Source organism: Chiloscyllium plagiosum, unplaced genomic scaffold (genome assembly GCF_037043375.1).
Source record: "Chiloscyllium plagiosum isolate Xiang-an unplaced genomic scaffold, Cpla_swu_hap1 HiC_scaffold_47, whole genome shotgun sequence".
NCBI classification, from domain to species: Eukaryota; Metazoa; Chordata; class Chondrichthyes; order Orectolobiformes; family Hemiscylliidae; genus Chiloscyllium; species Chiloscyllium plagiosum.
In genome coordinates this window covers 23,732,829-24,021,186 of record NW_028270185.1, presented here as the reverse complement: position 1 = coordinate 24,021,186, position 288,358 = coordinate 23,732,829, and the positions used below count along the sequence as shown (strand labels likewise).

Genomic DNA, 288,358 nt, shown 5'->3' with positions numbered 1-288,358 from the left:
AGTATCGTGGCAAATGGTACACAAGGGTTCAGAATATAATGAAGCAGTTCGACAACAATCCATAGCTTTGAATACAAAACCCACCATTTTGCATAGCAGAACCATGGGGCATTTGATAATTTGTAGACACTTCGGAATATAAAATACCAGAAAATATTTTTTAAACAGCTCAACATGGTTACTATTCCAATAATAACAATTGCAGTTTTTTGTGTGCAATACCTTATTTTCTGCTTCTGGCAGCAAATCGCCACAAATCTATCAAAGGTGAAACTGATAGTGAGCCACACAGAACCATCTGTGCTGGCATACAACAAGACAGCATGGATATTACAAATGGGAATGTTCCAAAGAAAGGAAAACTGACTCCAATATGTAATTGGAATTTGCCTTAAGATTAGATCAAACATGGCCACCAGTAGATCAGCTGCTGCCATGGCCACTAGGTAGGAAGTGACACATCTGGAAAGACAACAGTTGCCCCGTGAAAGGATCACCACCGTTAGGATGTTAACTGCCACATAATGAGGCAAAAGATTATTAGCACTTGAACAGTAAAACAAAACATAGAAGATTGATGAGGAGCTGGGGAAACATTCGGCCATCTAGTATATAGGTAGTCAAATGATGTATTTTACCTACAATTTCTGTCTGAAACAAATACATTCAGTCCCAATCTCACATCGTCTATCTGTAACAGATATAATCAGTCACACATATTTGTGAGTGTAACGGTCAAATTTGTGACCCTCAAGATTATTATATTTTTGATAGAACCATTAACTTGGTTTTCCTTGTCTTCTCAGGTTGGGATTACAAGCTATGTCTTAAAGCTCTACACAACAGAATCCCTCTTTCTCCTCCATGTTGTAGGCATCAATTAGATCAGTTTGATGCACAGATGATTTGGAATGTAGAGTGATGCTAATAGTGCCTGTTCAGATGTGGGACTGGCTGTGATTACCATGAAAGTACCTCCTTTTCAATCTCTTTCGACGCCCAAGATGCAGTTAAACCACCAACAGTCTTCTCTCTGTAATGTGAGATCAGTTCTCCTGATTGTGTTGTCCTTTGTAAATCTTGTTATTATCCCTGAAACAGTGTCCTTTCAGCATCACTTTGCTCACCAGCAGAAAAAAAGTTTGTTATGATATGCTCTGTTTCTACCAGTCATGTGTTTGATCTTTTGCAAAATGATCTCCAACATTTTGCCACCTGATTATAACGGCAGTCATCACTGAATTAGATGTTGTTCAGAGCCTTTTCTCAAGTGTGGTCCATATGCTTTTGAGTTAGTTTTCTATTTTCTATATTTAAAACCCAAAAATCCCATCTAGTTCTTTAAAATTCATCAAGTTCCCCTGTCCAAATAGGTTTCCTTTTCTATACAAAATTTAGGATGTTATCTTTATACGAGTGCAAAGCCTTCCATGTTGAGACAGCTTTTAACTGAAGCATACATTGTAGGTAAACAATGCAAAATAAACATAATTAACAGAACAAAAATATTTTGTAATACATTGCTTCATTTCAAGTCATTCACTGTATGTGCTTGACTCTATTTACAGCAAGCTATTGTGGAAAACCTGGTTGAGAGTTTGATTCTGTACACATAATGTGCAATATTTGCACATTTCACAAAATATCAAGGTTCTCAAATCGGTGCAAATTTTGATATTGATCTCTGCACACTTTGTTAGGTTGAATGGCTTTTCCAATAAATGTCAGTTACATTTATTTCAGACACATGAAAAATGCTTCAAGTTTTTCATTGACAACTTGAAAAATGTAATGCATGGATACCATGTTTCGGTCTTCATCAAACTGTCATCTCTCGCTTTACTGACAGTGAAGATTCCAGTCAGGTTCATTGCACGTGAATGAAAATTACCTACTGTAATTACTGGTCAAATTGACTCAGCAATACAATGTAAATAGGTGTATAAGGACCGACATTTCATGCAGTCAGTGCAAATCCTGAAGCACTGTCAGAGATTGTTCATAACAGCACAATGCAAGGTTTTCTTTTTCCTTAAACTCTAAAGAAAACCTGATATTCCCAGACATGATCCAAAAATTGTGTGTAAATACTGAAATACATCAAGCATCAATTGTAAGTAATCAGACAATGGAAGCATTTTGAATAAACTTTGGAAGATTGGCATCCTCCAAAGATTTTGATTAAATATTCAAATGCACCTGAGATGTTTCCAAAAGAAAATGTCTTAAACGTTATGTATCAGGAAAAATAAGTTGCCTAGCATATTTCCAAATTGCATGGATTCAATATAAATGTGCTGACTTCCCAGGAGAAATGTCAGCATTGTAGTTTCTATTAGTAAATCTGTTAGTGCTACTAGTAATATAGCAATTCTGTTGTTTCTATTGCTCTGATAGATGAGTGGCATTTATTTCTGACATCTAATTGTACTTACAAAGGCAATAGTAAGTCGTCTTCTCGAGCCACTGCGATGCCAATACATTAATATTGCTGTTCTAAAGGGACACTTAAGATTTTAAGTTCTGAAGCTCTTTCAGGTTGATTTCAGAACGCAGGACAAGTTGATGCATTGATTATAAAAGAATTGCATTCTGCCATTTGATACCATGAAATATACTTTTAATTTAACTGTTCAAACACACCTCTGCTGCCGATTAAAATCCATCGTAGATTTGTAGCTCAGAAACAGGCATACTGGAGGATAATGTGATAATGAAAGAAGATTTACTGAATTATGATCGACACTTGGGCATCTTGGTACCTATTAGGCAGCCATCAATTTTTATCGACATGATCAGACTCCAAGACATACTCGGAAATACCAAATATACCGAGGATTATACGTTACACTAATGCAATCCCACGTACTGATATTCCGAACACTCTCAGCATACGCTAAAATAATATTGACGAAGTTTCCAAACATTAACTCCTAAGGACATTCGGTGAATGTTGAATGTTACCATGAAGTTATGTAAGGATATTCACCTATAAATACAAAGCCTCTAAGAAATATCTGCACGGACTTAAAACTGACACAGATAATTGCATTTGTATTATTCAAACGATTTAGTGAATTTGCACAATAATTCATGGGGCATTTGTAAACAGCAACTTGTGTTTGCACTCTACTATGCTCTCAATCTCTGGTAAACTCGACGCATTCCAAGCATTCTGTGAAGTTTGAAACAGTTCGATAAATACGCATTCTGCACAGATTCTATCAATATGCATTCTGCACAGATTCCCAGAAAACGTGGGCGGCACGGTAGCTAGCACTGTTGCCTCACAGCGCCAAAGACCCGGCTTCAATCCCCGCCTCAGGTAACTGTGTGGAGTTTGCACATTCTCCCCGTGTCTGCGTGGGTTTCCTCGGGTGCTCCCGGTTTCCTCCCACAGTCCAAACATGTGCAGGTTAGGTGAATTGGCCATGCTAAATTGCCCGTAGTGTTAGGTGAAGGGGTAAATGTAGGGGAATGGGTCTAGGTGGGTTGCTCTTCGGCGGGTCGGTGTGGACTTGCTGGGCCGAAGGGCCTGTTTCCACACTGTAAGTAATCTAATTTGTAAAAAAACACGCAAAACATTCTTTTTGGAAATACTAACTGACTACAGAGGTTCTGCATCAAGTTTGAAGTACACTATTTATACTGAGTTCCAGATAGCAGTCTTAAAAATCCGGTCACAGGACCAGTGTCTTCGTCATTGCTGGTAGATTCTGTAGTTGTCTGATTTTGCGGACAATTTAATTAGTGCGTGATTAAGACCAAGCATTTGGGGCACAGTGGCACAGGGCCTATTTCCACATTGTAAGTAATCTAATCTGTTCATTTCAACGGTCCCTTGTGAATATTTGAATAATAGAAGTGAAATTGTTATCAACCTTGGCGCACTAATACTCACGAGAAAACTAATTGTGCCGAGCATTAGTTTTAATCATCAAATACAATATGCAATTTGCAGCACACGAAGGTTTCCTGTACATACACACTACATGTGTTGAATCTTAATAAACTGTACACTCCATTGATATGAAAATCCAAACTGAGGTAAGCTGATAAAGCAATCACAAGTGTGATACATTTTGAATATTTTTTAAAATATAAATGATTATGAAAATTTCTGCATAGATTTAAAAGAAAACTAACAAAAAAAAACCATGTAGTACCAGGTTTCACGTGTATGTTATAACGTCCACAGAATGGCAAGCAGAATAGCAACAATATATCGTTAATATGAATTTTTGAATATTGAGGCTTACTTGGAATTGAAATAGTGGCGAGTAGGGGGTAGTATATCTTTTGGATATCATAAAGAACGTCTCCTATTTGGAAGATCAGACTCCAGTTCATTCTTTCACAACCAGGAGATTCTCCACTTTAGTCATCGGTCGGGACTCCCGAGAGTGTGTGCAACTACCAGGAAGCGACGGAGGTTTTATCCTGCTGAGGAAGCCCCAGCCCATGGAGACTGGAATTGATTACAGTCACTGAACAAACATGTTCACTTGACAATGTTTTACAGCAAACGTATATTCAACAAGTTGTAGGATCGTGAGCATGGATATTGCCCAAAACTGTTCAGAGAAACGGAAAATCGGAGACCTGCAAGTACATCTTGTGATACTAGGTAAAAACAATGAGTGCAGATGCTGGAAACCAGATTCTGGATTAGTGGTGCTGGAAAAGCACAGCAGTTCAGGCAGCATCTGAGGAACAGTAAAATCGACGTTTCAGGAATACAGGCTGAAGGGTGGAGAAATAAATGAGAGGAGGGTGGGGGTGGGGAGAAAGTAGCATAGAGTACAATAAGTGAATGTTTGTTGCAACAGTAAAAGGGTATTGAGAGGCCTTTTTGTTCATACGTAAACAGATGTTGCTTATAGCGTTTCAAAAATAAATCTGTTGAATGAAGCACTGAGCAACAACATGCTATTTCACTTCCTAAAAATTTTCAGTTTGATCTGAATAGTTTCTAATACCTGATCATTTCAGGACCGACTATCTCAGACTTTGTGCCAAAAATTGCACTTTGCACTTAGTTGCTACAGTGCATAAGACATGTCCTCAATTATTTCAAACAACATTTATCTCTTGATCTTTGTGACACAGAGGAAGTTGGTAGTGATCAGCCAAGGTATAGCTAAAAAGCTCAAAGCTCAATGACCAATATTGGATGTGATTTTGAAATTGTTGAACTTCTGCTAAATAATCCTGAGTGCACGAAAGAGTGCTGGCAACCAAAGTAGTTAACTGGTCTAGCTAACCTTGTAGTGCAGTTGGACATACAGGAAGCTCCATGTATGAATAAAAGTACCTTTGTTCTTCATAAATGGATGAAAAAAATACAAACTATGCCTACTTTCACTCAACAAAATGCAGTGCATTCATTCTCTTGCTCATTTCCCAGGACAATCCCTTGACAAATGGTGGTCTAACTGTCGGCTTTTAAGCCTCAAATAAACATTAACCCTCATTCATCATCTGATATATTCACCACAGCAACCATTCACATTCCATTATCATTCTCTCACGTGATATAAATATTATTCTCTATTGTCTCTTATGAAGGAAAATCATGCAGGACTGGGAACATTAATACTGTTTCTCTCTGCACTGATGGTATCAGACCTGATGAGTCTCTCCAATGTGGTGCTCCTTTAACAAGGTTATTCTGTCCAGTGTTGTTTTTCAAGATGGGTCACAAAGGCAGAGATGCCAAAATGTAATTGGCTAGTTTAATAATGGCCAACAGATGCTGCCTAAGTCAACAATCAGAAAAGATTTTAGCTTTGTACTTTTAGTGAAACACTTGTATAATGAGATGGGGAATTGGTTTAGCTCAGTTGGCTGGATCAATGGCTTACAGAACAGTGTAGTACTAATAGCATGGGCTCAATTCTCATCACCGGTTTGAGGTTACCATGAACTACTTTCCTTCTCAACCTCTTCTGTCACCTGAGGTCTAGTAGCCAGTAAGAGAGCAGCCCCTATGGTCTGGTAAGAATAAGGCGACACAACAATGTTATGGACTAGACCAGACCAGTCAAAACATTTTTCAGCAGGCAGCTTAGACCTAAAGTTTGCTATTTGTTTTGGTAAGTGTACACTGAAAATTACCCAGAGTAAGTTAGCTCAATTGACTACTAGGCTTTAAAACAGACAAACATTTATTCTCAAAATTGCAGAATGCAACACAAAGAACAGAATAAATAACACCTACAGAACTCAGTCTATCCAATTTAGACTTAACTATGCACAACAGTCCCAATAAACAAACCCCTTAAACACAATAAAAATGAAACAAAGGCTTACAGGTCGAAGTTAGAGGGGCAGAAGGAGAGAGAGTTCAGCAGCCTGTTTCCACCCAGTGCACTGTTGAACTGACTGGAACTTAACTTCAGTTTCCAGGACGGGCCACTCCCCTTTCATGATACAGGTCTCTTCTAAAAACATAAAATCTTTAGCCTAAAGTCTCATCTGTTTATGTATGAACAAAAAGGCCTCTCAATACCCTTTTATTGTTGTACCAAACCAGTCGATTTGGAGCCCAGTCTGTTTACGACCCCTCTGAGAAAAACCAAGGACACAATATCCTTGAGAAAAGGAACAGCTTTTAGAAAAAAGGAACAGCATTGTCACACAGCAACAATGAGATGGGAGCAGCCATTTCTCCCAGTTCAGGGATTTCCTACTTTGGTTTTGGGTTCAGCTGGGGACACAAAGAGACAGCTCCATACAGAAGGTCTCTTTCTCTGACATCCCTCTCCGGGAAGAACCTGTGTTTGAATTTACCTCTTTGCCAAGGGGTGTGTTTATGGGATGTTGCAGGAAATCAGAACAGTTCTTCATTAAGTTACATTTTTTTGTCGGTTGGCTTTTCAAGTAGTTATGTTATCGTCAATTCGGTTTTCTTTGTTCGTATGTAAATAAATTCTGTTTTGTTTAAAACCGAGTGGTTTGACCAGCTGTGTCGCACCTGGAAATTCACCTTCAATCGTCTTCAATCAGCTATAAACATTAGGGTCTGGTCTACCTTCCTAAAGTGAAACGTTTCAACAAAATATCGAGTTTTTTTATTTCTGAAATAAGCTTTTTAATTGATTCAGGATGGGGGATGAACTCGATAGGGAGTTTTTAATGTTCAACTATAAATAGTCTCATTCAGATATCATGAGCTGTCTTCTTGAGACAATGCAGCTAATTTGGTATAGGCAAAGCTGTAAGGCAGGGATTTGCAGGAGTTTGCACAAAGTCAGCAAGAAACGGTATTATATTTCTCCTTCAAGATGGTGATTGCCTTGGAATGGATCTTATAGGCAGCATTTTCCCATGCCCATTGCACTTTCTTTCCAAGTGAAACTTGAGTGTGCTCTTAAAGTGCTGAGAAGGAACTTTGGAGATTTTCTTCCACTCATCTTGTGTATGAAACATACTGTTACTATTGTTCATCAGTACTGGAGGTGGTGATCATTTACAGTTGCAGCACTAATCACTTGGTTTGAAGGACTTGACCAGGGAGATGGCCAGTTGTGGTGTGTAACACATCAGGGTAATTATCAGAATATTGTCAGTGTCCCTTAAATTTGCAGTCCTGAGTACACAGCTGGTCAAACCACTCAGTTTTAAACAAAACAGAATTTATTTACACACGAACAAAATCAGCACATTCTTGATACTCAGATGGAGCGAATCTAATGAGCCGAAGGCAAACGTTTGCAATGTTGGGAACCTCAGAAGAATTCCAAGACGGATCCTTTCTCCAGACATATGGAATTCAAATTCTAAAGCCTTAAGCTTTAAACTGATAACATGGGACATGACCATTATTACAAATGTGAGATGTCTTGGATCCTCCTCAGTCAATGATCTGTGTATTTGTCAGGGATTATCCATGCCTTTTGTGGCAGGACAGAAAAATTTTGATCTGAGCGTCCAGTTGTCAGGATGTTTAGTTCTGTCAAATACATACTCCTTCTTCTTGTTGTCACACTATTTGGCCTTAATTTGTGGCTGCACCAGCTGGACACTTCATTTTAGGAATACTTAATCGTATTTCAGCAGCTACATGCGTTCCTCCTTTCATAATCGAACTAAGGTTGGTTCAGCTTGGGGGCAATAGTACATGGGCATGTGTCAGGTCATGAATTCACATTTTCCCGACAAATGTAGGGTGTTGCATCTTGGAGGATCAAACTTTGGTGTGAGTTATCCTGTAAATGGCAGAACACTTAGGAACATTACCATACACTTGGATTTGGACACGCAGGTTCCCTAAAAGGAGCAACACAGGTTGCCAAGGTTAAGAAGGCAGACAACATGGGGTACAGGAGTCGTCAAACCATGTTGCAGTCATCTAACACCATGTTAGGTCGCATTTGGAGAACTGTGTTTAGTTTTCATCGCCACATTATCAAAAGGACATGGAAGCTTTGGAGAGAGTGCAAAGAAGATTCAACAAAGTTGTTGCCTGGTCTCGAGGAGATTGGCTGTGAGGAACGGTTAAAAACGACTAAGATTGTCTTCACTGGAAAGACCGCAGCTGAGAGGAGACCTGATAGAGGTCTACACAATTATGAGAGGCATAGTTAGAGTGGATAGTCAGAGACTTTTTTCCAGTATTAAAGTTTCAATTACAAGGGGGCACAGGTTCAAGGTGGGATGGGCCAACTTTGAAGGAGATGTGCGAGGGAAAAGTTTCACACTGAGAGCAGTAGGAGCCCGGTAAACACTGCCAGACGAGCTAGTGGAAGTGCGCACAATGGTTACTTTTAAGAGGCATCTGGAAGGTTACATGAATATTGAGGGATTAGAGGGATATTGAATGAGGGTAGAAGTTTTGTTCTTTAGTGCGCTTCGGGCACAATGATTGGCGCAGGCTTGGAGAGCTGAAGGGCCTGTTCCTGTGCTATTCTTCTCTTTTGTTATTTTGTTTTGGTCTGTACTATCCCAGACCCGACTGCTAATTGTACAAGCACTTTCCTTGTTTTTTGTACCAAAATGCAATACCTCACATTTATTCAGATTGAACTGTACCTGCCATTATTCAGCCCATTGACCCATTTAATCAACATCCCTTTGGGATCTTAGAAAACTTCTTCATTGTCTACTATGCCACCAATGTTGGTGATGTCCACAAACTCACTAATCATGCCGTCTATATTCTCATCCAAATCACTTAAATAAATCACAAACAAAAGGGGACCCAGAACCCGTCCCTTTGGATCACAGCTGGTGACAGGTCTCCAGTCCAAAAAGTGACCCTCCACCATCACTCTTTATCACATGCTGTTAAATTAATTATGTATTCAAAAGGCAAGCTTAGCCTGAATCCTATGTGAGCTAAATGTACTAATTAGCCTTCAACGCAGAACCCTGATTGAACACTTTAATAAAGTCCAAGTGACGTCTACTACTCTGCCCTCATTGATCTATCTAGTTATTTCCTTAAAAAACTTAACCAAGTTTGCGAGTCATACGTTTCCTCACATAAAACCATGCTGACTATCTCTAATCAATTTTTGCCTCTCTCAATGTCCAGAAATCCGATCTTTTAAAATCATCTCCAACAATTTGCCCCCAACTGAAGTCAGACTCACAGGTCAAGAGTTCTCTGGATTCTCCTTCCAACCTTTCTTTAACAAAGATACAATGTTAGTCACCCACCTCACCTGTAGTTACACATGATATAAATATTTCTTGATTTAGTATCTCTCCCAACTCCCAGGGAGAGTTAAACACAAAGACAATGTCCTTGATCTGTAAAGGGCCCTATGCCTGTCTAGTTAGCCTCTTGCGCTTAATGTATTTGTAGAATCTCTTTGGATTATCCTTAAATATATTTAGCAATGTAATCTCACAAATGGGGGCAGGAATACACCACACAGCCCCAGAAAATCTCCCCCTCCATATAAGACCCCTGCTCCTAGAAGAACAGACTGCCACAAATGAACCCCAAACCCAATATGTATGTAACTCTGGCCAAAGCAGCCATTTCCTTTAGGACTGCTGGGCAAATAAGATTTCAACCTGGCAATCAGAGGTCTGGAGAAAGGGGCTAACACCCAGAGTACCATCCTGGGCAATAAAAGGAGCGAGAACAGGCTGTGGCTTATCCATGGAAATTGACAGGGACAACGCCATTGTGGAAATATCTTTAATGCTATTTCATATAGGCGGCACGGTGGCACAGTGGTTAGCACTGCTGCCTCACAGCGCCTGAGACCCGGGTTCAATTCCCGCCTCAGGCGACTGACTGTGTGGAGTTTGCACGTTCTCCCCGTGTCTGCGTGGGTTTCCTCCGGGTGCTCCGGTTTCCTCCCACAGTCCAAAAGATGTGCAGGGTCAGGTGAATTGGCCATGCTAAATTGCCCGTAGTGTTAGGTAAGGGGTAAATGTAGGGGTATGGGGTGCGTTTCGCTTCGGCGGGTCGGTGTGGACTTGTTGGGCCGAAGGGCCTGTATCCACACTGTAATGTAATCTAATCTAATCTAATATGCACAAGAGTGAACATATAGCTGTGCATCATGACCCTGGCCAATTACTGAAGCACTGAGATACATATCACACTGGTAGATCTCTGTGATTTGATTCCAAGAAAAGGCTGGAGTCTATTTCCTTATGAGGTAAAAACAATGACTGCAGATGCTGGAAACCAGATTCTGGATCAATGGTGCTGGAAGAGCACAGCAGTTCAGGCAGCATCCGACGAGCAGCAAAATCGACTTTTTGGGCAAAAGCCCTTCATCAGGAATAAAGGCAGAGAGCCTGAAGCATGGAGAGATAAGCTAGAGGAGGGTGGGGGTGGGGAGCTTTCTCCCCACCCTCCTCTAGCTTATCTCTCCATGCTTCAGGCTCTCTGCCTTTATTCCTGATGAAGGGCTTTTGCCCGAAACGTCGATTTTGCTGCTCGTCGGATGCTGCCTGAATTGCTGTGCTCTTCCAGCACCACTGATCCAGAATCTATTTCCTTATGCTAGTGTGAATTACTGCTACCAAATTCTTAGTGAATTCTATGAATAACTCCAGTACCGGTTGCCTGTCAGTCCAATATTTGAAGCAATATTTCTGTTGTCTTTCAGTCTTGATGCTATCCATCCATCTCTCCATTCTTTATCCATCCATCTCCCCTGCAATATTCCAGTTTCTAGACGTGCCTACATACCCCTCCGAGTCAGAAGTGTTTTCCTGGCTGCTGCATTGCAAGCTAAGTCTCTCATTCAACTGAGAAGCCCTTAATACAGGCTGATAAGCATTATTCGCATTCCTCATTCTCATCTTCTATGAACCCACATGCTTTCTGGACATCCGAGTTTCCGCCTGTAATTCCAACTCAATGCCTTCTGGTTTCAAATTGGCTCCTGTCCTTATGTGCCAGATAGCCTATTCCCGAGACCAACATTAGCAAAAACCCACCAAAATGACCCTCCCACCAACATCCGCCCCCCTCCCCCCCAACTCCTCCTCCCCCAACACATCCGTCTCCACTGTCCCCAATCCGGAACCGAATTTGCTCTCCTGAATTCTGCCTTGACTTCCAGTTTACATCTGGATCTGCATTTTAAAAGCAATCCCTGTCTGTGTGCTTCGTTTTCACAATGCTCCAATCAAAACAATTATTAAACTTACAATTAATCGAACGTTCAATAACAGTGTCCTGTTGACTAAACAAAATAACTGTCCGCATTGATGTGAGGATTTAGCAGAGACTGCAATACAGTACAACAACCACTTTCTTGCCTCGGGGGAAAATTTATTGTTTAGAAATACAAGGGAACACGAAATCTTCAAGAAGTAGCACAAGCCCTTTGCTATGTATAAATGCAGCATGTATTATATTATCTTGCACGCATACGTTTACGCAGAAAAAAATCAGGAAGTCAGAATTTGCTCTCAACTTTCAGCTAAAATGCCATTTTGTGCTGACTTGCAACTAGTGACGCAGAACTGATACCAATACATCACAAGATTGAAATCCTCTCTTCTCACATTCTCTCACAGCGTGCAATCATACTTTGTTGTCTGGTTGCAATATTCCTGCGCTTGTCACATTGTGAACAACAAACATCAATCGTCCACCATTCTCTTTGCAGTTAATCGTGTGACTGCGTGCAGAACATGCACTCTTTTAGGTTGTTTGAAAATGATATTCCTCACCAGACATTTCTCTGCATTAATTTCAGTCGGTGGAGTTCCTTCTCTTCTGGTCCTCTGCTCAAGTTCCTATTAACATTTATTTGCATTGGCATCAGTCATTGTCATTCACAAAGTTTGGAAAATGGTGATGTTACCGATGTCGGAATGATCAGTGTAAGTTGTGGCCAGCAGTGGTGCCGCAACTGCTATTTGTGTCACAACACTTTTCCCCATCTACAACTCAGAAGAACTGTTGTGTAACCCCTTGTGGGGATACATAAGGTGTATATACAAATGCTGTGAGAGTGTGTGAGAAATGAGGATTGCAACCTTGCGATGTATTGGTATCACTGGAGAGCTACCGTTTGCCTCACCACAAGACTGGGACAAAAGAGGAGAGCGCAAGATGATTGGGTAGAGCTAACGGCAATTGCAGCATTCCTGAAGGAGACCCTGCAGCGCAATTTTGTCAGTACAAGTGCATTATCTTGGCGCCACTGTACACTCTAAGTGTAACTGAACGCCAGAAGCCGATTCATATTTTCACAAAGGAATCCCGTGCAATTCGCAATTGAATACTAAATGAATATTTTGCATCAATATTTACTGTGGAAAAGGATATGGAAGATATAGACAGTAGGGAAATAGATGGTGACATCTTGCAAAATGTCCAGATTACAAAGGAGGAAGTGCTGGATGTCTTGAAACGGTTAAAGGTGGATAAATCCCCAGGACCTGATCAGGTGTACCTGAGAACTCTGTAGGAAGCTGGAGAAGTGATTGCTGGGCCTCTTGCTGAGATATTTGTATCGTCGATAGTCACAGGTGAGGTGCCGGAAGACTGGAGGTTGGCAAACATGGTGCCACTGTTTAAGAAGGGCGGTAAAGACAAGCCAGGGAACTATAGACCGGTGAGCCTGACCTCAGTGGTGGGCAAGTTGTTGGAGGGAATTCTGAGGGACAGGATGTACATGTGTTTGGAAAGGCAAGGACAGATTTGGGATAGTCAACATGGCTTTGTGTGTGGGAAATCATTACTCACAAACTTGATTGAGTACTTTGAAGACGTAACAAAGAAGATTGATGAGGGCAGAGCAGTAGATGTGATCTATATGGACTTCAGTAAGGCATTCGACAAGGTTCCCCATGGGAAACTGATGAGCAAGGTTAGATCTCATGGAATACAGGGAGAACTAGCCATTTGGATACAGAACTGGCTCAAAGGTAGAAGACAGAGGGTGGTGGTGGAGGGTTGTTTTTCAAACTGGAGGCCTGTGACCAGTGGAGTGCTACAAGGATCGGTGCTGGGCCCTCTACTTTTTGTCATTTACATAAGTGATTTGGATGTGAGCATAAGAGGTATAGTTAGTACATTTGCAGATGACACCAAAATTGGAGGTGTAGTGGACAGCGAAGAGGGTTACCTCAAATTACAACAGGATCTTGACCAGATGGGCCAATGGGCTGAGAAGTGGCAGATGGAGTTTAATTCAGATAAATGTGAGGTGCTGCATTTTGGGAAAGCAAATCTTAGGAGGACTTATACACTTAATGGTAAGTTCCTAGGGAGTGTTGCTGAACCTGCACCTTGGAGTGCAGGTTCATAGCTCCTTGAAAGTGGAGTTGCAGGTAGATAGGATAGCAAAGAAGGAGGTTGGTATGCTTTCCTTTATTGGTCAGAGTATTGAGTACAGGAGTTGAGAGGTCATGTTCCAGCTGTATAGGACATTGGTTAGGCCACTGTTGGAATATTGTGTGCAATTCTGGTCTCCTTTCTATTGGAAAGATGTTTTGAAACTTGAAAGGGTTCAGAAAAGATTTACAAGGATGTTGCCGGGGTTGGAGGATCTGAGCTACAGGGAGAGGCTGTTTTCCTTGGAGCGTCGGAGGCTGAGGGGTGACCTTATAGAGGTTTAAAAAATTATGAGAGGCATGGATAGGATAAATAGACAAAGTATTTTCCCTGGAATCATGGAGTCAAGAACTAGAGGGCATAGGTTTAGGGTGAGAGGGGAAAGATATAAAAGAGACCTAAAGGGCAACGTTTTCACACAGAGGGCGGTATGTGTATGGAATGAGCTGCTAGATGATGTGGTGGAGGCTGGTACAATTGCAACATTTAAGAGGCATTTGGATGGGTATATGAATAGGAAGGGTTTGGAGGGATATGGGCCGGTCACTGGCAGGTGGGACTAGATAGGGTTGGGATATCTGGTCGGCATGGACGGGTTGGACCGAATGGTCTGTTTCCATGCTGTACATCTCTATGACTCTATGAGTGTTAAGTGCGGAAATGTAGGTGATCAGTTTAGTTGACCTGCCTTTTATCCCTTTTAACTGCTAAGTCATTCTCTGCGTCTCATGCATTAACCCACTTTCCAGCATTAGTCAATGCTGGCAAAGTGTGCATATGCTGTGAGTCGTGCTGCGGAAGAAACACCCAGTCACTTGTAAAATGTAAATAAAACATCAAGGTGACAACATTTTGACTGAGCCCAGAAAATATTCACGCTGGCCTACTCATCGGAAACGTCACACAGAGGCTAATGGCTGTTTCATTATTACAGAACTCCCCCAGATTAATTTTTATTATAAATTCAGACTCCTACATTAGAAGTCATAAATCTCCATGTTTGTGTTTTAGTTGAAGAGATAGTGATACAGTCAGCAGAAAACACATTCCACAGATCATAGATGGTAAAGGTTTATATGGCACTATTCACTTCCAAAGTGTCAACACAGTGGTTCACAACCAGTGGAACATATTCGAAGCATGGCGTTGTTGTATTTTAACCCACAAAACATGATTGCAATGTTGATTTGAAGAATGTAGATTGACCAGGACTTCATAAATAATGCTTCGAATTTGCTTCAGAACCGTGTTTTGGAATATGTAACCTCTATGAGAAAGAAAATTCAAGATTTCTATATTGTTGCATTTGAGAGATGCCTTGTTCTTAGATAAGAAATTCTTATGACGGGCCAGGAATGGACTGGGAACCTGGAACATCCCAATTTAAAAACCAAACATATAAACAACTCACCCATGTGCATCAAACCTCAGCAGATCAGACAAAAGAAAACCCATGTACTTGCAGGCAAGAAAATCCATTATTTTGTAAATTTAATATATTTGAACAGTACAGCAAAAGGATACATTAATGCATTTGTTATCTGTATTCTGAGTTTATTCTGGGTCACTGCATATATACAAGTATTTGTGCAACAACTCAGGAGCTGAAGCATCAATCCGAGCTCTCGTACAAAAGGCGGTAGATATACGTACCGATATCCCAAATGTAACATACGACGCTACATGTAATATAACATAAATATTGCCCGTAAGAGGATGAAATTCCCAGAGATAGCACACAATAAAATAATGGATTTTCTTCTGTTCTGCAACTCTGGATCTCTGGGGCTTCCTCCACTGCTGTCACTCCGGATTCTTCTGCGTGCTCTGCTGGCCAATAAAATACACCTAACAATCAAGGCATTAAGCAGCAGTATTGTGGCAAATGGCACAGAAGAGTTCAGAATATAATGAAGCAGTTCTACAACAATCCACAGCTTTGAGTACAGAACCCACCATCTTGCATAGCAGAACCATGGGGCATTGGTAATGTGTAGACGCTTTGGAACAAAAAATACCAGAAAATATTTTTGAAGCAGCTGGACATGGTTACTATTCCAATGATAATAATTGCAGGTTTTTTTCGTGTGCAATACTTGATTTTCTGCTTCTGACAACAAATTGCCACAAATCTATCAAAGGTGAAACTGATAGTGAGCCACACAGAACAATCTGTGCTGGCATAAAGCAAGACAGCATGGATATTACAAATGTGGACATGCCAAAGAACGGTAAACTGTCTCCAATATGTAATTGGAATCTGCCTCAAAATTAGATCAAATATGGCCACCAGGAGATCAACTGCTGCCATGGCCACTCGGTAGGAAGTGACACATCTGGAAAGACCACAGTTGCTCCATGAAATGATCACCACCATCAGGATGTTAACTGTCATATAAATAGGCAAAAGATTATTAGCACTTGAACAATAAAACAAAACACCGAAGATTGATGAAGAGCTAGTGAAATCATGCATTTTGACCACTTTTAACAGATATAGTCAGTCCTAATCTCACTGCTTTACTTGTGACCTTCAAGATAATTGTCTTTTAGAAAGAACCATTAAACTGGTTCTCCTTGTCTTCTCAGGTTGTGATTACAAGCTATGAGTAAAAGATCTGCACCACAGATACCCCTCTCTCTCCTACATGTTGTCAGCAGCGGTTAGATCAGTTGGGTGCATGGATGATGCTAACAGTGATGCTAACAGTGCTTGTTCAGTTCTGAGACTGGCTGTGTTTACCATGAAGCTCCCTCTTTCTCAATGTCTTCCAATGCCCAAGATGCAGTGAAACCACCACCAGCTTCTCTCTGTAATGTGAGAGCAGTTCCCTTGTTTGTGTTGTCCATTGTCAACCTTGTTATTATCCCTGAAACAGCATCCTTTCAGTATCACCTTGGTCACCAGTAGAAAAAAAAAACTTTTTCTGCTCTGTTGCTACTTGTCATGTGTTTGATCACTTGCAAAGAACTTACAGATATCTCTCCAAAGGTGTGCCATCTGATTATAATGACAGTCATCACTGAATTAGGTATTTTTCAGAAGCAATTCCCCCTAGTCTGGTTAATAAGCTTTCAATTTTGTTTTCTATTTCTCTATATTTAAAGCCCAGAATCCTATCCAGTCCTTTAGAAATTCATAAACTTCTCCCGTACCAAGGTGTTTCCTTTTTGATCCAAATTTAGGATGTTAACTTTATACTCATGCAAAGCCTTCCCATTTGAGACAACTTTTAACTGAAGCCTACATTGTGGCTAAACAATGCAAAAATAAATGTAATTAACAGAAGAAAAATATTTTAAAATACATCACTTCTGTTCAATCTTTTCATTGTATCTGCTTGTCCCTATTTACAGCAAGCTATCGAGGAAAACTTGGCTGAGAAGTTTGATTCTGTACACAGAATGTGCAGTATTTGCACATTTCACAAAATATCCAGACTCAAATCGGTGTAAATGCTGATACTAGTCTCTGCACACTTTGTTAGGTTGAATGGTTTCTCCAATTAATGTCAGTTACATTTATTTCAGACACATGAAAAATGCTGCAAGGTGTTCATTAACAACTTGAAATTTGGAATGCATGAATATCATGTTTTGATCTTCACCTCGACTTTAATCTGTCACATTATTTACAGCTAAAGTTCTAGTGAGGTTCATTGCACATGCATGAAAATGACCTTCTGTCATTACTGGTCAAATTCACTGAGCAATATAATGTAAATGGATGTAAACATTTAGAAACATCCTGTAAAGACCAACAGTTTATGTGTCAGGTGCAAATACTGAAGCACTCTTAGAGATTGTTCATAATAGCACAATGCAAAATGTTTCCATAAACTCTAAATAAATCCTGATATTTCTGGAGATAGTGGGTTGATCCAAATATTCTGTGGTAATACTGAAGCATTAATCCTAAGTAACAAGACAATGGAAGCACTGTGTACACAGCAAACTTTGGAAGACTCAATGACATGCATTTAAAGATTGACATCCTCCAAAGATTTTGAGTAATTATTCAAATGCACTGGTGATTTTTGCAAAAGAAAATGTCCTAAACATTATGTGTACAGTGTAATACGATGCCCAGAATATTTGTAAATTTTCCAAACTGCATGAGTTCAATATAAATCTGCAGACTTCCAGGGAGAAATGTAAGTGTTGTTGCTACTCTAGTAAATATATTAGTAATATTAGCAATATAGTAATTCAGTTCTTTCTATTGCTCCACTAGATTAGTTTGCATATATTTCCAACATCTAATTGCACTTACAAAGGCAACTGTAAGTCATCTTCTCGAACCACTACAATGTAGATAAATTCATATTGTTGTTCTAAAAATACACGTTCTCCACAGATTCTCTGAAAGTCCTGGAAAACGTGTGTGCAATACCTTTTTTTTTGTAAATACTAACAGACGATAGAGATTCTGCATCAAGGTTGAAGCACACTATTTATTTTGAGTTTCAGATAGTAGTCTTAATAATCCAGTCACAGGATCAGTGTCTTCGTCATTGCTGGTAGATTCTATAGTTGTGTGAGCTTGCAGATAATTTAGTTAGTGTGTGATTAATACCAAGCATTTCAACAGTCACTTATGAATATTTGAATAATGAAAGTGAAATGTTATAAATCTTAGTGCACTAATAATCACTGGAAAACTAATTGTGTCAAACACTGGCTTTAGTCTTCAAATAAACTATTCAACTTTCAGCATACACATGTTCCCTGTACATACTCACTACATGTGTTGAATCTCAATAAACAGTGCATTCTATTGATATGGAAATCCAAACCGAGGTTAGCTGATAAAGTAATCAGAAGTGTGATATGTTTTAAAAATATTAAAAGACAAAATTGAATATGAAGATTTCTGCATAGATTTAAAAGAAAACTAATTTTAAAAACTGCATGTACTACCAGGTATACCATGTATTTCATAACATCCACAGAATGGCAAGCAGAATACCATCAATATATTGTTCATATAATGGATATTTGAATACTGAGGCTTACTTGGAATTGAAATAGTGGCGAGTAGGGGGTAGTACATCTTTTGGATATCATAAAGAACATCTTCTATTTGGAAGATCAGAGTCCAGTTCATTCTTTCACAATCAGGAGATTCTCCACTTTAGTCATCGGTCGGGACTCCAGAGAGTGTGTGCAACTACCAGGAAGCGACAGAGGTTTTATCCTGCTGAGGAAGCCCCAGCCCATGGAGACTGGAATTGATTACAGTCACTGAACAAACATGTTCACTTTACAATGTTTTACACCAAACGTGCATTCAACAATTTGAAGGATCACAAGCATTCGATATTGTCCAAAACTGTTCAGAGAAACGGAAAATTGAAGACCTGAATGTACATCCTGTAATACTTGACTAACTCCCGCATAATACTGAAGCACTATCAGTGCTACCCCAACGTGTGCAGATAAGACCATAAGACATAGGAGCGGAAGTAAGGCCATTTGGCCCATCGAGTCCACTCCGCCATTCAATCATGGCTGATGGGCATTTCAACTCCACTTACCCGCACTCTCCCCGTAGCCGTTAATTCCTTGTGACATCAAGAATTTATCAATTTCTGCCTTGAAGACATTTAGCGTGCCAGCCTCCACTGCACTCTGCGGCAATGAATTCCACAGGCCCACTACTCTCTGGCTGAAGAAATGTCTCTGCATTTCTGTTCTAAATTTACCCCCTCTAATTCTAAGGCTGTATCCACGAGTCCTGGTCTCCTCGCCTAACGGAAACAATTTCCTAGCGTCCACCCTCTCCAAGCCATGTATTATCTTGTAAGTTTCTATCAGATCTCCCCTTATTCTTCTAAACTCCAATGAATACAATCCCAGGATCCTAAGCCGTTCCTCATATGTTAAACCTACCATTGCAGGGATCATCCGTGTGAATCGCCGCTGGACACGCTTCAGTGCCAGTATATCCTTCCTGAGGTGTGGGGACCAAAACTGGACACAGTACTCCAAATGGGGCCTAACCAGAGCTTTTTAAAGTCTCAGTAGCACAACGGTGCTTTTATATTCCAACCCTCTTGAGATAACTGACAACATTGCATTCGCTTTCTTAATCACGGACTCAACCTGCATGTTTACCTATAGAGAATCCTCAACTAGCACTCCCAGATCCCTCTGTACTTTGGCTTTTACGAATTTTCTCACCGTTTAGAAAGTAGTCCATGCTTGTATTCTTTTTTCCAAAGTGCAAGACCTTGCATTTGCTCACATTGAATTCCATCAGCCATTTCCTGGACCACTCTTCCAAACTGCCTAGATCCTTCTGCAGCCTCCCCACTTCCTCAGTACTACCTGCCTGTCCATCTAACTTTGTATCATCGGCAAACTTCACTAGAATGCCCCCAGTCCCTTCATCCAGATCAGTAATATACAATGTGAACAGCTGCAGCCCCAACACTGAACCCTGCGGGACACCGCTTGTCACCGGCTGCCATTCCGAAAAAGAACCTCTTATCCCAACTCTTTGCCTTCTGTCAGACAGCCAATCCTCAATCCATACCAATAGCTCACCTTGAACACCATGGGCCCTCACCTTGCTCAGCAGCCACCCGTGTGGCACCTTATCAAAGGCTTTTTGGAAGTCTAGGTAGACCACATCCACTGGGTTTCCCTGGTCTAACCTACTTGTCACCTCTTCAAAGAACTCCAACAGGTTTGTCAGGCACGACCTCCCCTTACTAAATCCATGTTGACTTGTTCTAATCCGACCCTGCTCTTCCAAGAATTTAGAAACCTCATCCTTAATGATGGATTCTAAATTTTACCAACAACCGAGGTTAGGCTAATTGGCCTATAATTTTCCATCTTTTGCCTTGATTCTTTCTTGAACAAGGGGGTTACAACAGCGATCTTCCAATCATCCGGGACTTTCCCTGACTCCAGTGACTTTTGAAAGATCTCAACCAACGCCTCCGCTATTTCCTCAGCCACCTCCCTCAGAACTCTAGGGTGTAGCCCATCGGGGCCAGGAGATTTATCAATTTTAAGACCTTTTAGCTGTCTAGCACTTTCTCTTTTGTAAAGGCAACCATACTCAACTCAGCCCCCTGACTCCCTTTAATTGTTGGGATATTACTCATGTCTTCCACTGTGAAGACTGATGCAAAGTACTTATTAAACTATTAATGAAACTACAGCACTGATATTCGCCTCCACTAGATCCAACTGAACACTGACGATTTTTATGCACTGAATATGCACACTACCATCATCCCATTTTAATCATTAACACGAACTGATGAATTACAGAAACTTTATACATCCCAATATTGACTGCAATATTTGACTGATTAATGCAGCACAGTGCTTTGTGATATCATATCATTTAGTGTGACTTAACTCATAGCATTTTAACAAATAAATCTGTTGAATGCAGTACTGAGCAAAAACAAATGCTATTTTCCCCTCTCTAAAAATGTTCAGAGTGCTCTGAATAGTTTCAAATACATGGAAACCTGACAATTTCAGGACCGACTGTCTCAGACCTTGTACCAAAAATTGCCCTTAGCACTTTAATTGTTATTATGTATCAGATATTAATTCAATTATTTCAAACAGCATTTCTCTCTGGATCTTTGTGACACACAGGAAGTTGGCTGTGATCAGCTGAAAAGCTCAAAACTCAGTGACCAATATTGGGTGAGATTTCAGAATGATGAACATCTGCTAAATAATCCTGAGTGCATGAAAGAGTGCTGGCAACCAAAGTATTTAACTGGTCTAGCTGATCTTGCAGTGCAGTTGGATGTACTGGAAATTACGTGTATGAATATAAGTACTTGTATTCTTCATAGACGGATGGAAAAGATACAAACTATGCCTACTTGTACTCAACAAAATGCAGTACATTCATTCTCTTGTTCACTTCCCTGGACAATCCCTTGACAAATGGTGGTCTAACTGCCTGCTTTTAAGCCTTAACTAAATCTCACATTAACCCTCATTCATCATCTGATATAGTCGCTATGGCAATGCAGCAAGCATTCACATTCCATTATTATTCTCTCATGTGGCATAAAAATATCTTCTGTTGTCTCTTTTGAAAGAAAGTCAGTCAAGACTGGGTCCGTTAACTCTGTTTCTCTCTCCACTGATACTGTCAGATCTGCTGAGTTTCTCCAATGTGTGTGATTACGCTGTTCCTTTAACAAGTTTATTCTGTCCTTGGTTGTTTACCGAGAGTGGTCACAAAGGCAGAGGCGCCAAAATGTCTGAACTGGCTACTTTAATAATGGTAACAGATGCTTTCTAAGTCAACAATCAGAAAAGGTTTTCTTTCCTAAAAAAACACTTGTACAATGAGATGGGGAATTAGTTTAGCTCGTTTGGCTGGATCCATGTTTTGTAGAACAGTGTGATGCCCACAGCATGGGTTCAGTTCCCATCACCTGTTTAAGGTTACCATAAAGGACTTTCCTTCTCAACCTCTTCCCTCGTCTGAGGTCTGGTGGCCCTCAGGTTGAATCACCACCAGTCGCTTCTTTCTAATGAGATAGCAGTCCATGTGACACAACAACAACAATGAAATGGGATTGGCCAGCTCTCCATGTTCAGGGAATTTTCTAGTTTGGTTTTGGGTTCAGCTGGGGACCCAAAGAAACAGCTCCATGATGATCCTCTCCTTCTCTGACATCTCTCTCCGGAAAGGACCTGTGTTTGAATTTACCTCTTTGTCAAGGGGTATGTTTATGGGATGTTGCAGGTAGTCAGAACAGTTCTTTGTTAAGTTGCGTTTTTGTGTTGTTTGGGTTTTCAAATAGTTATGTTATTCTCAATTCAGTTTTCTTTTGTTCATGCGTAACTAAATTCTGTTTTGTTTAAAACGAAATGGTTTGACCAGCTGTGTCGCACCTGGAATATTCACCTTAAATCTTCTTCAAGCAGCTAGAAACATTAGGGTGTGGGCTACCTTCTTAAAGTGAAACATTTCAACAAAATATTGAGTTTTTATTTCTGAAAAAAACTTTTTTATTGATTCAGCAAGGGGGATTAACTCAAGAGGGGACTTTTAATGCTCAACCCTAATTCATCTTATTCAGAGATTGTGAGCTGTTTTCTTGAGATAATGCAGCTAATTTGGTATTGACACTCCCACAAAGACGTAAGCCAGGAATCTGCAGGAGTTTGCACAGCGATGGCAAGAAATGGCATTATATTTCTGTGCCAATATGGTCATTTCCTTGGATGGGATCTTGTCAGCAGCATTTTCCAATGTCTTTCCACATGATACTCTGATGTGTGTTTAAAGTGCTGAGAAAGAACCTTGTAGAATTTCTACTACTCATCTTCTGTATGAAATATACTGTTACTATTGTTCATCAGTGCTGAAGATGGTGATCATTTACAGTTGTGGCACCAATCAAGCCAACTATTTTGCTTTGAATGGCATTAAATTCTTGAAAGTGGGGGAAGCTGCACTCATCCCAGCCAGAACTGGAATTCCATCACAATTCTGAGTAGTGTCTTGGAGAATGTGCACAAGTTTGTGGACTTGCGGAAGTCAATAAGCAAATAGATCCAGTTCTGACCTTGTGATAGGCAAAAAAAAACCTTTGACGAGCAGCTGAAGATGTCCTGCTCCTGGGCATTATTCTGAGATGTTTCTATGGTGATATCTAGGAGCTAGAAGAACCATAAGCATCTTGGTTTATGTGGTCTTTGACGGCAACAAATGGAGAGATTTTCTCCAATTCTAATTGATTCCAGATATAATGAGCTTCCTATTTGTGTCAAGTGTGGCCTCAACGTCAAAGGCAGTGACTCTCAACTCAAGGCTGTAGTTCAGATTATTTTGTTATCAGATAATTTTTTATTCAGTGGCCCTGGTGGAAACCACACTGAACATCAATAAGCGTCTAATAATTGTTCCAGATTGGTTCCACAGGTTAGCACAACATCGAGGGCTGAGGGGCCTGTACTGTGCTGTAATGTTCTATGATAATACTGTTCATAAGCTCTTCCATCATTTCACCAATGATTATGGCTAGATTGATAGGGCAGTCTCTGGCTGGGTTTGATTGGTATTTTTTTTATTTATGCAGAGCAGATCTCAACAGCAGATTAAACACAACCATATAAATTGCAGAACTGATGCTGGGTTCGAAGGACTTGGCCAGGGACATTGCCAGTTGTGGTGTGTAACACATCAGGATTATTATCAGAATATTGTCAGTGTCCCTCAAATTTGCAGTATTCACTACCTTCAGCACTTTCTTGATACTCAGGTGGAGTGAATCTAATGAGCTGAAGATGCGTATTTGTAATGTTGGGAACCTCAGAAGAATTCCAAAATGGTTCATTCCTCCAAACATTTGGATGAAACATGTTTCAAATTCTAAAACCTTAAGTTTTGCACTGATAATATGGTACATGACCATTATTGCAAATGTGAGATGTCTTGAACCCTCCTCAGTTAATGATTTGTGTATTTGTCAGGGATTATTCATGCCTATTGTAGTAGGACAGAAAAACTTTAATCTGAGTCTTCAGTTGTCGAGATGTTTAGTTCTGTCTAATACTTACTTCTTATTCTTTTGTCACGTTGTTCAGCCTTACTTTGTGGCTGCACCAGCTGGACACTTCCTTTTATGAATGCTTAATGGCATTTCAGCTGCTGCATACCTTCCTCCTTTCACAGTCAAGCTAAGGTTAATCTGGCTTGAGGGCGATGGTACAGTGAGTATGTGCCAGGTCATGAATTCACATTCTCTGGACAAATGCAAGGTGTTGCATCATTGACGATCAAACTTTGGTGTGAATTATCCTGTAAATGGCAGAACACTTAGGAACATTACCATACACATGGATCTGGGCATGCAGGTCCACAGTTCCCTACAAGGGGCAACGTGATTCAGAAGGCAGATGGCATGCTTGTCTTCATTGTTTGGGGCATGGAGTACAGGAGTTGGCAAACCATGTTGCAGCCATCTAAAACCATGTTCGGCTACATTTAGATTTTGGGAGAAAATGAGGACTGCAGATGCTGGAGATCAGAATCGAAACATGTGACACTGGAAAAGCAAGCAGTTCAAGCAGCATTGATTCTCCTGCTCCTCGGATTCTGCCAGACCTGCTGTGCTTCGCCATTGCCACATTTTTCGACCCATATTTGGAGTACTGTGTGCAGTTTTCATCACCACATGATGAGAAGAACATGGAAGCTTTTGAGACAATGCAGAGAAGGTTCACCAAGATGTTGTCTATTCTTGAGGGCATTGGCTATAGGGAAAGGTTAAAAAGACTTGGATTGTTTTCACTGGAAAGACAGCAGCTGCGAGGAGACCTGATGGAGGTCTACAAAATTGAGAGGCATAGATAGCGTGGATAGTCAGAGACATTTTCCCAAGATTGAAGTTTCAATTACAAGGGGGTACACGTTCAAGGTGAGAGGGTGCAACTTTGAAGGAGATGTGCGAGGGAAGCATTTCACACAGGGAGTGATAGGAGCCTGGCACACACTGCCACATGAACTGGTGGAAGCAGGCACAATGGTGACTTTTAAGAGACATGAATAGTTAGAGATTAGAGGGATACTGACAGAATGAGGGCAAAAGTTTTGTTCTTTAATGTTGTTCAGGTACAATGATTGGCACAGGCTGGGAAAGCCGAAGAGTCTGTTCCTGTGCTGTACTTCTCTTTTGTTACATTGTTTTGGTCGGTACTATCCCAGGCCCAACCGTTAATTGTACAAGCCCTTTCCTTGTTTGTTGTACCAAAATGCAATACCTCACATTTATTCAGATTGAACTTCATCTGCCATTATTCAGCCCATCGACCCATTTGATCAACATCCCTTTGAAATCTTAGAAAAGCTTCCTCATTTTCTACTATGCCACCAATTTTGGGGATGTCCACAAACTCACTAACCATGCCTTCTATATTCTCATCCAAATTATTTATATAAACCACAAACAAAAGGGGACCCAGAACCAATCTCTGTGGGTCACAGCTGACAACAGGTCTCCAGTCTGAAAAATGACCCTCCACCATCATTCTCTAGCACCTGCTGTTAAACCAATTATGTATCCAATTGGCAAGCTGACCCTGAATCCCTTGTGACCCAACTGTACTAATAGTCTACCATGCAAAACCTTGTTGAAGGCTTTACTAACGTTTAAGTCTACTGTTCTGCCACCATCAATCTTTTTGGTTATTTCCTCAAAACTCTCAATCAAGGTTGTGAGTCATAATTTTCCTCACATAATACAATGCTGACTATCCCTAATCGATTTTTGCCTCTTTAAATGTCCATAAATCCGATCTTTTAAAATCACTTCCAACAATTTACCCCCAACTGAAGTCAGACTCACAGGTCGAGAGTTCTCTGGATTCTCCTTACAATCTTTCTGAAACAAAGTTACCACATTAACCAACCTCCAGTCATTGGGCACCTCACCTGTAGTTATAGATGATGTAAATATTTCTGCAAGGGGTCTTGCAATTTCTTCCCTCACCTCCCATACTTTAGATCAGGTCCCGAAGATTTATCCATGTTTATATTTATCCCAAGCTACCTCTTCTGTAATGTTACTGTTTTTAAACCATCAAAATGAATTTCTCTGCATTTTCTCAATTCCCATTTCTTTCTCCACAGTGGAATCTGATGCAAAATATTAATTTAGTATCTCTCCCATCTTCTGTGGTTCAACACAAAGATAATCTCACTGATCTTTAAAGGAGTCTACCCTTCCTCTAGTTACCCTCTCGTCCTTAGCATATTTGTAAAATCTCTTTGGATTATCCTTAACCTTATCTGCTAATGCAGTCTCATAACTCTTCTTTGCCTTCCTGATTTCTTTCTTAAGAATGTCACTGCACTCTTCATATTGATTGACAGATTCAATTGAACCAAGTTGTCTGTATCTAAAATAAGATTCTGGTTTATTCTTGATTAGAACTTCAATATCTTTATTCAACCATTGTTCCTTAGTCTTACCAGCTTTAACCTTCGCTCCAATTGGAATATAACATCTCTCAACTCTGAACTCTTGCCATCACACTCTTGATAGCCTTCCACTCATCAGTCATCCCTTTATTTGTGAACAGTCTTCTCCAGTCAACTTTTAAAAGTTTTTGTCTCATCCCATTAAAATTAGCCTTACTCCAATTAAAACTTTAACTTTTATGGAAAGCTTATCCTTTTCCATAACTATTTTGAAACTAACAGAATTATGATTGACAAACCCAAACTGTTCCCCACTTTTACTTCAATCACCTGCACTGCCTTATTGCCCAACTGAAGGTCTTGTTTTGCTCCTTCTATCATCGAAGCATCCGCATATTCATAAAGAAAATTTTCTTGAACACATGTAACAAATTCTTCATCATCCAAACCTTTGACATTATGGCATCCCCAGTCAATGTTTGGAAAATTAAAATCTCCCGTTGATAAAGTATTGGGAAATCAATGGTTAATGGCCTCCATTTTCAACTTCCATCTTGAAATAATAATTTGCCTTACAAGTTTAAAATTGAAGTCACAGTGACCATGAGAACAAATTAAGGAATGTAAGACCTTGTAGTTCTGCTTTCCCAGGCAATGCAAATTAATAGAATACTGATAAATGTTTAGCTTTATCTACTTTGGTGCAAGAGAATGGCACCAGGTGAAGAAATATTTTAAATCAATAGCTTTGTCTTCAATATATGAGAACAGGACTAAAATGTAGTAATTATCTAATTTTAATTATGAGAACTTAATTGGAGGTAGAAATGTTATATTGTAGGAAATGAAATATACAAAATTGTTCGGCACAAAAGGGCTATAAAATAAGCTGCCTTTTTGCTAAAAATCAGAGATGTCTCTTTCATCAATCCAGGGATATTTTGATTGATACACTGGATTATAGACTATTGATCTCTTGCCAGCTTCATTGAAATAAAGTAAGTGTTCATATTGAAATTTTTTGCGTGGTCCAAGACTTTCTTTTTGAGTCAACACCATTATTACAACCATATTATGCTAACATATATCTGAGACCTCCCTACATATTTATTTCTCAATGTCCTTCTTACTTTTGGAGGGCCTATAGGAAAGTACAGCACAGAACAGGCCCTTTGGCCCATGATGTTGTGCCAAGGGTTAATGCAAAGGTAAATGTAACTTAACCTACACAGCCCTCAACTCACTGCTATAATACAATCTGATCAAGGTGTTCTTTCCTTCCTTATTTATAATTTCTACATATATATTTTCACTGGATGATTTTTCAGAAATATCTTTTCTAGTTACAGCATTCATGTATTACTTAATTAATAATGCCACATCCCCTCCTTTCTTGCTTCCGTTCTTATCCTTCTGTTGCAGTTGAAACCCAAAATGTTGAGATACCAATCTTGTCCAACTTTCAGCCAGGTTTCTGTTGTAGCCATGATGTCCAGGTCCCATGATATTAAGCATGCCATGAGTTCATCAGCCTCACCTGTAAGAGCCCTTGCATTGAAATAAATACAATTTAGTTCTTTAGTTACTTGCCTTTGTTTTCTAACTGATGTGCTTGTTTCATCTTCCCTATCAATCTTTCTATTTACAATGTTTAGAATTCCACCACTCGCCTTCTCGATCAATATAAAGTCTCCCTTAATGGAACGAGCAAATCTCCCTGCTAGGATATTAGACCCTTTCCAGTTCAGGTTAGAGCATCCTTTTTGAAAAGATCTTATCTAACCCAAAAGACTTTCCAGTTGTCCAAAAACCTGAATCCTGAACAATAAACCACCTCTTCAGGCATTGATTTATCTTCTTTATCTTCATATTCTTTCCCTTGTTTGAGTTTAGCATTGGGAATAAACCAGAGATTACTATGCTTAAGGCTTCATTTTTAATCTTCGTCCTAACCTCTTAAATTCACTCAACGCTGCTTTAACCATCTCCCTAAAAATATCATTCCTACCAGTGTGTCCAATAATTTTCAGCCTCTCAATCTCACCTTTAACAATATGCTTGAAACGTTTACAGACATCCTTAATCCTAACACCAGGAAAGGAACAAACCATCCCAAATTTACATTCATTGCCACAGAATCTCCTATCTATCCCCCTGACAGGAGAGTCCCCGAAAACAATAATTACATTTTGTCAAATGCTGCCTAACATAAGAATCATTCCAATAAATGACTGCCCCTTCCATATCCCTTGAAGTTACTATCCTCTTCAACAGTTCCAAAAACTAAATATCTATTTGTTAGAGGAATAGCCACTGGAGAATTTTGAACTATCTTCTTACCTTTCCTGACAGTCACCCATCTATCTGACTGATCCTGCTGTGTAATAATCTTTCTAAACCTACTAGCCTTCTCACTCTGTATCTCATGTATGTCCTTAATAACATTATGCCTAAAAGAAAAGTAACTTTTAATAATACTTGATGTGTGACATAAACTAGCTTTCATTGCCTACAGAAAATAATCATATGGCGCAGAAACTAACCTTTGGCCCAACTCATCTATACCACCCAGGTTTCCCAAACTGAACTCGTCCCACTTGGCTGTGTTTGACCCATAACCATCTAAATTTCCTCTCAACATACTTGTCTCTTAAATACTGTAATTGTACTCACCTTGTGAAGAACAAGAATAAATCAGGATCCTTCAGGAAGGTACTAAATTAGGGCCAGGGCAAATTAGGCAGGAGCTAGGGAGTGTTAATGGGGAGGAGTTGTTACCAGGCAAGTCCACATTTCACATGTGGGAACTAACTAAAGACTTGATGAGATTTCAAGATCGGCATATTTTAGAAAGGAAGAAGGATAAGGATGGCAAGGTAAGGAACCCATGGATAATGAGGGACAGTAGGAATTTAATCAAAAGGGGAAAAGGAACATTTTCAAGTTTTTGGAAGCTAAAATCAGACTGGGCCTGTGAGGAATATAAGGAAATAAGAAAAGTACTCAAGCAGGGAATTAGGAGAGCAAAAAGGGGCCATGAAATTACCTTGGCAAGTTGAGTTAAAGGGAATCTAAAGACATTCTTTTCATTCATTGAAAACAAGTGGATAACTAGTGAGAAAGTAGGATCACTAACGGATAAAGGAGGAAAATTGTACTTGAAGCTAGATGATGTGGGTGAGTTCCAAAATGATACTTTGCAAAGGTATTCATTAGGGGCAAACGATATTGAGGGTAGTGGGATTTGTGTGGAGCACGCTAACATTCCTGGGAATGTGATATGAAGAAGTGGAGTTGGATCTCTTGAATAGCATTAAGTTGGATAAGTCCACAGGCCCCGACGGTATCTATCCCAGATTATTAAGAAAGGGCAAGAGAGGAGATTTCTCAGGTCTTGACCAAGATTTTTGTATCCTCACTAGCTGCTGAAGAGGTCCTGGAGGACTGGCGAGTAGCTAATGTTGTTCCACTGTTCAAGAATGGAAATAGGGATAATCCAGGAAATTATAGATGGGTGAGTCTCACATCAGTGGTTGGGAAGCTATTGGAGAGAATTCTTAGGGATAGGATTTACACACATTTGGAAAAACATGGGCTATTTAGAGACAGTCAACATGGCTTTGTCTAGGTTAGGTCATGTCTTACTAACTTGATTGAGGAGGTGACAGAGGTGATCAATGAGGGTAGAACAGTGGATGTTGTCCACATGGATTTTAGTAAGGCTTTCGACAAGTTCCCACATGGTAGGCTCATCCAGATGATTAACTTGCACATGATGACTTGGCAGTTTAGATTCAGAATTGGCTTGCCTATAAAAGACAGGGGGCAATTGTGGAATGGTGCTTTTCTGGTTGAAGGTCAGTGACTAGTAGTGTTCGGATGGGATCCGTTCTGGAACTTTGACTTAAATGCAGGTGGATGGGTTAGTAAGTTTGCAGATGATACAAAGATCACTGGTGTTGTGGATAGTGTGGAAGGTTGTCAAAGGATACAGCGGGATACAGATCTGTTGCAGATATAGGCAGAGAAATGTCACATGGAGTTTAATCCAGGTAAGTGTGAGGTGCTGCACTTTGGAGAGCAAATGGTAAATATACAGTTAATGGCAAGACTCTAAATAGCATTGAAATACAAAAGGATTTTGGGGTACAAGTCTGTAGCTCCCTGAAAGTAGATTGGGTGGTAAAGAAAGTGTATGGCATGCTTGCCTTGATTGGTCAGGGAATTGAGTGCAAGTGACAGGATGTAATGTTGTAGCTTTAAGACTTTGATTAGGCCACACTTAGATTAAGTGACAATGCTGTCACTTTAACAAGGTTATTTTGTCCTTCTGTTTTTTTAAGAGAGGTTGTAGAAAAGTAGAGGGGCCAGGATCTAGGAAGAGCCTAGTTTAATAATGGCAGGGGAGTGGCAAGTTTTCCCAGTTCAGGTCTTTTTTTATCTGGTTTGGCTGTGGCAGTCACAAGATGCTGGAGTCCAGGAAGATTGCAATCTTCTGTCACTGACTTTCTCTCTGAAATCTTTTTGGATGTTTTGCCCTCCTGCCTGTAAGGAATTGTGTTTCAATTTACCATTCTGCCAAGGGGTGTGCATATTGGATGTTACTGGATTGGAACAGTTCCCTAAGTTGCTGTATCAGGTCAGTTAAGTTTTCCAGTAGTTCAGTTATTCCAAATTCCATTTTCTTCTGTTCATGTTTCAACTGTAGTGTTTTGCTTAAAGCTGAATGATTTGATCAGCTGCATCATACTGGAATATCCACTTCACATCTGCCTTTAAAATAAGAAAAAGGGTCTAGGTTACCTTTTTAAAATATTTTAGGGGTCTGGCCTGGTCCATGAGCTATGGAGCAATTGCAAAAAAAAATTGTGCCTTTGTTTAAAAGACACCTAAGCAGAAGCCCAGGAACTATACATTTGGGAGTCTGGTGGATAGGTTGTTGGAAGTGATTCTGAAAGGTAGGATTTATGTGCATTTGGAAAGGCAAGGACTGATCCCCTTCAAATTTTTTGAAGGGGAGGCAATGGCCTAGTGGCATTTTCAGTTGCCTGTTCAAATCCTACCATAGCAGAGGGTCGAATTTGAATTCAATAATCGCTGGAAGGAAGAGTGAAATGATGATTATGAATCCAGAAATGATTGGGGAAGAACCCATCTGGTTCACTAATATCCTTTAGGAAAGGAAATCTGCTATACTTACCTGGTCTGGCCTACATATGTACCTTAATTGGGTATGAGCAATAAATGCTGGCCAGTGACGCTCAAATCCTATGAATGCATTTTTAAGGGCCTGGCCCCAGTATCCTAATGGATAAAGTATTAGCCTTCTAAGCCAGGGATTGTGACTTCAAGCCCCATCTAGGGTGAAAACAGTTTGAGGTGGCAGAGTGGTTAGCACTGCTGCCTCCCAGTGCCAGGGACCTGAGTCCAATTCTAGCCTTGTGTGGAGTTGTACATTCTCCCCATGTCTGTGTGGGTTTCCTCTGGGTGCTCCAGTTTCCTCTCACCGTCCAAAAATGTGCAGGTTGGGTAAAAGAAATGAAGCCATGGAATGACTTGAAAATACAAAACAATTTTAAAATTAAGCATATTAAGAGCAGATGTAATAGTGAACAAGACAAGGTGCACATTAGGATCTAAGTACTAGAATGTTTGATGATCTAAATTGCCCAGTGTCCAGGGATGTGCAAGCTAGCTGGGTTAGCTTTAGAAAATGCAGGGTTACAAGGATAGGGTAATGGATGGGATTCTTTTCAGATAGTTGGCCACGCTGTAAGGATTCTATGAAAAGGTAACCAAGGACATTGATGAGGATAGACTGTTAGATATTGTTTGCTTGGACTTTAATGAACCAGACTTTGACAAGGCTCCACATGGTAGACTAAGTAGTATTGTTAGATCACATAGGATTCAGAGTGAGCTTACCAATTGGATACAAAATTGGCTTAATGGCAGGAGACAGGGGATGAAGGTGAAGCATTAATTTTTCAGACTGCAGCCTGTGACCAGTGGCATTCCATAGGGAACAATGCTGGATCTGCTTTTGTTTGTAATTTATTTGAATTGTTTAGATGAGAATATGGAAGGCATGGTCAGTAAGTTTGCAGAGTACACCAAGATTGGCGGTATAGTGCATAGTGAAGACGGTTATCTAAGATTACAAAGGGTCTTGATCAATTGGGCCAATGGGGTGGCAGATGGAGTTTAATTTGGATGAATTTGAGATAATGCATTTTCGCAAAATGAGCAAGGGCAGAACTTGTATAGTTAATGGTGGGACCCTGGGTATGGTCGTCGAAAAGAGAGACCTAGGGGTTCAGGTATGTACATCTGTGAAAGTTGTGTCATGGATATACAAGGTGGTTAAAAAGGTATTCAGCATGCTTGATTTCACTGGTTAGACCATTGAGTATAGGAGTTGGGACAGCCTTTTGAGGTTGTACAGGATGATGATGAGGCCTCTTCTGGAATACTGTGTCCAATTCTAGTCGCCCTGTTATAGGAAGGATACTATTAAGCTCAAGAGGGTTCAGAAGAGCTTTATCAGGATGTTTCTAGGAATGGAGGGTTTGAGTTATAAGGAGCAGCTGGATAGGCTGGTGACCTTTTTCACTGGAGTGTAAGAAGGTGAGGAGTGGCCTTACAGAGATTTATAAAATCATGCGGGGATAAGTAAGGTGAATGCCAGGTGTCTTTTCCCTCAGGTAGGGGAGTTCAAGACGAGGGGGCATCCTTTTCAGGTGAGAGAAGAAAGATTTTAAAAAGACTTGAGGATTTTTGTTTCGTAAGAAGAGTGGTTGTTGTGAGGAATGAACCTCCAACGGAAGTGGTGGATGTGGGCACAGTAACAATATTTAAACATTTGGATAGTCCATACATAGGGAATGTTTGGAAGAATATAGACCCAGCACAAGCAGATGGGACTCTTTAGTTTGAGATTATGATCGGCATAGACTGGTTGGACCAAAGGGTCTATACAAAGATTAGCCTTGTATAGATAGCAATGATATTATAGGATACTGCACTAATCTTAAGTTTTTTTTCTGCAAAACAGCTAGTCATCTGACTGCTTACATATTTAATGAACTTTTTATAATGTATGATTAATGTAATAGCATGGACCTAGTTAGGAGAAAGGATTTTATTCAAAGAGAACATGGTAGTAAAATGGTTGGTTTTGGGTAACGATTAGTGTGCTGAGGTATAACTACCACATTGGAAGCTGCTGCCAAACATAAATTTCAGAGGTCAACATACCAGCAGGAAAAATTTGAGCAATATTGGATTTTAGGAGCAGTTTAAAGGAGAGTCAGATAGGGGGTAAGGGGGTAGGAAGCAAGTGGAATTGTTGAGTTATCCATGAACTCATTGAATGGCAGACAGCTGCCAAAGGCTGAATCCTGTTCCTAATTAACATGTTCATACATATTGTTCAAAAATTGAGGCAGACAGGTTCAGGGAATGGAATGGCAGAGATTAGGATCTCAGCAGATGGAGTGATAAAAACTGGAATTATGCAAGACACTAGAAGTTGCTCAGAGCAGAAATCTTGGATGATTGTGAAGTTGGAGGAGGTTACAAAAAATGAAAGAAGTGAAGCCATAGAATGATTTGAAAATACAAAAGAATTTTAAAATTGTTCATATCCAGAGCAGATTTTGCAATAAATGAGACAAGGTACACATTAGGATCTAGATACTAGAATTTTTGATGAGCTGAAGTTTACAGAGAGGCCACACTCAGAGAAAAGACAGCAGAGCATTGGAAATAATTGGACCTAGAACTTAACAAAGTGAAGGTAAAGTCCTATTGGACCCTAGGGCTGCTCTCTCAAACAGAAATGACTAATGGTGGTTCAATGTGATGGTGACCATGCCTCAGGCATGGTTGAGAGAGGTTGAGAAGGGAAGATATTTGTGGTAACCTCAGCCAGAATTGAACCCATGCTGTTGGCATTACTGTGCATTGCAAACCAGCCAACTGACCCCCAGAAAAGGCATGGATGAGAGTTATAGAAACAGATGAATTGGAAAGGTGGGCAACTTCTGGGAAGTAGCCTAGGTGTGCGATTAGTCACTCAGTTCAAAGTCAGATAAAATACCTTGATCTTGTTAAAAATCACACAACACCAGGTTATAGTCCAACAGGTTTAATTGGAAGCACACTAGCTTTCGGAGCGACGCTCCTTCATCAGGATCTATTACCTGATGAAGGAGTGTCGCTCTGAAAGCTAGTGTGCTTCCAATTAAACCTGTTGGACTAAAACCTGGTGTTATGTGATTTTTAACTTTGTACATCCCAGTCCAACACCGGCATCTCCAAATCTTGATCTTGTTAAGCATTATAATTTTCCCAATTACGTAGCTAGGGGAAAGAAATTGCTGGCAGGAACAGAAGTCAGTGGACTCAGTCTCTTCACATTTGATTTGCAAGCAATTTTCCTCATCAAATACTAAATATCCGACCCATAGTCTGAGAAATGAGAAACAATGAAGACATCAAGAGAGTTGGTCTGATCAACAGGGTTCCAGGAAGCAGACATGAATGTGAATTTGAGGTTACAATCCGATCAGTCATGACCTTAAAAAATGGCAGAGCAAGCTTGAGGGGCTGAATGGTCTATCACTGTTCTTATTTCTTATGATCATATGAAGTGGTGCTGGAGGTTTGTGACCACCTATGTGGAATGGGACTTCAGATGGTTGGATAGCATATCAATGAAAAATTGGAGGGCATTGTGTTTACCCATGTGATGGAATAGATTGTGCACGAAAAATTGGAGGGTCCATTGTTTTTTTGTCTGTGTTTGAACCAAGGCTGTAATGAGGTCAGCAGCTAAGTGGACCTGGCAGAACCCAAACTGGGCATCACTAAGCAGGTTATTGCTGAACATATGCTGATTGATACACTGTTGATATACCTTCCATCACTTAGCTGATGATTGAGAGTAGATTGATGGGGTGGTATTGGCTGGGTTGGATTTGTCCTGCTTTTTACAGGATTGAGTGCCTTTTGGTAACAATGGAGCTCCTTTATTCTTGATTCCGTTATTATTCCAGCTTGCTTCTGAAAATCTTCCACTCTAATTCAGTGCAGGACTGAGAATTCTAAGGCTGGGTCATACAAATTCACGTGCAGTATGTGACTCTAGTTTTAGCATTCTGGGTCCCCAATTTTATTGCACCCCCACCCCGAGCAACAGTAGCCCTCCTCCATCTCTGATTTCTGTAGTTAACCCTGATATCCGCTTATTAGCGCAAGCATGGATGAAGTAGGGTTGCAGATAATGTTTGAAGTTTTAGTTTTTAAAACCCGATAACTAAATGTCTGTGCATTGATACTGTATTCTTTACCTCCAGGAAGAGTCAGAGAGCTGAGAAAGTAAAAAAAAACACTCTTCAACCAGCCCAAAGCATCCACCTCACTAATCCCATTTTTCAGCACTTAAAACTGAGAGCAAGTTCTGGTAAAACTTAAATCCTAAATCCACATCCACTTCGGAGTTAAGGGTGCTTGGTGAGTCATTTTCAGGTGGGACAGTTAGCAAGATGAAGCAATTATTATTGGCAAATTAATAATGACCATTACATACACAGCTATGAAAACAATGCCCTTGAATTAAACTTGCTCTTTACATGGTCCTTTGCTGTTGATCATATAGATTTACATTTACATTAAGTGATCGTGGGCCGAGTTGTGGCCAGAGTGAGGAACAGAGTGATCGCGGGCCGAGTCCCAGAAGCGGGTTGTGACCAGGGTCCAGGCCGGGGAGCAGAGCCTTCACGGGCTAGGTCCTGGAGCAAATTGCAGCAGGAACAGAGCGGAAGCAGAGCAAGCCCAGGCCAGATGGGGACGAGTCCTGAACAGAGATCAGTGCATTCTGGGTCCCCAATTTTATTGCACCTGAAGCCCGATGCTCATGGACTGAGTGGAAAAGGATTACAACTGGAGTACTTTAAAGATACTTTTTTTTATTGTCAGCCTGAGCTTTTTAAACTCTGTATTCAATGCTTGTCTATTTTTCTACTATTCAATTCTGTAACAAAACTTACAGTATCTGTACCTCGGTACCCTGCACTTAAGCTGGCGCCAAAAGGCAACATTACAAACCTTTCGCTGCACTCATTCAAGTGCACGTGACAGTAAAGGAAATTCAAATTCAAATGTCATTTTTCTGCCCATTTCTTCAACATATCATGCTGCATCCTCTGACAATCCTCCTCACAATCTACAACTCCATCAATCTTTGTATTATTCGCAAACGTACTAATTAGAGCAGCCCCATTTTCCTCCAAATCATTTGTGTAGTTTACAAACAGCACTGATCCCTGTGGAACACCAGTAGTCAAAGTCCACCATTCTGAAAAGCATCCTTCCCCTGCTACTTCTGTCTCCTATGACCAAGCCAGTTCTGTATCCATCTTATTAGTTCACCCCGATACCACGTGACTTCACCTTTTGTACCAGTTTGCCACGAGGGATCTTACCAAGGGCTTTACTGAAGTAGACAACATCAACCGTTTCCCCCTCATCCTCAAAGAACAGTCAAGATCAGCTCCACCATGAGACACAACTCGCTCCGCACAAACTTGGAATCACGTCATCTGGTCCTGGTATCTTGTCAACTTGGAGAAACAACAGTTTGTTGAAAAATTCTCTTCGTCTACTCGCGACATTTTGTCATCTGGTTTGACACCAAGACGTGGGCTCCATTTGTGTTGTGACAATGCTATAAAACTTCACCCAGGGGAAGCTGCGTGCTGCATTGTCACATCAGTCTGAGATGCTGTTAAGATATTATTTCTACACATCATTATTTGACCGTCTGGCTCCTAAAAGATTTTGTGTCTGCCAATAACGGTTGGTCTACACAGCCACGAGTAACGATAACGAAAGTTCCCTATCCAGACAGGATAGAGCAATGCGCAAGCGCAGAGTTGGGGGCGCGTGAGCGACTGTTGGCGGATGCACAGCGCATGGGCAGAGCGGTGCACGCGATGGGAGGGATTCTGTTTCTCGTTTTCAAATGTGCGGCGGTTGGAAAGGCCCGAGGCCACTGTAGTTGGAGGTGAGGAGATGCTACCTCAACATCTTGTGTATTATGCAAAGCTTTGTAGGCTCAATGTTTTGAAAAGAAAATAGGAGCAGGAGGGGGCGGCCCTTCAACCCTTCCAGCCTGCTCCTCCATTCATTATGGTCAGGGCTTATCAACCATCCTACTTTGTCCCCATACCCGTTGAGCCCCAAGTCCAACCTTTTCATTAAAATCTTACAACGATTTGGCCTCAATTCCTTTCTGTGATTGTGGACTTCACCATTATCAGGAACATTCTTCCTCCATCACTACTTTCCAGTCCTGTTCGAATTTTGTAAGTTTTTCAGAGGTTTCCTAATATTAATTTTAGAGTGATTGGAAGGAGCTTGCAGTCCTTTCTTCAGAGTGGAGGTAACACATCCATCATGGTGGCTTAGTGGTTAGCAATGCTGCCTCTCAGTGCCCGTTAATAGGGGTTGATTCCAGCCTCGGGTGAGTGTCTGTGTGGAGTTTGCACATTCTCCGTGTCTGTGTGGGTTTCCTCCGTGTGTGTTGTGGAGAAAATATAGAGAATCACCAGGAGACGCAGAGAGTTCCTCAAGAAGTACTACTTTTATCTGCAAACAACAAGCAGATTCTCGAATGCCCATGAACCTCAGGGTCCATGGATTTTTATATCTTTTTAAATTATGTTTCTGTTAGCTTATCAGCATGTCCAATTATATTAATCAAAGTACCTCACTCTAGCTACACAATAAACCAATAATGTTAGTTCCCATTATCTCTTTGGTCGTACCGTCTACTTAATGTTATTCTAATGTCATGATTAGATACTTATTGCTAACTCTGCTACAGTGATTTTCCATTTCAGACTAACCTGCCATGATAGATATGTGGGATATAGGTGAATTAATGTTATTTCTGCAATTATAAGTTCTGATACAGAGTAAATGAATTCACATTAGTTTGGGATTGTTTCGGCCGAGAGCTGAATTAGCAAGAATGAGGAAATATATAATCCGTTAAAAATGATATGTCAGCATGAGACGTGATTACAAAATAATGGTAGAAATACAGGCACTAGATAAAATGCTGTGAAGAGAGGCCTGTATAAACAGTAGGTTTCCCACTTGTACACAGACACAGGAACAAACCCCAATTAAAAGGGCTTAGTGATAAGATGCTGTGAGGGGCAGCGCAGATGGAGGGAGTAGATAATGTTAAGCAAAGGATGGGATGACGTCAAACAACCTTATGGGGGCCAGAGATAGGCATTTGTCACGGACAAGACCGGATAAACAGAAGTTGTGGGATCAGTCTTAAGGAAATGAGTGAAGTAAGCGGAGGAGGGGGCAAACAATGAAATAAGAAAAAAAATATGGGGATTCAAATTGTATAAATTTCGAGAGTTTGTTGGATTTGATGTGTATTTGTCATTGCCTTACCTGGCATTAGACATTGCACCCACTTGCAAGTGTACAAATAAACGACATTACTGTTTCAGATTTTTGTCTCGGACTGAAATTATTGAAGTGAGTGAGCTTTGATTCTCACAGATATTTAGCTATTCCATCTATTACAATAGTCTTCTGTCTCAACTAACTATTAATTAGACATTTTAATGTCATGTCCTAAAAATTTATTGTCCCAATCCTGTCATAATAACACTTAACAGAGAAACTTGCTTTATTACTTGTGCTATTTCGTCTCACCATAGTGATCTTTCAGCCTTAACCTTACTCTGCTAATTGGTGTAAGAGCATTCCACTATTCTTATCCCATCCTGCCTTCCACAGACCACAGATTGTCAGTGGTCATCATGCTCTCATGTTCTTTATTTTCCATAGTCCCCCCTTTGAAACCTACAGGTCTCACCGAGAGAAAGAAGACAATAAGCTCAGCCCCTCTTGTGCCCAATACAAACAATGTAGGTACCAGCACGGACTAAATAATTTTTGGAGTCTGAGACTTAAAGGGTTTTTTGTCCATTTTGGGATCCCTTGGGCCAAACACCTGTTCTCCAATAACCAGAACAGGAAAAAGGACCCAAGATCCCTCACAATCTAGGACCCACACGTTCTTCAGAAGTATCATCGATGTCCCCATGTGGGCATATTCCTTGCACCATGGCAGTTATCAGATCATAATAGTAGAGCAGCGGGGTTCCGTCAGAGGCATAAGCACTTCCTGGGGGAGCTGAAATTACAAGTTGCCGTGTAATGACGCAAACTAAAGAGGACTTAATAAAAGGCAAAAGCACAAAAAAGATGAAGGCAACAACAAGCCAAACCACCCCTACAATAAGACCAATCTTGACAAACTATGCTCCTCAAGACTCTAATATATTATTCAGCCAATCAAAAGCCTGATGACCAAATCCCGCATTGTCTTTTAACTCCCATCTTAGATTCTTTAGTTTTTCCATTGTTTTCATAAAAGATCTCCCAGGTCTAGTGTTGTTAGGTATGAAGGTACAGCAGTGTTCCCCAAACATCTCACAAACACTACCTTTATCTGCCAGTATCCAATCTGTTTTACCATGTCATTTTGGTAGTAGCATCCAATTGTTCTCCCAAGACCACAAGGGCATTGTCAGTATAATTGATAAATCTCTGCTGGTTATAATAAATGTAATTAAATCTATTCAGCATTCTTGCTAACCCCTATCACTGGGATGAGAGCCTCCCAGCCCACGGCAATCTCATTGTGGGCATTAAACTCATTAGGAATACCTCTTGGCTGTCCTATGCTATCAATCTGTACCGTCGGATCAGGGACATACCGTGGCTTAGTTCGACGCAAAGCTGACTGTGATGTAGCATCAAGCTGTGTATGTGGCAACATAACTACCTTGTATAGGAGCATTGCACGGGCACAGCTGCCACTCCAGTCAGCACGCACTGTCGAGTGCAACCCTCCTTTCTTACCACACAGCCACCACGTATCTGCCAGTGGGACGCGTTGAGAATTTAAAACAGCCACAAATGTGGTGTCCACCTCGAATTCAATTGTATTCCCGTAAAGACCCTTAAAATAGCCTACTGGTGTGGAGCCAATTCACTTAAAGCATTCAAAACTCAACCCTTCCTGTCTCATGAAAACAGCCACAGGGAACATGTAATTAGTTTTACTGGGGGACCACGGGTTACAGTAGCCACACCACCATTGGAGTTGCTGCCTGCACACATAATCTTGCTGATAGAATGTAGAGGCCTGAAGTAGGAGGCACCAAAACAAGCAATGGGATTGCTTGTAAGTTGATGAATCATCCAGGTTAAGAGATTGGCTAGAGAGCTGCAAATACCATTGAGTACAGGTGGTCAAGTTATAAGGCATAGGTGAAAATGTGTTGCTGGAAAAGCGCAGCAGGTCAGGCAGCATCCAAGGAGCAGGAGAATCGACGTTTCGGGCATGAGCCCTTCTTCAGGAATCAGTAGAGGGAGGAAGAGAGCTTCTTCAAGGAAGGTATCCTTGCAAGAGGATTCGCAGTAGGTTAAAATCTTCTAGGAGAAAGTGAGGACTGCAGAGGCTGGAGATCAGAGCTGAAAATGTGTTGCTGGAAAAGCGCAGCAGGTCAGGCAGCATCCAAGGAGCAGGAGGATCGACGTTTCGGGCATGAGCCCTTCCTCAGGAATCAGGGACAATATAGTATGAGGGGGTTGCCTTTGTACACAAGAAACAGTCCTGTCTAGCCATCATTACGGCCATATAGTTTGCCCATTGATACCAGTGATTGTCACGGGCACGTACCCATGTTAGGGCAGCAAGGTCTGCATTTCTAATATCTTTGCCTCCCAGCCTGAATGACACTGGCATTACCAGTCCAGGTCTGCCAAGTTAATGGTCTCCAAGTCTAAGTATGCAGGCCTGGCACCAGAGAGTGGGGGTATCAGATGCATCCCCCATGTCTTCCCCATCCCACTGAGAACTATGCTCCACATCTCCATCACAATCATTTCTGGAATGAACAGTATCCCCAAGAACTTCACCTGTACCTTATTCAGAACCCTGTTGAGGGGTACTGGCCTCCTGTGTGACCTGCCTGTGACCAAGTTCCTCAGCCTTGCTCCACTTACCTCAGTGTTAGAGTTGGTTTGTGCTGGTGGGAGAGCTTTAGTACAATGATTAAGGTGATACCATATGTGTCGTCCTTCCACTTGGATGGCGGTAGGTGATGACTTAGTCACTACGAAAGGTCCCTCTCTCCTTGGCTCATTCCAGCGTCTTCGAAAAACCCGCACGTACACCCAATCCCCGGATTTAATAGGTCTTTCTCGTTGACAGGTGTCGGTTCCCTTTGTGTTTCCTGCAGGTGGATAGTCTCATGTGTCATAGTTAGCTGCTGCATATATTGCTTAAGTTCTAAGCTTAACCGCTCCAAGCTAGGCCCTTCATATGGGCCTCTCCACCTTGGCACTGGCATAGGTCTACCTGTGAGCATCTCCTGCAGTGTTAGATTGGTCATGCGATTAGTCTGGATGCGATAACCCATTAGTGCCAGCAGCAGCACATCAACCCAATTAAGGTTGGTGCTTGTGCAGATCTTGTTTAATTTGGCTTTCAATGTCCCATTAATCCTTTCCACCATACCCTGTGACTGGGGATGATACACGCACTCAAACCTCTGTTTGATTCTCAAAGACTGCAGCACTAACTTTACTTTCTGAATGAAGGCAAACCCATTGTCTGAACTAATTTCCGATGGTATACTAAACCTTAGGATAACTTCTGAATAAAAACAAATTACTTCGGATGCTGGAATCTGAAACCAAAAGAGAAATGCTGGAACATCTCAGCAGGTCTGGCAGCATCTGTAAAGAGAGAAAAGGCATTCCCGAAGAAGGGCTAATGCCCGAAACATCGATTCTCCTGTTCCCTAGATGCTGCCTGACCTGCTGCGCTTTTCCAGCAACACATTTCCATCTCTGATCTCCAGCATCTGCAGACCTCACTTCGTCCTAAGTCTTTAGATTGATATCCCTTATTTACCAGTAAGGTTACATGTGGTGCAGCACCTGGTGCTCTCTACTACTTTTCCAGGAACACATTTCTCTCTATTTGCAGGATCACTCCCTGCTCCCCTAATACTATTGTTTCACTTCCCAAATGTTGTGGAGAAATGACTTCCTGCTGTCACTGCCTCTCTAGCACCTCTAGCACCTCATCCTGCAGCTCAGACTTAGGTGGTCTTGCTTTAGTCAACATTGTCAACACTTCTGCTTCCCAAATGACTTAAATATCACTTGCTATATCCCCTATCCAATAAACATTAACATCTTTAACTTCTTGCATCACTAATTGTGTATTGACACAACAAGTTAACCTAACAAGTTAATTGGCATCTCTTTGGACACTAATATTGGCAGACCTATCTCCCTACCTTCCATTTCTAATCTTACTGTAGCTGTAAATCAAGTTAACTCTGATTTACCTGAGAATCCTACAGTTTTAACAAATTTACGTGACATGGGAAGGTGAGAGGCATACCGCGGCTGTACGCAAGTGTATGTAGCTCCAGTATCTATCATCATCGGTGTCTGCTGCCCTTCTATATTAACATGTATTACTGGTTCTTGATCAGCCTCCCATGCTACTACAGGGTAGTGCCCATTCCCACCCAGGTTCTCGGGGTATCTGTAACACATCTCATACGGGTTAACAGGTCCTGCTGGGAAGCGGCCACGAGGGATTCCCGTCGTCCAGGCCAGCTGTAAGGCAGAGAGGGCCTGGTCCAGAAGGGGCAATTCCTCCTAAAGTGGCCTGGCTGATGGCATTCCCAGCACATCATTTCTGGCCCCCCTTGAGCCTGATTATTTCTCATGTACCTTAGTTCCCCATTCCTACATCCCTGTCCTTGGGGATTCCAATTCTGTTTAGGCTGTTATTTAAATCTGCCCTGCCCCGGACACATCACCTGCAGGAAAGCTACTCTAAAAACCTCCATTGCTGGTAGGACTCCCCTTGAGCCGACTCTTGGCTCCTGCCAGTGTTGATTACTGTGTCGGTTCTTACTGGCAACACCTTTTTAACCTTCTCTTTTTCTTTCTTTTTAAGCTCTTTGAGCTGCATTTTCGCCAGCTTCCTTTGCATCTCCTCCTGCTTTTCAGACAGTTCCTCTTTATCTTTTCAAAACCTTTCAACTGCATGAGTTACATGATCTCGAAATTCCTGGTGGATCAATGATAATGTCAGACCCACCATCACCTCTAGTCTTGACCTGACTTGGGAGGGCATTGCCTCAATGATGGAATTTCGGAACATTGTAGTCAGCAACTGATTAGTCTCTATGTCTTCCTATGTTTCCAGCCTCCACTTCTTTAACTGTTTCTCTAAGTAAGCAGACTGGTTTTCACCTTCTCCCAGTGGGTCCCCTCTCAGAGCCTGGGGGTCCATTTTGGGTGGATAACAGTCTCTTAAGGCCTGCCATACATTCTGTCTCACTCGATCAAACCCAGCCCCATCAGTCATTGGATTGTCTGTTGCATTTTTCAAATGGGGTCAGACCATTATTTCCTTTAACTTCGGGAGTCCTATCAACTTCACCAGCAGTGCCCTCAAGTCTCCTATAGCAGCAATCACCCTGTGGTTTCGTCTTCAAAAGCCCTGATCCACCTTCCCGCTACCTCATGTAAATTGGGCAGCGCATTCTTCAGCCCTTCCAGATCCTGAATTCCCCAGGGAATGTATTGTGGGTTTCTCCCCTCTTTTAAAAGGAGTGGTAGCATCCTTCCCTGTTGGCCCTTTTTTTCCTTTACCGACACTATTTCTCAATAATTCCCTCGGGCTCTGTGTATGATGCTATTTCTAATTCCTGCCATTCTTTAGGTACTGGGGCCTTTTTCTTCCCTTGTCTCTCATCATCCCTTTCTGCTTGCTCTGCATCACTTTCACTTTTTTTCTCTTCAGCCCTTCTTTCATATCGGAATGTGTATTCCTCAATTGCGTTTTGTTCCCTTAGCCCAAGCAGCACACTAATCTCATGTTTCATAGCTTTTCCTGCTCTCGTTGTATAGCTTCTATGTTCTCCTGCCTGTCCCTTTTTTCTTTCTCCTCTTTCCCTCAGTTCATTTCTTTTCTTCCACACTTCCATCCCATTCTAACTGTCCCTTTATTTCTACTGTTCCCTTTATTACTGGACACTGCTTCAATGCCTCTTCATTCGAGTAAGGAGGAGGTGTATTTAACTCCTCCACATCTGGGAAAAGAAGGGGGGCTGATTCCTGTTTTTCTGTTTCCCGTCACTACTCAGCTTGTTCTTTTGCAGCTTTCCTAGTCACCACAGGTACCTGATAAGCTACCTTCAGTTCCTCACCCTCTTTCCTGAAAAATTTCAGTATTTCCATCTCCTGATCCCTCTTTTGGTTTCTATTCTTAGATTTATCTTTCAGCTTATACTTCTTAATTAGTCCTTCCATCTCATTGCATATATCTATCAAAGGTACCTTCTTTTGGCCGTTTAGTCAATAAATCCTTAGTTCTTTTTTCCCATTTCTCAGAAATTTTTACAATTACTTGCCACTGGAAATTTCTTACTCAGTATCTCAACTGCAGTCCCTTTATCCATCCTAACATATATTTCAATCCAGCTAATGTATTATCTTTGCTGTCATAAATCACTTCCTCATACCATTCAAGTCCGGTAGGGCTTTGTCAATAGTATAAGCAATCCCTAACTTTATAACTTGCAATTGCCCCTTATCAATCTATCAATTCCTAAACGTGCTCAATTGCAGCTAGTTAATACAAACAACCTATTCTCATTCATTCAGCCTAAACCAATCTAACACTGCAACTTCAAAATGCACCAATCACTAACAGTTTCTTGAAAAAATTCTCTCTCAAAAAAAACTATCTTAAAATTCTTACAGTGCAAAATAAAATCAAAATACCCCTGGATCTCGAGTTCCAGGGAAACAAAACACAAACATTTAACCACCAACAAACAATTATGCATACAAATCAGATCACAATGATTAAACTATAATCTCTCTCTCACGCATGCACGCACGCGCGCGCTAACAGCCAAGAACTCAGAGTCATAGAGATGTACAGCATGGAAACAGACCCTTCGGTCCAACCCGTCCATGCCGACCATATATCCCAACCCAATCTAGTCCCACCTGCCAGCACCCGGCCCATATCCCTCCAAACCCTTTCTATTCATATACCCATCCAAATGCCTCTTAAATGTTGCAATTGTACCAGCCTCCACCACATCCTCTGGCAGCTCATTCCATAGACATACCACCCTCTGTGTGAAAATGTTGCCCCTTAGGTCTCTTTTATATCTTTCCCATCTCACCCTAAACCTATGCCCTCTAGTTCTGGACTCCCCGACCCCACGGAAAAGACTTTGCCTATTTACCCAATCCATGCCCTTCGTAATGTTGTAAACTTCTATAAGGTCATGCCTCAGTCTTCGACACTCCAGGGAAAACAGCTCCAGCTTGTTCAGTCTCTCCCTATAGCTCAAATCCTCCAATCCTGGCAACATCCTTGTAAGTTTTGTCTAAACACTTTCAAGTCTCACAATATCCTTCCCATAGCAAGGAGAACAGAATTGCACACAATTTTCCAACAGTGGCTTAGCCAATGTCATGTACAGCGGCAACATGACTTCCCAACTCCTGCACCCAATACTCTGACCAATAAAGGAAAGCATACCAAACGCCGCCTTCACTATCCTATCTACCTGTGACTCCACTTTCAAGGAGCTATGAACCTGCACTCCAAGGTCTCGTATTTCCCCTTATTTATTCTGCCCTATCTATCTACCTATAGGGTCTTATAAAACTATTTCCCCTTATTATTTTGCCCTAGCTATCTATAGGGTCTTACATACACAATCGTGGACTTTTTTACTCAGACAATTGCTACGTTCTATTCATACTCACCCCTTACCCCACTGTGCAGTTTTCTGGACCAATTCTCCATGTCTCCTTCAGCAGCAATTTACCCCTTGCCTTTGGATCTTGGATCGGCGAGACCCTCCACTTCTAAATCCCCAAGGATCACTCCAAGCCAACAGAATATAAGCTGAATTCACAGCAAAAATGCTAACCTTTTTTTTTTGGTTGGGTACCCTTATTCTGCCAGTCTCAGGAGTGCCCCCGGTGGACCAAGAAGTGCCCTATTACTGCTGCCCACTGTCCAGGTGAGCCTCTGCATGACCCTACTTGCAGCGCCAAATTTGTTTTGGAGAAAATATAGAGAATCACCAGGAGACGCAGAGTTCCTCAAGAAGTAGGTCTTTTATTTGCAAACAAAAACCATGACACTGAGAAAGCAGATTCTCGAATGCCCACGAACCTCAGGGTCCGTTGATTTTCTTAATATTTTTTTTTAAATCATGTTTTTGTTAGCTTATCAGCATGTCCAACTATATTAATCCAAGTACCTCCAGCTACACAATAAACCAGTAACGCTAGTTCCCATTATCTCTTTAGTTGTACATTTTACTTAATGTTATTCTAATGTCATGATTAGATACTTATTGCTAACTCTGCTACAGTGATCTTCCATTTCAGACTAACCTAGACATTCAGCTATTCCATCTATTACAATAGTCTCCTGTCTCAAGCTGACTAACTATTAATTAGATATTTTAATGTCATGTCCCAAATATTTATTATCCCAATCCTGTCATAATAACACTTAACAGAGAAACTTGCTTTATTACTTGTGTTATTTCATCTCGCCATAGTGACCTTTCCACCTTAATCGTACTCTGCTAATTGGTGCAAGAGCATTCCACTGTTAGAGTCATAGAGATGTACAGCATGGAAATAGACCCTTCGGTTCAACCCGTCCATGCCGACCAGATATCCCAACCCAATCTAGTCCCACCTGCCGGCACCCGGCCCATATCCCTCCAAACCCTCCCTATTCATATAACCATCCAAATGCCTCTTAAATGTTGCAATTGTACCAGCCTCCACCACATCCTCTGGCAGCTCATTCCATTCACGTATCACCCTCTACGTGAAAAGGTTGCCCCTTTGGTCTCTTTTATATCTTTCTTCTCTCACCCTAAACCTATGCCCTCTAGTTCTGGACTGCCCGACTCAAGGCAAAAGACTTTGTCTATTTATCATATCCATGCCCCTCATAATTTTGTAAACCTCTATAATGTCACGCCTCAGCCTCGAACGCCCCCAGGGAAAGCAGCCCCAGCCAGTTCAGCCTCTCCCTGTAGCTCAGATCCTCCAACCCTGGCAACATCCTTGTAAATCTTTTCTGGACTCTTTCAAGTTTCACAACATCTTTCCGATAGGAAGGAGACCAGAATTGCACGCAATATTCCAACAATGGCCTAACCAATGTCCTGTACAGCCGCAATGTGACCTCCCAACTCCTGTATTTAATACTCTGACCAATAAAGGAAAGCATATCAAACGCCTTCTTCACTGTCCTATCTACCTGCGACTGCACTTTCAAGGAGCTATGGACCTGCACTCCAAGGTCTCTTTGTTCAGCAATACTCCCTAGGACTCCCATAAAGTGTATAAGTCCTGCTAAGATTTGCTTTCCTAAAATGCAGCACCTCACATTTATCTGAATTAAACTCCATCTGCCACTTCTCAGCCCATTGGCCCATCTGGTCAAGGTCCTGTTGTAATCTGAGGTAACCCTCTTCGCTGTCCACCATACCTCCAATTTTGGTCTCATCTGCAAACTTACTAACTGTACCTCTTATGTTCGCATCCAAATCATTTATGTAAATGACAAAAAAGTAGAGGGCCCAGCACGATCCTTGTGGCACTCCACTGGTTACAGGCCTCCAGTCTGAAAACCAACTCTCCACCACCACCCTCTGTCTTCTACCTTTGAGCCAGTTCTGTATCCAAATGGCTTGTTCTCCCTGTATTCGGTGAGATCTAACCTTGCTAATCAGTCTCCCATGGGGAACCTTGTCGAATGCCTTACTGAAGTCCATATAGATCACATCTACTGCTCTGCCCTCTTCAATCTTCTTTGTTACTTCTTCAAAAAACTCAATCAAGTTTGTGAGTAATGATTTTCCACGCACAAACCCATGTTGACTATCCTGAATCAGTCCTTGCCTTTCCAAATATATGTACATCCTGTCCCTCAGGATTCCCTCCAACAACTTGCCCACCACTGAGGTCAGGCTCACCGGTCTATAGTTCCCTGGCTTGTCTTTACTGCCCTTCTTAAACAGTGGCACCACGTTTGCCCACCTCCAGACCTCTGGCACCTCACCAGTGACTATTGATGATACAAGTATCTCAGCAAGAGGCCCAGCAATCACTTCTCTAGCTTCCCACAGAATTCTCGGGTACACCTGATCAGGTCCTGGGGATTTATCTATTTTTAACCGTTTCAAGACATCCAGCACTTCCTCCACTGTAATCTGGACATTTTGCAAGATGTCACCATCTATTTCCTTACAGTCTATATCTTCCATATCCTTTTCCACAGTAAATACTGATGCAAAATATTCATTTAGTATCTCCCCCCATTTTCTGTGGCTCTACACAAAGGCCACCTTGCTGATCTTTGAGGGGCCCTATTCTCTCCTTAGTTACCCTTTTGTCCTTAATGTATTTGTAAAAACCCTTTGTATTCTCCTTAATCCTATTTGCCAAAGCTATCTCATAGTTTGTGAGAAGATTTGTAGCTCGGGTGCTCATTGTTGTAGTTCTCCCTCACTGACACCTCAGTCTCCTGCCGTGCCTTGTTTCCCAAGAGTAGGTCAAGTTTTGCACCTTCTCTAGTGGGTACATCCACATACTGAATCAGAAAATTATCTTGTACACACTTAAGAAATTCCTCTCCATCTAAACCTTTAACATTATGGCAGTCCCAGTTGATGTTTGGAAAGTTAAAATCCCCTACCATAACTACCCTATTATTCTTACAGATAGCTGAGATCTCCTTACAAGTTTGTTTCTCAATTTCCCTCTGACTATTGGGGGGTCTATAATACAATCCCAGTATTATATCCCTTTCTTATTTCTCAGTTCTATCCAATAACTTCCCTGGATGTATTTCCTGGAATATCCTCTCTCAGCACAGCTGTAATGCTATCCCTTATCAAAAATGCACTCCCCCTCCCCTCTCACCTCCCTTTCTATCCTTCCTATAGCATTTGTATCTTGGAACATTAAGCTGCCAGTCCTGCCCATCCCTGAGCTATGTTTCCGTAATTGCTATGATATCCCAGTCCCATGTTCCTAAACCATGCCTTGAGTTCACCTGCCTTCCCTGTTAAACCCCTTGCGTTGAAATAAATGCAGTTTAATTTATTAGTACTACCTTGTCCTGCCTGCCCTGACTGTTTGCCTCACTTCTTTTCTCAGCTGTACCCATCTCAGGTCGATCTCTTTCCTCACTATCTCGCTGCGTCCCACCCCCCACCTTACTAGTTTAAATCCTCCCAAGCAGTTCTAGCAAATTTCTCTGCCAGTATATTAGTCCCCTTCCAATTTAGGTGCAATCCATCCTTCTTGTACAGGTCACTTCTACCCCTATTCTTAACCCATCCTGCCTTCCACAGACCACAGATTGCCGGTTGTTTTCATGCTTTAACCCTTCCCATGCTTTCATGTTCTTTATTTTCCATAGGTGCTCCAATTTCTTCCCACAGTCCAAAGATGTGCGGACCAGGTGAATTGGCCAAACATTAAACTGTCCATAGTGTTAGCTGCATTAGTTGGGGTAAATGTGGGGGAATGGGTCTGGGCGGGTTACTCTTTGGAGGGTCGGTGTGGACTTGTTGGGTTGAAAGGCCTGTTTCCGCACATAGGGAATCTAATCTAATCTAAATCAAGCTCTTGTTGCCTTTCAGACGCAGTGTCTCATTGATAAGGCAGAACAGTGGCACAGAAGGTCTGACTCTGATGATGGTTAGCATCAGACTAGACCAGAATCATTCTGAGTTGGAATTATTTCAGCCTGCTGAAATTCCGAGTCAACGTCTGATTAGACTGGAATCATTGTGGCTGTAAGAGATGCTCCTTTTTTGAGATATTGGAGCTGATTTCCACAATGTCTAGGATTTGTCATTCCTGTTTTATGAGCTGTTGCATTATTTTGGAACTTTGAGGAAAAAAAATCAAAACAATGGTGCTGTAAAAAGGAGGAAGAGAAACAAGGACAGAGACCACATGGTTAGTGATTCAAAAACTTACACTGCTGTGAACCCAGCAGTGAATTTGCACAGCTGCTGTCTTTACTGTTTAAGTATAGGACACTGGAGTTTGTCCTAAGGATTCACTCAGACTCTGCTGTCTACACCTGACATGATTCTTTTTTTCCCCTTGATCAAAACCCGAATTTCTCTACTCATTCAGCATAATCTTCACCTTCCAGCCTTGACCTTCACCCCAATATGAACATACTGTCTCTGGACTCTTGTTATCTCAATTGTGAAGACTTCCCGATTGTGACAATGCTGTCGCTTTAGAAAGGTTATTTTGTCCTGCGTTTCTTTTTTGAAGAGAGGTTGTAAAGGTAGACCTGCCAAGGAGTCAAGTCAAAAAAATGTTCAACAATGGAAGGAGAATGGCCAGTTCTCCCAGTTCAGGATGTTCTAGGTTTTTTAGCTGTAGCAGTCACAAGATATTGAAGTCCAGATGAATTGCAACTTCAGTAAATGATTCCTAACTGACTTTCCCTGAAATCTGTCTGGAGGTTGTTCCCTCCAGCCTGTAAGAATCTGAATTTGAATTTACCTTTTTGACAGTGGTATGTTTCTGGGATTCTACTATATTAGAACAGTTAATGAGTTAAGTTATTCTAAATTCTGCTTTTGTTTGCTTGTTTTTTAACTGTAGAATTTGAATAAATTGTGTTTTACTTAAAGCCAAGTGGTTTGACCAGCTGCATCACACTTGGAACACTCACTGTACATCTACTTTGAAAATAAAAAGGCTACATTCTTAAATAATTTTGAGTGGGTCTGGCCTAGTCCATAACACCATTTTCCAGCTGTCCCTTTGCCTGCAAACATCCATCCCAAATCAACATTCAAAAGTTCTTGCCTAATACCATAAAAATTGTCCTTCCTCCAATGTAGAACTTTAATTTTTTGTTCCGGTGTATCCTTTTCCATCACTGTTTTAAATAGAATTATGGTCTCTAGCCCCAAATGCTCCCTCACTAATACCTCAGTCACCTGCCCTTCCTTATTTCCCAAGAGTAGGTCAAGGTTTGCACCTTATCTGGTAGATATATCTTCAAACTGAATCAGAAAGGTTTCTTGTACACAGTTAACAAATTCCTTTCTGTCCAAGCCTTTTACACTATGGCAGTCCCAGTCTATGTTTGGAAAGTTAAAATCCCCTATAATAACCACCCTATTATTATTACAGTTAAATGGCATCTCCCTACAAATTTGTTTCTCAATTTCCCTCTGACTACTGGGGGGATTGAGAATACAGTCCTCTATTAGGATTGTACGAGAGACAATTTCTCAGTTCCACCTAAATATCTTCCCAGGATGTATTCACGGGAATATTCTCCCTAAGAGAATAAACACCACTGCCCACCCCTCTTTTGCTCCTCTTTAGAACATAGAACATTACAGCATACTACAGGCCCTTCAGCCTTCGATGTTGCGCTGACCTGTCATACCAATCTGAAGCCCATCTAACCTACATTATTCCATGTACGTCCATATACTTGTCCAATGACGACTTAAATGTTCTTAAAGTTGGCGAATCCTACTACCGTTGCAGTCAAAGCATTCCATACCCTTAATACTCTCTGAGTAAAGAAACTACCTCTGACATCTGTCCTATATCTATCACCCCTCAATTTAAAGCTATGCCCCCCTCGTGCTCGCCATCACCATTCTTGGAAAAAGGCTCTCCCTGTCCACCCTATCTAACCCTCTGATTATCTTATATGTCTCTATTAAGTCACCTCTCAACCTTCTCTCTAACGAAAACAGCCTCAAGTCCCTCAGCCTTTCCTCGTAAGACCTTCCCTCCATACCAGGCAACATCCTAGTAAATCTCCTGTGCACTCTTTCCAAAGTTTCCACATCCTTCTTATAATGCAGTGACCAGAACTGTACACAATGCTCAAAGCACGGCCGCACTAGAGTTTTGTGCAGCTGTAGCATAACCTCATGGTTCCGGAACTCGATCCCTCAACCCTGTCAACCTGGTCGGCAACTTTCAAGGGTCTGTGTACCTGGACACCGAGATCTCTCCGCTCATTTACTGTACCAAGAATCTTACCATTAGCCCAGTACTTTGCATTCCGGTTACTCCGACGAAAGTGAATCACCTCACACTTGTCCGCATTAAACTCCATTTGCCACCTTTCAGCCCAGCTCTGCAGCTTATCTATGTCTCTCTGTAGCCTACAACATCCTTCATCACTATCCACAACTCCATCGACCTTAGTGTCATCTGCAAATTTACTAACCCACCCTTCTACGCCCTCATCCAGGTCATTTATAAAAATGAAGAACAGCAGTGGACCCAACACTGACCCTTGCGGTACACCACTGGTAACTGGACTCCAGGATGAACATTTCCCATCAACCACCACCCTCTGTCTTCTTTCAGCAAGCCAATTACTGATCCAAACTGCTATGTCTCCCACAAGCCCATTCCACCGCATTTTGTACAATAGCCTACTGTGGGGAACCTTATTATGCCTTGCTGAAATCCATATACACCACATCAACAAGTTTACTCTCATCTACCTGTTTTGTCACCTTCTCAAAGAACTCAATAAGGTTTGTGAGGCATGACCTACCCTTCACAAAACCATGCTGACCGTTCTAGATAAATCCTATCTCTTATAACCTTTTCCAACACTTTACCAACAACTGAAGTAAGGCTCACTGGGTCTATAATTACCAGGATTGTCTCTACTCCCCTTCTTGAACAGGGGAACCACATTTGCTATCCTCCAGTCTTCTGGCACTAGTCCTGTAGACAACGATGATTTAAAGATCCATGCCAAAGGCTCGCAATCTCCTCCCTGGCTTTCCAGAGGATTCTAGGATAAATTCCAATCTGGCCGAGGGGACTTATCTATTTTCACACTCTGCAGGATTTCCAATACCTCTTCCTTGTGAACCTCAGTCACACCTCGTCTAGTAGCCTGTATGTCAGTAATCTCCTCGACAACATTGTCGTTTACTAGAGTGAATACTGTTGAAAAATATTCATTTAGTGCTTCCCCTATCTCCTGTGACTCCACACAACTTCCCACTACTATACTTGATTGGCCCTAATCTTACTCTCGTCATTCTTTTATTCCTTAAATACCTATAGAAAGCCTTAGGGTTTACCCTGATCCTATCCGCCAACAACTTCTCATGTCTCCTCCTGGCTCTTCTGAGCTCTCTCTTTAGGTCTTTCCTGGCTACCTTGTAACCCTCAAGCGCCCTAACTGAGCTTTCACATCTCGTCTTAATATAAGCCTCCTTCTTCCTCTTGACCAGAGATTCCACTTCCTTCGTAAACCATGGCTCCCGCGCTCTACAGCTTCCTCCCTTCTTGACAGGTGCATGCTTATCTAGGACACACAGTAACTTTTCCTTGAATAAGCTCCACATTTCTAATGTGCCTATCCCCTGCAGTTTCCTTCCCCATCCTATGCTTCCTAAATCTTGCCTAATTGCATCGTAATTGCCTTTCCCCCAGCTGTAACTCTTGCCCAGTGGTATACACCTATCTCTTTCTATCGCTAAAGTAAACATAAAAGAATTGTGATCACTATCACCAAAGTGCTCACCTGCTTCCAAGTCTAACACCTACCCAGTATCAAATCTAATGTAGCTTCGCCCCTTATTGGCCTGTCTACATACTGTGTCAGGAAGCCCTCCTGCATACACTGGACAAAAACTGACCCATCTGTAGTACTCGTAGCATAGTGTTCCCATTAAATATTTGGAAAGTTGAAGTCCCCCATGACAACTACCCTGTCTCTTTCACTCCTATGGAGAATCATCTTTGATATCCTTTCCTCTACATATCTGGAACTATTTGGAGGCCTATAGAAAACTCCCAACTCCCCTCTCCTTTCCTGTTTCTAACTTCAGCTCATACTACCTCAGTTGACAGGTCCCCAAACATTCTTTCCACAACTGTAATACTGTCCTTGACCAACAATGCCACACCTCCCCCTATTTTACCATCTTCTCTGTTCTTACTGAAACATCTAAATCCTGGAACCTGCAACATCCATTCCTGTCCCTGCTCTAACCATGTCTCCGAAATGGGCACAACATCGAAGTCCTAGGTACTAACACATGCTGCAGGTTCACCCACCTTATTCTGGATACTCCTGGTATTGAAGTAGACACACTTCAAACCAACTTTTTGCTTGCCGGTGCCATCTTGCGTCCCTGAAACTTGATTTTGGACCTCCCTACTCTCAACCTTTTCTATACTCGAACTACAATTTTGATTCCCATCCCACTGCTGGATTAGTTTAAACCCACCCCAATAGCCTTAGCAAATTTCCCCCCCAGGATATTGGTACCCCTCTGGTTCAGATGAAGACCATCCCACTTGTAGAGGTCCCACCTACCCCAGAAAGAGCCCCAGTTATCCAAGAGTCCAAAACCCTCCCTCCTGCACCATCCCTATAGCCACGTGTTCAACTCCTCTCTCTCCCTATTCCTCAACCTCACTAGCACGTGGCACGGGCAGCAAACCAGATGCAACAACTCTGTTCGTCCTAGCTCTAAGTTTCCATCCTAGCTCCCTGAATTTCTGCCTTAAATACCCATCTCTTTTCCTACATATGTCATTGGTGCCTATGTGGACCACAACTTGGGGCTGCTCCCCTTCCCCCTTAAGGATCCCAAAAACACGATCAGAGACATCATGAACCCTGGCACCTGGGAGGCAACTCACCAACCGTGAGTCTCTCTCGTCCCCACAGAACCTCCTATCTGTTCCCCTAACTATGGAGTCCCCAATGACTACTGCTGTGCTCTTCTTCCCCTTTCCCTTCTGAGCAGCAGGGACAGACTCTGTGCCAGAGCCCTGTACCCCACTGCTTTCCCCTGGTAAGTCGTCTTTCTATCCTTCCTATTGCATTTGTACTCTGGGAGCATTAAGCTGCCAGCCCCGCCCATCCCTGAGCCATGTGTCTGTAATTGCTATAATATCACAGTCCTGTGTTCCCAACCATGCCCTGAGCTCACCTGCTTTACCAGTTTGGCCTCTTGCATTGAAGAGTTTGAACAGTTCATCACCTTCACCAAAACATTCCACCCTGACCTTAAATTCACTGGGCCATCTCTGACACCTCTCTCTCTCCTTCCTGGATCTCTCGATTTCCATCAATGGTGACCCACTCAACACTGACATTTTCTACAAACCCACTGACTCCCACAGCTACCTGGATGACACCTCCTCCCACCCTGCCTCCTTATTCCCAATTCCTAACTCCTCCACCTCTGCTACATCTGCTCCCTGGAAGACAAGTTCCATCGCAGAACACACCACATGGCCTCCACCTATAAAGAGTGAAATTTTCCCTCCCACGTGGGAGATGCCCTCCCGCGCATCTCATCCATGTCCCACACCTCTGCCCTTGAACCCCACCGCAACAAGGACAGAACCCCCCCCTCCCCCGGTCCTCACCTTCCACCCCATCAACCTCCGTATACATCGCAACATCTTCCACCATTTCCGCCACCTACAAATAGACCCCACCACCAGAGATATATTTTCCTCCCCACCTCTATCTGCTTTCTGTAAAGACCATTCCCTCTGCAACTACCTCGTCAGGTCCGCACCCACCATCCCACACTGCCCTCCCGCCACCTTCCCCTGCCACCACAGGAATTGCAAAACTTGCGCCCACACCTTCCTTCTCACCTGTGGTAGCTGTTTGAAATCATGTTCTAATGCAGCTTTGTTTGTGGATGTTCGGATGGTTGCTTCTGTAGTTCAATATTTGGTCCGTATGTGTTGATTTCCTGTAGATGCTGGTTTGAAGTTCCCAATTGGCTGTTCGTTCTACTGCAACATCTAGGAATGCCAGTTTGTTGTTTTTCTCCTCAGTGAATTTTATGTCAGTAAGGGTATTATTGATGGTCTTGAAGGTTTCCTCTAATTTGTTTCATTTAGTGATGACCAAGGTATCATCCACATAGTGGACCCAAAGTTTGGATTGGATGGTTGGCCGAGATGTTTGTTTGAGTCTCTGCATTACTGTCTCTGCTAAGAACCCTGATATTGAAGATCCCCATGGGTGTTCCGTTGGTTTGTCTGTAGATTTTGTTATTGAAAGTGAAGTGGGTGGTAAGGCATGGGTCCACTAGTTTGATGATACTATCCTTGCTGATGAAGTTGGTGGTGTTTGGTGTATGTGTCTTTGGCCTTTGGATTGACATGGACAAGACACATTGACTTGGATCCCATATACCACCCCCTGAGAAAAAGAACAGGAAATTACATCACCATAGGAAATGATGTCACCACAGAAAATGACATCACTAACCAAAGGAAACTCAAACATATAATAGAAAGTGGGCTACACCACCAGTGCTTCATTCGGAGGCTCACTTAATATATTACCTGGTATGGTAACGAAGCACCTGAAAACGAACCTTCCAGCTCAATGAGCAAACCTACATCCATACCTCAACCTGAGCTATAAATCTTCTCAAAACTTGTTATTATCTCAGAGTACACTGGGATTTGGATCAGATGGGCCAAGGAGTGGCGGATGGAGTTTAATTAAAATGTGTGAGGTGCGGCATTTTGGAAGGATTTACACACTTGGTTGGATCTTGGGGAGTGTTGCTGAACAAAGAGACCTTGGAGTGTAGGTTCATAGTTCCTTGAAACTGGAGATGTAGGTAATGAAGATGATGTTTGGTATGCTTTCTTTTATTGGTCAGTGCATTGAGTATAGGAGTTGGGGGGGGTCATGTTGAAGCTGTACAGGACATTGATTAGGTCACTTTTGGAATAATGTGTGCAATTCTGGTCTCTCTGCTATAGGAAGGATGTTGTGAAACTTGAAAGGGTTCGGAATGGATGTAGAAGGATGTTGCCAGGGCTGGAGGATTTGAGCTATAGGAAGAGGCTATATAGGTTGGGGCTATTTTCCCTGGAGTGTTGGAGGCTGAGAGGTGACCTTATAGAGGTTAACAAAATCATGAGAGGCATGGATTGGATAAATGAACTGAAAGTCTTTTCCCAAGGGTGGGGGAGTCCAAAACTAAAGGACATAGTTTTAAGGTGAGAGGGGAAAGATTTGAAAGGGACGCAAAGGGTCAAATGTCTCACACAGAGAGTTGGATGTGTATGGAATGAGTTGCCAGAGGATGTGGTGGAGGCTGTTACAATTACAACAGCCTCCACCACATACCCACCACTAAGTGGGTATATATGAACAGGAAGGTTTAGAAGGCAATGGGACAAATGGGACTAGATTAATGTAGGATATCTGATCAGCATGAATGAATTGGATCGAAGGGTCTGTTTCTGTGCTGTACATCTCTATGCCTCTCTAAGTCCACATTGACTCTCCAAAGGGCATCCCACCCAGACTCTCACTATCTCTGTGGCTCTGCATTTCCCATGGCTAATCCATCTAATCTACACATCCCAGGACACTATGGGCAGTTTAGCATGGCCAAACCACCTGTGGGAGGAAGCCGAATATGAATATGAGAACTCCACACAGAAAGTTGCCCGAGACTAGAATAAAACCTGGGTCCCCAATGTTGTGAGGCAGCAGTGCTAACCACTTACCACAGAGCCACTGTACCAGCCCAGTCCACACTTTGAGTGTGAATCTGACAAGCGCAGCATGTGTCTGAGTGTGAATCACACTGTGTCTCAAGTTGAGTAGCTTCAAATCTTTTGAGCGTGAAGCTGACTTGACCAGAATCATTGTCTGTCAGTCTGGCTAGAGTGGAATCCATAAGTGTAAATCCTACGGTAGTGTTAGCATTCTGAATGTGAATGTGACTACACAGTTAGCTTTCTCAATCTGAATCTCACTAGAGCGGGTTCATTCTGAGACCGAATCTGATTAGACAGGGTTAATTCTGAGTGTCAATCTGACGACCATGGAATGATTCTCACTGTGAATTTTGCTAGAGTGGAATCACTTTTTTTGTGATTTTGACTAGACAAGACTTATTCTGAGTGTGAATCTGATTGTAATAAAAACAGAATAATTCTCAGTGTGAGTCTGACTGGCAGTTCGCATTCTTAATGTGAAGTTTAGAGGATCAGATCAGAAAGGGTAAATCTGATTAGATAGAACTCATTCTGAGTATGAATCTGATTAGGCCAGAAGCATTCTCATTTTAAGTCTGATTGAAACAGATTAATTATGAGTGTGAATCTTACCTGACCAGAATCATTCTGAGTGTGACTCCGACTAGACTGGAATTATTGTGAGCATGAATCTGATTAGACTATAACCAGTGAGGGAGAATATGAATTTAGATTTAGATTAGATTACAGTGTGGAAACAGGCCCTTCGGCCCAACAAGTCCACACCGACCCGCCGAAGCGCAACCCACCATACCCCTAACCTAACACTACAGGCAATTTAGCATGGCCAATTCACCTGACCTGCACATCTTTGGACTGTGGGAGGAAACCGGAGCACCCGGAGGAAACCCACGCAGACACGGGAGAATGTGCAAACTCCACACAGTCGCCTGAGGCGGGAACTGAACCCGGGTCTCCGGCGCTGTGAGGCAGCAGTGCTAACCACTGTGCCACCGTGCCGCCCCATGGCAATTGTGAGTGTGAATCTGAAAGGTCAGAAATCATGCTGAATGTGAATCTGACTGGAGCAGAATCACCACACGTGCCAACCTGTCGAGCACAGACAGATGGTGCATGTGAATCTGGCGAGACTGAAATCATTCTGAGATGTGAATTTGAAGTGGGGCAAATTCTTCTGAGTGTAAATCTGATTGGAAGGATGTTTTGAAATTTGTAAGGGTTCAGAAAAGATTTACAAGGATGTTGCCTGTTTGGAGGATTTGATCTATAGGGAGAGGCTGAATAGACTGTGGCTGTTTTCTCTGGAGCGTTGGAGGCTGAGGGGTGACCTTATTTAAAAGGGACCGAAGGGGCAATATTTCCATGCAGAGGGTGGTGCGTGTATGGTACGAGTTGCCAGAGGAAGTGGTGGAGGCTGGTACAATTAAAATATTTAAAAGGGATTGGATGGGTATAAGAAAAGGAAGGGTTTAGAGAAATATGGGCCAAGTGCTGGTAAATGGGACCAGATTAGGTTGGTACTGTATATCCTAATTTTAACTTAAGGGTCTGTTTCTACAGGGAGACACAGTAACTGGGACACAGAAAGCACGAGGCAGGGGAAGGGTACAGCAACTGGGAGGTGGGAAGGGGGCACACACCAACCAGGAAGTGGCTAGGCACACCGTAACCAGGAGGGACACAGTAACTGGCAGGTACACAGTAACCAAGACGTGGTATGGGACCCAGTAACTGGCAGGGTCGCAGTAACCATATTGTGGGGAGGAATCCAGAAACTGGCAGGGTCACAGTAACCAGAATGTGGGGATGGACCCAGTAACTGGCAGGGTCACAGTAACCAGGAGGTGGGGAGGGACCCAGTAACTGGCAGGGTCACAGTAACCATAATGTAGGGAGGAACCCAGAAACTGGGAGGTCACAGTAACCAGGAGGTGGGGATGGACCCAGTAACTGGCAGGGTCACAGTAACCATAATGTAGGGAGGGACCCAGTAACTGGGAGGGTCACAGTAACCAGGAGGTGGGGATGGACCCAGTAACTGGCAGGGTCACAGTAACCAGGAGGTGGGGATGGACCCAGTAACTGGCAAGGTCACAGTAACCAGGAGGTAAGGAGGGACCCAATAACTGGCAAGGTCACAGTAACCAAGAGGCGGGGAGTGACCCAAGTAACTGGCAGGGTCACAGTAACCAGGAGGTGCGGAGGGACACAATAACCAAGAGGGACATAAATTGTTAAACTATTTGAATGGCTCATCCCACTGAGTGCTGTATTTTATTGACAAATACTGCTTGTTTTAAAAATGTGCCAACATTTTATTGAGCATTATTAGAAGTTTGATTGTTGCTTGTCTTACAAAGTTATACCATTTACTGACATCTACTACTAATATTAGGAAACTGCCACCATTTTGGACAAGATGTTAAAGGCTTTGATTACCTTGTGGAAAGTTGCTCAGTTCATCAAGTTATGAACATTACTGACATACTACTGATTTTAAAAATATTCCAGCATTTTAGAGAGGAGTGTTAAATTTTTGATTTTTTTGTGCAGGGAAATGTGAGTGGGTTGGGCTTGTACCCTATTGGATTTTAAAAGAAAGAGAGAAAACTTCATTGGGTGGATGCAGAAAGGCTATTTCTTTTTCTGCAAGAGTCCAGAACTATAAAATATAATCTCAGAGTAAGGGTCACTCTATTAGGGTACAAATTAGGAGGATTTCTTTCTCTGAGAATTCTTATATCAAAGAATGCTGTCGAGACCAAGTTGTTAAGTAGATTGAATTTGGAGACTGATATTTTTAATTAATAAGGGAACTGAAGCTTATGGGAAAAAGTAGGAAAGGTAAGAAATTGGAGTTAAAAATGATCAGATCAGCCACAATCTCAATGGTCAAACAGATTCAAAGGGCTGAATGATCTACATTTTATGGTCATAGGTTTTAAACTAGATTGGCAGGGGGATGGGATCCAGAGTTATGGATCAGATGATGGAGTAGGTAGTGAGCAGCCAGATACAGTGTGCAGACAGTCTGAGAGGAGGAATAAGCACTTGATGGGACAAAGGTGTGGTCAGTGTGATGGGTTGAAGTGTATCTAATTTAATGCAAGAAGTATCAGGAATTAGGGTGATGAACTTCGAGCATGGATCAGTACATGGGACTATGATGTTGTGGCCATTACGGAGACTTGGATATCAAAGGGGCAGGAATAATTGTTTGACGTTCCAGGGTTTAGATGTTTCAAAAGGAATAGGGAGGGAGGTAAAAGAGATGGGGGAATGGCATTCTAAATCAGGGATAGTATCACCACTGCAGAAAGGGAGGTTGTTGAGGAGGGTTTGTCTGCGGTGTTAGTATGGGTGGACTTCAGAAACCGAAAAGGAGCAGTCACTAAATTGGGAGTTTTCTGCAGACCCCCCCCAACAGCAACAGAGATCTGGAGGAGCAGATTGGGAGGCAGACTTTGGAAAGGTGCAGAAGTAACAGAGATGTTGGCATGGGTGACTTTAAATTTCCTAATATTGATTGGAACCTCCTTAATTCAAATAGTTGGATGGAGCATTTTTTGTCAGGTGTGTCCAGGAAGGGTTCCTGATTCAGTATGGAGATAGGCCAACTAAAGGAGGTGCCATATTGTATTTGATGTTTAGCAACAAACCAGGCCAGATGTCAAATCTCTTGGTGGGAGAGCACTTTGGTGACAGTGATCACAACACCCTGACTTTTACTATAATCATGGAGAGGGATATGAGCAGATAGTATGGGAAAGTATTTAATTGGGGGAGGGGAATTACAATGCTATTAGGCAGAAATTGGGAACAGATGTTCTCAGGAAAATGCACGACAAGTGTGGAGGTTGTTTAGGAAGCACTTGCTGATAGTGCTGGACAGGTTTGTCCCACTGAGGCAAAGAAGAGATGGTAGATTGAAAGAACCTTGGGTGACAAGGAATGTGGAACACCTAGTCAAGAGGAAGAAGAGAGTTTACTTAAGGTTGAGGAGGCTAGGATCAAGAGAGCTCTAGAGGGTTACAAGGTAGCCAGGAAGGAACTGAAGAATGGACTTAGGAGAGCTAGAAGGGGACATGAAAAAAAATTGGGAGTAGGATTAAGGAAAACCCTAAGGCATTCTACACTTAGGTGAGAAATAAGAGGATTGCCAGAATGAGGGTAGGGCCAGTCAGGGATAGTGGAGGGAACTTGCGCCTGAGAGGGATCTTAATCTTTCTGAGGACAGCGTGAAACAAACTGATACGCTTGAACAGGTTGATGTTAAGAAGGAGGATGTACTGAAAATTTTGAAAATCATAAGGCCAGTTGGACTATACCAAGGTTACTACAGGAAGCGAGGGAAGAGATTGTTGCACCTTTGGCGATGATCTTTGTGTCCTCATTGTTCACTGGAGTTGTGCCAGATGATTGGAGAGTGGCAAATGTTTTTCTCTTGTTCAAGAAAGGAAATAGGGATAATCCTGGGAATTACAGTCAGTCTCACGTCTATGGTGGGTCAAGTATTAGAGAGGATTCTTAGAGACACAATTTATAATTACTTGGAAAACCATTGTTTGGTTAGAGATAGTCCGCATGGCTTTGTGAGAGGCAAGGAAGAGCTTCTAGCACCACTAATCCAGAATCTGGTTTCCAGCATCTGCAGTCATTGTTTTTACCTTTGTGAGAGGCAAGTCATGCCTCACAAGCCTTATTGAATTCCTTGAGGATGTGACAAAACCCATTGAAGGTAGAGTGGATGAGGTGTACTTGTATTTTAGCAAGGCATTTGATAAGGTTCCCCACGGTAGGCTCATTCAGAAAGTGAGAAGGCATGGAATACAGGGAATTCTGGCTATCTGGATACAGAATTGGCTGACCCATAGAAGACAGAGGGTGGTGGTAGATGGAAAGTATTCAGCCTGAAGCTTGTGACCAGTGGTGTTCTGCAGGGATTGTTTCTGGGACCTTTGCACTTTGTGATTTTTATAAATGACCTGGGTGAGGGAGTGGAAGGGTGGGTTTGTAAATTTTCTGATGACACAAGGTTTCGTGGAGTGATGGATGTGGAGGACTGTTGCTGGTTGCAATGGGATATTGGCAAGATTCAGAGTTGGGTTGATAAGTGGCAGATGGAGTTCAACATGGAAAAGTGTTAAGTGATTCACTTTGGAAGGTCAAATTTGAATGCAGAATACAGGGTTAAAGGCAGGATTCTTGGCAGTGTGGATTTGCAGAGGGATCTTGGGGTCCATGTCCATAGATCCCTCAAAGTTGCCACTCAAGTTGATAGGGTTGTCAAGGAGGCGTATAGAGTCTTGGCTTTCATTACGGGGCAATTGAGTTTAAGAATCGTCAGGTTATGCTGCAGCTCTATGGAGCCCTGGTTAGAGCATACTTGGAATATTGTGTTCAGTTCTGGTCGCCTCATTATAGGAAGGATATGGAAGCTTTAGAGAGGGTGCAAAGGAAATTTACCAGGATGCTGCATGGACTGGAGGACATATCTTATGAAGAAAGGTTGAGGGAGCTAGGACTTTTCTCATTGGGGCGAAGAAGAATGAGTGGTGACTTGATAAAGGTGTACAAGGTGATGAGAGGCATAGATAGAGGGGACAGCCAAGACTTTTTCCCACGGTGGAAATGTCTGTCATGAGGAGGCATAATTTTAAGGTGATTGGAGGAACATCTGAGGAGATGTCAGAGTTAGGTTCTTTACACAGAAAAGAGTGGGTGCATGGAATGCACTGGCAGTGGTGGTAGCAGACAGATACATATGGAGCAGCTGAGCAACTCTTAGATAGGCAGGTGGAAGTTAGTACAATGAAGGGTACATGGTTAGTCTGATCTTAGAGTAGGATAAAAAGCCCAAGGGCCTATATTGTACTGTACTGTTCTATGTCCTATGTTTTTGGTCTAAAAATCATTAAAGAAAATGTTTTACTTTTCATGCAGGTTGTAGTGCTGCTTGACTTGGTCAAATGCGTAATTGCTTGTGTTACTGTAAGAGAAGACTCTTTAAGATAAATTGCTAAAGAACCAGAGGGGTGTTTAGGAGAATGTTAACCGTGCAAATTTAGATCGAGAATGTGTGACTTGAAAAGGCGAGGGGAGGGAGGCAACAGGTGGCAACTTTTAAAAATAAACTGGATAAATGCCTGAAAATTTGATATTTAAAGAGCTGCAAAAGGGGAAATGTGCTGGGGAAAAAGCGACTTCTTTTTTTCCCCCCAGTGAAGAATTGAATTAGCTTTATTGTCACGTACTCAAATGAGTACGGTACTGTGAAATGTTTTTTCAGAGCTCGGCGCTCTACATTCAATCGAGGGCCTCCTCGTGGCCAGTAATTTGAATTACACTTTGTGTCTGTTCAATTCCAGCGATATTTACACATTGGAATGCAATAAAACAAGATTTATTTCATTAAAAAAAAGCAACTCAGATACAGAACAGCATGTGCAACATGAAGGGGCTGGAATTAATTACAGTTTGTATCAAAGTATATACATTGATATTTTAACAAAATCTTTGCAAAACTTATGTAAGAAAGCAACTTCCCTTAAAACGTCACAAATGAACGAGAAGGATTTCGAGCAGTTAACAATCAGCTGGGCTATGCTGTGGACAGGTGGGGAACACTGTGTGTGGATTCAATTTGCAGCCAGTTTCTCTAAACTTTAAAAATCCACCGCTTATGCTGCTTTACACCAAGGATTTACTCTGGAGAAAATAGAGCTTCATGAAGACCAGGCTTGTCAAGAAAAGGGAAACTTCTTTGGAAGTACAAAGTGAAACATGAAAACAATGCTGAAGTGTGTCGTGTCACCGGCTGAACATTGCCAGGCCTTAAGGTTCTACTGATGTGAAAAGCAGGAATTTCTATTAGATAAATTCCTATAAATAATATTAGAAATTGGGAATTGACAAAATTCCCAAAACTGTCGAAAACGAATTACTCCTCAAAAGGCACTTCGACCTCAGTCTTCATCCAACTGCAAGCCCACAAGTCCCTCAATCTGAAATAATTGTTTAAAATGAAGCTTGCTAACCCTGAAATGAGGAACAGTGGGTTTTCCGTTTAAGTTATCCCAGGTCAGCTGGAAGTCACATGTAATGCAGGATTAAACTGGAGCTCGGTGCAGCACAGTACCCACGTCCTTTTTAGCAACAGGGGAGTTAGGCTCCAATTCAATCTGTATCTCAAACCTGAAGTGGACCAACCTTTGTGGACTATATATCCTTGTCACATCTCCAAAGAATGTCTGTCCTGTTTTTAAAAAGTGGAATGTGCCACTACAAGTGTAGGTGAAGTGAATAGAATTGATGTATTTAAGGTGAAATTTGCTAAGCACATGAGGGAGACAGGAATAATATGTTCATACTTTAAGATGATTTGAGTTGCATCTAAAGCAGGCGGGTTGTCTTTACAGGGAATAGCTAAAACAAATTATGGATCACAAACTCAATGTAAAGTAGATGAACTATTATGGGTATGCTGAACCCAAATTTCAATTTCACTACATAGAAACATCAAATGTTGATTATTTTATAGAGAAGTTCTATTTTGTACTTGCTGAGAGTGCCTGAGAAGCTGTGTTAATTAGGGTTTATATTTTTGCATCAATCATGCATCAAAATGAAGAGCATTTGTGTCCAATGCAACAACTCTCAGAACAACACAATTAGAAGCAGTTTGACAGAAAATAAATGACCATCTCTTGTGAAACGAAGCTCTTGTCACTGAAATGTTGAGGAAATTTTCCTTCCTTCAGCTTTCTCTACACATCAGGAAATTGGAATTCATCAGGTGCCAACCCTCCAGGATTCCCTTGGTATCTCCAGATTTGAAGATTAACCTCCAACACATAGCAGAGAAGCATGAGAGAAGGCTCAACATAGCAAGAAAAATAAAATCATTCAATACTTCATATCATATTGATAAAAATGTTGGAACATTGTGAAAGCTCATTTAATTGCGGTCAAGAATATTCCAATGAAATATGAAGAGTCTGATTGCTTTTCAGTGGCCTGAGAATGATCATCCAAAATGTTTGACAATAGTGGTAATGTGATGCCCGGTCTGATGGAAGGATAAAGTGACAGGATAAAGACTGCAGGAATACACCCAGCCAGAGTTGGCAACCGAACATCAGCCTGAATGATTGAAATCATTCATTTTAATGAACCAAGACTCTCAGGCTAAAATGTTTGTGTTCTGAAATGCTCCCCAGTAAGGCTGCTCAAGTAGAATATTTTGCTTCAAGTAAATTATGGTAAAGTCAACAGAAGATTCTGCAATGTTATAAACTCTAATGAATTGCCGTACCAAAGTTGTGCTCTTGTTAGTCTGATAAATTAAAATAATACAAACTCCTACTCCAGATTAGGATTTTCTTTCATCAATTGTGCAAGCATTTCAATCAACCTGTTTAGATATGTTGTGATACACCTTACACATATGCATTCTTGAAGGGTTTGCATTATATGGCTCACAGGCAGGTTTCACTGAACTATTTGGATTTTTACCTCCATTTCTGCCAGCCTCCATGCCTATTACCATTTCTGACTGTGCATACCTTATGAGATTCATTAATTACCAGTTGAATACTTTGAACACAGTCTTGAACATGCTGATTAACATGTAAATAGGGAGCAGTCATTGTACAGTCCAGATTCATAACCTGGGAATTACCAGAGCAATGCTTCCAATATTGATGGTGATGTGAATGTTGTTGCTGATATTCTTTGCGTTTGAGGTCAAATAGGATTCTCATTAGAGCGAACCATTTACAATGGCAATTAACCTTGGATTTAGACACAATCATTAACAACATTATTTTAGGTTGATTTACAGTGAAGATTTTTCCAATGTATCAATGAGTGGAAGATAATATTTGCACACTCAGTTAGTTCAGCTGAGATCATAAATAATCCTGGAGATTAATTGCTCAACTCACTCGGGCCTGAAGGTCGAGCCTAAATTGAGTGCAAAGCATTATGAATGATGAATGATTCTCGATTGTTGATCATTGTGGATCTCGTTTGCATATTACATTAAGAAGGTGATAGCAAGTAATTCTATCTTAAACTTTAGCAAATGAATTGCTCCCTTCATTGATATATGTTTGTCTTGGTGCAGGCAATTCAATGACACCCTGCACCAAGTGTATGGAAACCAAGGCTTTATAAAGAATTAAGTGGCAAACAGTAAATTAATGCACAAAAGTTTAGCTTTTGTTGGGTACTCCTCTTGGGACACTTTCATAAGTATCTCAAGTCTTTCAGTGCAGCATTAACTTGACATCTAATTTCGTGGCTGAAAACAAGGTGCTCTAGTCCCATATCGCAGTTGCCCACAATGAGTAGCTGCTGCTTTACCATTTACAGCTCATTAGAAGTTGCCAGAGGCTGTGCATAGGATTGAAGTGCACTTAGAAATGAATGTTCCATAAAATGCTGTAAACAATTCTGTTCAAATGTGCTTTGCTTGTTAAGACAAATAGCCCAAGGTCCTTTGCCTATGACAGCTTTAATAGGTTGGAGTGGATGGCTCAGTCAGTTCTTCACACTGAAACGAGCTGTCATTGGTTGACCAAAACTTACTCGTTGCATCTGCTTCACTGTAATCCCTGAGGTGGATCTTGAAAATCAGAACTCGACAGGCATTCCCAGGTGATTGCATCTTAATTTTGTAATAGTGCCATGAAGACAAATCTTCCAACCCTTCTGCTACATTACAAAGTCAATTTGCCATCCAGACAATGTTATTCATCACTCATGTATAGAGTGGACACACCTTCTTGAACCAAGATAGTGTGTAAGATTGCAAAGGTGCAGAAAGCTAACTAATATTGAAGAAATTTCCACTGATAAAAGTCAAAGTAGAAAGCCGCAACCCAGCACACATTTATTAGCCTAATATGTAGGCAAAAGAGGTCCAAAATAGTTTTTTACATAGGTTTATTTTTCCTGCAATTTAGTTCTGGTAGCAAAAGAGCTAGTGCATCAATTTTAGCTCTGACACTCTTGCTGAATGACAGGATTCAGAATCAGTGCCTGCTCAAAACTTTGCTGGTCCCAGAAAATGATGCAAAATGCTGACCCAATCATATGATCATCACATTGTTATCACTAAGCAACACCTAATGACTCTTTGTGATGATTGAGAAAGTACCTCCCATAAACAAGGGTGGTCCTGTTCCAATTATACAATGGGGGCAGCTGTATTTAGATTTGCAACATAATTAAAACGAGGTGGAATCATGTCAGTGATAAGCTTAATTAGCTCATTGGCGCATTTAACTTGCTCTATCTGTGGGAAATTGGGGAGCAATCATACATTTTTGATTAGAGATGGTAACAAACTAGCTAGGAAGAGATGGGGAGTTGAAATTAATTTTGCATTAGCATGCTTAAATCGTGGATAAATTTCAACACAATGGAGGCCATAATTTAATGGTATTATCACTGGATTGTTAATCCAGAGACTTAGGTAATGTGCAGTACCTGGGGACTGGAGTTCAGAACCCGCCACGGCAGATGGTGGAATGTGGATTCAGTAAAAAAATCTGACCATAAATGTAGATTGTCGGAAACAACCCATCTGGGTCATTAATGACATTTAGGAAAGGATACTGCCATTCTTTTGGCCTACATGTGACTCTAGGCCCACTGCAATGTGGTTGACCTCTGGACAGTTAGGGCAATAAAGCTGGCCGAGCCAGCAATGCCCTCATCTCCTGAATGAATTTTAAAACGTTGTTTCTAATCATATCCCTGCCATATTCTTTTTAACTTATAACTATTTTAAAAAATAAATTCTGGAAGTGAACTTTTTACTGTAAGTTTTCACATGTAATCCACAAATATTTCAGATTCCCTGTGCTATTGCCGTAGATACTGTGCAGTTAAACACTTCTTTTAGAAATCATGCAACTTTATGGCAACCGTATCCCCTGAATTGGTAACCCTTTGGCCTTTCACCTGCATTACTTTGTTTTCCATTGGGAAGCTGGGTTCAAGAGTGCACTTCTTAGCATATGCATCTCAGATCAGTGATTGCCATGATCAAACGTGATTAAAGCATCAGCATGTACACTATTTGATATCAGCATCCAAGTACTTTTGGACTGAGGCCATTGTGATATGATATTTAGACACTGTATCCCTCCCAACTGTGCTAGATAAAGGGATGAAAAGTGCCCGATAGAAGATAAGTAAGAGAAACTTTGAAATTCATGGCATGCAAGAAATTGGCATGAGGGATGGGTTTGTGGTTAAATTGGTTGGCTGTTTGCACTTTTCCAACTGCTGACTTGCCTTGACTGCAGGACTGTTTTGATGTTATATGGTCAAAGTGACATTGTACATTCTTTTAACAATAGCATGACTTGCAGTCAGTGTCTTTGCTTGGAGATCACTTGAGTGATTATTTGAGGCAAGGTTCCTGGAAACATGAAGTGCCAAGTATCACAGATGGCTCTGTCATTTACATTCTCTCCCACACATTTCTTCCAGCAGGAGGTCCTCTGTCGCTAAACACAGCGGCGAATTGCTACTTAAGGGTACCATTGCCATTGATCGGGCACTCTCATGAGGTGGACATAAAACATAGCGATCAACTGCATTTGACTGGTGGACATCTGCCGATGTTACCACAGGTGCCTTGGAGAACTGTGAGCATGAAGCCTTCAGACTCTCCTCAAGATCACTGCCTCCAACTGCTCCCTGTTCACAGCAGCTGTCTGACCTCCCACGAGCATCCTCCATGTTGACGTAGAGAATCTCCTCTGGGTCTGAAGAGGGTGGCAGGTCTTCCACAATCTTCTCTAGTTGACAGCAGATGATCTCGAAAGTTGGCCGCTCTCTTGGGTTCAATTGCCAGCAGTAGTACATCAGCTCATACCTGACAAAAGGATGTAAAAGAAATTGAGTGTCTTTGTGCATTAAACTCTCTTACAAATTTACAATCCAATCAGATATTTTAACAGCAGAGTCAAAGGGTATTTGGTTCATTGTCCCAAAAGAACTCCCGCTAAATGGCATATTTACATACTTCTGAAGTTTCTTCTTCTCAGTTGCTTTTTCCCATTCTGAAAGTTTTAATAAATTCCACTCTTAACACCTATTTTTAAAAATACATTCTAAGTGGTAACCATTACAATGAGAAATTGTTTTGACCTATCCAGGCAATATTAGCAAAATCAAACTTCTTAATCTGTTCCAAAGCACTAGACATGTACCTTCATTGTCTTGGAGAAAGTGAGGACTGAAGATGCTGGAGATCAGAGCTTAAAAATGTGTTGCTGGAAAAGCGCAGCAGGTCAGGCAGCATCAAAGGAACAGGAGAATCGACGTTTTGGGCATAAGCCCTTCTTCAGGAATGAGGAGGGTGTGCACACCCTGAAGAAGGGCTTATGCGCGAAACGTCGATTCTCCTGTTCCTTTGATGCTGCCTGACCTGCTGCGCTTTTCCAGCAACACATTTTTAAGCACCTTCATTGTCTTCCCTATCTGGTGTATTATACTTTGCATTCTTGGCAATATCACTTTCCCCTGTAGTCTGGTTGAGAGGGAGAGTTATTGATGGGTGGACTGTGACAAATAATGCTCACTGAATGAGATGGGAACAAATGGGATGGCATCCAGTTCATGTCTTCAGTTTTTAGTAACTAACCATGATTTTGGATGTAAATTCATGGCATGACATTCTTCCTTTTCAGATAATAAACCCATTTTCTCATGAGAAAGCTTCTTGTGTCTCCAATGCTTCTTTTGCCAATCACCTTAAATCTGTACCCTCTCAGAATCATAAAGCATTGAAGAAGTCTGTCCACGTACCATATCTAAGCTGACCAACAAATACCAACCTATACTAATCCCATTTATCTGCACTTGCGAAATAGCCTATTATGCTCTAGCATTTCAAGTGCTCATCCAGAGGTTTAAATGAGAGAGTACCTCCTCTACCACATTCTCAGGCAGTATATTCCATATTTCTATGGCCTCTGGGTGATAAAGGTGTTCTCAGATCTCTTCTAAACCAATTACTCCTCACATTAAACTTATGTCCTCTCAGCTCACACACATCGACCATGGTGAAAAGACTCTCATGTCTACCCTATCAATGCATCTCAAAATTATGCCCTCTTGTTATTCACCCAGGAGGGTCTGATTGAAGTATATGAAGGCAGGAGGTGGAGAGGGGATTTAAGTAAAATGTTTTCACCCAGACTAAAATGGATTGTCCGGGAGGGTAGCAGTGCAGGTAATCTTTAAGTACTTGGTAAAGCACTTGAAATGTCATAATATTCCAGGCTGCGAACCATGTGCTGGAAAGTGGACATAGTGTAGATTTAATGTAGTTTTGGCAGTACAGAAATATGGGCAGAAGGACCTCTTCTGTGCTGCATGATTCTATAAAACATTTCAGTTTGTTGGAAAAAGTTAATTCAGTAAACAAACTGATAAAACCTTTAGGAAACATTCATCTCTATTGGATACTCTAGAAACATGAATCAAAATGAAATTGAAAATACTACTTAATAAGTAAATTTAGGCAGATACCCATTGCAAAAGGCTTCAGAAAGTCTCAGTTTAGGGAAAATACTGTCTTATCAACATTTATTCATAAAGAGATTCCTTACAGTGCATCCAGACAGTCTGGGGGCTGCTTGAGTCTGTTGCCTTGTCGGAGATAGTCATAGATCTCACTGTTTTCCACACCTGGATACGGAGTTTGCCCACGAGTTGCAATCTCCCACATGGTGACACCATAGGACCACTGGAAGAAGGGAAGAGAACAATTTATACTATGATAGCAAACAAGTTAGAACTTTACTCACATCCCTACATAAGATTCTCAACTTTTCACGGTAATTCAATGGCCCTTCAAAAACTGAGACAACTCTCAGAAAGATGATAGTGTAGTGGGTATTAAGTGTTTGTGTTGGGAACATTGTAAAACAGATGTACACGTGAGTAACATGAGGTCAGAGTAGGAGGATGCTTGTCTGGAATACACTCATGGGCCAGTGCATGGATTTCATTGACTCTCTTTTGAATCTCTTCTGTTTCAAAATGCTTTCATTATATAAGACCGAAGGACTTAGAAACTGGAGTAGGCCATTTGTCCCTTTTAACCTGCTCTGCTATGGCTGATCTGTGGTAGCCTCAACTCCATTTTGTGGTGTACCCCATAACCTTTGACTCCCTTGGCTATTAAAAATATAGCTAGCTGAGCCCCTAAGTCCCAGTCTCCACTACCTCCTTCAAAACTGTCAGAGGGATATATTCTCCTCATTGCTAATGTAAAAGGGAGATTGCTCATTCTACAATTACTGTATATACTTGTGGAAATGTTGATCTCATGTAAAAGTTGAACTTGCTATATTGCTTTATAAACCTCTTACAAAGGAAACTGCATTTTCCCATTCACCTACTTAAACAAAATCGCATTCATTCATTTATACCGGTAACTCTATTCATCGCTCTTTGTTTATTATATTATCCACCCATCCGTCTGTCTGTCCATCCACTTAGCCCACTTAGTTTACTACAGCATGTTTTGATTCATTCTTTCACTCAGACTGGTACTGAGTCTGTCTGTACTTGTGGCACATTCAAAAGTTAATATTGTTAAAAAGTTAATCATTTTAATTGTGCCATGATAAAAGTGAGATATATTAGCTACATATATCTTTAATTCTTTGACAAATTCGTTAATGTTGTAGAAGTTCCTAACATACGAGAGTAAATGGGAGAGGAATGGAAGAACTTGTCAGGAAAGCCGCTTACACATTCAGAATTTAATAAATATTTCATTTTAAGTTTGCTATTATACCAGGCTATGTTGAACAGTGTGATTTTTCAGGATTTCAATGTTAAATTTTTGTGCCGATATGTATAAATAAAATTTATCAGCAATCCCTTCTTGTTTCTTTTGCTTTTATCTGGTATTACCTTTACCGTAATTTATTGTGTTTTTCTTCTTTACCATGATTAGTTGTGTGATCAAATCGACTTCTGTTAATAGTACGGTATTTCAAACTGAAGCATGAATACCTGTGTATTAGTCAATCCTATAAATTGAACCTTTAAAAGTAGTCCAAAAAATTTGACTTTTACATGAGTATATACAGTATGTCCACTAATTTTAATTTCCCTATCTAAAGGAAACACCCTACCTAGTTCATGCAAGATCTTATTTTTTTTTTAGAGAATCACCTTCTTTAAACTGCTAATGCAATTATACTTTTTTCAAATAAGAAGGCTGTTTGTGTGATTGGAGGCCAATGTGCAGTGATGTACTACAGGGATCAGTGCTGGGCCTGTTATTGTTTGCACTAGATATAAACTATGTAGTTAAGAATGTGGGTGGATATGATAAATACATTTGTGGGTGACACAAAGATTGGCTGGGTGGTTCGCAGTGAGGAAGTAGCTGTCAGATTGCAGGAGGATATAAATAAATTAGTAAGATAGGATTTAACCTTGATAAGTATGAGGGTCGCACTTTAGAAAAAGTAAAAAGATAAAGGAGCACTCAATAAATGGTACGAGACTAGGAAGCTTGAAGGATTCTTGAAGTGCATGTCTTCAGATACATGAGGGTGGCAGGGCGGGTTAATACAATAATTAAGGAGGCATACAGGACACTTGTCTTTGTCAGTTGAGGCATAGATTTTAAGAGCAAGAAGGTCGTGTTGGAGTTATACAGGACTTCGATTAGGCCTTAGCTGGAGTGCTGCGCACACTTCTGGTTTCTGCACCATAGTAAGAATTTGACCGCACTGAATGGAGTGCAGAGGATATGCACCAGGTTTTTTAGGATTGAGCACTTTGCTTGGGAAGAGAGGCTAGATAAGCTTGGGCTGTTTTCTTTGGAACAGAGAAGGCTGAGAGGGGATCTGACAGGTGTATAAGATTATGAAGGACCTGGGCAAAATGAATAGAAAGCAGCTGCTTCCTTCGTTGAAGGGTTATGGAGTCATAGAGATCTACATTACATCTAAATTGAGTCTGCTCGACAATTTGATCATGGCCGATGTGTTTGTCAATTCCATTCTCCTGCCTTCTCCCCACAACATGTGATCCCTTTGCTATTCAAGAACCTATCCCTCTCTTTCTTAAATGCACTCAATGACTTGGCCTCCACAGCCTTCTGCAGTGAGTTCCACAGATTCACCATCCTCTGGCTGAAGAAATTCCTCCTTATCTCAGTTCTAAAGAGTTGTCCCTGCACTCTGAGGTTGTGCCTTGGGTCCTAGTCTCTCCAATTAGCGGATGCCTGTTCTCCATGTCCACTCCAACCAGGCCTTTCAGTCTTCAGTGAGATTCCCCTCATCCTTCAAAACTCCAAGTACAGACCCACAGTCCTCAACCACACTTCATTTTAAAAGCCCTTCATCCCCGAGATCATACTTTTAAATCTCCTCTGGACCCCCTCTAATGCTAGCATATTCTTCCTTAGATACAGGATCCAAACCTTCTCTCAATATTCCAAATGTGATCTGACCAAAGCCTTATAACATCCTCAGCAGTACATTTCTGCCCTTGTATTGTAGCCCACTTGAAATGGATGCTGTTATGGACCGGGGTAGACTCCTCAAAACATTTCAAGAATGTAGCTCAGACCCTCACTCTGCTAGTTATTTTAAGCAGGTGTTATTTTAAGTGGATATTCCAGGAGAGATGCCTCTTTTCAAACCATTTAGTTTTAAACAAAACAGAATTTATTTGCAATGTTACCAAATTAAACACCAACAAAAGAGAACAGAATTCAAAATAACCTGTCCGAAAACCCAAAGGGTCATCAATTTAATGCTGTTCCAGATACTTTCCCCATAAACACCCTGTGGCACAAAAGGTAAAATCAAACCCAGTGTCTTACAGGAGAGAAGCCAGAGAGATAATACCAGCCTGGACCTGCTTCTTTGGTTCAGCAATGTTTTCAACACTGCTCTTAAAAACCAAACCAAACTAGATAGAAGCTGAGCTGGGAGAACGGGCCACTCCACTTACATTGTACAAGATTTTTTAAAACTTGAAAGCCTTTTGTCTCAGGCAGCATCTGTTGGATATAATCAAACTTGTCCTAAAACCCTTCAACCCCAGACTTTTCGGAATCTGTGTCCTTTACGACCTCTCTGGGAAAAAAAAAGCCAAGGACAACATAACCATGTTAGGGGAGCAGCATCATCACAACGCTAACATTATATTTGCCTTCCTAATTCCAACTGAATCTGCATGTTAACATTAAGAGAATCCTGAATTAACACCCCCTATGTGCTTCACATTTTCAAAGCTTTTCCCCCTTTAGAAATTAGTCTATTCTTCCTCCCAAAGTGCACAATCCTTCACTTTCCCACATTGTATCTGCCACTTCCCTGCCCACTCGCCTAACTAGTTCAAGTCTTTTTGCAGCTTCCCTGCTTTCTCAACATATCTGTCCTATCTTTTTTGTAATCTGCAAATGTAAACACAATGTCCTCAGTTATTTTGTCCAGATTGTTAAATATATAACATGAATAGTTGTGGTCCCAATGCTGACCCCTGTGGAAATCTATAAGTCACTGGCTGCTATCCTGAAAAAGAGCCCTCCTGTAAATCCATTATCCCCTTCACTGTTAGCAGCCCAACTGCATACTTACTGATCAATCCTCCTACACTGAGGTCTAAATCACAAAAGCAAGGGCCTCAGCCTATAGGAGGCCCAAAATAGACCAACATACAGTTGGAAAAACCAACAGGGCATCATTTTAAGGTTTAAGGCAGGTATTTGAGGAATTTGAGGATTTTTCTTTTCACCCAAAAGGTAGTGGGGTCTGGAATGCACTGCCTGGCCAGATAAGGTCTCACTGGATAAATACAGAAAAACTTCCCTACTTTTGTGTTCTGTTCCTACTCCAATACCTCTAACATTCCATTTGCCTTCCTCATCACTTACCATACCTGCACTCTAATTTTTGTGATTCATGCACCCAGATTCCTCTGTACCACAAAAGTTTGCAATCCCTCTCTACTTGAGTAGCATTCTGTTTCTCTCATTGCTGCTTCCTGCCAAAATGGACAAGTTCACACTTTTCTACATTATGCTCTATCTGCCAGATTTCTGCCCACTCACTCTATCTATCTATATTCATTTGCAGACTACCTATCACCTCTTAGTATGTAGACAAATAAGTTACAAAGTGTTATAGGCAAATTTATTTACCACATATTTGGTCCCTTTATTGACAGATTTTAAACAGTTGAAGCTCCTACACTGGTGTCTGTGGCACTTAAATTGTATCATCTGTAAGCTAATACAGACAGACATACACACCCAAAGGTCAATGTATTATTTACTTTTGCTTTTATTAATCACTTTAAATCACGCAACTATGTCTTTATTTCTTTCCTAATAATGCATTAAAACTGTTTGTGGTGGAATCCCTTTGTGCTAGGTTTGTCTATGATGATGAAATGGACATCAAAGATGTAATTGGTTCTCTTATGGGCCTGAAGAGAGAAGGGCAGATGGGAATATATTGGTCAAACTACAGTATCTTCCTAAAAGTCTGTAAACTGCATTGGAGTGGTGAAGGAACTGCACTACAAATTTTTTCCATGACCATAAATATGCCTTACTACTGCAGCACTAGAGATTAAAAATAATACCCCAAAGAGCCACTTGTGTTCTTCAAGCAGTACCTAGAAAAGAGAGGCCAGACAAATAGCGGTGATGGCTTTTAAAAGATAGTGATGTAATTAAAGGCAATTGAAGAGCCCAAATTCAGGTATTAACTAATATAACACACAATCATAGTATGGGAAAAATACAAAGCAAGACTTCAAAACTAAGTCTGAGTGCAGCAATTAAGTGGTTTAATTATCTGAACTGAGGATGCACCAGGATCAACCAGCTGAGAAAGGCCAATGTTTGCCAGATTTCTAACAATCAGTGGCATTGCAGATATGTACTATCACTTGATATAAAGGTGTAGGTCATTAACTGAAATGGTATCAAAGTTATGTATGTAATTGATAACTGGGCAATAACTTTAAAACCAAATAAAGGGGTTTTACACAGCTTGCCAATTAAAAAGCAAAGACCCATCCATCACACTCTATAATTCAATGCTTTCTCCGCACTGATGTATAACTCCCTACGCAATGTGCTGCTACTTATCCTGTGCACTAACTTATGATGTGGTACTTTGTAAAATGCCTTTTGGAAATCCAAACAAACTATGTCTACCAATTCCCACTGTCCGCTGTGCATGTCACTTGAAGAAAAAGCTTTAAAATGTTAAACATGATTTCACATTGCCAAGTTAGCTCTGTTTTATCACATTTTGATTTTTTAAGTATCCGCCATAACTGTCTTAATAATGGACTCTCGCAACTTTGCTATGAAAGAGGGAAATAATTGCGACATCTTTAAAAATGTCCATATTACAGAGGAGGTGGTACTGGAATTCTTAAAATGCATGAAGGTGGACAAGTACCCGGGACCTGACCAGATATACCCTAGAACTCTGGGAAGCAAGGGAAGTGATTGCAAGACTCCTTGCTGAGATCTTTTGTAAGATTGATAGCCACAAGTGAGGTGCTGGAAGACTGTAGGTTGGCTAATGTGGTGCCACTATTTAAGAAAGGTGGTAAGGAATAACCAGGGGTTATAGATTGGTGAGCCTGACATTGCTGGTGGGCAAGTTGTTGAAGGAAGTCCTGAGGGACAGGATTTACATGTACTTGGAAGGTCAAGAACTGATTAGAGATAGTCAACATGGCTTTATGCATGGGCAATTATGTCTCACTAACTTGATTGAGTTTTCTGAAGAAGTATCAAAGAGGATTGATGAGGGCAGAGTGGTGGTCATGATCTATATGACTTTAGAAAGTCCCTTATGGTAGGCTGATTAGCAAGGCTGGATCACATGGTATACAGGGAGAACTATCCATTTGGATACAGAACTAGTTGGAAGGTAAAAGACAGAGGATGGTGATGGAGGATTCCTTTTCGGACTGAAGCCTATGACCAGTGGTGTGCCACAAGGATTGGTGCTGGGTCCAGTGCTTTTCTTCATTTATAAAAATGACTTCGATGTGAACACAGGAGGTTTGGTTAGTAAGTTTGCAGATGACACCGAAATTGGAGGTGTAGTAGTAGACAGCAAAGATTACCTCAAAGTACAACAGGATCTTGATCAGATGGGTCACTGGGCTAAGGAGTGGCAGGTGAAGTTTAATTTAGATAAATGCGAGGTGCTGCATTTTGGAAAGGCAAATTATACACCTAATGGTAACGTCTTGGGGGAGTGTTGCTGAATAAGGAGACCTTCGAGTGCAAGTTCAGAATTCCTTGAAAGTGGAATCGGAGGTAGATAGGATAGTGAAGGCAGTGTTTGGTATGCTTTCCTTTATTGGTCAGTTGCTGAGGTATGGGAGTTAGGAGGTCATGAGATGGCTGTACAGGACATTGGTGAGGCCACTTTTGGAATGCTGTGTCCAATCTGGTCTCCCTGCTATGGGGAGGATGTTGTCAAACTTGAGAGGGTTCAGAAAAGATTTACAAGGATGTTGCCAGGATTGGAGGGTTTGAGCTATAGGGAGAGGCTGAACAGACTGGGGCTGTTTTCCCTGCAGTGTCCTTATCAAAGGTGAACTTATAGAGGCTTATAAAATCATGAAGGACATGGAGAAGGTGAATAGACAAGTTATTTTCTTTGGGGTGGGAGAGTCCAAAACTAGAGGGCACAGGTTGAATTTGAGAAGGGAAAAGTTTAAAAGGGACCTAAGGGGTAACTTTTACACACAGGTGGTGGTGGTGGCTGTATGGAATGACCTGCCAGAGAAAGTGGTGGAGGCAGTACAATTACAACATTTAAAAGGTATCTGGATGGTTATATGACTAGGAGGGGTTTGGAGTGATATGGGAAAAATGTATGCAAATGATTTTAGTTTAATTTGGGATTTCTGGTCGGTATGGACAAGGTGGACCAAAGGGTCTGCTTCCGTGTTATACATCTCTATGACTCTACGACTCTAAGTAGAATACATCCTGCCTCTCTCCTTGTATATGGATTCTATATTTCCCATTTTCTAAATTGATGGATATCTCTACCAGCTCAATCATTGGAAGCAGTCACCATGGCCATGAAGTACACCATTTGCAAGACGCAACACATTCCCAAAACTCCTTTAACCAGAAAGGTGAAACGTCTATACTTCATTTCAAATTACATTGTCCTCAGACCTTTGGAAGGATTTCAGAACTCAGATCACTTACCACATCACTTTTGGTTGTGTAAACTCTATCTGCTAGACTTTCAATTGCAATCCACTTTACTGGCATTTTTGAGATCCGGCCTTGTCGATAGTAATCTCCATTGTAGATTTTTTTGGACAAGCCAAAGTCAGCCACGCAGACATTCATGTTTTCATTTAACCTGCAATAAGAAAGACATTGCTTTAAAATAATAGCAACACATCAAACCTCCTGCCTCTGATCTCCCTTCGTCCAGAAATGTAAACTCTTTTTGTCACCATTTTCCTAACTTCTGCCAAGTCTTGTTTAAACATCATTCTGGCCAATTCCATTGCAGGGGCACATTGTCACTCCCAAAAATGTTGCGCAACCAGGTCGGCTTCATCATGATTCACTGTTTGCCACCATCAGGGGAGTCATGAATCATAGCTTGAATTTGGGAATCTTTTGAAAAGCAAATTCAAAACATCTTGCCCTTTCCTCCATTTCCTTTCCATTCCCCCTATGTTCGTGCTTTGCTAAATAATTTCTCTCACCCCCATGGCCCCTTATAGTCTCATGCCAACTCATTTCCCCACACAAACAGCCATTGACCCTCATACCCTCTTTGCTAACTAATGGTCTAACTCTTCAGACAATACGCACTATATTGAAAGTCAGTGATTCCTACAGTAATAATGGTATGTGCGGAACCATTCAGAAAAGAAAGTCATCACATCATCTTCTGAGAAATCTGCTCTTCCTACAACCCAATAAAAACGTTAATCAAATATAGCACTAAAGTAGCAATAGCAGAAGCTTCAAACACATCATACCTCTTCAGTTCTCAAATGACAGTTAAGACATTGACAAAAGTGATTACAAAGAAAATTCTAAATAACCTCAATCAAGCAAAGTCTACAGTTTCAAACAGATGAGAATCCCTGTAGTGAAAATCCTTTCGCATCAAAGCTGTCGATTCAGCATGGCACAGTGGCATGGAGGATACTGGGTGCCTTTGATTGGCTAAGCGCTGCCATGAGAGACTGGGGTGGGGTCAGTAAGAGCACATTAAGTGGTGTTGAGTTGGCGTGGATGGCATGCAGAGTCATGGGGAAGGGAGGAGATGATGTCGGAATGAGGGGTGAAGGCCTAAGAGACTTCATTTCAACTGGAATAAAGTCCTAGAGAACTGAGGTTCGTCTTTAAACAAACCTGTCTTGGCATCAGCATGTTGCTGGTGACTCCAGAGCTAGCAGGTTCATACCCACGACACTGCACCCGTTGTGAAATTTCAGATTCAAGCTACCCATCTTGGAAACCAAAAATTGACCCTAATGCCACCTTAGTTTAAATGCTCCTTAAACCCTTGTTTTTGAGCAGGACATCTGTCGTAATTCTCTCTTCTCCTTATACAGCACATGTCAATATTGTCTGTAAAACCCCTCTACAGTTATTCAAACTCAAAACAAAAAGAAAATTAAATTTGTTTTTGTTTTACTAGCGCGGCACAGTGGCTCAGTGGTTAGCACTGTTGCCAGGGATTGGGTTCAATTCCACCCTCGGGCAACTGTCAGTGTGGAGTTCGCACATTCACCCCATGCCTGCATGCATTTCCTCCGGGTGCTCCGGTTTTCTCCCACAGTACAAAGATGTGCAGGTTAGGTGGATTGGCTAAATTGCCTAAAGTGTCCAGGGATGTGCAGGCTAGGTGGATTGGCCATGGGAAATGTAGGGTTCCAAAGATAGGAAGGGGTTAGAGGGGGGTGTTATTTGGAGGGTTAGTGTGGACTCAATGGGCCAAATGGCCTGTTTCCACACCAGGGGTTCTATAATTCTAGCTTTGTTACAATATTGTAAAACGTACTTTGCCATTTATACAATTACTTTTTCTTTACTTCAAGTTTTATTCACATTTGCTTACATTAACTGAAGTTATAAAAACTCATATAAGCAACCATGACTTTGAAGTATTTCAAAAACACTTAAAAACCTCCATTACATTCCAAAGCTGCTGGACGTTAATAAGTGTTCCTGCCAATGCTGACATCAAAGACTATATGGCCTCTGCTTCTGAGCCACATCTGAAACTCATGGCTCACTTTGTGGCTGACTGTGTTCTGCAGTTTGGACGAGATAGAGTAATAGACCCTTCAGTCCAACTCATCCATGCCAGCCAGATATCCTAAATCAATCCAAGACACCCCGAAAGCTCAAATGAAAAAAAGATAAATCACAAGCTGCATTGTATGTCTAATCGCTGACTGCAAGTCTTTGGCTATAACTCTATGCATCAGGAGTGAGATTAAGATTTTCAAGGATGTCAGGGAAGTGAGACAATGATTTCAGGACATCGGGGGGGGGGGAGGGGGGAAGATTAGGAGCTTCCAGGACATCAGAGAAGTGAGACCAAGAATGTTTTGGACTGTCAGGGAAATTAGAACAGGAATGTTTGGAATATCATGGGGAATGGAAATAGGATTTTTCAGAACATTTTGGGAGTGAGACCAGGACGTTATGGGAATATTATTGAAACGAGTAGAAGGCAGTTGCATTCCCAAATCTGCTCCTTAATGATTGATTCCAACAAGAGATGTAAAAGATGTTTCCCAAAATTGGAGTGGAGTAGCACTGCAGCGTGCGGGCTCCTGCCCAGAGCTCATCTACTCTGTCCACTTTTACATTTTTTTTGTCCTTTCCCTGTTTTGTTTCCTTAATTAATCTAGTGACCCTCTGTGGGTGACTGTTGGCTTCGAGGTGTCAAACAATGTAAGATTTCTTCCCAGTGGCTGTGGGGGAGGAAGTCCACTTGGGTGCAGCACAGTGGAAATTGAGCCCAGCGTGGGGAAGACCAAGAGAGTGAGCCAGCATGGGGGACAGTGAGAGAGTATGGAGGTGATTGAGCTAGCACGGGGGACGGTGAGAGGGTGTGGTGGAGAGCGAGTCAGCACGGGGGAGGTTGAATCCTTGTAGGGAATGCGAGCTCAGCGTGGCTCAGCACTTAAGAAGGGACTGTCATATTGAATTGTCAACTTTGTTTCCTTATTTTTCTACATTGTACCTAAAATTTTGTAGTTAGGTACCTTTGTACTTAAGATGGAGCCTGGAATGTCAACTTATTGCATTCCTGTATCCCTATTCTTGAGTACACGTGACAATAAAATCTAACTCTAATTCTAACCTAAACTAATCGGCTTTTTGCCTCCCTCTGTTTTGATTTGGGGTGTTACACTGGCTGTTTTCCATTCCATGGTACTTCTCCAGAACCCAAAAATTATACTAATGCCTCCACTATCTCTGTAGCTACTTTTAGGATCCTAGGGTGCAAACCATCAAGACCAGGGACTTACCAGTCTTTAGCCTCATTACTTTTCTAATACTGATAGTGATGGTACTTAATTTCTCCCATGTCTTTGTTAGTATTAATGGGATGTTTGAAGTGTCTTCCACTAAAAGGACTGATACAAAATATCTCATAGAATAGAATAGAATCCTTACAGTGTGGAAGCACATCATTCAGCCCATCAAGCCTACACTGACCATCCAAAGAACCTCCCACCCCCTCTCCAACCTATACTTGTAACCTTGCATCACCCACAGCTAATCGAGCTGACCTACACATTCCTGGTTACTATAGGCTATTTAACATGGCCAATCCATCTAACGTGCATATCTTTGGACTGTGGGAGGAAACCGGAGTACCCGAAGGAAACCCACGCAGACATGGGCAGAATGTGCAAACTCCACACACAGTCGTCCAAGGGTGGAATCAAACCCAGGTCACTAGCGCTGTGAGGCAGTAGTGCTAACCACTGAGCCACTGCGCTACCTTCTGTTTTAACTCCTCAGCCATTTCCTTGTTCCCCATAGCTATCTCTGTATATTTAATTTCTAAAGGGCTTCACTTTGACCTCTCTCTTCCTTTTCATACACTTAAAGAAGCTCTTATTGTCAGTTTTTACATTCCTTGCTAGTTTGGCTCCAATTTATTTTCTCTCTCTTTATTACCCTCTTAATTCTCCTTTTTCTGGATTCCAAATTTATCCCAGTTTTCAGGGCAATTGCTGATCTTTTTGTCATTTTTCTTCCAACTTTATATGCTCCTGAACTTCCTTGGTTAGCCATAGTTAATTTATCCCTCTCTTAAAGTCTTTCCTTCTTACTGAGATATATATTTTAATGAGTCATGAAGTACCTCCTTAAATATCTGCTACTGCTTGCTTATTGTCTTTCCTGCTAATCTCTCTGCCCAATCCACCTCGGATAATTCCATCCTCATTTTATTGTGATTCTCTTTACTTAAGTTAAACACAGTTACTTCTGACCCAAGTTTCTCCCACTCAAATTGAATACTAAATTGTAATATGTTATGATCGCTACTTCCTCAGGGATCTTCTACTCAGAGATCATTTATTAAGCTTGCTTTATTACCTTTTACCAGACCCAGGATTGACTGTTCCCTGCTTGGCTTCATGGTATATTACTCTAGGAAACTAACCTTACAAATTGCACTCTACAAATTCATCGACATAGCTATCCTTTGCAACTTGATTGACTCAATCAACATGCAGATTAAAGCCACCCATAATTATTGCAATATTCCTTTTACATACTCCTATTAATTGTTATTTTACACCCTTTCCCACAGTGTGGCTACTGTTTGGAGAGTATACCCTACTTCTAACAGTGTCTTCTTTCCTTTGCTATGACTTACTCCTGCCCAAATGGAGTCTGCATCATCTGAATCTGTATTATCTCTCTCAACTGTCCACATTTCATCTCTCATTAACAAAGCTTCTCCCCTCCTGTCTTTCTAAAAGGTTTAATATCCCGAAATGTTAAGTTTCCAGATTTGATCTCCTGTTAACCATGTTTCCATAATGGCTATGAAATCATATCTATTTACATCAATTTTCACTGTTCCTTCTTATTCCAAAAGTTTTGTGCATTAAGATACAAAGTTTCTAAGGCTTGCCATTTTATTATTTTTAATTATCTTAATTTCTCTTTGCACTGTGGTCCCATTTGCCCCTCGCCATGATTTCATGAGTGTGACTATGTGGCTTGACTTGTCTGTTGGGCATCTCTCCCATAGAACATAGAAGAATACAGCGCAGTACAGGCCCTTTGGCCCTTGATGTTGCGCCGATCCAAGCCCACCTAACCTACACTAGCCCACTATCCTGTCCAATGCCCACTTAAATCCCCATAAAGAGGGAGAGTCCACCACTGCTACTGGCAGGGCATTCCATGAACTCACGACTCGCTGAGTAAAGAACCTACCCCTAACATCTGTCCTATACCTATACCTACCACCCCTTAATTTAAAGCTATGCCCCCTCATAATAGCTGACTCCATACGTGGAAAAAGGTTCTCACGGTCAACCCTATCTAAACCCCTAATCATCTTGTACACCTCTATCAAGTCACCCCTAAACCTTCTTTTCTCCAATGAAAACAACCCCAATTGCCTCAGCCTTTCCTCATACGATCGTCCTACCATACCAGGCAACATCCTGGTAAACCTCCTCTGCACCCGTTCCAGTGCCTCCACATGCTTCCTATACTATGGCGACCAAAACTGCACACAATACTCCAGGTGCGGCCGCACCAGAGTCTTATACAACTGCAACATGATCTCAGGACTCCAGAACTCAATTCCTCTACCAATAAAAGCCAGTACGCCATATGCCTTCTTCACCGCACTATTTACCTGGGTGGCAACTTTCAAAGATCTGTGTACATGGACACCAAGATCCCTCTGCTCATCCACACTACCAAGTATCCAACCATTAGCCCAGTACCCCATCTTTTTGTTATAATTATGACACAAGCTGTAAGGAGACCTTTGCAGGGTCAAAGTGGACTGTTTGTGCCCTTGTCAATTCTAGTGCCTCAGCCAATGCTAAGTGTTTTATCGATTTCTTGCCAATTGAATTTCCCTTTACATTTTGATGTAACAGAGAGGCTTGTTCAGCCATTTCAGAGGGCATTTAAGAGTGAACCACATTGTGGGTCTGGATGTACACATAGGACAGACCAGATAATGTCAGAATATTACTTTCTTTAAACATCATCGATGTTGGCAGCATAAGACTTCAGTCAGCCACATTTTGGAGTATTGTGTGCAGCTCTTTTCTCCACACAATAAGGAAGGGTGAAGAAGTTTCAGAGAGGGTACAAAAGAGGTTTACTGAATGTTACGTGGATTGGAGCGAATTAGATATAAGGAGAAATTGGACAAACTTGGATTGCTTTTGCTAGTACGCCGAAGGCTGATAGGAGTATATAAAATTATGAGCAATATTGATAGGGTGGATAGTTGGAATCTTTTTCCCAGGGTGCAAATGTCAAATACTCAGGGGCATAGGTTTAAGGTGAGTGGGGGGAAAAGTTTAAAGGAGATGTGTAAAAAAAAAAAAAATTTCTTCACATAGAGGGTGATAGGTACCTGGAATGTGTTCTCAAAGGAGGTGATAGAAGCAGATACATTAGCAAAGTTTAAGAACATTTAGACACGCACATGAACAGACCGGGAATAGAGGGATATGGACCCTGTGCAGGCAGATGGGAACAGTTTGGAATGAAATCTTGGTTGGTCAAAAGGCCAGTTCCTGTCCCGTACTGTTCTATGTTTTCCATGTTGCTGGGTTTAAAAAAGGTATATTAGCTATTTTTCCTATCCAGTGACTCTTACAGGTTAAACATGAACACTGGGTGAAAGGCAAGTTTGGAGATGGCACTTTTGGAATCAAACAGTTTGTACCTAAGAAGCTCTGATGTACAAGTCAAGTGAGATACATGATACCAGAAAAGGTGACAAATCCCAATAGACTCACATGCAGTTGCGGGCAGCCAGGTCCCGGTGGATGAAGTTCTTGTTGCTGAGATACTCCATTCCCCGAGCAATGTCAGTCATGAATTTTACCAGTGTCTGCATCGGGAGGTACTAGAAGAGAGAATCAACATTGCACAGAAATATGAGATGGTGAAAGAGCCAAAGTCATGTATAGAGGACAGTATCCTGATATACCAAAGCATTTGTCATCCAATGAAGCATTGCCACTTTTCTTATGTAAGACACCTAACACAGAATAGGAAATGCTTCCCTATCATTGCTGAGTTAAAAATCACACAACACCAGATTATAGTCCAACAGGTTTAATTGGAAGCACACTAGCTTTCAGATGTGTGATGTAACTGAAATTATACATTGAAAAATTGATTGTCTGTTAAGCCTTTCATCTGTTGAAAGAAGTGAAACTATCACTGTATTCTAACAGATGAAAGGCTTAACAGACAATCAATTTTTCAATGTATAATTTCAGTTACATCACACTGTAAATTTTTGCTATAAATTCTGTGTGTTAGGATTGAGCCCTCCACTACCACCTGATGAAGGAGCATTGCTACGAAAGCTAGTGTGCTTCCAATTAAACCTGTTGGACTATAACCTGGTGTTGTGTGATTTTTAACTTTGTACACCCCAGTCCAACACCGGCAACTTCAAATCATATCATTGCTGAGTTAGCCAGAATACTCAGGGAGGATTGGGTAACTTGGACCGTGGGGTCCCAAGATTAGGAGAGGGAAAATCTGATGTTTCAAATCTTTCCTCAACATAGTGGATCTCACTCTGATTAGAAAGTTGAGGTGGGAGGGCTGGAACATTATGACCCATCGTTTGCGTATCATCCAGGCACACTAATGCTGACTGGGTATTACAGCAAAGAATCAAAAGGGCAGTAGTCTATTGCACTGTACTGAGTGTCACAAGCAAGGGGAGAGTGTGTGTGAAAGAATGTATGTGTGTGATAGCGCATGAGAGTGAGAGAGTGTAAGTGTGAGCATATGTGGGGTAAAGCAAAAGGGAGTGTGTGCAGAATGTGCAAGAGTGGACAGGTTAATGGAAGCGGTGGAGGAGAGTACAGCACAAAATGGGAGGGGAAGGTTACAGAAAGAATGACTGCAACAACTGAGAGGGTAAGCAGGCATCCCGTTCCTCATTTAGTGTACAGTATCATAGAAAATAGGAGCAACTGTGGGCCATTCAATCCTTCTGGCCTTCTTTGATCACCTGACTCAGCACTCAGTTCCCACCATCTCCCATCCCCTTTGATGCCTTAAGCCATAAATTAACTCCTATTTGAGAAAATTCAATGATTTTCCCTCAATCACCCAGTAAAGCAGAGAATTCCACAGGCTCACCACTCTCTGGGGGAAGGAATTTCTCCACAGAACTGTCCTGACAGTTCTCTTCTAATGACTGAGATGTCCAAATTTCCAATTCTACTGCGACCACTAGGACTCAAAACAGCAGACAAACCAACAGCCACTATCAGACAACAACTCACCAGAACGAAGGGCCCGATACCCAGCATGAGCAAAACCAATGTAGTGTACAAAATCCCATGCAAGGACTGCACAAAACACTACATAGGACAAACAGGAAGACAGCTAACGATCCGCATCCATGAACACCAACTAGCCATGAAACGACACAACCAGCTATCCTTAGTAGCCACACACGCAGATGACAAGCAACATGAATTCAACTGGGACAACACTACTATTATAGGACAAGCCAAACAGAGAACAGCCAGGGAATTCCTAGAGGCATGGCACTCATCCACAGATTCAATCAATAAGCACATCGACCTGGACCCAATATACCGACCACTGCAACGGACAGCTGGAACTGACAACCGGAAGCGGCAGATTCAAACCACTATAAATGCCGGAGGAAACATCACAGAAGCGCTTCACAGGAGGCTCCCAAGCACTGAGGATGTCACCTAGACAGGGGATGAAACGTCTGCAACACAAATTCCCAGCATGGCAAACAGAACAACAACAATGAGCACCTGAGCTACAAATCTTCTCACAAACTTTGAATTCTATTGGAACCCTTCTCCTTTAACCTGCCACTCCCATTCAAAGGGAGAAAATTTCAGTCTCTAACCAGCTGGATTTTATCACCCAAATCTTTGGAAATACCAGGGATGTGAGCAGTGACTCAAGGTCTAACTTTAGATGGCCCTATTAGTTCTCACTTTGCTGCTCAGTGGAAATCTGAACTGTTAAATATCAACAAGCTCAGAGCATATGGACATTAATCATGTGAGGAAACAAGTTAAATACAGGGATAGAGGATGGACACATCATTGTTTATCCTCTCGATATATATTATGTTCCTTAAACTGCTGTACAGATTTGTTAATTGACTCTTTTCAAAAGTTTTGGCACTAAGTCATGCCCACAATACAATAACGTTCTTGCCGCTAAAGACGGCAAACCTTATAACCCTGCATTTCCCCTGGGTAATCCACCTAGCCTGCGCATCTTTGGACCATGGGAGGAAACCGGAGCATCTGGAGGAAACCTACAGAGACATCGGTAGAATGTGCAAACTCCACATAGACAGTTGCCTGAGAGTGGAATCGCACCTGTAGCCATGATGTGGAGTTGCTGTTGTTGGACTGGGGTGGACAAGGTCAGAAGTCACATGACACCAGGTTACAGTCCAGTAGGTTTATTTGAAATCACAAACTTTCAGAACGCTGCTCCTAAGATCCATGTAGACAACATCCACTGCTCTACCTTCATTGATCACTTTTGCCACCTCCTTGAAAAATTCAGTCAAGTTAATAAGTTAATAACCTGCCCTGCACAAAGCCATGCCGACTGTTCCAACTTGGCTCTGCTTTTCCAAGCGCACATAAATTTTATCCTAAAAATCTCGCCAATAGTTTCCCAACCACCAGTGTGAAAACCACCCATCTATAGTTTCCTAGATTATCCCTATTTCCCCTTCTTGAACAGAGGAATAATGTTAGCTATGCGCCAGTCCTCCAGGAACTCACCAGTAGCTACTGAGCATACAAAGATCTAGGTCAAGGCCTCAGCAATCTGCTCTCTTGCCTCTCTCAATAACCTGGGGTTGTTACTATTGGGCCCTGGGGCCTAAGGCACTGGAAACAGCAAAACCAACATTGATTATTTGGTTGACAAACTGGTGGATAGCATTGCCTGACAGAGTTAAAACGTTAGAGATAATTGAAGCACTGGCACAACTCTCGGACTTAAAGGAAGTACAATAATGGTCAAGCACTTCAAGTAGTGAAATGTCAGGATCGGTTACCATTGAAGTGGCTGGAGCATGAGGAGACAGTGAAGGAACCAGAGATGGCAGAAAAAGATAAGGAAAGAGAGTTAGGATTAAGAAAGCAAGAAATGGAAATATAAAGCCCAAAATGGAAATGAGAAAATTATAATGCAAATTGCAAAGGGAAAGATGAGAGAGAACATGAATAGTTACTAAAAGTAGCACAATTGAAAGATTAGACATCAAGATGCTGAGTTTGGTGGGGATAATCTGAGCCATGTAACTCAATGTTCAAAGAAATATTTAAATTTGCACAGTCCCAACCAAAATTTGAGGACAGCGATATGGAAACATGTCATTTGAGGAAATGGCTCGACAACTTAACTGGGCAAAAGGTGAATGGGCAGTGTAGATTGACAGGTAAAGTTCAGGAAATTTGAGGCAGAGGAAATTTTCCAGCATTAGTGACTGTAAGGGCTGCCCACATTTGAAAGACATAAAATGGCTGATAAGGCATAGACAATTAAATAGCCTGCTCCAGCATTAAGTGAAACATCATGGTACCTTTGAACAGGGCTATTCCAGGGTGAATGGGAGCCCCTACACAAACAGACATCAACAACAGTTCAATAAGAAGATGTCTAAGGATCGACATGAGTTTATTACACTACGACATGTGATTGATTCCAACCTCACTAATGAAAGAATCTTGTCTCATAAATTAAGTGAACAGCACCAATTACTATAAGGGGTGTAAACTTCAGTCCATGACATAGTCAGTCTCAATTATTGTGTAGCTGTGAAAACAGCTAAAATTATTTTGTAGTAATCAGTTGTTGCATTGAATCTATTCACAATATTAAGAAATAGGTTCTAGTTAAAGATTTTTCAGGTAATCACAGAGATAAATTTCAACGTAATTATAGATACACATTTATAATCAGAGTATAATAGAAGAGTTAGGGGAAAACATACAAACATAGATGTGAAATTTAACTAGACTTGAGAAACACTTTCGTTATCTCTAAAAACATGCTTGGCACACCTTGTATGCAATGACTTGTTCGCAACTTTTTAGTTAAAGAGTGCTTAAAACAGGAGTAGCTGTCAAACTTTACATACAACTAACTTTATAACAAGAATTAACACCGAATCTTATAGCAGTTAGTTAGAACCAACAGTCTTTTTTATTTTTTATACTTATAACTGGGACAATGGAAAATATGAGAGGAGTAACAGAATTTGAAAGAGATAGCAAAGCAATACAAGGGTCAACAGAATTCAAGCAGTCCTTAGAGAAAAGCAAGTCTGTGACAAGTACGAAGGAGTGATCTTGGAATGTAAATTAATAGAATACATAGAAACAGTCCAAGACTGGTGATTACAATGTCTGCTAAACACCATGAGATCATGGGAACCTGGGCCTGCCCATAGGAATGCCCAATATTGATTACTTGTATCATAGGATTGCATGTATAGAATAAGGGGAAGGACACAGTCAACACATTGCATGTGATTATTGTAACATAAATGCTGTATTTCACTGTAAAAACTAGAACGTCATTGATTTCGCTTCTGATCTGAGCTGAAGATTAAGAGAATGACTAGGTTCTCATGTCAAGACCAAATTTGGGGAAGAAATTTGGCCCTCTCCCTACATTACCAGATTATTGCTTGAATAGGAGTGAAGTCTGCCATGTGCCTGAATCCTGCCTCCCTCCTGAGTCTTTGTCCCTGTTCAGGGGTTATGCTCCTACAGTGCCGAAACTATGTTGGCTGCATCAGAGTTAGTGCTTGATGCATATATCTCAATTGAAGGAAGCAGCCAGGACAAACTTACATTGAATTCAAAAGGGTTAAGCGAAGTAATTTTGACGGGTGGATGAAAGTAATGAAGGTGAAATCATTTATGAAAAGTTCTTCGAGGAATTTAAAAATTCACTAATTTCTGTAATAAAGAACCCGTGATGTGGACCAGTAGCAATAATAGCAATAATCCATAAAACTAAATTTTATTCCATTACCCTCATAAATTCAAAAAAGGTACGAAGTGGAAGAAAGGCAAGTAGCCAAGACTAAGACTAGATAGCTGAGAATGCCCCTGAGGTTTCCTCCACAAATCAGAAAGCAAAGTACTGTGGGGTAGGTGAAAATCAGAAGCCAAGGTGTTCCAATTGTAACAAGAGACACATTCATTCGGAATGCTGGAAGTTGAAAGGGAAACTCATAAATTTATTGAGAGAGGCTTTAAGAGATGTATTTTGCCTTTTTTTTAGTAAAGAAAGGTTGAGACAGAGGTACTGAGCAGTCCACTCAAAGCCATTTAAAGTAAACAGCTTGTGAGGCCTTGGGTTTTTAAAAAAAGTTGGAACAAAGAAGCAGCCTGAATGGGTGAGATCAAGCTCCCACAGAACCAGGAGTTTTAGTTTGAGATTTTTGCAGGAGCTGAGATCTTGAGGCTGGATGTGAAAGCTCTCATTCCTCTTTCTGTTACAGCTAAAATCTAGGATTCTCTTTCTATTGCTAGAATCGCATGTCAGACAATCTATTTTACTGAATTTGCATTTACCAAAGGAGTGCTTATGGGATGTTACTGTATTAGAACAGTTAATTAGTTGTAATTAATATATATATTATTAAGTATTTTGATAGTTACAGTTAAGCCAATTCTTTTCTTTATTTTTATTATTTCTGTATTTTAATTATAGCGTATGAATAAAAGATGTCTTGCTTCAACAGTTTGACCAATTGTATTGCATCCAGAACATAACACCTTACAGTTACATTTAAAATAAGAAAAATTTAGAGTCAAGACTATCTTCTTCATATATTTTTAGGGAGTCTGGTCTGGTCCGGTCCATAACAGGATAAGAGTATCACTGCCTGGGCCAACATTTATTGTCTGTCCCTAATTATGAGTGGTGAGCTGCTTTCTTGACACCATGGTTCATGCCATCACATGATTCACTTCATAACGCCCCTTTGCCAGACCCTTGTCATTGAATATCCAACATATCAAACATCAATGAACTCAACCTTAACTGTATCTCTGTTTGAATTTTGAAGATTTGTTCACCCCTATCAATTGAGCAGGAGGGACTGAGTGCTCTCTCATCAAACCCACCAGCACCAATGATCATTTACCAAGATTGGATGCCTTACAGATCCCTAAGATTGTGGCATGAACTTACCACAGGGCTCTCTCCCAGTCGAGAGTACAGGAGGAAGCTGTGGAGATCCCCATGTTTCATGAATGGAAGGATGACCACTGGTGATGGAAAGCCTTCATTCTCATGATTCTGTAGGCAGACCCCTGTATTTGGAGAAAGAAGAAAAACCATATGATAAATTAAATGACAGCAGACTGGAAATATTAAAGCCAGATGCTCCTTCATTGTCACTGGGTGAAAATCCTGGAACTCAAACCCTATTAGTATTGTGCGGCTACCTGCACCAAATGGACTGTGATGGTTCAAGAAAGCAGCTCACCATCACCTTCTCAAAGCAACTAGGATGGGCAATTAATGGTGGTCTAGACACTGATGCCCACATCGGGTGAGTGAATGAATTAATCACTTTTTTTTAAAAAAGGCAGTGTTTGCTAACACCAAAAAATGTGTGCTGGAGAAATTCAGCAGTATTGTGGAGAAAGAAGCAAAGTTAACATATCAAGTGTAAGATGTCTCTTCTTTCAAAACATATCCCTCATTGTCATAAAATGTATGCCATCAGAGTTCAGTGCTTTTCTACTTTGAAGCTTAATTTTTTTTTTTAATAAATAGTTACTTTTAATTGTAGAGTCCGATGTGTACAGGTTGGATACAGACCCTTCAGTCCAACTCGCCCATGCTAACCGGATATCCCAAATTAATCTAGTCCCATTTGCCAGCATTTGGCCCATTTCCATCTAAACCCTTCCTATTCATGTACCCATGAAGATGCCTTTTAAATGCTGTAATTATATCAGCCTCCACCAGATCCTCTGGCAACCCATTCCATACACAGATCACCATCTGCGTGAAAAAGTTGCCCCAGTCCCTTTTAATTCTTTCCCTGTCACCTGAAACCTATGCCTTCTAGTTCTGGCCTCTCCCACCCCAGGGAAAATACCTTCTCTATTTACCCTTTCCATGCCCTTCATGATTTTGTAAACCTCTATAAGGTCACCCCTCAGCCTCCAACGCTCTAGGGAAAATAGCCGCTGTGTATTCAGCCTCTCCCCAGAGCTCAAACCCTCTAATTCTGGTAACATCTTTGTAAACCTTTTCTGAACCTTCCCAAATTTAACATCTTTGCCAGAACAGGGAGACTATAATTCCAAAAGTGCTGTAACCAATGTCCTGTTTGGCCGCAGCATAACGTCCCAACTTCGACACTCAACGTACTAACTGATAAAGGCAAGTGTACCAAACACTTTCTTCACTACCCTATATACCTGTGACTCCACCTTCAAGGAACTATGAACCTGCACCGCAAGGTCTCTTTGTTTGGCAACACTCCCCAGGATCCTACCATTAAGTGTATAAGTCTTGCCCTGATTTACCTTTCCAAAATGTAGCACCTCACAGTTATCTAAATTAAACTCTATCTGCCACTCCTTGGCTCATCAACCTATCTGATCAAAGACCCATTGTAGTCGAGGTAACCTTCATCAGTGTCCACTACACCTCCAATCTTGATGTCATCTGTAAAATGACTAACCACTTGCCCTATATTCACATTCAAATCATTCATATAGGTGACAAAAAGCAGTGGACTCAACCGAACCTTGTGGTACACTGCTGGTCACAGGCCTCCAGCCCAAAAAACAATCCTCCACCATCACGCTCTGTCTCTACCTTCAAGTCAATTTTGAATCCAAATGGCTAGCTGTCCGTATTCAAATGTGATCTAACCTTGCTAACCAATCTACCGTGTGGAACTTTGCTGCAGTTCATAAAAGACAATGGCCATCGCTGTGCCTTCATCAGTCTTCTTTGTCACTTCATTGAAAAACTAAATCAAATTAGTGAGTCACGAGTTTTTTAAAAAAAAATTTGTGGGATGTAGGCATTGCTGGCTGGCCAGCATTTATTGCCCAGTCCTAGTTACACTTGGGAAGATGGTGGTGAGCTGCCATCTTAAACCACTGCAGTCCACCACAATGCCATTAGGGAGGAAATTCCAAGGTTTTGACCCAGCAACAGTGAAGGAACTACGGTACACTTCCAAGTCAGAATGTTGAGTGGCTTGGAGGGGAACTTGAAGGTGGTGGTGTTCCCATATATCTACTGACCTTGACCTTCTAGATTGAATTGGTCATGGGTTTGGAAGGTACTGTGTGGTAATCTTTGGTGAATTTCTGCAATGCATCTTATAGATAGTACACACTGCTGCTACTGAGCATTGTTGGTGGAGGGAGTGGATGCTTTGGATGTAGTGCCAATCAAGCAGGCTGCTTTGTCCCAGATGGTGTCAAGCTTCTTGAGTGTTGTTGGAGCTGCCCCATCCAAGCAAGTGGAGAATATTACATCACACTCCTGACTTGTGCCTTGTAAATGGTGGGCAGGTTTTGAGTAGTCAGGAGGTGAGTTACTTGCCAGAACATTCATAGAACATAGAACATAGAAGAATACAGCGCAGTACAGGCCCTTTGGCCCTCGATGTTGCGCCGATCCAAGCCCATCTAACCTATACTAACCCACTATCCTCCATATACCTATCCAATGCCCGCTTAAATGCCCATAAAGAGGGAGAGTCCACCACTGCTACTGGCAGGGCATTCCATGAACTCACGACTCGCTGAGTGAAGAACCGACCCCTAACTTCAGTCCTATATCTACCCCCCCTTAATTTAAAGCTATGCCCCCTTGTAATACCCGACTCCATACGCGGGAAAAGGTTCACGCTGTCAACCCTATCTAACCCCCTAATCATCTTGTACACCTCAATCAAGTCACCCCTAAACCTTCTTTTCTCTAATGAAAACAGCCCCAAGTGCCTCAGTCTTTCCTCATACGATCTTCCTTCCATACCAGGCAACATCCTGGTAAACCTCCTCTGCACCTGTTCCAGTGCCTCCACATCCTTCCTATAGTATGGCGACCAAAACTGCACACAATATTCCAGATGCAGCCGCACCAGAGTCTTATACAACTGCATCATGACCTCAGGACTCCGGAACTCAATTCCTCTACCAATAAAAGCCAGTACGCCATATGCCTTCCTCACCGCACTATTCCTAGTGACTGACCTGCTCTTGCAGCTACTGTGTTTATGTGGTGAGTCCAATTGAGTTTTTTCTGTTCAATGATAATCCCTAGATGTTGATAGTGTGGGATTCAGTGATGGTAATACCATTGAATGTGCATGCATAAAGCCAAGTTTACTTTCCCTAATCATAGAATCCCTCCAGTGTGGAAACAGGCTATTTGGAACAACCAGTCTACATCAACCCTCCGAAGAGTATCCCACCCAGACCTATTCCCCTACCCTGCGATCCCCCTGACTAATGCACCTAGTCTACATATCCTTCAACACTATGGGCAACTTAGCATGGCCAATTCACCTAACCTGCACATCTTTGGACTGTGGGAGGAAACCGCAGCACCCGGAGGACTCCCACGTAGATACGGGGAGAATGTTCAAACTCCACACTGATAGTTGCTCGAGGCTGGAATCAAACCCAGGACCCTGATACTGTAAGGCAGCAGTGCTAACCACTGAGCCACAGTGTGTGCTTTTCCAAATACTTATAGATCCTGTCCCTCAGAATCCTCTCCAACAGCTTACCCACCACAGACATCAGGTTTATAGGTCTATAGTTCCCTGGCGTTTCCTTACCAACTTTCTTAAATAATAACATTTTCCACATGCCAGTCTTTCAGCACCTCACCTGTGGCTATTGATACAAATATCTCAGTCAGAGGCTGGCAATCATTTTCCTAGCTTCCCATACAGTTCTGGATTACACCTAATCAGCTCCCATAGGTTTATCCACCTTTATGCATTTTAAGATGTCAAACATCACCTCCCCTGAAAAATAGACACTTTTCAAGATATCAGTATTTATTTCTTCAAGTTGTCTAGTTTCCATATCCTTTTCCACAGTAAATAATTACGCAAAATACTCGTTTAGTATCTCACCCATTTCCTGCAGTTACATACATAGACCACCTTATTGATCTTTAAGGAGCCCTATTCTCTCCTGAGTTACTCTTTTGTCCTTAATGTATTTGCAGATTCTCCTTAACCCGAATTGTCAAAGTTATCTCATGTCCCCTTGTTACCCTCCTGACTTCCTTCTCAAGTATACTCTGACTGCTTTTATATTCCTCGAGGGATTCACTCAATTCCAGCTGCCAGTACTTGCCATATGCCTCCTCCTTTCTCTTGACCGAAGCCTCAATTTCTTTAGTCATCCAATATTCCCTACTCCTACCAGTCTTGCCCTTCGCACTAATTGAAGTATACTGGGCTCTCATTATGTCTTTTTTGAAGACCTCCCACTTTCCAGTTGTCCCTTTACCTGTGAATAGCCTCTCCCATTCATCGTCTCCTGGGAAAATCACAAGAGATATACATTTAGAAATTTCACTATTCAGAGAGTCACAGAGATGTACAACATGGAAACAGGCCCTCCATCCAACTTGTCCATGCCGACCAGATATTCCAAATTAATCTAGTTCCATCTGCCAACATTTGGCCTATATCCTTCTAAACCCTCCCTATTCATATATCCATCCAGATGCCTTTTAAATGTTGTAAATGTACCAGCCTCCACCACATCCTCTGGCAGCTCATTCCATACACGACCAACTTTTGCGAGAAAAAGTTACCCCTGAGGTCCCTTTTATAACTTTCCCCTGTCATCCTTGATGGCACATCCCATTTTCCTGAAGCTCAACACAACCTCAATTCAAATTCAGTTCATCTGGTCATTAAAGGAACGATCCTCTTCACAAACAATTCCACCCAGCACCAAACGATAGTGTTTGCCAGCTCTGTGGATTTGACTAGCTATTTGTGGGCTTGTTAAATTCTTTTGTCTATTTACTAGGGATACAGGATTCCACAGTTCTATACCAGTAAAAAATTAACTCTGTGGCTACTTTAGTAAATTACAGAGCATGGTATGATGACATTTTTTAAACGATGACATGGTCTTTGTTCATTCGTTTTCCTCAAATTTGATGTTTTCCCTAACTTCTTTAGGTAACTATGCATGGTGTGTCCTCTGCAAAACCCACACATTCCTACATCTGAATTGCTTTACAACTTGATGCACTGTGAGCCAAATGCACTGAAGAAGTTGCTTGACTGCTAGGCTGAACACTGCCAATTTGTTTTAACGACCCATTGCCCATTTCAAGTCTAATACTGAGCAACTCCTTCCTGGATACCCTACCTGAAACCATGTGACCTGTGTCAAAACTCCCTTTCTGGACAGTATTCTGGCTGTACTAGTCAATTCAGTGAGCTTAGGGAAGTATCACTCTCACCGTATCTGAGGTTCTACTGCAGAAACAAGACCACATGATCTAGTCTGACAGCCCTAAGGGATTGCTGCGTTGTCAGTACGTGCTTTCTCACAGATAACATAGTTATAGAGATGTACAGCACGGAAACAGGCCCTTCGATTCAACTCGTCCATGCCGACCAGATACCCCAACCCCAATCTAGTCCCACCTGCCAGCATCTAGCCCATATCCCTCCAAACCCTTTCTATTCATATACCCATCCAGGTGCCTTTTAAATATTGCAATTGTTCCAGCCTCCATGACTTCCTTGGCAGTCCCTTCCGCACATGCACCACCCTCTGCGTGAGAAAGTTGGCCCTTGGGTCTCTTTCATATCTTTCCCTTCTCACCCAAAATCTATTCCCTCTAGTTCTGGAGTCTCCCATACCAGAGAAAAGACCTTGTCTATTTATCCTATCCATGCCCCTCATGATTTTATAAACCTGTACAAGGTCACCCCTCATAACATGTTAAATTGAAATCTCTACATCCTCACAGGTGATGTATAATATCCTGTTGCACTATGTTGAGATGTATAAAACACAGCCAAGTTAGTCTAGCATCACCAAACAGTCACCTGTTATCACCAGGTCAGAGATCTCATAACACCTGGTTAGAGTCCAACAGGTTTATTTGAAATCACAAGCTTTCTAAGCATTGCTCCAGATGAACAGCATGGTGCAAGCTTGTCGAGGCAAAATTAAATACAATTTTGAGTCCTTTGGTGTAATATTTTCATCATAATACACAGCCTCATTTACAGAATGCAATCCTGTCAAAATGCATCAGGATTCACATTATGTATGGGACTACTCCCTGGCAATCATAAATTAAATATTTACATAGAAAGTAGGTTTAGGAGTAGGCCATTCAGCCCTTCGAGCCTGCACAGCATTCAATACGCTCATGGCTGACCCTGCAATCTCAGTATCCCACTTGCGCCTCCCCCTTACCCCTTGATACCTTTAGCCACAAGTTTCACATCCAGCTCCCTCTTGAATATACCTAATGAACTGGCCCCAACTGCTTCCTGTGGGAGGGAAGTCCACAGGTTTACATCTCTCTGAGTGAAGACAGTCTTCCTCATCTCAGTCTTGAATGGCTTACCCCTTATTCTTAGACTGTGACCCCTAGTTTTGGACTTGCCCAACATCAGAAATATTCTTCCCACATCTAGCATGTCCAGTCCCTTCAGAATTTTATGTTTGTATGAGATTCCCCCTCGTTCTTCTAAATTCCACTGAGTGCAAGCCCAGTCAATTCAGTCTTTCCTCATATGTCAGTCCTGCCATCCTGGGAATCAGTCTGATGAACCTTCACTGGACTCATTCAATAGCAAGAATGTCCTTCTTTCGACTAGGAGGCCAAAACTGCATACAATACTCAAGGTGTGGCCTCACCAAGGCCCTGTAGAACTGCAGCAAGACATCCTTACTCCGATACTTCATCCTCTAACTATGAAGGAGAGCATGTCATTAGCTTTCCTCATTGCATGCTGCACCTGCATGCTAACCTTCAGCGACTCTTCCACCATGATACCCAGGTCTCGTTGCACCTCACCTTTTCCGAAACTGCCACCATTCAGATAATAATCTGTCTTCCTGATTTTGTGAGCAAAGTGGATTACCTCACATTTATCCAAATTATGTTGCATTTGCCAACTATTTGCCCACTCAGCCAGTCTGTCCAAGTCACCCTGCAGCCTCTTAGCAACTTCCTCACAGCAAAAAGATGGGGTACTGGGCTAATGGTCGGATACTTGGTAGTGTGGATGAGCAGAGGGATCTTGGTGTCCATGTACACAGATCTTTCAAAGTTGCCACCCAGGTAAATAGTGCGGTGAAGAAGGCATATGGCGTACTGGCTTTTATTGGTAGAGGAATTGAGTTCCGGAGTACTGAGGTCATGTTGCAGTTTTATAAGACTCTGGTGCGGCCGCATCTGGAGTATTGTGTGCAGTTTTGGTCGCCATACTATAGGAAGGATGTGGAGGCACTGGAACGGGTGCAGAGGAGGTTTACGAGGATGTTGCCTGGTATGGTAGAAAGATCGTATGAGGAAAGGCTGAGGCACTTGGGGTTGTTTTCATTGGAGAAAAGAAGGTTTAGGGGTGACTTGATAGAGGTGTACAAGATGATTAGGGGTTTAGATAGGGTCGACAGTGAGAATCTTTTTCCACGTATGGAGTCAGCTATTACAAGGGGGCATAGCTTTAAATTAAGGGGGGGTAGGTATAGGACAGATGTTAGGGGTAGGTTCTTTACTCAGCGAGTCGTGATTTCATGGAATGCCTGCCAGTAGCAGTGGTGGACTCTCCCTCATTATGGGCATTTAAGCGGGCATTGGATAGGCATATGGAGGATAGTGGGCTAGTGTAGGTTAGGTGGGCTTGGATCGGCGCAACATCGAGGGCTGAAGGGCCTGTATTGCGCTGTATTCTTCTATGTTCTATACACTGCCATCCAGTTTAGTGTCATCTGCACATTTGGAGATAAACATTCAATTCCTTCATCCAAATCATTAATGTATATTGTAAACAGCTGGGGTCCCAGCACTGAACCATACAGCACCCCACTGAAATTCTAGAAAGAATGTATTTATTCCAACTCTCCACTTCCTGTCTGCCATCCAGTTTTCTATCCATGTCAATACATTATCTCTGATAACATGAGCTTTAATTTTCTGTACTAATTTCTTGTGTGGAATCTTGTCAAAAGGCTTTTAAAAGTCCAGATACACAACATCTACTGATTCACCCTTGTCCACGCTACTGGTCATATCTTCAAAGAATTACAGCAGATTTACCAAGCATGATTTCTCTTTAGTGAATCCATGCTGACTAGGGCTGATTCTGTCACCACTTTCCAAGTGCTCAGTTATTACATCCCTAATGATTGACTCCAGCATTTTCCCCAACATCTATGTCAGGCTAACCAGCTGATAATTCCTCATTTTCTCTCCCTCCTTTTTTAAAGATTGGAGTTACTGTCTAGTCCATTGGAACTCTTCCAGAGTCTACAGAATGCTGGAACATGATCACCAATGCATCCATTATTTTAAGGGCCACTTCCTTAATTATATTGGGATACAGAGCATCACGCCTGGGAACTCATTGTGTTTTAATCCCATTAATTTCCCCAATACCATTTCCTGACTAATAAGGATTTCCTTCAGTTCCCCTTTAATGCTTGACCCTCTGTCCCCGAGCATCTCCTGAGGGTTATTTGTGTCCTCCTTAGTGAAGACAGATCCAAAGTATTTGTTCTGCCATCTCTTTGCTTCCCATTATGAATTCACCTGATTCTAACTGCAAGGAACAAACTACATTTGTTTTCACCGGTCTTTCTCTCTTCACATATCTATAGAAGCTTTGTACTCAATTTTTACATTTTCTGTGAGCTCACTTTTATATTCTATTTTCCCTTTCCAAATTAAACCCTTTATCCTCCTGTGCTAAATTTAAAATTTATCCTAATCCTCAGGTTTGTTGCTTTTCCTGGCAAATTTATACGCCTCCTCTTTGGCTTTAACACTGTCCCTGATTTCCCTCATTAGCCATGGTTGAGCCACCTTCCCTGCTTTACTCTTACACCAGATAGGGGTGTACAGTTGTTGAAGTTCATCCATGTATTCTTTAAATGGCTGTCATTCCCTATCCACTGTTAACCCCTTAAGTATCCTTTGTCAGCTTATCCCAGCCAATGCATACCTTATACTGTCAAAGTTAGCTTTCTTTACATTCAGGATCCTAGTGTCAGAATTAATTGTGTCACTTTCCATTTTAGTGAAGAATTCTACCATATTATGGTCACTCTTCCCCAAAGTATCTCGCACCACAATGTTGCTAATTAATCCTCTCTCATTACAGAAAGCCAAGTCAAGGATGGCTTGCTCTTTAACTGGTTCCTTGACATATTGGTTGAGGAAACTGTCCCTTATACACTCCAGGAAATCTTCTCCATTGCATTGGTACCAGTTTGGTTAGTCCAATCAATATGTTGATTGAAGTCACCCATAATAACTACTGTATTCTTACTGCATGCATCTCTAACTTCCTGTTTGATACAGTCCCCAACATCACAACTGCTGTTTTGTAGTTTGTACACAACTTCCACTAATGCCTTTTCGTTTTCATGTTCCGCAGCTCTACCCACACCGATTCTACATCATCCAGGCCAGTGTTGTCTTAATCTCCTCCTTACCCCACCTCCCTTTCCTTTCCATCTCTCTTTCCTGAAAATTGAATAACACGAACATTGAGTTCCTATCCTTGGTCACCCTGGAGCCAGATCTAAATTACATCATATCCATTAATAACTCGGTGCAGATAATTCATTCACCGATATTTTGTTGAAAAACATTATTTTTAAAGCAAAAAATTTCTAGGTCTCCCTACCAAGTAATCGCATAACGTTGGGATGGTCAAATTCCTTCATGCAGACCGCTTCTCGAAGAAAGTCCTCCATTTCAGTTCGTGTACAAATCGCAACTGCAGGGAGGAAATCATAAATTTACACAATTGTTATCATGCAAAAGGAGACCATTCAGCCCATCATATCTGTACTGGCTTTCTGAGCATTTTAACTCTGTGCTAATCTCCTGTGTTTTTCTTATAATACTGCACACTATTTCCACTTAAATAATTATTCAATGCTCTCTTGAAAACATCAGTTGAAGCTGCCTCTACCACACTTCCAGGCAGTGCATTTCAGACCCTAATAATTTCACTGTGTGAAAAAGCTTTGTCTTGTCGGGGATTTGCTTATTTTGCAAAGCCGTTTCATCCATTTATGAGTGGGAGCAGTTACTCCTTATTGACTTTGTCAAGACCCCTCATGATTTTGAAAAGCCTCTCCTCTCTGAGGAAACAATCTCACTTCTTCAATTTTTCCTCATAGCTGAAGTGTCTTATTCCTGGAACCATTCTTATAAATCTCTTCTGCACTCTGTCCAATACACCCTTCCTAAAGTGTTACATTAAGAACCGTGCACAATACTCCAGCTGAGGTCTAACTAGTGCCTTAGATAAGTTTCATAACCTCTCTGCTCTCTGTTTTTAAACCTAGAATACTGTTTGCTTTATTCAGAGTTCTCTCAACATATCCTTTCACCTTCAATGACATATGTACATATAGAGTTGTAGAGATGTACAGCATGGAAACAGACCCTTCGGTCCAACTTGTCCATGCCGACTAGACATCCCAACCCAATCTAGTCCCACCTGCCAGCACCCGGCCCATATCCCTCCAAACCCTTCCTTTTCATATATCCATCCAAATGCCTCTTAAATGTTGCAATTGTACCAGTCTCCACCACTTCCTCTGGCACCTCATTCCATACACATACCACTCTCTGTGTGAAAATTTGCCCTGTAGGTCTCTTTTATATCTTTCCCCTCTCACCCTAAACCTATACCCTCTAGTTCTGGACTCCCTGACCCCAGGGAAAAGACTTTGCCTATTTACCCTATCCATGCCCCTCATAATTTTGTAAACCTCCATAAGGTCACCCTTCAGCCTCCGATGCTCCAGGGAAAACAGCCCCAACCTGTTTAGCCTCTCCCTATAGCTCAAATCCTCCACCCCTGGCAACATTCTTGTAAATCATTTCTGAACCCTTTCAAGTTTCACAACATCTTTCCAATAGGAAGGAGACCAGACTTACACGCAGTGTTCCAATAGTGGCCTAACGAATGTCCTGTACAGCCGCAACATGACCTCCCAACTCAAGTACTCAATACTCTGACCAATAAAGGAAAGCATTCTCCACTATCCTATCTACCTGCGACTCCACTTTCAAGGAGCGATGAACCTGCACTCCAAGGTCTCTTTGTTCAGCAACACTCCCTAGGACCCTACCATTAAGTGTATAAATCCTACGAAGATTTGCTTTCCCAAAATGCAGCACCTCGCATTTATCTGAATTAAACTCCATCTGCCACTTCTCAGCCCATTAGCCCATCTGGTCAAGATCCTGTTGTAATCAGAGGTAACTCTCTTCGATGTCCACTATACCTTCAATTTTGCTGTCATCTGCAAACTTACTATCTCTTATGCTCGCATCCAAATCATTCATGTAAATGACAAAAAGTAGAGGACCCACTCCAATCCTTGTGGCACTCCACTGTTCACAGGCCTCCAGTCTGAAAAACAACCTTCCACTACCATCCTCTGTCTTCTACCTTTGAGCCAGTTCTGTATCCAAATGGCTAGTTCTCCCTGTATTCCGTGAGATCTAACCATGCTAATCAATCTCCCATGGGGAACCTTGTCGAACACCTTACTGAAGTCCATATAGATCACATCTACGTCTCTGCCCTCATCAATCCTCTTTGAGTTTTTTGAGGAAGTAACAATCAAGTTTGTGAGACATGATTCCCCACGTACAAAACTATGTTGACTATCCCTAATCAGTCCTTGCCTTTCCAAATACATGTACATCCTATCCCTTAGGATTCCCTCCAACAACTTGCCCACCACCGACGTCTTGCTCACTGGTCTGTAGTTCCCTGACTTGTCCTTACTACACGTCTTAAACAGTGGCACCACGTTAGCCAATCTCCAGCCTTCCGGCACCTCATCCATGACTACGTTGATATAAATAGCTCAGCAAGAGGCCCAACAATCATTTCTCTAGCTTCCCACAGAGTTCTAGGGTACACCTGATCAGGTCCTGGGGATTTATCCACTTTTATGCATTTCAAGACATCCAGCACATCCTCCTCTGTAATATGGACATTTGGAAGATGTCACCATCTATTTCCCTGCGGTCTATATCTTCCATATCCTTCTCCACAGTAAATACTGATGCAAAATACTCATTTAGTATCACCCCCATTTTCTGCAGCTCCACACAAAGGCTGCCTTGCTGATCTTTGAGGGGCCCTATTCTCTCCCTAGTTACCCTTTTGTCCTTAATGTATTTGTAAAAACTCTTTGGATTCTCCTTAATTTTATTTGCCAAAGCTATCTCATGTCCCCTTTTTGCCCACTTGATTTCCCTTTTAAGTATACTCCTACTTCCTTTATACTCTTCTAAGGATTCACTCGATCTATCCTGACTATACCTTACAAATGCTTCCTTCTTTTTCTTAATCAAACCCTCAATTTCTTTAGTCATCCAGCATTCCCTCTACCTACCAGCCTTTCCTTTCACTCTGACAGGAATATACTTTCTCTGGATTCTTGTTATCTCATTTCTGAAGGCTTCCCATTTTCCACCCATCTCTTTACCTGCGAACATCTGCCCCCAATCAGCTTTCAAAAATTCTTGCCTAATACAATCAAAATTGGCCTTTCTCCAATTTCAAACTTCAACTTTTAGATCTTGTCTATCTTTTTACATCACTATTTTAAATCTAATAGAATTATGGTCGCTGCCCCCAAAGTGCTCCCCCACTGACACCTCAGTCACCTGCCCTGCCTTATTTCCCAAGAGTATGTCAAGTTTTGTACCTTCTCTAGTAGGTACATCCACATACTGAATCAGAAAATTGTCTTGTACACACTTAACAAATTCCTCTCCATCTGAACCTTAACACTATGGCAGTCCCAGTCTATGTTTGGAAAGTTAAAATTCTCTACCATAACCACCCTATTATTCTTACAGATAGCTGAGATCTCCTTAAAAGTTTGTTTCTCAATTTCCCTCTGACTATTAGGGGGTGTATAATACAATCCCAGTAAGGTTATCATCCCTTTCTTATTTCTCAGTTCGATTCAAATAACTTCCCTCAATGTATTTCCAGGAATATACTCCCTCAGCATAGCTGTAATGCCATCCCTTATCAAAAATGCCACTCCCCCTCTTCTCTTGTCTTCCTTTCTATCCTTCCTGTACCATTTGTATCCTGGAACATTAAGCTGCCAATCCTGCCCAAGGTCTCTCTCTCTCTCTCCTCCAGTACACCTTTTAGAACAGTATCCTTTACTGTATACTGTCTCTCCATGTTTGTGTACCAAACAGGGGGCACAGTAGCTCATTGTTTAGCACAGCTGCATCTCAGTGCCAGAGACCTGGGTTCAATTATATCCTCGGATGGCTGTGTGCGGTTTGCACATTCTCCCCGTGTCTGTATGGGTTTCCTCCTGGTTCTCCGGTTTCCACCAACAGTCCAAAAATGTGTAGTTAGGTGGATTAGCCTTGCTGAATTAACCAATGTGTTCAGGATGTGTAAGTTGAGTGCATTAGCCATGGGAAATACAGGGTTACAGTGATAGGGTGGTGGGATGGGTCCAGGTGGGAATGAATTTCGGAGGGTTGATGTGAATTTGTTGGGCCAAATGGCCTGCTTCCAAACTATGGGGATTCTTTAGTTGGCTACTTGCTAGTTTGTTGCTTCCACCCAACTAGACTTTCTGAAGCATGATTCAGAGATAGAGTGTGCTGCTAAACTGGTCTGAAATTTAAGACCCATCCAGAATGCATTGAGAAGCTGTTGCTGACCAAATAGGTCTGGGAAGGGCAGCTGAAGACAGTAGTCGTGGTGGTATCACCCATAATACAACCTGCCAGAGTTAGCAAACGCATTGACCATTTAATTATTAGCTTTGTTTTCTAAGTTCAGTTTCCACAATTTATTTATGGAGGACCTGTTATTAATGAATTAATAAGTCACGTGTTTGCACAACATTTCTAGGTTTGCTTGGTATTGCAGGAAACCTGTGTGCATTCGATTGCTACAGTGTGGAAACAGGCCCTTCGGCCCAACAAGTCCACACCGACCCGCCAAAGCGTAACCCACCCATACCCCTACGTTTACCCCTTACCTAACACTACGGGCAATTTAGCATGGCCAATTCACCTGACCTGCACATCTTTGGACTGTGGGAGAAAACCGGAGCACCCGGAGGAAACCCACGCAGACACGGGGAGAACGTGCAAACTCCACACAGTCAGTCGCCTGAGGCGGGAATTGAACCCGGGTCTCTGGCGCTGTGAGGCAGCAGTGCTAACCACTGTGCCACCGTGCCGCCCACACATATGTATATCTAACAACCAGTTCTAGTCTTAAATCATTATTGCACAGTCACAGTTTCCATGTAAATTTTCCTGACAATGAAGAAATCATTGCCTTAATGAGAAGGCTGTGGTTATATTTTGTATAATGTTTTTCTTCATTTCTCTATTCTGTAACTAAGGATTGTATGATTGTATTAACTAAGGTTCTCTGCACCCAAGATGGCGCTGTATGACATTGTTACACAGTAACTAATCTTGTCACTGAAGAAGTTGTAATTAGGTGCTTTGTACTGAAGATGGCGCTGTAAGTGGCAACTTATCAACAGTACTCAGTTGAGTACATGTGACAATAAAGCTAATTCAATTCAATTTGATTCAATTCAATTCAATTTTATGAATGCCAGTGATTAGAGACTGTGAAACGAATGTAAAGACTGTGGTGTGACCACATACTTAGGGTTAATTCCTAGGAACAGGTGTTTATCAGTCAGCAATGCTTATGTTATTACGAATTGTACAGGATTACTGCCTTCAGCACAAAGAGCCTCACTGTCTCATATGGATGACTTTGTGCCAAATGGTTTTGAAAAGAGTCATAAATCTGTATAAAAGCAACAATTGTTTTGATGAATTACGATCTCTGAAAAAAAAGATGTGATGTGTCCGTTCCTTTTTTCTGGGTTGCAAGATTGTCCCTTGTTGAGACTTTCAGTCTTTATTCCTTTCACTTTTCTTTTTGGAAATGTGAGCTGAAGTTGAGAATTAAACTTTGAGCAGTTGCTTGCTTTGAAACTGAGGGAACAGCAAACAAACTGATATTTGTTTATGGGAACAGGCCCAGAAAGATAATCATGTTAATTCTTGTCCTAAGAATACTACTGATATTTCGGCATCGTGATATTCTCTTCTCTGAACTGGCAACCGGTTGGAGGTTGAGCTGGTCAGTCAAGGGCAACAGGTGAACCAGTACTGACTGGGCTTTTGAAGACATGAATGTGTTTTTGACAAAAGCTTCTGGATGGTGCTGCTGTATTTTGTTCTCTCTTCAATTTTCATGGTAGTTATCAACTTCTTAGTTGTTCTGATAAACAAATACTCCTCTAAGAAGTGTTTGAATAATCCTCATAGGTTACTAGACCTTTTGCATGAATCAGTGAATTTGGAATTCCAGCAGAACCTACAGAAATCCTGTTAATGGAGTTGTTCACAATGAATTTCTGAAGCTCTGGTACCAATTGTAAAACCATTGCATTGCCACATCAGACTTATTTTCTTTAATTTTGTCGCTTAAATGTCTGTCAGTGTGTAAGTGAGGGTTCTGGTTAAAGGAGGTTGGGCTTATAATAAGTAGATTGCCTTGTTATTTATCCATGTTCTGCTAAAGTTAAACTACTAATTTCTTTTGAAATTGCAATGATGGTGTCAGACATTTATAGGCGGCACGGTGGCACAGTGGTTAGCACTGCTGCCTCACAGCACCAGAGACCCAGGTTCAATTCCCACCTCAGGCGACTAACTGTGTGGAGTTTGCACATTTTCCCCGTGTCTGTATGGGTTTCCTCTGGGTGCTCCAGTTTCCTCCCACAGTCCAAAAATGTGCAGATAATGTGAATTGGCCATGCTAAATTGCCCGTAGTGTTAGGTGCAGAGGTAAATGTAGGAGACTGGGTCTGGGCGGGTTGCGTTTTGGTGGGTCTGTGTGGACTTGTTGGCCGAAGGGCCTGTTTCCACACTGAAATTAATCTAATCTGTCATACTTATCATCTGGTGAACAATTGAGTGGGAAGGTCATTGAAAGTTTTAATTTTATTATGTTGCAAATCCAAGGATAGGGAGACTGATTTCACCATAGACCATAAGAGATAGAAACAAGAGTAAGCTGTTCAGGCCCACGAGCCTGCTCTGTCATTCCTGGTTAGACAGGCGGCTGGCTGGAAGAACAAAACAAACCAGGCAAGCATCAGCTGGTGAAGAAGTTGACGTTTCGAGTGGAACCATTCTTCAACCACTGGGGGTGGGTGTGGGGACAGAGTGGTGGAGTGAGGATAGGTGAAGACAGGTAGATGGTACCTATCCCGCATTGGGAGGAATGAATCCAATTAGTGGCAGGGAGCAGTGGAAGGGAGGGGGAGGGACTAGGAAGGGGAAGGAGGTTATTTGAAATTGTAGAACTCAATGTTGAGTCCTCAGGCTGTAGGTTGCCCAGGTGGAAGATGAGGTGTTGTTCCTCCAATTTGTGCTATGGTTCATTTTGGCAATGGAGAAGGCCAAGGATGGTCATGTCGGAAAGGGAGTGGTTGGGGGAATTGAAATGGGCGGTGACTGGGAGGTCCAGTCTGCCTCTGCAGGCCCGCTATGATGCTTGGTGAACTGATCCCTAAGTTTACATTCTGTCTCCTTGATGTAGAGAAGATCACATCAGGAGCATTCTGATATCAAGGATATTCTAAAAGGGGAGAATGAGCAGCCAGAGGTTATGGTCCAGATTGGTACTAGCGACACAGGCAGGAAGAGAGATGGGGTCCTGTAAAGGGAATTTTGGGAGCTAGGTAGAAAGTTGAAAAGCAGGACTTCTGGGGTTGCAATCTTGTTGCACTCTCCTGCGCCATGTGAGACCAGAAATAGGAAGATAATATAGCTGAATATGCGGCTAAAGAGCTGGTGTTGGAGGGAGGGTTTCAGATACTGGATCATTTGGATCTCTTCCAGGGCAAGAGGGACTTGTACAAGAAGGATGGGTTGCACCTAAACTGGAGGTACAACAATATATACTTGCAGAGAGGTTTGCTTGCGCCAATTGGGAGAGGTTAAGCTCGTGTGGCAGGGTGTGGAAATCAGACCACAGTTGGTCAGCATATGCATTGATTGAGAAGAGGATAGAGGTTAAGTCAAGTAAGTCTAATAGGAAGAGCGGGCAGAGCCAGGCTAATAAACAGAGTGGGACTAGCGGTCTGAAGTGTATTCATTTTAATCCAAACAGTATTCTGAGACTATGCCCAAGGGGAATCATCCACTCAGTATTTACCCTGTTCAGCCTCTTAAGAATCCTACATATTGCAATGAGATTTCCTCTCATTCTTCTAAACTCAAAATATCTGTTCTTTGGTTCTCCATTCTGAAATGAACAACTTTTCCCATATTATTCTCCATTTGCCATTTTTTGCCCATTTATTTAACCTGTCAATAGTTCTCTGTTAATTGCTGAATGCCTTTCCACCTATTTTTGTGTCAGCTGCAAATCTGGCTACAGTACAGTCGCTTCCTTCCTCCAAGTCATTAATACATATTGTAAACAGTTGTGGTCCTAGCACTGATCCCTGTGGGATCCCACTGATAACAGGTTGTCAACCTGAAAAAAAGTCTTCCTATCCTCATTGCTCGTTAGCTAATTATTTATCCAAGTGAAAACACTATCCCCATACCATGGGCTCTTATGTTATAACTTAACCATTTGTGAGGAACCTTGCCAAACTTCTTCTGCAATTCTGAAAACAACACAGCTACCGGTCCCCCTCTATCCACTTTGTTTGAGACTCTCTCAAAAATATATAATAAATTAGACAAACACAATTTCCCTTTTATCAAACCATGCTGCCTCTGCTTAATTAGATTATGATTTTTCACATATACTGCTCTTGCTTATTTAATAACTGATTTCAACATTTTTCCAATAATAGGTTTTAGGCTTAGTTATCCACTTTTTACCTCCCTCCCTTTATGAAAAGGGGTGTCACATTAGCAGTTTTCCAATTCTCTGATACTTCTCTAGAATCCAAATTACAACCAATTTACCAACTATCTCTGGAATTATTTCTGTTAGAATCATAGATTGCAAGCTATCAGGGCTATTTAGCTCCATTTTGTCTGAGTAATACCACTTCTGTAGTGATAGTGAAGATATTTAATTCCTCCCCTATATTCTTTAGTGTTAGTGGGATGTATGAAACATTTTCCATATCAAGATTGATGCAAAAAATCAGTTTTCAATCCTCAGCCATATCCATGTTCCCCATAACTATTGCCCCAATTCATTTTCTAAGGGGCTTATGTTCACTTTTTCCTCTCTCTTCCTTTCTATATATTTTAAGAAGCTCTTATTGTCATTTGTTACATTCATTACTTGTTTGCCCTTGCAATTTATTTTAACACTTTTTTTTACCTTTTTAGTCCTTCCTTTGCTGGATTCTGAATTAATCCCATTCTTTGGGACCATCACTGACAATTGCCTCCTTATTTGCGCCATTTAAGATGTATCTAGACAGATACATGAATTGGCAGGGAGCAGAGGGATACAGATTCTTAGAAAATAGGCAACAGATTTAGAGAGAGGATCTGGATCAGTGCAGGCTTGGAGGGCCGAAGTTCCTGTTCCTGTGCTGTAATTTTCTTTGATCTTTGTATTCCAGCTGTCGCCTAACAAAAGTTCTGTACAGTTCCAGCATGACTTCCCTGTTCTTATAATCCATGCCACAATGATTAAGTTAGTGCTGTTTGCCTTCTTAATTAACCCTTTTAAACTATCCTGCCACCTTCAGGAATCTGTCCACAAGCACTCCAAGCTCTCTACACCTCTGAGCGTTCTAGTGGTTTGCCATTCATTAAGTACTCCCTTGACTTTGTCCTTCTTCCAAAATGTCTCACAACTATCAAGGTTAAATTCTATCTGCCACGGATCTGTCCATCTGACTAATCCGTACATATCTTTCTGTAAAATAAGACCTTCTTAGTCACTGTTAACCAATCTTTGTGAATCCACAAACTTACTTATCATACTTCCCACAATCTCATTGTTTATATATACCATAAACAATAAGGAACCCAGTGCTGTTTCCTGTGGTACGTCACCGCACACCAGGCTCCAGTCATACGAACAGCCATATACTACCACCATCTGGCTCCTCCATCTCAGCCAGTTTTGAATTCAACTTGCCAAGTTACCCTAGATCCCATGTGTTTTTATTTTCTCTATTTTTATTTTTGTATTGGTCTCTAATATCAAAGGCTTTGTTGAAATCCATATAAACGACATAAAATTTGTTGGGTATGTTTCTTTCCATTTCTCCATTGTTTGGTATTATACCCTCCCGATTCCAGACCTCAGGCCTGCAGTACTCTTCAGTCTCCCTGCTCCCTTGCTGTCTTCTCATGTTTAATGAGCCTCCAGTTTCCTTCAGTGCCTTGATTTGAATTCTTCAGTCAGCTCATTAAGTACTCACTGCTGGCTCATTATGAACAGCAACCCCAATTGTCCCATCCTATTCTTTCATGAGTGCCTTGGAGCTGGCTGTCCTCTGCTGTCCAGCTCACTCCTCCTATTGCTGACCTTTTGGACTGTGACAGCAGATTTGTCCTCACTTCCCTGTGATATCTCTTCCTCCACGCAGTCCATTCAATTTCAAATTAGGCCTTTGTCACAGTTTTAGTGGATCGCAGCCCTAACAAAAATTTGGATAAGGGGTAAAGGAATGTCTCCCCTAACCAAATCTTTATTACTCACCCCACAAAGCCTTCATGGTGGTGGTGTGGCACTGCTCACCAAATCAGACGTTGATGTGATCCTCTACTCTTCTGGCACTTTCTAGTCCTTTGAGAATCACTCACAGCTCTTCACATTTTTCAAAGTAATTGTTCAGTACCACCCTCTCAACTATTTTCAAAACTTTCTAACCAACATATCTCCTCAGCTTTCTTTTATCAGACTCCACACTGAAAGACTTCTCATTCTTGGTGATTTGAACCTTCCTCATGTTCTCTCCTCGGGGTTCACTGTCTTTTTGTCCTTCCTAAAACTGCCTCTCCACATAAACTCTGTCCTGATCCTTGGCCACTCCCTCACTTGCTGCAATACACAAAGTGTTGCTGGCCTCAATGTATTAATTTCAAATAAAGGGTGGGATTTTAGCAGAAGTGCTCACCAATCCTGATGGTGGAACAGAAAGTGTGCACCCCTTATCTTTTTCTGGCTTTTTGAACTTTCCCACATGATTACAATAAAAATGTAAAATATCAGCAGCTTGTATGGGAAACCCTGTGATTAAGTGGCAGGGGATATGTTTCTCAGCGCTGATATCCATTGGCTATTAAAGAGCCTTCAATCAAACAGGGAGACTTTCCTGCCCAATTTCATTGCCATGAACATAACCTTACTGAGGGTGGTTTTCCAAATTTAAGTTACACGTATAAATAATTCACACTGCATTGATTTCACTTTCTTCATATGTGCATCACCATTCGCTGAGCCTAACTTTGAGGGGTACAATGTACTGGCACAGTTCATGGTTGGTCCACATTGATGGGTCACAGTGCAGTCAGAGTTTTTGCTTTTATTGTGGAAGAAACAATGTTGCATTTCATTTTTCACTTTTTGTTGGTGTTAGTGTCTGATGTTACACTTGCCACTCTGCAGGATATAGCTGAATTTACAGGCTCAGCTGTCTATCCTTTCTACACGTTGTATAGGACATTATCCAAGATCACTCTCAGAAGGGATAAATGGATGAAGGAATGATCAAATAAATAAATAAATAAAGCTTTTTCCGCTAATATCTGAGAAGAACCCTCACATGGTCAGTCTTTAGCCCCTATATTTCTTACTATGATTGTCCCCACCAGATTCAAGACACTCAGACATTCCACTATTGCCTGTTTATGACCCACTCTCTGTGCTCTCTTGGATCCCTCATCTAGTTCTCCATGTCCCAACCACTCCGTATCCACAGAACCTCCCCACCACTGACTCACTGTTGTCTATCTTGAGGCTCCATGCAAGCAGACATCCATCTACTCCCTTCCCTTGTACTTCAGAGTTCAAGAAGGAAAATCTCAGACACAACTGCAAAAAATTGACTGCATTTCAACTTTAAATGAATGTGGAGTTTACATAATGAGTTTCTTGTGCACCATTGAATTCACTTGAAGAAAGATTTTACTCTAATGTATCACTCGTATAAACAAACTACAGGCCAGTGTGAGGCTTGCCATGCTCACATTGTGTGTTACAGAGTGGAAATACAATGATGGGCTCATGGTTGGAACAACTAGCAAAACGTTCATTATCTCTGTCATCAGGAAATTGAAGTCTCACATTCTGCCTAACTCCATCACCCTTCATACCACATTTCCCATTCTTGTTGGCTTTGTAAAATTTCTCTGCAGGCTTCCTCTGATCATTGTATTATCTTCACTCTCATCACCCTTCCATGATAGAACTCTTATCTCCTTCTTCATCAGTCTCTGAAATAATAAAGTCCCTTAATTGACTTACAACATCATATTCAAATTCTTAACTATATGGCTTTCTGTTCACCACATTTTTGAAACCACTGCAAACTTGCCATGCAACAGCAACTGACCACTATTGTCAATGCTTATTGTCAATAAAATCCCTCTCTTGCACACTGACATTTCCTTGCTGTAGTCATCATTTTTGCTCCCTCAAGTTCTTGCCAGGAGAAGGTGGGGAAGAACGATGGACTTAAGCTAAGGTTGGTTGGTGAAGCTACAGTTTTTCTTTGGTGAAGCAAAGGACTTTGAGAGGGCTTCGATGGAGGTTTGGATAAGGTGGACAAGGAAACCAATTTCCATTAGCTGATACTACAGGATTAGGGGATACAGATGTAAGGTTCTTTGCATGGAATGCAGAGGGATATGATGACCTCGAATTTACTGCTCTCACAACGTAATGGAAGTATGAATGATTTTCAAAGAACAGTTCAGAGCTGGGGGATGGCAGTCATGAGATTGCTCTGCAGACAGTCAGCAATGGAACCGATGGACTGAATTGCCTTCTACTGTCCTATTAATAACTGATCTAACCACCCAATGCCACATCTGACTGGGCTGTATAAGACACTAATGGATCCTACTCGTCTTTGAAAACTGCTCACGATTCTAGACTCACTGTGGAGTACATGATAAACCCTCAGCTTCTTTTCGATACAGCAGGCTATCATCTTATCCCCTGTCTCTTCCTCCTCACCTCCAGCAATAACTGCAAGGAGTTAATTGAGACAACCTGATCAGTTGCCTATGCACATCCCTCATTTCCAGTAACTCTGGCGGCCAAACTTCCTTTACTCACCCAGCAGTCTTCTGCCTGAACTCACAGTTTTCTCTCGTTTGTCTCCTGTCGTCTCCCTCGCACCTTCCTTGAGCTCACTTTGTCCATGAGGCTACTGAAGTTCCTCTCATTTGCGCCTCTTGAGTAATCACAATTTTAATAACATTACTTTTGGTGGCCATGATTTCAATTGCCTCGGCCCTCAGATTTGGAATATTTTTCATAAAACTCTCTGCTTCTCTTTCATGCTTTAAAACACAGCTTAAAGCCTGCGTTTGTGATCAAGCATTTGGTCATCTGATCTAAAAACTCCTGTGGCTGTTTGTCATGTATTTTGTATTGGAACACTCCTGTGAACCACATTGGGCTGTTTAATTCCATTATAGGCCTTTGTTCGGTTGTTGTTCAGCTTAGGCAGCTCTTCCTTCTTCCACCTGTCTCCTCCCTCCCAACGCAGGGCAACTCATGGCAAGCAAGAATGTGCTGCAAGCTGTCAGAAATTCAAAGATGTAACTCCTCCATTACATTAGGAGAAACATAAATACACACCCCCACGATTATCCTATCATAGGAAAATCCAAAGTGGGCCAAACCTGTCTCCACTTGACAAAACCACACACACAAAAACATTATTGTAGAATATGGGTAATACAGGCTGACTAACATTGTAAAAACCAACACACTACATGGTCTGATCATCTAAAGACTGTTGCTGAAGCCTAGGTAGTCAGCTCGTGGAGATGGTACTTAACAAACCTATCTGAAACTGGCTTCCCCTCGTCAAGATGTCTGATACAAATGTTTTCATTTCCAGGTGAAGGGAAGGGTCATGAATAGAAGATTGTCATGAATAAATCCGAAGAGTTTAATTCTTTATTTGTGAGGCTGGGAGGAATTTCCTTATTAATGAGTGGCTAGAATGAGAACCTCGTTACCACTATGAGTTGGTGAGATGGCCAGCATTAAGTGGCGGATAGAATCACATGGGAAAGAAACAGTTATGATGTCAGGACAGAAAGAGAGAGATTCTCATGCATTTTTTTATAAATTCCAGGCAGAATCTTATAGAGGTTTGAGTGAGTGGGCTGTGGTGAGATTTTTTGCAGATTCAAGTGAGAAGTTCAGTGAGACCTGTCTCGGGTTTGAGAGCATCTTATTCCATATTGATGCTATTGACAAGCAGCAAGACAGCAGTCTTTGGGAAGTAAGAAACGGAGTTACTCCCTGCAGGATTCTGGGAAAACCTGGCAAATATAGACCAGTAAGCGTAACATCTCTGGTTGATAAATTACTTGAGAGGATTCTGAGAGGTAAAGATATATATGCATTTGGAAAGTTCGATTAGGAGTGGTCACTTTGGCTTTGTGTATGGAAGATCATGCCCCACACATTTGTTAGAATTCTTTGATGAACTAACCAGGAAGGTTGACGAGGGCAGGGCAGTAGACGTCTATATAGATTTAATAAGGCCGTTGATAAAGTTCCATGTGGTAGGCTGTTCTGGAAGGTTAGATCACATGGAATCCAGGGGTAGCTGGCAAAATGGATACACAATTGGCTTGATGGTAGGAAGCAGAGGGTCATGATGGAAGGATGCTTGTCGGACTGGAGGCCTGTGACAAGTGGAGTGCCTCACGGGTCGGTGATGGGCCCATTGTTGTTTGTTATCTATATCAATGATTTGGATGAGAATGTTCAAGGCATGATTAGTAAGTTTGCAGATGAAGAAGGGAGAGCTCTGAAGCTGCCTAAGCTAAACAACAACCAAACAGCTGCCTATAATGGAATGAAACAGCCCAAGGTGGCTCACAGGAGTGTTCCAATACAAAGTCCATGTGGGATTTCTTAGTTGTGGACCTACAAATGCATTAGGACTATTCTGGATGTGCAAGATCCCACTGTTCCCTAAGGGCGAGGTCAGTGCTACAGTGTGACTCAGAAACATAGGAGCAAGGTGTCATCAACTCTACACATGTGGCACTGAAAGGGCAGTGTCACAAGAATGGAATTCATTAACAGGAAGGAATTCCAGTCCATTTCATGTCCACCTGATCGGTGTGCCCACTCCTCTGGCGAGTGCCATGACTCAGACATCCTGGAATACTCTCATGTGCCTGGTGACCCTGAGGATTCAGATTGGTTACCAGGGGACAAGGGTTATCCGTGGTGACTTTGCATCATGAGTACAATTTTGCTATCCCCTGACTGGCACAGAGCATAAAATACAATGCTGCTCAGGCGATCAGACTACTGAAGGTATGCTTCTGTTGCTTCAGTCTCTCTGAGAGGTCCTCCAGATATAGCCCGGACATAGTGTGCAGTGTTCTGCATAATTTAAGTGGGCAACAAGGTAATGCTGAGTGCACTGAGGAATGGGAGCAGTCTTCCAAGGAGAGGGATGAGGACACTGGGGATTATGAAGCCCTCATTGTCCACGACAGAGCACAGCTGGCACTACAAGCTAGACAAGACCTCACTGACACCTAGATGACAGCTGAGTGCAGCAGACCATCATGGATTGGAAAATAGTCATTGGCCATGTTGCTGAAATCTGGATGGCATCGTCAGAGTGAATTTCAGCCTTTATTGATTTTGTTCGCATTAACATTTGCTGTATGTAAATAAAAACACATTTAGGTTTATCCCACCACTTGCCTAAATGTAATGCTGTGTCAAAAAGTGTGGCACTGGAAAAGCACAGCAGGTCAGGCTGCAACCGAGGAGCAGGAGAGGTGATGTTTTGGGCATAAGCCCTTCATCAAGAATGTTGTGGGGGTGGGGGTGTACTGTGGCCCACAGTTGGCACTTGACACAAGTAGTGCTGACTGAGAGGATATTCTGTCAGGATGTAGCTAAGGACAGATAATTGCGTAGTCTTATGCTTAAACATTGACGAAGGAGAGAGCAATGGGTTATGTGTGTGAAGGAATGTCAGCCATGTAAGCCTTATGGCTTCTATGCCATGACGGTGCCCACAGGGGGCAATGCTTGATTGCCAACAAATTGTCCAGGTCAAAGCTTACAATGGTGCAAGGGATATAGGTCTTTCAGAAGATGTGTGCCAAGTTATTTCAGGAAAAGCATGTGGTTACACAGGACTAGAATTGATGTGATGAATGCCAAAGAGACAGAGTAAGAGATTAATCCAGAATTATTACAGTGGAGTAGGAGACCACTTGACCCTTCATGTCTGAACCTGCTGTGTTATTAACTGCCAGTTTTCTGCCTCTTCCTCATATGTGCATACCATTATTATCCAAATAATCATTGATTGCCCTCTTGAATGCCTCATTTGCATCTGCCTGCATCATAATTCCATTCCAACTGCGAGAAAAAAGTTTTTCTCACCTTACCCTTACTTCTTTTTAAATTGATTTTTATTTGTTTCTTTTACAGAAGGAAACAACTTCATCCTACCTGCTCTGCCTGGCATGATTATGGTTTTGAAAACCTCGATGAGATCTCCTCTCAGCTTTCTTCCCTCCAGGGAGAGCAGCCCTGACTTCTTCAATCTATCCTCAGCTGAAGTTCATTGGAACCATTCCAGTAGATTGCCTCTTCTATACATTTGCATCTCTCCTATAATGTGGCAACTGCAACTGCGCGCAATACTTCACCTGAGGTCTAATAAGACTCTCATACAAATTCAACATTACCTCCTTGCTCTCATAGTGTATATCCGTTTAATAAAACCGAACGCTTTACCAACTGCTCTCTCCATCTGGCTTACCAACCTTAATGATCTGTACACAGATAGAGGCAGGTCCCTGTGAGACTTAACTCTTTTGATGAAATGAGTTTGGTCACTGAGGCAAGTCTTTGGGTCTCGTGGTAAAAATCCCTTGATACAACTCATTTAGTCCAAAACATTTAAGATTCAGACCTTTATTATCTTGTTCAATGCTTTTTCGAGAAAACAATTTTAAAATGGCTGATATTGAACTGCAAATGAGCAAGTTGACTGGTTTCAGAAATGTCCGACAATTACCAAGTCAAAAGTGAACTCGGTACCTCCTTGAATGTGATACATATTACATTGAGTGAACTTTCCAGTCAAACCATTTTCAATTCAATGTTTTGTAATACACTTCTATAAATTTTAGTAGAGCATTTTCTTTTGTTAAAAAAAGAAATAAAGAATGAGAAGGACATGCTGATAAAGTGAGATGAAATCAGATAGGAGGAGGCTAATGAGGAGCATAAACACAGATATAAATCAGTTGGATGAATAACCAAGTTTCTGCATGGCGCATTCAATGAAATTCTTGTAACTTTTGAGGAGAGGTCTGGTTATTATGCATTCCTGGCAAGTGTATCTAGTGGAGATGGTTCCAAAGAGAAAACATGAATGATGAGCAGCAAGCATCATTCTTCTCCAAAGTGCCTTATTAGGGTAATTGGTCCTTAGAAGTTTCATTTAGCTTTGATTAACTCACAACTAGTCATTCTGCACACTTGTATAGGAATATCACTCAGAGTCATAGAGGCATAGAGATGTACAGCACGGAAACAGACCCTTTGGTCCAATTCGTTCATGCCAACCAGACATCCCATCCCAATCTAGTCCCACCTGCCAGCACTCAGCCCATATCCCTCCAAATCCTTCCTGTTCATATACCCATCCAGATGCCTTTTAAATGTTGCAATTGTACTAGCCTCCACCACTTCCTCTGGCAGCTCATTCCACACATGCATCACGCCCTGCATGAAAAAGTTGCCCCGTGGGTTTCTTTCCCCTCTCACCCGAAACCTATGCCCTCTTGTTTTGGACTCCCCCAACCCGGGGAAGATACCTTGTCTATTTATCCTATCCATGCTCCTCATGATTTTATAAGCCTCTATAAGGTTCTCTATAAGATTCCTCAGCCTCTGACGCTGCAGGGAAAACAGCCATAGCCTATTCAACCTTTCCCTACAGCTCAAATCCTCCAACCCTGGCAACATCTTTGTAAATCTTTTCTAGTTTCACAACATCCTTCCGATAGGAAGGAGACCAGAATTGAATGCAATATTCTAAAAGTGGCTGAATCAATGTCCTGTACAGCTGCAACATGACCTCCCAACTCCTGTACTCAATACGCTGACTAATAAAGGAAAGCATATCAAATGCCTTCATCACTATCTTATCAACCTATGACTCTACTTTCAAGGAACTATGAACCTACACTCCAAGGTCTTTGTTTAGCAACACTCTCTAAGACCTTACCATTAAGTATATAAGTCCAGATAAGATTTGCTTTCCCAAAATGCAGCACCTCACATTGATCTAAATAAAACTCCATCTGCCACTGCTCAGCCCATTGGTTCATCCGATCAAGATCTTGTTGTAATCTGAGGTAACCTTATTTGCTGTCCACTACGCCTCCAATTTTGGTGTCATCTGCAATCTTACTAAATATACTTCTCATGCTCACGTCCAAATAATTTATATAAATGATGAAAAGTAGAGGACCCAGCACTGATCCTTGTAACACTCCACAGGTCACAGGCCTCCAATCTGAAAAACAAACCTCCACCACCACCCTCTGTCTTCTACCTTTGAGCCAGTTCTGTATCCAAATGGCTAGTGCTACCTGTATTCCATGACATTTAACCTTGGGGAACCTTGTCGAACGCCTTACTGAAGTCCATATAGATCACATCTACCACTCTGCCCTAATCAATCCTCTTTGTTACTTCTTCAAAAAACTCAATAAAGTTTGTGAGACATGATTTCCCACGCACAAAGCCATGTTAACTATCCCTAATCAGTCCTTGCCATTCCAAATACATGTACATCCTCTCCCTCAGGATTCCATCCAACAACTTGTCCACCACCGACGTCAGGCTGACTGGTCTAGAGTTCTCTGGCTTGTCCTTACCACTTTCGTAAATAGTGGCACCACGTTAGCCCACCTCCAGTCTTCCAGCACCTCACCCGTGACTATCAATGATACAGATATCTCAGCAAGAGGCCCAGCAATCACTTCTCTAGCATCCCACAGAATTCTAGGGTACACCTGATCAGGTCCTGGGGATTTATCCACTTTTATGCATTTCAAGACATCCAGCATTTCCTCCTCTGTAATATGGACATTTTGCAAGATGTCACCATCTATTTCCTACATTATATATCTTCCATGTCCTTTCCACAGTAAACACTGATGCAAAATACTCATTTAGTATCTACCCCATTTCCTGCGGCTCCACACAAAGGCCGGCTTGCTGATCTTTGAGGGGTCCTATTCTATCCCTAGTTACTCTTTTGTCCTTAAGGCATTTGTAAAAACCCTTTGGATTCTCCTTAACTCTATTTGCCAAAGTTATCTCATGTCCCCTTTTTGCCCTCCTGATTTCCCTCTTAAGTTTACTCCTACTGCCTTTATACTCTTCTAAGAATTTGCTTGATCTATCCTGACATATGTTTCTTTCTTTTTCTTAACCAAACCCTCAATTTCTTTAGTCATCCAGCATTCCCTATACCTACCAGCCTTTTCTTTCACCCTAACAGAATGTACTTTTTCTGGATTCTCGTTATCTCATTTCTGAAGGCTTCCCATTTTTCAGCTGTCCCTTTACCTGCGAACATCTGCCCCCAATCAGCATTTGAAAGTTCTTACCTAATACTGTCAAAATTGGCCTTTCTCCAATTTCAAGCTTCAACTTTTAGATCTTATCTATCTTTTTACATCACTATATTAAAACTAATAGAATTATGGTCGCTGGCTCCAAAGTGCTCCCGCTGACACCTCAGTCACCTTATTTCCCCAAGAGTAGGTCAAGTCTTGCACCTTCTCTTGTAGGTACATCCACATACTGAATTAGAAAATTTTCTTGTTACACTTAACAAATTCCTCTCCATCCTTAACACTATGGCAGTCCCAGTCTATGTTTGGAAAGTTAAAATCCCCACCATAACCACCCTATTATTCTTACAGATTGCTAAGATCTCCTTAAAAATTTGTTTCTCAATTTCCTTCTGACTATTATAGAAACACAAGACATAGAATGCTGAAGGGACTGGTTCTAATTCTTCCTTTGAGCTGTACTCCTGTACAGTGAGCAGCAAGTCATAGCAATTATTCATAAATTCTCCTAAGAGCTCTAGCAATATCCCATTCAGAAAGTCCTTCATTGAAAATGTTTTTATAGTCTACTTACTTTTCATTGTCTTGACAGCCACTTTGAGAATATAATCATCCTGGTTCAATTGTCCTTCCATCACAGAGCCAAATTCCCCTGAAAGAATAAATAAATCTGTACATTACATGAAATTTCCATGAATAACTTAATCAGAGCTTTCTAAATCAGCATGGTCATAATCAAACTGACAAGATGGATCAGGCATGAATGATTCTACTGAATGGTGACTGGGATCAATAGACTGGATGCCCTCCACCTATCTTACACTCTGAAGTACAGCTACTGAGAACGCCAAATGGTATGTGGCACTTTCAGAGATGCTGAGGCCATAGATTCTCCAAAATGCTGCCTGATGTACGCCATCTTCCAAATTTGGACATGACTTCCATGTGGTAATTCTAATTCTAATCTCAATCCCAAAAAGATCCTATTTCAGTCCCAATCCTAATCAAATGTCAAACTCCATCCAATCCTAGTAGTAACCTAAATTCCAATGCCAAAATCAATGTTAATTTCAATCTCAAACTCCAACTGAAATCTTAATCTCAATTTTAATCCCATTGTCAATTACTCTGTCAATCCCAGTCATACTTCCGATCTCAATCACATTCCTTAATATATTTTCAATGTCAAACACAAGTCAAAATGTAACCCCAATCCCAATAATAAACCAATTCTAAATTTCAAACCCAATCCTACTATGATGCCTGGTGTGTAAATACTGGATAAGATAGATCTTTGTTGAGATCTGGTTTAATAAAATATAATGTTTTAAAGACTAAATGAGTGGAAGAAACAATGATAAGCAAATAAGTGCCAGGGTTCCAGATTTGGATTGAACAGTCAGAAAAGTCTTTATGACAGAATTAGAACAAAATAAATGTATGCAATAATGATTAGACTGAATAGGTTAAGATAATTGTACTGAACCATATACTCTAACATTCATGATTAATGTGAGGTAAATTTGAGTTAACAGGCAAACTGTGAGCAAACACTAAAGTTTGCATTTTAATTGACATAAGCAAGACAGATCCCATCCAGATCTTAGTAACAGTGAGTCTCCACATGTCATTTAAGTCTCTGTCTCTTTCACAAGGGACTCCAATTCCATGTCTTCATAGATTTAGCCTTGGAAAGGACTCAAGACATCTCTGATTTGGACTTCCTCAATGCCTGCTCATATATTGGCCGTCTAATCTCTGCTCCTGATGTCAAATTTTCCAGTTCTCTTGAGACCGATCTCAGTTGTTGAATTGTCACCACAATTTCAAGTTTCATTAAACTCAGTGAGCTGCCACTGAATTTCTCTATTTGCCAGTCTTCCTCAGCTTCATCAAGCAAATATTGTTGTGGGTGTCCTTCACCCCAGTCTTTTCTGTAGTGAGCTATCATGGCCTCTAGGTCTTTGTTTTAGCTGTTACCTTTTTAAATGGCACAGAGCCACCATTTTCTGGGATTACCCACGAATCCTAACTGTCTGACGACTACCAACAGAAACACAAGTGCTTGCTGATGTCAACTCTTTGTTTCCACAGTCTCTCACTTCAAAACTGCATCTAAATGTTCTCTCAACTAATACACAGATGAACTGAATCCAGAGAGTTTTCCTACACTCCGCACATCTCCATGATGACATAGTCTACTCTGAGGTATCTTTAAGCATTTTTTTACTCACTCATGAGATATAAGCATCACTAGCTGGGCCAGTCCCTAAGTACCCTTGACAAGCTGGTGGGGAGGAGAGAGTGAGGACTGCAGATGCTGGCGATCAGAGCTGAAAATGAGTTGCTGGAAAAGCGCAGCAGGTCAGGCAGCATCCAGGGAACAGGAGAATCGACGTTTCGGGCATAAATTGTGTTGTTCCTGAAGAAGGGCTTATGCCCGAAACGTCGATTCTTCTGTTCCCTGGATGCTGCCTGACCTGCTGCGCTTTTCCAGCAACACATTTTCAGCCAAGGTGGTGGGGAGCTATGTAATCCATGTGCTGTAGTCCATGTGCTTTGGTAAACACATGAGGCCATTAGGGAGAGAATTCCAGAATTTTGACCCAGCAACAATAAAGGGATGACAATATCTTTCCAGGTCTGGGTGGTGAGTGGCTTGGATGGGAATTTGGGAGCAGTGATATTCCCATGCAAACTGATTTTTAGGTTTACTGATTGCTTTTAATCTACTTTAGCTCTACCTCTCTTTGGATTGTCATGATCGCAAGTTTTGCAGACACCATGTCTCCAGCTGTTGTTTTTATATCCCCATCTCTTCTATTCTGAATCTATTAAACAAAGACAAAGAGCCTTTGAATTGACATTTGTTTTAAATGATCACTACATCCAGCATTTTAATTATTTTACATTTCCAACGTTAACTTCTTAAAGCAAAACATACACAATATGAAGTGCGTAGACATCGAGAAGTTTGAATTGCAATCTTCCTATATTCTAAAGCCCCTATACCATCAACTAGACATTCACAATAATCTTAAATACTGTCAAAGTATATACTGTAACTCCTGAAAGAAGTCAGAATTGGTAGAATCAAAAATGGAGAAATGCTGGAACTATTGGATATGTTTCTATCAGCAGGACACTAGATCAGAATTCATTGGAGCTTGTTTGAGGTTAGGGAGTATTTATGAGAAGCTTTCAATTGGAGGTTAAACACACTTACAACTCAGGAGTAAAACAATATACTGTTTGATAGGATCAGCTAATTGGAGCAAGAAGACAATGTAATAAAGCCTCCAGAAACATGGCAAACCACCAGAGTTGGCAACCATGTTGACATCTGGCATCAGGTTAGGTTCTTGCCATCAGGAACAGTGGGTTGCATTAATAAGAGATTTAGTCTCATTCCCAGCACCTGTTGCACTGCAGCCATTGTTCTCAATCAATGTGCTGTCAAAATGTTTGGCATTATTAATTCACAGTATGATTGCACAGAGTAAATCTCTTATTAACTTGAGGTAGGAAGATAGCAAATTCTCCTGACCCTTTCTGATGGTATTTTCGCCTCCTTAATGTTCTTAAATAAACTCAACTACAGGCAAATACAATTAATTTGAAACAGTGGCATCACTCAGAGGGCAGGAATGTAGGATCTCCTGGCCCTTCTCCTTATATGCTATTAAAAATTTTTGCACTTTTTCACTTTTTTACACTTTCATGCAGTCGCAATGCAGCCCAAATTTAGCTGTCACTGTTCCACAATCGTTCCAATAGATGAATTGACTCATCAGAGCACTTGGCCGCATTCATTCTCGTGGGGATATGCCAGCACCATTTCCAACTTTCGCGAGCAGCCCCCCCCCCATAACCACACTTCTTACCTTCTCCCAGTGTCTTGCCCAGTGTCAACTTGTGTCGGTCAATCATCACATCCTGCAGTTTCTCTTTGAGGTCATCACTTATTCCCAAAGTGTTCACTGCAACAGAATGAGGGAAGGAACAAGTTATTAGTAAAGTCCCTGCTGTTCAGTCAGAAAGCTGAATTGGTCCTATTACCCACTTGTAATAAAGTCAAACAAAGCTTCAATAATAGCAGAATTGAGCTGACCAACAGTTACAACCTAGACTGTATTTTAGTTAAGGATGAAAAGACATGGGAATTGTGTGTCCAACACAGTATTAAATTGGGGGAAGACTAACTACCACAATAATAACCAGGAATTGGGGAATGTAGGTTGGGGGTGGCTGTTTGTAAATCTATATCTGGCATGTGAGTATCTTTTAAAGGCCAGTTAATTAGAGTTTGAGACCAGCATGATGGGAGGGGCACAGTGGCTCAGTGGCTAGCACTATCACCTCACAGTACAGGAACCTGTGTTTGATTCCAGCCTTGGGTGACTGTATGTGTGGAGTCCGCTGCATACTCCGTTTTTCTTCCACAGTCCGAGCATATGCAGATTAGGTGGACTGGCCATGCTAAATTGTCAATAGTATCCAGGGATGTATAGGCTGGGTGAATTAGCGATGCTAAATGCAGCTTTATGGGGATAGATTGAGTGGCTGAGTCCAGCTGGGATGCACTTCAGAGGGTTGGTGCAGAATCAATAGGCCAAATGGCCTCTTTACGCATTGTAGAGGTTCTTTGATTCTATGATCTGTGAAAATGAAGGATAAGAATTGAACCTTGGATATCAAGAGGTAGTCAAAAAGAAAAAGGAGGCAAGCATTTGGCTTCGGAAACTGAAGACAGACAGAGTCTTTGAAGAATACAAGATAGCAGGAACAAACTCAAATAAGGAAGTTGGAGAGCTAAAAGGGGCTATAAAATATCTTTGGCAAACAGGATTAAGGAAATTCCCAAGGTGTTTTCTGCATATATAAAGAGCAACAAGGTAACTAGGGAAAGGCTAGGTCCACTCATAACGAATAAATTGCATTAGTATTCAGAAAGGAGAAGGACATGGTGTGTGGGGAGTCTTGGGAGGGGTAACATTGATATTTGGAGGCATAGCAATGTAAAAAAAGGAGGTATAGTGGTGTTTTAAAACGCATTACAGTCGACAAGTCCCCAGGGCCTGATGAGATATCTCCCAAAATGCTGAGGAACGCATAACGAAATTGGTGGGGCCTTGTATGAAATCTTTATAGTCTCCTTAGTCACAGCTGACTGGGGAACAGCTGACATTGTTCTTTTGTTTAAGAAGGTGAACTGGGATAATCCAGAAATTGCGGGCCAGTGATGTTTATGTCAGTGGTAGGGAACGTATTGGGCGAGATTCTTAGGAATGGAATCAGCTCAAATTTGGAAAAGTACGGACCTATTAGTGATAGGCAGCATAGCGTAGTGTGGGGCAGGACATGAATCACAACCTTGATTATGATTTTTGAGCAAGTAACAAAGTCATTTTGATGAGAGCAGGGCAGTCAATGTTGTCCATATGACAAGGACCCTTATGGCAGGCTGATTCAAAAGGTGAAGTCACATGGGGTCTGCAGTGAATTGGCAAGATGGATTGAGAACTGGTTTAGTCATAAAAGACAGAGAGTAGATGTGGAAGGGCGTTTGCCTGACTGGAGATCTGTGACCAGTGGTGTTCAGCAAGACTCAGTGCTAAGACCTTTGTTATTTGTAATATATAAGTAATTTGGAAAATAACGTAGCTGGCCTGATTAGTAAGTTTGCAGATGATACAAAAATTGGGGGAGCTGTGGATAGTGGGGAGAATTGATGCAGAATACAGCAGGATAGTGAATGGCAGGAAACTTGGGCAGAGAAATAGCAGATGGAGTTTAGTCCAGACAAATGCGAGGTGATGCATGTTGGAGGATCAAATACAGGAGGAAAATACACAGTATGTGGCAGAACCCTCAGTAGCATCAACACACAGAGGACATACAGGTCTACAACATCCTGAAAGTGGCAACGTAAGTGGTTAAGGTAGTCAAGGTGGTGTGTGGCATGCTTACCTTCTTTGAATGGGGCATAGAGTAGAAAAATTAGCAAGTCATGTTGCAGCTGTGTAGAGTTTTTGTTCAGCCACATTTGAAATATTGCCTATGTTTCTTGTTACCATACTACCAGAAGGATGTGCAGGTTTTGGAGAGTGCAGTGATTGTAACGAGGTGAGTCAGGTGGACCTCATAGAATATGAGTTCTCTGATTGAGGCTTTTAATCTGATCCAATCAGGGAGCCCTGACTGACAGGTTTGTCAGACATCTTGACACTCTGGAAGTTGACTCTGATGAGTCTGAACCAGATTCAAGGATTTTTCACATGTCAATAAAGGGTGACTTTGTTGCAGGATACCGGCCTCTGTGAGGTTACTTGAGTGGCCATGAAAGAACAGCACGTCCTGAACAAATGCATTCACAACAGGTGTGTTTGAGCTGGGGTAAGTGTTGCTTACATCATGCTGTTATTTGGTAAGCTTGACCTGTTCAACCCTGCTGTTAAAGACTGGGTCCAGTGTGTGGAAAGATTGTGTTATTGTTGTGATGTTGGGTAAAGTAATTGTGGATTGGAAGGCAGGACATTAGAATTTAGTGTTTGTAAAATTCTAGGGGAGAAAGCATTGTGTGGTCCCTTTAAAAGATTGTACTTTTTTATGCTTAGAAGTTTAAAATGGATGTATGTGAAAAGCACCTTGAAGGTTTGCAGGTGTACAGAGGGCACCCGAATTGAAACATTTGTATCGCAAAGCCATACAATTAGCAGACGAAGACAAGCTTTTGAATTTAGCCAAACAATTTGAACCAGGCCCTTAGATACCAAAGAACCTATCAAATTTAAACCTGATGTTTTTGACAACCTAGGGCCAATCTGATTGTAAAAATAAAGAAATATTATCAAGGGTATAAAAGAAGGGCGCAATTGGAAAATTTTGCAGAGCTAACTGCTATCAGCTAGAGATAACACCTCTCAGCTCTTAGAGAAAGCACCATCTATTTACAGTGTTACCAATGATGGGAAGAAGAAAAGACAGAACAAGTTATGAAGAAGGCATTCCTGACAGAAGGATCTGATAAAGAAGACACAGAACGTTCCAGAAGATGTAATCTGGCTGTAATTTCAGGAGACTGAATTCTATTGTTATAGAAGTGAAACTTATTTTTACTGGAACAGCATGCATTTAGAATCTTGCTGCATTCGATAATAGTTAGTGGCGAGGATTTATTCTGTTTGTTAATAGTTTAGTTAATTTGTTGGATAAATAAGAGTTAGAGAAATAAATTGTTACTTGTTGATTTTAAAGTGAGTGTCAGGGTAATATTTTATTTAACCACTGGAAGTTGCTGAAAGGCAGGTTACACCATTTTTCACACTCCTTTTACAGATTATGGGGTGAGGTGCTCCTCTTTGGGTGTTCCTGTTATAATTATTAGAGGGGGGTCAACCTCCGCTTCATAACATTTTTTTTTCCCAGGAGAATTACAGTGGGACAGATGAAAAGCAATGAGTAATTTGCCTGACAGCCTGTGGACCTGCAGCTTTTTCAGTTTTTCAGAGCCTGCTTTTCCCTGAGGCAGCTGTCAAATGTTGATGGATTTTAGTCAAGGAATATTGTGACTGCAAGCCTCCTGTAATTCTGAGCAGCTTTTGTTTTGTCTTGGCAATTCAAAAACTGGTGAATTCGAGTCAGGACTTTTGACTAGGTTAGGATGATGAGCAGAGACATGTAACTTTGGGATAATCCTTAATAAGATGCTGAGGCACCAGTTGGTATATGGGATTAATAAGGTAACCATGCAAAAGTGCCCACTAGCTGAAGTCAAACTGGACATCGAGCCGGCACGACAACTGGCTTTATCATTAGAAAATGCAGCAAGTGGAGCATATGGGTTACAGGGAATTCTGATGGAAGTGGACACCCTTGCCAGTCCGACTGAGCTTGGGGAGCACCACTTGAAAGAAGGCATTGGAATGGTCTCACTCAGGACATATCCTAAACAGAGGGAGTCTAGGTCAGCCCACAGCAAAATATGTTTTAATTAGAAAATGGCCGCTTGATCATTAAATACTCAAGCATTTCTTAGTAAGGTCTAGGCCTAGGGACTCGTAAAGGAGCCAAGGCCACATTGCATGTTGACCAGGAAGGACTTACATGATTCTGCAAGGCCTGTGCAGTGCCATTTGCCTTACTGGTAAAAGTAGAGGCAAAAATCAAAATGCTGGAAAGCAAAATCCAATTTGCGGAAAGGGCAGCAATGGTCATACTGATTGTGAGGCCCGGCATGTTGATTCACCTTTGTGATGGTTTTAAACAAATAGTAAAATGCTTTTCACAACTGGATAAATACCTAATCCCTCGCAAAGAGGATTTATACACAAAGCTGGCGGGTGGATTGTCCTTCACTAAGCTGGATATGAGCCATTGGTGTTATAGTATCATAGAATCCTTACAGTTGGGCCATTAGGCCCAACAAGTCCACACCCACCCTCTGAAGAGTATCCCACACAGACACATTACCTTATTACTTTACATTTCCCCTAATCTACATATCCCTGAATACTATGGGCAATTTAGCATGGCCAATTCACTTAACATTTGGATTGTGGGAGGAAACCTGAGCACCTGGAGGAAACCCACACAGACACAGGGAGAATGTGCAAACTCCACATAGTTGCCCGAAGCTGGAATCGAACTCGGGTATGTGGTGCTGTGGGGCAGCAGTGCTAACCACTGAGCCACCATGTCGCCCTAATGAGGATTCCCAGAATTATGCTACATTTAATACCCATAAGGATTTATAACCAATGTACAAGGTTGCCATTTGGGATATTGTTAGCCTGTGCAATATTTCAGCGGATGATGGAGAAAATTTTACAAGGTCTACCCGAGTTTGGCATTTATCTGGATGATGTGCTAATAACAGGGTGGACCAATAAGGAGCACTTGGAGAACTTCGATAAAGTGCTTTGTTATTTCTCCCAGGTGGGCATATGCCTTAGAAGGGAAAAATGTGTTCCAGTCACCCCAAATGACCTACTTGAGTTACAGCGTTGGCAAGACCGGGTTACACCCGTTAGAAGATAAAGTGAGGGTGATCAAATGTGTCCCAACTCCCATACTGTATCAGAGCTTAAGTCATTCCTTGAGCTGGTGAATTATTATGGAAAGTTCATATATAACCCAGCCTCCATCCTGGCAACTTTGCATCAATTCCTAAAAAGAAAGGGTCAGCTTTGGAAATGGCTGCATAGTCAAGCCATAGCTTTCAGGTAAGTGAAGAAACTGCTATCATCCCCTTAGGTGTCGGCACACTATGATCCCAAGCAAGTTCTGGTGTTGACATTGCAATGCCTCCCCGTACGGGATCGGGGTAATATTAGCTCATTGATGGCTCAATCGAGAGGAACCCTCAATAGCATATGCATGCAGGACTTTGGCTAATGCAGACTGTAACTACATCCAGAGAAAGAAGGAAGGTTTGGTCAACATACTTGATATCAGAAAGTTCCACCAGTACCTTTTGTGGATGTAAATTTGTAATAAAAATACCCGACAAACCCCTGTTAAATCTATTTAGCGAACAAGGCAGTGCTGCCCACAGCATCAGGCCAAATTCAGCAATTGACTCTATTACTAAATGCACAAAGTTACAAGTTGGAAAATCGTCCAGGAGGCCAAGTAGTGAATGTGGGTGCATTGAGCTGTCTCTTGCTGGCAGATACACCACGGTGTATCACCAGTGGAAGAGTCCATAATGGTTTTAAATATTCTGGACACACTTATAGTCACAGCAGAACCGGAGGAACCTGATCAGGTGCTAAAGCACCTCCTGAGGAGCCATAGGGAATAGAACCAACTGATATCCTTGGACTCGGAGGGTAAGGGATGTAATGATTGTAACAAGGTCAGTCAAGTCAACCAATCTAGTCCAATCAGGAGCCCTGACTGATAGATTAAAAACAGGAGTGTCAGTTATCCTGATGCCCTGAGAGTTGATTCTGACAGACTATACCAGAGCGAGGATTTTCCACGTATAAATAAACAGTGATTTAGGGACGGGATACTGACTTCTTCTGGAGTTATTTCAGAGACGGGATAGAAACAGCTTACCAGGATGTTGCCTAGTTTGAAGGGAATTAGCTATGAGGAGACATTGGACAAACTTGGTTTGTTCTCATTTGAACATCAAAGGATGAGGGGCAACCTGATAGATGGTTACAAAATCATGTGAGACATGGATAGTCAGAATCTTTTTCTCAGAGTAGAAATGTCAATTAGTGGAACATGGGTTTACGGTAAAAGGTGGAAATTTTAAAGGAGATGTAAGATGCAAGTTTTCTTTTTACATGCAGGGTGAAAAGTGCCCAGAAAGGAGGTGATGAAGCTAAATGCAATAGCAACATTTAAGAGGCATCTCAAAAGATATATGAAAAGGCAGGGAATAGAGACATATCGTCTGTGTAGAGGCAAACCATTTTTAGTTTAGAAAGACATTATTTTTCAGTGCAGACTTGGTGGATTGAAGGGCTTGTTCCAATGCTGTACTGTTCTTTGACAGAACCCTTAAGGATTAGGAAACTGTTTGATAAAGGTAGATGAGGTGCAAAAGTTGGAGGCCAAACCTTATTTGTCATGAATAAATCCAGTAAGGAATTCAGAAGAAACTTCTTTAACCAGCAAGTGACTACTGATGGAGTACATGCAATTTGAGTCGAATAACAGATGTATCTCAGCTAAGGTTGCTAACAATTTAGGATTGCCCTGCAACCTCCTGGATTTAAAACCAAATCTCCTGGACAATGCTGGAAGAAACCCAACAGAAAAATCAAGCATATAGGAATTTCTATATTAATTGTTCCTGTTGTATTTGTTATGAACATTGTGGAGGTGGGAAGAAAAATGATGTTTGCTAGCAGTTGGAGGCAGAAGATCTTATGATGCAATCTTAAGAAATATGTTGACTAGCATTCTGATTTTACAAGAAATATTGATAAGAAGGAAGAACTAGAATTATGTGCAGGTGGTGCAAGCTAAAGTAAATAGCATAGAGGTCAATGTAGAGGATATAAATCCGCAGTTGGGCCATATAGCTTGTCCCTGTGCTGGAAATGTAATTTAACAGCGTATTGATAGTGTCAGTTAAACCATTATCCAGAGGCCTAGACTGAAGCTCTGGAACATGAGTTCAAATTCTAGCAGAGTGGAACTTAAATTCAATAGACAACTCTGGAATAAAAATCTATTTCAGTAATGGTGAATTTTAATCAATTGCCTTTAAGTTCAACTGATTCAGTCATGTCCTTTGGGGAGGAAAATCTGCCAACCATACCTGGTCTGGCCTACATATGACTGACCACTGTCCTCTGAAATGCCTCGTAAAATTCAAGGACAAATATGAAAGGGAAACAAATGGTGGCTGCTGCCATTGATTTCCCATCCCATGAAAATCGGACATCATCTCATTTCTCTTAATATTGTTAAAGCTCAGCATGATTGTACCTTTAAATACCCTTGATTATTTATTACTGAATATAGGGAAATGAGACTGTTTGGTCACTCTAGTTAAGAAGAGGCTACTGGCTTGGAAAAGCAGATTAGATAAACAGGTGAGGTGATAAACAGCAGAAATCTGAGTGCGGATGAGGTTGTTTGATGTCAGGGTGACAGACGCATCCAGGTCCGACCAGATGTGTGTAACTTATGTGACAAAAGAATTGCTATGTTTGAGAATACTATCGGGCATTAATTGAAGCCTTTGCAATGTGGACTTATTTCAGGGACTACCCAGGGTCCCTTGTACCACCTGCAACCTCCAGTATCTGTTACCGGGATGCCAGTACCAACCTATGCTCTGGTACAAGCCGGAGTCCCCACCAGCAATCTTCAGAACATTGCAGTCTGATTTGAGCCCCGGGTTTGTTTTTGATTAGTATTCCATGCTTTCTGTACATCAGATTTCCAATGTCTAAGAACAGAAACACAAGACAAGTAGCCCCAGTTTGAAATAAATCAATTCCTATTTACTGAATGCTCCTTAGAGAAATGTTATGGGAAGGGGGTCAAAGGTCAGAGTTCAGCCAAGGCCACCCAAGAGCATAAAACAGATTGGAAAATGCTTGCACATCAGGACTTCGAATAAATTAGTGCTCAATTATAATAGAGTAGCAGGAACCACAGTCTGAACAAACATTCCTAGGCTTTAAAGTTGAATTTTTGTGGTGTCCAGTTCATTTCCAGAGGTCACTGGGAGCTCCATTCCCACAAGAGAATTCTGAGATGAAGGACTGAGCAAGGTAAAGATTCAAACAGGAGACTTAGGCTGATTCTATTTCGGATTTGTTCCCACAGGATACAAGCACAGGGAACAGTGGGAACAATTTCCCATATCTGGATATTCAAACAGCTCTGAGTTTTGAACATCTGTGTCCAATTTGTCCTGTGCTCCAAGAAGACTCTCTTGTGTTATTTTTAAACTTTATGGTATTAGTACCTCCTGAGGCAAAACCATGTGCTCTCTCATGTTACTCTTGGAGCAATGAAGCACCTATTCCTTGCTATGGGGTATTGTATGGTATGTCTGACAGGACAGCAGATTTCCAGCTATTCTGGAGTGCTGCTGAAGTATGTGTCCTTTGTAGGTAATATAAATTTCAATACTACACCAACAGACATAATTGAATTTATGTAGCACACATTATGACTTCAGGATGTCCAATATTCCTTGAAAAACATTGAAGTATTTTTGAAATGCAGCCACTATGGACATGTTGAAAAACAGCAACCAGATTGTGCACAGCAAGATCCCATAGCAGCAGTATTATAATAATCAAATCTCCTGTTTTTTAAAGGTTCTTTCACAGGAAATGGGAGCTGGTGAACAATGGCAAACGGAATTCAACCTATAAGCATGTAAGGTGATGCACTTAGGGGAGGGTTAACAAGACAAGCATCACAATATGAATGGTAGGATTCTTGAACGTACTGAGGATCAGAGGGACCTACAGTTCTCTGAATCTAACAGGACAGGTGGATAAGTGGTAAAGCAAGCATATAGATAATTGCCTTTATTAGCAAGGTACAGAATAAAAGAGTAAGAAGGATATGTTATAACTACATGAAACTCTTGTTCGGTCACATCTAGAAATCTGCATGCAGCTCTGGTCACATTATAGCATAATAACTGTACAAAAGAGGATGCAGAGGAGTTTTACCAGGATGTTGCCTGGGCTGGAGGGTCTGTGCTATAAAGAAAGATGCGATAGGCTGTAGTTGTTTTCTTTGGAGCAGCAAATGTTGACAGGCGACCTGATAGATGTATATAATGTTGTGAAGGACATATATAGAATGGATTTGAAGACACTTTTTTTCCATTAGCAAGAGGTGAATAACAAGGGAGTGTGAATTTAAGGTAAGAAGAAGGGCAGATGATGAGAATTGTTTTTACTCAGAAGGTGGTAGGAGTCTGGAACTCAGCCTAAAAGGATGTTGCCGGGAATGGAGGGTTTCCGTCATAAGGAGAGGCCAGATAGGCTGAGCATTTTTTCACTGGAGCGTAGGAGGTTGAAGAGTGATGTTATAAAGATTTTTAAAATCATGAGAAGTATTGATAAGATGAGAGGTAGGTGTCAGTTCCCGAGAGTGCGGGACTTCAAGACGAGGGGGCATATCTTTAAGTTGAGTGGAGGACATTTAAGAAAGACACAAGGGCAATCTTTCTTTATCTAGAAAGGGTTTCATGTGTGAAATGAACTTCCACAGGAAGTGGTGGATACAGGTCCAGTTACAATGTTTAAAAGACATTTAGATAAGTACATGAATAAGAAATGTTTGGAGGATTTGGGCCAAGCGCAGGCAGGTGGGACCAATTTAGTTTGGGATTATGGTCAACATAGACTTGTGGGACTAAAGGGTCTGTTTCTGTGCTGTACAACTGAGTTACAGCATAGGAGGAGGCTATTTGGTATGTGACCAATTCTCTCTTGAATGTATTGATTGAACCTGCTACCATCACATTCTCGAAGTGTATTTCAGGCCCTAATCACTCACTGGGTGAAGAAGTTCTTATTTTGCCAACTGAATTAAATTTGTGCTCTTTTTGTTCTTGAACCTTTCTCCAATGGGAACAGTTTATCCCTATCTACACTGTCCAAATTCTTCATGACTTTGAATGCTTCTGTCACATATTCTCCAAATCATGGGCTGAAGGGCCTGTTCTGTGCTGTATTGTTCTATGTTCTATGCTCTTCAAGGAACAAAGAAGTTTGACAGGCTGAGGCAAGTCTCTAGGAATTAGTCCAGTTAGATTTGGCAAGTTGGAGATTTAGCAAGCTGGAATTAGATATGGAGATGGTTAAGTGGTCAATTCGAGACCATCACCTCTGAGTTTGTATCTGATTTTGTTTTGGATTCAGGGCTGAAGGTTGAAATGGTTACAAATAATGCTTCACCTCATTTCTTTGTGAAGTAACACAGGCTTTATTCAACACTTGGCTTGTGCTTTGGTCCTGTGGATGTGTTGGATTTTCCTGAATTTCAGCCAGCTTCCGCTGCCAATGTGTGGGCTTGGCAGGGGACAACCTGCCTCAGTTTCCTGCACTGCTCTTATTCATTCCTGCTCCAAAAGAACCAAACTCTGACTTCTCAATTGAAGGAGCACTGTGGTTCTGGATTGTTGGGCCATTGGCCAAAATTAAAAATAACATGTAGAACGCTTACCACACCCATTTCAGTCTTTCCCCATTGAAAAAGAACATGAATGTGCTCCAGTCAGTGTCACTTACACAGCTCTTGTTTGCTTAGCTGCACTTTGCATGAAGCTTTGGAACTTTGCTGTTCATGTTCAAATACTTTTGTAGCCTCATTGCTATCTCTCTAACCTCTTCCAGTCCCTACCATCCTCACAAACTCTGTATTTTCTTCAATCCCTATAACCCTCCTTATCTCAGTAACTTCCAGTAGCTCCAGTGTGCACCTCTGCAGTGGGCAGTGTTGTTAAGGTCCATTTTTTTTGCATTCTTGTTTGCAAGGAGAATATGGTGAGCCTTCTCCTAGAACCACAGGTTACAATTTAATCAAGTTGAGTGGCTCGCTAGGCAAGAGAGCAATACAGTATGAAGCATGTTTGAGGAGTTAGAATCACAAGACAGACTGGGTCAGATGACAGGCTATCTTTCCCAAAGCACCTTTTTGAACTGGATGGGTCTGTAACAGTGTTAGAAATGGGGTAAAGTGTTTGTTTTTGCAGATATAGAAAAAGCATACAGAAAAGGGGTACAGCAAGAGAACTATTAACCCTGCAGGTATTTAGGGACTTTTCAGTGTATAATTGTGGTTAATTAAATACTAACTTTGGTGTGTAATTACTCTCACAAAAAGTTCTTTTTGTAAAATTATGCTTTCAGCAAAAAGCTGAGATAACCGAAATGCTTGAGCTATACAAAATAATACAAGTTAATGAAATGTCCGAGGATGGAATGTACCAGCAGATTTGATACAAAATGTTAAACCAGATCTTGACAAAATAAATGTATGTGTCAGCATTTACAGAAAGGAAGGTTGCCAACCTGGGGAAGGGGCAAGTAATAAGGATGGAGCACAGCTGGGCAGTGGTCTGGTACAGTAAGAGAGATTGGGTAATTAGGAGTCTGGAGAGATGACCTCACTCAGCTCAAAGGGTATAACTGTACACTAACCTAAGTTCTAATTTGCTCATTTACTTCTGCATTTGATGCCCTTTCTTGCAAGATCGTAGAATAAATTGTCTTGTTTCCAGTTTTGGTGGTCTCATCTAAATTTTATTAAACTTGTTTCTAACAACAGGACGTCCCAAAGGTGGAGTCAGCACTCCCAGCAGGGTTACAAGCTGAAATTTGGAAGTTGCAAAATCTGAGGCAGTAATCGCCACCAAGGAACTCGAATTATAACAGCCTTGTTCCTGCTCTAACAGGATCCCACCTCTCAGCTCTCATTGGGGGTGGCAACGGTAGGGGTCTCACAGTTGTCAAGCTCAAAACAGAGTCACAGTGAGAAAATGATCAGAAAGCACTTTGTAAACACTGTTACAAACTCCAATGGAATAATTTGTCTGTTTCTGGGCACTAATTCAGCAAGAATGTGAAGACTTCTGGCAAAACTCAGAAAAACACTTCTGGCAATCGGTTAAGGGTTGAAAACGTTCGGTGGGGTCTGATCAGATCTGATCTGATCAGAAATGAGAAAGTTGAGAGGAAGTCTCACCATTGTGAGTAAGCTAGGTAGAATTGGGAGTGAATTGGTAGAAATGTCGCAGAGTATATCAATTCGAGGATAATAAAAAGTATAACACTTACTTAAGGAAAATCAATTGAAGCAGCAAGTGACTATGATCTGGAATATACTGCCAAAGTATATAGGAGGCAGATTCAATTATGACTTTTGAAACAAAAATGAAGGGGAATCGAAATTGCAAAGATTCAGAGAAAGAGTCAAGTGGTTGTGGCACAGAAAGCCTGTTTCTGAGCTGTCACCAAAGAATCTAAGAACTGTTTCATTGTCACTTATACCAGAATTATTTTTAAAATACATTCCAATTGCTATGATGGAATTGAAATTCTTATTCTGTGAAGAATTAGCACAGCCCTGAGGTTACTTGCCAACTAAGATAACAAATGCTTTATTGGACCATGTCTGTGCTGACCATGATGCCATTCTAAACTAATCCCATCTGCCTGTGCATGCCTCATATCCTCTATTCCCTGCCTGTTCAGGTGTCTGTCTAAATATCTCTTAAACATTGCTATGGTTTCTGCTTCCACTACTTCCCTTGACTGTGCGTTTCAGGCACCACCCACTGTGTAAAACAACTTGCCTTGTACATCTCCTTTAAACTTTCCCCTGTCACCTCAAACAAGTGCCGTCCTCGTATTGATATTTCCATCCTCTACACGCCTCTCATAATTTTGTGTACCTCTTCAGGTCATCCCTCAGCCTCCGACACTTGTGAAAACAATCCAACAAATTTATCCAATCTCTCCCTATAGCTAATACACTCCAATCCAGGCTACATCCTGGTAAACCTCTTTGTGCCAGCTCCAAAACCTCTACATCCTTCAAATAGAGTTGCGATCAGAACTGGGCACAGTCCTCCGATATGGCTTGACCAAAGTCTTTTCCAACTGCAATGTGACTTGCCAACTTTAATACTGAGTGCCCCGACTGATGAAGGCAAGTATGCCAAATGCCTTCTTTATCACCCTTATCCAGTTGTGTTGCCACTTTCTGGAAGCTATGGACTTGCACCCAAATTTCCCCATTTTAATCAAAGTTCCTAGAGTCCTGCCATTTATTGTATACTTTCCCCTTGCATTCAACCTGTCAAAATGCATCACCTCACACTTGCCCAGATTAAATGCTATCTACCATTTCCCCATCAAACTTTTCTACAGATCTGTATACTGTTGTATCCTTTGCTATCCACAGATGCACCAATTTTCATATTGTCTGCAAATTTACTAATCAGACCATCTACGTTCTCATCCAAATAATTTCTATGGATTATAAACAGCAAAAGTCCCAGCAGTGACCACTGTTCACAGATCTCCAGTCCATTGCTATGGTTTCTGCTTCTACTACTTCCCTTGACTGTGCGTTTCAGGCACCACCCACTGTGTAAAACAACTTGCCTTGTACATCTCCTTTAAACTTTCCCCTGTAAGACACAGGAGCAGAAATTAGACCATTCAACCCATCGAGTCTGCTTTGCCATCCATCATGGCTGATAGGTTTTTCAACCCCATTTTCCCACTTTCTCCCCATAACCTTTGATCCATTTAGCAGTCAAGAACTTTTCTATCTCTGTTTTAAATATACTCAATGACCTGGCCTTTACAGCCTTCTGTGGCACTGAATTCCACAGATTCACCACTCTCTGACTGAAGAAATTTCTCCTTATCTCCGTTCTAAAGGGTCTTCCCTTTACTCTAAGGCTGTGCCCTTGGCTCTTTGTCTTTCCTGCCAATGGAAACATCTTCCCAACATCCACTCTGTCCAGGCCAATTCAGTCAGAAAAATAATCTGCCACAACTACCTTCTATGACCAAATCAATATGTAATTTACGATCTGACTGTAGATCTCACTGTAGACTTAATGTTCTGGACCAGCCTATCATGAGGGAACCTGCACTGAACAAATTCTACTGCATTTTTGCCTCTGACAGTAAGGGAGTCTCAGTCAATATTGGGGGAGTTAAAATCACCCAGAACAAAGAGGCTGTTATTTTTATATCTTTTCATGGTTTGCCTACATATCTGTTCCTCTTTCTCCCATTGACTAATGGGAGACCTATGTAACCCCATCACTGTGATTTCATTTTATTCCAGAACTCCACCCATATTGCCTTATTGGATGAGCCTCCAAGATATCGCCTCATAGTGCAGTTGTAACATTTTCCTTCATCATCTGTGCAAATCGCCAATCCCTCTTACATCCCAGGCCTGGAACATTTAAACCTTGGAATGTTGAGCTGCCAGCCCTGGCCTACTCTCAACCAAGTTTCTGTCATGACAACAACATCATATTCCCATTACTAATCCAGGTTCAAAGGTTATCTGCCATATCCATTATACTCCTAGCATTAAAATAAATACAGTTCAGACTGTTAGTCTCACTGTATTCATTAACTTGGCCCTCCCTGTTCTTCCTATTAGACTTACTTGATTTAACTTCTACCTTCTCAATCATTCCAAACGCTGACCGACTGTTCGGGCGCCTATTTCCTGACACGCTAGTTTAAACTCTTCAGAGTGGCACTAGCAAAATTCCTGGAAGGATATTGGTGTTCCTCCAATGTAGCTGCAATCTGTCCTTCTTGTACAAGTCCCACCTGCCCTGGAAAAAATCCCAATGATCCAGATATCTGAAGCCCTCTGCTGTTGTACAGGATATTGGTTAGGCCACTTTTGGAATATTCCTTACAATTCTGGTCTCCTTTCTATAAGAAGGATGTTTTCAAACTTCAAAGGGTTCAGAAAACACTTACAAGGATAATGCCAGGGTTGGAGGATTTGAGTTATAGGGAGAGGCTGAATAGGCTGGGGCTGTTTTCCCTGGAGTGTCAGAGGCTGAGGGGTGACCTTAATAGAGGTTTTTAAAATCAGGAGGGGCATGGTTAGGAGAAATAGACAAAAGTCTTTTCCCTGGGATGGTAGAGTCCAGAACTAGAGGACCTAGGTTTAGGGTGAGAGGGGAAAGATATAAAAGGGACCTAAGGGGCAACTTTTTTGCAAGAGGGTGGTACGTGTATGGAATGAGCTGCTAGAGGAAGTGGTGGAGGCTGGTACAATTGCACCATTTAAGAGGCATTTGGATGGGTATATGAATAGGAAGGGTTTAAAGGGATACGAGCCAAGCATTGGCAGGTGGGACTAGATTAAGTTTGGATATCTGGTCGGTGTGGACGAGTTGGACCAAAGGGTCCGTGTCCGTGCTGAATATCTCTATAACTCTACACGATCTCTTTCGCCATGCATTCAGCTGTATGATCTTCCTATTTCTGGCCTTACTAGCACGTAGTCCAGGGAGGAATCTGAGATTACAACTCTAGAGGTCCTCCTTTTCATCTTTCTACCTAACTCCTTAAATTCTGTTTGCAGGACCCTATTTCCCATCTTGCCCAAGTCATTAGTACCAATATGTGGTATGACCTCTAGCTGCTCACCATTTCCTTTCAAGGCATCCTGTGCCCATCAAACACATCCTCTTGATCCTGGGACCAGGGAGACAGCATACTGCCCTGGAGTTTCTCTTGTGGCCACTGAGATGCCTATCTGTAGTATAAAATCCACTATCACTATTCGTCTCTGACACTTCAACGGTACCCACTCCCACCCACTTTACAACTGAGATAATTGTGGTGCCACTACTCTGGCTTCTACTGTTGTTTTCCTGAAAGACCATTATCTCCATAACAGTATTTAAAATGGTATACTTATTTGAGAGGGAAATAGCCCTCATGCACTGCCTGCCTTTCCATACACTTGGTCACCTATCAACTGGCTGAAGCTTTGATGTGACCACATCCCTGATACTCCTACCCCTAATACTTGCTGCCTCCTGTATGCACCTCACTGCGTCCAACCAATCTCTGTAGTTTGGCAGGAGCTACAGGGGGACACACTTCCTACAGACAAGTAGTCAGGGACATTTGGCTTCTCCCTAATCTTCCACATCTCACAGGAGGAGCATGTATACCCCACTAACTGCTATTACTACCTCGAGTAACTACTGGATTAAAGGAAAGGAAAGACCGTACATTGCCGCACCTCAACGCCCCTCTCCACCTCTCAGTGAAACCTAATGCTCAATGTCCCCACTCACAGCAATCTGCCCCTCTGCCCAAAAATGGTTGCTCCTAACGGAGCTTTCCTTTTATTTTAATCTCTGCCAGTAGGAAGGAAAGACTGTTCCAGAATCTTCCTCAATCACAGCTCACTCCTGCCTTCTGCTGGATTCTCTTCCTTTTGTTGAGCACCAGGTCCATTGTGGTTCCCTCCTCAGCTGTGATGACTAAGCTGACTTTTCTCAGAATCTTCCTCAGTCATTTCTCATTACCGCCCACTAATCTGCTGGATCGAACTACCCATATATCTTTTTGTATGTTTATTCTCCAAACAGGGCGTTCAGAGAACAGTCAAGAGTCAACCACATTCCTGGAATCAGGATCATGTTTCAGATGAGAGAAGAAGGATCCAAAGAAGTGAGAGTTAAAAAGAATGTTTTGTCCAAGTCAGAGCAGGTGAGGAATTGAATTTAAATTCCACAAACTGTCTTGCTTGGATTTAAACCAAGTCCCCAGACTATTGGGCTGGGCATCTGGATCAGTGACATTAGCACAAAGAATTAGCATTCCCACTGCAAAGATTAGGGACTAATTTCTCCTGGCATATACTTGTACTCTTTCCCCATGTTTGTGTGCAAATTTCATGTCAAATGCAACTGTCAAAAAATTGAAACAATCCAATGAGTTTGTGATTGGCTTTATGCTTTTGAAAATAACCCAGGGCTTATCCTTTACATTTTCTTAGAAAAATAAGAATGTTCCAGACTAAAATTTAATATAGCAAAATGCCTGTATGATTTTTTAAAAAAAATACTTTTTATATTCTGAGCAATTAATACTGAATTGTGTTTAGACCACCGACCATCAACATGTTGTATTGCTAACTGCCTCGCAGAAGCCAGTCAAGTGAGCAGTTAACATCGCCCCAGTGACAAACCTGGTAAAACGCTGCAAGAACTGAGCACAAGGAACCCCGTTCAATGTCAACAAGTGCTTCGATACATATGCAGGTTGAACTTGCATGACACGATCTATTAGGAAGGCCTGTGTCACTTCTGGGCAAGATGAAGACAGCTGGACGAAGAGTCAAGAGTTTTTATTGAAGACTTTTCAAAGTGACCATGGAGAAAAATAAGAATGGTCCTCTGATCCCAACAAGACTCAATGAGGAAAGCTGTTGCCCAGCTTGCCTTCTGCTCCAACTTTCCAAAACATGATCCTAGGCCATATCTGGTGTCGCAAACTAATTCTGGGCTATGCATCTCACCTATTCCTTGACCGATGTAAATCGGCTAAGGCTTGAATGAAGTCCAGAAATTTGCAATTCCCCTCAATAACCAAAACAGGCCAACATTAAAGTCAGGACCATTTGAGGAGGGGCGATGACTTAGTTGTTGCTGGACTGTTAACCCAGCTAATGTTCTGGGGATCTGTTGAATCCTGCCATGGCAGATGGTGGAACTTGAATTCAATAAATATCTGGAATTAAGAATCTATTGATGACCATGAATCGGTTGTCAGAAAAAAAACAACTGGTTCACCAATGTCCGAAGGGAAAGAAACTGCCATCTTTACCTGGCCTGGCTTACATGTGCTTCCGGACCCACAGTCATTTAGTTGACTCTTAACTGCCTTCTGGGCAGTGGTTAGCACTGCTGCCTCACTGCGCCAGAGACCCGGGTTCAATTCCCCCCTCAGGCGACTCTCAGTGTGGAGTTTGCACATTCTCCCCGTGTCTGCGTGGATTTCCTCCGGGTGCTCCGGTTTCCTCCCACAATCCAAAAATGTGCAGGTTAGGTGAATTGACCATGCTAAATTGTCCGTAGTGTTAGGTGAAGGGGTAAGTGTAGGAGTATGGGTCTGGGTGGTATACGCTTCGGCGGGTCGGTGTGGACTTGTTGGGCCGAAGGGCCTGTTTCCACACTGTAAGTAATCTAATCTAATCTAATCTAGGGTTGGGAGATAAATGCTGCCTGGCCAGCGACACCCTCATCCCATCAAGGAACAAAAAAAAGCCAGATGAGAGTCCCATCATATGAGAGTTATAAGGACTATATAATGGATTTGGCAACATTTCAAGATAAATATGTGCATGCACACTATATATATAGCCTTTATTGTGGTAAGACATCCCAAGGCTCTTCAAGACAGTAGAATAAAACAAAGAACTACAACTGCTGGAAATTGGAAACAAAAACTGAAATTGGAGAAACTCAGTAAAATCTGGCAGCATTTATGGAGAGAAAGGAAAGTTAATGTTTCTGGTCCAGTGACCCTTCTTCAGACCTGATGCTAGCTAGAAAAATGAGGTGTCTGTACTGAAGATAGTGGGTGGGAAATGGGGGGAGTGGGAGAGTGGTAAAGCAGTACACGAGACGTGGAGTCCAGAGGGAGAGAAAGACAGTCAGGCAGGCAAAGGAGTGGCTAATAGTGAGCCAGGGAAGGAGAAAACTTGCTAATGGGGACCATCTGTCGGTGAAAATAGGTTGGCTGTGCCCAAAGGGACAGAAAGTAAGTTAGGTATACAAAGGGATGGTTGATAATCTGACAGAGCAGAAGAAAAACTGATAATGGGGACAACGTGGAGGTGAAAATGGATTGGCTCCATTGAAAGCAGCCCATGTGATGACAAGAGTCTGCATGTGGGGTGGATAAAGGACATAGGTGGTGTTCAGGCCCTAAAATTATTGAACTCGACATTGAGTCTAGAAGGTTGCAGGGGTCCTGAGTGAGAAATGTGATGCTGTTCTTGCAGCTTGCACTGAGTGTTGCTAGGACACTACAGCAGGTCTGAGACAGAGATATTGGCCAGGAAACATGGGGTGGCAGGCAAGTGGAAGTTCAGGGTCATTGTATTCTGTGCCCCCCCCCCCCCGCAGTATATCTCGTTTTCCTAACTACCATCAGTTCTGAAGAAAGGTCCTGAAATGTTAACTCCTGTTTTTTCTCCACAGATTCTGCCAGACCTGTTGAGCTTCTCCAGCAATTTCTGTCTTTCTCAAGACAATAATGGCCACACAAAGTTCCAGACAGTTGCTGGGGGTTACAAATAACAGCAGAAGAGTCGTTTGTTTTTTGAAACCTCCCAGGTATATCAGGAGGCTTGGATGCTGTACAAGCATCTGGCATCCACTCTTACTCACAAGGACATTTATGGAGCTCCTCTTCTTCCAATAATTATAGTGATGTCCACCACAACTCTCAACTGGATATGGCGGGACTATCAGATTGGTTGATTGTGGAATGGCTAAGCTCTATCACTAGCTGCTTCTAATATTTGGTATGCATGGAGTTCTGTATTGTTAGCAGGTGAGCACCTAATGTTTAGCTCTGCCTGGTGCTGCTCTGTGCATGTCCTCTTCCACTCTTCACTGAACCACAATTGATTCCCTAACTTGATTCTTGTGACAGAATAGAGGATATGCTGAGCCATAAGGTTGCAAAATGGGTTGAAATGTATTTCTGCTGCTGCTGATGGCCTGCAGTGCCTCAATAGATACTGAGTCTTGAGCTGCCAAATCGGTTTGAAATTTGTCCCCATTTCATACAGTGATAGCAACATAAAACGTGATGGAGGGTATTCTCAATGGGATGATGGGACTTTATTCACATAAAGGACTGAGTGGCGGTCATATCTACTGATCCTTCAAAAATGCATCTGTCCATGATAGTAAGATTTGTGAGTTGGTTTTTCCCTTGGGCAGACCCAGTCAATCTAACAGCTGCATGCTTTACGATTTGGGTCAGTAATGGTGCTACCCAGCCACATTTGCTGAGAATATTGCAGTCTCCCAGAATACATGCTGTCAACCTGTTTGATGTGCTCAGTTAACTTCAAATTATTTTCTGAGTTTTGCAGTTCGGACCAGTTCCATTGTCAGCCTATCTTTCTCCTTGAACATGAGGCTGTTCCAGAGCAAACAGCAATATCCTGAAATTGAATCGCACTCCACATTCCCTGTCCATGGAATATGCTGGTTTACTACCATGATCCCTCTTGGGTCTTCAATGATACTTAGACAACCGGCTGTGTCGCACTTGGGACATCCTGAGACCGTGAAAGGCTCTCAGAAATTAAGTAATTTCTCTCTTTCTTCTAACTAAGCTGTATTGAACTCTGAAACAAATGAAAACACACACAATAAAGATAAAACCTGCATGGGTTTGCCTAGTGGCACAGGCCAGGCAAAAACTCATGTTCCAGTATGGGTTTTGCTACTCTCCATCATCACAACGCTAAGTTCAATTAGGAGGGCAGATTGTGGAAATGTACTTATTTTTCCATCCCATTCGGAAGTTTGTAAAGATGCAAAATGAAAAGGTTTGAAATATTGAAAGAAATCCAGTCAACTGTTAGTACTTCCTTCAGATAGCTGAGTGTCATAGCTGCAGCTACAGGATGCAGGATATACAGTTATGTCTATCTTATCAGAACAGACTAGGATGGTGGCGTCACTGAGCTGATGTTAGAAAGAGAAATGAGATAGTTAGAGGAAGAGGCGGAGAGTATTTCAGGAATATTGTTTTAAAATTGAATTAGAGCAACAGGGCTTCGGGACTCGTTCTCATGTGAGTATGAGGTTGGTTTCTCTCCTGTTCATCCTTTCAAACGAAAGAATAGGAGCTGGGGGGGAGGGAGAAGGAGGAGACTGCTGGGACTAAGTGAGCATATGGAAATGCTGCCCAGAGTCTAATGATGACCAGTGCCACAGCTGATGACCTGGTATTCACCCGAAAATATTTTTATTCTGCCAAAAGTCAAATAGTGAGGAAACCTCAAGTCTCAACTGATTTCCACATAACTTCTACACTGTTTTTAAAACTGAGGATAACTGTTCAATTTTTAAAATGAGTTGTAATGATGCCATAAAAATACACTCAAAGAAACATATGTCTGTGAATATAAATATTTGAAAAGAAAACCCTTAAAACATTACGATAAGTCACCAATGGTAGTCATCACTCCCTTCTGCCAAAAGTGCCTTTTTATGCCAACTGATTGATGGCATCAGATTGAGCATCATTGAGCATAATTACTGAGGAAACTCAAGGCTACTTTCCAAAACGTAATTCAATATTTTGGGATGCGATCAAATTAAATTACATCTTATACAACCTCAGCAACACCGTAACATAAGCTAGTTTGGGAAGGGGCTGAAGGGGTTACCAATGTGTTGGGCATAACTTTGGCCCACAAGAATCTGGGTCTCCTGCCAAACTCAGTAGCGCCTGGAGGAGAGTTGTGACTCCCTCCTCATGGCTCTCCGTTGCTGCCTTTCTCCTCAGATTCCATAGACCATGGTTTCAAGTCCCACTGCAGAAACATGATTCGTATGTCTAGACTGACCCTCACTCCAGCAGCATTCTGATGGAATATTGTATTGAGACAGAAAATGTTTTGAACAAGATGTTAAATCCAAACAAATGGATTTAAAGGATGTTTGGTTGTAGTTCAAAGAACAACGGGAAATCTCTAGTCAAAATTATTCCACCTAGAAACACCACCAAAGTGGATTAGCCACTCATTATAATACTATTGCAGGATCTCACTGTACACAAACTGTCTGCTACATTCCAACAATGACTGCTTTTGCCGTAATTCTGAAAAGGATTTTGTGCTGTCTTGCGCTGTCTGTCTAAGTGGTGTAGAAATGAAAGTGCCCTTTTTTTAAACACAAACTTCCTTAAACGATTTGTGCGAGAAACCAAAACATGAGTCACTCACCAATGTTTGAAAGCTTACCATACATATCAGACTCAACTGTTCATTTGCAATGGAAAGGGTGGGGGAGTGGAACAGTTGAAAAAGAAATTTTAAAAGTTTGAAATCTTATAAAGATCACAATTTTCCCCGCCATGGTTGTGGTGAGAGGGTTGGCAAGGAGGGCTAAGTATCACTCCAGAATTAATTTGCTCCATGATTTCTCTGTCTCCGCAATGAGTTGCTTGGTGAGGGGCACTGAGAGATGTGCTCACAATTAAAACCATTAAATGGTCAATTAATGGCCACTTAAGGGTACCAACCGACCATATCCCCAATGAAAAATGACCTGTCTGAAGACTGTGAGAGTCCTCAGGAATTTTACCAATCTGGGGCAGGGGGAGGCCCAAATATAGGAGGAGTGTTTGGTGGGTGAGGGGATGGTCACTGAAAGCTACCTGTTGCCTCTAATCTCCTCGTCCCATGGTCTCACCCTATATGACCAAAGGAGGAAAAAAGCTACCATCCTGACCTGAATACAGGGAGTGAGGTTTGATGGGTAGTCTATGGACCCAGAAGCTGCCAGCCTCTGATTTGACTGGTACCTTCTGGTGATAGAGAAGGCCAGTGTGGAGTTCTGTCACAGGTTGAGATACTTGTCCTTGCCCACCCACTGAGCTGAGTGGCAGTGATCAGGTAACAATTCCCAACGGTGGGAATGGCGTGTTAGTAGACACCTCATATGATCAATCACACACTTTTAAAAAAGTGAGAACATTTTACTGAAGCAATTCAGTTAAAAAGTAAAAACAAAATCCAACAAATTGTTTTAATTTAGGCAGAGCTACCCAGTGTTCACATTTGTTTATTGCTTTAGAGTCCTGGGTTCAGGACGAAGAATCCAAGATCACAACAAGGGACGGCATGGTGGCTCAGTGGTTAGCACTGCTGCCTCACAGTGCCAGGGACCCGGGTTCGATTCCAGCCTCAGGCCACTGTCGGGACACTGTCTGTGTAGAGTTTGCACATTCTCCCCACATTTCATGGGTTTCCACCCATAGTCCAAAGATGTGCAGGTTAGGTGAATTGGCTGTGCTAAATTGCGCATAGTGTTCAGGGATGTATAGGTTTAGTGCATTGATCAGGGGTAAATGTAGAGGAATGGGTTTAGGTGGATACTCTTCAGAGGGTTGGTTTAGAGTTGTTGAGCCAATGGGCCTGTTTCCAGACTGGAATACTGGGAATTTGCTGAGACTCTGGTAAATGCGACAAACAATGTCTAGCTGCAGACAAACTAACAACAAACACTAGAATGTGTTTTTATTAATAAAAAAACTGTCATGGAGAAATAATTTCCAAAGTCAGATTGGAAAACTGCAAGCTAGCCTCATGCAATATAGATCTTAACTGTTCTCCCCATGACTTCCGCACGGTGGAAGGAGGGTGTGAGAAACGTCCATGCTTTTACATGTTACGGATTTGCAGAACAAAGCTATTCAACTCAAACCAATTCCACCATCCAATTAGAATTTGGCTGATTTACTTAGCCACCTTCATTCTACATGTCTCAGTACCATTTGCCAAACAAAACTATGTTGACTGAATTTTGGGCATTTCCATTTGAGTCAGTCTCAAAACATTTCTACTCCCTTTGTGTGAAGATTCACTTCCTGACATAAACCACAAACAGCCACCTCCAGTTTACAGGTTCTGAGTCACTTGACCCAAAAAGTTAACCCTGATTTCTCCCCACAGATGCTGCAAGAACCAGCTGAGCTTTTCCAACAATTTGTATTTTTGTACCTTAGATTTTGAAGTCTTGGTCCTTAAGGCAATATGTCCACAGCAGGTTCAACAGTTCCTCTCTAACAATGCTTTGATGCACTTTTGATCATCTTAAGCCACCTCAGTTGGGTCATTGTTCAAGTCTGTAAACTCAGGAAGAATGCTTGCAGAACTCAGGCACATACCTTGGTTACCAACTTCCAAAATGAAGTCCACTTGTATAAAGTTCTGCAGTAGGAGCTCAGCAGCTAAAATCAGCTCACCATTTTCACTGTAATTGTGACAGGGGCCAATAGATTGTGTCTTTCTAAACCTGTGTCTGGACGACTAATTTGAACCAATGTAAAATGACAAGTGAGAAGGTATTTTGTGCTCGGCACATTGGATAAAAGCTGAATAGTTCATAGGATACCTGCCTTGCCATGGAACCTTGGTACCTATCTAGAGTCATAGAGTCCTATAGCACAATAACTAGCCCTTTCGCCCACCCAAGTCTGCATTGACCAGTAAACACCAACCAACATTATTCCCATTTACCTGCACATGGTACATAGCCTACTACAGGTACACAATCCTTTATCCAAAATTTTGTCATCCAAAAAACTCTGAAATCTGAAAAGTTTTTCATGGAGTGTGGAACGTTACTTTGGCATGTGAGCAGGTGGCCCAACTCCACACCCACTTGAACCATGTCACTCAGATGTGACATGGCGGCGTGGCCCAGCACTGGCAGGCGTCAATTGTGTTTCAGCGCTCATACTAGTCACACATGCGTCTGCTGTTAGGTTTTTTTTATTTCATTGTGAAAATGTCATTTATTCTGAAATCCAAAAAATTCCAAATTCCGAAAAACAACTGGTCCCAAGGATTTTGGATAAAGGATTGTGTACCTGTATCCCCTGACAGTTTAAATACTCATCCAGATGCATCTTAAATGTTACAAGAGGATCTCTACCACCCTGTTAGGTACCATGTTTTCTCAGATCTCAGGACATTATTACTTTGGAGGGGATTCAGAAAAGATTTGCCATGATGTGCTGGGAATGGAGGGTCTGAGTAAGCTGGATAGAGGGATTTGATTTTCATTGGAGCTTAGGAAGTTGAGAGGTGACCTTATAGAAGTTCATTCCATGTGGTTGGAGGGTTCCAAGGTGGAAAATGAGGTGATTTCAAACAAATCATTCGACCAATTGTCATAACTCAGGGTCTGGTGTATCAGTCCTGTAACTGGGGAGGTGGTGGCCTCATATTATTACTGGACTGTTAATCCAGAGACCCAGGTCATGTTCCAGGGACCTGGGTTCAAATCACACCATGGATGGAATTTGAATTCAATAAATATCTGGTGGTGGAATTTAAATTCAATAACTATCTGGAATTAAGAATCCAATGACTCCTATAAATCCATTGCCAATTGTCAGAAAAACCCATCTGGTTCACTAATGTCCTTTAGGGAAGAAAACTGCCATCCTTACCTGGTCTGGCCTACATGTGACTCCAGACCCACAGTAATGTAGTTGACTCGTAACTGTCCTCTGGGCAATTAGGGATGGACAACAAGTGTTGCCTAGCCAGTGACGCCCTCTTCCTGTTACAGAATAAAAGTAAACACTCTTTTCCAGCCATGTGCCCCAGCTGAGTATTTGACAGGTCACATCAGACCCAATCTTGCCTTCAGCTCTGGTTTCACTGCACTTTTCCAACAGACTGAAGCAGCTGTAGGTGTCCACAACCATATTTCCCCACCCCACCCCCTTCTGCTACACCACCCCTGGCCCAACTGCAAACTGGTGACATGTCTGAGTGTAGACCCATTTGTGCAGATGGGTGTTTTGTTTTGGTAGGAATTATGAAATACTGTGACTCAACATGAACAGATTGGTTTTAAAATTTCTGACAGTGTGCAGGCGGTCTCACATCTGCAATATCAGTCCTGCCTCACTGACCTCATTTCTGTTGTTGTCGAGTTAAAGTCAAAAATGGTTGACATTTAGCCACCAGCAAACACATCCCTGACCCAAGGAGCGCAGGCAGATCTACAAAGCAGACGCAGTCAGAAATGAGGGAATCATTCACATCTGCCCTTTTAAACAGTGGATATTTACAAAATATGTGCACAGCTGTTTTACTCACAGCTTGCTATAATTTACACTGTCACCACCCAGAATTAGTCACATTCCACTCTTTATATAAAGTAATTTTCATTGACATCATGCTCAGCTGTGTGTGGACAGACTTTATATTTGCACATGGGATGTCGGTATTACTGGCCAGGCCAGTATTTATTGCTCAACCCTGACTACCCAGGCGGCAGTCAAGTGTCAATCACACTACCATGGATCTTGAGCCCCACGTGGAAAAGACCAGGTCAGGATGGCTGATTTTGATTTTTAGAGGGATTTCTGATGAGATTGCATTTTTCATAGGATCATAGAGTCTCTACAGGGTGAAAGCAGGCCATTCAGCTCTTGAAGTCTACACCGATCCTCCGAAGAGCATCCCACCAAGACCCATCCCCTGCCCTAGCCTTGCATTTCCCATAACTAATCCACCTAGCCTACTCTTCCCTAGACACTATGGGCAATTTGGCATGGCCAATCCACCTAACCTGTACATCTTTATACTGTGGGGGAAAAAAAAAGAACACCTGATGGAAATCCATGCAGACACAGGGAGAATGTGCAAACTCTACACAGTCAGTACCTGAGGGTGGAATTGGAGACACATTCAGCAGTAGCCTCTGCTGGGCCAGGATCTCTCAGGGGCAGGGTTTCTGCCTGGGGCCTTTAATCGTGAGAGAAGGGCTGTAGATATCATATAGATGTACTTCAGTAAGGTGTTTGATAAGATTTCCCATGGTAGGCTAATGGAGAAAGTGAAGTTGCATGGGGTCCAGGGTATACTAGCTAGATGGGCAAAGAACTGGCTTGGCAGCAAGAGACAGAGAGTGGTAGTAGAAGGGAGTTTCTCAAAAAAGAGACCTGTGACCAGTGGCGTTCCAAAGGGATCCGTGCTGGGACCACTCTCATTTGTGATATACATAAATGATTTAGAGGAAGGTATCGGTTGCCTGATTTAGCAAGTTTGCAGATAACACTAAGATTGATGGAGTAGCAGATAGTGAAGGGGACTGTCAGCAAATATAGCAGAATATAGATGGATTGGAGAGTTGGATGGAGAAATGGCAGATGGAGTTTAATCTGAGCAAATATGAGGTGATGCATTTTAGAAGATCCAATTCAAGAGCGAACTGTACAGTAAATGGAAAAGCCCTGAGGAAAATTGATGTACAGAGAGATCAGGGTGTTCAGGTCTATTGTACCCTAAAGGTGGCAGGGCAGGTCGACAGAGTGGTCAAGAAGGCATACAGCATGCTTTCCTTAATTGCACGGGGTATTGAGTACAAGACTTGGCAGTAATGTTACAGTTGAAGAAGACTTTGGTTTGTCTACATTTGGAATACTGCATACAGTTCTGGTCGCCACATTACCAAAAGGGTGTGGATGCTATGGAGAGGGTGCAGAGGAAGTTCACCAGGATGTTTTCTGGTATGGAGGGTGCTAGCTATGAAGAGAGGTTAAGTAGATTAGGATTGTTTTCATTAGAAAGACATGGGTTGAGGGGGCAACCAGATTGAGGTCAATAAAATCATGAGAGGGTGGATAGCAATATGCTTTTTCCCAGAATGGGGGACTCAATTATTAGGAGTCACTAGTTCAAGGTGAGAGGGGAAAAGTTTAAGAGAGATATGCGTGGAAAGTTCTTTACGTAGAGGGTGGTGGGTGCCTGGAACATGTTGCCAGTGGAGGCAGGCACGATAGTCATTTAAGATGTATCTAGACAGATACATGAATGAGCAGGAAGCAGAGGGATACAGACCCTTAGAGAATGGATGACAGGTTTAGGTAGAGGATCTGGATCGGTGCAGGTGTGGAGGGTCAAAAGGCCTGTTCCTGTGCTATAATTTCCTTTGTTCGTTGTTCTTTGTTTTTTGAACCCTGGTCCTTGGTGCTATGAGGCAGCAGTACTATCCACTGAGCAACTATGCCACCCAAGCCATTGATTATAGGTATTAATGCCAATGATTACAAGTCACCATTAGGCCAGCTGTTTATTCAAGCTTTTTATCGAATTCAAACATCACCATTTGAACTCACATGCCTGAACACAAATGTGGGACCCTGGATTGCTAATCCAGTGACATTACCACTGACACAGCCTTTCCATCTTAAGCAACAGAGACATGATTCTAACCTTTATCCAGGTGCCTGTCATTTGTGTGCCTGTTTTAGAGAGCTTGTTTGCAATGAGACTGCTGGATGTGCACAAGACAGGGCAGGCCAGCACAGTCATAGATTACTAGTCCAATAAAATAATCCCTGTAAAATCAGCTGACTTCAGCTAGGCAGGTAATAAGGGTGACTATTTGCTTAAATCATGGTTCAGTGGATATTATCCCCAAGACTGTGGGCCCAAGCCCTACTCCAGGGTCATTGGAACAAAATCCAAGGCTAACTAATTTCCAGTTCAAATCAAAGGAAATCTGGAATTTTTCTTCTCTTAGTGGCGTGAAAAATTCATCCCTCATAATCTCAAATGTTACCAGTTTGGGCACAGAATGTGTGAGAGGTGAGGAATCCAGTGTCTTCAATTCTCTCATTTCCAGGCAGCAATTACAATCACATTTTACCATTAGCCAATGTCTGGCCACTCACAGCAAAGATTTCCAATTTCAGTATCAAATTAGTCATTACCAGAGTCTCAGGTTAGAAAAAGGAAAGAATGGGGCAAAGAAAGACTGCAGAATTATTCACCAATTGTTTGGTGCTTGAAATAGGTTTGTCAATTAATATTATCAAAAATATTTTGTTCCATGGTTCTGAGATGAACAATTGCAGGTCTCAACTGAAACCACTCAAAACCTTTTTTTTTTAATTCATTCATTGGACTTAGAGTTCGCTGGCTAGGGCAGCAATAATTTCCCATCCTAATTGCCTTTGAAAATGTGGTGGGGAGCTGCTTTATTGAATTGCTGTAGTCCATTTGGTGTAGGTACACCGACATTAATACGAAGGAGGGAGTTCTAAGAATTTTCCAAGCCTGAAGGTGAATATCTTGAAGGGAAACTTGCAGGAGGTGATATTCCCGTGTGTCTGCTGCTCTTGTCCTTCTAGATGGTAGTGATTGTGGATTTGGAAGATGCTGTCTGAGGAGCATTGGTGAAATAATGCAGAATATCTTGTAGGTGGTACACACTGCCAGGATGGAGTGTCAGAGGGAAGGAGTGAATGCTGAAGGTGGTGGACTGGATGCCAAGCAAGTGGACAGCTTTGTCATGGATGGTGTTGAGCTTCTTGAGTGTTGTTGGTGTTATACTCATCCAGGCAAACAGTGAGCCATCCAACAGTAATCCTGATTTGTGCCTGAAAGATGGTGATTTGACTTAGGGCAGTGATAGATATCCTTGTCATAGATTTCCTAGCCTCTAACTGGTTCTTGTAGCTACAGTATTTATGGATATGGTTGTTCTAGTTTAGTTTCTGATCAACCCAGGATGTTGTTAATGAGAGATTCAGTTACACATGTAAAGTACTTGTGCATCAATATTTGAAGAGCCTAATGTTAAGGCCTCAATGCCTATAACCCAAAACATCTAATTGTAGACATTTTGCAGACAGGTGTCAGCATGACTTAAAAATGGAGGTTAGTTGAAAGCTTTGGTTTTCCTTGAAACAAGCCAGTAAATGCTACTGTTAGATTAGCGCAGATTACTCACACGTGGCCTCATTAGTCCTTCTGCTGTATGACTTCTTCACTCGGTAACGCACCACCAACTCCCCTCTCTCGATCATGGGTTCAAAGGCTTCACTGTAGAATGCACACAAGAGTGAGGACTGCACTTTATAAGACCAAAGCATTCTGAGCCAGAGTTGCCAACATTATATCCTGGAATCTCCAGGAATTAAAGCTTACTCTCCTTTGATATATAAATAAATCAGAGGCATTAAAAAAAAAGTTTACTTTGTGCAACTTTGGAGTTGAGGAAAATGGTTGTTTCCCATTGATTAAAGAATCACCTAATCAGGTGATGATTTGCTGTCCGTAAGGCACATGGTTTAATAAACCTTTTTGCAAGGCGCTGTAAAAATTGAGTCAGACAACAAATTATACAGTAGGGGTCGAGCTGTTGGTGACATATGATGAAACCAACTTGAGCATATCCACCCAAGATTTGGCAGCTCCATTCCAAGAGCTATCTGCATAGAAGGGCCGAGGATGGACAGGCCTCTGCAAGTGAATGCTGTATTCTGAAAAGACTTTGGTATTGGACAGCTTTCCCTGCCTTGATTGATAAACAGGTTCATTGGAAGCAAAATAAAACTTGATGTAGAGATTTTCCAAAGTAACAATCAACACAATTCTGACAATTCTAGATGGCAAGTCCCTCACTGCAGTTTGGAAGATTTGAATAAACATTGCTGTGAAGGAGAAGGTGAAATGTTCATGAACTAATCCGGGATGGGGGGGGGATGGACAGTGGCATAATGGTGCTATGTGGAAAATAGAGATCAACTGTCAAAATCATTTGGAGAACTAATCATAAAAATTGGTTCTGAGTGCAATAATGAATGTTTCAGGCAGATACCCTCAGCATTCCCCTTTATTTTGACTCTATAGGTCTCTGAGAGCCAGTGAACAACACACAGAAAGGGATGGTGCAAAATGCTATGCCACTGTGTGACATTGTGAGAGTGCCTGTCTCCTACTTTGTGTGGTAGAGAGGGAATGTGTGTGACTCGAGTGTAAGTACGTGAATGTGAGTGAGGGGGGAGACTGTGTCTAAGCGTGAGTGTATGTGACAACGTGTGAGTGCCATGTGTGTGAGAGTGAGTATATATGAAATAAAAGGTTTTTTTTGTTGATTACTCTGGTTAATTTTGGCACATGCTGAGGTTGGGGATTACTGGGGAAACACAATGAATTTGTGTAATTATCATATCTGACTTTTGGGTGCTTATAAGAAATACAGACTGAAAACCAGACTCGTGTGAATTATTTATTAAGTATTCACAGGCCTCCAGTGAACGCTTGTCCTTCAGGTCATAGTTCCATATGGTGTGACACTATTTGACATCATTGATAATGTATCTTCATTATTACGGTAACAGTTATTAAACCTTCCCACCTCCCTCCCCCAAGTTTATCATTCTACCAATAAAGTATTCACATTTTTAATCCATTTTACTTTCCCACTTACCTCTCTGAAGTCTGTCTGGAGTGTTAGAATCAAAGATGTTGTGGTGGCTTGGCTGATCTGCCTAACCACACCTGCCAACTCTAATATAAGAATTAAGCCAAATTACCCAAGTCCTGTGGCTGGGTAAGATGATACATCACCAGCACCATGCCACACTTGATAGAAATGCATACAGTGGCTCAGTGGTTAGCACTGCTGCCTCACACCATCAGGGTCCCAAGTTTGATTCCAGCCTCGGTGACTGTCTGCGTGGAGTTTGCACATTCTCCCCGTGTGTGCATGGGTTTCTTCCGGGTGCTCCGGTTTCCTCCCACAGTCCAAAGATGTGCAGGTCAGGTGGATTGGCCATGGTAAATTGCCCATCGTGTTAGGTACGTTAGTCTGAGGAAAATGGGTCTGGGTGGGTTACTCTTTGGCGGGTCGGTGTGGACTTGTTGAGCTGAAGGGACTGTTTCCATAATGTAGGGAATCTAATCTAATGTAATCTAATCAACCCTGGCAGAGTTAGCAAGCCCCATGTATGGAGATCAGAGCTATCAATGAATAGTTGCACTGTAATTCACAGAAAGCAATAATTCTTGAAATTAATTTTCTAAATTTTTAATAACCAATGTTGGGTTTCAGAAAGCAATGATGAATATTTGTGATGATAGGTGTAGCATTAAACTTATATCAGTCACTAATAACTTGTTATTCAGTGGGACTAAACTAATGAATAATCTCATGTAGAGTTTGTAGTTCACCTATAGATGCATTATCTCTTCATTTTACAGATAGGATATAGAGTATATTCTTCATTTTCCCTCGAGGTGAAACTGCCAGGTGGTACTGAGATATTGGAGGGATTATAGAATTGGGCAAAAGCCAAAGGTTGGATTAATTATTCATCAAGTCCTTTGGGTGCTGCCATCTGGTGAACTTCAGACAGCATAGACCATGCAAGTTTTTGCCCCAGGAGATCGGTCTAGAGGTCCTTTCTCATCCCTTTGGGAAGTCCCTGAGTACTAACAACTGCAAACACTTTCTCTTACCTCACACCACCGAATACAGGGTGGACATGTTCAAAAAGCACTTGAGGAAATGAACAATATCCAAGACAATTCAGGGCCTCAAAAATTTTGAATGGGTAAATGATGCTTACATTTACTATTTTGATTAATTCTGCAATATAAAAGTTTTGCACTTTTTAAGTTACGTTTTCAGTTTCTGTTCATTTGCTTTCTACTTCATGTTTTTCTATGCATCAGAGTAAAATGTGAAACTAGCTGTGCAGACTAGTCATGTTATATTTCCTTAATGTCAACTCGCACAGACACATTGAATACATTTATAAAAGTGACCAGTGTTTCCATATAAATGGAGCAGGTGGGCGTTAATTTTCTTGCTCGTCTGTTCCACGGATTTTGAATACTTAATGGCAGGTAATTTTCAAATTTCAAGGGTTTGTTCTTTGACTGTGAGTCCATCCCCACTACGCTCCACCACCGTGCCCAGCCTCATCCATTGGCTGTGAATGAAAAGCAAGTTCATGAAATGAAACAGTAAATTCTTACCCATATCGAACATCCTTCTTCCTCAGTCGGGCAACAAGCACAGCAAGGCAAATGGCAGAGGCCATGGCTACAGCGACTGCCATCACCACGTACCACCAGTGCCAAGAGAATGACCTCCTGCCTGCCTTCCCTGAAAGCACAAGAGTTAGAGAGCTAAGATAATTATCAGGAGCTTTGTCACCACAAACCTCTATCCACAATGTAAAATCTTCAGGAAAGAAGTAGCATCCCAAAAAAAGGTTAATTTGTAAATTGATAGCAACATCACACCTCAAGCCAGACAGCATTCATTGTTTCCAACAGGAATGAGAGAATGGAAATGTAACATTTCCCAAGAAAACATGCTAATGCTGTTGCATTCAGTAATTCCTCTGCATTGCCATCCCCAAATAATAATTATTCAGGAATGAATAGGAAGAGCATATTCAATCCTTTATACCTGCTTTGCCATTCATTTAGTTGATCCACAACTTCAGGGATATGAAATGTCTTCAAGGCAGAGATTGATAAATTCTTGATCTCGCAAGGAATTCAGGGATAAGGGCAGAATGTGGATAAGTGGAGTTGAAATGCCCATCAGCCATGATTAAATGGCAGAGTGGACTCGATGGGCTAAATGGCCTTACTTCTACTCTGTGTTATGGTTTATCACTCTCCTCCATCTTCTTTAAAATGCTCATTGCAAAACAAAAACTAAAAACCTTAGTTTAGATAAAGGTTCCAGATTTCCAATGCTCTATTTGTTGTTGAATGAGATTTTTCACTTGTTGTTGAATGAGTTCAGCTACAACAAAGAAACACCATCAAGGGAAGCAGCCCACTTGATCAGCACCCAATCCATCGTCTTATACATTTATTCCTTACATCATTTATCCACAGTAGCAGTAATGTGTACTATCTGTAAGATGCACTGCAGAAATTTACCAAGGCTCCACAGTCAGCACCTTCCAAACCCACAGTCATTGCTGTCTTGAAGGTCAAGGGCAAGAACATGAGAACTCCTGCAAGTTCCCCTCAATCCTGACTTGGAATTATCGCATTGTTCCTTCAGTGTCACTGGATCAAAAACCTGGCACTGTCTCCCTAACAGCATTATAAGTGCACTTAAACATGGACAGTACTAGTTCAAGAAAGTGGGTTCATCTTTAACTTCGCCAGAGCTATTAAAGATGGCAAGTTGATGCTGGCCCAGATATCAGTGCTCACATGCAGGAAAGAATGAATAAAGAAATTAGCTTGGTACAGATAGGCCAAAGTCGTTGGCGTATCAGTTTTCAAATTTAAAGCAGATTGGTCAATCCTAAATTTGGATCTTATAAACCTGCCCTGGCTTGATGGTTGATATTGTGCACCAAACTAGTATAGACAATAAGACATTGGAACAGAAATTAGGCCATTCGGCCCATTGAGACTGCTCCACCATTCAATCATGGCTGATAGGTTTTTCAACCCCATTTTCCCGCTTTCTATATATGGCTACAACAATGAGTGATAAGGAATTTTGGACATGTCCACCTTCGATCCCAGCCCCAACTTGTTTTAAAATCTTTGGCAAGTAGGGGTATTGAGAATCCCAGGGCATTCTGTAGATACATTAAAACAAGAGGATAACTGGGGAGAAGGTCGGACCACTCAGGACTACAGGAGGGAACTTGTGCTTGGAGACAGAGGATTTGGGTGAGATTCTAAATGAGTACTTTGCATCAGGAATCACCCAGGAGAAGGAAATAGAGGATAGTGAGATTTGTGTGGACCACGTAAATATGCTCGGGCATTTTAAATCAAGAAGAAAGTGGTGTTTTAGTCTCTTTAGGAGCACTAAGGTGGATAAGTCCCCAGGCCCGATGGTATCTACTGCAGGTTTTTGAGAGAGGCAAGAGAGGAGATTGCTGGGACCTTGATCAAGTTCTCTGTATCCTCACTAGCCACTGGAGAGGTCCAGGAGGAGTAGCAAGGAGCTAATGTTGTTCCTCTGTTCAAGAAGGGAAATAGGGATAATCCAGGAAACTATAGACTGGTGAGTCTCACATCAGTAGTTGGGAGGCCATTGGAGAGGATCTTTAGGGATAGGATTCATGCATGTTTGGAAAAGCACAGACTAATTAGGAACAGTCAGCATGGCTTTGTGCAGGGCAGGTCATGTCTTACGAACATGATTGAATTTTGTGAGGAGGTGACAAAGATGATCGATGAGGGGGAAAGCAGTAGATATTGAGTACATGGATTTTGCTAAGGTTTTTGACAAAGTCCCTCATGGTAGGCACTCATTCTGTTCTCATATTGTTCTGTCTCTCAAGAGAGAAATATTACATTCCAAAACAACATTTGTCTTGCTCAACAGGGAGTCAAAGTTTAAGCAGCAAAGCGGATTTGAGTTGACTTCAAGACTGACTAGCCTTTTTCTTTCAAATAGTTGCACACCAAAAGTACTTTAATGAGTTCTGGAACATTCTCCTTTCATATAAAACCTAACCAAAGGTCGTCTCTTACCTATTGGATATCTTATCTGCCTTGGAATACCTGTGTAGAGAATCGCAAATAATAAATTGTTTTGCCTCTCAGCAATGGTGAAGAACAGTTGAACATAACATTAATTACCCTTAAGTTGAATCATTGTAGTCAATAACAGAAGCCCATTCTGTCATAGCTCCTGGTTGAGATAAAACGTCTGCTCAAGTTAATTTAGCTAGTTGATCCTCATTATTTCTGAGCTCATTTTGAACATAGAAAATTGTGTCAATATCAAAACACATGAAGGGAGTGGAAGCTATTCAACGCTATTAAGCCTGTTTTGCTCTACCATTCGCGGTTGAACTGGATCTTAATTTCATTTGCCTAACTTGGTTCTGAACTCTTTAATATCATTGACTTACAAGGATTTGGTTTTGAAAGTTTTAAATGCACCCCTCCCCCCACGCCATTCCACCCCACAACAAAACTTGCTTCCAACAGAAACAGCTATATTTTTGCAGGAGAAAAAAAAAGGATGAAATTTCCATTATCTTTTGGGTTGGATTTTATGTCCCCCAAAACACATACCCACTACCAGTGGATGAGAAGGCAGGAACAACAGTTAAATCAAGCAGGTACATTTCCAGTCACCTACAATCAATCACCTCCCATCAAGGACCTGTTTGAAATTTAACAGGATTAGAGAAGTTGTCACATGGGCCTGCCATCTCTTGGTTCATTGAAATTATTCAATTCAAAAAAGGAAACAATGGACAGGATCATCATTCAATATCAACTCAAAGAGGAAGACATTCATCAGTTTCAATACACCTTTCCAGAAACACTCACAAGTTCCCAGGAACTGGTTGGAACATGAGCACAAAGTCTGGCCGATCTCACCTGGGCTAGGGAGGGTCACCAGGACAGGGTCACTCCACGGCCCATCTCCAGCTTTCGTGTAGGCTGCCACGCAGAGAGTCAGGTTGGTGACAGGCAGGACAACCTCCAGGATAATGTTCTCTCTCAGCCCATTGTCCATTATCACCTACAAAACAAAACATTGAAAACTTGCAGGCATTTCTCTGGTGACCGTAAACTTTCCTAGATGCTTATGTGCCAGCAGTGGATGGTTAGCTGAAACCTATTGCATAACTCCAACCCCATGGCCTAAAGTCTCATCTGGTCAGTATTATCTATTTTCCACACCTAAGTCTGTTCGAACAAGATCAACAAATAACATTTCCTGAGTGCAAGCTCCTAAATGGTTTGAATGTCTTTTAATTTTCTCATACTAAGAACTCCCTCCTCATTCACATCAATTTTCTTTACAGAATTGGAACCAACATTTCTTTCTCATTTTGTTTTTTTCTTATTTCTCTGCCATCCCTGCTGGTTGTATTATGCAGAGGATGTTGTATCTCCAATAAATTTCAGGCTTTCAACCCATGGTATCGCTGAGGAAGAGCTATACCAGCAGAGGGACCAACTTTTAGGAACCTTCATAACAGCCTCAGGTGGATGTTCACGGTCTGAGGATTTATCCTGAATAAAAACTCCTTGGTATCCTGGCAAGTGTTTATTTATCAACCAACATCACAAAACCAGGTGATCTCATGAACATTATATAGTCGTTGGGGAGAAGGTGACTTAGTGGCAATGTCACTGGACTATTAATCCAGAACCTGAGGTTAATATTCTGGGGACATGAGTTTGAATCCCACTCTGGCAACATGATAAAAGTTTGAGTCACTAAAAACCTAGAATTAAAGCCTGAGTTGATGGCGGCCATGTAACCACTATTGATTGTCATAAAAACCCCACTGGTTCACTAATGCCCCTACTGGTCTAGTCTACATGTGACTCCAGAGTCACTGCAATGCAGTTGATTCTCAACTGCCCTCTGGATTGACCAACATGACACTCAATTGAAGGGCAATTAGGGGTGGGCAATAAAAGTTGATTGAGCCAATGGCACTCACTTCCCATGAACAAATAAATAAAACTTGTTGTGTGACAATCGGGCTTCATGTTTCCCACATTACTGCAGTGACTAGATTTAAGAAAATTGACATTGAGTCATACAGATGTACATTTCGGAATCAGACCCTTCGGTCCAACTCGTCCATGCTGACCAGATATCCTAACCTCATCTAGTCCCATTTGCCAGCACTTGGCCCATATCTCTCTAAACCTTTCCTACTCATAAACCCATGCAGATGCCTTTTAAATGTTGCAATTGTATCAGCCTCCACCACTTCTTCTAGCAGAGTATAAAGCACACCAGGACATCCTGAGATGATGGAAAGTGCTTTATAAACTCAAGTGTTTCCTTCCTGATCCAGGAAATTAAGTAACCACAGCCTACAGGAGAAGGACAGCTTTGCAAATAGCTGAGAAGCTGATGGAAGACAAAATGGAAACAATTTGGCAACTGTTAATTGGATTTCAATGCTTAAAGACTACCTGGGATGGCAAACCAGGAATTATTGAGGTTTGTAGCATCAGGGAAGAGTAGAGTAAGATTTTAGTTGTTTAGACTGATCAGGAATGAAATGAAGCAGGCTATGTGGGATAGTCCATCCAGTAAGAGTTGGAATAAGCCAAAGCTTCGCATGCATATTAACAAAATTACAAAATCTGAAAGCCATTCACCTCAGCATCGTCTTGGTCCTGGTATGCCACTTTGTATCCTTGCAAGACCCCATTAAGGCCTGTGGATGGTTTCTCCCATTTGAAGAGCAGAACACTGCCATTGTACAGGAAGGTTATGTTGCCTGGGGCTGTGTCTGGCTCTTAAAGAGGAAAACGAAAAGAACCATTAGATGGGTGTGATTCCTCACTGTTACAGAAAAGACAGACAATCACAGCGTACAACAAACGGCTTGTGCAAAACCAGTCTGAGCATCAAAACAAAGGATTTGCAAGAAATTACAAAGCAGGGGCATACCACTCCTCCTCTGAGTCAGGGATGTGTTGTTTTCTGGTCAGCAGGATATCTATGAGTCGCACATCTGCCTCCAGGTGTGCCCCTGTGTGTTACTGCAATAACTCAACACAGCCTCTGGAGGCTCCATTGGTCAGGTAATCGAAAACATGGTGGCATAGTGTGAGGATTAGGGAACTGTCATTTTGGACTGAGATGAGGAGAGATTACTTCACTCAAAGAGTTGAGGACCTTTGGCATTCTCCATTGTTGAATATATTTAAGGCTGGAGTAGACATTTCTCAGGAAATCAAAGGATATCATGAACAGACAGGGTAGTTGAGCCCAAGATCAGCCTGAATTGAAATAAAGGTGGAACAATGACCGAAATGTGGCTGACTCTTCCTGCCATCTGAAATAGTGTGGCAAGCCACCCAATTCCACTAAACCTCCATGTCAAAGCAAAGGAATAAAACTGGATGAACCATCAGCATCAAACAAGGCACTAGAAATGTTGACAGCAATCCCAGCTTTGTCCGCCCTGCAAAATCTGCTTACTAGTATTCAGGGGTATGTTCTCAAACTGAGAGAGGTGTCTCACAGACTAGTCAACAGCTTGATGTTGTTTCTGAGGTATGATTACACAGGTATGACTATGTCCCAAACCCAACCATTTCTGTACCTGGGTATGTCCCAACCTGTTATGGAAAGGAACACCTGAGCAATTTTCCACATTGTCAAGTTCATGTTGGTATTGTTTTGTGCTGCAACAGCTTGGCTGCTTCAATCCTCAGTACTATTGCTGAAATGTTGTCAGGGCCCTTAGCCTTTGCATTATGCAATACCTTCAACTATTTCTTGATATTATATGGAGCAAATCAAATTGAAGACTGATAACTGTGATATAAGGCAGAGGTCAAGATGGACAATTCACCAGCTCTACTGCCTGAAGATCCTGCAATGTTCCAATGTTGTCTTTTTTGCACTGATGCTCTCAGCCTGTACATTGTCCAGGTTGGGGATATTTCTGAAGTCTCCTCCTCCAGTGCTTTATTTTTTCAGTCCACTGCTGATATGGCAGGTCTGCAGAGCTTAGATCTGATCCATCAGCTGTGAAATTGCTTTTTCTTGGTCTATCACATACTGATTCCACAGTTTGGCATCTGCACCTCATTTTCAGGTGTATCTCTTGCTGTTCCTGGCATGCCCTCCTGCACTCTTCATTGAACCAGGGTTGATCCCCTGGCTTGTTGATAATGGTAGACTGCTGGGCCATGAGGCTGCAGATTGTGTTGAGTATAATTCTGCTGCTGTGATGACCCACAGTGCCTCATGGATGCCCAGTTTGAGCTGTTAGATCTGGTGCTGCAAAACAGCATTTCATCCTAAGTTTTTATATTTTTATCAATTATACAATCCCTACAGAGTGGATGCAGGCCATTTGGCCCATCAAGTCAACACTGACCCTTCAAAAAGCATCCACCCAGATCCACCCTATAATCCTGCATTTCCCATAGCAAATCCACCTAGCCTGCATATCCCTGGACACTATGGGCAATTTAGCACGGCCAATTCACCTAACTTGCACATCTTTGGACTGAGAGGGGAAGCTGGAGCACCCGGAAGAAACCCACACAGATACAGGGAGAACGTGTAAACTGCTCACAGGCAGTTGCTTGAGGGTGGAATCAAACTCAGGTTTCTGGTGCTGTGAGGCAGCAGAACTAACCACTGAGCAACCGTGCCGAGACGAGATGATGCTGCTATGCGAGCTCTCCATATGATCCCATTATTCCACTCGTTCTCCGTAGCCATATAAAATGTTCAGGAATCTGTCCAAATCCAAGCCTTCGTCTGCTGGCACCAACGATGAGTGCCGACTGCATGTGCTCATCTGAATTTTTTTGCGCATGTGCAATGACCCTATTTTTAGAAATTAAAAATAATTTCCACCTTAACCTTTGCATCTATTCATCTATATATATAGCTTCCTTTCTATTATTACATTTGTCTTGTGTTAATCACTCTTCATTGAAAGACATTACATTTGTTTTGTTCCTCCTAGGTATCATAACACTGTGGTAAAAAGATCCTTGTTTCCTGTTGGATGTTTTAACTCTTTGTCCTCTGGTTACTGCCAATGAAATTCTCTGTTCCCACTCTCTCAAAATGCATTGTAATTCTCTACTTTAATCACCCCTTTGCCTATTTGAAAGAGAACAACTTTAGATTCTGGCCTGTCCACAAACTAAAGAACATTAAACCAAGAGCTTTTCTGTTAAATTTCTTCCACATCCTGTCCAATGCTTTCGAACCATAAATCATATCAGCTTACAGACTGAGGGAGGCCATTTGACCCATTCCGTTCCTACTAGCTCTTTGTAAGAGTAGTTGTGTTTCATCCCACACTGACGCTGTTTGCAAGACCATAAGATTTTCAACTCAGTCCATTTCCAAATTATTTATAGAATCCACTTCCATCCTGTTTCCAGATCATTTCAGATCTTGTATACTAAACAAGCTAAAATATGTTTCCTCAACTTGGCTCTAGACGTTTCAAAAATGATTTTGAGACAACAGGGTAGCTCAGTGCTTAGTGCTGCTGCCTCACAACACCAGGAACCCGGGTTTGATTCCAGCTCGGGTCATAGTGTGTGTGGAGTTTGCATGTTCTCTCCATGCCTGCGTGGATTTCCTTCGGGTATTCCAGTTTCCTCCCACAGTCCAAAGATGTGATAAATTGTCGGTAATTCCAGGGAACCGATTAATCATGGTAATATGTGGGGTTATGGGAATAGAGTGTGGGGCTGCGGCTTTGGAGGGTCAGTGTGGACTCGATGGGCTGAATGGCCTCTTGCCACACTGTAGGTATTCTATTATATGAATTTTCAACTTACAGCAGTATTACACACCTCTTGAGCAGGTGAGACTTGAACCCAGGCTTCCTGATCTACAGCAACGTACAACGAGCCTTAGCTATGCTACAGGAAGTGATCTTCTCTCATCATCAAAACTTGCCACTGTCCTAAAAACTCGGCCACCTTGTAAACTCCTTGGTTCCCAGGTGAACACACAGAATAAGAACAATAAGAACTTGGAGCAGGAGTAGGCCATCCGACCCTTCAAGCCTGCTCTGCCATTCAATAAGATCATGACTGATCTTTTCATGGCCTTAGCTCCACTTACCCGCCCTCTCACCGTAAACCTTAATTCCTTTACTGTTCCAAAAATTATCTATCTTAACTTTAAAAACGTTCACTGAGAAAGTCTCAACTACTTCACTGGGCAGGGGATTCCATAGATTCACAATCCTCTGAGTGAAGAATATCCTTCTGAGTTCAGTCCTAAATCTGCTTCATAACAGTACATCTGTTCTCAAATAAGGAGACCAAAACTGAATGCTGTACTCCAGGTGTGGCCTCACCAGCACTCTAAATTCCTGCAACATAACCTCTTTGCTTTTAAATTCAATCTCTTTAGCAATGAAGGACAAAATTCCATTTGCCTTCTTAATTACCTGTTGCACCTGCAGTCTAACCTTCTGAGATTCATGCATAAGGACAGCTAGGTCCCTCTGTACAGCAGCCTGCTGTGATGTTTTACCATTCAAATAGTAGTCCTTTTTATTGTCATTCCTACCAAAATGTATGAATTCACATTTATTAACATTGTACTCCATCTGCCAGACTCACTTAAACTATGTTCCTTTGCAAAGTTTCACAGTCCTCTGCACACTTTGCTCTACCACTCATCTTAGTATCATCTGCAAACTTTGTCACACAGTCTGTGGTTTCCAACTCCAAATCATCTATGTAAATTGTGAATAATTGCAAGTTGGAGGTGCCAGTGTTGGACTGGGGTATACAAAGTTAAAAATCACACAATGCCAGGTTATAGTCCAACATGTCCAACAGTTGACAACCACCTGATGAAGGAGCAGCGCTCCGAAAGCTAGTGCTTCCAAATAAACCTGTTGGACTGTACCTGGTGATGTGTGATTTTTAACTGTGAATAATTACAGTCCCAATACTGATCCCTGAGGTACACCACTAGATTAGATTCTCTCCAGTGTGGAAACAGGCCCTTCGGCCCAACAAGTCCACACCGCCCCTCAAACCCATTTCCCTACCCTATATTTACCCCGACTAGTGCTCCTAACACTGTGGGCAATTTAGCATGACCATTTGACCTGACCTGCACATCTTTGGATTGTGGGAGAAACCCATGCAGACACAGGGAGAATGTGCAAACTCCACACAGACAGGCGGAAATTGAACTCAGGACCCTGGTGCAGCAGTGCTAACCACTGAGCCACTGTGCTGCCCAAACTAGTCACTGATCACCAATAAGAAAAACACTCATTTATCCCCACTCTTTCCTATTAGTTAACCAGTCCTCTATCCATTTTAACACATTACCCATTATGCCTTGCATCTTTATCTTAAAAAGTAGCCTTTTGTGCTGCACCCTGTCAAATGCCTTTTTGAAATCTAGGTACACCACATCTACTGGGTCCTCCTTTTCCATCATGGTTGTAATGTCTTCATAGAATTCCAGATGCACCCTGCATCTGCCAACGGGACAATTTCTGACTAGGTGCCTTGCTATTTCTTCCTTAGTAACAGATTCAAGCATTTTCCTCAAAGTTAAACAAACAGGTCTATAAATACCCATCTTTTTGTCTACCTCCTTTTTTAAATGGTGGTGTCACAATCTGCTAGAACTGCCCCAGAGTCCAGTGAATTTCAGAAAATTACCACAATTGCTTTTGTTATTTCTCCCGTCAACTCTTTTAGTACCCTGGGATGCATTCCATCCAGGCAAGGAGAATTGTCTACCCTTAGCTCCATTAACTTACCCAACTCTATCTCTTTTGTGATAGTGATTGTGATTGTTTCCAGATCCTCACCTATCTTTGTCTTTGTCAATTACTGATATGATATTCATGTCCTCCACTGTGAAGACTGACACAAAATATCTATTCAAGCCTCAGCCATTTCCTCATATCCCATTACTAAACCCCACTTTCTTGTCCTCTAAAGGACAAATGTTTACTTTGTCCCTCTTTCTCGTTTTATATATTTATAGAAAACGTTTGCTATCTGTCTTTATATTCTGAGCTAGTTTATTCTCATAATCTATCTTACTTTTCTTCATATCTTTTTTGTGGCTTTCTGTTGACTTCTAAAGCTTTCCCAGTCTTTTAGTTTCCAACTGATCTTGGCCACTTTGTATGCCTTCTCTTGCAACGTGACAGCCTCCCTTATTTCCTTAGCCATCCATGGCAGATTACCCCTTTTCCTACAGCCTTCCTTTTCACTGGTCTATACTGTTGCTGAGCACTTTGAAAAATTGCTTTGAAAGTCCTCCACTGTTTGTCAACTGTTCAACCATAAGGTTTTTGCTTCCAGTCGACTTTAGCGAATGCCTCCCTCATCCTATTGTAGACTCCCTTGGTTAAGGAGTATGCCTGGCCATGCCCAATAATTATTGATTCTGTCCCCCATTCTGACCAACCTCCTTTGTATGAGTTCCGAAACTGTCCTAAGGTGCAGTTCCCAGACTTTCTCACATTGACTGCTGAGATATAATGGTCCAGAAAAGTCTCTCTGTTCCTCTGTTTTTAAACCTAATAAATACATATTTTAAGTCTCCTTATCAAATTTTCTGCCTTGGGATATGTAACTTCTGTTTGTTTGTTTAAAACAAAGTCACTTAAAAATCTCGATTTTGGAAACCGATTCAATATAATAAATAACTTACTTGTTTGGTTGCTACAACTCAGCATTTGCCTCTATCCATAACTTTGCGACATAGCCCTGATCTGTGTGAATGCATAGCGCTCTTCCTGAGAGCCATAATCCCAGACTGGAATGACGATACGAAAAATAGTCTGATTTGGCTGTTTGGCTCACATGAAGCATTGCCTTATCAGGGACTGAATAAGCATTGGCACTTTAGAGCAGGGAAGGATGCCAAATCAAACATTAATTCCTGTAATATTTGGCAGTCTAATTCCTTCCTAATGGGTCAGCTTGTAAGTCGGAAGAAATTAAATAATGAAACATACCTCTATCTACAAATCCTATCTCTGTCAACAAACTGAACCTCAACCACTTTTCTTATACCATGTTGCTGAATGAGAAGACGACTTGGCTGCAGTTTCCGAAGACATGTTGAAAGAAATGTCGAGTTTGGGATCTGATCCAGAAATGTACAGGAGTTTAAGCTGGCACCTCCAATAACTGGGCTCTCACCCAAGAACAATTCAAATCCCAGACACAGAATTCCACCTAACTGAAACACTTCCTATGGCTCTCATTGCGTTAAATTCCTGAAGGTTTAACATTGATTTTGTTATCTTCACAAGACAAACACTTTTCACTTTAGTTGTATTCACCGACGATCCTTAGACATCACCTTCCCAATCAGCTGTAACAAGAACAAGGGCAGCAGAGACATGGGAACACCACTACCTGCCAATTTCCCCTCCAAGCCACTCACCAACGTGACTTGGAAATATATCACCTTTCCTTCAATGTTGCTGGGACAAAATCCTAGAATTCCCTCACTAAGGACATTGTGGATCAACCCATGGCATATGGACTGCAGTGGTTCAAGAAGGTAGCTCTCCACAACCTTCTCAAGGGCAACTAGGTTTGGGTAACAAATGCTAGCCCAGCCAACAATGCCCACATCCCATGAATGAACAGAAAATGTAAGGTCAGGCAAGCATATCTGGTTCTTCAGGTATCAATATCAGTACTGATGCCAGCAGCAGCACCATCCAGTCCTCAATGGATGAATGTTCTAACTGTTATCCAGATCTGAGGGCACTCTTGGCTGGTTTCTATGTTTGCCCTACGCATGCCAATTGAGAAAGGTTAATTAGATCGAGAATCAGAATATGGTCATCCAACACATCGGCTTGTTTCCCATTCAAATCTCCAGTCCTGGCTGGGCCAGGAACTGTCGGTTATAAAGCTGGGGTTAGCTGGTGTGTGATGCAGGGATTGGGCTTGTAAAGAATGTTTACATGTGATAAGTGGTAATGACCTCAAACTCACTGCCCACAAGAGCAGCTGAAGTGGAGGCAATGAAGATTTCAAAGGGAAGTTCAATGGGCACTGGAAGGAAGTAAACTCGTAGGGTACAGGGATGTGGGTGGGACAGTGAAGCATTGTGAAGGTGGGTGGTTGTTCGAAATGGGACTTAGAGCACTGGTATTGCTGGTCTTGATGGGCCAAATGGCTTCCATGTGGATGCTACCAATACGGCGGTTGTGATTTTGGTCTTAGTGCACAGTCTGTGACTTTGAAGTGGTTAATTTCCCACCTCTACCAGCGAGAAAGCTGTCCAGATCAAGTATCTATAGGCACTGAGTTCCTGGCCTGGCACACAATCAGGCATTAGTGGCCTCAGGATACTGAAGAATGTCATTGGAGGCCTGAGCTGTGAAAAGCAGGGCATCCAAGAGTAGATTTGGTGAGCTGGTGATTACAGATTGTTGAGGGCTTGGACACAAGGGAAGATGTGGCTGTCAATATCCCCTGCAACCATCCCTGCCCCAATAGCCTCCAGATTGGCTTCACTGGAGGGCACCACTCTCCCAGCAGTCAGGTTGCTCTGGTTTTCCTATGAGAAAAGCAGTCATTTTTCTCACCGACAGGGAAGGTAATTGAGCCATGGAGTTGTACATAATGGAAACAAATCCTTCAGTCCAACTTGTACATGTCGACCAGATAACTCAAATTAATCTGGTCCTATTTGCCAGCATTTGGCCCATAACCATCTATTCATATACCCATCCAGATGCCTTTTGAATGTTATAATTGTACCAGTCTCCACTACTTCCTCGGGCAGCTCATTCCATATGCACACCACCCTCTACGTGAAAAAGTTACCCCTTAGGTCCCTTTTAAATTATTTCCTTCTCACCTTAAACCTATGCCTCTTGTCTAGATTCACCTACCCTAATAAAAAGACATTGGCTATTCCTCATGCCCCTCATGATTTTATAAACCTCTATAAACCACCAAACCTCAGCCTCTCATGCTCCAGGGAAAAGAGCCCCAGCTTATTCAGCCTCTCCCTATTGCTCAAAACATCCAACCATAACAACATAACAGATCCGAGGTAACCTGAGGTAGTCTTCTTCATGGTTCACCACACCACCATTTTTGGTGTCATCTGCAAACTTACTTAGCATTCCTCCGATAATTACATCCAAATCATTTATGTTCTTTACTCAGCGAGTCGTGAGTTCATGGAATGCCCTGCCAGTAGCAGTGGTGGACTCTCCTTCATTATGGGCATTTAAACGTGCATTGGATAGGCATATGGAGGATAGTGGGCTAGTGTAGGTTAGGTGGGCTTGGATCGGCGCAACATCGAGGGCCAAAGGGCCTGTACTGCGCTGTATTCTTCTATGTTCTATGTTCTATGTTCTAACATCCTTGTAAATCTTTTCTGAACCCTTTCAAGTTTCACAACATCCTTCTGATAGCAGGGAGACCAGAATTGCACACAGTAGTCCAATAGTGGCCTAACCAATGTCCTGTACAGCCACAACATTACCTCCCAACTCCTATACTCAATGCACTGACCAATAAAGATAAGTGTACCAAACGTCTTCTTCACTACCCTGTCAACCTGTGACTCCACCTTTAAGAAACTATGAACCTGCATCCCATGATCTATTGGTTTGGCATTAAGTGTATAAGTCCTGCCCTGACTTGTTTTTCTAAAATACAACACCTCATAACTGTCTAATTCAATGGACTCTCCTTAGCCCATTAGCCCATCTAATCAAGATCCGAGGTAACCTGAGGTAGTCTTCTTCATGGTTCACCACACCACCATTTTTGGTGTCATCTGCAAACTTACTTAGCATTCCTCCGATAATTACATCCAAATCATTTATGTAAATGACAAAAGGAAGTAGACCCAGCTCTGATTCTTGCTGCACACTGTTGGTCACAGGCCTCCAATCCTCGAAACAACCCTCCACCACACCCTCTGTCTTCTACCTTCAAGTCAATTTTGTATCTAAATGGCTCGGTCTCCCAGAATTCCATGTGATCTAGCCTTGGTAACTAGTCTACCTTGCGGAACCTTTTCGAACACTTTGCTGAAGTCCATATGGACACCATCCATCACTCTTCCTTCATCAATCTTCTTTGTCACTTCTTGAAAAAACTCAGTCAAGTTAGCAAAACACAATTTCCCATGCACAAAGCCATGTTGTCTATTACTAATCAGTCACTGCCTTTCCAAATACTTGTAGATCCTGTCCCTCAGAATCTCTTCTAACAACTTATCCATCACTGACAGCAGGCTCACCGGTGTAGAGTTTCCAGGCTTTTCCTTACCACCTTCCTTAAACAATGGCATCACATTAGCTGCCCTCCAGTCTTTCAACACCTCATCCATGGCTATTAATAATACAAATATCTCAGCAAGGGACTTCCTTAGCTTCTCAGAGTTCTGGGATTCACCTGACTAGGTCCCAAGAATTCATTCAGAGCCAGTAGTGGATTGAGGCCTGCAACTACTCATGAATGCATTAAGGGCTTTAATTGCTGGCAGGTCATGAAAGCCACCCATGGACATTTCCTTCCAGAACCTAACTGCCAAAATGGCAAGAAAGGGGTGGGCATCTCTCAGAGACCAAACCGACCAGTTATTTGCACTTCGCTGTCCATTCCCGGGAGTGGGGATCATACCCTGTTAGTCATCCCGACTTGGAAACCGATCATTCCTTCAGTGTTGCTTGGTCAATTCCTCCCAGAGGACATAGCAGGTCTACCTCCAGCAGGAAGTGCAACAGTTTAAGGAAGCAGCTCACCACCACCTTCTCAAGGGTAATTAGGGACCGGCAATAAGTGTTGGTCTGGCCAGCAATGGTGACATCCCATGAACAAAATGTTAAGAAAATTGCCATTTATGGCAGACAATATCAAGTAAACATCATCTTTGACTCCTAAAAGATTTAGGCTCTAATTTCTGGTCATTCCCCCCTAGTTCCCCACCAGCAGAAATCATTTCTTTCTAGCTGGTTAACAGTTTCACTGAGCAACTTCATCTGGATTTCCACATGGCAATGTGTGTCTCATGGTTAAAACACTAGACGACACTGATTTACTTGCTTTAATTAATCAGGGGACATGGGCATTGCTGACTGGACCAGCATTTATTGCCCATCCTAAGTTGCCCTTGTGAAGGTGGTTGAAAGCTGCCTCCTTGAAATGCTGCTGTCCCTTTTAAAGGCAACGGATTTCAGATTTGGCAGTTCTCCAGCTTTACTTTTCCACAAATACTGCTTTCAAAACGCTGCTGTTCACAACACCCAGTCCATCGAAATCATCCCCGAGGAAACTTGTATGCAAGAGTTACATTTTGACATTATTATGGATACCCAAAAGCTTTTTTTTTAAAGGGAGCAATAAAAATGATAAAACAAGCATGACACTGTGGAAATTGAGAGTGTGGCGCTGGAAAAGCACAGCCGGTCAGGCAGCATGCGAGGATCAGGAGAAATGATGCTTTAGGCATAAACCCTCTATCAAGAATGAGGGTTGTGGACCTGAGGGGCTGAGAGATAAATAGGAGAGGGGGTGGAGCTGGGGAGAAGGTAGCTAGGAATGTGATAGTTAGATAAAGGTGAAGGTGATAGGTCGGGGAGGAGGGTGGAGCAGATAGTTGGAAGGAAGATGGACAGGTTAAGAGGGCGATGCTGAGTTGGAGGCCTGGGACTGGGATCAGATGGAGGGGGGAGGGGAAATGAGGAAACTGGTGAAATCTGCATTGATGCCGTGTGATTGCAGATGAGGCGTTCTTCCTCCAGATATCAGATAGTTAGGGTTTGGCGATGGAGAAGACCCAGGATCTGCATATCCTTGGTGGAGTGTTCGGCCACAGGGCGGTGGAGTTGGTTGGTGCGGGTGTCCCAGAGATGTCCTCTGAAATGATCCGCAAGTTGGCGTCCTGTCTCCCCGATGTAGAGTTGTGGAATCATGCTTCTCTTTTGTAACGTTTTAGTGTAATATTAACACAAACACTTCTGTGCCAGAGGGATGTAATTATCGTACATATATTTAATTGTGATGAATCTCTGCTGGATTCTTTACTATCACAGTATCCATGCCGTTTCTTATAGCAGAGAAGATAACATAAGCATTGCCACATCAAGTAAAACATCCTGTTGGAGGCAAACCCATGGTGGGATATATGATAAAACAAAGAACTACAGATGCTGGAAGTCTGCTACAGAAACAAATTGCTGGTGAAACTCAATAGGTCTGACAGCACCCGTAGAGAGAAAATAGAAGATCACTGGACTTGAAACATTAACTCTGTTTGCACTCCAGAGATGCTGTTAAACCTGCTGAGTTTCTCCAGCAATTTCTCTTTTTATATGATATAAAGTCTTTGTTTTGTAATGTTGTAATTGTTCTGATGTAGATTTGGAGTAATTAATTACTGCACAACAATCTCATGAACAAAGATCAGATGATCTGCTTTTATGTGTTAAATTAAAGGAAAATGTCCACATATGGAAACAGAAATACATATTAAAATTTAAAGTATGGAATATCTTACATTCAAATGAAACAGCAAAATGAACTCTCAGTTTAAAAACTCTTTGGATAAACAGTACCTCTGACAGTGTAGCACTTTCTTGCTAATGCCCTGGGAGCATCACTTGGAGCTAACACTGACGCCTGACATTTATTCACGAGTGGGAACAGTTCCTCCACCCTCACCTCCTTCAAGTGTTTCCGCTGTCACCCAGCTGCTCCATGGGGAGGTGCCAATATCCGTGCTGCAGGCCAGCCGGATTCTGTATCGCGAGTGAGGTGCCAATGCTCTGATCATGTGACTGAATGGTGGAACAGAGATATCCTTCAAATAGATCTCTTGGCTGAGGTCATGCACAGATTTCTCAGCCTGTAAGAAATTGTGAAAAGAAAACATGTAATTTTCTGAAATAAAGTTTCATTCCCCGCAGTCTGGCCCCAGATCTTCACATGCAAAGCAAACATTATTTTCACTAAAAAACAGAAGTGGTCACCAAAGAAAGAAAACCTCGCAAAAAAAATGTGCTCATGGATCCTTTCCACATCCTTGCACTCATGTAAACAAAGGTTCCGAAACTTAAGACTGCATGTAAGGCAAAAAGCACTTCTCGATTCCTCACAATCAAAACATAAACGTTAATTTTAATCTTTTTTTTACATTCTGTGATGGAGATATCTCCATACCCTCCAGTTTTCTGTCTCAGACACTACTCAGTTCATTACTGCATGAAATACCTTCTCCCATCTTCTCTTATACTGACTTCATGATGTGGAGGTGCTGGTGTTGGACTGGGGTGGACAAAGTCAGAAGTCCCATGATACCAGGTTATAGTCTAACAGGTTTACTTGAAAGCACAAGTTGGGTGAAACTTCACCTGATGAAGGAGTAGCGCTCCGAAAGTTTGTGATTTCAAATAAACCTGTTGGTCTATAACCTGGTATTGTGTGACTCTGACTTTATACTGTCTTCAATTCTACTTAATCTGTTGTACTAAAGACTTGGGCCTGCACCTAAGCATCTTAATCTTTAAAGTTAGCCTCCATAATTCAGGAATGTCAAATGTACAAAAACTCAACAGCTCTGGCAGCATTTATGCAGAAGGAAACAGAGTTAATGCTTCAAGTTTGCTCTCTCCACAGATGCAGCCAGACCTGCTGAGTTTCTACAGCACCATCTGCTTTTATTTCACATTCTCAATTTCACAGGATTTTGCTGTTCTTTGAAGCTTCCCAACTGGACCTAATTAGGAGACCAATGGCATTTCTGGCATCTCAGAGCTAGGGACACAAGTACCACAGCCCAAATAATTGAGTTGTTCTTTTTTTTATTATCCAGAAGCACTCTTGTACACAACCAACTGTATCTTTTTCCATCAACAAATCGCCCACGGTATTTTTTTCATCCATTAACCACTGTTTGTGTTTCTAATTTAATAAATTACGTGCAAAATCCGTTAAGTACAATGCACCTCAACAAAGGTGAGGGAGAGGTAGAGAGAGGGAGAGGGAGTTGAATCAAAATGGAGTTGGAAGGAGAAAATTAGGCTGTCTTGTTCTCCTGAACAATTTCTTATCCCTGTCCTCATTATCCCTGCTTGCCTGCAAGCCCAGACTCAAAGTCTCAGAAGGCGACTGTTTAGACAATTGGAGTAAACTGTTGTCTTCGCTTGAACTGCATCTCTAAGTGAAAGTGAGGACTGCAGATGCTGGAGATCAGAGTCAAGATTAGAGTGATGCTGGAAAAGCACAGCAGGTCAGGCAGCATCCGAGGAGCAAGAAAATCGATGTTTCGGGCAAAAGCCCTTCATCAGGATGCTACCTGACCTGCTGTGCTTTTCCAGTACCACTCTAATCTTGACTCTGCATCCCTAAGTGCTTAGAATAAGCTATTCTTTCTCCCATCTCTTTTGTTAATGAGTCAAAGTTTATTTGTAAAGAGTTAAAGATGTAAACTGTTCAAAGCCTATGTCATTCATGCCATAATGGTCTGCCTACAACTTTAGTTGTAAGAAGAGCAATTTTCATGCACAGGTAGATTAAAGGGACATGAGTGATTTAATTCATTCATGGAATATGGACATCACTGGCTAGGCCAGCATTCATTGCCCATCCCTAATTACCCAGAGGGCAGTTAAGAGTCAACCACACTAATATGGGTCTGGAGTCACGTGTAGGCCAGGTAAGGATGGCAGTTTCCTTTCCAAAAGAATATTAGTGAATGAGGTTGTTTTCTTTTCCTGTTGGGAAGTTTTGTGGTCATCATTACACTTTTATTTCCAGATTATTATAACTTAAATTCCACTATCTACTGTGGTGGGATTCGAGCCCAGGTTCCCAGAACATTACTTGGTCTGTGGATGAATAAGCCTAGCCAGAACACTGCTAGGTGACCACCTCACCATGATGTGGAATTATAAGAAGCCTTGTGGAGGTGGCTAACGGCAGCTTGGCAAGCGGCTTAAAGGACTTATAGAACATAGTACAGGAACAGGCACTTCAGCCCACCCTGGGGTACTTGCCCCAATGCTCAGAATGGTTCAGAAGTTACCTTTCAAAAGGTACCTGAATACAGTCTATGTTCCAAACCTGAGTGAACCATGAGTCACAACAAAACTGATGTGACCCCATGTAATGAGGTGAGGAGTTTTGGACATACCGAACCCACAAACCCCAGGTGAGGAATGCAGGACGCAAGCCTGGGGAGTTGGACTGGGGGAAAGGAAATCCAGAATCCAGACACACCCACCCTACCTACATGGCTTTGGAATTGTTTCAACTTTGTAAAGTCCAGGCCGCACAGAATGCTGGGGATGCACATTGACATTTTCTCGAATACAGTTATACAAGCACCAGTCTCATGCTGGTACCTTGCTCAAATGGATGTATATTATCAGATTATTCTTCCAAGTTCACACTCTAACTGAATCAAAATCATATCCGAAGTCCACCAAAATCCACTGCTTACAACAAAAAAACTAAAAACTCAGCGAGCCAAGCTGAAATAGATTTTTTGTTTATTATAAAGTCTACCCACTACCACTCAGAGGGAATTTCCTTAGTAAAACCCCTACCATCTGTAACCCAGTCCCTGAGGAGCGACAACGTCAGTTCATTCACAAAAGGCAATTAGGCAGTTTCTATGGGGAAATGATTCAGTACTTAAAACAGAAATTGCTGGAGAAACTCAGCAGATCTGGCAGCATCTGTGGATAGAAAACAGAGTTAACGTTGAGAAGGGTTGCTGCTGCCAGATCTGCTGAGTTTCTCCAATAATTTCTGTTTTCCTTTCAGATTTCCAGCATCTGCAGATTTTGTTTTGTTTCATTTTAATGATTGAGTAATGCTTTGTAATTCTGTGAATGCACGGATATAGGAGAAATTCATTCTGAAACTATAAATTGGAGAAGTGAAAGAGATGAGTTCACAAATCCTGCCCATTCATTGACCTCAGAGACTCCATTGATGAAATGCTGTCTACTGATGATCTGACTCTGCACTTTGTGTCACTTGTACACATTGAATTTAGATCCTTGAAGATCAATGTACAATTCACAATCAAGACTGCAAATTAACTTATTCCTGTAAGGCATTGCCCAGGAGACAGCTACCTCTTTCACGTTCTATTCACTGATGCTAGACTCACTGGAGAGGCAGTTGAGCGGACTGTTCAACTGTTGACACACCACATCGGAACTAGATTTTGCTGTCTCTCCAGATATTCAAAAACATGCACTTCACAGCAAAACTCACTGTGCAGAGACCAGGAACTTACAAATGTTCCACTCTATGTCCCAATTCATGCCCCTTACGGTATTGGAGGATTTCTGAACTGGTACAGCTTCCACCCTTATGGTGGAACATAACACCAAAGCCAAATAACCCGATTAAATGGAAGCAAATTATTCAGAGTCATAGAGATAAAGAGCATGGAAACAGGCCCTTCGGTCAAACTTGTTCATGCCGACCAAATATCCAAAATAAATCTAGTCCCATTTGCCAGCATTTTGCTCACATCCCTCTAAACCCTTCCTATTTCATATCCCCATCCAGATGTGTTTTAAATGATGTAGTTGTATCAGCCTCGAACACTTCCTCTGGCTGCTTATTCTATACACACACCACTCTTTGTGTGAAAAAGTTGCTTCTTGGGTCCCTTTTATGTCTTCCCCCTCTCACCTTCAATGCCTTCTAGTTTTGGACTCCCACATGCCTAGGAAAAGACCTTGTCTATTCACCCTATCCACGTCCCTCATGATTTTATTAACCTTTATAAGGTCACCCCTCAGCCTCTGCCACTCCAGATAAAATAGCTCCAATCTTAATTTCAAGATTAGATTAGATTAGATTAGATTACTTTACAGTGTGGAAACAGGCCCTTCGGCCCAACAAGTCCACACCGACCCGCCGAAGCGCAAACCACCCATACCCCTACATTTACCTCTTACCTAACACTACGGACAACTTAGCATGGCCAATTCACCTGACCTGCACATCTTTGGACTGTGGGAGGAAACCGGAGCACCCGGAGGAAACCCACGCAGACATGGGGAGAATGTGCAAACTCCACACAGTTGGTCGCCTGAGGCGGGAATTGAACCCGGGTCTCTGGCGCTGTGAGGCAGCAGTGCTAACCACTGTGCCACCGTGCCACCCATCTATTCAGCCTTTCCCTAGAGCTCAAACCCTCCAACCCTGGAAACATCCTTGTACATCTTTTCTGAACTCTTTCAAGCTTCACAACATCTTTCCTATAGCAAGGAGACCAAAATTGCATGCAATATTCCAAAATTGCCTAACCAATGTCCTGAATAGCTGCAACATGACCTCCCAACTCCAATACTCAATACACTGACCAATGAAGGGAAGCATACCAAACGCCTTCTTCACTATCTTACCTACCTGGGATTTTACTTTCAAGGAACTATGAACCTGCACTCCAAGGTCACTTTGTTCAGTCACACTCCCCAGGACCTTAGCATTAAGGTCTTTCCAAAATGCAGCACCTCGACTTTATCTAAATTAAACTCTATCTGACTCACCCTCTACTCTTCAACCCATCAGATCAAGGTCCCAATGTATTTTGAGGCTCTGTTGTACTCTGTACTCTGTCCACTGCACCTCCAATTTTGGTGTCATCTGCAAAGGTGCTAACCATACCTCCTATGTTCACACTCAAATCATTTATATAAATAATGAAAAGCAGTGGACCCAGCACTGATCCTTGTGGCACACGACTGGTCACAGGCCTTCAGTCTGAAAAACAACACTCCATCACCACCCTCTGTTTTTTGAGCCAGTTCTGTATTCAAATGCCCAAGTCTCCCTCTATTCGGTGTGATCTAATCTTGCTAGCTAGTCTACCATGAGGAACCTTGTTGAATGCCTTACTGAAGCCCATATAGATCACATCCACTGCTCTGCCCACATCAATCCTCTTCATTACTTCTTCAAAAAACTCAATCAATTTTGTGAGACATGATTTCCAAAGCAAAAAGCCATGTTGACTAACCATAATCAGTCCTTGCCTTTCTAAATACATGTAAATCGTGTCCCTCAGGATTCCCTCCAACAACTTGTCCACCACGGATGTCAGGCTCACTGGTCTATAGTTCCCTGCCGTTTCCTTACCACCTTTCTTAAATAGTGGCACCACGTTAGCCAACCTTCAGTCAAGAAACTGTTTGAAGGTTGAGGCATTGGTTAATGTCACTGGACTATCATTCCAGTGGATGGAGCAGTGGGTCTGGATAAGCTCAGGCTATTCTCTTTAGAGCAGAGAAGGCTGAGAGGGGACCTGAATGAGGTGCGTAATATTGTGAAGGGCATGGGCAGAGTGGATAGGAAGTGGCTCCCCCTTAGTTGAAGGGTCAATTACAAGAGAGCATAATTCTAAGATGAACGACTTGAAGTTTAGAGGAGATTTGCGGAAAATCTTTTCACCCAGAGTGTGGTGGGTCTGGAATAGACAGATGAGGAAGGTACTTAAGACCCTAAACCTTCCACCTTTTAAAAAGTACTTGGGTGAGCTCTTAAAATGTCATAACATTGAAAGTTCAGGCCTGTGTGCTGGAAAGTGGGACTCTCGAGATTTGAAACAGTTCTGTGCAGACTTGATGAGCTGATGTATTGTATGATTCTATGAATCCCAGGCCAATGCTTGAGGACGTGGGTCTAAATCCCACCACGCAAAATGGTGAAACTTGAATTCAATAAAAATCTGGAATTAAAATGGGCTCAGTGGAGCTTGCCCTCCAATTAAAAATGGCAAGCGGGCTACCAATTCTGCAGGCCTATTCAACACCACTGGCTAAAGTGAAAGCCTACTGAGCTTGTTTGGGGATTGCAAGGGCATCTTAATATTGTGACAGCCCTTGCTGGACAGCACAAAAATTGTCACAAGGAACAAAATTAATGTTAGTAGTTCAAGGGATCTGGATTGGGTTCAATTGCGATCACCATCTTTTGATATCAATGGGACATGGAGGCTTCCGACTCCAGTGGCTGCCTAATCAGCCACTATTCAAGCTGTCAGTTTTAGCAAACACTGAATGGGGAGGCCTTGATTTGTGATGCCTTGAGGCATTTCACTAAATTAAAGGTGCTATATAAATACAGATTATTGTTTGTTGTCAATACTTACTGGCTTTGTGTTGGATTTTCCCAGCTTCATTGAGGGCTTTGGGTAATGTTGTAGAAGAGAGAAAGACCTATGGTTCAGATGCATAATTCTTTGAAGTTTGCATCACATATAGACAGGGTGGTTAAGAAGGTATTTAGCACACTTGTCTTCATTGCTCAATCCTTTGAGTAGGGAGTTAGCATTTTAAGTTGAAGTTGTATAGAACATTGGTGAGGCCTCTTCTGGAGTACTGTGTGCAGTTCTGGTTGCCCATTTTATAGGAAGGATATTATTAAGATGGAAAGGGTTCAGAAGAGGTTTACCAGAATGTTGCAGGGAATGGAATGGGTGGGTGTGGTGGTTGACAGGCTGGTAAGCTACGACTTTGTCTGTTGGCGTGTAACAGCTTGAGGGGTGACCTTATAAAATCATGAGATATACAGATAAGGTGTATGGCAGGTATATTTTCCCTAGGGTGAGGGATTTCAAGACAAGGGAGCATTTTTTAAGGTGAGCACAAAAATGATTTTAAAAGACATGAGGGGCAACTTTGTTTTTAACACAGCAAGTGGTTCGTGTGTGGAATGACTTCCAAAGGAAGTGATGGATACAGGTCCAGTTACAACGTTTAAAAGATATTTAGATAAGTACATGAATATGAAATGTTTGGAGGGATGTGGGCCAAGTTCAGGCGGGGGAGATTGCTTTAGTTTGGGATTATGGTTGGAATGCCTGATTGGACCGAAGGGTCTGTTTATGTGCTGTATGATTCTGAATATGACACTGAATCATGAGATGACCAAATATTCAGTTTAAAAAGTAGGTTTTAAGAAACATTTTAGAAGATTGAAGTGAAGTAGAGAGACAAAGGAGTGGAGGAAGGGAAGGGCCCAAACAGCTGACTGAATGGCCAACAGGAGTGGTACTATTCATATTATGCATGCACAAAAGATCAGAATTAAAGGAACATAGATATTTTGGATGGTTATGAGGATAGGGGTGATTATCGAGACAAGGAGAGAAAAGACCGTGGTGAGATTTGAAAATGTGGACGAGAATTTTAAAAACACAATGTTGCTTACAATATTCTTCTTATCCTCTGGAAACCACAACCCCTTTTACAACAAATGAAATATTTTTTCAAGTGTAGCCATTGTCACAATATATGAAACAATAGCCAATGCGTGCACAACAAACTCCAAGGATTTACAAGGTAATAATGACAGATGAATCTGTTGGGATGTTGTTTCAGGAAGAAACATTTACCTAGAAAACCACAACCCCCATCCCACAGCACCATGTCTCATCCAATTGACAGCATCACTACCAGTTTAGGATGATCACAGCACTGCAGTGTACAGGTGAGCCTGCATGTCCAGTCTCTAAGAGCAACTTGAATCAACAACTTCCCAATTCCTAGGAGTGAGCCATAGCTCTCGTCAGCATGGCAAAGATAAAAATCCAAAAAGTAGTCAATGTTTTATCCGTTACAGAGCTACACATGCCAGTCAGGAGTAGGCCCTTGGCCCCTTCTCCATCATTCAATTACACCTTTGATCTGCATGTAGCCTCAACTCCATATCCTTGCATCCCTGATCACCTTTCACTGCCTTGCTAAGGAATCATCTATCTAGCTGTGTCTTGAAATTGTTCAAAGTCTCTGTTTCCACCACCTTTTGCAGTACAACGTTCCAAAGATTTACAATTCTCTGAGAGAGGAAAGAAGTCACTTTGTCTGTGTTTTAAATGGGTAAAGCTTTATTTTTTTTTTAAAGAGTAAGCCCCCCCCTCTGAGTTTTAGATTTTCCCACAAGAGGAAACATCCTTTCCATGTCTATCCTGTCTAGACCCCTCAGGATCTTTTGTATTTCAATAAAATCATCTCATACTCTTCAAAACACCAGTAGATATAAGCCTACTAGGTTGTTGCCGGTGCCACGTGACAGTGAGGCAAGGAATAGGGAGAGAGTGCAGTTGAACACGTGGCTGCAAGGATGGTGTAGGAGGGAGGGTTTCAGGTATTTGGACAATTGGACTGCATTCTGGGGAAGGTGGGACCTGTACTAGCAGGACAGGTTGCACCTGAACCAAAAGGGCACCAATATCCTGGGAGATAGGTTTGCTAGCACTCTTCGGGGGGGGGGGGGGTTAAACTAATTTGGCAGGGGGATGGGATCCGGACTTGTAGTCCAGCAAATAGGTTAGCTGTTTTTCAGGATGTCTAAGAATGTAGGGAGGCTGTGGAGAAGGTAATACTGACAGGGAATAGTTGCAGACACAGAGATGGGCTCAAGTGTGTATGCATCAACACAAGGAGTATCAGAAATAAGGTGGGTGAACTTAAGGCGTGGATCGGTACTTGGGACTATGATGTTGTGGCCATCATGGAAATGAGAGTAGAAGAGGGTCAGGAATGGTTGTTGGAGGTTCCTGGTTACAGATTTTCACTAAGATTAGGGGGGGTAGTAAAAAAGGAGTGAGGGTGGGGTTGCTAATTAGAAATGGTATAACGGCTGCAGAAAGGCAGTTCGAGGGGGATCTGCCTTTGGAGGTAGCATGGGCTGAAGTCAGAAATAGGAAAGGAACAGTCACCTTGTTGGGTGTTTACTATAGACCCCCCAATAGCAGCAGAGATGTGGACAAACAGATTGGGAAACAGATTTTGGAAAGGTGCAGAAGCCACAGGGTAGTAGTCATGGATGATTTCAACTTCCCAAATATTGATTGGAAGCTCTTTAGATCAAGTAGATTGGACGAGGCGGTGTTTGTGCAGTGTCCAGGAAGCTTTTCTAACTCAGTATGTAGATTGTCCGACCAGAGGGGAGGCCATATTGGATTTGGTACTTGGTAATGAACCGGGACAAGTGATGGGCTTGTTAGTGGTTGAGCATTTTGGTGATGGTGACCACAATTCTGTGACTTGCACCTTGGTTATGGAGAGAGATAGGTACATGCAACAGGGCAGGTTTTACAATTGGGAGAAGGGTAAATACGATGCTGCAAGACAGGATCTGAGGAGCATAAATTGGGAGCATAGGTGTCGTGGAAATGTGGAACGTTTTCAAGGAACAGATACGACGGGTCCTTGATATGCATGTACCTGTCAGGCAGGAAAGAGATGGTCGTGTGAAGGAACCTTGGTTGACGAGGGAGGTTGAATGTCTTGTAAGGAGGAAGAAGGAGGCTTACATAAGGTTGAGGAAACAAGGTTCAGACAGAGCGTTGGAGGGATACAGGATAGCCAGGAGGGAGCTGAAGAAAGGGATTAGGAGAGCTAAGAGAGGGCATGAAAAATCTTTGGCGGGTAGGATCAAGGATAACCCCAAGGCCTTTAATGCATATGTGAGAAACATGAGAATGACGAGAACGAGGATAGGTCCGATCAAGGACAGTAGTGGGAGACTGTATATTGAGTCGGAAGAGATAGGAGAGGTCTTGAATGAGTACTTCAGTATTTACAAATGAGAGGGACCGTATTGTTGAAGAGGAGAGTATGAAATGGACTGGTAAGCTAGAGGAGATACTTGTTAGGAAGGAAGATGTGTTGGGCATTTTGAAAAACTTGAGGATAGACAAGTCCTCCGGGCCTGACGGGATATATCCTAGGATTATGTGGGAAGCAAGAGAGGAAATTGCAGAACCATTGGCAATGATCTTTTCGTCTTCACTGTCAATGGGGGGTGGTTCCAGGGGACTGGAGAGTGGCGAATGTTGTAGCCCTGTTCAAAAAAGGGAATAGGGATAACCCCAGGAATTACAGGCCAATTAGTCTTACTTCAGTGGTAGGCAAAGTAATGAAAAGGGTACTGAGCGATAGGATTTATGAGTATCTGGAAAGACACTGCTTGATTAGGGACAGCCAGCACAGATTTGTGAGGGGTAGGTCTTGCCTTACAAGTCTTATTGAATTCTTTGAGGAGGTGACCAAGCATGTGGATGAGGGTAGAGCAGTGGATGTAGTGTACATGGATTTTAGTAAGGCATTTGATAAGGTTCCCCAGGGTAGGCTTATGCGGAAAGTCAGGAGGCATGGGATAGTGAGAAGTTTGACCAGTTGGATAGAGAACTGGCTAACTGGTCGAAGTCAGAGAGTGGTGGTAGATGGTAGATATTCAGCCTGGAGCCCAGTTACAAGTGGAGTTTCGCAGGGATCAGTTCTGGGTCCTCTGCTGTTTGTAATTTTTATTAATGACTTGGAAGAGGGAGTCAAAGGGTGGGTCAGTAAATTTGCAGATGATACGAAGATTGGTGGAGTTGTGGATAGTGAGGAGGGCTGTTGTCGGCTGCAAAGGGACTTCGATATGATGCAGAGATGGGCTGAGCAGTGGCAGATGGAGTTCAACCCTGTCAAGTGTGAGGTTGTCCATTTTGGAAGGACAAATAAGAATGCGGAATACAGGGTTAACGGTCGGGTTCTTAGTAAGGTGGAGGAGCAGAGGGATCTTGGGGTCTATGTTCATAGATCTTTGAAAGTTGCCACTCAGGTGGATAGAGCTTGTAAGAAGGCCTATGGTGTATTAGCGTTCATTAGCAGAGGGTTTGAATTCAAGAGTCGTGAGGTGATGTTGCAGCTGTATAGGACCTTGGTAAGGCCACATTTGGAGTACTGTGTGCAGTTCTGGTCGCCTCATTTTAGGAAACATGTAGAAGGTTTGGAGAGGGTGCAGAGGAGATTTACCAGGATGTTGCCTGGAATGGAGAATAGGTCGTACGAGGCTAGGTTGAGAGTGCTAGGCTTTTCCTCATTGGGACAGAGAAGGATGAGGGGTGACTTGATAGAGGTTTATAAGATGATCAGGGGAATAGATAGAGTAGACAGTCAGAGACTTTTTCCCCGTGTACAACAGAGTGTTACAAGGGGACATAAATTTAAGGTGAAGGGTGGAAGGTATAGGGGGGATGTCAGGGGTAGGTTCTTTACCCAGAGAGTGGTGGGGGCATGGAATGTGCTGCCTGTGGGAGTGGCAGAGTCAGAATCATTGGTGACCTTTAAGCGGCAATTGGATAGGTACATGGATAGGTGCTTAAGCTAGGACAAATGTTCGGCACAACATCGTGGGCCGAAGGGCCTGTTCTGTGCTGTATTGTTCTATGTTCTATGTTAAGCCTACATATAGGTAGTTACTTATACCACAAATTGTAGTTTCCTGCTTTCTGCTTTCTGTTTCCTTCCCTTTTTTATATCTTCGAATATAATGAGACCTTCCCTGGGTCAAGGACATTTTACAAAATGAAAAACAATTCATCAACTATCTCACTAGTCACTTCGTAAGATCCTAGGAGAAAATCCATCTCGTTAAGTTTGATACTATTTTTAGTCTTTCAAGTTAATCACAGATGTTGGATCTTTCTTGATTCTTTCACATTGAAGTCCATATTTTTTGTATTGTGAAATATCCTCTTAAATGTCAGTTTAACTGTCCCTATTTTCATGACTCATAATTGCCATTAAGTTTAATTTTAAAATACTAGTTTTTGACCTACTCTTCTCTCTCTAAAAGTGAAAATAAGATCCAATCATATTTTAATCACTGCTACATAACGGCACCTTCACAGAGATCATGAATTAATTATATGTAATTGCACAATACTAAGTCTAGCATATCTGGCCCCCTGGTTAGATCCAAACTTTCTACTCTAAGAGACCATATTCTACAATATTCTACAAATCCTTATTTGGGCTAACTTTGCCAATCTGACTTTTCTAGTCTATGTGTAAATTAAAATCCTCCTTGATTATTGCATATCTTTCTGACAAGGTCTGTTTACTTCTTCCTTTATACTATGTGTATGCTATTCTCCAGAAACTGGCTTCAATCATTTCCCATCTTTACCCAAACCACATCTACATCCTCGTTTCCTGATCACAGGATATCCGTCTCTATTGTGCTAATACTATCATCCATTAACGAAGCACCACTCAGCTTTTCCAGTTTCCTATTCTGCATCCTTCAGTATTAAGGTCCCAATCCATGTAATCCATGGACTGTCAGATACCTGAGAGTCCATTTGCTGAATAATAGGAAAAGCCTCTATTGGGCCTTAGCTGACAACAGGGAGAAGTGTGGAAAGGAAGATCAACACAAGCTCAGGTCCACCACCCGTCCCTCCTTAATCCAACATCACTACAATTTGATCATAATCCAATTTACAGGCATGGTTTTGTTGTGACAAAAGCTTCTTTCTCACTCTTACTGTCCAATGAGAGTCCCAAGTTCCTGCCAGACTAACTGGGATTGTTTACAGCGGTGTGAATGCCAATTGGGTTTGGCCGAGAGCCTTGAATAACAGACTGATTCTACCTACTCATCAGTCTCTCTGGAATACTGCATTATGGGGATTACTGCCAATGCTGCTATATTTTGGCAATGACTATATTTGGCCCTTAGTTCTGGTTGACACTGTACTGCAGTCAGTTAAGCCTAAACAGTTCCCACTGCAAAAGCCCTGGTTTTCTTTACCACCCTAAGATCATTAATTCAGGCCTTACTGTAGGGATTTGAATACATTCTCCCATACAGTAATACAGTTGGTTCTGCTATAATATGGTAGTTCCATTCTCGTGCAATCCCATTTATAAGAAAATTGTGTAATAGCAGCACCATTTAAATTAGTAGGGCTGAAATCATGTTATAACCAATACACGCGTTAAAAGTTAGCACTTTAGAAAACGTGTCCCCAAATCGTCAATCGCGTTACAATGAATTTGCATTAGCAAAACGCACATTATAGCAGAACAACCTGGAGAGTCATAGGGGTATACAGCACAGAAACAGACCCTTTGATCCAAATGCTGACCAAATATTCTAAATTAACCTAGTCCCATTTGTCAGCATTTGGCTCATATTGCTCTAAATGCTTCCTATTCTTGTACCCATCCAGATGCCTTTTAAATGTTATATTTGTACCAGCCGCCATCACTCCCTCTGGCAGCTCATTCCATACACGTACCACCCTCTGCATGAAAAGGTTGCCCCTTAGGTCCCTTTTATATCTTTCCCCTCTCACCCTGAACCTAAGTCCTCTAGTTTTGGACTTCCCTTTTCTGGGGAAAAGACCCTGTCTATTTACCCTATCCATGCGCCTCATGATTTTATAAACCTCTATAAGGTCACCCCTCAGCCTCTGACGCTCCAGGGAAACACCCTCAACCTATTCAGCCACTCCCTTTAGCTCAAATCCTCCAACCCTGGAAACATCCTTTAAGTCGTTGCTGAAATTTCACAACAACTTTCCTACAACAGGGAGACCAGAATTGCATGCATTATTCCAAAAGTGGCCTAACCGATCCTATTCAGCTGCAACATTACTCCCCCAACTCCTATATTCAATGCACTGACCAATAAAAGAAAGCATACCAAAAGCCTTCTTCACCACCCTGTCTACCTGCAACTTCACTTTCAAGGAACTATGAACCTGTACTCCAAGGCCTCTTTGTTCGGCAACACTCCCCAGGACCTTACCATTAAGGTCTCAAGTGGGATTTAGTGCAGTTTAGAGATACCTTGTTTCGAATGATATGTCAAACAAGGGAAGATTTAAAAGATCCCATAGCACAACTTTGAAGAACTGTTCAGGAAATCACCCTGGTGTTCTGGCCAATATTTATTCCTCAAACTGTAACAAATTGTCTGGTCATTCATCTCTCTGGTGGTTGAGGCACCTTGCTGTGTGTAAATTGGTCAGTGTGTGATTCCCACAGAAGTATCACATCAGATGTAAAAGTAATTTGGTACACTGTGACAGCACAAAAGGTCACAGTTCCAAGTCTCCTTGTTCCAGAGGAGATTTTTCTGCATCAGCTTATTTTTTCTGCCAAGGCTCATCATCTCTCGTACCATTAACTTCAGTGAGACTTGATTCAACTTCCAAATTCAGCCATGTGACAGCAGGTTGTCTGCTGCGTAATGGAAATGTCCATCTATGCTCCTCTCTTAACCAGTCTCCTGACCCATGCCGTGATTCAAGGGGAGCCACTCTCACCAAGTGTGGCATTGAGAAGTCTGAGCAAACTAACAGCCAATATGAATCAGGGAGTCACATCTGGGACATAGGAAAATGGTTGCAGTTGTTGGAGGTCAGTCATCTCAGCCCCAGGGCACCTCTGCAGGAATTCCTCAGGGTAGTGTCCTAGGCCCAAAAATCGTCAGATGCTTCATTAATGACCTTCACTCGACATGAGCTCTCAAGTGGGGACTTCCACTAACGATTCTGCAATGTTCAGCACCATTTGTAATACCTCAGATACTGAAATCAGTGTCAATGTGTCACAAGATCTGGACAACACTTAGGTTTGAGTTGATATGTGGCAAGTAACATGCATGCCAAACACAAGTGATGACCATCTCCAACAAGAGTGAATCTCGTGACCTCCCATTGACATTCGATGACATTGCAGTTGTTGAATCCCCTGACTATTAACATCCTGACAGTTACCATTGATTAGAATCTTAAGTGAACTTGTAGCAGGTCAGAGGCTGGGATCTCTACAACAAGTAATTCACCTTCTGGCTCCCTGAAGTGTGTCCAGCATCTACTCGGCACAAGACAGAATTGTAATGGACTAGTTTCCATCATCTAGAACAAAGCACCCTACTTGATTTTCACCTCAGCTCCTGCCTCTAATTTCAACCCCTCTGCCAAAGAGACACAATAGAAGCAGTGTGTCTGACCTACAAATGCACAGTAGTAACTTTAAACGTCCTCTGACAGCACCTTCCAAACCGACAATTATTACCATCTAGAAGGGCAAGGCAAGCAGATATGTGGGAACACCATTAGCTGCAAGTTCCCGTCAAAACCACACACTATCCTGACTTGGAAATATATTACTCGTCCTTCAGTGTTACTGGGTCAAAATCCTGGAATTCCCTCCACAAAAGCATTGTGGTTGCCCTGACATCCAGCAGTTCAAGAAGGCAGCTCACCACCACCTACTCAAGGAGGAATTACAGATGAGCAATAAATGTTTGGCCTAGCCTGGACTGCCCATGTCCCAGGAAACTTTGTGATCCCACCACTGTCTCTTCAATCTTCTTTAAATTGCTGACATGTCTGCAGTATGTACTGCCATCTGACCAGCAGCACCCCACCACCCTCCTCACCCTACTTCTTGCGCCACTCTGGGCCCCATGCTCCATTTTTAGTCTCTCTGCCTTTCTTGTCACATTCACTGTGACTCAGCTGAAGTTCTCCAATTCAGCACTGGCCTCATGTCGGCCCCTCTCCTGCCTCCAGCCCATCACCCTCAGCTGGGGGTGCAGCCACTCTTCCTCCTGTTCTGTGAACATGGTAAATTGAGGAGAGATTATGCACACAGCCCAAAAAAACAGTAGGAACAGTATACCTTTCTACACGAAGGTTCACACACACACATATATACATACACACACACATACAGTCACACACACACTCATATATACACACATACATACAGACACACACACACACACTCTCAGACACATACATACACACAGACACGCATACATACACACACACACACTCTTTCTCAGACACACACACACACACAGACACACACACGATGAAGGTTTCAGTTGATGAATTAAAATCTTTTTAATGGTGAGATGTTTGAAGAACTGCCCAGTGAGGGGCAGTTTGCTTTCACTCTGACTGGCTCAGACTTTAGTCATCTGCAGCACTCGAGTGTGTAAAGACCTGGAATGATGCAGCACAGATCTCCTGTTACAGAACCAGCTCCAAGCAAAGTCTTAAACAACCTTCTATTCAGTCCGAAGCGATGATCAAACCAGTGGAAAAAAGTTCAAAGCATTACTCAGTGCTTGGCATGTATCAAGAGTTTCTAGTCACTGAAGTTAACTTCTCACTCACCAAAAACCTGGGACTTGTATTTCAGCAGATGAACAAAAGAGAAAGAGACAACGAGGATAAGAAGCTGAGGGAGAAGGAGACAGAGAGAGGGACAAAAATAGACAGACAGACAGACAGAAAGAAATGGAGGGGGAGGTCAGTTTTTTTTGTAATTGGGGATACACCATGAATGTTGCAAAATGGTGGATGCAGCCAGGATGTCTAAATCCCACTCTGAAGTGCATCGTCTGTTGAACTCTTAGCCAACCACACGTAATGAGCGGGCTGTGAGTAGGCATGAATTGCATGAGAGGCCAACAGTAGTAGTTGGAGGGGAGGTGGTGTCATGTGTTGGCATTGTTGGCACACATGGGCATGGTTGCAGGGATGAGGGGCCGTGAGGTGTGATGTCTAGAGGATCTAATATTTAGTGAATCTAATGGGACAAAGTTGGCCTCAGCACTTGGTAACTTCTGTGGCCACCTCTGCTCTGTATCCAGCACCACTGTATCCCACATGCACTCCCCTCTGGAATACAAAACGTGCCTTTCAGGGGCAATGTTCCCCAAGGTGAGTGAACCGAGTGAGGAAATTTCCCAACTTCATGGTACAAATTCTACCCAAGAGCAAGGCAGAGGTAAATGGGAAGAATTTGGTCTGTATAAGGGTAGGAAGAAGGCAGGTAGGCTGATTAAAATCCCAGGAAGCCATGACAAGCCTAGTTCACTGACCATGACCCTTTACTGGAAATCAGATCAGACAGGCTTCTCACCACAAGGACGTGGGAGAGCCTTTGGCTCATTTTACTGGGCTATTACACATTTTCCAAACCCTGACGGTTGGAACCTGGCCTCCCAATGGCAGCCCAGGGAGGTAATAGCTTTAGAAAAAAAAGTCAAACAAATGCTGCAAACAGTGAAGGCAAACCCCACGGCCCCATCCATTTCCGAGAGAACTTTTCCTTGATCGCTAGCATTTTTCTCATTTTCTGCAACTTGTATGAAAGCCTGATTTCTCTTGCTTCATTCTTCAATTTAACACACTGTCTTTGTAATTATTTAATACGCCCTCTAGCATATTGTCCCATTTGCATTTATATAGCATTTCACACCATTTCAACTGGCTTTACACCACACACAGAGCATTAATGAAAATGGACAGCTAACCGGTTTGACCGAGATTAGTTGAGGCTTAAAAACTATCCCCTGCTCATTGCTAAACCTTGCCACAATTTTTTTTTCATTTAGTCGAAAGAGGGTACCACATCCCAGTTTTACTGCTACACAGTATTCACTCAGTACTGCAAAGTGTCAGCCTAGACTAACCACAAGCTGCTGTGCCTTTAATCCATAACTTGCTCACTCAGGGATAGGAGAGCTTACCTGGACAGTACAGGAGGTAAATGGAATAAAGCCACTGAAGCCAGCATCCCATGAGACTCCAAGAGCACGGGAGCTTGTGAAGGTCACTGTCACATTGTCTGGTGTGTCTGGCAGAACTAGAAGAGGAAACACACATTATTCAACCTGCAATAACACTCAGTCAGGACTCATTGTAATGTTATAGTCATTATGCCACAGAAGGAGACCATTCAGCCTACGGAGTTCGTTTAAGAATTCGAGAGCTCATTTCTCCTCCCTCATCCCAATCTGTCTCCCTTCCCCCACTTTTTGAAGTTTTCTCTAGTTGGCTTCTGTAGTGACTAGTTGACCTCTGAACATGTCCACCATTGGTTCCACTTTAAAGGTCATTGCCAACAGTTAATGATTGAGATGGATAGCTTGCCTAATTTATAATGCCAGCGTCTGTCAACTCCAGTTGTATTCCCTCAAGAAGATTAAAGGAGGACCTAATTGAAGTCTGTGAGATGATTACACGCACATGAGAATATAGGAACATCAGAAATTGGAATAGGAACAGGCCATTCAGCCCTACAAGGCTGTTCTGCAATCTGATAGGATTGTAATCCATTTGATGCAGCCTTAACTCCACTTTCATGCCTGCTCCATGAATCTTTTGCAATCAAAAATCTGTCAAATACAGCCCTGAATGTATTCAATACCCCAGTCTCCTTGCTCACTTCAGGAGTGCATTCCAAATACTAATGGACTCCTGAGGGAAGAAATTCCTCCACCTTCACTGGGAGATCCCTGATTTTAACCTAATTTCTAGATTCCCTCATAAGGTAAAGCAACTAAACTCTAATGAACAGAGGCCCAAGGCTTCCTCAAATGACAATCCCTCATCCCACAATCAGCCTCATGAACCTTCTCTGCTTGGAATGACAGCGCATCTTACAAACTAGCCAATCTGCACAGTACTCCAGATGTGTTCTCATCAATGCTCTGGCCGGTTGGCCCAAGACTTTGCTAATATTCCTCTTCCAAGATGGTGGCAGAGTAGGACTCCTGAACTAGAGACCGTCCATTCCTCTTCTTTCTTCTCTCTTTCCTACCGCCTTTGTTTTTCTTTGTTTTTCCATCCATCCTCAGGTGGCATCGGCCATGTCCAGGGTGAAAACCAGCACGGACTCCCCATCTCAGTGCAAACTTGTGACTCCCCACCTCAGCATGGACTCAGGCCTCCCCGCCTCAGCAAGGACTCAGGACTCCCCGCCTCAGCGCGGACTCGGACTCCCCGCCTCAGCGCGGACTCGGACTCCCCGCCTCAGCGCGGACTCGGACTCCCCGCCTCAGCGAGGACTCGGACTCCCCGCCTCAGCGAGGACTCGGACTCTCCGCCTCAGCGAGGACTCGGACTCCCCGCCTCAGCGAGGACTCGGACAGCCCGCCTCAGCGAGGACTCGGACTCCCCAACCCAGCGAGGACTCGGACTCCCCAACCCAGCGAGGACTTGGACTCCCCGCCTCAGCGAGGACTCGGACTCCCCGCCTCAGCGAGGACTCGGACAGCCCGCCTCAGCGAGGACTCGGACTCCCCAACCCAGCGAGGACTCGGACTCCCCGCCTCAGCGAGGACTCGGACTCCCCAACCCAGCGAGGACTCGGACTCCCCGCCTCAGCGAGGACTCGGACTCCCCAACCCAGCGAGGACTCGGACTCCCCAACCCAGCGAGGACTCGGACTCCCCAACCCAGCGAGGACTCGGACTCCCCGCCTCAGCGAGGACTCGGACTCCCCGCCTCAGCGAGGACTCGGACTCCCCGCCTCAGCGAGGACTCGGACTCCCCGCCTCAGCGAGGACTCGGACTCCCCGCCTCAGCGAGGACTCGGACTCCCCGCCTCAGCGAGGACTCGGACTCTCCGCCTCAGCGAGGACTCGGACTCCCCGCCTCAGCGAGGACTTGGACTCCCCACCTCAGCGCAGACTCGGACAGCCCGCCTCAGCGAGGACTCGGACTCCCCGCCTCAGCGAGGACTCGGACTCCCCGCCTCAGCGAGGACTCGGGACTCACCGCCTCAGCGAGGACTCGGGACTCACCGCCTCAGCGAGGACTCGGGACTCACCGCCTCAGCGAGGACTTGGACTCCCCACCTCAGCGCAGACTCGGACAGCCCGCCTCAGCGAGGACTCGGACTCCCCGCCTCAGCGAGGACTCGGACTCCCCGCCTCAGCGAGGACTCGGACTCTCCGCCTCAGCGAGGACTCGGACTCCCCGCCTCAGCGAGGACTCGGACTCTCCGCCTCAGCGAGGACTCGGACTCCCCGCCTCAGCGAGGACTCGGACTCCCCGCCTCAGCGAGGACTCGGACTCCCCGCCTCAGCGAGGACTCGGACTCTCCGCCTCAGCGAGGACTCGGACTCCCCGCCTCAGCGAGGACTCGGACTCCCCAACCCAGCGAGGACTCGGACTCCCCAACCCAGCGAGGACTCGGACTCCCCAACCCAGCGAGGACTCGGACTCCCCGCCTCAGCGAGGACTCGGACTCCCCGCCTCAGCGAGGACTCGGACTCCCCAACCCAGCGAGGACTCGGACTCCCCGCCTCAGCGAGGACTCGGACTCCCCAACCCAGCGAGGACTCGGACTCCCCAACCCAGCGAGGACTCGGACTCCCCAACCCAGCGAGGACTCGGACTCCCCAACCCAGCGAGGACTCGGACTCCCCGCCTCAGCGAGGACTCGGACTCCCCGCCTCAGCGAGGACTCGGACTCCCCGCCTCAGCGAGGACTCGGACTCCCCGCCTCAGCGAGGACTCGGACTCCCCAACCCAGCGAGGACTCGGACTCCCCGCCTCAGCGAGGACTCGGACTCCCCAACCCAGCGAGGACTCGGACTCCCCGCCTCAGCGAGGACTCGGACTCCCCGCCTCAGCGAGGACTCGGACTCCCCAACCCAGCGAGGACTCGGACTCCCCAACCCAGCGAGGACTCGGACTCCCCAACCCAGCGAGGACTCGGACTCCCCAACCCAGCGAGGACTCGGACTCCCCGCCTCAGCGAGGACTCGGACTCCCCGCCTCAGCGAGGACTCGGACTCCCCGCCTCAGCACGGACTCGGACTCCCCGCCTCAGCGAGGACTCGGACTCCCCGCCTCAGCGAGGACTCGGACTCTCCGCCTCAGCGAGGACTCGGACTCCCCAACCCAGCGAGGACTCGGACTCCCCGCCTCAGCGAGGACTCGGACTCCCCAACCCAGCGAGGACTCGGACTCCCCAACCCAGCGAGGACTCGGACTCCCCAACCCAGCGAGGACTCGGACTCCCCAACCCAGCGAGGACTCGGACTCCCCGCCTCAGCGAGGACTCGGACTCCCCGCCTCAGCACGGACTCGGACTCCCCGCCTCAGCGAGGACTCGGACTCCCCGCCTCAGCGAGGACTCGGACTCCCCAACCCAGCGAGGACCCAGGACTCCCCAACTCAGCGCGGACTCAGACTCCCCGCCTCAGCGCTGGCCCGGACGCCCCGCCTCAGCACGGATTCGGGACTCCCACCTCAGCGAGGATTTGGACACCCCAAGCTCAGCGCAAACCTGGCCTCCCCACCTCAGCACAGACTCGGACTCCCCACCTCAGCGCGGACTCGGGACTCCCCACCTCAGCGCAGACTCGGACTCCCCGCCTCAGCGTGGAATCGGGACTCCCCACCTCAGTGCGGACTCAGACTCCCCACCTCAGCGCAAACGCAGGGCTCCCAGCCTCAGTGCGGTCTCAGACCCTCGGCCTCAGTGCGGACTCAGACTCCCCACCTTAACGTGGCCCGGAATCCCTGCCTCAGTGCGCCTCAGCGCGGACTCAGACTCCTGGCCTCAGCGTGGACTCAGACATCTCACGTCAGCACGAACTCAAGCTCCCTATCTTAGCATGGACTCGGACTCCCCGCCTCAGCGCGGACTCGGATTACCGGCCTCAGCGCGGACTCAGACTTCCCATATCAGCATGGACTCAGACGCCCCACCTCAGCGTGGACTCAGACCTCACGTCACGAGGTGGGTTGAAAGGACTGATGTTGTTAACTCTTTTTTTTTTATTTTTCTAGTTTATTGCTGGACTTTTTATTCTTTATTTTTTCTAACATTTTTCCCTTAAGAATTTGTACTTAAGAATCTGTACCTAGGTACCATGATACTTAAGATGGCACTGTAAATGGCGACTTGTAAACTTTTCACTGTACTTATCCCAGTGCGTGTGACAATAAAGCTCATTGTAATTCTATGAACTCCATCCACCTTGCCATAAAGACCAACAATGCTTTTGTCTTCCTAATTATTTACTGGGTCTGCAGTCTCACTGTTTTGTGTTTCTTCAGCAAAGACACCGAGACTGTGTAGTGTTCTGTCATCTCCCCTCATTTAGATAATATTCTCTTTTTCCATTCTTCCTGTCAAAGTGGACGGCCTCACATTTTCCTATCTTATACTCCATCTGTCAATTTTGTACCTATTCACTTAACCCATCTTATGCATCTATCCTCCTCATAATTTAGTTTCTTATCGATTTGTCATGTCATCACTAAATTTGGCTTCAATACAATTGGTTCCTTCATTCCCTAGTCATTTATATCAGTTGTAGATAGTTGAGGACCCCACACTGATTCCTATAACACTCCACTTGGTTCAGCTTGGCTGCTTGAAACTGATCTCTTTATCCCAATTCATTGCCCGATTCACATGAATAGATCACCTCTGACACAGCTTTTTATGTTGTGCAGTTACATTTTATGTAGCACCATGTCAAATGGCTTTTTGAGATTCATGTAAACTACATTTGCTACTTCTCCCTTATCCACCATGTTTATCACATGCTCAAAGAATTCTAATAAATTGATCAAACATGATTTTTCTTTCACTAACGGATCCTAGAATTTTCCCAATGGCTGACAGGCCTGTTTTTTCTCTCTCCTTTCTTACTATAAATCTATGGTTTTCCAGTCTTCTGGGACAGGACAAAAGTCTATGGAGTTTTTGAAAATTACAACAATGAATCCATTTCTTTCCAGGCCCTACAATGCACAGGCCATAAGATCTCAGGTTAGGTGCAGTTATATTTGGTTTCTATGGACATTTTCTCCAATTAAATAGAATCGATAAAGTCCAAATTAAGAGGGTAGAACTGCAACTATGCAGCGAGGTTATTCAGGAATGATGTCTTCACACAAAGGCAGTGGAAACCTGGAATCTCCCAAAGAGCTGTGGCAGCCCTGGCAGATGTAGCTAAAAGCATCAATCAGGAATTCAACTTCAAAATTCCTCTGGTGAGCCCCCTGTGTCATGCATAGGGTCCAGATGCAAATGTCTGTCATTGGGCCAATACTTCATCCCACTGCCTGCATGGCATTGTCAGGGTTATCCCCACTTGCCTTTTGGACAAAGTCCTCAGCAATCCTGAATGGTAAAGCTGGATGACACCTGTCATACCCCAGTTTCACCCAGAAGGTGTCAATGGTGGAATTGCCAAATATGTCCACATCACAGAGGATAGTGGCTAATGCAGGAGGAACTGGGAACCCAGGGGGAGACAGAGAGAGATTCAGGAAAGCAATATGTGAATGCACATGGGGCCTTTTACAGTTTCATCACATTCTAAAATAAGTTATAGCCAATTACATTTTTAATCTGCCATTGTTTTGCAGTGGATCTAGATGATGACAGAGGTCTGGTGCAAAATCACCTTGGCCACAGCTTTCCCTTTTTTTTGTGGTTGCTCAGCCAGAGTCCAGGTCCGTGAGAGTAAAGTCATCCGACTTTAGAAAAGGACTTTGAGAGGTCACACTGGAGCTGCCGGCCTGGATCTGTTGCTTAAGGCTCTGCACTGGGATTCAAACCCACAAACAGGTAGCTATGAGACGTGACTAATAACAGTGAGGACAAACGCCTTCATGAATTGAGCAAGATGGAATGCAAGGCAGAGGGGGAAAGAGAAGTGAGAAATAAAAAGAAATGTTTATTTCTCCAGCCATTTCTCTGGCTCTGTCATCCTGAGTTGGCATTGTAATGTTGCCACTGTAGAGGGCTCCCACACACAAGATTGGGTGCAAGGCATTCCATCAGATACAATGCAATATCTCTCACTTTATTCCTAATGTAGTAGTACTGCCACCACAGTGGCAATGTGGAGACACATCTGGTAGTGTGCCCACTGGGGTACATGACAGTGAGAGAAGCGACGTAGGTTGGTTCGACGCAGATGGCAGAGAGGTGGTGGCAGTGGAGAATCAGCACAGAGGTGAAAGATGGTACCTGAAGAGTGGCGACTTTGATATTGGCTGGGTCTGGCATAGATGTTGGCGAAGCAGTGGGGTTGGGATAGCGGTGCAGATGTCGTTGATGATGCTCTGGCTCAGGACTGATACACTCTCTTTAAGCTATATCTTTCTATTTTTTTCTTCTTATTCTTAAACTGTTCAAAATGCCACTGGATCATGGCAACATGGAAAAGCTTCTCACTGTATTTTATTGTTTTTCTCACTGTAAGATACATGTGACAATAAAATCATTCATTATTCATCCATTCATCCACATAGAACATAACAGGAGCTGTAACATTCAGCAGCTCACACACCATCAGAACACTGACATTCCTTCAAAACCAGCACAATGTCCACATCTGATCTCTTTATTACCAAATGCTTGTATGGAGCAAATATCAAAGCTGGTCTTTCAACTGGAGCCTGGAAAGTTCCATTTGCCATCTCTTTAACAGTGTCTACCATATAAATGTTAGCCTGAACTGATCCCCAGCATGCAGCAAACTATATACAAGAGACTCATATAGTTAGACCAGGACGTATTATACCAAACCAAGCATATCCTGCAGCTTCTAACACTTAGTGGTGGTGCTGGCAGCAAACCTACAGATGGCGACATGCAAACTTGGTTTAGCCATGTGCAGGTAGCTATCGCTGTTCCAAAGGAAAGCATTCCTAGGAAACCTTTCGGAAGCTGAAAATGGCATAAAGCAAAGGTGCATGATTTAGATGGGAAAACGTGCTGCCATTTTTGGTAAAAACGAAAAGCCTCTTTGGATTCACAAAAACAGATACTAGTGTTAATCTTTCGTAAAAGCGAAATTATGTAAAGCAGGGGATGCCTGCATACAATACCTCTGACCAGCAACAGTCTGGATGGAGAGTTTACCAGTAATAGGCTACACCAGGACAGCGTTGCTCACAATGAGAAAACCAGCCTTGTCATAACATCTCTTAGGTATTAATCATGTTACACAGGCGTTAACTGACAAATCCCACTGAGATCAGAAGTAAAATGATCTGATATTTGGCATCTATAAGTCATAACAATTCAGCATCCAAAGGTTGAACAGTTTGAAAATATTCAGTACTTTAACACAACCTGTCTTTTATTTCGAGGGGCCCATGAGGATTTATAAACTATTTCCTCCCACTGATCAAAACAATTGCAAGCGACCATGTGTTAAATTGCTTTGAGCCCTTACCTCAGAGTGGGTTACAGTAACACTCTGGTCAGTTATATCAGCTTCCAGCACTGGTTTTATACGCTGTTCTTTACCTGGGTTGTGTGAAAAGGGCAGTGTCCCAGTAGTTAGGAGAGAAGCGCTGAGTTTGCTTGTCGAAAAGGCTGGAGTTGGTAGAGGGGTGAAGGAGAGCAGCTAAGAAAGGAAGTTAGAAACAAGTGAAAGTCTTCTTTTTCAAAAAGGAGAAAGCAAGGTAATGAGTTAAAATATTTTTCTAAAAGGTAAAGTAAATCAAAAGTTGCGTAAACAGAGGAAGGAAGACATGAGTAGCAAGGAGTTTAAAGTTAGGCCTCACTGCAGCCTGAATCGAGTGGCGAGTTTTTCAACATTGTTCAGACTTTACTGGTATATAGTCAAAGCAACAAAATTATTTATTTTCCTTTGCGAAAATAGAGGTATTGAGTGTCATTTCTGTCAGAGGAAGGGAAGGGAATTTTCACTCGATGGATAGATCTCTTCACAGAGCTCAGAGCCAAAGGAATGCATGAGTACAGCTGCCAGAAAGCAAAAAAAAGGCTTTGCTAACAAGCTGTACATTAGAGAATAACAGCGGCTTCCCAACTAATGCTGTAAACAGCCAAGTAAGACAAAGAACAGACTGTACTGCCCTACGCCTGTGATCTCTGAAGGTTACAGTCGTGGCTGCCCATAACCTAGTAACAAGCCAAGGATAGCTCACCAAGCAGGGACTATGGATGAGCGGGGGAGGGAGGGAGTGTAAATGGGAGTGTTACTACAGACCACTGTCAGTGTACAATGCCACCTTCACATCGTCCCACTGAACTGCTCAGAAAACCTTGAAGAAGAGTGAAGCAGGGAGTTGAGAATAGGAGCCATGAGGATCAGGATTCGCATTTGCAGCCAGATCCACAAGTAAATAAATAATTGTTGGAAGTGTGTAGAAGGAAAAATTGCAAGGGGGGAGAAGAGCACAAAGTGAAGGGAAAGAGGAGAGTGACACGAGAGAGAGAGAAAGACAGACAGACAGGACGTCAGCACTGAGAGAAACAGAAAGAGAGAGAGAGAGAGAGAGAGTCCGACTATGAAAGAGAGAAGACAAATAGACACAGTGACTTGTGAGGGGGGTGGGAGATGGAGAAAAGGAATGAATTGTAGCAAAGCTTAGATTCATAACGAGTGAATGACGCACAATCCAAACTGTTGTTATTTTTAAACTGTGTGTTACAATTAGGATTCAAGTAATGACACAGGAATTAAATGGCAGCTACAGGATTACTGACTTCCAGAGAGAATGGGATCATTTGTTGCACAGGGACGGGACGGAATATCGAATCCAAGACACTAAAACACAGACAGAAACTAAAAGGGTGACGATAAGAGCAAGGGGCAATATTTCAGTGATCAACTGAAGTAGTAAGGAAATGCTGTTTATCAGCACACCCTGTCACCACAATACCAAAAGTAAACATTCAAAACTCTCATTAATCCCTGCCACCCCCAAACAATTAATTTTCAGCAATACGCAAGATACCACTTGAACTTGAACAGGAGGAAGCTGGGGGAAGGATGGTGAGTAATTACAGGGCAAGGTTTGACAGCAAAAATGAATTTAAGCAGAATATTGTTTATAAGTAAGTAGTTATGGAAATGCACTGCCTGATAACAGGTGGAAACAGTTTCTCTTGGAAACAGAATTTGATAAATAGCTGAAACAAAAATATTTTGCAGAGCTCTAGGGAAGAAGAGGCAGGAGGGTCACTAACTGGAAAACTTGCTTTCAGAGACCTGGCGCTGTCACAATAGTCACCTTCTATTGTATATAACACTATGAAATTTCAATCCTGTTCTGTGTGCAAAGCTAGTGAACATTGACATCAAGTCCACCAGGCTAGGGCAGGGGGCAACTGATGCTTCAGTCATACCCTCCGCATTTTGCAATGGAATTGCCAGACCTCTGATCCTGACCAATTTCTGCCCTTTCCTTCTTCAAACCAGGGAATGCTGATCCTGATCAGTTTGCTGCTGTTACCCAGCCTGGCATCACTGGGTATCCCAAACTGTGTAACATTACTGTGTCCTCAGTGATGGGGAGAGGAGCTGGCTTGGTAACATGTAACAGTGACTTAGCAACAAAAATGTTCAAACAATCAACCATTTCTCACTTCTGAAAGACCCTACTGTCACATTCACGCACAACCAGTTACTCCATTATGACATTAAGTGAGATAAGCAGTCAGTCTCTGTAATAAAACAAAGAACTGTGGGTGGCTGAGAATCTGAAACAACTGCAGAAACTGGAGAAACTCAACAGGTCTAGCATGTCTGTGGAGAGAAAGCACTATCTATACATGAGTTAGCACACACAGTCAATGTTAAACCACCTATGTGTTTATGATTCAGTCATGGGCTGGTTATTTATTTCCAGTGTACCATGGGCCCAGTAAATTCTCTAGTGTTATTGTCACTATTAACCATTTAAACAAAGGACTGAAAATAATAGACAGACAATGATTTGATCAATTTAGATTAAATGAGTCCAGATGATGAGATTGTCTACTACAGAGGGGAAAATCACTCTCTCAGGCTCACTACTCCTCTCAAAGAAATCTGCTATTCTAATGGCAACCATGCAACCACCAATTGTTGTAAAAACCCATCTGTTTCACTAATGTCCTTTAGGGAAGGGAATCTGACATCTTTGCTTGGTTTCGTCCACATGTAAGGAGAAAGTGAGGACTGCAGATGCTGGAGATCAGAGCTGAAAATGTGTTGCTGGAAAAGCGCAGCAGGTCAGGCAGCATCCAAGGAACAGGCGAATCAACGTTTCGGGCATGAGCCCTTCTTCAGGGCTCCTGAATTCCTGAAGAAGGGCTCATGCCCAAAATGTCGATTCTCCTGCTCTTTGGATGCTGCCTGACCTGCTGCGCTTTTCCAGCAACACATTTTCAGCTCGTCCACATGTGACTCTAGACCCTGAGTAACATGGTTGACTCTTAACTGCTCGTTGGACAATTAGGACTATACACGTTGGCCTAGACAGTGACACCCAAATCTCATGAATGAACTTCTCAAAAAAGAAATCACAGAGACACAGAGAATCTCACAGGGACAGTGCCATTCTTACCGAGACCCTATCACTCCATTACTGTCCCCCAGGGACACTGTTCATCCCTTTCCCTTCCCATTCTCTGTCCTACCTCTGTTCCATTGTAAGAATACCTTGCTGCTATGTTAAAATAAAAGCATCACGAACATCTCCCACAGTAACTCACTCTTTACCACCTTCTCAAAATTTATGGAACCTGTCCTGTCTGAACAGGTTCCCTTTTCTGAAACCCTCCTGATATTGCTTTGCTCAAAGGATTAAATCTCCACAGAATTCCACAGATCCAAATCGGAACCTATTGCAACCGAGACTCTGGAAAATGTGTTAAGTTCCTTGTCGGTCATTCCCACTCAGACCAAGAAGACGGGTTCTCCTGTCAGCTTAATCCCTTGAGCCTAATGGGTATTCCCTTGCATAGGAACCCATGGAAAAGAGTCTGATCAAGCATTCAAATTAATGATGGGACGTGTAGTATCCCTAAGTTCCTTGCAGGTCAGTCACCAACCCAAGATGTGAAATGTATTACTATTCCTTCATCATTACTGGTCAAAATCCCTGAAACCCCTCTATCCTGGAAGCATTATCACTGCACAGAGAGCAGCAATTCCCGAGGGAAGAATAGGATGGTAAAGCAACAGAACCAGAGAGGTCCACCTACGTTTGACGTTGGCTGTTCGGGAGGTGGCCACACCCTTGGCGTTGTGCGCTTCACATCGGAATGTTGCTGGCTTCTTTAAGCCTGAGGAAAAAAGAGACAGAAGTTAGTCTGACTGACAGGAAATGAGCACAGAGCCCTGCACAAATACAACATTCCAAAAAACAATGAGAAACAATATCTGCCCAGCCATTGGAGGCTGGGATGTGTGACTACTGAGCCTTTATGGGTAGGGTCACCAACCCTGACACCTTCACAAAGGCTACATCACATGATCTCCCACATTTAGTTGTCCAGCACAGTGGTGTGTCCTGTCAGTATAACTAATAAACAATGACATTCAGAGAAAACAAGTGTTTGTTCAGACATCGTTAATACTTTTCAGAGAAGCTTCATAATTCTTGGAGATTCCAGGATATTTGGAATCCAGGGGCTGGGAACTTCATTCCTAGAACGTCCAGAGTCACAGTGACATCTCTGGACAAATTTCCCCACAATTGCAAACTTACGAGAATCGTGTCCTGAAAGTTTCAATATATATTCTGAATAATCTGCATATACGTAGTGTAGAAGCTTTGCTTCAACTTGCTGTACTCAGTAACATTGAGAAAGAGGATTGTAAGTGCCCCCCCCCCACACTCTAATTACCCTCGCAGCATTGAAACAACTGTACAGTGTGGAACTGGAGTGATACGCAGGCTAGACTGTACCTGAAAGATAGTGTTGAACCAGTTAGGTCTCTACCATACTTCAGGGACTTGTACTTGTTCATGTGATATGGGTGTCTCTGGTTAGGGCAGAGGGCAGTTAAGACCACCTTGTTGTGGATCTGGAATTACATGTAGGCCAGCCAAGAGAAAGACAGCAGATTTCTCTTCTTTAGGGATATTAACAAACCAGATGTGTTATTCCGAAAATGGACAATGTCTGTATGACCACCCTGTGATAGCATGGTGGCTCAGTGATTAGCTTTGCTGCCTCACAGCCACAGGGACCTAGGTTCAATTCCACCCTCACTCAACTGTCTGTGTGAGTTCTCACATTCACTCCATGTCTGCATGTGTTTCCTCCCACAGTCCAAAGATGTGCAGGTGAGGAGGATTGGCCATTCTAAATCGTCTATGGTATCCAGGGCTGTGTAGGCTAGATAGAGTCATAGAAACATACAGTCATAGAGATGTACAGCATGGATATAGACCCTTCAGTCCAACCCGTCCATGCCGACCAGATATCCCAACCCAAACTAGTCCCACCTGCCAGCATCCAGCCCATATCCCTCCAAACCCTTCTATTCATATACCCATCCAAATGCCTCTTAAATGTTGCAATTGTACCAGCCTCCACCACATCCTCTGGCAGCTCATTCCATACACATACCACCGTCTGCGTGAAAACGTTGCCCCTTAGGTCTCTTTTATATCTTTCCCCTCTCACCCTAAACTTATGCCCTCTAATTCTGGACTCCCTGACCCCAGGGAAAAGACTTTGCCTATTTATCCTATCCATGCCCCTCATAATTTTGTAAACCTCTATAAGGTCACCCCTCAGCCTCCGACGCTTCAGGGAAAACAGCCCCAGCCTGTTCAGCCGCTCCCTATAGCTCAGAACCTCCAACCCTGGCAACATCCTTGTAAATCTTTTCTGAACCCTTTCAAGTTTCACAGCATCTTTCCGATAGGAAGGAGACCAGAATTGCGCACAATATTCCAACAGTGGCCTAACCAATGTCCTGTACAGCCGCAACATGACCTCCCAACTCCTGTACTCAATACTCTGACCAATAAAGGAAAGCAAACCAAACGCCTTCTTCACTATCCTATCTACCTACGACTCCACTTTCAAGGAGACCTGCACTCCAAGGTCTCTTTGTTCAGCAACACTCTCTATGACCTTATCATTAGGTATATAAGTCCTGCTAAGATTTGCTTTCCCAAAATGCAGCACTTCGGATTTATCTGAATTAAACTCCATCTGTCACTTCTCAGACCATTAGCCCATCTGGAATTAGCCTTGGGAAATACAGGGATGGAGTGGGTCTGGGTGGGATGCTCTTTGGAGGGTCTGTGTAGGCTCGATGGGCCGAATGACCTACATCCACCACTATAGGGACTCTTGGACACCAGCTTTTGTCTATGCTGTATTTGCCGACACCAGTGCATGCACTATTTCAATTCGCATGGGCACATTTAAATAGGTTAAGATTTAAATGAGATGTATTTGTGAACAGGGAGAGGTGTCCCTTCCTGTGACCTCACTTCCTCTCACCTCATTCCACTTTGTCCTCACTCTCCCCCTTCTCTTTCTCACTCCCACCTCCCCGCAACTGTAACATTTTTTCACTCAAGTGATTCAGGTCTGGAAATGTATTGCTTGGAAGTATGAGGCAAACAGTCAACTGAGGCATTCAAGAGGGTATTAGATGATTATTCAAATAGAAACAATGAGCAAGGGATGGGGGAAAAGAAAAGCAGGAAAATGGCACTAAGTCATGATGCATATTTGGAAAGCTAATGCAAGCATAATTGGCCAAATGTACAACTTCTGAGATCATGATGTCTAAAATACCCAGATATCTACATGGAGCAGCTCAGACTTGATCAGACCCAAAACTCACTCAGACAAACAAATTCAACTCTGATTTCAGTCTGAACCTACGAAACAAGGCTTGTCAAGCTAAGGATTACTGAAAGGAACCATCTACTGAGAATGAGGAAATTGTAGTAATTAGACACAAGGACAAAGGACTATGAGTGACCTCCCTCTGCATAGTCTATGATTGTTTTAAGTACGCAGACTGAAATGTTGGGTTAGCTTCTGTTCTTGTTCAGTGTGAGTACAGATAGAAAATAACAACTTACTACATCGTTCCCACACTTCTGCACATGTCAATTTAGTAAAGAAGTAATTAGAAATCCAGTGTTGTGAGGCTGTTTGGGAAAGACTGACCACAATGTGATAGAATGTTTAACGAAGGTAGAGAGTGGCAGTGTTGACTCTGAGACTACGATGCTGAACCTAAGTAAAGGAAACTACAGTGAGCTGGCTGTGATAAACTGGGGAATGGCACTTAAATGGACAATGATCAATAGGCATTAGTTAATGTTTGAATGGGTGAGCTGCAACAACTGCTCATTCCTGTCCAGTATAAAAATAAAACAGGAAAGATGGCCCACCATAAGGGAAATTAGGGATAATATTTGATTTAAGGAAGGGCATAAAGATTGGCCAAAAAAAAGCAGCAGACCTGAGGATTGAGAGCAATTTAAAGCAAAGGAGAACAAAGGGATTGATCAAAAGGTGAAAATAGAACATGGAGGGCACATGCAAACTGATTTTAAAAGCCTCTGTGGGTATGTGACGAGAAAACAAAAACACAAATGTAGGTCCTTACGGTCAGAAACAGGGCAAGTTATAATGGGGAACAAAGAGATGGCAGATTAATTGAAGACATTTTGGTTCACAAAGGACACTACAAATGATGGGGAACACAGGGTCTAGTGAGAGGGAGGAACTGAAGGAAATCAGTATTGGTAGGTAAATAGGGAAATCAATGGGATTAAAGGTCGTTAAATTGCCAAGGCACAATAATCTACATCCCAGTGTATTTATAGATGTTACCCTAGAAATTGTGGTTGCAACAGTAATTACCTTTCAATATTCCATAGAATCTGGAACAGTTCTGATGGATTGGAGGTAGCCAATGTAACCCCACTAATTAAAAAAGAAGGTAAAGGGAAAACAAGGAATTAAAGCCTGTCATAGAGTCATACAGCACAGAAGCAGATCCTTTGGTCCAATTCAACCGTGCTGTCCAGACATCAGTAGTGGGAAAACGTTGGAGTCCTTTATAAAAGGTTTAATAGTATAGCACTTGGAAATAGTGACAGGATCAGAGAGAGTCAGCATAGATTTACAAAAGGGAAATTTTAACTAACAAATTTACTGGAATTTTTCAAGGATGTAACTAATAAAGTTGATGGAGGGGTGCAATGGATGTGGTCAAACTGGACTTTCGGATACGTTCCCACAGTAGAGGTTATTATGTAAAATTAAAGACATGGGATTGGGGGCAGTATGCTGACATGGATAGAGAACTAGTTGGCAGACAGGAAACGAAGAGCAGGAATAAACTGGCCTTTTTTCTGAGTCACAGGCAGTGAGTGGTGGGTAACTCCAGGTACTAGTGCTTGAACCCCAGTTATTCAAAATATATATTACTTAGATGAGCCACCACAAAGTAGGGTGGGAGGATGAGCTGTGAGGAGGATCCAGGGAAGTTGCATTGTGATTTGGATGAGTTGAGCGAGTGGGCAAATGCATGGCAAATGGAGTATAACAGGGATAAATGAGAGATTATCCATTTCGTAGCAAAAACAGGAAAACATCATTATCTAAATCGCGATAGATTGGGAAAGGAGGAGATGTTGCAACACCTGGACATGCAGGTGCAGCAAGCAATAAAAAAGATAAATACCATGTTGGCCTACATAGTCAGAAGATTCGAGTACAGGCAAAGGGATGTCTTGTTGCTATTACAACAGGGCCTTGTTGAGGCCACATGTGGTGAATTCTGTGAAGGATTGGCCTCCTTGTCCGAGGAAGGATATTCTGGCAATGACAAAAATGCAACAATAGTTTACCAGACTGATTCCTGGGATGGCAGGACTGATGTATGAAGAGAGTTTGGATCAGTTAAGACTCTATTCCTTGGGGTTCAGAAGACTGGACAAAAAAATACAGGAAAGATATTGCTAATGACTGGGGAGTCCAGAACTAGGGGATCACAGTTTAAGGATTGTTACAATACTATGAATATAAGAGGTGTATTTTGTCCTTTTTTTTATCATCAAGAAAGGTTGAGACAGAGATACCTAGCATTCTGCTCCAAAACCAATAAAGTAAGCAGCCTGTGAGGCTTTGAGTTTTTTTTTAAAGTTGGAACAATAGAAGCAGCCTGAAAGGTGGCATCAAGCTCGCAACAAAAACAGGATTTTTGTTTAATTTTAGCTTTTCAGGAGTAGTTGCTGGTGGGGTCTTGAAGCTGGATGTGAAAGTTGTTTTTCCTTTCTCTGTTACAGCTAAAAGCTGAGGTTCTCTTCTTTTTGCTAGAATTGCATGTGAGACAATCTATTTTACTGAATTTGCCTTTGCCAGAAGTGTGTTTATTGGATGTTACAATATTTGAACAGTTACCGTTCAGTAGTTAAATAATTTATTATTCTGTTAAGTTTTCCAACAGAGTTACGTGATTCCAATTTCTTCTTTATTTTGTTGTCTTTTAACGATAGTGTATGGATATAAAGTGTGTTTTGCTTCAAGCCTGGTAGTTTGACCAACTGAATTACATCCAGAATGCAATGCCTGGCACTTGCCTTCTACATAAGAAAAAGTTAAGGTCTGGGCTACCATCTTAATATTTTGAGGGGGTTTGGGCGGCTCCATAACAGGAAATAGGATCAACAATTTAAAATGGAGATAAGAAGAAACCGTTTCACCAGAGAATGGTGAACTGTGAGAAAACTGTTGAGGGCAAAATATTGAATATTCTCATGAAAGAGTTAGATATACTTCTTAGAGATAAAGGGATCAAAAGGAGCAAGTGGGAACTGAGTTGGATGATCACTCACGATCATATCGAATGGGAGAACTGCTGAAAGGGCTGAATGGCCTACTCCTGCTGCCATTTTCTTTGTCTTTATGCTTCGAACTGCTCCATTTTTATCCCACTCATACTCTCCTCAACTCAGGAAAGAGGTTCTGACAATCTCTTACTGGATAGCCAATAAAGGACTACACAGCTATTGCCTCCTACCACTTTCATTGGTTTTTTTGTTTCCTCTTCAGATCCCTGCTCTCTACATAGGAGTATTGTCTATCACAACAGGGAACCTTTGGATCCTTGCTGATTTTATTTTTATTGGCGCTGGAGAACCTAAGGGCCCTTGAGTAAAATCCATAACCCTGAAAACAAACGTGCCTGCTGTGATTTGGACTCTGGGGTTGGAACGCTGTGAAAAGGTTAATGTCTGTTTAAGTGCAATACACATCATCCACTGTGATAAGGTCAAAGCAGGATTGCGTGAATCACTGAATCAGGGTGAGGTCATCCTGTCTTTTTAAGAATGTAATGACTATTCTTGTAACCAGTAAACATTGCAGTGAAGCAAGAAACAACATCCATTTCCTCTACAAGACTTTTCTGTTTAGACCAGAAGTGAGCTACACTTGCAAGCACTATACCAACCAGTTCCTAAAGAATTTACCCACTAAGAAGATATGGACAACAGGTCATAGAACACCACACAGGTTGGGCATTGAACATGAAAACTGCATATATACTCTCAGTACCGCGTTGAAAGTGTGTTTCTGTGTATTGGGTGAGAGTACAATATTAGCCGACCCGCCTCCCTATCTGGCTATGAAAGATCCCATGGAGAAAGTGAGGACTGCAGATGCTGGAGATCAGAGTCGAAGAGTGTGGTGCTGGAAAAGCACAGCCAGTCATCCAGAGGAGCAGGAGAATCGATGTTTCGAGCATAAGCCCTTCATCAGGAATGAGGCTTGTGGGCCAAGGAGGCTGAGAGATAAATCGGAACAGGGTGGAACTGGGGTAGGGAGAAGGTAGCTGGGAATGCGATAAGTCGACGAAGGTGGGGGTGAAAGTGATAGGTCGGAGAGAAGGGTGGAGCAGATAGGTGGAAAGGAAGGTGGACAGGTCAAGAGGGCGGTGCCAAGTTGCAAGGTTGGAACTGGGATAAGGTTGGAGGGAGGCAAAATGAGGAAACTGGTGAAATCCACATTGCTCCTGTGCAGTTGGAGGTTCCAAAGGTGGAGGATAAGGCATTCTTCCTCCAGGCGTCGGGTAGTTCGAGTTTGGTAATGGAGAAGGCCCAGGACCTGCATGTCCTTGGTGGAGTGGGAGGGGGAGTTGAGGTGGTCAGCCACAGGGCGGTGGGATTGTTTGTGCAGGCGTTCCAGAGATGTTCCCTGAAACGATCCGCAACTTGTGAATCCAGTGACATCTACAAAAATCCTTCAATGGCTGCAAATAATTTTCCCAAGGTTGCAAAAAATCCCTCCAGAAACGTATTTCGCTTTTACAATTGCTGGGTCAAAATACACAGAGATTTACCTTTCCACTCAAGAGGTTATAACAAAGAATCAGGGTTTAGAGTAATTGCAGTAATAAGTTAGGACAGATTGAGAATTCAAACAAAAAGCAGAAAGCAGGAATGAAAGGTCACATTTGGGTTTGCCACCTGTAATGAGTAGGGTAACCACAAGAATCAATGCTTAGTCCTCAGAGATTTACAACCCACTAACTCTGATGAGGGAATCAAGTGTAATGTATTCAAACTTGCTAATTGACAAAGCTTCCTGGATAAGTAGGCTGTGAGGAGAATAAAAGGAAATAGCACAGGTTAGTAAATGAAAACAAAGATGGACCATAATGTGGGCAATTGTGAAATTATTAACTTTGGACTGAAAAACAGAACAACAGTTTTTTTAAAAATGGTAATTGGTGCAAAATGTTGGTAAGCAAAAGGGACTTGGGTGTCTTTGTTACAAATCGCAAGATTTGGCACAAGCAGTTTTTAGGAAAACAAATGTTAGCTTTTATTGCACAAGGATTGGAATACAAGTGGGCAGCACGGTGGCACAGTGGTGCCTCACAGCACCTGAAACCCGGGTTCAATTCCTGCCTCAGGCAATGTCTGTGTGGAGTTTGCACATTCTCTCTGTGTCTGCGTGGGTTTCCTCCGGGTGCTCCGGTTTCCTCCCACAGTCCAAAAATGTGCAGGTTAGGTGAATTGGTCATGCTAAAATTGCCCATAGTGTTAGGTGAAGGGGTAAATGTAGGGGAATGAGTCTGGGTGGGTTGCTCTTCGGAGGGTCAGTGGAGGCTTGTTGGGCCAAAGGGCCTGTTTCCACATTGTAAGTAATCTAATCTAATCTAAAGTCAACATTGAACTCACTGAGCCAATATTCCCTGGAATTTCAATGAACATCATGTAGTTTCATTGAAGCCACTACTGAAGTTTGAAACCCACATTCTGAAAGGACATCGGAAGATACAGTTGAGGAATCCAGAACTCAAGATCAGGCTCAGAACAAGGGGTTGGTCATTTAACACTGAGATGTGGCCGATACAGAAGATGGCGATGAGGAACATCTGAGGAGCATCCTTGGTTTGCTCAACAAGACTGAGGAAGGAATGGCATGGGGAGCTGGTATCAAAAATTGGTGAAGGCCCCAAACATTACATTATTGTACTGATTCTGTCTCTCCCTTCTCCTCGAACCAAAAAAGAGAGTTGGGGGAGGTGTTAGAGAATTTATTTGTGAGTGAGATAAAACCTAAGAAGTGTGCATCATCTTCACCAAGAAAGATGGCAGGGACTCTGAGGAAAGTAGTATGTAAATTGTGGGTGGTTTTGGATCCACAAATCATCCAGAACATTCACATCTGCATGAGGAGAGCAGGCCTTGAACCACATGTGGCTAATTTGAAGGAGCGACTTAGCATACAAGAATTCCCTCCTTGAGGGCTTGTGTATCAACATGGACTGTAGCATTTCAAGAAGGCAACTCACCACCATCTTCTCAAAAGGCAGTTATGGATGGGCAATTAAAAAATACACTTTCTGAAACAATACATTTCCGGTCCTGCCAGGGAGGAAGCTGTACTGGATCTGGTTTTATGAAACAAGGCAGACCGAGTGGAGAATGTCATAGTGGGGGAGGAGGTTCTTGAAGCATTTTAAGAGTAAAGAAAATAAATGAAGGATAGAGTGGGGCCCATAAGGAACAAGCAAGGTAAGCTGCTCATTGAAGCAAAGAATATGTCTGAGGTACCAAATGAATATTTTGCTTCTGGCTTTACCAAATTAGAAGATGCTGACAATGGCCTGAGTTGAAAATGAGATGTTGAGCAACTGAGCACTATGGTGAAAGATACAAAACAGGAGATGCTGAAAAAGCTGCCAGTACTTCAGGTGGAGAAGTAGCTAGGCCCAGAGAGGATACATTCTAGCTTACTGAGAGAGGTAAGGGAGCAAATTGCAGAACCATTAATAGAAATTTTCCCGGTATCTCTGAACTCAGGATTATTCCAGGGAACTGGAAGATTGCAAATGTGACCCTGATGTTTAGGAAAGAGGCAAAGGGTAACCCAGAAAACTACAGACTTGAGAGCTTGACGTCAGTAGTAGGAAAACTCATGGAGGCCACAATATAGGAAAAGATTAAGTATATTGTGAGACAAAATAAGTTAATACTGGACGGTTAAGGGCAGGTCATATCTGACAAATCTGATGGAGTTTTTTGACGAGGTGACACAGACAGTGGATGAGGATAGTGCTATGGCTGTTGTATGTTTGTACTTTCAGAAAGCATTTGATACGGTGCCATATTCCACATGATTAGCAAATTAGAAATGTTTAGGATTGATGGATCCTTGGCAGCATGGATTAGAAATTGGCTAAAAGATAGGAAACAGTGGACATTTTTCAGACTGGGAGATGAACTGAAAGTGGGGGGACCCTTGCTTTTCCTGATTTCTATGAATAATTCGGAGATGGGTGATGGAGGCTAACATCTCTAAATTTGCAGATGATACTAACCTAAGGCAAACAGTGAATTGTAAGGATGATGCTGAGCAATTTCAGAGGGATATTGACAAGTTAGCCAAATGGACAGATGAAATTCAATGCAGAGAAATGTGATCTGATACATTTTGGTAGAAGAAATAATAGAGTCAATACAATTTCAATAGTACAATTTTGAGGAGAATATAGGAGAAGAGGGACTTCGAGAGTATTATTCTCTGAAGGGGGCCAAACAAGTTGAAACAGTTGTTAAAGTGGCTGATAGGATCCTTGCATTTATAATTCGAGAGATAGAGTATAAAAGTAAGGCAGTGATGTTAAACATCTCCAAATATTGGTCAGACAACATTTGAAGTAATGTGTTCAGTTCTGGCCACCTTATTTAAGGAAGGATGTTAAAGACTTGGAGAAAGTGTATAGGAGGTTTAATGCAATGACACCAGGAATAAGACATTTTCAAAACAAGGGAAGATGATAGAAATTGGCCTTATTCTCTCTGAAGCAGATTAAGAGGAAGAGAAGAGGTGACCCTGCTGAGGTGTTCAAAAACTTATGAACAATGTTGACAGGGTAAAGAACAATATTCCGTTTCCACTCGTGTAACATATGTCTGTAACTAAGGGTTACAATTTCAAAATTGTCAACAAGACAATTGGGAGTGAGATGGAGAGAAACTCCTTTAGCCAGAGAGTTGTTAGCATTTGGACTATGCTGCCTGGTAGAGTAATAGAAGTCGATTCCATCGACTTGGATATATATGTGGAAGTGATAAATTTAGAGGCAAGTGGAGATAGGGCTGGATTCAGACTAGCTGGGTCATTCTCTCAGAAGCCAATACAGACATGATGGTTCAAAAAGTCTCCTTCTTTACTGTAAAATTCTAGGATTCTAAATTATTTTGCTGTTCAGATTTCTGTCCGAGGGGCTGTGGATTCTCCATTCTTCAGTATATCGAATACACACTTTGTTAGGTTTCCTTGGATATTCATGATATTAAGGAATATGGGAAGTTGGAATGGAGCTTGTTGGATAGCAGAGAAGGTTCAAAGGGCCAAATGGTGAACTTGTACTGTCATAGCAGTGAGGTTGATGCACAGTATTCATGCAGGAGGCGGTGATCTGTTGGACAGGTGGTGCTGTGCAAGGGAGATCCATGAATAGTCATCATGGTAAAGGTCCGAGGAATCCTTCATGTAAATCTGATTTGGATCATTATAAGCAATCAGTGCGGCAGAGAAAAGCACAAGATAGTGGTGCAGTAGTAGTGACATTGGACCAGCAGCCCGGAGGCACTTGTGAATATTCTGGGAACATGGGTTCAAATCACAACATCTGAGCTAATGGAAATGCATTTCAATTAAAAATCCAGAAGGGAAAAGCAATAAAAGTTGCAAAATGACACATACTGGTCCAACCTATCCTTCAAAATGGAGCTCTAACGTACTCAGTAGGTTTACGTTTAGGAATTACAGGTAGTTTATTCATTTCTCCTTCTCGAAAATCTGAATTGAACGCCAGTCCCACTGATGGTGACCATAAAACTCTCATTGATTATTGTAAGAATCCATCCGGTTCACTGTTGTCTATTAGGGAAGGAATTATGTCCCCCTTACCCAGGTCTGACCTACATGTGACTCCAGACCCACAGCGATATGGTTGACTCATGACTGCCCTCTGAAGTGGTCAAGAAAGTCAACTCAGTTCGAGAGACAATTGGCAATTTGAAAATTTATTTCTTCTTCCCAATCTTCCACCAAAAAGCAGCTCTACAATCCATGAGCCTCCCTGTATGAGATTAGCAGTACAAATAACCATTTACAAATGAGAAATTGCTACAGAAACTCAGCAGGTCTGGCAGCATCTGTGAAGAGAAAGCAGAGTTAACATTTCAGGTCCAGTGACCCTTCTTCAGAATTGATGCTGTCAGACCTGCTGAATTTCTTCAACAATTTCTGGGGTTTTTTTTGTCAGATTTCCAGCATCCGCAATTCTTGGGTTTATTCGCTTATAAATGGAGATTTGCGCTTGTTAATGACTTTAGGAGAACAGGGAGACAAATCAGCATTTTCAAATAAAACGCAGCTTTCTGTGCGTGTGTAAATGAGTCTAATTATAGCTGGAGGAATACAATCATAAGCTGGAGACTCCTGAGAATTGTACAAAGCAAGGAACCAGCGCTCAACATGTCCCTGCCTGCAGTCAGTGAGTATATGCAGGAGCTGGCTTCTTAATCCAGTTTTTCTAGTCAAAGGCCTCTTTACTGAATTACACAGCAGGCCCACATCCTTATCACTTCAGGCTATTGACCTGAAAAAGCTGTTCACTGGAGGGTAGAGAAACAGCAGGCAAGGCGCCATCCATCAATCGCCAACATCAGAATCTGCCAAGTGTAAATGTGTGAGCTGTGAATCGTCAAGGAACAGATTTGTCACTGACGCTGGGAACCTAGCAAATACCACCTTTCTCCGGCTGTTTTCAGTTCTGACAAAAGGTCACTGGACTCGAAAAGTTAATTCACTCTACAATGCTGCCAGACCTGTTGGTTTTCTCCAGCAATTTCTGTTTTTGTGTCATCTCATTAACTACCTGCTCCAGCCCTATAGCATTCCTTACATTTAAATCTAGCCCCATCTTACCACACGCTGTTGCTGGAACAACTCACCGCCTTTAGGATATCCCAGAATGGACTGGCAACCCTGGAACCATCTTCAAATGGGAATGGTGACCCAAACAAGATGGTCAGCCTGGAGCTGCACTTCGGAGTGGTTTCTGGCATTTCCCAGGACATGGCGGCAAGTGGGGCATTTGATATGTTGCGGACAAGGACCTGGACGTCATGCTGGAAGGGATGGTGCAAAGTGGGCTGTTGTGTTTTCCCCCCCCCCAGGACCAGTAAGGGAGGCCATGACACCCGTTCATGCCAACCTGGTCCACCCAGACATTGCCACCTCAGCCAGTGCATCAAATCAAGGAACCTGCGCTCAACATGTTCCTCTCTTGAGGAATGCACAGCAATGTTGGAATAATGTCCGATCTGGCAGCACAAGTGCCACCATTCTCTCTCTATCTCCACTACTGCATACACCTCCCTCCAAGGGCCCGTACTCTACCTGGAACATCGACCCACTTGCTCTCATCACCACCTCCAGCCCCCCAATTTAGCCCCAACACCACTGACTCTGAATACCCACTGTGCTGCCTTCTCACTCACTCAAGATACCTTCCCCAATGGTGCCACCCACTTTCATCTCTCTTAATGCCTGCCTTACTCTCATTCCAGGGGGCAAACAGCCCACAGTAAGGCAGACAGAATCAAGACAAGTGGTGGGCTGCCCAAAATTTGTTTCCTCACGCCCTGCGTGGAGGGGATCCTGACTCCAACCTCCGCAAGCAGCTAACTGACTGTGTCTAAGCCCCGGAGACTGGTACTGGAGGCTGCTCTTGAATTACAGTGCCAGGATGCCTGATCTAAAGTTACCCCTCTCGACTTGCCTTCCTGCCCTCCTGCTTCCCTGCCTGTGCTAAAGGGCAGGGCAATGCTGCTGTAATGTCCTTGGCTGAGGGAGCAAAGTGCGATAACACAAGACAAGGGCAGGGATGCTGTGAGCATCCAGGTAGGGCCAGAGTGAGTGAGAATGATCAGACCAAGCAAACAGCTGGGAGATGTAGCCTTGTCCAGTCCATGTGAGGGATGCACATCCCTTAGCGCACAGTGTCCTTGCTCCAGCAATAGAGTCATAGAGATGTACAGCACGGAAACAGACCCTTCGGTCCAACTCGTCCATGCTGACCAGATATCCCAACCCAATCTAGTCCCGCCTGCCAGCACCCGGCCCATACTGCTCCAAACCCTTCCTATTCATATACCCATCCAAATGCCTCTTAAATGTTGCAATTGTACCAGCCTCCACCACTTCCTCTAGCAGCTTATTCCATACACGCACCGCCCTCTATGTGAAAATGTTGCCCCTTAGGTCTCTTATATCTTTCCCCTCTCATCCTAAACCTACGCCCTCTAGTTCTGGAGACCCCCACCCCCGGGAAAATACTTTGTCTATTTTTCCTATCCATGCCCCTCATGATTTTATAAACCTCTATAAGGTCACCCCCTCAGCCACTGACGCTTCAGGGAAAACAATCCCAGCCTATTCAGCCTCTCCCTTAGCTCAAATCCTCCAACCCTAGCAACATCCTTGTAGATCTTTTCTGAACCCTTTCAAGGTTCACAACATCCTTCTGATAGGAAGGAGACCAGAATTGCATGCACTATTCCAAAAGTAGCCTAACCAATGTCCTGTACAACCACAACATGACCTCCCAACCCCTGTACTCAATACAACGATAGTAGGCCAAGGTACACCATCAAAGTGCAGAAATGTCCTATGAGTGGGTCAGACATTGCCTTGAGAGCTCTTCAAAGCTGGCAAAGGTCAGATGCCAATTGTCTATGGAAGAGGGACTATGTGACTGTCGTCCATTGAGCCTGCTCTGAGCTGAGGATGCCCCCAACATGGAGGCCCTCTGGAGCAAGAGGTGAGCAGCAATCGCCAAGCTCTGACTCCCATGTCGAGGATTCTCATTGTTCTTTTTCTCCTTGTTCTGGAGCATTTGGGAAGGTGGGAAACTGAATAGTAATGAGGTGAGTTGAGGCATTTAACAAGTAATTGGTAATTTCCCAATGCGTTGTGAGAAATTCACCTCACGCTCTAAAGACATAAAAGATGCAGCAAGTGGTTCTGGCAATTGAGATGGGCCTCACTAGACTTCTTGCGGGATTCTACCACAAATCTCTCTAAAACCTTCACTACTCAGGGCTCTCGAAGACTCCACCTATTGTCTCAGCTTTTCTCCCCAAAAGTGCAGCCAGACCTGCGGAGAATTTCCAGTATTTTAGGGTCCTGGTTTTAGCTGTCCAGATCAGCAGCATTTTGCGTTGGTATAACAAAGACATACCCAGCAGATGTAACCACACGGCTGTTTATGGGAGTTTGCTAGACACCATCAGATCCTGCATTTCTTCATAGTGATAGCATGTCAAAAGTACTTCAATGGCCGTCAGTAAGTTCTGGAACAGCCAGAGACAATGTTTACAGCCGATGAGATGTTTCGTTGGAGCTGCTTTGGGAATCCACATCCAGGGTAAACAGATTTTCCAGCAGAACCAACACTCGTACAGGTTCCAGGTTTGAAAGAGAGAGAAAAAGGAGGGATTGTGATAGGGCGAGAGAGAGTGAAGAGGAAAAAAAATACTGAGATCGAAAGCAACCGCAAGAGTTGGGGGGAGGTGGGAGGAGCATGAGAGAGGAGAGGAAGGGACAGAGGATAGGGAGAGCTTGAGAGAGGTGAGGGAGGGAACACGAGGGCAAAGGTAGTGTGAGGGAGGGAAGAAGCTTGATGTGTGGTACTGTACTGAAAGCCTTTAGGAAGTCCCTGTACGTTTCATCAATAGCCTTACCATCATCAACCCTCTCTTGAGTCTCATCAAAACAGGTTAAACCCTTAACAAATCCATACCAACTTTTCTTTCTTGATTTGTCCAAGTAACTATTGATTTTGTGGTGAGTGATGATTTCACAGTTTCCCCACCACCAAAGTGAAACCGTTGCCTGAAGTTGCTTCCTTGGTCCTTGCAATTCTCGAAGCCACTTGTCCTCCCCGCTGTACTAAAGGGAGATTGGAAGTTAGGATTCAGCAATTGTATCATTTCAATCCCTCTTTTCTTCAAGGTTCTCAGATACGCTAAGAAAAATGATCTTAAAACTGAGCTGGCTATGACAACTGTACACCAGCAGACAGTAACATTTTTTCTGCTGAAGATGTTTGTCAGTGTTTAGACTCTCAATGCCTGTTATATGCCACAATCTTACGTGGCATCTAAGAACTGCCGACTCCGACACTGACTCAGCCCTGCAATTTGCAGACTGCTTGGAGGGAGAGACAGGTTGACTCGGATCTCAGGCTGCAGTAGGAACAGAAGCCACTCAGGCTGAGGTCTGGCTCAGGAATGCGGAGAATTCTCTGAATAAACATGCTGTATTTCCTTCTACAATGAGCTCCAGATGAGACTGCTCTCAGATCCAGCTGTCTGAGTGAGTGTTCTTGACTCACACTGTGGACTGACAGTGCATTGACAGAGCAGTATAGATAGTCTCCCGAATGCAATCTCCAGAGAAAGTAGGTTTAGAGGAAGGAGAGGACAATACAGGGCAGGCAGGCAAACAAGACTTTAGACTGGCCACAGTTTCATCAATCCAAAGCATAAAGTGGCCAGTAGATGAACAATTCCACAGCAGTAGGGAGTGAGAGTATGGGGAGAATCAGACAGCAAACTTCAGGAACAAAATTCGATCAGACAGATGACAGAATTATTGATGATGAGTCCATCCGACAATTTCGCTCTCCTTTTCAATGGATTGGATGAACCAAGCTAATATAAGTCAAGGTACAAAATTTTCGTGGAATATTTCTTTCCCAACCGGTGAACCTTGCTGGTTATTGACGTAAGAAGGGACAGGTAGTGAAGTATTAAACAGAGGAAGACCAATGTTTTCATCACTCTCTTCTCACCCTCAGAATGTCCCAAACCACCTTCTGGCCAATGCAGTTTGTAAGGAGCTTCAACCTTGTTATTTGGGAAATGAACCAGTCATAGAGTCATACAGCACAGAAACAGACCCTTTGATCCAACCAATCCATGCTGGCCATTATCCCAAACTAAACTATTTCTAGTTGCCTACATATGGCCCATATTGCTCCAAATATTTCTTATTCACATACCTATCAAAATTCTTTTAAATGTTGTAAATGTACCCATATCCTCTGGAAGTTCATTTCATACATAAACCACCTTCTGTGTAAAAAATGTTGCCCTTCATGTCTTTCTTAAATCTTTCTTCTCTCGCCTTAAAAAATATGGTCTTGACGAAAGTGAGGACTGCAGATGCTGGAGATTAGAGTCAAGATTAGAGTGGTGCTGGAAAAGCACAGCAGGTCAGGCAGCATCTAAGGAATTCCTGATGAAGGGCTCCTGCCCGAAACATCGATTTTCCTGCTCCTCAGATGCTGCCTGACCTGCTGCGCTTTTCCAGCACCACTCTAATCTTGACTTAAAAATATGGCCCTCAGTCAATGTGCACATAGCAGATCCGATAAATGTCAATGACATGTCAAACGGTTAATTTAGTTCTTTTTGATGACGATTGATGGAGATCTCTACTCTTAAGCAAACTAGTGCTGTAGAAACCTATTAATCTACTTCAGAGTGCAGGTAGGACCTGAATCTTATCAAACAGGCTAGATCTCCTTCATGCAGTGCTCCCTTAGCGTCAACCCTCTGACAGCAAGGCAACCTTCAGCACTGACTCTCTAATAGGCCGGTCCTTCCTTACCATGGACTTTGTGACAGTGCAGACCTATATCAGTCCTGACCCTCTGGTAGGGCAGTGTTCCCTCAGCACTGATCGGCTGACAGGGTAGCACTCCCTCCATGCTGACCCTATGACAAGATGGCACTCCCTCAGCAGTGGCACTCCCTCAGCACTGACACTCCCTAAGTGTGGCGCTTCCTCAGTACTGACCCTCCAACAGTTTGGCATTCCCTCAGTACCGACCCTCCAACAGTGTGGTGCTCCCTCATACTGACCCTCTGATAGTACGGTACTCCCTCAGTACTGACCATCTGACAGTGCAGCACTCCCTCAGCACTGATCCTCCGACAGTGTGGCACTCCCTCAGCACTTGCCCTCCGATAGTGCAGCACACCCTCAGCACTGACTCTCCGACTGTGCAGCACTCCCTCAGCACTGACCCTCTAACAGTGCAGCACTCCCTCAGCAGTGACCCTCCAACAGTGCAGCGCTCCCTCAGCACTGACCCTCTGACAGTGCAGCGCTCCCTCAGCACTGACCCTCCAACAGTATAGCACTTCACCCATCCTGAACCTCTGACAGGATTGAGAGTTTCTCTTTAGACTTTCATTCATGACCTATGAATGTAAAACAAAAGGCTGTAATCTGGGGAGTGAATGAGCTCAGAGCTTTCCTGGTATAGTCTACCCTCAGCAGGCCTGCCAGTGTCTGGAGCCTGAAAGCTCACGGCATTCACATCCTGAACACAGAAGTGAAACAACAATCAGTCTCTGGGGTGCACTGTTCACACTTGTTCAAGTGAAAGCTTCCATGTTTGACCATGTTGGAGGATTTCTTCCCACCATATTTGAAATTATCCTGCTCCTTATCACTATGCCTCACTCTCAGCTCAGTCAAAATGCTCACTCACTGTGACAATAATAAAACTCTGAGTGAGGCCACACAGAGAGGAACACATTGAGATAAGTGATCGATTCTCTCAGGTGATGTGTTCGCATGCGACTGTGTGAAAGACTGAACAGTGAGCATCATTTCAGGCTACAGAGCCTTGGGCTACAGTGCTCTTGTCATGTGATTAAATGGGACTGAATGGGTTTGAAGGAGCAGTTCCCAACTCTCCAGGAATGACCTGGTATCTCCAGGAACTAACATTCACTGGCAGTGGCTGATGCGCCCTTTGAAAGGCAAGGGAGTCAAGGACTATGGGAGGGAAAGACAGTGGAGCTGAGACCACAAACTATTCTGCGGTGATCTGACGAATGGTGGAACAGGCTCGAAGGGCTGAATGGCTTTCTGCTTCAAAGTCCTACACACCTATGCTCAGTCCCCTGGGACCGACAGTTTTCTCGCATCCATCATCACTAAAAATCAGTTTGTCTGCCAATATATCCTACAGCTGTTTGTGGGATCTTACTGTGTATGAATTGACTTGGTTTTAAAGGTCTTTGGGATAACTTTAGGTCACAAATGGTACTGTGTAAAAATGCAAGTCTCCCTCCTTTCACCTGGATTACATGGAGAAAATATTTCATGACAAAAGGACAACACGATGTGATCAGACAGTCAACTCCTTTTGTGTATCGTGACGTGAATCCTAACCCTCATTCAGTGGAATGAGGGAGTCTCTTCAGAGATCATTCTGCTGTTTCAGTGAGGCACAGGATCATTTGAGGACAGCATCACCAGCAACAACTGGAGCCTGTGATTGGAACAGAATTGCAGGTTCTGGCTCAAGTTAATCGCCCTGTACTTAACACTTATTTATAGCAATGTCTCTGAGTTTGGATCCAATTTAGTGCACACACTGGGACAGCAAAGAACAAAAGTGGTGAGGGGACAGAGAGTCATGCAGCAGAAGAAATTCAAAGAGGAGTGAGGAGTTAAACTGAGGAGGGAAGATTTCACTCCATTCCAGCTGGTTACTTTGCCTCATTCACTTGATTGGTCTCAATTACAAAGGCTCCAAACTATCCCTCTTGGTTTCACCTTCAATGAACTCAAACTCATCCAAAACTCTGCTGCCAGGGTCCAAACTCATGCAAAATCCTCTTTGCTCATTACTCCCGTTTCTCACTACATTCCCCCAATAACATTTCAGATTTAAAAATCCATGTCACTTTTTATAATCCCTTCAGAATCTTTTCCTTTCCCCTGTCTCTGTGTCCTTCTCCGAGCCTCAGGACCTCAGCACCCTTTCAATCCTGGCCTTGTGTGTATCTCCAATTTTAACAGTAGTCCCTACAGTGGAAACTGTGCCTTCAGTGGCCAAGGACCTAAGCTCTGGAATTTCTGACTGAAACCTCTCTGCTTCACTCACTGCCTGTCGGATGTCTTTGAATAACCACCTCTCTAATGAAACTTTTAGTACTTAGTTACCAACTGCTTCTTACATAGCTTACTATCAAAATTGCTTTGGTAAGCATGTCTGTAAAACCGTGGGGATGGCTTACTACATCCAAGGTTCCACATGGTTACATAAATACAGTCGAAGAAAACAATATTTTGAGCTACAGAAAATAACCAACTGGAGGTATGCTGTGTGGCAACAAAACACACATAACTGGAGCAGAAATAGGCCATTCAGCCCCTCAAGCCTGCTCTACCATTCAATGGGACTGTGGCTGATCACCCTACTCAGTATTTGTTCCCACTTTCACCCCGAGCCCTTTGGTCCCACTCCCCCTAAGAACTTGATTTAACTCCTTCTTTCTGAAAACATTAAATAATTTGAGCCATAACTACTTTGATTAGATTAGATTAGATTAGATTACTTACAGTGTGGAAACAGGCCCTTCGGCCCAACAAGTCCACACCGACCCGCCGAAGCGCAACCCACCCATACCCCTACAGTTACCCTTTACCTAACACTACGGGCAATTTAGCATGGCCAATTCACCTGACCTGCACATCTTTGGACTGTGGGAGAAAACCAGAGAAAACCCACGCAGACACGGGGAGAACGTGCAAACTCCACACAGTCAGTCGCCTGAGTCGGGAATTGAACCCGGATCTCTGGCGCTGTGAGGCAGCAGTGCTAACCACTGTGCCACCATGCTGCCCACAAATGACTTCGATTTCCTACAATGTGGAAGCAGGCCCTATGGCCCAACACCAATCCTCCAAAGAGTAACCCACCCAAACCCCTTTGCTCTCTAATTAACAATTTAAGCATAGCTAACTCAACTACCCTGTCGGTCCTTGCACTATGGGCAGAAACCAGAGCATACCCATGCAGACACAGGGTGAATGTGCAAACCCGATGCAGTTACCCGAGGTTGGAATCGAACCCGGGAGCCTGGTGCTGTGAGGTAACATTGCTAAACTACTGAGCCACCGTGCTGCCGACACATACTTCCTATGGCAGAGAATTTCACAGGCTGACCATTCTCTGGATGAAGAAATTTCTATTCATCCCAGTCCTCAATGACCTACCCTGTACCATTAAACTGTGATCCCCAGTCATCAGGAATATCCTTCCTGTGTTTACCCTGTCTAGCCCATTTTGAATTTTATAGGTGTCTATGAGATCCTCCCACATTCTTCTCAACTCCAGTGAACCTAGGGCTAATGGAACCAATCTCTCTTCTTAGAAATGGAGCATGTGAGGGGGAGGAGTTGGAGCTTGGTTTATGTTGGTGAGTATGTTGCTGAGTAAACTCATCCCTCCTCAGACCATGTCCTAACCTTGGATGAAGAGGGTTGATGGTGAGATTGCTGTAGTTTTCTCCCCAACGCGTACGGGCATCCCATCCTGTAGCCACATCAGCTCCTTCAATTCTGGCGATCCTGCGGCAGCACAGCTCAGGTTAAAAGGCTCATCCCTGTGCACGTGGGCATCCTGTGGCTCCTTGGTGAAGTGGGGCAACCCTGAGGGGGAAGAGATTGGAGGGGGGGAAGAAGAAAAAAAAAGACACGGTGGTCAGAACATCAGACAGCCATTGCGTTAATCATAGTTAAAAATCACGCAACACCAGGTTATAGTCCAACAGTATAACCTGGTATTGTGTGATTTTTAACTTTGTACACCCCAGTCCAACACCGGCATCTCCAAATCAAGGCAATACATAACATTTCCAAAGTTTGTATCGCTAAAACGTCAAAAATCCTCAACACTCTTGAGAAGAAAGGCCTAAAAAGGAGAGAGACAGACAGAGAGCAGAATTTTCTCCTGCCTGATAGCAAGAGAAAGGAATAATGGGGTGAGTTTGTCCTGGAGAGAAATGCAACCCCTTCCCATATCGTTGTCAACCAAGTGCTGAAAGAGAGACTATCTTTTGGAGAAGTTTATGACTTGCCAACAATTAAGGCTCTTAACTGGTCAATCAACAGCCGCTTAAGGGAGGTCACGCCTCCACTATTTTTGGGGTTCAGCAGCAGGCAGGAATGGTTTCTAGCTTCTGGACTAGAAAACCATGGCAACCAATCTGCTGAGTTAAGGCTTGGTCTCCAATTGCTCCAACCTGGTGACTGTAGGCACAGATGGAGAGAGGGCAAGGTACGGCATCTGAAAGCCAGTTCTCTTCTAAACCCTGACCAGCTTTTCCATAACACCTGCCACATGAAGACTGCTGCCTTGCTGCTTCGGAGGACAAGTTAAGTAAATTGGGCCTGTACTCGTTGGATGTTAAGAAGGATGAGAGGTGACCTTATTTAAGCACACAAGTTTCTGAGCGTACTTGACAGGGTAGATATGGAAAGGTTGTTTCCCCCTGTCAGAGAGTCCAGGACCAGAGGGCATCATTTCAGAATAAGAGGTTGCATATTTAAAAGAATAAGGAGGAATTTCTTCTCTCAAAGGGTAATGAATCTGTGGAATTCTTTACCACTTCAGCTGCCCCTCACATTCCCACAAGGACATGCAAATCCTGGACCTCCTCCACCACCAAATCAAAGCCATCCAGCAACCAGAGGAAGAACGTCTCATCTTCTGCCTCGGGACTCAACAACAATATTGCATCAACATTGACTAAACCTGTTTTCAAATCTCCCCTCCCACCTACTCTATCCCAGATACAGCCCTCCAACTCCGTACCACCCTCTTGACCTGTGCTACCTGTCCATCTTCTTTCCCACCTATCTGCTCCACCCACCCTTCTGACCTATCACATTTACTCCCACCCCCAACCGCCTTCCCAGCTACCTTTCCCCAGCCTCACCCCGACTCTCCAACTTATCTTTCCGCCCACTTCCCATCCTACATTCCTAATGAAGGGCTTATGCCTGAAACGTCCACTCTCCTGCTCCTCAGATGCTGACCTGCTGTGCCTTTTCCAGAACCACCCTTTTCGACTCTGACTCTCCAGCATCTGCAGTCCTCATTTTCTCCATGTGATGGCTACTGAGGCTGGGTCATTAAATATATTCATGGTTGAGACAGCCAGATATTTAATCATTCAGGAAATCAAGGGTTATGGGAAAAAGGCGGGAAAGTGGAGTTGAGATGATCTGATCTCATTGACTGGCAGGACAGACTCAATGGGCTGAATGGCCTAATTTTGCTCCTATGTTTTACAATCTTGTGGACAAGAAGCTAAATTACTGACCTTCTTGTTGCTTGACCCCTCAAGGAGAAAACCTCAGCCAATGGTGTCTCTTTTCAGTGGGGTAGCATCTGTGTTGTAGTCTCTGATTTGTCCAGCAACTTGCCCACACTCTGCCTGTCAGCTCTTCAAGAGCTGATTGGTGGTCAGTGCAGTGAGTTTTACTATCATTAGGAGAGGCCTGCTACTTGGCGCAAACAACCTGCCCCATACTTTGAAGAATTATCAGAAAGTCATATCCAGGGAGATTTAGTGAGGACACTTTATGCTTTACTGCTGTTGTAGCTGAAGGCTATAGCCACAGATAGCAGAGTGCAGGAAACTGGCAATCACGTTGAAACTAAATTTGGAGTTCAGAGATTTCATAGTTGGAGGAAAGGGTGAGGGGTTAGCTGTGGGACTGGAGGAGCACATAGAGAGGAAGAAACAGACAGACAAAAGGATGGATTTTGAGTCTAAAGGTGACAAAAGAGTGTTTGAAAATTCCAAGTCCAAGAAACGATGGCAGTATTGTGTCAGTGACACCTGGATTAGTGTCTCAAAACTCAGCTCAGGGACAAGTAAGAATCCAAGGATTGTGGGGGTCAGTAGCTTGCCTTTAACCTGCATTTGGAGATCAAGGATGGAATCAGGACCATGGGAGATCACGTGGGTGGACAGAGGAAGGACCTCCCTGCTCACAATCAAGTGTTACCAGCATTGAACAGCAGTTTACAGGGAGGTAGAAAGAGGTAGAGAAAGATAAAGAAACAGGATGAAAGAGAAAGAAAGACAGAAAAAGAAAGAATGAAGGATAGAAAGAGAGAGAGAGAGAAAGAGAGAGAGAGAGAGAGAAAGAGACAAATAAGGAGACAGAGGAATGAGTATCTGGAATATATTGCCCATTACATCCAATATCCCTAACACTTCCAGCCTGACCTTAATGCCATCTTCCCAACAGAAGGCACTGCATCGGGAGACACAGAGACTAAGGGTAGTTTTCCTCTCTTCCTCAATGTGGCCAGGTCAGTCAACTTACTACAGTCCAGATTTGAAGTTGCGATGGACTGACTTGCTTCCTAACACACTGCACAGCTTTCATAGTCCCAACATCAACTCAGCATTTAAAAGGATCAATGACTCACCTTCAATTTCTAGCTGAGCTTCTTTGGAGATAATTTCTTTGCCTTTCACTGAAGTGATGCACCGATAACTCCCAGCATCTGTTCGGTGGATTGAGGGAATGCTATGAACGAAGACAGGATATTAAATGTTGGAAGCAGAAAATAAGTAAGCGAGTGAGCTGGAGTCAGGTGACAGTCATGGGTCAGGAGGTCTAATAATCACCTCTGACTGTTAAATTTGTGAATTCAGCAATTTGATCAAAAGCTCAAGGTTGACACTATTCTGTTATCTACCTTCAACACTATTTCTGCTGCAGGAACACTCACTCCAGGTTTTTATCTCCAGACTTAACACTTCAATACTCTTGTTAGGACATAGGGTAAGCCCTGCTGCTCAATTTAACCCAGCAACGCAGAAAAGATTTATCCCATGCAGTAATCTGAAAATTCAATAGCCAAGAACTAGTTAAAGTAAAAATTAACAACTTTATTTATTAAAGTATAACAGAGAATAATTAACTAACAACTATTTACAATTCCTTCTTCTAACCTATCTTTTACCTTCCCCTCTATAATACTAGTCAGATAAAACTCCCGATTAAGATTAACAAAACACTTCTTATCTGAAAACCAGGCAGCTTTCGGTTCTTCTCTGTATTCTTGTCTTCTGTTCTTCTTCTTGGGGATTCTGCTTCACATGTTATAGATCGATAAAGATACCTTTAAGAGAGCTAGTTTTCAGGCAGTCTTTACATGCTGCTAGTTTGGCAGTTCTCTCAACTGTTCAATGTTCCCCAGCCTTACACCCCCAAAGCATCAGATTGTGTCAGTGGCTTTAAAGATTGTCAATATACTCAATTCAAATTTGATAGGCATTTGGTATTTTGGGGCTTTAATTTAAACTGATTGGCCGAATTTGAATTTGTTTTTGTCTCATAGCAACTCAGCCAGTGCTATCTGTTCTGAACCAAATGTTATATTGTAAAGTCTCCAGCATTCAGTGTGCTTGCCAAGTCCTTCACTCTCTTAAAGGTACAGTCCACTTCTACATATTCATAACACTCTCCTGGCCATCGTTTGCATGTTGACAAATTTCAGCTCCTCCAATATGTAAATCCCAGATCAATCAATGTTCCAATTATTCCTTGTACTTGTCCTTCTGGACCCATATCAGTTCCAGTCTCCACAATCTTTAAAATCAAATTTCTACATTTAGATCTTTCAACTGCCCCATCCCTCCCTCAGTCTCAGAGACCCCAAACATTTAATTTTCCTGACACTGCCTTTTTAGCCATTCTTTGCAACAACTTTACCACTGGAGGCTGTGACTTCAGCTATCTCAGCTCCTCACTTTGCACCTCACTACCCCCCTCTCAATCTTTAAGGCCTTTCTCAAAACAATTCAGTTTGTGATCATTTCCCAGTATTTAAATCTTGGGCTTGCAGTATACCTGCTCTTCCAGAATACCTGGAGGCATCTCTGCATGTTGAAGGTATTATATCAATGCAAGTTATTTTGTGTTGTTACTGAGTGCACACATTTTAACCATTTGTGACATCTAAAATGGGATAGAGTCATAGAGTCAAGGAGACGTACAGCATGGAAACAGACCCTTCCATCCCACTCCTCCATGCTGACTAGATATCCTAAATTAATCTAGTCCCATTTGCCAGCATTTGGCCCATATCCCTGTAAACCCTTTCTATTCATGTACCCATCCAGATGCCTTTGAAATGTACCAGCCTCCACCACTTCCTCTGGCAGCTCATTCCATTCACGCACCACCCTCTGCAAGAATATGTTGCCCCTTAGGTCCCTTTTAAACTTTTCCCTTCTCACCCTAAACCTACGCCCTCTCATTCTGGATTCTCTCACTCTAGGGAAAAGATTTTGTCTATTGACCCTTCCCATGCCCCTCATGATTTTATAAACCTCTATAAGGTCACTCCATAGCTCCCGACGCTCCAGGGAAAATAGGCCCAACCTATTCAGCCTCTCCCTGTAACTCAAAACCAAGGGAAGTTGCACCAACAGTTCCAAATTGGCCTAACCATATCAGGATATGGCAAACCACCATTTAAATCAGATAATGAACATTGGGCACTGTTCTATTTCACACTCGTGGGCTGCAATTACCTTAATTCACTGATGGCCAGCCATTCATCATCACTCATTGGCACCAGAACTTGGTTGACATCCCCCTGGTACAGAGCCCCATCTCGTTGCCAATTTATTTCGGGAAGCTCCCCCATCACCCGAATTGAGCAGCGTAACTTTACTTCCTTTCCCTGGAAGGATACGATACTCTCGGGATCCTGCAGGAAGGGCACATCTGCATGAGAAAAATAAACAGGAGCGTTTTTGTTATTAATTCTCAAGAACTGGACATTATCGCATTCTTTTCTGAGCAAAAGTTACAAATCAGACACATAAATGGTGCACAACATCATTTCAAGTTTATTTTAAGATAGGTTTGTTCATCAGTCAGATTGGTTACAAGGGTTAGGAAGTTACATTGCAACTTTATGAGACTTGGGTTTGGCCACACTGAGAGTATTTAGCTTCAATTCTGGTCCTCACATTACAGGAAGGATATGGAGGCTTTGAAGAGGGTGCAGAAGAGGTTTACCAGGATGCTGCCTGGATTAGAGGGCATGAGCTATAAGGAGGGGCTAGAAGAACTCAAGCTGTTTTCTCTGGAGCAATAGAGGCTGAGGGGAGACTTGATCGAAATCTGTAAAATCATGAGATGCATAGATAGAGTTGATAGTCAGAATCTTTTTCCCAGAGTTGAAATGTGTAACACTAGGGGGCATGCATTTAAGGTGAGAGGGGAAAGTTCAAAGGAGATGTGAGAGGCAGTTTTTTTTACACAGCGCGTGGTAGGAGTCTGGAACGCACTGCCAGGGGTGGTGCTGTAGGCAGATACGATAGGGGTATTTAAGGGATAAGCACATATATATGCAAGGAATGGAGGAATATGGACCAAGGGCAGACAGAAGGGATTAGTTTAATTTGGTGTCATGTTTGGCACAACATCTTAGGCTGAAGGGCCCATTGCTGTATTTTACAGTTCTATATTCTGACAGAAGCTCAGTACTTGCAGCTATGGAGAAACATAAATTTACCTCACTCTAAACCTATCGCAAGGTGTAACCTTAACTGGGCACTGGTCACATTGTCCATGTCCTGATATTGGCTCATGAGCATGCCCACCTCTTAAAGTGATATCCCAACAGGCATTTTAGCCATCTTCAGCTGCCCTAGAGAAGGTGCTGCTAGGACTCCATCTTGAACTAGCAGTGTCTTTAAGCTAAAGATGTTGAGGGAAGGAAGAAGTACCAAGTATGAGTTCCAAGGACAGTAAAGGAAGGCTATTGTACATCTCCTTTGGGATGCCATGTGATTTTGAAGTGCTTTCTCTTAATATTTGTTTATGGGATGTGGACATCACTGGCTAGGCCCCCATTTATTGTCAGTCTCTAATTTCCCAGACGGCCATTAAAGATCAATCACATTGCTGTGCTCTAGTGTCACATGTAGGTTAGACTAGTAAAGGCAACAGATTTCCTCCCCTGAAAGGGATAAATGAATCTTATTGGCTTTTACTGCTTTCATCACCACATGAACAGGATGGATTAGATTCTTAAGTAGACCCAGAACATTACCTAGGTCTCTAGGTTAATAGTCCAACAATGTTACCAAGAGGCCATCTCCTCCCAAAGATGGGTTTCTATTGACAATCACCAGTGTTTACACAGTCACCATTAACCGAGCTTTTAGATTTATTCCATTTCTTTGTAATTTGGACCCATGTCATCTGAACATTAGCTGATTACTGATCCAGTGTCATTACCACTACACCACCCTGTTGTTCTCCCATGAGCAAGTGGCGAGGATCTGCTGAGAAAGTGCTGGAGGCAGATTTGTTTGTAGTTTTCACACGGGATTTGGACAATTGTATGAAAAGAAAACAATATGGCAGGGGCAAAAGTGGAAAACTGGGAATGTGAAAACCATTTGCAGAGAACCAGCACTGACACAATTTGCTGAATGGCCTCTCTCTGGACACTCAGACTTTCTGTGCCTCCTGTACATCATCCATTTAGTTGGAGGAGTCTGTGGGCCTGGGAAAGGGCCCAGGGAAGTTGCTGCTGTTCCACTTGTACAGCCACTGGAAATGATAACATCATACACCGCGTGGACAAATATCAGTACATCAGAATGAGAAACAGCCTGGACTTGCATGTGGGTCATATTATCAGACCAAAGCAACACATCTGGTGAGAAATATGCCATTACATCATGTACTGGAAGCATAGCAGCAGACAAATCTCCTCGATGAAAGTTTGAAAACAACCAAACCCAAGTCACGGCAACAATAAAAGGTGCATCACTCATGAAGGGTTTCACAAACTGTCTGTGATGAATTGTCCCTTAATTGACAGAGAGCAGAGCTCATCCATTCAACCCCTTCAGATTGTTCCATCATTCAGTCAGGTTATGGCTCATTTCTACACCCCTCCAGTGACCCCTGTCACTGACCCAAATCTCATACCTCAATAAACAAATCTTATCAACTGTAGCGCAGAAAATGTCAATTGTTCCGGCATCATCAGCCATTAGCAAAGAGAATTCCAGGTTTTAAAAATTTCTTTCTACAAGGAAAGAGCCCTTCTCACCTCACTCTGTGATGGTGTGTCTCTAATTTAATAGATTTTGCAATTTCTGTCTCAGCCTACTGTGGCACACATGGTAGTGCAATCATTTGTTTAAAAAATGGGGTTCAAATCCTGCTGTAAAAAAGATTAAAGGCTGGCACTCTTGTGTGGTATGTTGTGGACTGCTGTACACTGACAGAGGGGCTATCTTTCAGATCAATATGTCACAGAACCATTACAGCACAAAAGAAGGCCAATTAAATCATCACTGTTGCACCAGCTCTAATTACCAATCTCCTGGCTCTTCCCCATATCACTGCACACCATTCCTAGTCTAAAGAATTATCCAATGCCCTCTTGAATCCCTCAGCATGGAAACAGACCCTTCCATCCAGCTGATCCACACTGACCATATTTCTAAGCAAAAAACTACTCCCACCTGCCTGCATTTGGCCCATATCCCTCCAAATCTTTCCTATTCATGCACTTATCCAAATGTCTTTTAAATATTCCAATTGTACCTGCATCCACCACTTCCTATGGAAGTTCAATCCACACATGAACCACACTCTGTGTGAAAAACCTGTCCCTCGTATCCTTTTTAAAACTTCCTCACCTTAAAAATATAATCCCTGGTTTTGAACATCCCCACCCCTAGGAAAAAGACCCTTGCTATTCACCTTATCTACGCCCCTCATGATTTTATAAATCTGCAGAAGGTCATCCCTCAACCTCCTGCACTCCAGTGAATAAAGTCCCAGCTTATTCAGTCTATTTTTATAACTCAAACACTCCGTTCCCAACAATATCCTGATGAATCTTTTCTGAACCCTCTCCAATTTTATAACATCCTTCCTATAACCTGCCTCCACGACATTTCCACATACCAGCTGGAATATTTTGAGTAAAATATTAGAGACCTTGTTGGATAGAAGCAATCCCACGACATTAATAATGCTAAAACTAAACAGACTATCTGCTCACACTGTTTTTGGGCGGGAGCTTGTTTTGTGCGTCTTGCGTATTGCGTCTCCTATATGACAGCAACAATTACACTTCAAAAGTATTTCATGGGTTGTAAAGCACTTTGAGAGGTCCGCTGGTCTTGAAAGGTGCTAGAGAAATGCAAGCTTTTTCTCAATCTGGAGCCCAGAACCAGATGAATTAGCTTCTCCATTTCTCATCCTGTAAAATTCTTCTATAATTTTAACCAGTCAGATAGCCACTCAAATTTCAACACAGCAACACAGTAATTAGCTCACCATTTAACTGTTTAAACTCCGTAATATTCTGATAACTCTACTGTCATTTCTCCCCCCCCCACCTCATTGATGTCCTTCCTGAAATATAGTACCCAAACCAGAATAAGTGACTCCTGATCTAACCCTGCTTATGAACAAATGAATTTTCACTTCCAGACTTTCTGTTGAAGCCTCCTTCAGATACAGGCTAACATTCCATTCATCGTTTTGACTACATTTTGTATCAATGCATTGTCCATTGACCTAGTCAAGCAAATAACTTCAGGCTTTGTGCTTCATAGTTTTTCAATAGAAACCTCTACTTGTCATCGAATCAGCACAGAAACAGCACTTTCAGCTCGCCATGAATGTGCCAACCAACAAACACCCCAACTCCATTAATCCCATTTACCTGCACTTGGTCCACGGACTGTGATGCCCTGGTATTAAGTGCAGTTTTCCTGATGCAGTATTCCGGCTTTTGCCCGAAACGTCGATTTTCCTGCTCCTCGGATGCTGCCTGACTTGCTGTGCTTTTCCATCACCACTCTGATCTAAACAAACATTAAATGCAGTAATGCCCTGGCATTAAGATGCTTTGTTGATGTTGTGGGCGTACCTGCCTCCATCACACCTCTCAGACACCGTATTCCATATTTCTTTCAGAATCTGGGTGAATTTTCTTTTCTCGGATCTTCTCAACCTTGCCTTAAAGCTATGCCTTCTGGTCTTAGAATGTCTGCCATAGAAAAAGATCCTCATGATGTCCTCTGTCTATGCTTCTTATAATTTTGTGTACTTCAATCAGATCTGCCCTCAGCCACTTCTGCTCCAAAAAAATAAACTCAATCTCTCCTCATAACTGAAATTTTCCATCCCAGGCAACATCCTGGTGAATCTCATCTGCACCCTTTCCAGCAATCACATCTTTCCGATAATGTGGCTGAAGCAACATGTTTGATAAATGCCACGAAGTCGAAAGCGTATATGTTCACTTTAAAATAGAAAGTATTTTCTGAATTTTGAAATAACCTTAAAATGCAGGCTCAGCTGCCCAAATGGAAAGGCTGGGAGATGAGCTGTTCCAAAATAGATAGCTGCAGCAAATGGCTGTGAAATGGATACCTGAGTTTTGGCTGCTGTTTTGACAATGATTTGAATTTAACCAATTAGTTTAAATTATGCCCAGGATAAAACCCAATCGAGTTTGAATTTATTGTTTTGACATCTGACCAATGAGATGGTATGATGTTGGAGGACATAAAAAACGAGGGCATTTTGAAAATTGGTCACAGAGAAATTGCTGTCGAGCCAGAAAACTAACTGCCCATCTAACATCCTGCTCTCAAAGAAATTAGAAAACACTCGCTGTCAAAGGTACCTTTTCATGTAAAACATACTCGCAGTAAAACAGAAAGAAGTCGACCCAGGGAGATCAGCAGCTGGAAGACTGAAGACAATGGAGACGACAAAGACTGTGTAGTTTTGAGATTAAGTTAATGTGATGTTTAATAATTGTGTTATTGGAACAGCATTTTTATACGTTGGGGTCAGAAAGTAAGTAGTTAAGAAAAGGGGGCTTAGGATTGTGAATAGTTTTTGTTTAGTGCTCACTATTGGAGTTAGGTAGAAACATTGTTATTTTTCTGTAAGTAGTTGAAGTGAGGAGTTCTCTGTCACTCCCACACACTTTTAACAGATTACGAGGTGAGGTGAGCTTTTCTGGGAGTTTGGTTATATTAACAGAGGGGTTCGACCTTCATGTTATAACAAAAAAAGCCTCATTCCTATATTCTACACCGACACTAATGAAGGCAAGCATTACTTCTGACTTCTTCACCACCCTGTCCATGTGTGCTGATGCTTTCAAGGATCTACGCACTTGAACACCAGGGTACCCTTTTTCCTCAATATTTCCGAAGAACCCACCATTCATTGTGTATATCCTTCTCTTATTCAACCTCCAAAATGCAGGATAAAATTCCGTCTGCCCATTGCTCTGCCCAATCTTCCGGCTGATCAATACCAGACTGTAGCTTGAGACCACACTCCTCAGTATCAAGGTGAGAGAGAAGTAGGAAGAGGGGGTGAGGGAACAAATCAAAATGGAGTTGGAATGCGGTCCTCATATTTTACAGGGACTGCTAAATGCACATCAAGGTCCCACTGATCTTTGGCACTTGCCTTGTTTGTCCTGCCCAACTGCATCATATTACATTTATCTGATTGAGTTCCATTGGCCATTAATCAGCCCATCTATATTCTCCTGTAACATTATGTAGCATCCATCAAGTTCTGAAGGCCCAGTGAGTGTCACAGTCGCTGAAATGCACCAACAGTGCCAAAAATTACTTTTTATTTCATTTTGACGAGCTGCCATTGGATGTTTTAGACAGTGTTCCTTTAAAGGTTGTTTGTCAGTGACATAGTAAGGTCACCATAGTCCCAGAGCACTGCTTTCTCAATAAAGAGCGATGGCTGATGGTTGTTTAACCTGAGGGTCACCATGCCTCAGGTGAGGGGTGGGTTTCAGGACGCGGGTCATGATGACTTCAGCTGGTGTGGAACTGAGCCAGTGCTGTTTTGTGTTACGTTGCTTTGGAAATCAGCCATCCAGCCAACTGAGCCAACCAATCGCCTACAGTTAAATATTTATTTAGCTTTTGGTTTATTCAAAGGAGAAGGAAGTACACTGGATAGGAGATAGGTATTGAGGTATCACTCTGTGAATAATTTCACTCCAGGTAAAGACTGGCCATGTTTCTTCCTTCAAGTCAGGTGTAAAACAATAAATACAGGAAAACTAGGAGATGAGAATTGCATTCAAATGGAACTGATGACTCTGAGTAATCAAGAAGCAGATGAGGGGGAAGCAGTGGTTCAGAGAGGAACTTGCAGGTGGCAGTGTTTCCCCTGTCCTTTTCGAGGGCAGAGGTTGCAACTTTCAAAGGAGCTGTTAACGGAGCTTTTGGTGAGTTCTTACAGCACATCATATAGATTGCACACTCAGCTGTCACAGGTTTGGCAGAGAAGAGGGAATAAATATTTAAGTTGGCGGCAATCAAGCACGCTTTATCTTGTATCAAGCTTCTTGAGTATTGTTGGAGCTGCAGTCATCCAGGCAAGTAATGAGCATTCCATCACATTTCTGACTTGAGCCTTCTAAGTGACAGACAGACTTTGGGATTCAGACCTGACTATGTTGAGGGCTTTTAATGGCAGTTCAGTCAGGAAGCTTGAAGCATGTGTATTGGGGGTTGGAATGTAGGGGTTGGGTTCAGGTTCTTTGGTCAAAACATTCACTGTATCATGGAGGGATCCATCATCAGAAACAGCAGCTTCAACTCAGAGCCACGACCCTGTCCCCACTCCTAATGCCTCCATTCACCTCACCACCCTGCCCCCACTCATAATGCCCCCATTCTCTCCACCACCTTGTCCCCGATCCTAATGCCCCCATTCATCCCTCCACCCTGTCCCCACACCTAATGCCCCCATTCACCCCTCCATCCTGTCCCCGCTCCTAATGCCCCCATTCTCCTCTCCACCCTGTCCCCGCACCTAATGCCTCCATTCATCCCTCCACCCTGTCCCCACACCTAATGCCCCCATTCACCCCTCCACCCTGTCCCCGCTCCTAATGCCCCCATTCTCCTCACCACCCTGTCCCCGCACCTAATGCCCCCATTCACCCCTCCACACTGTCCCCACTCCTAGAGCCCCTATTCTCCCCACCACCCTGGCCCTGCTCCTAATACCCCCATTCTGTGGGCGGCACGGTGACACAGTGGTTAGCACTGCTGCCTCACAGCGCCAGAGACCCGGGTTCAATTCCCGACTCAGGCGACTGACTGTGTGGAGTTTGCACATTCTCCCCGTGTCTGCGTGGGTTTCCTCCGGGTGCTCCGGTTTCCTCCCACAGTCCAAAGATGTGCACATCAGGTGAATTGGCCATGCTAAATTGCCCGTAGTGTTAGGTAAAGGGGTAAATGTACGGGAATGGGTGGGTTACGCTTCAGCAGGTCGGTGTGGACTTGTTGGGCCGAAGGGCCTGTTTCCACACTGTAAGTAATCTAATCTTTAAAAAAAAATTCTCCTCACCACCCTGTCCCCGCTCCTCATACCCCCCATTCTCCCCACCACCCTCTGTCATCCATCCTCCTTCAATGTCAGGCTGGGGCAAAATGCTGGAACTCCCTCCCTAACAGAAAGGTGAATGGGCAATTCGAACAGACAATAAATGTAGGCCTGTCAGGGGATTGCGGACACTGAGGAAATAGTCAAACGACACGATAGGTGGAAAGTTGGGAGGATAGAAAAGGCAGATGGAGTTTAATCCAGACAATTGTGAGGTGATGCATCTTGCAAGATCAAATGCAAGAGGAAAGTCTCTTGGCTAGACCCTTAGGAAAATTAATTTATCTGGAGAGACTTTGGGGTGCAAGTCCATAGTTCTCGAAAAGTAGCAACACGTCGATGAAGTGATAAAGAACAGCATGCTTGCCTTCATTGGTTGGGGATTGAGCATAAAAATTGGCAAGACATATTGCAGCTGTATGAGACTTTAGTGAGGCCACATTTCGAGTACTGTGTGCAGTTCTGGTCGCCACATTATAGGAAAGATGTGGAGGCTTTGGAGACGGTGCAGAAGAGGTTTACAAGGATGTTGCCTGGATCGGATTAGCTATAAGGAGAGTTTGGACAAAACTTGGACTGTTTTCGCTAGAGTGTCGGAGGCTGAGGGGGGGAACCTGATAGAATTACAGAAAATCATGAAAGGCATGGAAAGGGTGGATAATTAGAGTACTTTTCCCACGGTGGAAATTTCAAATACTGGGGGGCATATGTTTAAGGTGAGGGGAGAAAAGTTTAAAGGAGATGTGTGAGGCAAGTTATTTTTTGGACAGAGGATATTAGGTGTCTGGAACACACTGACAATTGCATATACAATTGCAAAGTTTAAGAGGAATTTGGACAAACACATGAACAGGCAGTTAATAGAGGGATATGGACCAGGTAAATGGGATTAATTTAGAATGGCATTATGGTGCCATAGACATGGTGGGCCAAAGCCCTAATCCGGTGCTGTGCTGTTCCATGCGTTATCCTAGAAACCTTACAGGAAAAGGCCATTTGGCCCATTGAGCCTGCACCAATCCTGCAAGGAGTATACCACCCAGACTCACCTTCCTATCCTAAGCCTGCATTTCCCATGGCCAATCCACCTAACCTGCACATCTTTGGACAGTGGGAAGAGACTGGAGCACCCTGGGGAAATCCACGCAGACACGGAGAGAATGTCCAAACTCCACACAGCCAGTCACCCAACACTGGAATCAAACCCGGGTCCCTAGTGCTGTGCTAACTACTGAGCTACCATGCCACCTACTCAGTCATTTCACAAAGAATGAAAAATACAAATTTCGGAATTCTACTTCCATGTCAGAAATGTGGAGATTAAGACTGTATAGGTGAATGTTAGACATTTTTAGGTAGTTCCAGGACTTTCCTGGTAACCAATTCAGTTATTACAGAACTGAGAAAGGCACATTTTTATTGAGCCCCTCCCTTTTAATGTCCAAAGGCTTATTTTTCGCGTGGGGGATGGCAAGGAGTCCTGTAACAGACAGCGATATTAAATGACAATGTAACTTGATCCAGCTTGCTGTAGGATAAATATCAGCCAGGGTACTACCTCTTCCAGAATAGCACGGCGTCTGGGGATCTATTATGGTATTCTCAATGGGCAGACAGCGCTTTGTTGAAATACCTTGACTCTAACAATGCAGAACCCCGGGCCATTGTCATGTGTTGATTAGACATTCAAGTGTCTTTGGCAGAGACTGGCATTCACCCACCTCCAACTCCAAACTCCACCAGAGGTGATGCTGTACTCATAAGCCTTCATCATAAATGTTCCTGAAGATCATTCACCCGCAGGAGAAATCATGTCAAACTCAAATTTATTGTTATGCATGCCCAATATTTCTGGTGGGTGGAGCAGGTAGCTGTGGATAACGATCGCAGAATTGCAGACAGAGTTCATTTAAGCCATTCTGTTTGCATTCACTCTCAGAATGAACATTTCACTTCGTCCCTGTGTCCTGCCTCCTACCTGGTGTCAGTATTCCTTTATTAAATCAAGACATCGTAGAATCACACAACACAGAAGAGGCCTTTTAGCCCATTAAGTTTGTACTGCCAAAGATGATTCCCCTTATGTTGTCATTAGGTACTAGTCAGCATTAATTAAAATGCATTGACCCGTCAGCGTTTGTGACAACCCACAGTTCCATCAGTTCTGACCCTGGCTCCGACAGGTCTATTTCAATATTCCTGACCACAGCGATCTTTAACATAATGCAGCCACAGCTTGTAACTTTCTTACAACATTTTCGCAAAAGATTCCATCTGCATTGACTTTATGAAGGGTTTCAAGCAAGGTTTCTTTTATTATTAATTGCATGTTGGCTGAGTCAAATGCTGCTCATGCTGGGATTTTAAAGCTAGTGAGGATGCTTGTGTGAGGTGCACACATATGTCGCGACATCTAACAGACCGAGCCCACATTGGTACAGCAGAGCTACAGAGAGTGAAGGCCAAAGCGTAGCAAGAAAACAAAACACAGCTCACATAGCGAGAAATGCAACAATCGAGGTGTGAAGGGAAGGGACGCTGGCAGGGATTCACAGCACTGATACATCCCACGCTGGACAAACTGTCAACGACAGATGAGAGGGAGACGTAGCAGAGCATCGAGATATAAATTTCCACCACAGTCTAGAGAAACCCCTCAACAGCCTGCTCCTATTACATTGAAGTGATGTGGTTTTATCTGAGAAATCAGAGTCTCCTTGCAAATTGCAGCTGACTGTCGACGCTTGTGGTCGGCAATCTAAAGTTTTGTTTTGTCATTTTCGGGGGAAACCGTGATTTTCCTCGGGAGGGTTAATCTCTTTGTATGCTTCCCCCGAAGAAGCAGCCATTTAATATCCTGAGGACATTTGTCTGCATCCATTGCCACATCTCCAAAATTGACCCAGGACATGAGGCGTTCTTCGTCCAGGCATCGGGTGGTGAGGGAGTGGCAATGGAGGAGGCCCAGACAGCTTTAGGGGACATCTCCAGGACACCCGCTCCAATCGACCCTACTACCCCGTGGCCAAACATTTCAACTCCCCCTCCCACTCTGCCAAGGACATGCAGGTCCTGGGCCCCCTCAATCGCCACTCCCTCACCACCCGATGCCTGGAGGAAGCATGCCTCATCTTCCGCCTCGGAACACTTCAACCCCAGGGCATCAATGTGGACCTCACCAGTTTCCTCATTTCCCCTCTCCCCACCTTACCCCAGTTCCAACCTTCCAGCTCAGCACTGCCCTCATGATCTGTCCCATCTGTCACTCTTCCTTCCCACCTATCCGCTCCACCCTCCTCTCCTGACCTATCACCTTTACTCCCACCTCCATCCACCTACTGCACTCTTAGCTACCTTCTCCCCAGCCCCACCCCCCTCCCATTTATCTCTCCACCCCAGAGGCTCCCAGCCTCATTCCTGAAAGGCTCCTGACTGAAATGTCAATTTTCCTGCTCCTTACATGCTGCCTGACCTGCTGTGCCTTTCCAGCACGACTCTAATCTTGACTCTGATCTGCAACATCTGCAGTCCTCGCTTTCAACCAGGAAGGGCGCCTGATCAGGCAGCTTGACAGTGGGAATATAACCATCTCTTTTTCTCCAGCTCGGAAATGATGTTCTGGGTGGGAAGGCCCATGACTGACCAGCTGGCCTGGCTTTGGAATCCTGGAGCAAACTTACAATTCTGCATCTTGTCTGGCATAAGGAGCTCAGCGTGGGGTTTTCTTAAAGGTTTATTCTCAGAATCAGAGCGTCGCTGTCCAGGCAGCAGTCATTACCCATCCCTAATTACCCAGAGGGCAGTTAACAGTCAACCACATTGCTGTGGGTCTGGAGTCACATGTAGGCCAGACCAGGTAAGGATGGCAGTTTCCTTCCCTAAAGGACATTAGTAAACCAGATGGGCTTTTCTGACAATTGACAGAGTTTCATGGTCACCATCAGACTCTTAATTCAAGCCTTTTTTTAACTGAATTCAAATTCCATTATCTGCCTTGGCGGGAATCGAATCCAGGTCCCAGAACTACAACTAGGCCATCACCTCCCCTAATGTTAGTTAAGATAGAAGGTGGATAGATCAAGAAGGCCTCATTCATTCAAGAGAATGGGTCAGCATTTGTTGTCCATTGCTACAGCTGCAGTCCATGTCCTGTGGATAGACCCACAATGCCATGAGTGAGGGAGTTCCAGGATTTTGACCCCAGGTCATTAAAGGGATGGCGATATATTTCCAAGTTAGGTGAGTGACCTGGCTGGGAAGTTGCAAATGGTGGTGTTCCCATGTGTTTGCTCCCCTTGTCCTTCTAGATTGTAGTGGTCATGGGATTAGAAGGAGCTGACTAAGGAGCCTGGGTGAGTTGTGGTAACGCTTCTTCTAGATCGAAGTGGTCATGGGATTGGAAGGAGCTGAGCAAGGAGCCTGAGTGAGTTGTGGTAATGCACGTTCCAGATAGTACACACTGCTGCTGTAGTGGAGGGTGTGGATGTGGTGCCAATAAGTGTTGTTTTTGACTCCTGGATGGTGCAAATCTTCTGATGAAGAGTCACGGACTTGAAATGTTAACTCTGCTTTCTTTCCACCAGTGCTCAGTCTCACCAGCAATTTCTGTTTTTGTTCTCGATCTCAACACGTGTAGTTGTTTGTTTCATAGGAGGGTGTCAAGCTTATTGAGTGCTGTTAGAGCTGTACTCATCCAGGCAAATGGAGCCTCTTCCATCATGTTCCTTACCTGTACTTTTTAGATGGTGAATAGGCTTTGTGGAATCAAGAGATCAGTTACTGCAAGATTCATAGCCTCTGCCCTTGCTTTTGTATTTATATGATGAGAATCATTGGATTCTCTCTTATTCATGATGGTCATTGTCTGACACTTTGTAACACAGATTGCTTCTCTTGGACTTCGTCCCACGTGCAATAAAAGCAATAAAATGGGAAACAAACCCCCTCACCTTTATCCCTCTCCACACACTCCCATCTAAACTCAGGCCATCGAACCATTCATCCCATAGCCCCTGCTACACACCATGCTAACCTATAAACTTTCTATCATCCCATGGCCCCCACATACATCATGTCAACTTACAGTATTTCCAATCCAATTCACACCGTATACATTCAACACATAACCAATTAATCTTATAAAGAAAAATGCAATTGTGCAAAACATGTATACAGGGTCGTTCATTATGGACCATTCTTAAGGAAACTATGTTTTACCAAGTATCAATTATCCTGCCCTTTACAGCAGGACTTCCCTAAGTTCCCTGGGTTGTGATGCCCAGTGAGGTTAGCTGCCAAAGTGTTGGGCTTCCGACTCCCACACCAATAATGGTGACTGTGGAGTGTAGCAAGGCACCGAGTGAATATATGTGACAGAGAGTGAGCGTGAGTATCTGTGACAGGGAGTGAGCTTGAATATCCACGACAGAGAGTGAGTGTTTGTATCCACGACAGAGAGTGAGCCTAAGTATCCGCAACAGAGAGTGAGCGTGAGTATACACGACAGAGTGAGCGTGAGTGTCCGCGACAGAGATTGAGCGTGAGTATTTGTGACAGAGAGTGAGCGTGAGTATCCGCAACAGAGAGTGAGCATGAGTATCCGCGACAGAGAATGAGCGTGAGTATCCACGACAGAGTGAGCGTGAGTATCCGTGACAGAGAGTGAGCGTGAGTATTCGCGACAGAGAGTGAGCGTGAGTATTCGCGACAGAGAGTGAGCGTGAATATCCGCGACAGGGAGTGAGCGTGAGTATCCACGACAGAGAGTGAGCGTGAGTATTCGCGACAGAGAGTGAGCGTGAATATCCGCAACAGAGAGTGAGCGTGAGTATCCACGACAGAGTGAGCGTGAGTATCCGTGGCAGAGAGTGAGCTTGAGTATCCGCGGCAGAGTGTGAGCGTGAGTATCCGCGACAGAGAGTGAGTGAAGTATCCGCGACAGAGAGTGAGCATGAGTATTTGTGACAGGGAGTGAGCGTGAGTATTCGCAACAGAGAGTGAGTGTGAGCATCCGCGACAGAGAATGAGCGTGAGTATCCGTGGCAGAGAGTGAGCTTGAGTATCCGTGGCAGAGAGTGAGCTTGAATATCCGCGGCAGAGTGTGAGCGTGAGTATCCGCGACAGAGAGTGAGCGTGAGTGTCCGCAACAGGGAGTCAGCGTGGGTATTCACAATGGAGTGAGCGTGAGTATCCATGACAGAGAGTGAGTGTATTTGTGAAAGAGTGAGCGTGAGTAGCTGCGACAGAGAGTTTGCGTGAGTATCCACGACAAAGAGTGAGCGTGAGTATCCGTAACAGAGAGTGAGCGTGAGTATCCATGACAAAGTGTGAGCGTGAGTATCAGCGACAGGGAATGAGCGTGAGTATCCGCGACAGGGAGTGAGCGTGAGTATCCGCGACAGGGAGTGAGTATCAGCGACAGGGAATGAGCGTGAGTATCCGTGACAGGGAGTGAGCGTGAGTATCTGCGATAGAGAGTGAGCGTGAGTATCCGCGACAGAGAGTGAGCGTGAGTATCCGCGACAGGGAGTGAGCATGAGTATCTGCGACAGGGAATGAGCGAGAGTATCCACGACAGGGAGTGAGTGTGAGTATCAGCGACAGGGAGTGAGCGCGAGTATCCGCGACAGGGAGTGAGCGTGAGTATCCGTGACAGGGAGTGAGCGTGAGTATCCACAACAGAGAGTGAGCGTGAGTATCCGCGACAGGGAGTGAGCATGAGTATCAGCGACAGGGAATGAGCATGATTATCCGCGACAGGGAGTGAGCATGAGTATCCGCGACAGGGAGTGAGCATGAGTATCTGCAACAGAGAGTGAGCGTGAGTATCCGTGACAGAGAGTGAGCGTGAGTATCCGCGACAGGGAGTGAGCGTGAGTATGCACGACAGGGAGTGAGCGTGAGTATCCGTGACAGGGAGTGAGCGTGAGTATCCATGACAGAGAGTGAGCGTGAGTATCCGCGACAGGGAGTGAACATGAGTATCCGTGACAGGGAGTGAGCGTGAGTATCCGCGACAGGGAGTGAGCATGAGTATCAGCGACAGGGAATGAGCATGAGCATCTGCGACAGGGAGTGAGCATGAGTATTCGCGACAGGGAGTGAGCATGAGTATCCGCGACAGGGAGTGAGCATGAGTATCTGCAACAGAGAGTGAGCGTGAGTATCCGTGACAGAGAGTGAGCGTGAGTATCCGCGACAGGGAGTGAGCGTGAGTATCCACGACAGGGAGTGAGCGTGAGTATCCACAACAGAGAGTGAGCATGAGTATCCGCGACAGGGAGTGAGCATGAGTATCCCCAACAGAGAGTGAGTGTGAGTATCCCTGACAGAGAGTGAGCGTGAGCATCCGTGACAGGGAGTGTATGTGAGTATCCGTGATAGAGAGTGAGCGTGAGTATCCGTGACAGAGAGTGAGCGTGAGTATCCGTGACAGTGTGAGTGTGTGTATCCATGACAGAGAGTGAGCGTGAGTATCCGTGACAGAGAGTGAGCGTGATTATCCGTGACAGAGAGTGAGTGTGAGTATCCCTGACAGAGAGTGAGCGTGAGCATCCGTGACAGGGAGTGTATGTGAGTATCCGTGATAGAGAGTGAGCGTGAGTATCCGTGACAGAGAGTGAGTGTGAGTATCCGTGACAGAGAGTGAGTGTATCCGTGACAGAGAGTGAGTGTATCCGTGACAGAGAGTGAGCGTGAGTATCCGTGACAGAGAGTGAGCGTGATTATCCGTGACAGAGAGTGAGTGTGAGTATCCCTGACAGAGAGTGAGCGTGAGCATCCGTGACAGGGAGTGTATGTGAGTATCCGTGATAGAAAGTGAGCGTGAGTATCCGTGACAGTGTGAGTGTGTGTATCCATGACAGAGAGTGAGCGTGAGTATCCGTGACAGAGAGTGAGCGTGATTATCCGTGACAGAGAGTGAGTGTGAGTATCCCTGACAGAGAGTGAGCGTGAGCATCCGTGACAGGGAGTGTATGTGAGTATCCGTGATAGAAAGTGAGCGTGAGTATCCGTGACAGTGTGAGTGTGTGTATCCATGACAGAGAGTGAGCGTGAGTATCCGTGACAGAGAGTGAGCGTGATTATCCGTGACAGAGTGTGTGAGTATCCGTGACAGAGTGAGTGTGTGTATCCATGACAGAGAGTGAGCGTGAGTATCCGTGACAGGTAGTGTGTGTGAGTATCCGTGACAGAGTGAGTGTGTGTATCCATGACAGAGAGTGAGCATGAGTATGCGTGACAGAGTGAGTGTGAGTATCTGTGACAGAGCGTGCATGAGTGTATCTGTGACAGATTCAAACATGTCCTCAGACCATCAATTGGGACACTAGATTCTACTCCTGAGTCACTGCTACTCCATTTTAGTCACTGTGCTAAAAGACATGGCAACTACTTTATGCAGAGTGAAATCACAAACAGCAATGAGATAGCAATCAGTTTTTGTGCTATTAATTAAGGGATGACTATTGACTTAGATGCAGAGGAAAACTAATGTCGGCACTGCTTTTCAGATTAATGTCACAGCATCTTTTTGTCCACCCTAGGCATGGTTCGGTTTCACTCCCTGATTCCCGAGATGGCAGCGCCAGAAGCGGCAATTTTCTCCACAAAACTACAGCTCACTCTATATCAAATAAAACTGCGTTAAGGTACAGAAACAGTAATTCACAGCCAATGAAGAGTTTCCTTGATGAGACAGTCCGGAGTTTAATTTGACTGGGTTTAAAAATACTGTGGCTAATTAAAGAGATGCTGGCTGGCTGCAGATAGATACACAGGTTTGGGATTTGTAATTTAGTACAAGTAACGACAATTTGAAGTGGCTGAGGAATATTCTGGAAGAGCTGAGCTCTTGCCCTTGCTTAAGTGATGTTTTTTTACTGCAAAAATACACATTACCCATAAAAAAAACTCTATGGGCATTCATAGGTAGTAGAGCTGTTCTGTACTCCATCTTGCTGTGTCAAGATAAACAAACATTGGACTTTGACATTCCCTCCAGTAGCAAAAACCAAAGGCATTTCTTACTCATGCAGGACTCTATTTACATATATTGAGGAACAGACCCTCATTATACTTTGGCAGGAAGACCTTAGACAGTGGTCTTTCTCCACTGAATTTTGGCAGCAGCTGGCCCAAACTTTAGTGCATTCCTCAGCACGCAGTACTGGACCTTGGAATATGCTAGTCTGCAACACTTAGTCGAAGCGGAGATGGGTACCACAGACGCTGGAGATTAGAATCAAGATTAGAGTGGTGCGAGAAAAGCACAGCAGGTCAGGCTGCATCTGACGAGCAGGGAAAAAAAAATCGTCGTTTCAGGCAAAACCCGAAATGTCAATTTTTCTGCTCCTCGGATGCTGCCTGACCTGCTGTGCTTTTCCAGCACCACTCTAATCTCAGCACTCAGTTAAATTCAACTCTTTACACTGAAAGACCAACAAGTTTCGGACAAACCAAACGATATCTTTCATCAAGTTGATGGTCCTCCAGGTACGGTCGATTTTTGTCTCGGTGTGTGTCCTGGGGAACAGGCCAGACAGCACAGAATCCTGCATCACTCAGCTGTTCAGGATGAACCTTAATAGAAAACCACTGTATCTCCCGCCAAGTCTTCTTTGCAAAGGCACATCCCAGAAAGAGATATGTGACAGTGTCTTCACCAGCACAGCTGCTTCAAGGGCAGTGCGTGGTGGCACACAGAACCTGTGTGGCAGTGCCCTTCTCACCACCAGCCAAGCTAAGTCGTGGTTTTTGTTGGAAAATTCTGGCAGAGACATTCTTGCAAATGACTTGGCCAGTCTGCTCAGGGAACAGGATCCACCCTCTCCTTTACACTCAGGGTCTCGAAGACACCATGTGTTGACCACCACCTGGTGGACTTACGCTCAAAAAGATGTTTCTCTTTGCAAATCCATCCCCGAAGGACAGGTGATAGGGAATGGTCCAACTATACTTGGAGGCACCATGGCCAAACCCATCCTTTGTAACAGTGAGGACAGGTAGAGCCTCAGTATGTAGTTAACACTTGGTGTTTGCATGATGCAGCTACACACTAAAGTGGCCACCAGGATGAGGGCAGCTTTGGGTACGTTCCTCCCCCCCATTATCCAGATCCTTGTACATTGTGTCCCTTTAGAAACCAGAAGATTATCTTGGAGGCCTCCTGTGCAAAGAGCAAGACTTGCTGTCTGTTCACCTCCTGGATATCCTCGGTGACATTGACCTCCATTGTCGACAGCAGGAGTAGGTTCTGCCTGATTTTCTGGAGTTTGGACAACTTTATCCTTCACTCCCTGACTTTCTGAACGCCTTTGAGGATGAAGGACCTTTTGATGCTACCCTTGACTGTTTCCCACCATTCCACTGGAGATTCAAAAAGGGCTTTCTCGAACTTAGGTAAGCCTCTTTGAGTTCCTCAATATTTTCTGGGGTCAAGGTTTCGTGTTCAGCCTCCCTTGATGGTCCACTGGTCATCCTGTATGTGATAAATCAGCCAGCAGGAGGCAGCAGTCAGAGAAGAACACTGGCTTAACATCAGTGGATTTGACTGAGCATGCTCAGGCACAAACACGAAGTCTATCCTTGAGCAGATGGACCCAGCTGACCACGTCAAGGTGTATGTGCCGCAGGGGAACTGAAGATACCGTGCAATCTGGCAACTTTAACTATTATCGTCAAGAATCGGGACATGGCATCCATTTGCTGCCAGCACCCTCTGGATTGTCCATCTGCATCAATGATACAGTTGAAGTCTCCAGCCAGAATGACCGGCCTGGATTTCATGAGTAGCAGTGGGAGCTGAAGGATGGCTGGAGCAATGGCAATCATTACTCCCTGACCAAATTAAAGGCACATGGGCATCCAAGCTGAACCATTTCCTGTAGGTGCTGAGCTGTGGTAACCAGCACTCCTGCAAAAACACGAGGTCCACATTGACATTAGCCAGATAAGCCAATATGGAGATACATCGCATTTGAAGCTATGCATGGTTATGTACATTCCAAACCCATGTTTAAGACTTTTCTAGATCACCATATTGTCCAATAATGCTTCAAAACTGGTCCCATCACTGGGTGAGCTTTGTACTACAGGCACCTTTCTTTCTCCAGCTCCACCCCTCATCTGTCTGTGAGACTCTTTCTGTAACCCTTTGGCCCTTCTATCTAGCTCGTCAAAATCAAGCATCTAACTATTTTAATTTTATTTTCCAGCAAAGGAATGATGTAAAAGCGGAGAGAGAGTTGGACATTGGGGAATATTTCATCACACACCTGACTTGTGCCTTGTAGATGGGGAATAGGCTTGCTGCAGTATCTCTGACAGAGGTTACTGGAAAAAATTTCTGATTTGTGGCCTAATGATGTGCCCCTTGACCTCAGCGTGAGACTCTATCTGTAACCACAGTCAGTAGCAAACGTTAGCAGTAATTTTACAGTCACCTTTCGACTCAACCTACACATGCATTTGAGACCACGATCAGGTCTGAGTAGCCAAGAGTTCTTAGCTGTGGAGTTGCTGCTTCCCCTCCCTTCTTCCTCCTGCCACTGTCTACCCCTTACCTATCCTATGCCTCTCCTATCTTTTCCCTGTCTCTTCTTTCCCACACAAGATTCCCTCAACCATAAAGGACCATAAACTCAGTGCTGGTCAGGAATCAAGCCTGGGATCATCCTGTGCTGTGTGGCTGCATTCTAAATTGGGCATTACAGTTACAAATGAAACCCAATCGTTGGCTGAAGAATGAAAGTGTGAGTAACAGATTAGATTAGATTAGATTACATTACAGTATGGAAAAAAGCCCTTCGGCCCAACAAGTCCACACCGACCCGCCGAAGCGAAACCCACCCATACCCCTACATTTACCCCTTACTTAACACTACGGGCAATTTAGCATGGCCAATTCACCTGACCCTGCACATCTTTTTTTTGGACTGTGGGAGGAAACTGGAGCACCCGGAGGAAACCCACGCAGACACGGGGAGAACGTGCAAACTCCACACAGTCAGTCGCCTGAGGCGGGAATTGAACCCGGGTCTCAGGCGCTGTGAGGCAGCAGTGCTAACCACTGTGCCACCGTGCCGCCCATCGATTCAAAAGAGTCCAGTGATCCACTTATAAAGACAAGTGAAGCTAAACCAGTGTGATTCCTGCACTGTGTTTTAGGTTTATGTTTCCTAGAGAGGGATAGTCATCAGTACAAGGAGAGAGTCGAAGCAGTATCAATACCACAACAAACGTATGGCTTTCATGCAGGTTAACTTCCAATGATTGCCATTTAACTCTGAACCTAAGCCAAGTCCATACAGGCCTTCAGTTCAGTGGATTCATTCCAAGCTATGAAACACAGTCGGCTTCTCCCACAGAACCAATTCAGTGAACTGTGTTTCTGTCTGGGATCAGTGGTGTTCCACAGGGATTGGTGCTGGGATCCCTGTTGCTTGTACTGTCCATAATAAACCTGGAGGAGAATTTAGGTGGCCCGATTAGTTTGCAGATGACACAGACATTAGGGGAGCTGTTGATAGTGAGGAGGATTGCCAAAGCATACAGCAAGATATAGACAGGCTGGAGACCTGAGCAGAGAAACGGCAGCTAGAGTTTAATCCGGACAAATGTGGGGTGATGCATTTTGGAAGACCTAATGCAGGACGGAAGTACATAGTAAATACAAAAGAGAAATACAGCACAGGAACAGGCGCTTCGACCCTCCAAGCCTATGCCAATCATCATGCCCTAACTAAACTCAAAAACAACCTTCTGCCCTTATTCGGTGGGCATCCCTCTATTTGCTCCTTATTCATGTAACCATTCAGATGCCACTTAAAAGTCACCATTGTGCTTGCTTCCACCAGCTCTTCCGACAGTGTGTTCCAGGTTCCGACCATTCTCTGTGTGAAAAACAACCTTCGCACATCTCCCTCAAACTTGCCCCCTCTCATCTTGAACCTGTACCACCTTGTAATTGAAACTTCAACCCTGGGAAAAAGCCTCTGACTCTCCGCCCTATCTATGCCTCTTATAATTGTGCAGACCTTTATCAGGTCTCCTCTAAGCTGCCATCTTTCCAGTGAAAACAATCCTAGTCTTTTTAACCTTTCCTCACAGCCATTGCCCTCGAGACCAGGCAACATCTTGGTGAATCTTCACTGCACTCTCTCCAAAGTTTCCACGTCCTTCTGGTAACGTGGCAATGAAAACTGCACACAATACTCCAAATGAGGCCTAACAAGGGTTTTACATCGCTGCAGCATGGTTTGCCAACTCTTGTACTCCAAGCCTGGCCAATGAAGGCAAGCATGCCGTATGCCTTCTACTCACCTTGGCCACCTGTGTTGCCACTTTTCGGGAACTGTGGACCCGCATGCACAGATCCATCTGGCAAAGCTCTTCATAGCATCAACATACAGAGGGATCTGGCCATGCATGTCCATAATTCCATGAAAGTGGCAACTAAAGTGGATAAGGTGGTCAAGAAGGTATATTGCCTTCATTGGTCCGGGCATAGATTTTAAAGTTTGTGCGAAGATTTGTAGCTCGGGTGCTCAGACCCATAGTATCACTCAGACCCATAGTATAACTACCAGGGACACCATCACACAAACTGGCCAAAGAACTACAACAGAAACTGAAACACCTGGTCAGCAGATCCAAACACTCTATACAATCAACACAGGAATTCTTGGACATCATCAGAAATATACACATAGACAAAGAAGAAACCATGATATCATTCGACGTGACGGCACTGTTCACTTTGATTGACAAAACCCTAGCCAGAGAAACAATAGCCAACCTACTGGACATACAGAACAGAAAACAGGACATTGAACCCATCAACAAAGACGGCATACTTAAACTACTGGACTTGTGCCTCACAACACACTTCACATTCAACAACCAGATATACGAACAAATCAACGGAACACCCATGGGATCACCAATCTCGGGACTCATAGCAGAGGCAGTTATGCAAAGGTTAGAACAAACAGTCCTACCACAAATTCAACCCAAACTCTGGGTCAGATATGTCGATGACACGTTTGTAATCATTAAAAACACGGAAATAGAAAAAACATACCGTATCATCAACGCCACACTCACAGGAATCCGATTCACGAGAGAAGAAGAAAAGGATAGCCAACTCCCATTCCTAGACGTGATGGTACAGAGAACACCGAACGGAGAATTCACCACAAAGGTACACAGGAAAGCCACACACACAGACCAAGTCCTAAACTATGAAAGTAACCACCCCAACACACACAAACGAAGCTGCATCAGGACACTATTCAAAAGAGCCACAATACACTGCAGTACACCAGAACTGCAAAAAGAAGAAGAGGAACACCTATATAAGGTATTCACCAAAAACGGATACCCGCGCAACTTCATCAGCATATGCCTAAGAGAAAGACCACGGAACGAGGACATACCACAACCAAAAGGACTAGCCACACTACCATACATCAGGAGCATCTCAGAACTGACAGCCAGACTACTGCGACCCCTCGGACTCATAACGGCACACAAACCAACAGCCACGCTCAGACAACAACTCACTAGAACGAAAGACCCGATACCCAACATGAGCAAAACTAATGTAGTGTACAAAATACCATGCAAGGACTGCACAAAACACTATTTAGGACAAACAGGAAGACAGCTAACAATCCGCATACATGAATATCAACTAGCCACGAAACGACACGACCAGCTATCCTTAGTAGCCACACACGCAGACAACAAGCAACATGAATTCGACTGGGACAACACTACTATCATAGGGCAAGCCAGACAGAGAACAGCCAGGGAATTCCTAGAGACATGGCATTCATCCACAAACTCCATCAACAAACACATCGACCTGGACCCAATATACCAACCACTACAGCGGACAGCTGAAACTGACAACCGGAAGCGGCAGGGACAGACCACTATAAACACCGGAGGAAACATCAAAGAAGTGCTTCGCAGGAGGCTCCCAAGCACTGATGATGTCGCCTAGCCAGGGGACGAAACGTTTGCAACAAAAACCTCCAGCTCGGCGAACAGAACCACAGCATAGATTTTAAAAATTGACAAGTCATGTTACAGTGCAAGAAACTACAGAAAGTTATGAACACAGCCCAGTCTATTTCAAAGCCAACCTTCCATCCACTGACCCCATTTACATTTCTTGCTGCGGCAGGAACATTATCAAAGACCCCTCCACCCCGATTATAATCTCTTCCAATTCCGTCAGGCGGAAGATACAAAAGTTTAAATGTATGTGTCAACAAATTCAAAAACAGCTTCTTCTCTGCTGTTATTAAACTCCTAAATGGACCGTTCAAATTTTACATTTAATGTTGATCTTGGTCTTTGTGCACCTTCCCTGCAGCTGTAACAGTGTATTATTCATTCTGTTGTATTACCCTAATACTCTATGTAAGATATGATCTGCCTGTACAGCATGCAAAACAAAACTTTTCACTGTACCTAGGTACATGTGACAATAATAAATCAAATCAAAATTACTTACAATGTGAAACAGGCCCCTCGGCCCAACAAGTCCACACTGACCCTCCGAAGAGCAACCCACCCAGACCCATTCCCTACATTTGCCCCTTCACCTAACACTACGGGCAATTTAGCATGGCCAGTTCACCTAACCTGCACATTTTTGGACTGTGGGAGGAAACCGGAGCACCCGGAGGAAACCCACACAGACACAGGGAGAATGTGCAAACTCCACACAGACAGTTGCCTGAGGCAGGAATTGAACCCAAATCTCTGGCACTATAAGGCAGCAGTGCTAACCACTGTGCCACCGTGCTGCAGTATGGAACTTTAGTTAGGCCACATTTGGAATATTATCTGCAGGTTCTGGTTGTCACATGACTAGAAGGAAGTGTAGGCTTTGAAGGTGGTGGAGGAGACGGATACAATAGCAATATTCAAGAGGCATCTCGACAGATATATGAATAGGCAAGGAAGAGAGGGATACAGATTGCGCAGAGGCAAAGATTTTTAGTTTGGAAAGGGATCATCTGTTAACAAAGTCCTAGTATGCCAAAGGCATGTGCCTGTAACTCTGAAGATGGATGAGGGAGATCCAGTAGATGTAGTGTACCTGGACTTTCAGAAAGCTTTTGATAAAGTCCCACATAGGAGGTAGTGAGCAAAATTAGGGCGCATGGTATTGGGGGCAAAGTGCTAGCTTGGATTGAAAGGTGGTTGGCTGATAGGAAACACAGAGTAGTGATAAATGGCTCCATTTCAGAATGGCAGGCAGTGACCAGTGGGGTACCGCAGATATCAGTACTGGGACCGCAGTTTTTTACAATATATGTTAATCATATGGAAGATGGTATTAGTAATAACATTAGCAAATTTGCTGATGATGCTAAGCTGGGTGGCAGGGTGAAATGTGATGAGGATGTTAGGAGATTACAGGGTGACCTGGACAAGTTAGGTGAGTGGTCAGATGCATGGCAGATGCAGTTTAATGTGGATAAATGTATGGTTATACACTTTGGTGGCAAGAACAGGAAGGCAGATTACTACCTCAATGGAATCAATTTAGGTAAAGGGGCAGTACAGAGAGATCTGGGTGTTCATGTACACCAGTCAATGAAGGTAAGCATGCAGGTACAGCAGGTAGTGAAGAAGGCTAATAGCATGCTGGCCTTCATAACAAGAGGGATTGAGTATAGAAGCAAAGAGGTTCTTCTGCAGCTGTACAGGGCTGTGGTGAGACCACACCTGGAGTACTGTGTGCAGTTCTGGTCTCCAATTTTGAGGAAAGACATTCTGGCTATTGAGGGAGTGCAACATAGGTTCACGAGGTCAATTCCTGGAATGGCAGGATTACCTTACACTGAAAGACTGGAGCGATTGTATACCCTTGAGTTTAGAAGACCGAGAGGGGATCTGATTGAGACATATAAGATCATTAAAGGATTGGACACTCTGGAGGCAGGAAACATGTTTCCACTGATGGGTGAGTGCCGAACCAGAGGACACAGCTTAAAAATACGGGGTAGACCATTTAGGACAGAGCTCAGGAGAAACTTCTTCACCCAGAGAGTGGTGGCTGTGTAGAATGCTCTGCCCCAGAGGGCAGTGGAGGCCCTGTCTTTGGATTCATTTAAGAAAGAGTTGGATAGAGTTCTCAAGGATTGTGGAATCAAGGGTTATGGAGATAAGGCAGGAACAGGATACTGATTAAGGATGATCAGCCATGATCATATTGAATGGTGGTGCAGGCTCGAAGGGCAGAATGGCCTACTCCTGCACCTATTGTCTATTGTCTGTGCAATACTGTTCTTTGTTCTCTCTCCACAGATCCTGCCTGACCTGCTGGTTGCATCCTGACATTTCTGCATTTATTCCAAGTACGTTGGTTTCATCTTGCAATTCTCCAATGCAATTTAACTACTGGCAGCTCAGGTCATGAGAACATGTGTCTGAAAATAAATGAATATGACAAGGAATAATTATCTCATTAAAACTAAAAAAAAAACCCCACAGAATGGGCAGTGGATCAGGCAGCATCTACAAAGGAAATAAAAATAGAGTTAACATGTCAGATCTATCAGAACTGGGAAAGTTTGAGATATAATTAGTTTTGAACAGGTACTGCGTTAAAAGGGTCCGTGATAGAGTGGAAGATATTAAGAAATAGAAAATGTTGGCTTCAAGGCCAACGGAAATGGTGATGGGGAAAGCAAAGAAAGAAATGATGTTCCTGGAACAAACACACTGCAGTCTGAAGGGAAAAACATAAGAAAGGAAAAGGAAATAAATGTTGAGTTTACAGGCTGAAAATGATAAGCCTGGAATGCAGTTAGGAAAGATGAACTGTTCCTGAAGTTTAAGTTTTGCTTTACAGGAACTATACATCAGGCTGAGGTCAGAGACATCAATATGACAGCAGGGTGGAGAAGTCGAGTCACAGGTCACTGGAAGCTTCGGATCAGAATGGAGGCATTCTGCTGGGTGATCAGCCAAATGACAGTGCACCGTCTATTTAAGGAGACCACAAGTCCCAGAGTGGACTTAAGTGACTCCACCTAACTTTACACTGCATATTTGGATTGGGTAACAATATTCTACATATACCTCCACAAAACTAATATTGCTAGAGTCAGAAACTCTGCTGTAGTTCTTTCATGAGTTCAACAAGTCTACAAATTAAATTTACAAGGTCCCTCCCACCCTGCCACTACTACTGCAGTGTCAATATTCATTTTGCAATTAATTTCAGGCACAACATTCAAAATTAGGTAACTGTGGCACAGTGGCTTATCCAGGGCTAAATTCTGTCTCAATTTATTATTTTATCCTGACACCAATCATACAGACACTTGGTCTGCTTGGCCACTTTGCATTGTTGCTTGTTGATAGCCACGTTCAGTACCCATGGGGATGGCCTCAACTGGGAACTTGAGTTCACGTCACACTACAGGTGACCCCACTACACTATACACACACACACACACAGACACACCCACACACACTTTCACATGCACTCACACCCACAGGCACACACTCACTGTCTCTGCTGCACGCACACACATATAAGTTTATGGGGTGAATTTGTATTTGCAGAATTACATTTTATTTTGCTCAAAAACTGCATAAATCCATGTAAAATTTTGTGAGTTCCACTTTACAAATAGAACCGTTCTGAGTCAACATTGGGACACAGACCTTTAATGCATTGTCTAAACTGAGATGGCACCTATTGTTAGAAAAGCTGAAGCTATCTTGAGAATGTAACTTAAAAGGAGTTCTGGGATTTACATATTAAAGAACTGAAACCAGCAAATCCCATTCTAAAAGATGAAAGACTTCATCTAAATTTGCTTAATATTATCATTACAGCTCTATGACAGCAAAACCCTTTTGCTATAAATTCTGTGTCTTATGGTCCTGTTCCACACCATCTGATGAAGGGGCTGTGCCTCAAAAGCTAGTGCTTCCAAATAAACCAGTTGGGACTGTAACCTAGTGTTGTGTGTTTTTTGACTTTGCCCACCCTAGTCCAACACTGGCACCTCCAAATCCAAGAGTAAAAAGTATTTTTTTTAAAAAATACTCAAATTATTGTCCTTTTCACCGAGTCCACACTCGCTGGGCTTCAGAACACAAGGCCACACTGCCTCCATGTCCCAGCTTCCAGCCCAGGTCACATCTCCGAGGTTTATCTGGTCTCAGACTGCCTTCAGCTCCAGGCTCTGGCCTGGAATTCACCTCCAGGCCTTGTCTCCCAGGTCGGCCTGGGCTCAGACTGCCTCCAGCTCCAGGCTCCGGCCCGGGATTCGCCTCCAGGCCTTGTCTCCCAGGCCGACCTGGTCTCAGACTGCCTTCAGCTCCAGGCTGTGGCCTGGAATTCACCTCCAGACCTTGTCTCCCAGGCCGACCTGGTCTCTGACTGCCTCCAGCTCCAGGCTCCGGCCTGGGGTTCGACTCCACACCCTGTCTCCCAGGCCAACCTGGTCTCTGACTGCCTCCAGCTCCAGGCTCCGGCCTGGGGTTCGACTCCACACCCTGTCTCCCAGGCCAACCTGGTCTATGACTGCCTCCAGCTCCAGGCTCCGGCCTGGGGTTCGACTCCACACCCTGTCTCCCAGACCGGCCTGGTCTCAGACTACCTCCAGCTCCAGGCTCTGGCCTGGGGTTCAACTCCACACCCTGTCTCCCAGGCCAACCTGGTCTCTGACTGCCTCCAGCTCCAGGCTCCGGCCTGGGGTTCGACTCCACACCCTGTCTCCCAGACCGGCCTGGTCTCAGACTTGCCTCCATTCTTCAGTCCCTCCCAGCAAATTTAAGAAGTTAAAAATTGGGGATGGGGGGGAAGAAAAGCTGCAGAAGAGAGGAGAGACAAAAAGGAATAAGAACTGGTGAAGGAGAGGAGCCCTGGCTGGAGCATGCAACTTTGCCGACATTTATAATGATGTACGTCTGCTTGTGCTTTTCCTTCCAAAATAATTCACTGTTTTAGTGACGTTATAAATACAAGTACTTTCTACCAAGCCTGGATGAAAATCATGAGAAGAAACTGCATTCTGGTGTCCACCTTCCTTTCCTCCTATTGTGTCCCTTTCAGTATTGTGTCCCTTGACCAAATTAAAGATGCGCATTTCTAAAGCACCTTTTATGCCAGCAGGCAATTCCAAAGCACTATGCAGCCAATGAAGTATTTATAAGTGTAGTTACTATTGCTGTTGTAGGAAATACAACAAGTAATTTGTACACACCGAGGTTCCATACATACCAATGTCATAATATCCTGCTTTAGCTTTATTTTGTGAACTATAAAGATCAACGGGTATGCACCGGGAGACTTCCACGTAGTCTTCTTTGTCCAATCCTTTGTCTTAAGATGGAGAAAGTGAGGGCTGCAGATGCTGGAGATCAGAGTCAAGAGTGGGGTGCTGGAAAAGCACAGAAGGTCAGGCAGCATCTGAGGAGCAGGAAAATCGACATTTCGGGCATAAGCCCTTCATCAGGAATGAGGCTTGTGGGCCGGGGGGGCTGAGAAGTAAATGGGGGAGAGGTGCTGGGAGGATGGAAAAGGTGATGGATAAGTCAGGAGTGTGGTGCCGAATTGGAAGCTTGGGTCTGGGATAATGTGGGTGGGGAATCCATTTCTCATCTATCCACTCCACCCTCCTCTCCAACCTATCACCATAACCCCACCTTCATCTACCTAACGCACTCTCAGCTACCTTCCCCCCCAGCCACATGTCCCTCTCATTTATCTCTCAGCCCCAGTCCACACGCCTCATTCCTGATGAAGGTCTTATGCCAGAAACGTCGACTCTCCTGCTCCTTGGATGCTGCCTGACCGGCTGTGCTGTTCCAGCGCCACACTCTCAACTTTGTCTAAGATTTTTTAAGTCCACATGAGGGGGCAGCTTAACAAATGTGACTGAGCAGCACAGCATCCACACTGCACTGTGATGTCGATGTCAATTGCAAGGTCATGCCTTTACTCGTGAACCCGTGATATTTTGGCCCTGATGTCAAAGTGTGTCACCCACTGAACGAAAAAAATCCAGCAGCATCTTTTTTTAAATTATTTCGAGGGATGTGATCACCACTGGATTGGCCAGCAGTTATGGTCTATCTCACCTTCTTCTTGAGACAGCAGGGATGGGTGCCCCTTTCTTGAACTGCTGCAGTGTAGGTTTCTACTCCCCACCCCCCCACCCCCCTGGCAGCGTGAGGAAGGAAATTTCAGGTTTTGACCCTACGGCAATGAAGAAATACCAATACAGACCCAAGTCTGAATGATATGTGATTTGTTGGGGAAATGTATGAGTGGAGATAATCCAATTCCCTTCTCCATCTAGGTAGTCGAAGTCATGACTTCACATGATGGTGCTGCTATAATAATAGTGATTCATTTTAGTTTTAAAGCAAAGTGTTTTAAACATAGTAAGATTTAGCTGCAAGATGCACCTTGGTTTGTCTGTCTGATATATAAACGGTGTCCCAAAGAGCAGTGATCTAGAGAAATATGGGTACTTCTTGGAGATGGTACACACCACTGCCACAGCTGTTGGACAGAGTGAATGTTAAGGTGGTGAATGGGGTGCCAATTACGCAGGCTTCTATGTGCTAGATGGTGTCAAGTTTCTGGAATGTATTGTTGGAATTGTTCTCATCCGGGTGAGTGAAGACTATTCCAACACAGCCCTGCTCTGTGCCTTGTAGGTGGTGGACAGAATTTGACAAGTCAGGAGGGGAGTTCCTCACTGAAGAGATCCGAGCTTCTGACCAAACTGCCAACATGACAACTGCTCTTACAAAGCTCTTGGGTAATGTCAAGTCGAGTCAGTGCTGAAACTATCTCTCTTAACACCACAAGTCTCGAATTGGCTAAAGTAATCATTTGTTGTCTTAAGTCTGGATAAATATGATATACATCCGAGCAGAAATGACAGTGGTGATCAACATTTTGGAGATGATCATTACGTTTGATGAGGAAAGAACTTTCGTGAGTCTCAAAAGTCTCACTATCCAACTATACAGCCATTATAATGATAGTGATTCATTTTAGTTCTAAAGCAAAGTGTTTTAAATATAGTCAGATTTAGCTGCAAGATGCACCTTGGTTTGTCTGTCTGATATATAAATGGTATCCCAAAGAGCAGTGATCTAGGGAAGTATGGGTGTGGAAATGAGCCCCAAACTCATTGATACTGACTGCTCCACCCTGAGATTTAGACATCAAATGTCCCCCTAAGCGAAGAAGGAGACGAAGATTGACTGCATTCAAGAACAAATCAACGGTTATGGAAGATTTTAAGAACATGAAAGGTCACCAATGTATTTTGTTTTAAAAGTAAAAGTGCAGGCCTACCAGGAAAGCTCCAGCCAGAGACAGTTGTGAACATGCTGAAAGAGTTTTTAAAACATCTTTTATGATATCAAAACGTGTTACGGACAATGAAGCAGCTAAGTCCAGTCATTATGCTGTTGAAACCCTTGCATCTAACTGTATACAGCAAACTCCCATCCATAGCAATGCACTGATGAACATATCACAGAATCATTGCAGGGCAGAAGGAGGCCATTCATCCTATCATGGCTGTGCTGACCTTCACATAATTCGTCATACTGGTTGTAGGATGAATATTGGCCAGGCCACCAGGGCGAACTCTACTACCCCTCTTCAGTGTAGTGCCATAGGATCTTTCTATCCACCTGAGAGGACAGACAGGACATTAGTTTAATGTCTCACATGAAAGAAAGCACCGCAGCAACTCCTCAGTACCAGATTAGATTTTATATTCAGTCCCTTCGAGTGGGATATAAATTCACAAACTTTTGATTCTGAGGTAAGGATTGTCCTCTGAAACACAGCTGTGGCTCCTTATCTTAGCAGGTAATTCCTATCATATTTTTCACTTAGGGGATCAGCTGGAAGCAGGAAGAACAAACAGTGAGTGAGAACGTGAAGTGGAAATGAGTAAATCAACAGCGAGTAGATCAGAGTGACATTCTGTGTTAACCCCTCAAGCCAAATAGCACAACGAGTAACCAGGTGCATTGTTCTCCTGGTAAAACTGCGTATCAGTTCAGCTGACAACCCCACTGCCTTGCCCCACTCCTGCCCATGTTATTTTCCCACCTTAAGTGATTGCCTTACTCTTGTTGCGGTATGTTGAAGGGAGTGGAAAGTCCCCTGAAATACCATAAAGCAGAGTTGGCAACATCCAAAAGGTTAACCACTACTTAAAAAAAATCCAACCCATTTCAGTAGCTTGGAAACTACTTAAACTGTTGACGATCGTGTGCTAAGCTGTTAACTGGACATTCAGGTGGAAGGCAGAAGATGGTTCATTACCCAAGAAGTAAATTATCCAATTGTGTCGGACTATGACTCATCCCTAATCCCTAGAAAATAATCAAATCCAAATGCAAACCGAAAGTAAAGGGATTTTAGGCTCAGGCAGTTTTTGATCTGAATTTTTTTTATATCTAAATTAGATTTATATACTGCTGCCTTATTCAACTTTCCCAGTGCCTTATCTCCTGCAGCTGGATCTAGTACAGGAAAACAGGCGGAAGGCATCAGTTCTCTCATTTGATTAAGTTATGGTCAACCTGTTTCTTAACTCCATCTTTGGAACAGACTCTCTGTTGACTCAGGACTTGGTGCCAATCACGATAAGTCAGAGGAGCTGAATGACGTAATTTAGCCCATCAACTCTGCTCTGCTGTTCAATCATGGCTGATATGTTTCTCCACCCCATTCTCCTGCTTTCTCCTCATAACGTTTGATCCCTTTACTAATCAAGAACCTAACAATCTCTGTCTTAAGTGCACTCAGTGACTTGGCCTCCACAGCCTTCTGCGGCAGTGAGTTCCACAGATTCACCACCACTGCCTGAAGAACTCCCTCCTCATCTCAGTTCACGGTCATCCCTCCACTCTGAGGCTATGCCCTCAGGTTCCAGTGTCTCCTACTAATGGAAACACCATCTCCACATCCACTCTATTCAAACCTCTCAGTACAGCTCGCTCTGCTATAACGTGGGATTGGTTAACACAAATTCACTACGACGTCATTGGGGACACTGTCTTTAAAGCGCAAATCTTTAAAGTATGCACTGATTTAAACATGATTCCGGCCCCAATTAGTTTAAATGGTCTTGCTGCTACACGATTTTCTTATAACACGGGAGTCCATGAGAACGGAACTACCTAGTTATGACAGAATATTCTGTAACCTGTATGTGTACCCCTCGTTCTTCTAAATTCTATTAAGCACAGGCCCAGAGTCCTCAACTGCCCTTCACATGGCGAGCCATTCATCCCTGGGATCATTCTTGTAAACCTCCTCTGGACTCCGCCCCCAATATCAGCACATCCTTCCTTAGATACGGGGACCACAATTGTTCACAATAATCCAAATGCAGTCTGATCATAGTCTTATAGAGCCTGAGAGCTGTCCATTTCTGCTCTTGTATTCTTTCCCTCTTAAAATAAATGTTAAAAATTTGCCTTCCTAACTGCCAAATGAACTTGCATGTTAAACCTAAGGGAACTGTGAACTAGGACTCCCAAGTCCTTTTGTGCTTCAGATTACCAAAGCCTTTCCCAGTTTAGAAAATAGTCTTTTGAGTCTATTCCTCCTACCAAAGTGTATAACCTTACACTTTCCCACACAGTATTCCACCTGCAACTTCAGAGCCCAATCACTTCGGTGAACATTGGTTTTTGAAAGCACAGATATTCTCTCCCTTGGCTTTTCATTTAATATTTACCTCACCCTCTTGGTCATCAACACCAATCTAAGACTTGCATTTCCACAATGCCTCATTATCACTTCTTTCAGAACAATCTCAATCCATGCTTGACATGGAGGTTCCAGAGATAATGGTGAAAAGGACAATCTAGCTGATACCAATTTCAAGTACTTGCATGTCTATTTGCATTGTAGGACTGAGCATTCAAGGGAGCAATTATTCAAGATTTTTTTTACTGAAAAAGTGAGATTTCCACAAACGTAAAATCTAGGAAATATGATTTAAAATGGAGATAAAAGAAGGATCCACAGTAAAGTTAGATTTTAACCAAAATCTAACGTGAGTATTCCAGAGAAAAATACCCATAGTGTTTTGCACTCATCAGAAAAATTCATTAGAACGGTCAATCTAAAATGAAACAACAATTATACTGTTAGCGGAGACCGCTGATCGGTTAACAAGTGAACTCTAATCGTCAGAATCAAAAAGTGTGGTACTGGAAGAGCACAGCCAGTCAGGCAGCATCCGAGGAGAGGAAAGTCGATGTTTCGACTTAATGAGGAATGTGTGTTGATGTTTCAAGCATAAGTTCTTCATCAAGACTACCACATTTTTTGACTCTGATCTCCAGCATCTGCAGTCCTCACTTTCTTTCATCATCAGAAGCCTGGTTAAGGAGAATGTACCAATTAATGATGAATGATAATTAACTGCCAGACTTTGTTTACATTTCAAACCAAGGAGATTGGTCATGCCATTGTTCTGGGAAACGAACTAGTGAATGGCTGTCACTTGTTCTGTTCAGTTGAAAATCTATTTAGAATTAATTATCCATCCAGCGGAAGTTAATATTGTGGAGAAATGTAGGATAGAACTCAAGAGGCATTGAAAGGAATCAAAGTCCTTGAAGGATATTAGGAAGGAGCTCAAACAGGAAGTTAGGATGGCTAAAAGGGGCTATGAAATGTGCCTGGCCAGCAGGATTACAGAGAATCCGAAGGCCTTTTATATACAGAGAGTCGTACAAACCCTTTGGTCCAACTCATCCATGCTGACCTGATTTCCTAAATTAATGTAATCACATTTGCCAGCACTTGGCCCACATCCCTCTAAATCCTTCCTATTCAAATACCCATCCAGATGCCTTTCAAATGTTGTAATTGTACCAGCCTCCACCAGTTCCTCTGGCAGCTCATTCCATACAGGCACCACCTTCTGTGTGAAAATGTTGCCCCTTAGGTTTCTTTTAAATCTTTCCCCTCACACCCTAAACCTCTGCCCTCTTGTTCTGCACTCCCCAACCACAGGGAAAAGTCCTTGTCTGTTTACCCTATCCATGCCCCTTCATGATTTTGTAAACCTCTATAAGGTTACCCCTCAGCCTCTGAGGAGAAAGTGAGGACTGCAGATGCTGGAGATCAGAGCTTAAAATGTGTTGCAGGAAAAGCGCAGCAGGTCAGGCAGCATCCAAGGAGCAGGAGGATTGACGTTTCGGGCATAAACCTGAAGAAGGGCTTATACCCGAAACGTCGATTCTCCGGTTCCTTGGATGCTGCCTCAGCCTCTGACACTCCTGGGAAAACAGCTCCAGCCTGTTCAGCCTCTCCCTGTAGCTCAAATCCTCCAACCCTGGCAACTTCCTTGTAAATCTTTTCTGAACATTTTCAAATTTCACAACATCCTTCCTATAGCAGGGAGACCAGAATTGCACGCAATGTTCCAAAAGTGGCCTAACCAATGTCCTGTACAGCTGCAACATGATCTCCCAACTCCTGCAGGGGGAGGAACAGAGGAGATGACCTGGGGTGTAACCTGCAATCTTCTTCCTGACCTCTCCGCCCACACCCCACTCCGGCCTATCACCCTCACCTTGACCTCCTTCCACCTATCGCATTTACAACGCCCCTCCCCCAAGTCCCTCCTCCCTACCTTTTATCTTAGCCTGCTGGACACACTTTCCTCATTCCTGAAGAAGGGCTTATGCCTGAAACGTCGATTCTCCTGTTCCTTGGATGCTGCCTGACCTGCTGCGCTTTTCCAGCAACACATTTTCAGCTCCCAACTCCCGTACTCAATACTCTGACCAATAAATGAGAAGAAGGATATTCAGTCTATTATGTTCATACCAGCCCTCAACAATAGCAATTCAGCTAATGTCATTTTCCTTTCTTTTCACTATTCTCTCTTGTTGAACATTGTCATTGCCTGGCCCTTGATGGTATGAGTGTTACTTATCACTTATCAGCCCAAGTGTGGATGGTGTCTAGGTCTGACTGCATCTGGGCCAGGACTGGGCTAATTTCTGAGGAATCACTAATTTTGCTGAACGTTGTGCAATCATCAATGAATCTCCCAACATCAGACCTTAAAGTGGTCACCGAAGAAGCCGCTGAAGATAGTTGAACCTCTACCAAAGCTCCTGTCAACCTTCCTTCCTCCAAGGTAAACAATCTCAACCCTCCGATGTACTGGAGTTGGTGGAACTCCTAAAGGTTTGATCCTGAAGACAAGTACTGCCATACGAAATGCAAAACACACTTGCTGTTAGCCACCACCCTAAATTTCAAAACCCAACTCAGGAACTAAGAATGAAAGCAGGAAATTTCACTGGGTTGGGTTGGTCTGCAGATCTTTACATTGGGATAAAGTGAGGACTGCAAATGTTGGAGATCAGAGTCAAAAACTGTGGCGCTGGAAAAGCACAATCGGTCAGGCAGCATCCGAGGACTAGGAGAGTCGATGTTTCAGGCATAAGCTCTTCATCGGGAATTAGGTTAGAGATCCAAGGGAACTGAGAGGTAAATAGAAGGGAGGTGGAGCTGGGGGTATGATAGCTAGGAATGCAATAGGTAGATGAAGGTAGGGGGTGATAGTGATAGGTCGGAGAGGAGGGTGGAGCGGATAGGTGGGAAGGAAGATGGACAGGTAGGACAATACAAGAGAATGGTGCTGAGTTGGAAGGTTGAATCTGGGATAAGGTGGGGGGAGGGGAGATGAGGAAACTGGTGAAATTAACATTGATTCCATGTGGTTGGAGGGTCCCAAGGTGGAAGATGAGGTATTCTTCCTCCAGTCATCGGGTAGCTTGGATATGGCAATGGAGGAGGCCCAGGACTCGCAGGTCTTTGGCAGAGAGGGAGGGAGAGTTGAAGTGATCAGCATTGGCAGACAGGGCTCACTGGCAGAGGTCTCATGCTCTGCCCTCATTTTGAACAGATTCAGTTTTCGCTAGTAGGTAGAAAGGAAGGGGGCATGACTCACACTGGTGAGTCTGAATTCAGCAGGGCCACTTGAAAGTCACTAGGAGATAGTGAGGACTGTAGATGCTGGAGATCAGAGTCGAAGAGTGTGGTGCTGGAAAAGCACAGCCGGTCAGGCAGCATCCGAGGAGCGTAAGCTCTTCATCAGGAAAGGGAGTTTATGCTTGAAACATCGACTCTCCTCTCCTCGGATGCTGCCTGATCGGCTGTGCTTTTCCACACTCTTCGACATTTGAAATTCACATCAAGTTCAAACAGCTCTTACAATTGATGATATTGGTGGGATACAGACAGCTTATGTGGATGCTGAGTTCCTACGTGGGTTTGTAGACAGACAGTGTATAAAATGCCACCCGACAGCTCTTTGTGTTAATGCACCAGGAATGTAGCTAGTGTCTCAAGACAAGAGAACTAAGGAGAGTACCAAAGGTGATGGTGTTCGTCCATTTGCAACAGAAGAGTTAAATTCAGTGGAACTTCTACTTTAAAACCATTAAACCTCAGAAGTTTTTTTGCAGAGAAAATACTTCATGAATTTTACAGCATCAAAGGAAGTCAGTTGTTTTGAATACCGACTGCTGATGAGAGCAGTTGAAAACCGATCCTGCTATCCTGCTCCACCTCCCTCTGCTTTGAAAAGTGTGGCCCTTAAAATATACCACAGGCTCCTCCTCAACAAAATATGCCACGCTCCAACAACCTTCCTTGGAAAGTAATTTTCCCTTCACCTTTTCCCCTCATCCTTGATCACAAACTTAAATTGATGACTTGTCATCATTGATTCCCCAAGCGGTGTACATAGTTTCTTCCACTGGAATCGAGACTTATTCAGATTCCAGATGAAAAACGGAGACAGAGTCAAACAGACAAAGAAAGAGAGAGAGATACTTCGAAAGACAGTTATAATCATTCTTACAGCGGATTTTGACACATTAAGATATCACGGATAGGGGTGGCATGGTGGCTCTGTGGTTAGCACTGCAGCCTCACAGCACCAGAGACCCGGGTTCAATTCCCACCTTGGGTGACTGTCTGTGTGGAGTTTCCTCCCACAATCCAAAGATATGTAGGACAGGTAAATTGGCTATGCCAAAATGCCCATAGTGTTAGGTGCATTAGTCAGGGGTAAATATAGGGTAGGGGAATGAGTCTGGGTGGATTACTCTTCAGAGGGTCGGTGTGGACTTGTTGGGCCTGTTTCCATACTGTAGGGAATCAAATTGTCACATTCTGTTTGCTCTACCACTGTAGATTTTATTTCCCTCAAGTTTTCCATTGCAGTTCATTTTGGAATTCAACGTTTGGGCAAATCATCCACTATGACTTCCATTTTCCCTGTAAACTGAAACTGGACAAATGTCTGAATGAACTTTGTGGAAGTGAGAGCCAAAGTCAACACCAAGACAGAGGTCAGAGGTCGAGGTGGTGGAGCCAAAGAGGTGGAATTTAAAGAAAGTGGAAAGAGATGGTCCCCAGATGGTGATGGTAGGGAGAGGTCAAGGTGTAAACTTTCATCTCTGGAGTCACAAGCTCTGAGGTCAGAGTGCACCTTGCTGAGACATGATTTGACACTTAAATTAGGATTTACGAACCTCCTAAAACATTCACAAATAGAAGGCACATTCTCAAAATTGGGAGGGAAAAGGTGATGAGTCAAAAAGTGTGGTGTTGGAAAAGCACCGCAGGTCAGGCAGCATCCGAGGAACAGGAGAGTCAGCGTTTCAGGCATAACCCCTTCATCAGGAATGTTGAGATGAGCAGAGCTAGCCAAGAGCTCAGTCAAAAAAATCCGTTTGGAGGAAGAGCGGAAAGTGGAACAGTTCAGGGCTGAGATTCGAGAGAGTGGCACTGACGCAATTTGAAGCTGAAAATTGGGTAGAAGGAAGTGGGGGAAAGCAAAGGAGTCTGAGGTCAGATGTGGAATGCCTGGATACAAATCGGGAGAGTGACAGTTATACTGCAGAGCAAACTCTTGTATGTTGTATAATTTAAAATCTGAGGCACATTGATATAAACAGTGGAGAGAAAGAGAGACAGAGACAGAACTCTAGGACACCAGAAACCACTTGGTGCTGAAGGAGTTCTCAAAATGTAAACTCAAACTTTTTTCCATTTGTCACAAAGTTGTTGGCTAGATCAGAATTTATTCTCCATTCCTAATTGCCAGAGAGTACTTTAGAGTCAATCATGTTTGCGTAGGTCTGGCATCACATGGAGACCAGACAAGGTGAGTATGGCAGATATCCTTCCTAGAAGGACATGAGTGATCCAGATGTGTTTTTACAGTTCTTGTCTGTGGCTACATGGTCACCATAAGGTCAACTTTCACTTGAATTCAAATTTCACCATCTGCCATGGTGAGACTTGAACTCTTATCCCCAGAACATTGGCCTGCAGCTGTGGATAATTAGCGCAGTGACGATATCACTATACCACCACCACCATCCATTAACCTAATTCCAAATTCCTAGCCCTGAGTCTCCAAATCCCATCACACGCTGAAATGGCTGATAAATGAGATTTGCACAAATTTCCATTTTTAGAACTGGGTTTGATCACATCCAACGCCACAGCTTCAATCTGTTTTCAATTGCATTTATGAATCTTGATGAGTCCCAGGATGAAAGCTTTGTGCAGTTTATTTAGTTTCAAGGCTCATGCTTAACCACGAACCCATTTCAGGAGCCAAGCCACAACATGGTGATGTGGAAAATGACACACAGCATCATCCAGGTCCTGAAGTGCCGAGCTTCCCAGTGAACTGCGATGAAATTACCCTCAGTCAGGCCAAGAATGAACAATTAAAAGGTACAACATCTCCAAAATAAAGAGGTGTGGTTGATAACTGACGGTGTCTGCTGTCATTCAGACTGCTCTGGGTGCCAAATGAGCCCTGGATTTCTTCATTTAGCAGACTTCTTTATGAAAAAGATGAATCAAGGAAAACTGGCAAAGAAATGGGAAAAAGCAATGGGGCAGCGAGTGGTGTAATGTCTGGGTATTCAGGGACATGCCTTACTTCATTCAAGAGTTCAGTATGCAGAGTTATTAGCTCTGTTTCTTTCTCCACAGATGCTGCCAGATTTTGCTTTTACTTCATTCAAAGATACAAGAAACACTGCAGCTCAGGTCACGGTTTCAGCTGCTTATTAGAATACCTTCTCCATCAATGGGACCGCTCATTTTTAACTTCCCAAACCAGAAGCGCAGCTCCCTCTCCAGTCCTCTGCCTCTCTCTAACTATGTGCATTTAAAGCACAGAACTAGGCCTTTCAGCCTCTTGGTCTGTGTCCGTGTTTGTGCAGCACTCGAAAATCTATCCATGATACCTCATTAAACTAGCTCAGCATTTCCTTCTATCCCACAAAGCAAGGTGGGGCTTGGAGCTGTGAGGAGAATGTAACAACACTGCAAAGGGATTTGGAGAGGCTAAGTGAGCGGGCAAAAATGTGTCAGTTGGAATACAATGTGGAGACGTGTGAGCTTGTCCACTTTGGCAGGAGAAACAGACAATGTTTTTAATGGTGAGAGGCTGAGAAATATTGAACTTCAAAGGGTCTTAGAGTCAAAGAGTCAGAGAAATAAAGAGCACGGAAACAGACATTTTTGTCCAACTTATCCATGCTGACCGGATATCAAAAATAAATCTAGTCCCATTTGCCAGCGCTTGGCCCATATCCCTCCAAACCCTTCCCATTTATCTACTTATTCAGCTGCCTTTTATATGCTGTAATTGTACCAGCTTCCATCACTTCCTCTGGCAGCTCATTCCATACATGCACCACCCTCTACATGAAAAAGTTGCCCCTTAGGTCCCTTTTAAATCTTTCCCATCTTACCTTAAACCTATGCTGTCTAGTTTTGGACTCCCAAATGCTTGAGAAAAGACCTTGTCTATTCATCCCATCCGTGCCCCTCATGATTTTATAAACATCTGTAAGGTCTTGTCTTCATGTAAAACCAAAAGTTGATACTCAGGTACCACAGACAGTTGAGAAGGCAAATGGTTAGTTGGCCTTTACTGTAAGAGGATTTTTGTTGTGGAGTAAAGATATCTTACTCCAATTATATAGAACCATGGTGAGAACACACCTGGAGTATGTTGTGCAGTTTGGTCTCCTCACTTATGGAAAGATATAATTCCTTTCAGGGAGTGCATAGAACTTTCACCAAATTCCTGGGATAGAATGATTGTCCTAAGCTTGAACAGACTGGGTCTTCATCCCCTGAAGTTTTGAAGAATCAGAGGTGGTCTCATTCAAACACACTAAATTCTTCCAGGGTTTCGACAAGGTGATTGCAGGAAGGAGGCGTTCCTTCTCCCGTGGGGAAATGGACAGGAGCATAGTCTCAGAATAAAGGGCAGACCATTTAGAGCTGAGATGAGGAGGAAATTCTTCTCTCTGAGTTTCCACAGCCCCCTGTCATTGAGAGAGCTTTCTAGACATTAAAAACAGGATACAGGGATAGTGCAAGAAAATGATATTGAAGTAATACAACCATGTTCTTATTTATTGATAGAGTTGATTGAATGGCCTCATTCTCATGAACTGATCCAGATTCCCCAGCTTTGTAACAAAAACAAATCTCTTTGTTTATGCCCCAGTAAATCATTTCTTGCAAGGGTGGCATGGTCGCTCAGTGCTTAGCCAGGGACCCAGACTCAATCCCAGCCTTGGGCGATTGTCTGTGTGGAGTTTGCACATTCTCCCCGTGTCTGTGTGGGTTTCCTCTGGTTTCCTCCCACAGTCCAACGATGTGCAGCTTAGGTTGAATTGGCCATGCTAAATTACCCATAGTATTCAGGGATGTGTAGGTTAGGTGCATTAGTCAGGGTAAATGTAAGGGAATGGGTTTGGGTGGGTTACTCTTCGGAGGGTCAGTGTGGACTTGTTGGGCCGAAGGGCCTGTTTCCACACTGTAGGGATTCTAATTTTATTACCAAACTGCAGCATGCCCAAGAGAGGAATTTTCTGGAGGTTTGACAACCCTCAGGGGACAATATATTTCTAGTGACAAGACCATAGGTGTAACAAATGTGAATGGTTAGTTACATACTCTCTAATTCTTCCTGCTGTTGCATTAACCTTCAAGGTCCACGTCTGGCAGAGATTTTTGGAAGCGGAGGTCAAGGCACATACCTTCTGAGCAAACACGTGGCCGTGCACACCAGAGGGAACATCGATTGTTAGGTACATACAGCTGGAGGATGCTCATTGCATAGTTACTTTAGCAGGTATAAAAAGATACCCATCAAGATGCCCATCGAGAGGGAGTACATAGTAGGAGAAAGTGAGGACTGCAGATGCTACAGATATTCAGAGTCGAGAGTGTGGTGTTGGAAAAGCACAGCAGATCAGGCAGCATCCGAGGAGCAGGAGAATCAATGCTTCGGGCATAAGCCCTTCAACAGAAATGAGCCTCATTCTGATGAAGGATTTATGCCTGAAATGTCGATTCTCCTGCTCTTCAGATGCTGCCTGACCTGCTGTGTTTACCCAGCACCACACTCTCGAAGGGAGTACATAGTAGTCATAGAATCATAGATTTACAACACAGAGAAAGGGCCTTTAGCCATTGTGTCAATGTTGGTCAAAAAGAACCATCTACCTATTTGAATCCCATTTTCCAGTGCTTGACTAGGAATCTTGTTTGCCTTGACATTACAAGTGCAATCTTCTTCTGCCTTTATCGCCCATACAGGCAGTGAGTCCCAGATTCCTACCACCTTCTGGATGAAAAAGATTTTCCTATATCTCCTCCAAACGTTCTGCCTTATCTTATCCACCGCAGGGGAAAATTTTTCTTGTCTACCAAATCACTTTTCTTTTCTGACAGAGGGTGGTAAGTGCCAGAGGAGGAGGGTGGAGGCAGATATAATAACTACATTTAAGAGACATTTTGACACAAATATGAATAGGCAGGAAACAGAGGTGAATGGACCATCTAGGCAAAAGGTTTTTTGTTTCAAAAGGCAGAGTCTTGGTGGGCCTTTTCCTGTGCTGTACTGGCTGTTTTGTTTTGTTCTGCCCATCTCTCAGAGTCTCACAACATGGAAACAGACCTTTCGATCCAACTCACCCGCACCGACCAGATGTCCCAATCTGACCTAGTCCTATTTGTCAGCACTTGGCCCATGTCCCTCTAAACCTGTCCTATTCACATACCCATCCAGATGCGTTTTAAATGTTATAATTGTACCAATCTCGATGACTTCTTCTGGTAGCTCGTTCCATACATGCATGAAAAAGTTACTCATCAGATCCTTTTTAAGTCTTTCCCCTCTCACCTTAAACCTATGCCATCCAGTTTTGGACTCCCCCCACCCTGGAAAAAAGACCTTGGCTATTTACGCTATCCATGCCCCTCATGATTTTATAAATCTCGATAAGATCACCCCTTAGCCTCCAACACTGCAGGGAAAACAGCCCTAGCCTATTCAGCCTCTCTCCATAACTCAAAACCTCCAGTCCCAGCAACATCCTACTAAATCTTTTCTGCACCCTTTCAGGTCTAACAACATCCTTCCTATAGAAGGATGACCAGAGTGATACACAATATTCTAAAAGTAGCCTCACCAATGTCCCGTACAGCCGCAACAGGACATGCCAATTCTTTTTGGCGTCCTGTCCTAAATTTGGCTCAATGACAATGACAATGACAATTGGGGAGACAGGCCGCCTACTTGCGGAACGTTTCAGAGAACACCTCTGGGACACCCGGACCAACCAACCCAACCACCCCGTGGCTCAACACTTCAACTCCCCCTCCCACTCCACCAAGGACATGCAGGTCCTTGGACTCCTCCATCGCCAGACCATAGCAACACGACGGTTGGAGCGCCTCATCTTCCATCTAGGAACCCTCCAACCACAGGGGATGAACTCAGATTTCTCCAGTTTCCTCATTTCCCCTCCCCCCACCTTGTCTCAGTCAAATCCCTCGAACTCAGCACCGCCTTCCTAACCTGCAATCTTCTTCCTGACCTCTCCGCCCCACCCCACTCTGGCCTATCACCCTCACCTTGACCTCCCTCCACCTATCGCATTTCCAACGCCCCTCCCCCAAGTCCCTCCTCCCTACCTTTTATCTTAGCCTGCTGGACACACTTTCCTCATTCCTGAAGAAGGGCTTATGCCCAAAACGTCGATTCTCCTGTTCCTTGGATGCTGCCTGACCTGCTGCGCTTTTCCAGCAACACATTTTCGTCAATGACAATCCTTTGATTACACGTTTCGGAAGTACTTGGGACATTTGACTACACTAAAGGTGCTATATAAATGCAGGTTTTGGTTGGCACTGCCAAATAAATATAACTTCTGCAACAACGCTGCTGGCTGACACATGTTGGGACAGAGAGTCCTCAAACAGCGATCGCTGCTCACAGAGTTCCTTACATTGAGCTGGATGGAAATCACTGGCACATGAAAATAAGTGAATGAATAAAATATGAAACAAATAGGTTGGAGAAGAAGCCATCACTGTTTACTCTTCTATCTTTTGCAGTAGATTCAGATCAGAAGCTATTTCTGATGATCAACATCACTCTCTCAATCAGATTGGAGGAAAAAACAAAATGAGATAGGTTTCACAACAATTCATAACAAAACTGCAGGCCACACCACCAGTGCTTCATCCGAAGGCTCACTGATGATGTTATCTAGTATGGTGATAAAAACGAACCTTCCAGCTCAGCGAGCAAACTGACATCCAGGAGGAACAGTGTAGCTACAGAGGTCTCTTGTACTCAAACGTCATTACTTTAAGATCAATATTCATTCATTCTCTGCATCATCACAGAATAAAATCTCTGCAGTATCTCTACAATCTCTCCAGCCCAACAAGTCCACACTGACCCTCCAAAGAGTAACCCACACAGACCCATTCCCTCTACTTACTCCTGACTCGTGCCCCTAACCTACACATCTCTGAACACTAGGGGCAATTTAGCACAGCCAATTCACCTAACCTGCACATTTTTGGAATGTTAGAGGAAACCAGAGCACCTGGAAAAAACCCAAGCAGACACAGGGAGAATGTGCAAACTCCACACAGACAGTGGCCTGAGGCTGGAATCAAACCCGGGCCCCGGGCGCTGTGAGGCAGCAGGGCTAATCACTGAACCACTGTGTCACACCAAGTCGGAGGTTTGTGGATTCAACTCCAATCCAGGTCTTGAGCATATGATCAAGGCTGACATTTAGGAAATGCCATATTACCAGAGATGCTGACATTCAGAGGATATGCTAAACCATGGCTCTCTCTGTCTTCAGCACATTCCAAGATTCAATTGCGCAACTGTGAAACTTCAACTTGTACGCAAGACAGTATCTATCCCTCAATCAGCATTGATTGAAGTGGATTAACTGGTCATTTTTTCATCACTGTTCATCATTGTGTACAAATTAGCTGCTGTGTCCCCTATATTAAAACAATTTGTAGGCAGTCAGTTCATGTGACACTTTATTAATTCCTACATTGGAAATAGAACCAGTCTGCCTCAGGCTGAGTTGGGGGCATCACAGTGCCTCCATGGGTAGCACTGTTGCCTCAGGGCACCAGGAACCAGGGTTTGATTCCAGTCTCGGCCAACTGTCTGTATAGAGTTTGCACATTTGCCCAATGTCTGTGTTGGTTTCCTCTGAGTGCTCTGGTTTTCTCCCACAGTCCAAAGATGTGCAAGTTAGGGTGGATTGGCCATGGGAAATTGCCCATACTGTTCAGGGATGTACAGGTTAGGTGCATTAGTCAGGAGTAAATGTAGAGTGATAGGATAGGGGAATGGGTCTGGGTGGGTTACTCTTCGGGGGGTCTGTGTGGACTTGTTGGGCTGAAGGGCCCAGTTCGACAGTGTAGGGATTCTATGATTCAAGGTTAGGATACAGACAGACTCTTACCTCACACCTTTAATGCATTGTCTAAAGTGAGATGTCACCTTTTTTTATATAAAACTTAAGTTATCTCAGGACTGTGACTTGAAAGAGGTTCTGGGATTCACATATTAATGAATCGAAACCTGCACCCCCATTCTAATTGATTAAAGACTCAACAGCCATCCAGGTTTGTTTAATGCATCGTATCAGTTGCATGACACTTTGATCTTTTACGATAAATTCTGTGTCCTACGATTCTGCCCAACTAGCTACCTGAGGAAGGAGCAGTGCTCCGAAAGCTAGAGCTTCCAAATAAACCTGTTGGACTATAGCCTGGTGTTGTGTGATTTTTAACTTTGTCCACCCCAGTCCAACACCAGCTCCTGCACATCATATATTGAAACAATCACTGCACTTTAAAAATAATTGAAAGTGTTGGGAAATAAAAAGTCTGAAAGATGGTATTTAAATGCACTAACTTAACAGATATTCTTCACTAATACAGAATAAAAGAATGTTCCTCCAGTTACGTTAATGATCACATCACAAACAAGCTTAAAGTCCACCCTGGTCAATGTTGAATTGTTTGTTCTGAACCAGAGACTCAAGAAGTGGTGACTACCTCAGACAGAGAAATGCTGAATCAGGAAATGAACAGCAGGGTGATGCTTATCCGAATCAGCTGGACAAAGACCTAATGGAGAAGGATAGGATCTGACAGAATCCATGATGCCCCAACAGTTGATGAGCCAAACTACACTGCATGGGATTGTGTACAGATGATGGACACTTGAGCAAGAGACCAGGAAGCAGCTGGCCAAAAAGAAGTGACCACCTTCCGAATCAGAGGAAAGAGAAAGGAATAGCATTGACAGGAGATGTGGTTAGACACACCACTGAGGGGCAAAGACTTGACCAGCCAAGCTTTCATACACGATAGAACATGTCAGTCCTTCTGACCTCTGTTACTGCAGAGGTTGTGATGTTAAGTGCTAGAAAACATATACCTTCCCAACCTGCCTGATGCTGAAGTTCTGCCACAACCCATCTAGGTCACAGCAAAAGTACCTTTTATAATTATCAGCTGCATTTCCAACATTATAACAGTGACAACACCTCAAAACTACTTCACTGGCTGTGAGTGTTTTGAGATATCCAGAAGGAAAGGCAAACATACCGAAAAGGGTACCTGCATTTTATCTCCTAACCCAACATACTGGCCACGATCCAGGTCAAACGTGGTTGAGGTTTGTGGCTGAAATCCCCTCTCCCTTCCACTGTGCACTCTGCCCCTCTCCAAAAAATCTGATTGCAGCCACACCCATCCCAAAACTTGCTGCAGTGCCCCCGTCACTTCAGAAAATCACAGCATTCTCCCCCAGTTCCAGCAACACACAGCAGCCTCACCCTCTCACTCCCGAAACCCACCGCAGTGCCCGGAACCATTCCCGAAACCACTGCAGTGCCCCGAACCATTCCTGAAACCACCGCAGTGCCCGGAACTATTCCCGAAACCACTGCAGCACTCGGAACCATTCCCGAAACCACCGCAGTGCCTCGAACCATTCCTGAAAACCACCGCAGTGTCCGGCACCATTCCTGAAACTCACCGCAGTGCCCGGAACCATTCCCAAAACCCACCGCAGTGCCCAGAACCATTCCCAAAACCACCACATTGCCCAGCACCATTCCTGAAAACCACCACAGTGCCCGGAACCATTCCCGAAACCCACCGCAGTGACTGGCACTATTCCCAAAACCCACCGCAGTGCCGGGAACTATTCCCGAAACCCACCACAATGCCCAGCACCATTCGTGAAACCCACCGCAGTGCCCGGAACCATTCCCAAAACCCACCGCAGTGCCCAGAACCATTCCCAAAACCACCACAGTGCCCAGCACCATTCCTGAAAACCACCACAGTGCCCGGAACCATTCCCGAAACCCACCGCAGTGACTGGCACTATTCCCAAAACCCACCGCAGTGCCGGGAACTATTCCCGAAACCCACCACAATGCCCGGCACCATTCGTGAAACCCACCGCAGTGCCTGGAACCATTCCCGAAACCCACCGCAGTGCCCAGCACCATTCACGAAACCCACAGCAGTGCTCAACACCATTCCTGAAGCCCACCGCAGTGCCTCGAACCATTCCCGAAACCCATCGCAGTGCCTCGAACCATTCCTGAAACCCATCGCAGTGCCCAACACCATTCCTGAAGCCCACCGCAGTGCCTCGAACCATTCCCGAAACCCATCGCAGTGCCTCGAACCATTCCTGAAACCCATCGCAGTGCCCAACACCATTCCTGAAGCCCACCGCAGTGCCTCGAACCATTCCCGAAACCCATCGCAGTGCCTCGAACCATTCCTGAAACCCATCGCAGTGCCCAACACCATTCCTGAAGCCCACCGCAGTGCCTCGAACCATTCCCGAAAACCACCGCAGTGCCTTGAACCATTCCCAAAACCCATTGCAGTCCCCAGCACCATTCCTGAAACCCACCGCAGTGCCTTGAACCATTCCCGAAACCCATTGCAATGCCCAGAACATTCCCAAAAACCATCACAGTGCCCAGCACCATTCCGGAAAACCACCGCAGTGCCCGGCTCCATTCCGGAAAACCACCGCATGGCCCAGCTCCATCCCCGAAACCCAGCGCAGTGCCCAGCTCCATTCCCGAAACCCACCGCAGTGCCCGACACCATTCCTGAAGCCCACCGCAGTGCCTCGACCCATTCCTGAAAAACATCGCAGTGACTGGAACCATTCCCAAAACCCACTGCAGTACCTGGAACCACTGCTGAAACTCACTGCAGTCCCTGGCACCATTCCCGAAACCCACTCCAGTGCCCCTACACTCCGGATACTCACTGTGCTCTCCCTCCATTCCAGTACCACACTGCAGTCTCTCCCTCTCACACCTGCTGCAGTGCCCCTTCCATTTTAGACATTCACTGCCATCTCTATCCCCGCCCAAATGCCAAAACCCATTGCAGTCCACCTACCACTCCTGAAAGACACTGCACTCAATCCCAAAACAACCTACATTGCTCGCACATTCCCAACTCCACAACCCCACTGCAGTGCCCCCTCCATCCCTGAACCCCACTGCAGTGCCCCCTCTGATCCCTGAACCCCACTGCAGTGCCCCCTCTGCTCCCCGAATCCCACTGCAGTGCCCCCTCTGCTCCCTGAACCCCACTGCAGTGCCCCCTCTGCTCCCCGAACCCCACTGCAGTGTCCCCTCCACCCCCCCGAACCCCACTGCAGTGCCCCCTCTGCTCCCTGAACCCCACTGCAGTGCCCCCTCTGCTCCCCGAACCCCACTGCAGTGTCCCCTCCACCCCCCCGAACCCCACTGCAGTGCCCCCTCTGCTCCCTGAACCCCACTGCAGTGCCCCCTCTGCTCCCCGAATCCCACTGCAGTGCCCCCTCTGCTCCCTGAACCCCACTGCAGTGCCCCCTCTGCTCCCTGAACCCCACTGCAGTGCCCCCTCTGCTCCCCGAACCCCACTGCAGTGCCCCCTCCGCTCCCTGAACCCCACTGCAGTGCCCCCTCCGCTCCCTGAACCCCACTGCAGTGCCCCCTCCATACCCTGAACCCCACTGCAGTGCCCCCTCCATACCCTGAACCCCACTGCAGTGCCCCCTCTGCTCCCCGAATCCCACTGCAGTGCCCCCTCTGCTCCCTGAACCCCATTGCAGTGCCCCCTCTGCTCCCCGAACCCCACTGCAGTGCCCCCTCTGCTCCCTGACCCCACTGCAGTGCCCCCTCTGCTCCCCGAACCCCACTGCAGTGTCCCCTCCACCCCCCCGAACCCCACTGCAGTGCCCCCTCTGCTCCCTGAACCCCACTGCAGTGCCCCCTCTGCTCCCCGAATCCCACTGCAGTGCCCCCTCTGCTCCCTGAACCCCACTGCAGTGCCCCCTCTGCTCCCTGAACCCCACTGCAGTGCCCCCTCTGCTCCCCGAACCCCACTGCAGTGCCCCCTCCGCTCCCTGAACCCCACTGCAGTGCCCCCTCCGCTCCCTGAACCCCACTGCAGTGCCCCCTCCATACCCTGAACCCCACTGCAGTGCCCCCTCCATACCCTGAACCCCACTGCAGTGCCCCCTCTGCTCCCCGAATCCCACTGCAGTGCCCCCTCTGCTCCCTGAACCCCACTGCAGTGCCCCCTCCATACCCTGAACCCCACTGCGGTGCCCCCTCCATACCCTGAACCCCACTGCAGTGCCCCCTCCACACCCTGAACCCCACTGCAGTGCCCCCTCCACACCCTGAACCCCACTGCAATGCCCCCTCCATCCCCGAACCCCACTGCAGTGCCCCCTTTGCTCCCTGAACCCCACTGCAGTGCCCCCTCTGCTCCCTGAACCCCACTGCAGTGCCCCCTCTGCTCCTTGGACCCCACTGCAGTGCCCCCTCCACACCCTGAACCCCACTTCAGTGCCCCCTCCACCCCCGAACCCCACTGCAGTGCCCCCTCTGCTCCCCGAATCCCACTGCAGTGCCCCCTCCACCCCCCGAACCCCACTGCAGTGCCCCCTCTGCTCCCTGGACCCCACTGCAGTGCCCCCTCTGCTCCCCGAACCCCTCTGCAGTGCCCCCTCCACAACCTGAACCCCACTGCAGTGCCCCCTCCACCCCCAAACCCCACTGCAGTGCCCCCTCCATACCCTGAACCCCACTGCGGTGCCCCCTCTGCTCCCTGAACCCCACTGCAGTGCCCCCTCCACACCCTGAACCCCACTGCAGTCCCCCCTCCACACCCTGAACCCCACTGCAGTGCCCCCTCCACACCCTTAACCCCACTGCAATGCCCCCTCCATCCCCGAACCCCACTGCAGTGCCCCCTTTGCTCCCTGAACCCCACTGCAGTGCCCCCTCTGCTCCCTGAACCCCACTGCAGTGCCCCCTCTGCTCCTTGGACCCCACTGCAGTGCCCCCTCCACACCCTGAACCCCACTTCAGTGCCCCCTCCACCCCCGAACCCCACTGCATTGCCCCCTCTGCTCCCCGAATCCCACTGCAGTGCCCCCTCCACCCCCCGAACCCCACTGCAGTGCCCCCTCTGCTCCCTGGACCCCACTGCAGTGCCCCATCTGCTCCCCGAACCCCTCTGCAGTGCCCCCTCCACACCCTGAACCCCACTGCAGTGCCCCCTCCACCCCCAAACCCCACTGCAGTGCCCCCTCCACTCCCTGAACCCCACTGCAGTGCCCTCTCCGCTCCCCGAACCCTACTGCAGAGCCCCCTCCACCCCCTGAACCTTGCTACAGTCTCCTCCCTCCCAAAAACTGTCCAGAATATTGTTGAATTAAGTCTGCTTGAAGATATTTTCTAATAGACCTGCTCTGTGATGTTGTTGCACCTCTCTGGAGCAGGTCAGGTTCTGTTATAAGGGGCTGTCCGCTCCCCCGGCTCCTCCCATTGCTTTTTGTTTGGTTGTTTTGAGTCCTAATAATTTCTCAAGTACATATCTTCAAAGTTCATCATGGGACGACATTGCAGTTTGCACCCTCAAGATGTAAGAGTCCGATATTAATGGCACACGGGCTAAGTGGGAAATTTCGGATGATAGGATCCAATTTTCAAAGGAGAATTGAATACCTACCTGCAAAGAAAGCATTTCCTTAGGTATGGGGAACAAGCACCAACAAGCACCAAGACATGGCTTGGCTGGTGGTGAGAAGGGCTCTGCCTGTGAGATCCTTTATGCACGCCTGGACTCTCAGCCGCACCGCACGCTGCCCTCGAAGCGGCTGCAGGGGGGACGAGACTGTCACACACCACCTTCTGGAATGTGCCTACGCAGAAGAAGTCTGGAGAGGAATGCAGTGGTGTTTGTTGAGGTTCGTCCCGAGCAGCGCCGTGATGCGGGGTTCCGTGCTCTACGGCCTGTTCCCCGGGACGCACACCGAGACGAACATCAACTGTACCTGGAGGATCATCAATTCGGTGAAGGACTCTCTCTGCGCGGTCCGAAACCTGTTGATCTTCCAGCTGAAGGAGTTGACCCCGACTGAGTGTTGCAGACTGGCACATTCCAAGGTCCAGGACTACGTGTTGAAGGACGCGCTGAAGCTTGGGGCAGCTGCCACCAAGGCGCGGTGGGGAAAGACCACCGTGTAACATCTGCCTGCCTAAAGAAGAACAGGGGACTCGCGCAGTCATTTGGGCTCTGCTGACGCCTCAGCTAAAAATGTAATTGTACAGACTTGTAAATAGGAATGATTACTCTGTTTCGGTATGCAAACAAATGGAATGTTTACATATGTATGGCATGTCCAACTGTACAGACCATTAAAGTATTTTATGAATAAAGTATATTTTTGAAATATTAAAAAAATTTCCCTAGGTGTGGGGAAAAGGCAGGGAGATTGGTTTGGATGAATAGCTCTTGTATGGACTGACACAATGGACTAAGTGCCTGCTGCTGTGATTCAATAGATATGAGGTCTCTGAAGGAGGAGAGCTGAAACTGCTAGGCAATGAAATTCCAACTGACAGTGCACAGCCTGTTACAACAGTGGAGTGGACAGGTATATACAAACATAGAAATTAGGATTAGAAGCAGTCCACTCAGTGCCTTGAGCCTGCTCAGTCCTCTGATAAGATTTTGAACACTGACTGTTGAATAGCAAAATCATACATACTGAAATCTGAACAGAAGTACTGAACTGCTGCAAAGAATCCATGCCCATATCGCAGCGACCCTAACCTCACCCAGTAAAACCCCCCAAGGGGAAGCTTTAAGAAGATGCATTCAAAAGTATGAAGTACTTGTAAGAACACTTCTGGGATGCTATGCAACCAGAAAATACAGATTTAAGATAATCGGCAGAGGAACCAGACTGGCAATACCTGTAGCAAGTCATTCTTCACATCGCCCGCTATGACTTGTATAAAGTTAAAAATCACACACACTAGGTTATATTCTAACCGGCTTATTTGGAAGCACTAGCTTTCGGAGCACTGTTCCTTCAACAGCATTGCCCGAGGGCAATGGAAAGAAATTCCATTGTGTCTTTCTCAAGGAAAAGTGGATTAAAAGGCTGAATTCACAGAACCATAGGGGGAGGGGGGACAATGAACTGAATAGCACTTCCAAAGAGCTTACATAGGCATCATCATCTGAGCAGCCTCCTTCCAACTTGTTTGTATGTATAAGATAACAGTTCACAGAAGATAGCATTCCTCCAACTCTCAGCAGGGAAATAAAGTCTCTAAACAACAATCTAGCATTCCTACACTCCATCAACCCTGACCTTTCACATACCACAGCCAACATTCCCATGCACCATACAGCTCAAGGAGCGGAAGATTCTGAGCAGCAACCGACCTAACCCTCTGTGAAACTGACAAGTCCGCTGCTCTCTGACTGATCTGGGTCTGTGACGTCCACTAACTCCATACCTTCTATCCTGGGAGAGCATCTACCTTCAAATCCCACACTGCCCAGTTCTCCTTCAGTTGCGAAACAGCAGCTTTTGGAGAACAGAGGTGATGGGGCAGGGAGGGGGTGGGGGGGGGGGGGGTGCGTTGTGAAACAAAGTCCTGGGGGCAAAGTGTAATTCAGCTGTTCCCCAGCTCCCCCAGAAAGAGTACTAAATCCCCATCTCTGAATTCCCTCCCTCCACCTCCCAAGTTCACCTGTTTGCCCATCCTGTCCTAATCTGTATAGGACAAGTTTCTAGTTGATTTTGTGCCTGTCCTTGTAAATCAAAACATCTCTCTCTCTCACACACACACACACATTCAAACATATCCCCAAGCAGCAGGAGTTGATATCAGTCAATAAAGCAGGAGTTGCCTTTCTCCTGGGGCCTCCGAGAACCGATAGATCTCTCTCCCTCCCCCCCATGTCCCTCTCCCTGGAGACTGTCTTTAATCAGATCGCTGGGAGTGGGCAGAGTTATCGAGCGGGATTTGTGCTCGCATTCCCACGCTGAATAAACAACAGAAACCAAATGGAAATACTGAAACATTTCTCAAGGATGAAGAGCTCTGCGTACTCCAAGTGGAAACCCTGAGCTGTGATGTCATCGACCATTTTGAACTCTTTATAACAAACGTGTGAGTGAAAAGCCCAGAGAGAAAGTGTATGAGTCTCTCAGTTAAAAATCACACCACACTGGGTAATAGTCCAGCAGTCTGAATACTGGTGGAAAGAGACGGCCGTTTGTGGCCACATGTTCAGACTGACTGTTGGACTATAACCTGGTGTAGTGTGATTTTTCACTTTGTACATCCCAGTCCAACAGCGACGCCTCCAAATCATGAATCTCTCACCTTGTGGAAGTCCGGGTCCCGGGCTCTGGCACCAGCTCTCAATCCATAAACAAAACGGTAAAAGCCACAATCTTCTCATATTTTCTTTCAAAGAGAAGAGTTCAGCTCCTTTGACGAAGGAAACTTCCCGCTGGCTCAGGGAACCCAACACATCGCCTCTGCACAGAGAGAGAAAACAGCTCCCACAAACTTCCCAAACGGCTTCTTTCTGGAACTTTGGCGGTCGACTCCCGGACTCAAGTTTAGACGATAGTTCTGTATGAAATAAATCTCCGGCAAACAGATAGAAAGGCGGAGGAGGGCTGGGTGCTTTTTAACTTATAAAACGTTTCAAAGTAGCAGCTCCAGCTGATGAATGGAGCCAATCACAGAGACCAAAGGGGCTTTACAAAAGAAATTGCATTTAAGACACTCTGAAATATTGCAGTTCAGTTTTTTTTTGGCTTTGGTATGGTAAATTGGAGTGTCCTGCTTTATAATTTGTGATCCTCTGCTCACGTCTGAGTCGCTGCTGTACCTCTACAAGTCTTCAAACTACTTCTAGCTCCTAATCTCTATCCAATTGCTTTTATCGTCGGTTCAGCCTCCCAGCCCCCTCTCTGGCTCTCCCTTTCTCCCTCCCTCCCTCTGACGAGAGAAGTCTAGCACCAGCAGAACGCGTCCAGTCACCGCTCCCAAACTCATCGCCTGACACACTTAAGTCACAGTGGTTGATCTGATTTGCAAAAAAACAAAATTGAACAATGTGGTCACAATTTGGTGCTGGGAAAGCAAGAGGCTGGAAGAACATCAAGAGCTGGAGGAGACAATGTTCGGGGTCTTAACCCATCTTCACAATGCTACTGTCAACTCTGAAACCCCCACAACCATCCACCCAAAAGTGCCCCACACCTGACATCCAGATTGGAGCTGGAAGTTTAAAATACTCCCTCAGCATTGTCACTGAGGGAGTGCTGTAGTGTACTCTTTCAGTTAGTTTCTTAAAGGGATGCACTCAAAAAGCATTGGAGACAGGCAGGCTAGGATGGGAAACTGGAGGACAGGGGCCAGCCCAGCCAAGATCTTAATGGAGTAGCAGGACGGAGGGGGTCAAATGGCCTAGCCGCCCGAAATACTGTGGCCTCGCTCAATAATTCTTTCTCTAGCAGCATTTGTTAAACAGATGAGCTGCTCGCTGTCACATTCCTGTTAATGGGATCTTGCTCTGCACAATGAGTTTGGCGAATGGACCTTCCTACCAAAAGCAATGTGCCAGGCATGGTCTCTCAGATTTCCGGTTGGTCATTTCCTACAACCAGATCCTAAAGGGCCCAGACCGGGATCAGCCCTGCTGGTCGATAATGCTTCCCCCTCCATCCCTCCCCCAGTCTCCTGTGTCCACTTTAGAATGCCAGTTAAATGCCCGAGGTCACAATCGAGAGGGTGGTGCTGGTGACCGAAGGGCTATGAAGAGCTTATGCCCGAAACATTGACTCGCCTGCTCCTCGGATGCTGCCTGGCCTGCTGTGTTTTTCCAGCGCCACCCTCTCGACTCTGATCTCCAGCATCTGCAGCCCTCACTTTCTCCTGGGGTACAGGTGACCCAGCTGGCAATATTCCAGAAACTGGGAGGAGACAGAGTCATGTGACAGCTCTCTGCAGCCACTATTCCTCATGCAAAAAATGGCATGGGCATCCGCAATGCCTCTCAATCATTGAAGTAATTTTGCAGCATAGTCATTGTTGCACTGACTAAGTCTGATCAGAGAGTGACAAACTATTTGTCAAAGGCTCACGGAATCCAATCCAATCAAATATGAGGTGATCCAATTGGGAAGGACGAATAAAGCAAGGGAATACTGATGAATGGTAGGACCCCAGGGGAGCATCGAGGCTCAGAGGAACATTGGTGTGCAGGCACACCAGTCCTTTAAGGTAGTGGGACAGATAGATAAAGTGGTTAGGAGGGCATATGGGATACTTGTCGTTATGAGCCAAGGCAAAGAGTTTTAGAGCAGGGAGTTATGCTGGAAATGTGTAAGATGTTGATTAGGTGACAGATAGAGTCTAGAAACATGGAAAATATATGTGAGAGTAGGCCATTCGACCCTTTGAGCATGCACCACCATTCAATACAATCATGGCTGACCATATAATCTCAGTATCCCACTCCTGCTTTCGCTCTGTATGCCTTGATTCTTTTAGCTGCAAGAGCCACATCCAGCTCCCTCTTGAATATATTTTGTGCCCAGCATTAAAGAGGGTGCAGGGGAGATTTACCAGGATGCTGCCTGTGCTGGAGAGTTTCCATCATGAAGTAAGATTGGACAGACTGGGGTTGTTTACCTGAGAGCAGAGGAAGTTGTTGGGGGGACATGACCGTGATGAATAAAATTTTAAAGGGCATAGACAGGGACTGTTCCTCCTGGGTTACCCTGGTCTGCTCTCCCTCCACTCTCATCCCTTTCCCTTTGGCGAGGAATCAATGACCAGGGACATACATTTAAGGGAAGGGGCAGCAGGTTTACAGGGAATGTGAGTAAAGGTCTTTTCATCCAGAGGGTGGTGGGAATCTGGAACTCTCTGCCTGTAAGGATGGTAGAAGTGGAAACTCTCACAACGTTTAAGAAGTACTTAGATGTACAGTGGGCGATGCCAAGGCACACAAGGCTATAGGCCAACTGTTGGAAATTGGGATTAGTATAGATAAATGTTTGTTTTTGTCCAGCACAAACTGAATGGGCCAAAGGGCCTTTTTCTGTGCTGTAAACATCGATGACTCGGTCTAGACTTGGTCTCAGTTCTCCAGAAATATATTGCAATTATATAGAGTCTTGATTGACCATCTCTCACTCCTCTTTTCCCTTCCTCAACATAGCTGCCCTCATTTCTGGGGATAAGCTGGCCATTGATATCCATCGCAAGTGCACTGACTCCTCAGTTTCCTGGACTGCACATCCTCACACCTGATTCCTGGAAGGACTCCATTCTGTTCTTGCAGTTTACATCTCTGTGCTGCATCTATCTGATGACCTTCAGAAATGGTCACATTTTCTCCAGCTGAGGATTCCACACCTCTGTGGTTGGCAAGACCTTCAACTATGTCTGACCCATTTCCCACCCTTCTGCCCTCACCCCTTCTCTTCTCTCCCACAACACTGATAGGAATCCCCCAATCTTCACTTTTCACCCACCAGCATCCACATCCAAGGGATTACAAGCCACCAATTCCGGTGGATTCCAAAACCAGGTCCATGTTTGCCTCTTCTCCCCTGTCAGCATTCTGCAGGGACTGTTCCTTCTGGGTTACCCTGGTCTGCTCTCCCTCCACTCTCATCACCTCCCTTCAACCACTTTCCCCTGCAATCACAGAAGGTACAATGCTTGCTTGTTTACTTCCTCCAACTCCTTATTCTTCCAACATTCCAGTTACTCTTTCCAGGTGAAGCAGTGACTTACCTGTGTTTCATTCAATCTGGTCGACTGCATTCACTGCTCGTAATGTGGACTCCTCTACATTGGGGAAAGAAGCACAGACTGGGCAACTGCTTTGCGTTGAACTATAATCTATCCATAGAAACGACTCCAAGCTTCCAGTTGCCTACCACATCAACACACTACCATGTTCCCTGGCCAACATGTCTGTCCGAGACCTGCTGCGGTGCTTTAGCAGGCCAGTACAAGCTGGAAGAACATCTCAACTTCCATTTATGATTTAGAGGTGCCGGTGTTGGACTGGGGTGTACAAAGTTAGAAATCACACAACACCAGGTTATAGTCCAACAGGTTTAACTGGAAGCACTAGCTTTCGGAGCGACACTCCTTCATCAGGTGGTTGTGGAGAATAGGATGAAACAGCAGCGTTCCAAAAGCTAGTGCTCCCAGTTAAACCTGTTGGACTATAACCCGGTGTTGTGTGATTTTTAACTTCCGTTTAAGCACCCTTCAGGACTCGATATTGAGTTCAATAATTTTAGGGCCTGAACACCTCCTTCAATGTATTTTACCCACCCCATATACCAGCCCCTGTTATTACATGGGCTGCTTTTCAGCAGCACTAACCAATTCTCACCTCCTCACTGGCCCCATTATCCACTTTGTTTTTTCCCCTGGCAGACTAGTAAGCGTCCTTTTGTCTGCCTAACTTCCTGTCTGTCTCTTTGCACTACATCTTCACTGATCTGCTCATTACTCCCCTACCTGCACAAATCATCAGCAAAGTTACCACCATTTCCTACCTACTGTCAGCTCTCAAGAAAGGTCACAGGACCCAAAGCCGTAACTTTGCTTTCTTTCCACGGATGTGGCCACAGATGCTGTGTTTCTTCGGGAATTTCAGTTTCTATTTCAGATTTTCAGCAGTTCTTTGTTTCATGTTGCTGTATGAGCTGTTCATACTCAGCAACGTGAATGAAAAGCGATTGACAAGTTTTGTTCAGACAAAACACCTGAACTTCAAAGGAAGCCAGAAACAAAAAGGTTTTACCAGCAATTCCTGCCTTTCTTTAAGATTTCCAGCATCTGCAATTCTTTGTTTTATTCAAAAAGAGACCATCCTGTCTCGTCATTAATTCAAATTGCCTCTCTCCCATTCCCCACTGCCACTGCTGAAGAGAGTAATTCCCAATTGCCTGTTAAATGTGTCTGGAACAGAGCACATTTACAGTTTTTCAAGTATCTTCATGTTGCTTTTTTTTTGATGACATCTCACTAGTTTACTCCTAAAGTCTGTGTTTTTTTGTTCTCCACATGTGCTATCTCACCAGATCTCCTAAAGACGGTGCTGCAGCAATACCCCTAGCACCTTCATCCTAAAGCTTGCAGTCCTGCCCCCAGTTATCAAAATCCTTATCTTGGATGTCCTTCCTCAATGTCACATTGCTACCTCCTCAACCTCTCCTCCTTTAAGATGCTCCAGTTTTGACTGAGCTTATGGATACTTTATCCTAATATCTCTTTCTTTGCTTTGATGCCACATCTTGTACAAGAATTCTGCAGGAATTCACGTCCTGATTGCAACGGTGTGGCTGTTACTTGGTGCACTTGGCACACTGCTGTTTCACTGCTTTCTCTGCTCTCCATCCACCTTCACAACATTGCACACATGTGTTAATAAGTGAGTTGTG

At 43.4% G+C, this 288,358-nt stretch overlaps 1 protein-coding gene and 2 long non-coding RNA genes across 4 annotated transcripts in view; 1 reads left to right on the top strand and 2 right to left on the bottom strand.

Annotated features, from left to right (window-relative positions):
* Positions 1–4,504, bottom strand: part of LOC122542922 (uncharacterized) — a 4,903-nt gene extending 399 nt beyond the window's left edge. Inside the window, exon 1 of the long non-coding RNA XR_006309885.2 lies at positions 4,260–4,504. This is a non-coding gene — a long non-coding RNA (uncharacterized LOC122542922). The remainder of the gene's footprint in view (positions 1–4,259) is intronic.
* A 60,307-nt stretch (positions 4,505–64,811) lies between these two features.
* axl (AXL receptor tyrosine kinase) lies at positions 64,812–283,797 on the bottom strand. Its single transcript, XM_087984064.1, has 20 exons — positions 283,254–283,797; positions 230,168–230,363; positions 228,052–228,152; positions 225,072–225,254; positions 204,417–204,497; positions 193,183–193,298; positions 175,540–175,723; positions 163,504–163,643; positions 161,752–161,896; positions 160,891–160,920; positions 158,401–158,530; positions 155,366–155,457; positions 125,718–125,813; positions 122,408–122,485; positions 102,644–102,736; positions 92,941–93,062; positions 86,484–86,593; positions 79,687–79,846; positions 72,059–72,195; positions 64,812–70,317 (listed from the first exon to the last, which is right to left on the bottom strand). Exons 1-20 carry the CDS (start codon positions 283,330–283,332, stop codon positions 69,897–69,899), a joined length of 2,694 nt encoding a protein of 897 aa, XP_087840190.1. The 5' UTR covers positions 283,333–283,797; the 3' UTR covers positions 64,812–69,896.
* LOC148136013 (uncharacterized) lies at positions 210,680–256,839 on the top strand. 2 transcript variants are annotated; one of them, XR_015754760.1, is made up of 3 exons: positions 210,680–210,719; positions 255,402–255,451; positions 255,949–256,839. It is a non-coding gene; the product is annotated as an uncharacterized LOC148136013 (long non-coding RNA). The 2 variants fall into 2 exon arrangements; XR_015754759.1 differs by lacking the exon at positions 210,680–210,719 and adding an exon at positions 246,625–246,721.
* Positions 283,798–288,358: the final 4,561 nt, after the last annotated feature.

Excerpts from the sequence above, each read along its gene's own strand:
- axl (XM_087984064.1), bottom strand. The coding sequence starts at position 283,332 with ATGAGAAGATTGTGGCTTTTACCGTTTTGTTTATGGATTGAGAGCTGG. Across the intron at positions 230,364-283,253 it reads GGGACCCGGACTTCCACAAG|ATGTGCCCTTCCTGCAGGAT; the intron begins GTGAGAGATTCA and ends TTTCTCATGCAG. Across the intron at positions 79,847-86,483 it reads CTGGCTGCCCGCAACTGCAT|GTTAAATGAAAACATGAATG; the intron begins GTGAGTCTATTG and ends TTCTTATTGCAG.